Source organism: Mustelus asterias, chromosome 22, assembly GCF_964213995.1.
Source record: "Mustelus asterias chromosome 22, sMusAst1.hap1.1, whole genome shotgun sequence".
NCBI classification, from domain to species: domain Eukaryota; kingdom Metazoa; phylum Chordata; class Chondrichthyes; order Carcharhiniformes; family Triakidae; genus Mustelus; species Mustelus asterias.
In genome coordinates this window covers 17,555,172-17,817,976 of record NC_135822.1, presented here as the reverse complement: position 1 = coordinate 17,817,976, position 262,805 = coordinate 17,555,172, and the positions used below count along the sequence as shown (strand labels likewise).

Here is a 262,805-nt window from a genome sequence, read left to right as displayed (position 1 = left end):
GGGGGAGGGGCGGTGGGGGTGGGGCGGTGGGGAAGGGGGTGGGGGGGTGGGGAAGGGGGTGGGGGGGTGGGGAAGGGGGTGGGGGGGTGGGGAAGGGGGTGGGGAAGGGGGTGGGGAAGGGGGTGGGGAAGGGGGTGGGGAAGGGGGTGGGGAAGGGGGTGGGGAAGGGGGTGGGGGGGCCGGGGAGGGGTTGGGGGGGTTGGGGAGGTGGGTGGGGGGGAGGAAAGGAGACTGGGGGGGCAAGGGGGGAGGAAAGGAGACTGGGGGGGGGGGGTAAGGGGGAGGAATGGAGACTGGTGGGGCAAGGGGGGAGGAAGGGAGACTGGTGGGGCAAGGGGGGAGGAATGGAGACTGGGGGAGGTAAGGGGGGGAGGAAAGGAGACTGGGGGGGGTAAGGGGGGGAGGAAAGGAGACTGGGGGGGGTAAGGGGGGGAGGAAAGGAGACTGGGGGGGGTAAGGGGGGGAGGAAAGGAGACTGGGGGTGGCAAGGGGGGGAGGAAAGGAGCCTGGGGGAGCAAGGGGTGAGGAAAGAAGAGAGTGAGGAGAAGAGAATAAGATGAAGTTTGGAAGGGGTCTGGCACTGCAGGACATGCCGGGTGGGGTGGAGCAGACCCTGGGCTGTGGAACAGCTGAAACAAAAGAGCATCTTTTTTGGATACAAATAATCGCTACATGTCAGTGCGAGCTCAACCCAACTTGTCAGCCAGCCGTGACCGACCTATCACCGAGCCAGCCAGCAGCCGGCGAGCCAATGGCAGGGCAGGCGAGGGGGCGGGGCTCCGGCCGCCAGCAGGGTAGGTTGCGGCCGGCTTTGTGACGACATAATGGGCCTGCTTTCAATAACATTTGTTCATCAGAGAAAGAGAGAGGGGGGAGGAAACAAACCATTCAGTAAAACATCTCCCTCCCCCCAAAAAAAACTCGCACAACCACCTGGTTCAGTTACAGAACTTTTTCCCTTTCAAAAAAAACTCTTCCAGAAATGCAATGCAAGAATTAGAAATCGAACGTGTGACATGTAGCATCAGAACTCTCCCCCCCCCCCAATATCAAAACAAATTGACCATTTCTATGAATGGGATATATTGAGTTTCCCTTTTTTTAAAAAAAAAGACACATATATCCAATTCCCCCTTTAAAAACAAATGCATCCAGTAAATGTAACAGGTATTGTACATGGAAAAATAATGACAGGCATTGAGACCAAATGTTGGGATCAATGATTTGCATCCTGAAATATCAAAACAGAGTCCACCCAACGTCGTGTTCAGAGACTGCACGCATCCAGTTGTGATTTTTTTTTTAAATGTAGTAACCTGTTAACACAATGTTAATTCAAAATTTGGTTGGGGGGGGGGTTGTGGGGGGGGAGAAGAAAACAAGATCACGGGGTTAGTGTACTACAGGAGTAATTCCAAATGTCATTGGGTTTGGATACTATGTTTTCTGCAGATAGGGTCTGTCAACATAATGCACTACAACAGTTCAATCAAAATGGATTAAGGAAATATACGCGGAGAATTAAAATAAGATTTGAAATCTGCACACAATAATTGACGACGTTTTTCAGCCACATATGTGAAGTGCTACTGGACCTGGATTTAGAAGCAATGGGTGAATTTTCCCTTTTGTTTTGCCCCTGTTATTAAATGACCGCACCGTTTCCAAACAGCCGCCTTTCCCGTTATAGGAAGACACGGATCAAAACAGTTTTTTTCTCTTCTTCCCCCCCACCCCCCAAAGATTAATAAAACCAATGAATTAGTAATGAATATGCATCAGACCCTTTTCTTGTTCCAGACCCCTGCTATGGGTGGCATCGACCACAAAGTGCCGGCGGCGGCAACGGCTACAAGGAAGCGGGGGGGGGGGGGGGGGGGGGAAATCCCGGAAAAAAACTTGCCAAATGAGCCGAGTAGAAGACCCCGAATCACGGCTTCCCGCGGCCCCGGCTCCCGCTCCTCCTCCTCACACACTTTCTGCAGACACTCCAGGCTTGGTCAAAGCCTGAAGTTGCCGGCATTCGGCTGCTGGGCTTTAAGATTCTGTCCAACCTCTCTGTATAAATGCTGTTGTGTGTGTATATATATGAATACAATAGGCATAAAATAGGGAGTTGCTGCATGATTATTCTCATTTTTCTTTTGCATCGACAACTTAAAAAGCATGAAAATGATTATTAATGAGCTCCTCATCAACACCTACCTGGGGCTCCCTCATCGTTTTCCATCCCGTCCTCCTCATTACCAAAAGATGCCGGCATCATTGAGTGTTAAATTAAATGTATTTTCTTTTTAAAAAAAAGGATGGGGGGGGGGGGAAACACAGAAAAATTCACATTAAAAAATCCTTAAAGGGAAAGAATTATATACAGAGGGGAGGAAATGCAAAATAGGAGGATTTTTTTTTAAATGAATAAAGGAGGGGAGGGGGGAGAAAAAAGTCCTCGTTGGATTTTTTTTTAAAAGGCAGGAGCCGGATGGAGTGACTATATTGACAGATTTGTCAGGGTGAGGTGGAAAAATGGCCGCCACACCAACAAAAAAAAATCTCCTCAACCCCCCGCCTGAAAATAATCCAAAAAAAAGAGACAGAAAGAGGGGAGAGAAAAATTGGAACGCACATGCCCAGTTGTGACGTCTCGTCTGGTTGCCCCAGTAACCATGCATCCCATAATGATCCCTAACCTGCTAGTTATGGTAGTGGTTAACCAGGTTTTAGTTCTAGTAGAGGCTGCTTGCTGTATGGGATGGGGGGCAGGGAGCCATCTTTACTGACTCTCTCCATTCCTGTTGAAATATTCCCTTAATTACTTTGAACTTTTAAAAAACATTCTTAACACATTATACAGAAAGGTTTAAAAATATACACTGGGTGCTGCAAATATATATATACAAGAAAAAGCACCATGCAACCCCTCCCCCTTACAACTCCAATTCTCATCTTGCCGCACAACTAGTTTTTTGTTCAGTAGAATCACTGAAGGATTCTCAGGGAAACAAAATAATGAGGTGTTAGGAGTCACAAGGCAATACGCACTTCTCCAGGGGGTCATATAGTCAGCCAAAAACCCCCTCAGTGAGATTATTTTCACTGAATATATCTTGCTCATCATTTCCAAAACATTCGAGCAGCATCATTAATAGCCATAACATTGGCACCTGGCCTGTTGCAATTTGAATGGCATTTTTGATTCTACTTACTGGCTCTTTGACCACACAGTTGACATACAGTGCGCAAGATTATCAGAATTCAATTTGCATTGTACTACGAGGGAATAGCATTGCTGTATTCACAGAGCAACATTATGGTACTAAGCTATTAAACCCAACACCTTAACTTCTCAACGTATCTCCATTTACTCTCTGGAGAGAAACATCCAATTGCCTTTTGAGCCCTGATTTGGAGACTTTGCTACAACCCATTCCAGGACTCCTTTAGCCCATTACAAGCAAATGTCCTGATCAGTCTCCCTTCTTATTCCCATCTTTTCCAGCTTTAGCTCAAATCTTCTGATAGTTAAGCCTTGCTCCACCGTCAATTTTTTTTAAAAATACATCAACTGAGGTCAAAATCAGAGTAAAGGAAACAATGCGCTGAAGCAGCATTTCTCCACATTCAAATTCCCATAATGTACAATGTAAATAAAGAGGCAAAACTGTGAAATGGTTCTATGTTTCTTAAAGGTTTATAAAAGCTGTCATTTTATTCAATTCGCCGCAGGTTCTGAACACTGGGATATGTGAAACTGGGATGTAATCTGCAGCAAAATGTTTAAATCTCAAGCCAGATATGACATGTTAGACAAGTCTTAAATCAGTATGGGATACAGCAGTACGGTAAATTGCAACTTTACTAACTCATCATTTGGAATTGAGTACACAGGGTGCAATAGGAGAAAACACATTTTCCAAATCAGTTACCATTTGAATTTTTTTTTATGATTGAGTTATCTATTAGTTGTGCCTAAACAAACTTAAGTTTTATGTTTAATGCTATTGAAGCAACCCAGTGTGTCCTTATGGATTTTATATAAGACACCTGAAAGAGAAGGGTTAATATTTTTATTTTAAGCCGCTTCAAAACTTGACTTGTTTTATTTTGTTGCAATTATTCTTTGATTATAACAAATATGTTGCTTTCACAATGGAATGTTATGGTAGGAAATCAAGTAGATTGTGTAGCTGGGTTGCTGTCTAGCCCGTGGACTGGTACTGGGCAGTGTCAGTTGTGCATGTGTATACTGCTGCTCTCATCCTTTGTCAGTGCCCTGTGGGTTTTGACTGTCACCAGTATTTTTGACAGGTAGCACCTGTTTCAGGTACATGGCATGCAGCTTAAGTGCAGGCCAGCTCTTGGCAGCTGGCCAAAATCAGGGACTATACTCCGAAAGAATTTCTCACCCAGCCTTAGAGACAACATGCTTTTCTCCAACTGGACTAACACCCATTCTGTTTCAATCTGCGTTCACCTTTACAGTATCCCTCCTACTGTCATTTCAATGGAGTGCACCAATGGGTTGTAAATCAGAGGAAATGCACTATGAGTAGACCTTTTTTGGGAAAGCTCAGTATTTTGAACCCAATTTTTCATTGCAATTCACTATCACAATGCAGGACAGAAAATGGCCACATTAAATGCACGATGTTGCTTGCAGTTAATTGCTTTCCCCAGAAGATCATTTGGATGGCACGGTGGCACAGTGATTAGCACTACTACCTAAATGCCAGGGACCTGGTTCAATTCCAGCCCTGGGTGACTGTCTGCTTGGTGTTTGAACGTTCTCCCCATGTCTGCATGGGTTTCCTTCGGATACTTGGGTTTCCTCCCACTACTCCAAAGAAGTACAGGTTAAGTGGATTGGCCATGCGAAATTGCCCCTTTTTGTTCCAATGTGTGTCGGTAGGTTCAATGGAATTGTGGATTGACACACACATCAGCCTGGTCCCCAGGTTTGATTTCTAGTGAGTTAGCAACTGTGAACCAAAGGGGATTACCAGAAGCATTGTGGCTCACTCTGCACCTTCAGAGGATAAGATGGTCAACGACAAAAAATGGTCACCCATGGTGCCATTCCTGGTCAGTGTCAGCGAACCTTGTGCTGGCAAATTCTTAGACTCAACTGGGGAGAGAGAGCACAGCCACAATGTAGTTAACTATCTTGCTGGCATTGACCAACATGCCCTAACATAAATATTAGCCAATTTTAGCAAAGTATCAGAGCAGTCAATCTCGAAACAACTCTAATCCATCATACACTTGAATATTCATACCAGCCAATGCCATACCAGCCAATCTCAGTCAGGAAGGCCAACCAAACTTCAGTCTGGCCTCTTGCATGTAAAATGAGGGCCATTTGAGCAAGTTATTAGGATACTCCTGAAACCATTACCCAGTTTTTGGAGTCAGAGAAAATTGAACTGGGCAGATAATTAAAGACTGAGAGAGAATGCGCAAAGGTGTGCTTGGAAACTCATTTACTTCTGTAGCATTAGCTTGAACTCCTTGTTATTTGAACTTGGATTTGTTGGCTGACGGATTAATTTCGGCAGTTATGTGTGAATGTCCTTGCTGTGACTCACTGCAGAGAGAGCATATGGTCCCTTTTCATACAATGCATGATGCACAAACAGACAGCAAAGTCCCTGTAAGATTCAAATCCTGCCAGGCCAGAGGGTATCCATAGTTGCCAGGGGATGCACACAAGGCATTTCCTACAATCCCAGGAATTTCCCAAATTGGAATTTAAGGTTTAAATTTATTAGTGTCACAAGTAGGCTTACATTAACACTGCAGTGAAGATACTGTGAAAATCCCCTAATCGCCACACTCTGGCACCTGTTTGGGTATATTGAGGGAGAATTTAGCCTGGCCAATGCATCTAACCAGCACGTCTTCCGGACCGTGGGAGGAAACCACAGCACCCGGGGAGAACGTGCAAACTCCGCACAAACAATGACCGAAGCTGAGAATCGAACCCGGGTCCCTGACACTGTGAGGCAGCAGTGCTAACCACTGTGCCACCGTGCAATTTCTACAAGATTGGTAATGTGCAGCAAAGGTTAATGATCTGTGTTGAATTATAATACAAATTTAGGACATTTTTATCACTCTAGGGGTCCTCCAATCCAAACAGAGAAAGCATAATGCCCTGAAGCAAGAGGAAGCAAATATTGAGTAATAATGCAATTCCCAAGCTTTTATTTCACTCCTCCTTTCATTTTTACCTCCAATTTTATTTATGCTCCTTAAGATGTCAAGTCCTGCTGGAGTATATACAAAAAAAAGCAGCTCCCAAGCAGCCATTCTGTAATGTCTGTGCAGTCGGTGAGTGTGAGCTGACCATGTGACCTTTGGGATCATTACAGTGGAACTTGGTCTACAGCTGACATCCATTTTCCAGTAGGAGCCCATTGCACAGCCATCGGGAACAGAAAACCCTGGCTGATTTTACTTTTCCTCATTCAGGAGCTGAAGGTTTACCTCTGTCCTTCAGGGGTGGAAATTTGCTGTCCTAACCCAGCCTGCTCAAGTGTGACTCCAGATCCACAGAAATGTGGTTGAACTTTAAGCATCCTGAAATTCCCAGCAGGCCACTTAGTTGTACAAAACCCACCAGAAAAGCTAAATAAGAATAAAACCAGGTGTCTTTTGGCTAAGATGCAAATGAGATCAAGTCTTGGAGGAGGAATTGGTTTCCCTCCTCCAATCAGCTTGGCTCATGTAGATCAGGCCCAGGACAGGGTGAATGGTCGCTTGCCCTGTCGTCAGCCTGGATCGGAAATGTCTCAACTTGTTGAGACTCTGAATTGGATTTGATTTGATTGAATTGGAAAAGTATTTTTAAAAAACCAGATGGACCATCATACATTGACCTCGGCACTGGAAACAACAAAGGTACACCATAGATAAACGCAAAATACTGTGGAATCTGAAACAAAAACAGAAAGTGATGGAAAATCTCAGTAGGTCTGACAGCATCTGTGGAGAGAGAATGGAGCCAACGTTTCGACTTTAGATGACCCTTTGTCAGAGAGGAGAGGAAAGAGAGTCAGCAGAGATTTATATTATGAAGTTAGGGAGGGGTGGTGGAATTGAACAAGGGGAATGTAAATGAGCAAGCAGAAGGCTGTGAAATGTCCATTAAGTGATCAGAATGCGTGAATGGCAAAACAAAGGTACAGCTTGGTAAAGGACTGCCTGAGGAATGTGGCAGTTGGCCTGAAGAAGGGGGGAGGGGTGGAAAGGAGAGCGATAAGATGGAGAATGAGATTAAATGAAATGAAATAAAATAAATGGAAATGGGGGGATGGAGGGGAGAGTTCATGCTCTGAAGTGGTTGAACTCAATGTTCAGTCCGGAAGGTTGTAAAGTGCCTAACCGGAAGATGAGGTGCTGTTCTTCCAGTTTGCGTTGGACAAAGGCACACCATACCCAGTCAACCCTGCAAAGTCCTCCTTACTGACAATGGGGTTGTGCCAAAATTGAGAAAGCTGCCCCTCGACTAGTCAAGCAACAGCAAGACAAAAATGCCCCAGGCTCCTCCATCACTATCCATGGCTTTTAACCTGCCCCACCAGAAGGACAGACTCGCCAGAGGTGATAGTATAGTGATAAACAGTCAGGAGTCAGTGGCCCTGGGATTCCTCAAGATTGACTGTGAAGTCTCATATCAGCCCAAACCCATGCAAGGCAATCAACCACCTATTACCCTCCCACAGCTAAAGATTCAGTAGCCCTCCATATTAAACATCAGTGGAAGATAGACTCAGGGCAGCAAAATATACTTGGCAGGAGTGGCTCAGTAGTACTACGAAAAACTAAGCTGGCCAATTCTAGACAGGACCTGCAGCAAGTGGTGAGGGAACCAAGAGGGAAAAACCTACTTGACCTAAGGTAATTGGCAAAAGAAAGAATGGCAGCATTTGATTTGATTTATTATTGTCACATGTATTAGTATACAGTGAAAAGTATTGTTTCTTGCAACAAAGTATACTGTACATAGAGAAGGAAAGGAGAGAGTGCAGAATGTAGTGTTACAGTCATAGTTAGGGTGTAGAGAAAGATCAACTTAATGCAAGATAGGTCCATTCAAAGGTCTGATGGCAGCAAGGAAGAAGTTGTTCTGAAGTCAGTTGGCACGTGTCCTCAGATTTTTGTATCTTTTTCCTGACAGAAGAAGGTGGAAGAGAGTATGTTTGGGGTGCGTGGAGTCCTCATGCTGGCTGCTTTTCCGAGGCAGCGGGAAGAGTAGACGGAGTCAATGGGTGAGAGGCTGGTTTGAGTGATGGACTGGGCTTCATTCACGATCCTTTGTAGTTTCTTGTGGTCTTGGACAGAGCAGGAACCATACCAAGCTGTAATACAACCAGAAAGAAATCTTTCCAAATCTTTCCATGGTGCATCTGTAAAAGTTGGTGAGAGTTGCAGCGGATGTGCCAAATTTCTTTCGTCTTCTGAGAAAGTAGAGGCGTTGATGAGCTTTCTTAACTACTATAGTGTCGGCATGGAGGGACCAGGGCAGGTTAAATATTTGAAGCTCTCGACCATTTCTACTTCAGCTTCATTGATGTAGACAGGGGCATATCCTCCATGACACTTCCTTAAGTTAATGACTATCCCCTTCATTTTGTTTGCATTGAGGGAGAGATTATCATCGCACCAGATTCTCTATCTCTTTCCTGTACTGTGTCTCGTCATTGCATGAGATCCGACCCACTACAGTGGTGTCATCAGCAAACTTGAAAATTTGAGTTGGAGGGGAATTTGGCCACACAGATATAGGTGTATAAGGAGTATAGTAGTGGGCTGAGAACACAGCCTTGTGGGGCACCGGTGTTGAGGATGATGACGGAGGGGGTGTCGCCTATCCTTAGTGATTGTGGTCTGTGGATTAGGAAGTTCAGGATCCAGTTGCAAAAGGAGGAGACGAGCCTCTGGAAAAACATGTTTAAAGAACAAAGAACAGTACAGCACAGGAACAGGCCTTTTGGCCCTCCAAGTCTGTGCCAGCATAGATGCCTCTCTAAACTAATACTTTCTTGCCTCTACCTCATCCATATCCCTCTATGGTCCATATCCCTTTATTCCCTCCTATTCATGTATCTATCCAGATGCCTCTTGAACGTTGTTATAGAATCCATCACCTCCTCCGGCAGTGCATTCCAGGCATTCACCACCCTCTGGTGTGGAAAACCTGCCCCTTACATCTCTTTTAAACTTTCCTCCTCACTCTCAACCTATGCTCCCAAGAAATTGACCCTTCAACCCTGGGAAAAAGACTCTGACTATCCACTCTATCCACACCTGTCATAATCTTGTAAACCTCTATTAGGTCCCCTCTCATCCTCCGACGCTCCAATGAAAACAATCCAAGTTTGTTCAACCTTTCTTCATAGTCCATATCCTCCAAACCAGGCAACATCCTGGTAAATCTCTTCTGCACCCTTTCCAATGCATCAACGTCCTTCTGGTAGTGTGGCGACCAGGATTGTACACAATACTCCAAATATGGCCTAACCAAAGTCTTATACGGCTGCAACATGGTTTTCCAATTTCTATACTCAATGCCCCGAATGATGAAGGCCAGCATGCCATACGCCTTCTTGACCACCTTGTCCATCTGAGTAGCCACCTTCGGGGAACTGTGGATCTGTAAACCTAGATCCTTCTGTATGCTAATATTTCTAAGGACTCTACCATTTCCTGTATATTTTCTTTCTGCAGAAGACCTTCCAAATCACATTGCCGTACATTTGTCTGGGTTAAATTCCATCTACCATCTTTCGGCCAGGTCTCCAGCTGATTTATATTCTGCTGTATCCTCTGACAATCCTCATCACTATCTGCTACTTCCCCAATTTTTGTATCATCTGCAAATTTACTAATCAGACTACCCTGTATTTTTCTCCAAATAATTTAAATATATTACAAGCAACAGAGGCCCCAGCACTGATCCTTGTGGAACACCACTTGTCACAGATCTCTAGTTAGAAAATTACCCTTCCACTGCTACTCTCTGCTTTCTATGCCCAAGCCAGTTTTGTATCCATCTTACCAGCTCACCTTGGATCCCATATGACTTCACCTTCTGTATCAGCCTGCCATGAGGAACCTTATCGAAGGCTTTACCAAAGTCCATATATACAACATCCCCTGTCACTTCCTCAAAGAACTCAATAAAGTTTGAGAAACGACCTCCCCTTCACAAAACCATGTGCCTATCTCCAATAAGCCAATTCTCTTCCAGATGTGAGTACATCCTGTCTCTAAGAATCTTCTGTAATAATTTTCCCACCACTGATGTAAGGCTCACAGGCCTGTAATTTCCCTGATTGTCTCTGCTGTTTTTCTTAAACAGAGGAACAATATTAGCTACTCTCCAATCCTCTGGTACCCCACAGTGACTAAAGAGGATACAAAGATTTTGGCCAAAGCCTTAGCCTCCCTTGTCTCTGTATTCTGGGATATAGAACATTACAGCGCAGTACAGGCCCTTCGGCCCTCGATGTTCTCAGTGAGCATGTCTGCAGTAAGTGTTGGTTGTTTGAGGAACTCCGACTCAGGGTTGATGAGCTGGATTCTGAGCTTCGGACACTGCGACACATCAGGGAGGGGGAGAGTTACCTGGACGCTGTGTTTCAGGAGGCAGTCACACCCCTTAGACTAACTAACTTGAATTCAGCCAGTGGTCAGGGACAAGAGGGTGTGGCTGCGAGTGAGGCAGGTAGTGGGATCCAGGAGGTAGAGTTCCAGGAGCCTCAGTTCCTGAACCTGTCCAACAGGTTCGAGATTCTTGCTCCCTGTGTGGACGGGAACAGGGACTGCAGGGAGGTTGAGCAAACTGACCACAGCACCGTGGTACAGGGAGCCGTTCAAGTGAGGAGAAAAAAGAAATGTAGTGGTAATTGGGGATAGTATAGTTAGGGGCATTGACACTGTTCTCTGTGACCAGGATCGAGAATCCCGAAGGTTGTGTTGCCCACCTGGTGCTCGGGTTCAGGATATCTCATCTGGGCTGCAGAGGAACTTGGAGTGGGAGGGTAAAAATCCAGTTGTCGTGGTCCACATAGGTACCAACGACATAGGTAGAACAGGAACAGAGGTTCTGCTAAGGGAATATGAAAAGCTAGGAGCTAAATTAAAAAGCAGAACCAAAAAGGTAATAATCTCTGGATTACTACCTGAGCCACGAGCGAATTGGCACAGGGTCAATAAGATTAAGGAGGTAAATGCGTGGCTCAAAGATTGGTGTGGGAGGAATGGGTTTGAATTCATGGGACATTGGCACCAGTATTGGGGAAGAGGGGACCTGTTCTGATGGGATGGTATTCATCTGAATCATGCTGGGACCAGAGTCCTGGCGAATCGTATAACTAGGGTTGTAGATAGGGCTTTAAACAAAATAGTTGGGGGGGGGAGGGTTCAGTTGTATGGAGAATTAAAAAATCAAAGGTAAAGGAGAGGGTAGGAGTGCAGGTTAATGATGAGGACTTTCAACTAGTTAAAGGAGCCAAGGGCTCAGGAGAGGTTATGAAAGTTTCCAGACCACCTAATAGAACAGAGTATAGAAGGTGGCAGGAATCTAACCTCAGGCAGAGTAAAAAAGGTGACAAGCATGAGAAGGGAGGTGGTCAACACAGTGCGAGGAGATGGTCTGGGGAAGAATAACCAGTCTGTGACAGGAAGGGACAGAGCAGGCAAACAAAAGAATGCACTAACAAATCGGGTCCAGGTAAGAAAGACTAACATAAAGACACTTTACCTGAATGCACGTAGCATTCGAAACAAAGTGAATGAGTTGACGGCACAAATCAGTACAAATGGGTATGATCTAGTGGCCATTACAGAAGCGTGGTTGCAGGGTGACCAGGACTGGGAACTAAATATCCAGGGTATCAGACTATTCGGAAGGATAGACAGGAAGGAAAAGGAGGTGGGGTAGCTCTGTTAATTAAGGACAACATCAGGGCGGTAGTGAGAGACGATATAGACTCTGAGGAGCAAAATGTGGAATCAATGTGGGTGGAGATAAGGAATAGTAAGGGGAAAAAGTCACTGGTGGGCGTAGTCTATAGGCCCCCAAATAATAACTTCAAGGTGGGGCGGGCTATAAACAAACAAATAACAGATGCATGTAAAAATGGAACAGCAATAATCATGGGGGATTTTAACCTCCATATTGATTGGTCAACTCAAGTCAGACGCTTGAGGAAGAGTTCTTAGAATGCTGTCGCAATAGTTTCCTCGAACGGTATGTTACAGAACCTACGAGGGAGCAAGCTATCTTGGATCTGGTCCTGTGTAATGAGACAGGTAAAATTAATGACCTCCCTGTGAGGGATCCTCTTGGAATGAGTGATCACAATATGGTTGAATTTCTAATACAGGTGGAGGGTGAGAAAGTAGGGTCCCAAACCAGTGTCCTCTGCTTGAACAAGGGGGATTACAATAGGAGGAGGGCGGAGTTGGCTAATGTAGACTGGGAGCACAGACTAATTGGTGGGACAGTTGAGGAACAGTGGAGGATTTTTAAGGAGATTTTTCTCAGTACTCAGCAAAAATATATTCCAGTAAAAAAGGAATGTAAGAAAAGGGATAGCCAGCCATGGATAACTAAGGAAATAAAGGAGTATCAAATTAAAAACCAATGCATACAGAGTGGCCAAAATTAGTGGGGAACTAGAAGATTGGGAAGGCTTTAAAAAACAACAAAGAACTCTAAGAAAGCAATAAAGAAAGGAAAGATATGTTATGAAAGTAAACTAGCACAAAATATAAAAACTGATAGTAAAAGTTTTTACAAATATATAAAACGGAAAAGAGAGTGGCTAAAGTAAATGTTGGTCCCTTAGATGATGAGAAGGGGGATTTAATAATAGGAAACGAGGAAATGGCAGAGGCCTTAAACAAGTCTTTTGTGTCGGTCTTCACAGTGGAGGACACAAATAGCTTACCAATAATTGACGGTCATGGGACTGTAGAGGGTGAGGACCTTAAAACGATAACTATTACTAAAGAGGTAGTGTTGGGTAGGCTAATGGGACTAAAGGTAGACACGTTCCCTGGTCCGGATGGAATGCATCCCAGGGTACTAAAAGAAACGGCAGAAGTAATAGCAAATGCATTAGTTGTAATTTATCAAAATTCACTGGACTCTGGGGAAGTGCCAGCTGATTGGAAAACAGCTAATGTAACGCTACTGTTTAAAAAAGGAGGTAGACAAAAGACAGGTAACTACAGGCCGGTTAGCTTAACATCCGTAGTTGGGAAAATGCTGGAATCTATCATTAAGGAAGAAATAGCAGGACACCTGGAAAAGAATGGTTCAATCAAGCAGACGCAGCATGGATTCATGAAGGGAAAGTCATGTTTGACTAATTTACTGGAATTTTTTGAGGATATAACAAGTGCGGTTGACAGAGGGGAACCGGTGGATGTAGTGTATTTAGATTTCCAGAAGGCATTCGATAAGGTGCCTCACAAAAGGTTGCTGCATAAGATAAAGGTACACGGAGTTGGGGGTAAAGTGTTAGCGTGGATTGAGGATTGGCTATCTAACAGTAAGCAGAGCGTTGGAATAAATGGGTGCTTTTCCGGTTGGCGATCAGTGACTAGTGGCGTGCCGCAGGGATCGGTGCTGGGGCCTCAACTATTTACCATATACATAGACGATCTGGAGGAGGGGACCAAGTGTAGGGTAACAAAGTTTGTGGATGACACAAAGATGAGTGGGAAAGCAAATTGCGTGGAGGACACAGAGAGTATGCAGAGAGATTTGGATAGGCTAAGTGAGTGGGCAAGGACCTGGCAGATGGGAGTATAACGTTGGTAAGTGTGAGGTTAGCCACTTTGGAAGGAATAATAGTAAAATGGACTATTTTTTAAACGGTGAAAAATTACAACATGCTACTGTGCAGAGGGACCTGGGGGTCCTTGTGCATGAATCACAAAAACTCAGTTTGCAGGTGCAGCAGGTAATCAAGAAGGCAAATGGATGTTGGCCTTTATCACGAGAGGGATGGAGTATAAAAGCAGGGAGGTCATGCTGCAACTGTACAGGGTACTGGTGAGGCCACACCTAGAGTACTGTGTACAATTTTGGTCCCCTTATTTAAGAACGGATATATTAGCTTTGGAGGGGGTACAGAGAAGGTTCACCAGGTTGATTCCGGAGATGAGGGGGTTAGCTTATGAGAGACTGAGTAGACTGGGCCTGTACTCATTGGAGTTTAGAAGGTTGTGGGGAGATCTTATAGAGACATATAAGATAATGAAGGGGCTAGACAGGGTAGAAGCAGCGAGGTTATTTCCACTTACAATGGAAACAAGAACTAGGGGGCATAGCCTCAAAATACGGGGGAGTCAATTTAGAACAGAGTTGAGGAGGAACTTCTTCTCCCAGAGGGTAGTGAATCTTTGGAATTCTCTGCCCAATGAAGCAGTAGAGGCTATCTCGTTAAATGTGTTTAAGTCACAGACAGATAGATTTTTAACCATTAAGGGAATTAAGGGTTGTGGGGAGCGGGCGGGTAAGTGGAACTGAACCCACTATCAGATCAGCCATGATCTTACTGAATGGCGGAGCAGGCTTGAGGGGCTAGATGGCCTACTCTTGCTCCTATTTCTTATGTGAAACCAATCTAAAGCCCATCTAACCTACACTATTTCAATATCATCCATGTGTTTATCCAATGGCCATTTAAATGCCCTTAATGTTAGATTCTATCTGGTCCTGGGGACTTGTCCACCTTAATATTTTTCTAAACCTCCAATTCCTTCTCCCTTTTTATCTCAACATGTCCTAGAATGTCAACATCCTCCTTTCTACACTCACCATCCACCACATCCTTTCCTTTGTGAATACTGATGTAAAGTACTTGTTAAGGACCTTACCCACCTCATCTGGCTCCACACACAAATTCCTTCCACTGTCCTTGAGTGGAGCTACCCTCTTCTTCCTTATATACGCATAAAAAGCCTTGAGATTCTCCTTAATCCTGCCTTACAAAGACATTTCATTGCCCCTTTTTGCCCTCCTAAGTCCCTGTTTAAGCCTTTCCTGCTATCTTTATATTCTTCAAAAGCCTTATCCGTTTTCAATTTCCTGAAATTTATGTATACTTCCTTCTTCTTTTTCACTAAGTTCACAATCTCTCCCGTCATCCAGGGTTCCTGAATCTTGCTATTTTTATCCTTCATTTTTACAGGGACATACTTGTCCTGAATTGTTAACAGCTGACTTTTAAAAGACTCCCACATATCGGATGTGGATTTACCTCAAACATTCCTTAGCTCCTGCCTAATACTATTATAGTTAGCCTTCCCCCAGTTTAGTACTTTAATTCTGGGGCTACTTCTTTTCTACAAGTATCTTGAAACTTATAGAATTGTGATTACTGTTACCAAAATGGTCCTCCACTGAGACAACAATCACTTGTCTGGGATCGTTTCCCAGAACCAGGTCTGAAATAGCCCCTTCCCAAGTTGGACTATCTACATGTTGCCTCAAGAAGCACTCTTGGACACACTGAACAAACTCTACCCCGTCCAAGCCCTGGCACAAAAGGAATCCCAGTCTATATTGGGGAAGTTAAAATCGTCTATCACAACAACCCTGTTGTTTTTACATCTTCCCATAATCTGCTCACATATCAATTCCTCCACTTCACGCTGGCTGCTGGGAGATCTGTAGTATAACCCCAATAGTGCGATTGCACCGCTCCTGTTCCTGCGTTCTACCCATATGGCCTCACTGCATGATCCCACCAAGGTGTCCTCCCTCTGTATAGCTATGACATTCTCCCTAATCAGTAAAGCAACACCCCCACCTCTTTTGTCACCCTCTCTATCTCGCCTGAAGCATCTAAATCCTGGAATGCTAAGCTGCCAGTCCTGCCCTTCTTTCATCCAAGTCTCCATAATTGCCACAACATCATAGTTCCATGTAATAATCCAAAGATCATCCGCCTTACCTATCATGTTCCGTGCATTAAAGCAACCATACCTCAGACCATCTGGCCTGGACACCCTCCCTGTGTTTAATTTCTCTTAAACTTACTGGACCTATTCACTGAGTTCTCCACAGTCTCTGTACTGTGGCCCTTTTTGATTTTTGTCTTTGATTTCTCTGACTTCCACTTTTCCCCTCACTCACTAACCAGAGTGGGAGGAATGGAACACGAGGAGGAGCAGTGAATAAATCTATTTATTTCTGTCCCCACCTCACTTCCTTCTGCTTCCTGCATCGGTTCCAATCCCCCCGCTACATTAGTTTAAACCCGCCCCAACAGCATTAGCAAACACTCCCCTAGGACATTGGTTCCAGTCCTGCCCAGGTGCAGACCGTCCGATTTGTATTGGTCCCACCTCCCTCAGAACCGGTTCCAGTGTCCCAGAAATTTGAATTCTTCCCTCAAGCCACATATTCAGCTTAGCTATCCTGACTTTCCTACTCTGACAAGCACATGGCACTGGTAGCAATCCTGAGATTACTACCTTTGAGATCCTACTTTTTAGTTTAACTCCTAACTCCCTCAATTCAGCTTATAGGATCTCATCCCATTTGTTACCTATATCGTTGGTGCCTATATGCACCACGACAGCTGGCTGTTCACCCTCCTCCTCCAGATGCCCTGCAGCCACTCCGAAACATCCTTGACCCTTGCATCAGGAAAGCAACATGCTATCCTGGAGTTTCGTTTGCGTCTGCAAAAACGCCAGTCTATTCCCCTTACAATTGAATCCCCTATCACTATAGCTCTGCCACTCTTTTTCCTGCCTCCCGTGCAGCAGAGCCAGCCATGATGCTATAAACCTGGCTGCTGCCACCTTCCCCTGGTGAGCCATCTCCCCCAACAGTTTCCAAAACAAGAGGGACGTGACCACAGGGGATCTCTGCACTACCTTTCTACTCTTCCTCTGAAGAGTATTCCTTAACTCCCTCAGTAATTTTTAATCTGCAGTGTGACCAACTCACAATGTGCTATCCCCGACTTCCTCAACATTGTGGATGCTCCAAAGTGAATCTATCCGCAGCTCCAGGGCCATCAAGCGGTCTAACAGGAGCTGCAGTTGGACACACTTCTTTCATGTGAAGGAGCCAGGGACACTGGAAGGGTCCCTGAATTCCCTCCTCGCACAAGAGGAGCATGACACGAGTCTGGGGTCTCTTGTCATGATTTAACCCTGAAGTTAACTTACAACAACTACAATGCCAAGAGAAAAAAAATTAAAACTTACAAGCAACCAACCAATCGCTTAGCTGCTGGCTGTGACAACACGGTTCAATTTATTCCTACCTCTCACTTGCCCTTGATTTAAACACAGCAAATGGTTAGGATTAGAATGCACTGCCCGAGTGTGTGGTGTAGCAGGATCAATTAATTGAAGCTTTGAAAACAGAATTCTATCATTCTCTGAAAAGGGAAAATTTGCAGGACCACAGGGGAAAGGGGAGTGAGCACTAGGTGAACTGCTCCATCAGATGGTCAGCACAGACCCAACAGGCCAAACCTACCTATCACAGATGCTTCTACCTCTGACAGAATCACTGCAGTTCTTGTCGAGAACTCCTATCTTTAGAGGACATTCTCCATTGCATTGCAAGGCACTAACATCATGCTCAATGGGATGGATTCAGAACAAATCCAACAACTCAAAACTGGATGGATATCCAAGAGGCATTTTGGGCCATCAGCAACAGCAGAATTGTATTCAACCTCAACACGTAAATTACATGGCCTGGCAATATCCTTAACACTGTCATCAAGCCAGAGGAACACTCAATGAAGAGTGGAGAGCATGCCAGGCATACCTAAGAATGGGGTGCCAACCTGGCGAAGCTACAACAGTGTTACAGGCATGTGAAACAGCAGAAACAGCATGCAATAGGCAGAGGTATGTGATCCCATGATCAATAAATTAAATCAAAGCTCTGCAATCGTGCCACATCCAGCCATGAATGGTGCAGGGAAAATAAACAAACCAGAAAATACAATTCCAAAAACATCCCCATTCTCAATGATGGGTGTATGCAGCACATAAGTACAAAGGACAAGGCTGAAAGCATTTGCAACCATCTTCAACCACAAGTGCCAAAGGAATGATTCATCTCAGCCTCCTCCTAAGATGCTCCACATCACTGATGGCTAGTCTTAAACAATTTGAGTTACTCTAGGTATCGAGAAATGTCTGAATCAGCAAAGGTTACAGACCCTGACAACATCCCAGTTCTGTGTTCCAGAACTAGCCATGGTCTTAGCCAATCTGTTCCTGAACAGATACAGCACTGGCATTCACCCAACATTGTGGAAAATTGACTCATTACATCCTGTCCATTTAATCAGTCTACTCTGTCATCAGCAAATGACAGAAGGTGACTTCAACAATGCCACCAGGCAGCATTTACTCAGCAATAACCTGCTCATAAAATGCAATTTGGATTCCACCAAGACCACTCAAGCTCCAGACCTCATTACAGCCTTGGTCCAAACGTGGTTGAGTTGAATTCTAAAAATAAGGAATGATAGCTCTGATCTTCAAGGTAGAATTTGACTGCATTGCATCAAGGAGCCTGAGCAAAATTGAAATCTGGGAATCAGAAGGAAAACTCTCCATTGGTTTTAGTCATACCCAGCACAAAGGAAGAGGGTTCTGTTTATTCAAACCACTCATCCTCCGCACAGGTCATCACTACAGGAGACTTCAGGTTAGTAGCCCAGCCAACCCATTTTCAGCTGCTTCATTAATGACCTTCACTCCTACATAAGGTCAGAAGTGAAGAGACTCTCCAATGATTGCTGCGTTCAATAGCAATCGCAACTCCTCAGACACTGAAATACTCCAGGCCCATTTACCGCTAGATTTGAGCACTCAGGTTTTGGCTAATAAGTGGCAAGTAACATTCCTGCCACACAAATGCCTGGCAATGACCACCTCCAAGAGGGGATCTAAGCATCTCCACTTAACATTCAACACCATTAACATCCTGATGGTTACCAATCATCAGAAATCTAACTGAATCCTACGACTAGAGGGACATGATGGGATCAGTGAGGAACTCTTCTGATTGTTAACCAGCGATTCCTGCAAGTGCTCATCAGGTTCAGGCACAAACAGTTAAATAGCCTGGTGAAATTCATCATCTACAATGCAATACCAATCTGCATTTATGCAGGACGATTAACAATAATCTATTCCAAGCCATTCACAGGACTGTAATTTGACATAGAGACACAATGGGGCATTAGGACAGGCAACCAAATGCTTAGTAAATGAGATGGGTTTTATGGAGTGTTGTAACAAAAAGTTGGAAGGGAATTTTGGAACTAAGGACCCATATGTCTGAAGGTACAGCCACCAAAAGCAGGGGTGAAGGAAACCAGAGATGTACAAGAGACCACATTGAGGGAACACAGAGATGTAGGAGGGCTGTAGACCCGGAGGACCAATAGTTCCAGGCCAAGGAAGGAAATTTAAACATCAGGATTAAAATTTTAATCATTCAACGATGGAGTTGGCAGTCGATCAAGATACCTAAACAAAAGTGGCAATAGTGGAACTCCATGAGTCGGTGCCTATAGAAACAACAGGGAAAAGCAAATGGACAGAGGCATAACATTCACCAGAATGTATTCACATTAATACAACATATCATTGCACGATCCTCCTGTGTGAATAAAACAGAATCCAGAGCTGTATTTTTCCTTTTTGGCAACTTTATTGAAGCTAATTTGTACAAAAGTTCAGACCAGTCTAGTCTTCATCCTCCTCCTCCTCTTCATCCTGATTGATCTGGAAGTACCGGAGCTCATAGCTCTCTTTGCTATTTGCAACTACGCGAAGCCAGTCACGCAGGTTGTTTTTCTTAAGGTACTTCTTTGTGAGGTATTTCAGGTACCTGCAGAAAAAAAGGAACAATCAGTTCGACACAAAGCATTAAGGTTAGCCGCGAGGTTTAGCCCTCCCAACACTGTCTTAATCCTAATCATCATTCCCCTGACATTAAAAAAAGGAACACATTTCCTTCAGCCTAAAAGCTTTCAAAATCCAAACTTGGCAAAATCTGGACACCACTTCCTTTTCAATCTGTTTGGCCCACATTGACCCTTAATCCTTCAGGCCTTTCAATAATAAGAGACTACTTGAATTCCAACATGCGTGCACAATTAACAAGCTTATAATAACCATGAAATTTAAGGAGCCATTATATTTACTGTTGAGATTTCTCAAGCACTTGGGAATAGGGCCTGGGTGGGATTGTGGTCGATGCAGACTCGATGGGCCAAATGGCCTCCTTCTGCACTGTAGGGATTCAATGATTCACTTGTCCCACTTGTCCTCCCACAGTCCAAAGATGTGCGGGTTAGGTTGATTGGCTGTGCTAAAAATTGCCCTTAGTGTCCTGAAATGCGTAGGTTCGAGGGATTAGTGAGGAAATATGTAAGGATATGGGGGGGTAGGGCCTGGGTGGGATTGTGGTCGGTGCAGACTCGATGGGCCGAATGGCCTCTTTCTGTACTGTAGGGTTTCTATGTTTCTACTGGCCGGGCTCAGATTCTTCAGATATTTGGGCTGAGGGACACAGATCAGAGGCTAGGGTTTATCTTTTGCCAATTTAATTTAATGTAAACAGTCCCTAAAAATCACAGACGTACTGTGCAAAACTGCTCTCCACCAGGCAAAGGGATGGCACTGACTGAAATCAAATATTCATTCCAACTTCTAAATACTCACATTCCCCCTTCTCCTGTGTGCACAACAAATCCAGTGCACCTCTTCACAGGCACCAGGCAACATGAGCAGGATAACAGTACATACTGTACATATCCCAAACTCCAGAAAACTGGAATGACTCCAAGATGGATAACCAGTCCACTGCACTGTTGAAGTTATCCTCAACATCAGCAGGCACCCATAAAATCATTCAGCAACCAGCAGGTATTACAAAGTATTTACAGCACAGGAACAGGCTTTTAAACCCAATAAAAGTTCATGTTGGTGTTTTTTGCCTCCTCCTAACTCTCTTCAATTTACCCTATCAGCATATCTTTCTACTCCTTTCTCCCTCATGTACTTACCTAGCTTTTCCCTTAAATTCATCTAAACAATTCGCCTCAACTATTCCTTGTGATAGTCAGGTTCACATTCTAAACACTCAGGAGACCTTTCTCTAGAATTCCCCATTGAATTTATCATTTAATCTCAGCCACAAGTGAAAACATCTTCTCTATGCCTACCCCATCAAACCCTTTCATAATCTTGAAAGCATAACCCTTTTCCAGAGTAGAGTCCCAGCCTTATCAATTTTTCCTAATGAGTATAACTCAGTTCTGGTATAAGTCTAGTAAATTCTTTATTGCTCCCATTGGGCAATTACTTTTCAAGATATAGCTGCTTCTTTCAACCACCAAAATGACCTAGCTCACACTATCGATTCTGAAGTTAATTTACCCTTTGTAAGCCATTCTGCAAGCTTCTTAGTGCCTTCCTGTATTTATCACAGACCCCTTCTGCATTAATTACATCCCCTCATTTGGGCTGATTTGAAAATTTTGAAATTCCAGAGTCCAAATAGTTTATGTAAAGAGTGAACAGTAGTCCCAGCACCAATCTTTGTAGCACACCACTTTCCACATTTTGCAAATCTAAGTAGCCAACTTTAACCTTGACTCTGTTTGGCTAATTGGGTACTATCCGAGATCTGAAAGACGTGATATATTGGGAGAGGAGATATTTGCAAAGGTTTCTATTCCGGTAGCACATCACACTCAGCTCCTGCTTTCCTTGCCTCTGACTCACCTCTTTGAGAATGGAACCTCAGAGGTAACAGTGATCTTACTCTTGTTCCTCTCAATGGTTACCACATTGCCCAGGTTCCCAGCTTTACCATTCACTTTGATGCGTTCCTGCAGGAACTGCTCCTGTAAGAAGAACAATTAATGCGTGTTGGTAAGTTTTTAAAACCTATGTGCACGGACGGAGGGGCACTGCACCATTGTGTTAATAAGATAATCACAATCACCAAATGGGGAAGAGCGCTGCCTGCTGTTTCAATGAGCAACGGAGCAGAAGTATCAGCTGGGATTCTCAGTCTTGACATCTACCAAATGAGCTTGATAGGTGTGGTGTGGAGACTGAGTGAAGTCTGAATGGGGCTTGGCTGTGATACACACCATAGCCTGGTCAAACAGCTGGTTAGCTCAGCACTGCGCCCAGGCACGGGTCTTCCAAGAGATCTTCAGCTTCAAATCAGAAGAGGACAAAATTGCAATTAAACCAGCTGCCATTTGATCAGCGAACTCTTGCTATTTGTTGAATGAAATTAGGTAAGGCATCCAAGTAAAAAATACACTAAAACAACCACACACTGCAGCAATATCCAACTCAACAGATTTTAGGGAAGAGACGCTGACAAAGTCAGCACCTGACGATCAGTGACACCCAACACTGGCACAATGAAACTGCCTAGATGGTGGATGAAGGTACAAGTCTATCCCTCAACTCAAGCCAGTCTAAGCCACAAGGAGCAGTGTTGTCACTAGAAACTGAGTGACGCATGTGAAATATTTGTTTCTTTCTCTGTGAAATGGCCTTTTCTATGAAAGGCATTGTATAAACATAGACAGCTGTTACTGAGTCCATTTGGATTATGAAACAACAGCCAGTTCTAAAATTAGGTCCCAAATCTTGCAATACTGGGGTGAAATACAGTCAGCACCGGTGGGAATGGTGAAAGAAGAATATAAATAATAGGCCAAAAGCCCCAATGAGCCTATCTGCTCTAGAACATCATAGCCGACCTTCTACATCAACTCCACTTTCCAGCCCTATGTCCATTAAGAGTATCACAAGAAATGCTGGCACATAAAACTATGCTGAACTGCACGCAGTATTCTACAACTCTGCAGTATCTCCCAGTGAGCTGGGGGCAAAAGGTAAAGGTGGGGGCTAGCCATAAAAAACATAAGCAGCCCACATTGAGTAACATGCAGTCTCCCAGGTGGATCACTGGCAATATGTGGGCAGATTGTTCATCTCAACAGCAGAGACAATAATTTATCTTAGGGAGATTCAGAAACCAAGAGTGGTAATTGTTCAGAAAGGTCAACGTGCAGCATTTGGTAAGATCACCATGTTAGGGAGCCAATTGGATACAGCATAGGTTTAATGTGTTTAAAATTTGAGATGATTACTGCTGTACATCAACTCTCTCATCAGAGCACCTAATGACATCTTGAGTAATCCTGTTGACTTTGCTTTGGTTAGCTTGCATGGCAAGTATTCTGAACATTTGCCACTCTTGTTGCTGAATCTCTCAGCATCTAGCTATCCAGCTGATATCTTTGACAGTTTATCAGCAACAAATGGATCGTTCCACCCCCTCATTAGCATGGAGCCATTAGAAAAAAGAGCTGTACCCAGACCTACACCAGAAGCAATCAGGATCAGACAGTGAGTGAAAAACATCAGCTCCAAGCCCATATCCCAGCACTGGTGTCCCTCACAAAGACCCACAAAAACTGTCAAACCCTCTCTCACAATCTGACACAGGAAAGTGATTCCAAATGATCTGCTTTGGTATCAGTAAACCAATATGAGGGAAGGAAAGCAGAATTAGGACCCTCCACTCTACAGGACAGCTCTTAAAGACAAACCATCAAAAGCACTCAGTAGCAATGATTTCCAAAATGTTTCTCAGGTGATGCCACCGGTGGATAAATGCACCCAGTACAACACTGACCAGGAAAGTCTAAAGTTCCATCGAGAGTCTTCTTTCAAGTGGAACAGCCCATCTGGAGCAGAGAGAGGGGAATCAGGAATCACACTCCTAATATCGTGAACACTGCCATAAAAGGCACGTGACTTTAAAGTCACCAAGTTGCACAGCCCAGGCTTACAGGGCCAGATTGGATACCCCAATTCAGGGTCATATGAGGAGAGGAAAAAATGTCACCTGATTTGATCATCCATGTGATCTCAAATGTGATCCGAAAATTGGCCAAAATGCATCTCACCTGGGGCACGCACAGGGACATCCGGAGCTATTGTAAGGGACCAAGCTGCGTTGACACAAACACCTCAAAGCCACAGCAATACATCTTTAGGACAGAAAACAGGCAAGAAACACAACCAAGGGAAGTGCCTACATCTGGACCCACAAACTATATTCAGGTCTAACTATTTGGAGGTGCAGTCTCTTCCTCAGGTTTCTCCATATACACTGAATATTGAATGCAAGGAAAATAAACTACTACTCCATCTCAAACATCCTTTTCAAAAATCCTTAAATATTTTGCCATCTCCCAGATCTGAAAACTTTGCCACAACTCCTTCTTTGAAACCCTCCAAACAAGTTCCCAGCACCTGGAAAGTAGCAATACAGATCTAAGCAAAATCAAAATTGACATTCTACGACACTGATACATTACTCTCCTCTCTCTAGCCTTTGACACAGTCCATCAAACCAACCTCCTCCAGCATCAGTAGAAGGGTCATATGGACCTGAAACGTTAACTGTGTTTCTATCTCCACAGATGCTGTCAGAGTTGAGTTTATCCAGCATTTTGTGTTTTTATTTTCTCCAACATCTGGTCTACCCAAGTTCTGTTTCACTCACACTTACCTGATCTTAGCAATAAAATCACTAATGACTAACCGCTTCTCACCTGACATAGTTACCATGGGAAACCCCGAGGATTTATCCACCGCCCTGCCCTCTTCCTCATCTACATGCCTGGGTGACTTCAAATATCAGAGGATAAGTTTCCACATGTACACAGCTGGCACACAGCTCTACCGCATATCCTCCACTGTCACAGTGTTATTACAAACCATGTGTAACATCCAGCCTTGGATAAATCACTACTTTATCCAGATAAATACTGGGCAGGCTAAAGCTACTGTCTACGGCCCGCAACATAAACATCACAATGGTACCACCCACTTCAGTTCCACTCCAAGTCCTGTTGCAGGTCAAACAAGGTTGTTTGCAACCCTCAGCAACCCATTCTTCCCCGAGCTAAGCGCTCAACCAAGACCTTCTCCATCACAAAGAAACCAATTCCTCATCCATATCACCACACACCTCTATATTAAAACCTTCATTCTGTGACTGTGTCACCTTTAAACCTGGCCAATCAAATGCTCTTACTGCTTTTCATCCTCCAAAACTCTGCTGTCAGCATCCTATCCCGCACCCATCACCTCAAATTTTTCTGTTTCAATCACTTCACACCTCCCTCCACCTTTCACCCACCAAGGTTCCACACACTCACTGCCTCTCCTCCTCACAAAGCATTCTGGAGCAATTTTTGCTCAATAATGACGTTGGCCTGGCACCTGATTTCCTTTTGCACCTATGAAACACCTTTGGATGTTTCCATATATCAAAGGCATGGAACGCCCTTGTTCTGGGGAAGAAGCATATGGCACTCTCAACTCACCGTGCCTATGGGCGAAGTTATCAGGTACAGTCGCATAGTACTTATGTTACTGGACTAGTAGCCCAGAGGCCTGCACTAATGATCCAGAGAAGAGTTCAAATCCCACCACATCAGCTGGGAAATTTAAATTAAATTAATGAAATGAATCTAGAACAACAGCTCGTATCAGTAATGATGACCATGATACAAACAAATTGAACTTTATCTGATTCATATATTCAGGAAAGGAAATTCACTGTCTTTACCTGATCTGGCCTGGATGTGATCCTAGACCCACAGCAATGTACTTGATTCTTAGCTGCCCGCTGGAATGATCTAGCAAGCCATTAAGTTCAGAAGAACTCCACCACCAGCAAGGTCGCATTGGACAATCGAAACTATGAATGCAGTACAGCAAGGGTTGTTCAACAGGATCTTCCAAACCCCCGCATGTGCATCGGAGCCGCCAAGTCACACACCATCTTGACTTAAATATATTACTGTTCCTTCATCGCCAATGGGTCAAGATCCTGGAACTCCCTACCTAATAGCATTGAGAGTAAACTGTCACCACACATATTGCAGTTGTTCAAGAAGGTAGCTTAAAAAGCCATAACAATGACATATAAACACCACAGCGTAGAACAATTCTGATTCTACAACAGTGCCCAGGACCTGTGCTTCTGTGGATCCCAAAACGGAGGGTAGTGCAAAGAGAAACAAGTGTCCCTTCACTTACAGTGTGGGACCAGTCAAACTGGCAAAGGAAAATAAATATGAGGCAGAATTACCTGAAAGTTGCATGTATCCCATGGATCAATGTTCTCCCAGAGCTCCAAGGATAATTATCAATGTTCTTTTTAACCTAATTTAATGTCATTTCTTCAATTCAGCTTCTTTCATCTAATATACAGCTGGAAAAGCAAAGACTTTTTCAGGTGTTTCACTGGGACTGCCTCCACCCAAGCAAGTTTCCTAATAAAACAATTACAGATCAGATCCAAGAGGGTTTTCCTGCATCCAGCTACTTGGCGAGCATAACTATCGATATGGCCAGAAATCACAGAATGACTGTACATACAAAGGTGGTGGGGATTTGATTACCACAGAGTTGGATAATTTCTACAGTTACAGACAGAAGTTAAACTCAAGGTACAAGGTTTCAGATTGTGCTGTTCACTCACATAGGCTTTAGGTAAGTGTCTAACATACAAACAAGAGTTAGCCTTTAAATCCGGAGTGTGACGACTAGGGGATTTCCACAGTAACTTCACTGCAGTGTTGTGAGCTACTTGTGACATTGATTAAAAAAATAAACATTGACAGTATTGAGTCTATTAAAAAGATCAAAATGTCAGTGTATGTATCTGCAGCTATTGTGTGATCTGTAAAAGAGCATATACTCTTTGACCTGACTACATGCAAACTCTTGCATACAAGATAAAACAATTGCATGTTTTCTTAAGAGTATATTGGTACCAATGCATTAAATATATCTAGCGACAAACTACATGAATTAAACTGTTATTTCAACAAATATTCTGCAACCACTCATACAGGCCCACCATCTAAATGTACTTTAAACTGATGCTGAAATACAATCAGATGGATAGGCAACAATGCATACCATCAAAAGGAGTTACCTCTACTCGTAAAAGTCCCAGAATGACAAAGGTTAATAGAAAGCAGTACCATATAGGAATTTGTTGATTCCACAAAACACCTCACCACAGCATTAGGATATAACCACAGCTGCAGCCAGCCAGTATATATCATACTATATCCCCATGTCTACTGTGCCTTCTCTGTCCATTGTGGACTGGCCACAGAAATGTTCAGTAAGTCTCAGAACACCAGGTTAAAGTCCAACAGGTTTGGACTGTCGGACTTTAACCTGTTGTGAGACTTCTTACTGTGCTTACCCCAGTCCAACACCGGCATCTCCACATCACAGAGATGTTAGCAGGGGTACCGCCAACTCACCTGGTGATGCCAGAGTTTCAAAGTGTTCAAAATACATGAGGAGAGTTATTCTCTATTCAGGTTTAATTTTTTGGAAAACCACGAGGAAGCACAAACTTACAAAATTGGAGGCGTCCATGATGCCATCTTCCACCGGATGTGTGCAGTCCAAGGTAAACTTCAGCACTTGCTTCTTCTTCTTGCCTCTCGTCAGAAGCTTCTTCTGCAAAGCAAAAGTGAAGACAGATGTGGAGGGGAGAAACATTAGTGAGATGCACAAAACCAATAGGTCATATGCTGGTTTATATGGCACTGCAGTAGCGAATCTTAGAAAATAGCCTACAAAACATCACCAATTTCCGACATATCACAACTGCAACTACAATTAAATTGTCAAATGATTCAGCTTTCTGGCCCTCGGGGAATGTAGTGAACCGTGTTATTAAACATCCTGAGCTTGATTTAAAAGAGTGTGTGTGCATCGATGATGCTGGTAGTGGCAGCTACAATTTTCTACGCATATTACTTCTATGAATGTTGCACGAGAGATCATAGAATCCCTACAGTACAGAAGGAGGTCATTTAGCCCATCGAATCTCTACCAACCACAATCCCACCCAGGCCCTATTCCTGTAACCCTCATTTACCCTGCTAATCCCTCTGACACTAGGGTCAATTTAGCATGGCCAATTAACCTAATCCGCACATCTTTGAATTGTGGGAGGAAACCGGAGCACCCGGAGGAAACCCATACAGGCACAGGGAGAAAATGCAAACTCCACAGACAGTGACCTGAGGCTGGAATTGAACTCGGGCCCCTGGCACTGTGATGCAGCAGTGCTAACCACTGCCCTGCCATGCCACCCCACCACTGTGCCACATTTGAAAAGGGCCGAGACACAAGAAAGAAAGGTTAACAAACACATATTGCACTGCACCTGATGGCACCAGGCACAACCTGCTGGCAACTACCTACAGATGAAAGATGCACCACAATCCTGGAATCAGCACATGGCAATTCACCAAACACAAGAAGCAGCACCAAACTACGCTCACTCATACTGCCAAGTTGGAACATTATGGACATGAGCCACATGCCAGAGCATGATCTTGTTTCACACTTTAGTGCAGTACTGAGGTGGGACAATAAACTGAAGCTACATCTACCAGTTGAACATGATGCGTTCTAGGCCAACACTTATCCTTCAACTAACATTAAAACAGATGAACTGGTAACATCTCTCAACTGGTGTTTGTGGGACCTTGTACACAAATATCCTTATTGAGGGAAACATATCAGAATCTAGAGCACTCTAAGCACTGTGAAATTACAGTTTGAATCTTACTCAGGCATGGGATCCACCTCTGTACGACAGAGAGCACAACCGTAGACCCTGAGCCAAACCATTCAAGGAAGAAATTAGAAGGTACTTCCACACACAAAACATCTCAAATCTGCAATTGATAAGATTTAGAAAGATAAGCCAAATGGCCTCTTGTAGCGTAATGATTATGAAACCAGTTCACAGAATCTCTAGTGCAGAAGGAGGCCATTTGACCAATCAAGCCTGCACCGACAACAATCCCACCAAAGCCTTATCCCTGTAACCCCATGTATTTACCCTACTAATACCCCTAATGCTAAGGGGGAAACTTATCATGGCCAATCCACCTAACCAGCACATCTTTAGAGTGTTGGAGGAAACCAGAGCACCCAGAGGAAACCCTCGCAGGCACGAGGAGAATGTGCAAACTCCACACAATCACCCTAGGCTCGATCTGATCCTGCATGCCTGATGCTTTCCCGCCCTAGATTGAGCTCAGATACAAAATAGCCTTGATCTCACAGAATGGCAGGACTGGCTGGCGAATGTGTTCCTCCCCCTCCTCCTAATGATATAAGACTCTGGGCAAGGGGGTAGGCAGGATATGGGGGAACATCACAGATTGTAGCCAAATTGTCTGGACACCATCCAGCACAGGAATGGGTAAAACTGGGGCATTAATTGGGCTCAAAGCACGTCATAGATCAGCCCCAGATGGCTGAGATTTGCAGCAAGAATGTGGAGGGTGCTCAGGGATACAGGCGGTGCCAGGGGAAGCGGGTGGAAGCTGTCATTAAAGATATTTTTAAAGATAATCTGTTTAATATTTTTATTGATTTTTTAAAGGGATTTGAAAAGTTTTAACAAAGTTTGTCAAACACGTGCAGTACAGACAGGCCATGGTCAGACCAGGGTCTCCAGCCGGGAGGAGAGGGAACCACCCTCCCAGGAGTAACCCCAACGACACGAGGGGGGGGGGGGGTACTGAAGCCCCCTCCCCGCGGTTGTAGAACCTGAAGCCCGGTGTCTACGCCCGGACCGCCCACCCCCCCGCGAGGCCTACTGCTCAGGCCTGCGCCCCGCCAGGATCTCCCTTCCCTACAGAGCGCGGTGGGGGGGAGACAAGAGCCGACAAGTCCTCACACTCTCCGCCCCTTTGAAAGGGCCAAATGCCAATTGATTGAGGGGCGGCAGCAGGCAAGCGGCCCCCGAGCCGGGACGGGATATTGGTGGCATGGTCTCAGACTCACCGCTGGAGCCATGTCTGCACAAGATGGCGGAGAAAGAGAGAGAGAGCGAGCGGGGAGGCGGCACCGCGCCTGCGCCTGCGCAGCACATCCTCCCCGTCACTCCCAGAAACTACCAATCCGAATCCAGGACATGGCGCATGCTCGTTGCCATAGGGACAGCAACCAATCATCGGATTTACTGGCTCCACGACAGAACCACCAATCGCATTGCGTAGCCACTGCGCATGCGTAATGCTAATCGGGATCTACCAATCACAGACCAATATGGCGCCTGCGTCTTCTCCCTCTCATCCAATCAGCGGGCGGGGTGTGGCCCCGGTAAATCCGTCTCCCCGTCAATCCACTAGTCAGCCTACCTTTAAAGACACAGGCACCAGGTGCACAGCAAGATCCAACAGCAGCAGGCCATTCAGCCCATTGATGCCTGGCTGAAACATTTCCTTTACTGTATTGAAGCATCTCAGAATGTTACTTGTATGTAAAGAGGCTGAATATTACAGCTTCTTGTGTGATGGTCATTTTGGAATGTTTGTAATGTTCTCACAGATTTATGAATGAAGTCTATTTTTGGAAAGAAAATGCCCGTATAAAAGCAACATCCTTGCGGGTGCTGAGGTTAAAAATAAAAAAAATGTTGGAAATGCTCGGCAGGTCTGGGAGCATCTGCGGAGAGAGAAACAAGAGTTAATGTTCCAGGTCTACAATAACTATCTGGATACAAAATTGGCTTCTTGACAGAATAAGAAGTTTAACAACATCAGGTTAAAGTCCAACAAGTTTATTTGGTAGCAAATGCCACTAGCTTTCAGAGTGCTGCCCCTTCGTCAGGTGGAGTGGAGATCTGCTCAAACAGGGCCATCACAAACACTTAACATAGAACATAGAAAAGCTACAGCACAAACAGGCCCTTCGGCCCACAAGTTGCGCTGAACATGTCCCTACCTACTAGGCTTACCTATAACCCTCTATCTTACTAACTTCCATGAACTTATCCAAAAGTCTCTTAAGTGACCCTATCGAATCCGCCTCCACCACCACTACTGGCAGCTGATTCCACGCACACCCACCACCTTCTGAGTGAAAAACTTACCCCTAACATCTCCTCTGTACCTACTCCCCAGCACCCTAAACCTGTGACCCCTTGTGGCAACCATTTCAGCCCTGGGTAAAAGCCTCTGAGAATCCACTCTATCAATACCTCTCAACATCTTATACACCTCTATCAGGTCACCTCTCATCCTTCGCTTCTCCAAGGAGAAAAGACCTAGCTCTCTCAACCTATCCTCATAAGGTATGCCACCTAATCCAGGCAACATCCTTGTAAATCTCCTCTGCACCCTTTCTAATGGCTTCCACATCCTTTCTGTAATGAGGCGACCAGAACTGGGCACAGTATTCCAGGTGGGGTCTGACCAAGGTCCTATATAGCTGCAGCATTATCTCCCGATTTCTAAACTCAATTCCTCTATTGATGAAGGCCAGTATTCCATACGCCTTCTTAACCACAGCCTCTACCTGCGACGCTGCTTTGAGCATCCTATGAACCCGGACCCCAAGATCCTTCTGATCTTCCACACTGCCAAGCGTCTTACCCTTAATATTATATTCTTTCATCCTATTCGACCTGCCAAAATGAACCACCACACACTTATCTGGGTTGAAGTCCATCTGCCACTTCTCCGCCCAGACTTGCATCTTATCTATGTCTCGTTGCAACTGCTGACATCCCTCTACACTATCCACAACACCCCAACCTTTGTGTCATCAGCAAACTTGCCAACCCATCCTTCCACTTCCTCATCCAGGTCATTTATAAAAATCACAAAGAGCAAGGGTCTCAGAACAGATCCCTGGGCTTTCTCAATAAGGCTTGCATGGGGTACCTTGTCAAACGCCTTGCTGAAATCCATATAAACTACATCTACCACTCTTCCCTCGTCTATGTGTCTAGTTACATCTTCAAAAAATTCAATTAGGCTCGTAAGGCATGATCTGCCTTGGACAAAGCCGTGCTGGCTATTTCTGATCATACTATTCCTCTCCAGATGTTCATAAATCCTGCCTCTCAGGATCTTCTCCATCAACTTACCAACCACTGAGGTTAGACTCACTGGTCTATAATTTCCTGGGCTATCTCTTCTCCCTTTCTTGAATAATGGAACCATATCTGCAATCCTCCAATCCTCCAGAACCTCTCCTGTCTCCATTGATGATGCAAAGATTAACCTGGTGTTGTTAAACTTCTTGCAAAGATCATCGCCAGAGGCTCAGCAATCTTTTCCCTCGCCTCCCACAGTAACCTGGGGTACATCCCATCCGGTCCCGGCGATTTATCTAACTTGATGCTTTTCAAAAGCTCCAACACATCCTCTTCCCTAATGTCCACATGCTCAATCTTCTCAGTCCACTGCAAGTCTGCACTGCAACTACCAAGATCCTTTTCCACTGTGAATACTGAAGTAAAGTATTCATTAAGTACCTCTGCTATTTCTACCGGTTCTATACAGACTTTCCCACCGTCACATTTGATAGGTCCTACTCCTTCACATCTTATCTTCTTGCTCTTAACATACTTGTTTTCCTTTATCCTATCTGCCAAGGCCTTCTCATGACCCCTTCTTGCTCTTCTAATTTCCCTCTTAAGTTTCTTCCTCCTAGTCATACACTCTTCTAGATTTCTAACATTACCTAGCTCCCTGAACCTTTTGTAGGCTTTTCTTTTCTTCTTGACTAAATTCATTACAGCTTTCGTGCACCATGGTTCCTGTAACCTACCATAACTCCCCTGTCTCATTGGAACGTTGAAATATATCCTTCACTGTGGCTGGGGTCAGAATCCCGGAGGTCCCTCCCTAACAGCGCCGTGGGTTTACCTACACCGCACTGCGGCAGGTTCAAGATGGTGGCTCACCCACCACCGTCTGAAAGAGGGGGGGAATTAGGGATGGGTAATAAACACTGGGGCCCAGTCAACTACGCCCCACACCCTCCAGTTTAACCCACAGGTCGAGGGGACACCCCCCGCCCCCCTGGGAAACCCCATACCTTGCGCTTAATCTTGACAGAAGCCAGAGGGTGGTTGTAGAGAGTTGTTTTTCAAACTAGAGGCCTGTGACCAGCGGTGTGCCTCAGGGGCCAGTGCTGGGTCCATTGTTATTTGTCATTTATATTAATGATTTGGATGAGAATATAGAAGGCATAGTTAGTAAGTTTGCAGATGACACCAAGATTGGTGGCATAGTGGACAATGAAGAAAGTTATCTCCAACTGCAATGGGATCTTGATCAATTGGGCATATGGTGACCCACATCACAGCAATGTGCATTTACACATTAATGTAGAACAACATTCCAAGGTGCTTCACAGGAGCGTAATCAGAAACAAAAATGGCCACTAAACCCACGGGAGGAGATATTAAAGTAAAGTTAATTAATTAGTCACAAGTAAGGCTTACATTAACACTGCAATGAAGTTACTGTGAAATTCCCCTAGTCGCCACAGTCCGGTGCCTGTTCAGGTCAACGCACCTAACCAGCACACCTTTCAGACTGTGGGAGGAAACCAGAGCACCTGAAGGAAACCCACACAGACATGGTGAGAACATGCAAACTCCACATAGACAATGACCCAAGCTGGGAATCGAACCCAGGTCCCTGGCGCTGTGAAGTAGCAGTGTTAACCACTGTGTTACCATTAAGCAATTAAACCTTTGCCAAAGGTAGGTTTTAAGGATGGACTCAAAGAAGGAGTGAAGTGATGCAAAGAAGTCTCAGTACTTAGGTCTATCTAGATGGCAGGATAAAGGAAGCAGTAGATGCGCAGAAGGTCAGAAATGAAAGAATGCAGGGTTTTCAATGATCTGTAGGGCTGCATGGCGGCACAACAATCCTGAACATAACACACAATGCAGCCAAAGAGGTTGTGTACAAGCAACATTCCCTAAGATGCAGGTTTGCTTGGCTGCACAGCAATATTAAAGGGACCACACAGTGCAACAAACAAGCTGGCCACAACAAAGTGAAATTGGAGGGGAGATTGGCTGCAGTAATTACAGTGATAAGGAGGGATGATATCGTGAAGGGATTTGAACATAATGAGAATTTTCTTTTTTGAGGTGTGGGAGACTGGGAGCCAAAGTTGATCAGTGATCAAAGGGTAAGAGGTGAAAGGGACTTGGTGCAATTTAGTGGGCAGGAGAGATTTGGATAAGCTGAGGTTTATAGAGGGTGGGAGGTCATCCTGAAGAGCATTGGAATTGTCAAGTCTGAAGATAACAAAGACGTGAAAGAATGTGCAAGGGCTGAGGCAGGGGTGGAGACAAGTGAAACCACGGAGATAGAAGTAGGCAGTCTTTCTAATGGAGCAGATATTAAAAGTTTATTTATTAGTGTCACAAGTAGGCTTACATTAACACTGCAATAAAGTTACTGTGAAAATCCTCTTGTCGCCACACTCCGGCACCTGTTCGGGTACACTGAAGGAGAATTGAGCATGGCCAACGCATCTAACCAGCACATCAACATCTACATCAATGGGGACGAAGTAGAAAGGGTCGAGAGCTTCAAGTTTTTAGGTGTCCAGATCACCAACAACCTGTCCTGGTCCCTCCATGCCGACATTATGGTTAAGAAAGCCCACCAACGCCTCTACTTTCTCAGAAGACTAAGGAAATTTGGCATGTCAGCTACGACTCTCACCAACTTTTACAGATGCACCATAGAAAGCATTCGTTCTGGTTGTATCACAGCTTGGTATGGCTCCTGTTCTGCCCAAGACCGCAAGGAACTACAAAAGGTCGTAAATGTAGCCCAATCCATCACGCAAACCAGCCTCCCATCCATTGACTCTGTCTACACTTCCTGCTGCCTCGGCAAAGCAGCCAGCATAATTAAAGATCCCACGCACCATGGACATTCTCTCTTCCACTTCTTCCTTCAGAAAAAAGATACAAAAGTCTAAGGTCATGTACCAACCGACTCAAGAACAGTTTCTTCCCTGCTGCTGTCAGACTTTTGAATGGACTTACCTTACATTAAGTTGATCTTTCTCTACACCCTAGCTATGACTGTAACACTACATTCTGCACTCTCTCGTTTCCTTCTCTATGAAGGGTATGTTTTGTCTGTACAACGCACAAGAAACAATATTTTTCATTGTGTGTTAATACATGTGACAATAATAAATCAAATCAAATGTCTTTCAGACTGTGGGAGGAAACCGGAGCACCCAGAGGAAACCCATGCAGACATGGGGAGAATGTACAAACTCCACACAGACATTGATCTGAGCCAGGAATCAAACTCAGGTCCCTGGTGCTGTGAGGCAGTGGTGCTAACCACTGTGCCACTGTGCCGCACTTGGAAACTTGAGTTCAGGATCAATTATGACACTAAGACTGTGAACTGTCTGGTTCAGCCTGAGATAATGTTTAGGGATTCAAATGGAAGCAGTGGCAGCTGTTGAAAGAGGTGATGATGAGGAAAAGCTGGGCATTATCTGTATAATTGTGGAACCTGACTTAATGTCTTCAGAAGTTGAAAAGGGGCAGCACATAGAGAGGTAGGAGGGAGGGCAACTTTTAGACGGGATTCTGACTTAGAAGCGTTCAGTCATAATCACACAGATGGTAGCTTCACACTTTGTTCAAAAGGTAACGGTGAAAGAGCAGGAAGAGAAGTAATTGCAGGAGATTCTCCGGCTGCAACTGGATTGATAATAATGGAGCCAGCCAAGAGAAGTCCCACCCAGCTGGATGACGTTGGAGAGGCATCCGAGGAGGACAGCGAGGTCAGTATGTCAGAGGCTGTATACAGATCAAGAAGGACAATGACAAATAGTTTAGATCATTGTCACATAGGATATAACTTGTCACTTTGATTAGTGTCTTTTCAGTGCTGCGACAGGGATGGAAATTTGATTAAAGTTGCAGGAAGGAAGCTCGAGAGAAGGGGAATAAAGAGAAATAAAAACAAAAAATTTCTCCACAAAATAGGAATAATAACATTTACCATAATTTTGGCCACATCACTGTGCTGAAACAAAATGCACAAGGGAGAAAACAAAAGGCCATGTCCCAGCCCAGTCCCCAGTCTGCTGATAACAGGAGCCTCTGGTAAAGGACACAAGATCATGGGAGCCCTGACGTCAATGGGCAGCTGTTCTCTAAAAGAGCTCAGAGATTTCTCTCATACCAACCCAAGGCCAGAGAGACAGAAACCAAGGTAAGGAGAGCGCAGCCGAACCCCAGATAACATCTCCAGCTCCTCTTATTAAAATTGCTTTAATATCTGGGCGTTGTTACACAATGTGCAGTGACAGAATCTTCTGTGTGGTGTGAGGTAGAGAGGTGTCTGCTGAATACAGCTTCAGTTTATGATGTTTATACCTTGTTTGAAGACTTTCTTCATTGAGCCTGCTGCTTTCTTTCAACATAGTAAAAACGTTGCTGTGAAAAATAAGATTCACAAGTATGTCTTTAGAATGTGACAAAAATACAAGAGAAGTCAATACCTATTTAATTTCCATTTCATGCCAAAGAATTTTAAACAAGATTTTGGACATGTTAAATGCTGAATATAATTTTTTTCTGCATGGATTGGTGTGTTTTATAATATTATAATTGATAAAACACATCATAGATTCTGAGTGATATTTATGAAATGGATTGATAGATAAGCTTAAAGTTGAAAATAGGACTGTCACCAAAACACAGAGAGATCTGGGCGAGCAGGTCCACAGATCCGTAAAGTGGCAGCACAGATGGAAAAGGTTGTGAAGAAAGCATATGACATGCTTGTCTTCATCGAACGGGGCATCAAGTATAAAAGTTGGCAAATTATGTTACAGTTATATAAAACTTTGAATAGGCCGCATTTGGAATACTGTGTCCAATTCTGGTCGCCACACTACCAGAAGGATGTGGAGGCTTTGGAGAGAGTACAGAAAAGGTTTACCAGGATGTTGCCTGGTATGGAGGGTATTGGCTATGAGGAGAGATTGAATAAACTGGGATTGTTCTCCCTGGAAAGACGGAGGCTGAGGGGCAACCTGATAGAAGTTTATAAAATTATGAGGGGCATAGATAGGGTGAACAGTTAGAAGCTTTTTCCCAGGGCAGAAATAACAATTACAAGGGGGCACAAGTTCAAGAAAGGTTCAGTGGAGATGTGCGGGGGAAGGTTTTTACACAGAGGATGGTGGGGGCCTGGAATGTACTGCCAAGTGAGGGGGTTGAGGCAGTTATGTTAGCGACACTTAAGACTTACCTGGATAGACACACGAACAGATGGGGAATAGAGGGATACAAGCGGTTGGTCAAGATAGGAGAATGTGATTGGTGCAGGCTTGGAGGGCTGAAGGGCCTGTTCCTGTGCCGTACTGTTCTTCGTTCAAAACCCTCACCATCAGAACACTCTGAAATAATTAGATTTTAAATTGATACTTTAAAATGCAGATACATTTCAAACGATAATTCACACTTTTTAAAAGAGATGACATTTCCAAGAGATGTGAAAAATGACACCGCGTTTTTCCATTAGAAATTCTTATGTCCATATTTATAATGGAAAATACCTATGTAAAGAATCACACTGCAATGACACCCTCCCACCAATGAGGGTGCTGCAATCCCACCACTGTGAATAGAAAGTAATTACAGAAGGAGAAGTTTGTATAGGCAGTTTCCATTATAAAAAATTATAATGACTGAATTATAACCTCAGCTGGTGACTTAAGAAGATAAAATTTACAACTAAGAAACGGCCCACCCCTCTTTATCTCACCCTATCAGCAGACTCTTCTATTCCCCACTCCCACGTGTTTCTCCAGCTCTCCCGTAAATCCATCTATGCTATTTGCCTCAATCTCATTTGTGGCAGCAAATTTCACACTCTCACCATTCTTTGAGTACAGAGGGTTTTCCTGAATTCCTTATTAGATTTATTAGTGGCTGTCCTATATTTATGGTGTGGAGATGCCAGTGTTGGACTGGGGTGAACACAGTAAGAAGTCTCACAACACCAGGTTAAAGTCCAACAGGTTTATTTGGTAGCAAATACCATAAGCTTTCGGAGCGCTGCTCCTTCGTCAGATGGAGTGGAAATGTAACATTTCCACTCCATCTGACGAAGGAGCAGCGCTCCGAAAGCTTATGGTATTTGCTACCAAATAAACCTGTTGGACTTTAACCTGGTGTTGTGAGACTTCTTACTATATTTATGGCCCACAATTGAAAGCATTCTCTCCATAGCTATCCTACCGAACCCTTTAATAACTTTTTGGCCTTCTATCAGATCAGTATTTTCTTTTCTTGAGAAAAGAGTCTCAACCCATTCAATCATTCCTGATAAATATATCCTCTCAGTTCCAGTATTATCCCATTGAATTTTATTGCACCTTCTCCGGTGCTTCTATATCTTTGTTATAATATGAAGACCAGAACAGTTCACAGTACTCCAAGTGTGGCTGAATAGTATTCTAAATCTATAAAACTCAATTTCTGCCATCCTCTAACCATATTTCATGTGAAGTTAATGCTTGATCTTAACTCCCTGTGTCTACCTTCATGGGTGATAATATAGTTTTAAATATAAATGCACCCCGACACAGTGGCTCAGCAAATAAGTATGTTACCTGGTGTGGCACCAAGCCACCCAACCCAGGAAGGGCCCAGGGACAACACTGATTATCTGATCTTAGTTAGAATGGTGGGATGGGTGTTGGAATTGACATTCTCCCTGGGCTAGAGAAGTCTCCCCCTCCAGTAACTATCTACTGGAGTGGGTAGTTGGAAAACAAGTGTGTGGCTGTTTGATGGTAATAGGGTCAGGATTGTTTGTGATGCCCCTTCTCCCCCATGGTAACATTACTGACCCAACTGTCATTGTCTAACTTCAACATGAAGAAAGGCAACTGTGAGTCTTAGCAAGGAGCTGGTGCCTCCACTGCCCAAGGTAGAGCCCATTCGTATAATACAGAGGTATGTGGAGAGGAACAATGTAGAACAAAGCTGGGTCTAGGGGAGAGATCATTCTAGAGGAGAGTTGAATATAGGATGAGGTTCGAAGTAGGACAGAGTCTTGTGTAGGGGAGGATTGAGTGTAGTAGAGGTTTGGGTGTAGGGGAGGGTTGGGTATAGGGGAGGGTTGGGTATAGGGGAGGGTTCTGGCATGGACAAGATGGGTCAAATGGCCTCCTTCTGTGCTGTAACTTTTCTATGATTCTATGGTTGATTATAGGGCAGGTAAAGGATGGGACTGGTGGTCAGGTGTGTTCAGATGTAAGGTGCGGACCGGTCTAGAGCAGGGTTGGGTTTAGGGGAAGGATATGTGATTGACTATTTCAGTCTTTTATGTTTTGAGACAGAGTGGTCCTGGTAATTCTCTGTTGCTGATGTCTGGTGGAATATTCTCTCCCTTGGATAATCTGTACGATCTGGACAATGCAAACTGCCATCCTCTCGTCTGCCATCTCTGCTATGAGCAGTATGAACACCCCTGCCTCCTGGACTGCTACCACACCTTCTGCGCCACATGTCTGCGGGGCAGAGCTGCAGACGGACGTCTCTCCTGCCCCCTCTGTGGGTAAGAAACTTGAAAATATATATCATAATTCATAACCATTTACATTTCAAATGTAGGTTGCACTTCTCCTGAAGCACTCTGCAAATAGTCTGTGACACGGAAAGAAAGACTTGCATTTATATAGCACCTTTCACAACCTTAGGATGTCAAAACCCTTTACAGCTAATAAGTGCTCTTGAAGTGTCATCACTGTCAGTTTGAAGGTTTCACAAACATCAATGAGATAATGACCAGATTATTTATTTATAGTGAGGAATCCGTAATGGACAGGACACAAGGGCCAATTTCCCCATTCTTTTTCAGACCAGTGTGTGGGATCTTTTACAATCATCTGCAACATGGTCAGGGCTTTGATTTAACATCTCATCTGAAAGATGGTACCTTGGACAATGCAGCACTCCCTCAGTACTGCACTGGAGCAGCAGCCTGGATTACGCACTCAAGTCTCTAGATTAGGACTTCAATTATGTTTTGATTCAGAGGCCAGAGTGCTGCCCCAGAGGATCCTGGGTCGTGGTCCCAGTCAGTCGCAGAGGGTAGGAAGATCAGAGCTGCCCGAATTGCAGCACAGTCAATGAGATGGGGGTTGTGGGGATGGGAGGTCAGGGTGTGGGGTGGGGGGGGGGGGAGTGATGGGGCTACAATCGATCCAGGCACCTTAGGGCTAGAATCATAGAATCGTAGAATCCCTACAGTACAGATGGAGGCCATTCGGCCCATCGAACCTGCACCGACAACAATGCCACCGAAGCCCGAGCCCCATAACTCCACATATTTACTCTGCTAATCCCCCTGACATTAAAGGGCAATTTAGCATGGTCAATCCACCTAACCCGTTATATCTTTGGAGTGTGTAGGAGGGTTGGGTATAGGGTATAGAATGAAGAAGAATTGGCCAGAGTTTCTCATCCTGATCCCGTGATCCCAGTTGGTGGGAGGAGGGGGGTGGGGTCAGGCATGGGAAGATTAGGACCCGCTAGCAGCCAATAGCCAGGATCCCTGGGGGGGGGGGCAATTATAACTTTCAGGCAGGGAACCCCAGAGCGCCGGTGATACACTCCATTCAGTATTAAAATAGGGGGAGGAATTTAAAGATCAAGTTTCTCATGGGAAGGTCAGGGATGTGTATGTCCATACTGTGGGTGGGGGTGAGGTAGAGGGTATGCCTGATAAACAGGGGAGATAGAGGCACATTCCTCCTCCCTCCCTCCCCCTGGCATTCAGATGATCGGGACGATTTCCAAAGGACGGCTAACTGTGTGGGATCAGGCGGGTGGTCAGCCGCTCAATTCCCCCTGATCACAGAGGGAGAGGGCATCACTCACATTGTCAAACAGCTGCACAATAGGAGGCAGCCAGGCTACTTTTAGCCAGGTTGGAATGCGGAGAGAATCATCAGCTCGAGCGGGGACAGATAGCACAGGCATCCTATCCCCAGGAAAAGCAGCAAAGGGCTTTGCTCCTTCAACAGCACACTCACACCTAGCACTGACCCATCAGCAACTCCCCAGAGCCCACCCCCAACATCCCATAAAACACACACAGACAAGTTTGTTTGTTTCTTTTTCAGGATCCCCTCCTCTCCCCCAACCCACCGCCCCCCCCCCCCCCCCCATTAGTGTTTGTATCCTTTGGATCCCTGACCCCGGGTGACATTTACGAGGTGATCTGATCTCCCAGTCAATTTTTAATTTTAGATTTGACATTGCTAAATTCTAAACACATGGGATAAAAACAAATGTACACGTCTGTGATCCGACCATTCGGATTGGAGGGTTGAATTTTTTTTTCTCAATTCCTAAAGCAGTGTTGAATTAATGAATGCCTGGCGGTGGGTATTGCAGTTAAGACTGTGGGTGTTGTCATGAAAGTCAGAGAGCTGAGGCCAGGAGTTGGGGGTGTGTAAGGGGGTGGGCAGCTGATGTCCTTTTCTCCTGAAATGCACCCCCCCTCCCTCTCCCCTCTGTCTCTCCCACAGGTGACTGGCTGACTTGTGCCATTTTTAGTCGCTCCCCAGCCTGATGTACAATTTGTGCCCTGCACGATTCTGCAGCAGCCACTGACCAGCACTCAATAGTCCAGCAGTGTCCGCTAGCCGGGACATTTCAGTGCGGGGAGGTGGGAGAGCAAAGTGGGGAGGAGGTCACACCAGACGTAACCTGGATGACTCCCTGCATAGAGGGTCAGACATGAGACTGGATAAAGCTGAAGATCACAGGTGAGAGCTCCCGTTTATTTCCGTCTTTGTGGATTGTTGAGTTGGTGAAGGTGTTTTGACAGTGAGTGGGATTGGGGTGTCTTCATCCTGTTGCTGAGGAGCCCGGGTCATTCGGCTGGATTTTCGTTAAACTTTCTCATCTTGCTGAGCACAATCAGGACTGTGGTTCAGTGGGTTTAATTGCGTCAAAACATTTTACTCCAGAAAACTGAGCCCCATAATCCAGACTGATGCATCAGTGCAGTGTTGCAGGGGTGCTGCACTGTCAGAGGTGTCATTCTTTAACCTAGGCCTGGGCTAAGAAAGATCCCACAGCACTGTTCGAAGAAGAGCAGGGTGTAGTCCACTCTGGTATCCTGCCCAAACATCCTTCCCTCAACCAATATTAAAAAGAATGGTTTGAATTTGTATAGCGCCTCTCATGACCACCCAGCATCTCAAAGAAGCTTTAGAGGCAAGGAAGCACTTTTTTGAAGTAGTCACCTCGGGAATGTAGGAAACACAGCAGACAACATCAAACTCCCACAAACAGAAATGTGATAGTGACCAGATAATATGCTTTGTGATTGAAGGATAGGATGGGGGGTGCTGGTGGGGGCCGGGGGAGGGGGGGGCGGGGTGGTTGGGGGGGGGGTCGCGGTAATGCTGGTAATCTCTCTGCTCTTCATCAAAGTTGCGACACAGGATCTGGGTTTTGACATCTCTCATCTCTTCTGAAAGTCAACGCCTCCGACATTGCGACACTCCCTCAGTACTGCACTGGGGTGTCCGCCTGGACAAGCACTGCAGTGGGATTTGAACTCAGAGCCTCATGACTCAGAGATGACACTGCTACTCACTGAGTCACAGCTGACACTCTCACAATGATCACTGAAACAGATTTTCTGGTTATTATCACATTGCTGTCTGTGGGATCTTGCTGTTCACAAATTGCCTTCTGCTTTTCCTACATTTCAACAGTGACTAAAATTCAGCTGTGAAGAGCTTCGGGATCTATTGAGATTGTGAAAGGTGTGATATAAATACAAGTTCTTTCTTTCTATTATCAGAGTTTTCCCCTTGTGTCCGAGAAATTCCTGGGAACAGTTTCCCATGTTAACAGCACTGTATAAATGCAGATTGTTGCCTTACTGAGTATGTGAAGCTGTGGAATTCTTTACTGCAGAGGGCTATAGAGGCTGGGTCATTAAGTACTTTCAAGGATGAGATAGATTTTTAATCAGTAAAGGAATCAAGGGTTATGGGAATAAGGCAGGAAAGTGGAGTTGAGGATTATCACATCAGATCAGTCATGATCTCTTGAATGGTGGAGCAGACTTGATGGGCCGAATGGCCTACTTCTGCTCCCATGTCTAATAGTCTTATAATGTCAAGAGATAATTGACCGCCTTCATTTGAAGGAGGTCTTGTCCTATGTGAAATTTGAACCCAGTTCATTCACACCTTATAGTCTTCCCTGTTACTCCTTGCTGCCTTTATCCACCACTCACCTGCTGCCCTTAGGGGTAGTTCCCACATTTTGCACAGGTATATCGTTCGTTTGCTGCACTAGGCAATCTGTTTCTATTCCAGACGTCTGTCGATCGTGAAGGGTACCAGTGGGCTCCCAAAAGTAGACCGATTGCTGAAGTTTCTGGTCGACAGCTCGGCTGACAATGAAGAGGTTGTTCAGTGTTCAAACTGTGACCTTGAGTGCAAGAAACAGGTAAGGAGGAGGCACCCATTAAACCACTGAGAGGGCTTAAAGAGCGAGGACAGCATTGGATTCTACTCCCCTCCTCTTCTGAAGACACCATCTATTTCATAGAATCATAGAATCCCTGCAGTGCAGAAGGAGGCCATTCAGCCCATTGAGTCTGCACCAACTCTCAGACAGAGTATCTTATCCAGGCCCACCACCCCACTCTATCCCCATAACCACACACATTTACCATGGTTAATCAATCTAAATTACACATCTCGGAACATTAAGAGACAATTTAGCATGGCCAATCCACCTAACCAGCACATCTTTGGAGTGTGGGAGGAAACCGGGGCACCCAGAGGAAACCCACTCAGACAAGGGGAGAACGTGCAAATACCACAGTCACCCAAGGCCAGAATTGAACCCGTGAGGCAGCAGTGCTAACCACCATTCCGCCCTTATTTCTTATTTCTGGGATCCAGCTGCGTGGGCACCAGTCACATTGTCCAAGTAGCCACTTGTGAGCTTAGACATTGAGCCTTCACTATTCAGTTGTAGCTACATCATATCAAAATGTCTTTTCATCCAGATTCAGTAGATACCAGTGTAGCAGAGCTGAGGCCAATGGTCATTCCCCCAACTGCTGTGCAGTTCATTTCAGCTGATTCAACAGACTGGGTTCAGTTAAACAATGTCTCAACTACAGTGGTGATACAGTGGTGATGTTGGGAATGGCATTAAACACAAAATGAGAGATGCATGTGATAAGGGAATATTGGTGGTCATGGGTGATTTAATCTGCACATAGATTGGGCAAATCAAATTAGCCACAATGCCGTAGAGGAGGAATTCCTGGAGTGTATACAGGATGATTTTCTTGCCCAATATGTGGAGGAACCAACTAGAGAGAAGGCCATTTGGGTACAGTGTAATGAGAAGGGAATCATTGCCAATCTGGCTGTATGAGACCCCTTGGGGATGAGCGACCATAACATGATAGAATATTTCATCAAGATGGAGAGTGACGTAGTTGATTCAGGGACGAGGATGCTGAATCTTAATAAAGGAAACGATGAAGGAAAGAGGCATGAGTTGGCCTTGATAGATTGGGGAGAGTTACTTAAAGGGATGACAGTGGATAGGCAATGGCAAACATTCAAGGAACGCACGGGGGAACTGCAGCAACTGTTTATTCCTGTCTGGCATAAAAGCAAAATGAGTAAGAAGGCCAATCCATGGCTTACAAAGGAAATTAGAGATTATATCTGATGCAAGGAAGAAGTATATACGTTGGCCAATAAAAATAATAGGTCTGAGGATTGGGAGCAGTTTAGAATTCAGCAAAGAGGGACCAAGGGATTGATTAAGAAAGGGAAAATACAGTATGAAAGTAAGCTTGCAGGGAACATAAAGACTGACACTAAGAGTTTCTGTAGATACGTGAAGAGAAGGAAGTTGGTGAAGACAAATGTAGGTCCCCTACAGACAGAAACAGGGGAATATATAATGGGGGACAAAGAAATGGCTGAGCAACTGAATACATATTTGGTTCTGTCTTCACAAAAGTGGACACAAATCAGTTACCAGAAATGTTGGAGAATGCAAGATTTAGTGAGAAGGAAGAACTGAGGGAGATCAATATTAGTAGAGAAATGGTGCTGGAAAATTGATGGGATTGAAGGTGGATAAATCCCCAGGGCCTGATAATCTATAAGGAAGTGGCTCTAGAAATAGTGGATGCATTGGTGGTTATCTTCCAAGATTCTATAGACTCTGGAACAGTCCCTGCAGATTGGAGGGTAGCTAATATCACTCCAATATTCAAAAAGGGTGGTAGAGAGAAAACAGGGAATTATAGATCAGTAAACCTAACATCAGTAATGGGGAAGATTCTCAAATCCATTATTAAGGACTTTATAGCAGAGCATTTAGAAAGCAGTGACAGGATCAGACAGAGTCAGCATGGATTTATGAAGAGGAAATCATGCTTGACAAATCTGTTGGAATTCTTTGAAGATGTAACTAGTAGAGTTGACAAGGGGGATCCAGTCGATGTGGTATATTTGGACTTTCAGAAAGTGTTTGACAAAGTCCCACATAAGAGATTATCGTGCAAGATTAAAGTGCATGGGATTGGGAGAAGTGTATTGAGATGGATAGAAAACTGATTGGCAGAGAGGAAACAAAGAGTTGGAATTAATGGGTCCTTTTCAAATTGGCAGGCAGTATCTTGTGGGGTGCCATAGGGATCGGTGCTGGGACCCCAGCTATTCACAATATATATTGATGATTTGGATGAGGGAACAAAATGTAACATCTCAAAGTTTGCAGATGATACCAAGTTGGGTGGGAGGGTGAACTGTGACGAGGATGCAGAGATCCTTCAGCATGATCTGGACAGGTTGGGTGAGTGGGCAAATCAATGGCAGATGCAGTATAATTTGGATAAGTGTGAGTTAATCACTTTGGAAGCAAAAACAAGGAGGCAGATTACTACCTGAATGGCTGTAAATTGGGAGAGGGGAGTGTGCAGCAGGACCTGAGTGTCCTTGTGCACCAGTCGTTGAAGGTAAGCATGCAGGTGCAGCAGGCGGTAAAGAAGGCATATGGCATGTTGGCCTTCATAGCGAGAAGTTTTAAATATAGGAGCAGGGATATGATGTTGCAATTATACAGGGCCTTGGTGAAGCCATACCTTCTTTTCTGCGGAAGGATGTTCTTGCTCTCGAGGGAGTGCAGTGAAGGTTTACCAGGCTGATTCCGGGGATGGCGGGATTGATGTATGAGGAGAGATTGACTAGGTTAGGATTGTTTTCATTGGGGTTCAGACAAATGAGGGGGGATTTCATAGAGACTTATAAAATTCTAACAGGACTAGACAGGGTAGATACAGGTAGGATGTTCCCGATGGTGGGGGGAGTCCAGAACCAGGGGTCACAGTCTGAGGATTCAGGGTAGACCATTTAGGACAGAGGGGAGGAGACATTTCTTCACCCAAAGAGTGGTGAGCCTGTGGAATTCATTACCACAGGAAGTAGTGGATGCCAAAACATTGAATGTATTCAAGAGGTGGCTGGATATAGCACTTGGGGCGAAAGGGATCAAAGGTTATGGGAAGAAAGCAAGATTAGGCTATTGAGTTGAATGATCAGCCATGATAGTGATGAATGGCGGAGCAGGCTCGAAGGGCCAAATGGCCTCCTCCTGCTCCTATCATCTATGTTTCTATGTAACTACTATTGCAGGCTCTGTATGCGGTCTGTGATGAGTTAGCCTTTCTCAGCCTTGACTAGACAGAATTACAAGTGAGATATCCTTCAGGAGAAAAATCACTCCCATGCTCAATGACCTGCAGTAACAGTGACAGTTAGTTCCCAGTCCATCAAAACCTTGATTTTTAATTTCTCTGTCTTGGCGCTCCCTCTCTCTGTGAAATCATTCTGACCTCTGTTCCTCCAATTCTGCCCTCTTGACCATCTACCACTTGCTTTAGTCCACCCTGGAAGCCGAAGCTAAAACCTGAACACATGCATTTGCTGCACAACATGATCTTCAGCTGTCTAGGCTCTGAGCCCTGGGATTCCCTCCCTCAGCCTCTTCAATATCTCTCTTCTCTTTAAAGACGCTCCTTAAAACCCACACCTTTGTCCAAACTTTGTCCGAACATCAGCTATGTGGTGTTCCAGGCCAGGTTTTGTAACATTAAAGGCGCTATATAAATCTAAGATCATGTTGTGCAGCAAATGCATGTGTTCAGGTTTTAGCTTCGAACCATTACTCAGTGACCCTGCATACATGTTGCACTGATGGCAGGATTGGAGCCAACCACCACCCCCCCCCCCCCCCCCCCACCACCACCACCCACCGCAACACACACCACCATCTGCTGGTTGGACAGTATGCAGGCATCCAGTGCCTCAGGTTAGTTACAGAAAAGTGCCCCTTGCCCAACTAGAACTCAGCATCTGCGCTGGAGAAGGGGGTGTGCTGAAATTGGCCGAGATAATATATTTTTAAAAAAGGTAACATTGAATAATCAGGTCCTTGAAGAGTCTAATGTTGTCGCTTTGTCCCCTTGCAGGATGCAGATGCCATGTTTTACTGCAACACCTGTAACCAGCCACTCTGTAGCTCCTGCCGTGACGACACACACAGGGCCAAAATGTTTGCCCGGCACGAGATTGTAACTCTCGCCAAACGCACCAAGGAGCTGCATAAGAAATGCCGTAAGGATCTCTAGTTCCAGTCTCAGAAAGCTGCAAATTCATTGACAATAGTTCCCTAGACTATTAAATCAAAATGGGGTGGGTATGGTGCTATAATTAGTGTGTTACTGGACTAGTTATCCACATGCATTGGATTAATAATACAGAGCATGGGAAACCCAAGTAGCTTAAATTTAGTTTAAAAAAGTTGAAAGCAACATGCTGGTGTTGGATTACTGTAAAAATCAACCTGGTTATGTCATCGTCCAGCTGGGAGGGTCTGCACTCACCTAATTTCCATTCTTATCTATCTTCCTGTAGCTAGAGATTTGCCATCACTGGTTTCTGTTCCCAATCCTGCACAGTTACACCTGGTGTCCCCCAGGAATCTAGCCCTGGCCTCCTCCGATTTCTCATCTATGCTTCCCTTTGCTGATGTCATCCACAAACACATCATCACTTTCCAAAGATACATTGAGGACACCCAGCTCGAGCTCACCAATCCCTACACTGTCCCTAAATTGTCAGACTGCTTGTCCGACATCCAGTATTGGATCAGCAGAATCTTCCTCCAATTAAACATTGGGAAGACAGAATCCATTATCTTTGATCCCTGTTGAAATAACTCCTCCAAGGCCGGTGTCCCTCCACCAAATTTAGATTTATTTACATAGTACATAACACTCAGACACATACTTCCTCGTACAGAGTATAAACCCTGGATGCCGGTAACTCTGACACTATTATATACACATGACGGGCTCTCTGATTGGACAAGCCATTGCCTTAATCAGGGAGCTCATATTCTAAGAGGTCCACATTGTGGGTCTCGTTAAAGTCATTACACCTGCCACAAACTCTTTTCCCTAACCACAATTCCATCGTGCTCCAAGATGACTGTCAGAAGCTGGATGACATCAGTAGATTTTGGACACAAAGGGACTCAAAATGTGTGTGAGGATAGGAACGTGAAGTGGTTCTGATGTTGAAGATTATCCACGATCGTATTGAAGGCTCAGTGAGTCAAGTGACTTACCCTTCCTGCTATTTCTTATCTCTTTGTCTCTGCAGCTCTTCACGAGGAACCGTACATCATGTTCTCCACAGAGAAGATGTCCATGCTCTGTATTAACTGCTTTCGGGACATGCAAGTGTGAGTCAGGCACTGATGGGCCAGGATCTAATATGTTGCACAGGTTCATACAGACATAGCCCCAAACAACTAACCAACTTACCTCCTTTGCTAGTTGTCAAAGGAGGATCTGAATCTCACCGACCTGGAAGGTGCCAGGCTCAGTTCCCTCTCTGATCTGAGACAGGTTGGAAGTAGGAGCGGCTGCAGTTCTCCTGGGATAGGGAGGGCAATACCAGATTTCTTCAACAGGGATAACAATCTGAGGCAAGAAGCCAGGCTGATTTTCTCTGAACTGACCGACCATAGACCACACTGCCTGAGATCAGCAGACCCGTATCTTAAAGTTTATTAGTCACAAGTAGTCTTACATTGACATTGCAATGAAGTTACTGTGAAAATCCCCTAGACACCACACTCCAGCGCCTGTTGGAGTACACTGAGGGAGAATTTAGCATGGCCAATCCACTAACGCACACATTTTTGGATTGTGGGAGGAAACCAGAGCACCCGGAGGACACCCACGCAAACACGGGGAGAACATGCAGACTCCACACAGACAGTGACCCAAGTCGGGAATCGAACACTGATCCCGTTAGGCAGCAGTGCTAACCACTGTGCCACTGTGCCTCCCCATTGTGCGCATGGGAATCCCCCGGGGACCTTCAGGCATGGACTGACTGCTCAATCCTACACTTAGCTGAAGGTTTTCCCACCGAGGCAATGGGGACAGAAACAAAACACTGCAGATGCTGAAAATCTGCAATGAAAACAGGAAATGGTGACAATGGAGGAGGTGTGGATATTTTTGGAAGTAAATTTACACTAAGGCTGTCCTTGATGCCTCCCTTGAGCTGTTCCAGTCTGATTGTAACTGTTTATCTCATTATTCAGAGAGAGCCGAGCCCACTGCATCGACATTGAAACTGCGTACATGCAAGGCTGTGAGAAACTGGACCAGGCTGTGATGGTACGTGGACTGCAGACTTCACTCTGTGCGAGTGAGAGAGGTATAACTCAGCTGCCAATCTTCCAGGATTTCCCTGGAGTCTCCAAGATTTAAAGGCCAATCTCCTGAAATCTGCTGAAAAGAATTGTAAAGATTATAAATTATAAAAGTATTGCAGATGGGGGAAGAAATGCCTGCTTGACTGATAGTCAAGAATCAACCAATCGGGTAGTAAAAAATGTACTTGCTTTCTGACTGAGAGAGGTAGGCAGGGCATGTGGTGATGGTGACAGGGTGGCACGGGGTGCCATGGCGGCACAGTGGCTAGCATTGCTGCCTCACAGCGCCAGGGACCCAGGTTCAATTCCGGCTTTGGGTGATGTGTGGAGTTTGCACAATCTCTCCGTGTCTGGGTGGGTTTCTTCCCACAGTCCAAAGATGTGCAGGTTAGATGGATTAGCCATGGTGAATGTGCAGTGTTATGGGGATAGGGTGGGGGGAGAGGGCCTGGGTAAGACACTCTGTCAGAGAGTTGGTGCAGACTCAATGGGCCGAAAGGCCTCCTTCTGCACTGTAGGAATTCTATGATTCTATTATGTTGGGATGACCATTGGCATGAGTGTTGGGGCAAAGTGGTTGGCAGCAGGAGGGCATGTGATCAAGGAATACATCCAATCAGTGTTGGCAATCCTCAGGTAATCCTTGAAAAGACTGGAGTAGCAGTGAGTTAGTCAATAACACTGTTAACTAGAATGAAGATCCTGACTTCATGATCTTTTACCCAAAACCCTCAGGGCCAATTGCATTTCAGATTTCAAATAATTCCAGTTTTTGGACGCCACATGTAGACCTGGGTATACTTACAGTACACTGGCCGAAGCCTAGGCCAGCTGTGGTCTAAAGTAAATAGAATGGCTAGAAAAGTACAATATATGATAAATACAGGGTGACTGTAATAAGTTCCCACATGTGGTGCCATCTGCGATTCTGCTTGTAGGAGACAGTTCGCAAGGTGAACACTGCAAACAACTCGACTTCCCACGCTAAAGGTCGATGAGGTTCAATGGAGTGTGGTTTTTGGATGTGTTTGGATTTATGGAGAAAAGATTCTTGACCCTGTATTTCACTCTGGGTGCTCCGTCTGTGGCAGGCACCCATCCTGGAGTTGAGGCAGTGATGGGACTGAGACCAGTTCTTCCATCTCCTCCTTTCTGTTGTTTCCTTTCCTTGGTAACACATTGTGAGGCACCCACTTAGCCATTTATCAGTGGCCCTGTAGGAGGGCACAGTGAGCACAGTGGTTAGCACTGCTGCCTCACAGCGCTGGTTCGATTCCTGGCTTGGGTCACTGTCTGTGTGGAGTTTGCACATTCTCCCTGTGTCTGCGTGGGTTTCCTCCAGGTGCTCCAGTTTCCTCCCACAGTCCAAAGGTGTGTGGCTTAGGTGGATTTGCCATGCTAAATTTCCCCTTAGTGTCAGGGGTACAAACTAGGGTAAATGCATGGGGTTATGGGGATAAGCCTTGATGGGATTGTGGTCGGTGCAGACTCGTTGGGCCGAATGGCCTCCTTCTGCAGTGTAGGATTCTATGATTTACTGATTAGAGGCGATCCTGCAATGTATGTTTAAAGAGTTGGAACGGTAATGTTAGGGAGGAAGACGTTAACACTGTAAATTTAAAAACTATTTTACTGTTAATTACATTGAATCTTCATTTAGTTTAAGAATATGTTCAGTGAAAATGAATTGTTAGTGGTTATCACTTTATAAGGATATAGGCAAATAGTAATTGCCTCTCTTTCACACATCAACAGTTATACCCTCTGTACAGATTAGAATGTGCCTGTCATCCTAGGTTTTTAGGCTTAAGCCCCTAGAGTAGGGCTTGAACCCATAATCTCCTGACTCAGAGGCAACTGTGCGACCCATTGAGCCAAGGCTGACAGCAAGTCTAATGTCATGAGAAAGTTGACATCAGTGTAATGAAAGAGATGATTCAGCTTGGGGGTAAAGGGTGGGGGGGGGGGGGGGTTGCTCCTTTTTTAAAGATCCAACCAAGTAACGAATTCTCAGGAGCTCTTGGTGAATTTGTTCACTAGGCAGTGAAGGAGCTTCAGACGTTCACACGAGAAGCCATTATCCTCCTGAAAGCCATGATCAACGAGGTGAGAATCAATGTCAATGAAGAGGAGTCAGCCATCAGCTCACTATTCAACAGTATGCAGGTAATTCACACCATCGACATATTAATTAGGAGGGCTCAGTAAGTGTAAGGGACCATTGAAGGGAGGGTAATCCATGACTAGAAACTTCATTCATGCCTTTGTTACCTCTGGACTTGACAATTCTAATGCTCTCCTGACTGGATGACCACTTTTCACCCTCTGTAAACTTGTGCTTATTCAAAACTCTGTTGCCCAGATCCGAACTCGCTGCAAATCCCATTCCCCCTGTGCTCCCTACACATTGACTCCCAGTCTGGCAATGCCACCATTTTAAAACTCGCTTCCTCGTGTTCATGTCCTTCCATGGCCTTCTCCCTCTCTATCTCTGTAACCTCTTCCATCCACACAACCTTCCTAGATCTTTGCACTCCTCCATCTCTGGCCTCCTGCACATGCTCAGTTTTCATTGATGCCTATGCCTTTATTCATTGAATTTAAATTCTCTCAGCTATGATGGGATTTGATCTGGATCAGCCTGGTCCTGTGGATTACTAGTCCAGTGACCTTATCACTACACCATCATCTCTCGATGCTGATGTATCCCCTTCAAGGTCAATATATCCATCATAAGGTGCGGTGCCCAGATCTGACTGAAGGAAGGACTCTCACATCAACAGCCAGACACAGAGTCACCTGGCAGGATGTTGGAAGCAAGTCACTCACTCCCTCATGCATGTAATGAAAGCAAGAGGAGGATAAATGATGTTTAGCACAAAAAATATTCTGCAAAGTGTTGTTTCTGTTTCACCAATTGTGATGCTGGGTCCAGAAGAAGATGGCAAAGGACTAATTGGTTGTCCAGTGTCGCCAAACCAGCTCAGTTTATGATTCAGGCAGTCAGTTTTTTGGACTGTAAACCACACTCCAGACAAAGAGGGCAAATATTTATTGGGTCCTTGGCCTATTGAGTGGACCGACACTGGCAGAGGCACATCTGAAATCAGCAACTTGATGAGTTTATATTTGGATGTGTGTAAGAGTGATTGACTGTAAGTAAGTAAGTGTGTGAGGGAGGGAGGGAAGAAGGGAGGGATCATAATCTGGTGGGTAGGACATGGTACTTATATCTTGACATGGAAACCTGACAGTTTATTTTCGTGTCCTAGGAAAAATTAGCCGAGAGGAAGAAGATACTGCTGAAAACTGCTCAGAAGTAAGTGTGGTTGTCTTTGCTGACTGTACTGTTAGGGGGCAGCAGTGTGGGAGGACAGGACAACAGAATATTGCTGGGGTGCTCTCTGTAGGCTCACTGGGTGAGAAGCTGATCCACACAGATCAGGTCCCAGAGTGAATCTGAATTTTCCCCACCACTAGTTTAGCCAGTAATTTTGCATCCATGCCCTTTGGTTACTGAGCCCTTTGCATGTGGGCAGCATGGTGGCACAGTGGTTAGCACAGTTGCCTCACAGCACCAGGGACCCGGGTTCAATTCCGGCCTCGGGTGACTGTGTGGAGTTTGCACATTCTCCCCGTGTCTGCATGGGTTTCCTCTGGGTGCTCTGGTTTCCTCCCATGATCAAAAGATGTGTGGGTTGGGTTGATTGGCTATGCTACATTCTCCCTTAGTGTCAGGGGGACTAGCAGGGTAAATACATGAAGTTACGGGGACAAGGCCCGGATGGGATTGTTGTTGGTGCAGGCTCAATGGGCCAAATGGCCTTCACCTGTACTGTTGGGATTCTATTCTATGAAGTGGAAAATTTCTCCTTATTTACTCCATCAAAACCCTTCCTAATTTGAATTTCAGCTTAATTCTCCCGGCTTTGAGGAGAACAAACCCAGCTTTTCTGGTCTCTTTCTCTCCACGACAAAAGTCCCTCATCGCTGCTATCATTCCAGTAAATCTATGCAACTTCTCTAACTCCTGGGTTATAGGAGGGGAAAAATAAATCAGTCCGGTTTCTTGCTCATGCTCATTTCTAACTGGAAGTGTCTGAGTGAAGGCTTCCCGGTTGACCGCGAGTAAAAAGCATTTTCTAACTGGTATCATACACCTGTAAACCTTGGGGCTGCTTGAAGTTACAACAGTTGAGCTACTTATCTCGATGGGTCCCATGTCTAGCTCACTCACTGTTAGCCCAGGCACCATTTCCTACCTGACAGTGCATACGCCCAGTTAACCTGCTGATCAGTAACAAGAGTGGAAAGGCTGAGCAGTGATCCACTCTCCCAAAGCAGCATCTCTATCAAAGTAATGGAAAGGGTGATTGATCTTGATATCGAGATGCATTTACTGAGCAATCCTGGAATTCCCTCCCGAACAGCATTGTGGGTCAACCCACACAGCACGTGGACTGCAGAGTTTCAAGAAGGCAGTTCACCACCACCTTCTCAAGGGCAACTAGGGATGGGCAATAAATGCTGGCCAGCCAGTGACACCCATATCCCATGATTGAAGATTTAAAAAAACCTGCTCACTGACATTCAGTTTGGGTTCCACCAGGGCCACTCAGCTTCTGACTTCATTGCAGCCTTGGTTTGTGCATGGACTAAAGAGCTGAACTCCAGAGGCGAGGTATGAGTGACTGCCCTTAACATCAAGGCAAATTGGGCCAAGTGTGGCATCGAGGAGCCCCAGCAAAACTGGAATCGATGGGAATCGGGGAAAACCTGGCACAAAGGAGGATAGTTGTGGTTGTTGGAGGCCAATCATCTCAGTCCATGGACATCATTGCAGGAATTCCTCAGGGTGGTGTCCTAGGCCCAACCATCTTCAGCTGCTTCATCAATAACCTTTCCTCCATCATAAGGTCAGAAGTGGGAAATGTTTGCTGATGATTGCACAATGTTCAGCAACATTCCTCAGATAATGAAGCAGTCCCTGTCCTTATGCAGCAAGATCTGGACAATATCCACAATTGGGCTGATAAGTGATCAGCTACATTTGCACCACACAAGTGCCAGGCAATGACCATCTCCAACAAGAGAGAATCTAACCATTGCCCCTTGACATTCAATGGCATCAATGGAAAAATCTTGCTAAAACTATACAAGGCACTAGTTAGACACGCCTGGAATACTGTGAACAGTTTTGGTCCCCTTATCTGAGGAGAGATATATTGGCATTGGAGGCAATCCAGAGAAGGTTTAGGAAGTTGATCTCGTGTATGGAGGGATTTTCTTATGAGGAGAGGATAAGTAGGTTGGGCCTGCACTCATTGGAGTTTAGAAGAATAAGAAGCAACCTTATTGAGACACATAGGATTGACAGGGTAGATGTTGAGAGGCTGTTTCCCCTGTGGGAGAGTCTAGGTGTGGAGATGCCTGCGTTGGACTGGGGTAAGCACAGTAAGAAGTCTCACAACACCAGGTTAAAGTCCAACAGGTTTATTTGGTAGCAAATACCATAAGCTTTCGGAGCGCTGCCCCTTCGTCAGATGGAGTGGAAATCTGTTCTCCAACAGTGCACAGAGACACAGAAATCAAGTTACAATCAAGTAACTTGATTTCTGTGTCTCTGTGCACTGTTGGAGAACAGATTTCCACTCCATCTGACGAAGGGGCAGCACTCCGAAAGCTTATGGTATTTGCTAACAAATAAACCTGTTGGACTTTAACCTGGTGTTGTGAGACTTCTTACTGAGAGTCTAGGACCAGGGGACATAATCTCAGAGTAAGGGGAGTAAGGGGTCGCCCATTTAAGACAGAGATGAGGAGGAATTTCTTTTCTGAAGGCAATGAGTATGTGGGATTCTTTACTGCAGAAGGCTGTAGAGGCTGGGTGGTTAAGTATGTTCAAGACTGCGATAGATAGATTTTTAATCAGTAAGGGAATCAAGAGTTACAGAGATAAGGTGGGAAAGTGGAACGAGGATTTTTTCAGATCAGTCATGATCTCATTGAATGGTGTCGCAGACTCGATGGGCTGAATGGCCTACTTCTGCTCCTAGGTCTTATGGTCTTACTACCATAACTAAACCCCCCCCAGTATCAACATCTTGGGGTTAGCACTGACCAGTGGACCAGCCATATAAATACTGTGGCTGCAAGAGCAGGTCAGAGGCTAGGAATCCTGTGGTGAGTAACTCGCCTCCTGACTCCCCAAAGCCCGTCCACAAGAATACTCTCCAGTTGCCTGGATGAGTGCAGTTTCAGCCACACTCAAGAAGCTTGACATCATTCAGGACAAAGCAGTCCGCTGATTGGCACCCCATCCCCCATCTTCAACATTCACTCCCTTCACCACTGACGCACAGTGGCAACGGTGTGTACCATCTAAAAGATGCATCGCAGTAACTCATCAAGGTTTCTTCGACAGCATGTTCCAAACCTACCACCTCTACCACCTAAAGGTTCAAGGGCAGCAGATATGTGGGAACACCACCATGTGGAAGCTCCCCTCCAAGCCACTCACCATCTTGACTTGGAAATATATCACCGTTCCTTCACTGTCGCTGGATCAAAATCCTGGAACATCCTTCCTAACAGCACTGTGGGTGTACCTACACCACATGGACTGCAGTGGTTCAAGAAGGCAGCTCATCACCTCCTTTTCAAGGGCAATTAGGGATGGTCAATAAGTGCGGACCTAGCCAGCGTCATCCACATCCTGTGAACGAATAATACCTCCCCCAAGAGAAAACACTGGATAATCTGCTCAGTGCCAAGCTAAGATGCTGCTGTCAATGTTAATGTTTATTGTTGTTTAATATTGGTATTGGAATGCTGGAGCGTCCCTAGTGGCAATCAGTATAGTGCAAGAGTGATCCTCTTGTGTTGTGTCTACAGCACAGAAATAGAACATTCAACCCAACAGGTTTTTGCCTTTTTATGCCCCACACGAGTTTCCTCCAAGCCCCTCTTCCTCGAACCCTATCAGCATAACCTGTGCTGGTCCTTTATGTACCTAGTTTCCCTTTATATACAACTATGCTCTTCAGCTGAAGCAATCCATCTAGTTGCAAGTTCTACATTTTTAACCACTCTTTGGGTAAGGAAGATTCTCCTGAATTGCCGACTGTAGATTTATTGGTGACTATCTTTTAGATAGCCTATCGATTCAGACTTTCTTGAATATTATATCTCAAGGTAATGTTCCAGAGTGAGTGTTTATTGAATATAACAACAGTGAGCTGAATTGGAAGGTGGGAGTTGTTTCCCAGTACAAGATAGTTCCTAAGTATAGAGACACATTACAGATCCAGACTATCATTGCTTCACATACATACAGTCTGCCTCTCATACTTCTGGATTAGGACGTACAGCAGGTTTGAGATACACTTGGAAGCCCAGTAGTAAGTGACAATATTAGGCCTCAGTGCCCCTGTGCTAGGGAAGAGGTTCCCATTCCTGTGGTCCCTGCTGACCAGGGCTGGATGTTGGGTTTCGTTGTGACCAGATACCCTCTAACAACTCATGATGTGACTTCATGTAAAGAATAGTTGGGTTAGATAACTGAAAGCAAACATTATACTCAATGAACTGAACCCCAATGAGAGTCAGCAGTAGTGGTTAGCACTAGTGTCTGGTCAGACCCCATTTGGAGTATTGTGAACAGTTTTGGGCCCCGTATCTAAGGAAGGATGTGCTGGCCTTGGAAAGGGGTTCACAAGAATGATCTCTGGAATGAAGAGTTGTCGTATGAGGAACGGTTGAGGAGTCTGGATCTGTACTCATTGGAGTTTAGAAGGACGAGGGGGGTCTTACTGAAACTTACAGGATACTGCGAGGCATGGATAGAGTGGATGTGGAGAGGATGTTTCCGCTAGTAGGAAAAACTAGAACCAGCGGGCACAACTTCAGGCTAAAGGGACGATCCTTTAAAACAGAGATGATGAGGAATTTCTTTAGCCAGAGACTGGTGAATCTGTGGAATTCCTTGCTGCAGAAGGCTGTGGAGGCCAGATCATTGAGTGTCTTTAAGACAGAGATAGATAGTTCTTGTTTAATAAGGGGATCAGGGGTTATGGGGAAAAGGAAGGAGAATGGGGATGAGAAAAATATCAGCCATGATTGAATGGCAGAGCAGACTCGCTGGGCAGAATGGTCTAATTCTGCTCCTATGTCTTATGGCCTCACAGTGCCAGGGACCCGGGTTCAATTTCGGCCTTGGGTCACTGTCTGTGTGGAGTTTGCATGTTCTCCCCATGTTTGCGTGGGTTTCCTCCGGGTGCTCCGGTTTCCTCCCACAGTCCAAAAGATGAGCAGGTTGGATGGATTGGCCATGCTAAATTGACCATTAGTATCAGGAGGATTAACAAGGTAAATACAGGGGGATAGGGCCTGGGTGGGACTTTTGTCAGTGCAGGCTTGATGGGCTGAATGGCCTCCTTCTGCACTGTAGGGGTTCTATGATTCTCCTGGAGAGATGGGGCGAGAGGGAAACTGACTTGAAAGAAAGACACAAAATAGAGCTTCTCAGCTCCAACTTTAAATCTTCTGATTCTTTTTCCAGTCAACATGAAGAGAAAGAGAAAGCTTTCAAAGAGCAGCTGTCCAACATGGCCGCACTTTTACCTACCCTTCAGGTGAGTGAGCTAGGGTTGGGGGGAGGGGGGGGGGTGGGTTCAAACAGGCGCTACAAAGCAACAAACCTGCAGTTCACTGCAAAGAGAGTCAGAGAGCAAATCATTGGTTGTCATGAGAACAGATAATCAAAAGTTCCAAGTTAACTCTGAGGCACGAAACACCTTTTCATGCTTTATTTATGATAATTATCTCCTTTCTGCTCCTGGTCATTCTTAATGCACGTGCGCCCAGACAGTGGGTGCTAGTAAGATATTTGACCATGTATAGCATCACCAGTCTGACCTACCCTCGCTCAATATTCTTGCACACATACTGTTCACCAAAGGGCAGTGGATGGCAATCAGGAGCTTTGACCGACTTCACTTTTCCCTGGTTCACAGCAGGTGTCAAACCTAGAACTGTTCTCGGTCTGTACGGCCCAGTTACTGAGTCACTGCGACAACAACTAGCTCTTAAAATAAATATAAAGGTCTCTTGCTGGACAGTTTGTAAGGAAGTTAGTGCTTTGTAATGTTTTAAAGATGTGAGAAAGTTTGACATGAACACAAGCATTTCTTTCTTTGTTTCCTTTCAAGTGGTGAAGTTGACAGACTGATTGTTCTCCTTGTCTCTCTTTGTTCAGGTCCACCTTGTCACCTGCTCTGCTTTCCTTAGCTCTGCCAATAAGTTTGAGTTCTTGGACTTGGGCTATGTAAGTACGAGCTATGGTTTCTGAAAGTCAAGTGACATGAACGGAAAGTGGACTCATTGCAGCCACTGGAAGGTTTGGAAAATACAATTGGCAGTGAAGTGAAATCTGTTAGTGGAATAATGGTCTTATTGCAGGTCGGTAAACTCACTGAGCTGTACATAACATGAGGGGCTCAGGTTCGATCCACATGCTGTGCATGTGTGGTATGTGTGCGAATGTGTATATATGTGTATATATGTGTGCATATGGATGTGTGTGTGTGTATGTACGTATGTGTATGTTTTCATTTACATTGGGCAAGATCAGGATCAGCTGTGATGGTCTTCTTTGAAAGAAGGAAGGTGATAAGCACATTGTCAAAATAACTCACTGTGAATGTCTCTCAGGTTTCTTAACATTTCTATCCCCGAGTACCTTCCACCCCTATTGACCTCCCCACTGAAGCAACATTCCATTTCCCATTGACTCCTCCGCTCATCTCCCATCCCCGGAAAAGTTCCATCTCCTACTGCCTGCTCTCCTATGCAATGCTCTTTTTAAATAACTCTTTATTTTCTCTCCAATTGTTCTACTTCCTGTCCTGAAGATACCTGTCTGACCACTGGACTTGCTGTGTGAAGCATTATGGTTGGACCCCCTAATGCACTTTGTCAAAAAGAACTTGCACACTCTTTCCAGCAGGGGTCCCTAAGCAACCGTCAAGTGTGGCAATTCATGGAACCCTACAGTGCGAAGGAGGCCATTCGGCCCATCGAGTCTGCACCAACCACAATTCCACCCAGGCCCTATCCCCATAACCCCATACATTTACCCTAGCTAGTCCCCCTGACATTAAGGGACAATTTAGCATGGCCAATCCACCTAACCCGCCCATCTTTGGAGTGTGGGAGGAAACTGGAGCACCCAGAGGAATCCCACGCAGGGAGAGCGTGCAAACTCCACACAGACAGTGACCCAAGCAGGGAATCGAACCCAGGTCGCTGGCGCTGTGAGGCAACAGTGCTAACCGCTGTGCCACCCAATTGTAGCCTCACTTCCTAAACTAGACGAAATGCGGCCGACAGACACATATCTGATACCCCAAAAATCTGCTCAGAGATCGTGTTTAAGGAATGTCTTAAAGGAAGAGAGAGACGGAGAGGTTTGGGGTGGGGAATTCCAAAGTTCACTGCATGGACAGCTGAACATATGTCCACCAATGCAAGGGTGAAGGAGGTTGGGGACGTGCAAGAGGCCAGAATTGGGGTCAGAGATCTTATTGGGCTGGAGGTGGTTGCAGAGATAGGTGGAAGGAGATGGCTGTTTAGAGTTTGAAAACAAGGATGAGAATGTTAACATGGTGGCACTGTCAGGAATACTGGATGAAAAATACAAAAAGTATTGATTTGGCACAAGTTTAATGCCCATTTAGACAACTGAAAATGCACCTGAAGTAATTTTTTTCTTTCATGGGATGGGGACATTGCTGGCAAGGCCAGTGTGTGTTGTCCATACCTAATTGCCCTTGAATCGAGGAGGCCATTTCAGAGGGCAGTTAAAAGAGTCAACCACATTGCTGGGGGAGGAGTCACCTGGAGGCCAGACTGGGTGAGGGCGGCAGTCTTCCTTCTCTAGAGGGCATTAGTGAACAAAGGGCCTGTTTCTGTGTACTTTTCAGATGGGATTTTACAACAATCAACCAGATTTATTAATTGAATTTAAATTCCACCACATTGAGATTTGAACCTGTGTTCCACAGAGCATCAGCCCGGGCGTCTGGATTACTAATCCAGTGACATTATCGCCACACCATTGATATAAGCTTCAATGAGGCAGACAAAAAGCTCATTACAATGAGGAGTACAGGGTATGTACTGAGGCATTGCGAGGGCATTCCAGTCATTGTTTTGCCATCTACAGACTTGTGTGTTTGTGTGTGATCCCCCCTCCCCCCTGCCAGCCACTCTCCTTGCTTTGTCCTAAAGAGTCAAAGTTTGGCAGCACTGTTTTCTTGGAAAAGCTTCACTCAGTTTGAGCTGCTGCATTTTAAGCCACGGTATCAGACACAAACTATCTGCATTTGTGCGTTGTGTTTAATAGAAATGGTCTTGAGGCATTTCACAGGAGCGATTATCAGACAATGTCTGACATGTAAGGAGATGTCAGGACAGATGGCCACAAGCTTGGTCAGTGATGTAAGTTTTAGGCAAGATCGGCAGGGAAGCAGAGAGGTTTAGGGAGGAAATACTGGGACTCAATGGCCATGATGTGGAGATGCCGGCGTTGGACTGGGGTAAACACAGTAAGAAGTTTAACAACACCAGGTTAAAGTCCAACAGGTTTATTTGGTAGCAAAAGCCACACAAGCTTTCGGAGCACCAAGCCCCTTCTTCAGGTGAGTGGGAATTCTGTTCACAAACAGGGCATATAAAGACACAGACTCAATTTACATGAATAATGGTTGGAATGCAAATACTTACAACTAATCAAATCTTTAAGAAACAAAACAATGTGAGTGGAGAGAGCATCAAGACAGGCTAAAAAGATGTGTATTGTCTCCAGACAAGACAGCCAGTGAAACTCGGCAGGTCCAGGCAACTGTGGGGGTTACAGATAGTGTGACATGAACCCAATATCCCGGTTGAGGCCGTCCTCGTGTGTGCGGAACTTGGCTATCAGTTTCTGCTCAGCGACTCTGCGCCGTCGTGTGTCGCGAAGGCCGCCTTGGAGAACGTTTACCCGAATATCAGAGGCCGAATGCCCGTGACCGCTGAAGTGCTCCCCAACAGGAAGAGAACAGTCTTGCCTGGTGATTGTCGAGCGGTGTTCATTCATCCGTTGTCGCAGCGTCTGCATAGTTTCCCCAATGTACCATGCCTCGGGACATCCTTTCCTGCAGCGTATCAGGTAGACAACGTTGGCCGAGTTGCAAGAGTATCCTTTCCTGCAGCGTATCAGGTAGACAACGTTGGCCGAGTTGCAAGAGTATGTACGGTACATACTCTTGCAACTCGGCCAACGTTGTCTACCTGATACGCTGCAGGAAAGGATGTCCCGAGGCATGGTACATTGGGGAAACTATGCAGACGCTGCGACAACGGATGAATGAACACCGCTCGACAATCACCAGGCAAGACTGTTCTCTTCCTGTTGGGGAGCACTTCAGCGGTCACGGACATTCGGCCTCTGATATTCAAAGAACAATACAGCACAGGAACAGTCCCTTCGGCCCTCCAAGCCCGTGCCGCTCCCTGGTCCAAACTAGACCATTCTTTTGTATCCCTCCATTCCCACTCCGTTCATATGGCTGTCTAGATAAGTCTTAAACGTTCCCAGTGTGTCCGCCTCCACCACCTTGCCTGGCAGCGCATTCCAGGCCCCCACCACCCTCTGTGTAAAATATGTCCTTCTGATATCCGTGTTAAACCTCCCTCCCCTCACCTTGAACCTATGACCCCTCGTGAACGTCACCACCGACCTGGGGAAAAGCTTCCCACCGTTCACCCTATCTATGCCTTTCATAATTTTATACACCTCTATTAAGTCTCCCCTCATTCTCCGTCTTTCCAGGGAGAACAACCCCAGTTTACCCAATCTCTCCTCATAACTAAGCCCCTCCATACCAGGCAACATCCTGGTAAACCTCCTCTGTACTCTCTCCAAAGCCTCCACGTCCTTCTGGTAGTATTCCAAATGCGGCCGAACCAACGTTCTATACATCTGCAACATCAGACCCCAACTTTTATACTCTATGCCCTGTCCTATAAAGGCAAGCATGCCATATGCCTTCTTCACCACCTTCTCCACCTGTGACATCACCTTCAAAGATCTGTGGACTTGCACACCCAGATCCCTCTGCGTATCTACACCCTTTATGGTTCTGCCATTTATCGTATAGCTCCTCCCTACATTATTTCTACCAAAATACATCACTTCGCATTTATCAGGATTGAACTCTATCTGCCATTTCTTTGCCCAAATTTCCAGCCTATCTATATCCTTCTGTAGCTTCTGACAATACTCCTCACTATCTGCAAGTCCTGCCAATTTTGTGTCGTCCGCAAACTTACTGATCACCCCAGTTACACCTTCTTCCAGGTAAGCGTTCTCCAAGGCGGCCTTCGCGACACACGACGGCGCAGAGTCGCTGAGCAGAAACTGATAGCCAAGTTCCGCACACATGAGGACGGCCTCAACCGGGATATTGGGTTCATGTCACACTATCTGTAACCCCCACAGTTGCCTGGACCTGCCGAGTTTCACTGGCTGTCTTGTCTGGAGACAATACACATCTTTTTAGCCTGTCTTGATGCTCTCTCCACTCACATTGTTTTGTTTCTTAAAGATTTGATGAGTTGTAAGTATTCGCATTCCAACCATTATTCATGTAAATTGAGTCTCTGTCTTTATATGCCCTGTTTGTGAACAGAATTCCCACTCACCTGAAGAAGGGGCTTGGAGCTCCAAAAGCTTGTGTGGCTTTTGCTACCAAATAAATCTGTTGGACTTTAACCTGGTGTTGTTAAACTTCTTACTCAATGGCCAGGCAGCTGAAACCACAGCCAGCAGTGATGGAGCAAAGCAATTGGTCAATATACAAGAGGCCAGAATTGGAAGAGGGCAGAGATCTCAGAAATTTGTAGGGCTGGAAGAGAAGGGGAGGGTAGGAGGGGGGAGACGGATGGACAAGGCTGAGCAGGGATTTGTAAATGAGGACAAGAATTTTAAACTCGAGGTGTTGCCAGGCTGGAAGCCAGTGTAGATCAGTGGAAACGACATTTGAACAGGACCTCACTGTCTCCTCAGTGAGGTCACATGTCCCGACCTTGGCGTGGACCTCTGAAAGCTTTGGGCCATCACCAACTTTTTATTTATTTTGTGACGAACTCAGTACATTTTTAAAGAAGAACAGCATTCTGAGGTCAGCTGAGTCAGGGGGGAACCTGCATTAGAGGGTCTTCAGGAATTGAAGAATAAATCCTAGGGACCGCTACAAGCGGAAGAAATACTGCTGAGGCTGTTTGACTGGGTGGAACGGTTGGAAGTGGAGGTGATGAAACCTCCAGGAATACTGTTGGCAACCTTGATCCCAGTGCAGAATTTCAGCTTTTTTCTCTTTTTGCTTCTTGGCAGCAACTGATGGAGAGGCTGCAGAAGATCGTTAAGCTCCCCCATCGCCTGAGGCCAACACAGAGCAGCAAGGTACGATTAGAACAGCCAGCATGAAGCGTTGGGAATTGAACACCATGGGAAAGGGCCAACAGTTCAATTTTAAACGGTGGTCACTTTTATTTTAGATTAACACGGAGTACCGCCCAGAGTTTGCTCGGTGTCTGGAGCCGCTGCTCTTCCTGAACCAAAGGCGTTCCGGATCGGTGACTGGAGGGGGCCCAGGAACTGGCATCAACAATGGAAATGGAATGTAAGCTGCTCTACAAACAGTGAGGTTAATGGCATGGGAATCAACAACAACTTGCATTTATTTAGCAGCTTTGGTGTGGTGCAGTAAAATGTTCCATGATTGCTTAAACTGCAGCATTACCATACACAATTTGACATCAGACCACACAAGGAAATATTCGGGAAGAAAAATAGCATTTCCATAGCACCTTTCGGGAACTCTGGATGCGAACTGCTTTGGGACATTCAATGTAGTTGTTGTTATAATGAAGGAAGTGTGGCAGCTCATTTGCAACTCAGCAAGATCCCATAAACATTGACACGATAACAATGAGATAACTGTTTTTTTGTGATTTTGATTGTGATATTGCCCTTCTTGTACGGTGGGATCTTTCACATCACACCCAAGAAAGCAGACGAGGACTCGGTTTAATGACGAAAGGGCAGGTGAGAGGCAGGTCTTCAAGGAGCAGTAAAAGAGAGAGGGTCAAGAATTCCAGAGCCTAAGGCGGAGGAGGTAAAGGTCAGCAGCCAATGGTGAGGTGAAGGAAATTGGGGATACACAAGAGGCCAAAACTAGAGGAGCAGAGAGATCGCAGGGCCCGAGGACGCATAGAAAGGGAGAGATTTAATCATAGAATAGAAACATATAATCCCTACAGTGCAGAAGGAGGCCATTTGGCCCATCGAGTTTGCACCAACAACAATCCCACCTAGTTCTTTCCTTCTTTCACAAAGGCGATGAATACCTGTTGATCCAGTATAGTTCTGAGATCAATGGCGACACGCTGGTGCCTCACCTGCTGTGTTTAATCCGCTTCCAGCCCACTACTACCCTAGACCTGAGATGTTCGATGAACCCTCTGCACAAACCCTTCACCTAAATTTGCCTAATTCAGTGCCTCAGCTTCAGGTTCTAGTCCCTCACACAAGATACTTAAAGGGAAAGGTTTTCAGCTTCACTCACGCCGAGTGTGCAGCCCAATAATTCATTTTCAGCCACCTACTCGAGAGGGCCTGATAACGTGTTAAAACATAAGAACGAGAAACTGGAGCAGGCCATTCAGCCCATCAAGCCAGTTAGAATCATAGAATCCCTACAGTGCAGAAGGAGGCCATTCAACCCATCGTGTCTGCACAGACAACGATCCCACCCAGGCCCTATCCCTGTAACCCCATATATTCACCCTGCTAATCCCCCTGACACTAAGGAACAATTTATCATGGCCAATCCACCTAACTCACATATCTTTGGACTGTGGGAGGAAACCGGAGCATCCAGAGGAAATCCACGCAGACACAAGGAGAATGTGCAAACTCCACACGAGTGACCTAAGTCGGGAATCGAACCCATAAGACCATTAGACATAGGCCACTCAGCCCATCGAGTCTGCTCCGCCATTCAATCACGGCTGAACCCAGGTCCCTGGTGCTGTGAGGCAGCAGTGCTATCCGCTGTGCCATTCTACTATTCTATAAAGTCGTGGCTGATCTTCCTTCACAAACCTCATATCCCTTCATTCCTTCTGAGTGCAAAAGTCTATCGATTTCAAACTTGATCACACTCATTGATTGAACGTCCATAGTTCTCTGGCAGAGAGAATTTCAAAGATTCTCAACCCTCTGAATGGAGAAATGTCTTCTCATCCCAGTCCTAAATAGCTGAGTCATAACCTGTTGGTTAGTTAATCTCTCAGATGTAGACTCTGTAGCCGGAGGAAACAGCGTCTCAGCATCAACCCTGTCAATCCCTCTAAAAATGTTACACTTTTCAATAAGATCTCTCATTCTTTGAAATTCCGGGGAATATCGGCCTATTCTACTCAATCTTAGTAAAGAGTGACTGGTCTCAAAGGTCTGTTGCTGAAACCTTGCCTACGTAGAGATCCCCCATCCCAAATAATGAGGCTGTAGGAAACATCTGTATTTCAGATGGTGTGTGCAGTGTTACTGAGCCCACAGCTCGAGTCTGTGCTAAACTAAAGCAGAGCTGCATTTTATCAGCTAACAGGTGGCAGCCGGGTGGATAATCTAAATACATGGAATAGTTATATTTCCAAGCTATGTCTGCCAAATCTGACAGTTCTTGGAAATGTTGATATGAAACAGTGCAGAGCTGTGGTGCTGCGTGGTCCATGGGTGTTGGGCATGCCCACACATTCCGGACTGTAGCAAACTCATTTCAATCCTTTTATTATTTTTTTCCCCATCCTTTCCTCTGTTTCTCACCAGGCTCGGACTGGAGTGTGGTTCCATAGAGCAAACAGCCGGTGCATCTAGGAAGACAGTGGGATGGATGGTTGTGGGACATTAGCCCCCTGCTCGGGCCTGTACTTATTTGAGAGATTTGTCAGGGGGTAGAGTCAGAGGTGCCGTTTTTTTTGTTTAACCTAGGTCCGGTCTACAAAATCTCAAAGTTATTCTGAGGAAGAGCAGGGGATTTCTCCCTGATGTGCTCGGGAGAATATTTATCTGACAAACAATATCAGTGAAACAAACGATCTAGTGTTCTCTCAATACTGCTTGTGGAGTCTTTCTGCATTAAAATTGGCTGCCCCATTTCCAACATTAACCACAGCACAGTGGTTAGCACTGCTGCCTCACAGCGCCAGAGACCCGGGTTTGATTCCCGATTTGGGTCGCTGCCTGCATAGAGTCCGCACGTTCTCCACGTGTCTGCGTGGGTTTCCTCCGGGTGCTCTGGTTTCCTCCCACAGTCTGAAAGACGTGCTGGTTAGGTGCAGTGGCTGTGCTAAATTCTCCCTCAGTGTACCCGAACAGGCACCAGAGTGTGGCGACTAGGGGGATTTTCACAGTAACTTCATTGACAATAAGGAATAAGCTTATTTCAAAAATACCTCATTGGCTATAAGACACTGTGGCATCCTGGGACTGTGAAAGGCACTGTACAACGCCAGCATTTTCCTTTCAAAGCTGCACATGATCCATTTGTAACTTGCTTTTAGGTGCAAAAATGCTGCAAATTGTTCAGTGGATGAACTACCTCAGGCAGCACCGTCTCACTCTGTCTTTGCAGTAACCTCACAATATGGCAGTTAGGCCCTCACCTGCCTTTTATAGTCAGCGCGGCGGTACAGCCTGTGCTCGATGGATTAACACGTTATCTGCTCTTTGTTGAGTGATGACGTCAATCCCAGTAATACTTTCCACATAAATCCTCTGCGGTTTTCAGCCCCAGTTTCTCCTGCGAATGACTGACAGGCGTCTCCAGTGGAGTGAGGCCCCCACAGGAGCAAGGTCTTGCCTGCTGCCACTATTTTTATCAGAATTTCAGGGAACTGTCTGGGACACAATTCGCTGGGATTGTTTATATTTAGTCGTGTTGATGTCAGTATGTGGCCCTCACCAAGTGAAATAGTTACACAGGGGACTCAGACAGAGGGGAACATCAAGGAGACCAGGGTCTGGAGTAGGCAAGGTAGCGAGAGATTTCAAAGCAGGACATTATTGCCGGGTGAACAGAGAACTAGAGACATTTCCATCACAGGTAAGATGCTGCTTGTGGTTTAATTTACTTGTTAATTCATTCTGGACTGTAACTTCTTCTGTACATCCTTTACTGCCGGTTGTAACCCCAGGGCTTTTGGCTCACCTTCACATTGAGTGTGAATGCTTGTTCAATCACTCCCGTTTCTCTATGAATATTCACTTTTCTCACTACTCAGATTTTGTGCCGTGCTTTTTTCTATCGGAGTAAATGACAGCCCATAACTGCAGGGATCGGAATTAAGCACCCCTGAATCTCCAATTGCCCAGTTCGGTTACACCTCACGCTTTCACCACTCGCCTTGATATTTAACCTCATGGAATCTTCCTCAGGATTGAAGGCCTGGTGTAATCTGATTCCCCCAAATATGGTGCGTCTTACCATTTGTATTCAATGGCCATGTGCCGTCTCCCTGTAGAACCCACCACCCCTAGGGCAAGTTCCGGCATCATGACAATTCCGTGATTTGCTAGCTACCGTGATGGCTCGAGGTTTATCCAGTGACAAATGGAACCATGCACTCTGGTATCTGGGTTTAATTAAGCCACACTCTGTGCTAAGGTACCAGCTCAGAGCTGGAAAAGCAGTTGAGGGTGGGGTAAGGAGAAAGGGGGAATAAAATGTCACCCAGGAGTACTGATTCTAATTACTATCCCATGATCCTCGTTGAGCTGATTTTAACTGTGTTGTGACCACAGAGTAGGCTGCCAACACTCAACGTCCAGGAGAAGGTGAGAGAGAAAAGAAAGATTTGTATTTATACGGCATCTTTCTGTTCCGAAGCATTAACAGTTATAATCTAGGAAATGCAACACCCAGCAAGGCCCCATAAATAGCAATGTAATAATGACCAAATAATTGATTTAGTCATATTAGCTGAGGATAAATATTGGCCCATGACATCGAGGCGAGCTTCCCCAGCTCTTCTTCGAATAGTGGGGAATGATATTTTACACTCGAGTGGGCAGATGGAGCCTTAGTTTAATGTTACAACTGACAGACCCTTGGGGGAGGTGCAGGTGTCCAAGAAACAGAATCTCAGTAAGTCAACACCTTCAGGAAAAGCAGGGGCACAAGAGAAAGGGATAGATTTTTCTCCTTGAGTAACCTTTTTCACTGTTGATTGTGAATGTAAACTAACTGGACCCCTGGATTTCATGTTGTTTGCATTTTGCAAACATGTATTCAGAGAACACTTCTGTTTTTTTCTGCAAGTTTTTGCAATCTGTATTTAACTGTGCGCCACGTTCTGTGTGTTTTTTTTAAAATACAGGAACTTGGTGGGCACAAAGACATTTCCACTTTCCGGTTCTCGTGCATCCATGGGGGACATGTCCCTAGCAAACACAGTGACATGCAAGCCCACCTCCCACCGCTACATTAGCACCAAGGTCCTGCTGGCAGAGGGAGGCCACGGCACTTTTATGGAGCATTGCCGGAATTACGAGAACTCGTTCAGGGTAAGGGAGATATGGAATGAGCAGTGACCACGGATCCAGGTTTCTCCAAGGCTGCAGCATCCAGTGGGTTTGGTTCAGAGGGAGACTGGAATGCCTGTGGGATATGTCAGTGAGAACGACTGATCTAGGGACATCCCAAAGTGTTTTACAGATAGTGAAATACTTTTGCAATATTGTCACATGAGAAACTTGGCAACCATTTTGTGTTTGGTAGGTCCTGAGGTTGTCAAACGTGCAATATGCATGCAAGCTTTTATTTCCTTCTTATGTTACAAGATGCTACCAGATTTGGTCCCTAGCCTGCCCTGAGGTAGCCAATCTCAGCCAGGGCAGCAGTTTAATTGCTTCATTTGGTTTTGGAGCTTCTAGCCAGAGTTTGTGGGGGGGGTGGGGGGAAGGAGGTGTTGGGGATCAGCCAGGGTTTCCACTTCTGACCACAATCCAGTGTGTAGAGAGTTTGGCTCTGAGGTTCTTCGTTGGTAACTATCCGGGCGACACCCAATGTCTTGGCTCACTCTTGAGGAATGGTCTCTTGAATGGGGTCGCTAAAAGTCATGAGTGCGAGGAAAGATGCACCTTAGAAAGAGTCGACACCTCCCAAGAGCGCTGGGGAGTGGAGAGGCTGGTGAGAGGAAGTTTAAGAGCTTAAAAAATATTCGCAACTACCTAGGCCTCTCCTGTGTCTGACCAGTGATTGTTGTTTGGCCAGGCCTTACAGACAGAGCTGCAGACGCTGAAGGACCAGGTGCAAGAGATGCATCGGGATCTGACCAAGCACCACTCGCTCATCAAGACTGATGCAATTGATGAGATCCTACAGAAATCGCTCCAGATGGAAACTCAGATCTCTTCCCAATACTCGTCTGTGGAGACCATGAGGACCATGTTTGAGGAGGTACAACACAATGCTAATGGTTTTACCGTAGAGATTTTGTGCTAATCAGAAATGGGATTATTAATGAATGCTGGGCCATTGAACACTTCATTCAAGGGCTTTATCAAGCCAGACACAGCTGGGTTAGAGAGGATGCACTGTGCCAATGTACTTCATCCTCACAATGGACTCCATACTGCAACAGATGATATCTTACATTTTCTCTACCAATAAGTCTGACAGACAGTTTTTAACCAAGTTAGTGGCAAAGGAACAGGAGTAAGCTATACAGCCCCTCAAGCCTATTATTTTATTTCTGCTCTGTACCGCAACTCCATTTATCAGCCTTTGCTCCATGTCCCTTACATAACAAAATCATTCATTGATCTCCAGAATCCTCCGCCTTCTGTGTTGAAAAGTGCTTGCTGATTTCACTCCCAAATGGCCAGCTCAACAGTTAAGCCCCACTGTTTGGAACTCTCCTATTGAGGCACATTTATGCAAAAACTAATTTCTCACCACACCCTTATAGCCAGTAACAGGAAAGGTATTAGGATCAAAGGTGCCCAGCCCTGTTCACAGATCAACTCCACTCATCCAGCTTCTCACTCTATCCTTCAATCTTCTCTCTCTTTAGAAAGGCATTGAATTACATTTATACATCCACCTCCTGACTCCCCAATGCCTGTCCACCACCTACAAGGCACAAGTCAGGAGTATGATGGAATACTCTCCACTAGCCTGGATGAGCGCAGCTCCAACAACACTCAAGAAGTTCATTCAGGACAAAGCAGTTTGCTTAATTGGTATCCCTTTCACAAACATTTAATCCCTCCACCACTGATGCACAGCGGCAGCTGTGTGTACCATCTTACAAGATGCACCGCAGTAACTCACCAAGGCTCCTTAGGCAATACCTTCCAAACCATGACCACTACCATCTAAAAGCAGCAGATACCTGGAACACCACCAGGTATCTTGAATCTATCATCAAGGAAGAAATAGCAAGACATCTGGATATAAATTGTCTGATTGGAAAGACGCAGCATAGGTTCATGAAGGGCAGGTCATGTTTGTGACTAATTTGGTGGAATTCTTTGAGAACATTACATGCGCAGTGGACAATGGGGAACTTGTGGACGTGGTGTATCTGGATTTCCAGAAGGCATCCAAAGGCTGCTGCATAAGATAAAGGTGCACGGTGTTACGGGTAATGTATTAGCATGTATAGAGGATTGGTTAACTAACAGAAAGCAAAGAGATGGCGGTAAATGGGTGTTTTCCTGGTTGGTGATCAGTGACTAGTGGTGTGCCTCAGGGATCAGTGTTGGGACCACAATTGGGGACCAAATGTAGTGTGTCAAAATTCGCAGATGACACTAAGATGAGTGGCAGAGCAAAGTGTGCAGAGGACGCTAAAAGTCTGCAAAGGGGTATAGATAGTCTAAGTGAGTGGGCAAGGATCTGGCAGATGGAGTACAATGTTGGTAAATGTGAGGTCATCCATTTTGGTCAGAATAACAGCAAAATGGACTATTATTTAAATGGTAAAAAATTGCAGTATGCTTCTGTGCAGAGTCCTTGTGCATGAATCACAAAAAGTTGGTTTGCAGATTGATTGATCTGCTTCTGTGCTGTAAGTTCTATTTAAAAGCTCCTGTGAAAGGGCAAGGTCTATATGATTAGGTTTTGCCAAGGATATGAAAGTCTGAAGCTTAAATGGTAAGAAAATTGCAGCTGTGCAAAGGGACCTGGTTTGCAGGTGCAGCAGGTAATTAATAAGGCAAATGGAATTTTGTCCTTCATTGCTAGTTTAAAAAGAGGGAGCTTATGTTGCAGCTGTATAAGGTGCTGGTGAGGCCACACCTGGAGTACTGTGTACAGTTTTGGTCTCCTTACTTGAGAAAGGATATACTGGCACTGGAGGGGATGCAGAGGAGATTCACTAGATTGATTCTGGAGTTGAGAGGGTTAGCTTATGAGGAGAGACTGAGTAGACTGGGGCTATACTGATTGGAATTCAGAAGAATGAGGGGAGATCTGATAGAAACATATAAGATTATGAAGGGAATAGATAAGATAGAAGGGAATAGATAAGATAGAAGCAGGGAAGTTGTTTCCACTGGCAGGTGAAACTAGAACTAGGGGGCATGGCCTCAAAATAAGGGGGAGCAGATTTAGGATTGAGTTGAGGAAGAACTTCTTCACACAAAGGGTTGTGAATCTGTGGAATTCCCTGCCCAGTGAAGCAGTTGAGGCTACCTCATTGAATGTTTTTAAGGAAAGGATAGATAAATTTTTGCACAGTAAAGGAATTAAGGGTTATGGTGAGCGGGCGGGTAAGTGGAGCTGAGTCCATGAAAAAAATCAGCCATGATCTTATTGAATGGCAGAGCAGGCTCGAGGGGCCAGATGGCCTACTCCAATTCCTAGTTCTTATGTTCATCACCTGGAAGTTCCCCTCCAAGCAACTCACTATCCTGACTTGGAAAGATATCGTTGTTCCTTAACTGTCGCTGGGTCATAATGCTGGAACCCTCCCTAATAGCACAGTGGGTGTACCTATACTATAGGGATTGCAGCAATTCAAAGCAGCAGCTCACCTTCCTCAGCCCGAGGGATGGACAATAAATGCTGGCCTAGCTAGCGATGCTCACATCCAATAAAATGCCTTTTTAAAAGTGCCCATCTCTGGAACCTGACTCTACAAAACTTATTCAATGGGTGAAAAAGTTCAGTTGCTGTTGTTGCCACCCCAAGCTGAGATCAGCTAACTCAGCAGAGACCACAGACCGACTGATCCTGATCCGTACCATTTAGCTACTTACAAACATTGATCCTTTGAGGGAGTATCATTAATTGTAACACTCCATTCCAGACTAGATGAAGACATGTTTAGAATGCGAGTGTTGGTCTTTGAGAGAGTCTGTTTGACAACATTATCTCAATCATCAAAATGGCAAAACGGATAAAGGAGAATTTGGAATATCAGAACTCATCCAGAATTCCAGCTGTGTCTATTCCTTCCTGGTCAACAAACGACAAAGTTGATCTTTCTCTACACTCTAGCTATGACTGTAACACTACATTCTGCACTCTCTCCTTTCCTTCCCTATGTATGGTATGCTTTGTCTGTATGGCGCGCAAAGAAACAATACTTTTCACTGTATACCAATACATGTGTCAATAATCTAAACAAATCAATAAACAACACAACAGGGCAATCTCCATCCCCACTCAAAGAACTTCCCTCTCCTCTTGCTGTGGTCTTATGTGCAATGTGTAGGCCCTACTTCAATTGCTTGGACTCACCCGAGTCAGAAGGTTGTGGGTTTAAGTCCCACACTTGAGACATGAGCACAGAATAGTCCTGATGCAGCACTAAGGGAATGCTGCATTGTTGGAAGTGCCGCCTTTCAGCAGGGGCATTAAACTGAGATCCCGTCTGCTCTCTCAGATACATGTAAAGATCCCACGGCACTATTTTGAAGAACAGAAGTAGTGTTCTCCTGGTATACTGCTCAACATTTATCCCTCAAATCGACATCACTAGAAACAGATTAGCCACCCATTATCATATTGCTGCTTGTGGGACCATGCTGTCTATTTCCAATCTTATTGCACAGTGAATCTGAGGTCAGGAAAGGTGCAATATAAATGCAGCTCTTTGGTCCTAACCCAACGTGCCCTCAGCTGCCTAAGCTCCAGGCTAAATCCCTCTCCCTCCTTATCTTCATTTACAATCCTCCTTAAAACCCATATCTGACCAGTGTCACTTCTCCTAATGCCTCCTTCTTTGACCCAATGTAAATAATAGAACCCTTACAGTGCAGAAGGAGGCCATTCGGCCCATCAGGTTTGAACCAACTCTTACCCAGGCTTACCTCGTAACCCCACATATTTACCCCGCTAATCCCTCTAACCTATATATCTTGGGACACTAAGGGACAATTTAGCATGGCCAATCCACCTACACTGTTGTTTGGGTCATGCCTCTGTGAAACGTTTTGGAGCATTTAATCCAATTTAAAAGTGCTAAAAAACTGCAAGTAGTTATTGATAAGTGTTGCAATCTTCATCATACAGGAAGGGTGATCTAATGCTGACTTTTCTTCCTTAGGTTTGGGAGGAAACATATCAGAGAGTTGCAAATGAGCAGGAGATTTATGAAGGTATTGATATATCTGTGCCTGCTTGTCACCCAGATGTTACTCGTGTCTGTCTGGCTTGATTGATATATTTTTAATGTTGCTTTTCCCCAGTGTGGGAAGAGGCAGTGAAATTTCTGCATCATTGTACCTCATCCTGCCGGCTGGTTTGTAAGATTGCTTTTGCTAATTGATAAATAGCCTAAACATTCACTTCCAACACTGCCAGCACACTGTAAATTTAACATGCAAGATTTATGAGATGCACTGCAGAAACTCACCAAGACTTCTTCAGCAGCAGCTCTGACCTCCTACAACCTGCCACTATCTGGAAGGACTAGGGTTACAGGTGCATGAGAACACCACCACCTCCAGGTTTCCTTCCCAAATCACTTTTCTTCTTAGACAGTTCCTCGAGATCAAGGATGATTTGTTTCCTCTCCAGTTGAATGTGTTCGAAGATGGCTGAGGGATCCACTGTGCAATCTGCAGGCTCTGCCGCACGTGGGACAGGTGCTTGAAGTGTTGGGTTGATGGGAGGTTTGTGACCCTTTTTCCAAAGCCTTGACTTCACCTTTGCTTATTCCCAAAGTCTCTTGATATGTTTGGTGCCTTCCCAAATGGGCCTCCTCCATTTTGACCAGTCACAAGCCAGGGTCTCCCATGGGTTGGTGGGTATCTTCAGGGGATGTTTTGAGGACATCCCTAAAGGATTTCACTGTCCTGGTAGTCTCCTGCCCTGCCGAGTCTCACGCCACATAGAGCTGGATATATGTCGCTGTTTCTTCGTTGTCGCACCAGTCTGGAATGCACATTCACGTGATTGCAGTAAATACAGAATCCTCATATTTATTTCACTTTATATTTTCAAGCACAACTGCATGACCTGATGCTGCTCAAGCAAGAGAACACATACCTGATGACAATCGCACGCCAGATAAGTCCGTACATCCGCTCGATTGCCAAAGTGAAGGAGCGTCTCGAGCCCAGGTTAGTCTTTCCCATTATACCTACTCTTCTCCCCTCCAATTCTCGGTCTTCATTTCCTCTCTTCCAGGTTTTGTGCGTTACTAGGGTGGGTGCTATGGACACCTGCCTCCCTCAGCTGGCCTGTTTCATCGACTGTAGAGCCATCACAGCAGGTCTTCAACCAATATCCAGAAACACCGATCACTAATTCCCAACTGGGACCACTGGGTAATCAGAAATGGGAACCTGGACTCAATCTTCTCTCCCCTCCCCAAACCCAGGAGTGAAAATAAAAAGGAAACACTTCCACGTGTTTATATTCTCATGAGGATAAGCTGCTTTCTTAAAATGAAAAAGGCTGAACTTGGAGGGCTTTTCCGCACTGTTCAGGGGGGACAGAAACTCCCCCCACTGCTCCTCCCTGACCCCACCCTAACTAACTTTCTAGACTGAAAAGCAGCTGCCTTGTACACCAACTCCCCCTTACATTACACTGACTGCATCTTTCCCCAGGGTGAATTAGGAATGGTGCAAGGAGTCTGGGATTTCTTACTTTCCTCACCTTTTTCTTTGCTCTGACAAGCATAAGAACTAAGAGCAGGAGTAGGCCATCTGGCCCCTCAATTCTGCTCTGCCATTCAATGGCTGATCTTTTCGTGGACTCAGCTCCACTTCCCCACCTGCTCACCATAACCCTTAATTCCTTTAGTATTCAAAAATGTATCTATCTTTGCCTTAAAAACATTCAATGAGGTAGCCTCAACTGCTTCACTGGGCAGGGAATTCCACAGATTCACAACCCTTTGTGTGAAGAAATTCCTCCTCAACTCAGTCCTAAATCTGCTCCTCCTTATTTCTGAGGTCATGCCCTCTAGTTCTATTTTCACCCGCCAGTGGAAACAACTTTCCTGCTTCTACCCTATCTATTCCCTTCATAATCTTATACGTTTCTATAAGATCTTCCCTCATTCTTCTGAATTCCAATCAGTATAGCTCCAGTCTACTCAGTCTCTCCTCATAAGCCAACCCTCTCAACTCCAGAATCAATCTAGTGAATCTCCTCTGCACCCCCTCCAGTGCCAGTATATCCTTTCTCAAGTAAGGAGACCAAAACTGTACACAGTACTCCAGGTGTGGCCTCACCAGCATCTTATACAGCTGCAACATAACCTCGCTGTTTTTAAACGCCATCCCTCTAGCAATGAAGGACAACATTCCATTTGCCTTCTTAATTACCTGCTGCACCTGCAAACCAGGTCCCTCTGCACAGCTGCAATTGTTTTTTACCATTTAAGCTTCGGACTTTCATACCCTTGGCAACATCTAATCAGAGGCCTTACCCTTTCACAGGAGTTTTTAAATAGAACTTACAGCACAGAAGCAGATCAGTCAGCCCAATTGGTCTGTGCAAGTGTTTCTGCTCCACACAAACCTACACCCAACCTTCTTCATCCAACCCTATCAGCACAGCCTTCTCTCTCTATCTCCCTCCCAACGGAACATTCTTTGGCTTCAAGACTCTGTCCCTTTTACCAACACTTGGATTTTGCTCGTTTCTCCCAGACTGAAAGAGCCAAAGGATGTGAAGGATGACAGAACTGATAACATGCTGAAGATTTATGACGAAAGCTCCATCGTGACAGCGGATGGTCAGCACAGGTAGGTCCTCTCTTGCGAAGTTGCCATGAGCACCATCCCTAATGGGTTTATCCTGTGCATTGCTGAACCACACAACTCAACAAGATTCCAAAGATTGTGATGCATTTATATAGTGCCTTTCACAATCTCAAGATGACGCAAAGTGCTTTATGGCCAATTAAGTATGTTTGAAATTTAGTCACTATTGGTAATGTAGGAAATGGGACCGTCACAATTTATACACAGCAAGCTCCCACAAACAACAAACATTGGTTGGGAGATAAATATTGATCCATGACACTGTTCTATTTCAATGTAGTGTCACGGGATCTTTTACATTGAGCAGACAGGGCCTCGATTTATCTTCCAAAAGTTGACATTCGCAATACTGCTGTACTCCCTAAGTATTACACTGGGAGCGTCAGCTAAATTATGTACTCGAGCTTCCAGAGTAGGGTTGAGCCCACAAACTTTTGCCTCAAAGACGATTGCTACTCATTGAGCCGTAGCTGACAGATCTGAAGAATCTGATCTAAGCCATTGCAGTATCCTTGGCCTCAGGACCTGTGGCTCAACCATCCCTTTACTGATCACTATCTAGTGACTAATCCTGCCAGGAAAAATATATACCAAAGTCAGAAAGCCTACAGAATGCACAATCTAATCTGGCTAAGCTGCCAGTATGTCCAAAACATATACTGCACAATTATATCAATGATCAGGGGGTGGAGGCAGGGGGTGGATGCGTGTGTCTATCCTTGGATAACTCCTGTCCCGAAAGAGTGGACTCATGGTTGCGCTGATCCCAATTCAGAGCTCACCACAACAGTCAGTGTGAGAGTGGAATTGTGGGAGTGCTACTGTGCAATTACTATGTATACAGAAGATATGGAATTATAGAATCCCAACAGTGCGGAAGGAGGCCATTTGGCCCATCAAGCCTGCACCGACAACAATTCCACCCAGGTTCTATCCCCGAAACCCCACGTATTTACCCTGCTAATTCTCCTAACACTAAGGGGCAATTTAGTATGGCCAATCCACCTAACCTGCACATCTTTGGAGATGGAATAAATGACTGATGGAAGCCATTTAGCTTGTGCTGCCAGTTCTGGCGCTTTGAAAGAACTATCCAATTAATTCTATTCTCCTGTTCTTTTGTCAGAAACTGGCAACATTTTCCTTTTGAAGAATTTCTCCAATTTCCTTTTGAAAGTAATTACCAAATCTATTTCCACCACCCTTTCAGGCAGTGAGTGCATTCCAGATCATAATAACTTGCATAAAAAGTGTTCTCAATGGTTTGTAAATCTGGGTAGCTGGTTATTGACCTTCCTGCCAGAAGAAACACATTCTCACACTATTTTCTATTAAAACCTTTCTTAACAAACAAAAAAGTTTGTGTGTGTACAATTTATAATTCTTTTTCGTTGATGTCTAACATTTAAGTTGGCAGTCCCTTGTGGTCAGAAAATAAATATATCACCAGCCACAGCACTGAGTGAAACATCATTAAAAGCCCTGTCTGCACTGAATTGACTATGACTAGGGGGACTTGAGGTGACCGGAATGGCCCACTGAGCTGGAGAGGGTGGGGTGGGGTGAGGAAGGGTGCAAATAAATCAACCAGAATTTCTACTCCTGATCACAGTAACGCCTGCTGAGAAGTTCTTGTGTTTGGTCACCGGGGGCAGATTGGGAGTTTAAGAGATGATGCTCACCATTGTCGAATAGCCTGCTGACCATGTCTGTCTGCTCGCCACCTGGGCAGGATAGCTGGATCTCAGCCGAGTAAAAGCAGCTTAAAAAGACAAGTATAATTATCAGAATAATAATTATTAAATCAATAATATTTGGATTCCCTCGTAGGAACGACCTCACCTGTGGCAATGAAGACAAAGAAAGACTTTCTGACAACAAGGACAAGGTCATTGACAACCGAACTCTAAACATTCTGCCTGAGGATGCGGAGGCGAAATCCAGGGAATTGTACCGGACAACAAAACAAAAGAGTGGATTAGACAGCTCTGACAGGATGGAGCTCACCTCATAGCAAAGGAGCATGAGCGGCACACCAACTCCACTGAACTGTGACAGCCCCCAGAATGTAAATACAACACACTGACTTTTCCATGGCTTTGATGATGTTTCCACTTGATTTATGCAACCTTGGATCGAGTGCACAAGCAAGAGATTCAAATTTAAAATGAGAATATTAGATACCTGCGGATAAAAATATTGGTTCCATTATCTTTTAGCAGAGAATTAATCCCAAGTGACAAACAATAATCACTTGAATTTATATAGTGCCTTTCGTGTATACAACGTCCCTAGATGTTTCACAGGAGCATTAATAACACTTTAACACAAGGAAGCATAATGAGTAAACTGTAAGATATCCTTATGTTGACGTTTATTCTCATTCTGGTTTCCCTCATATTTTACATAGTCTCTTATAGGTCTGATCACAGCACATACTATTTTAACAGAAGTCTGAATTGCAATGAGGTGTTTATCTTACACAGAATGACAGACATAATTAAAGACTGGTATATCCATGTAGAACTCAAAGGCAAGGAAAATGTTTTGATTTATCACCTTTAAAGGCATGGATTTTCAGTGCCTCCCCAGGAGATTATGTGGCTGCACAGGGTTGGGGATGGGGCCCAGAGGAAAATGTGTTTAGCCAGATGGTTGAGCTATTACCTTGTGGGGCAGGCTCGGTGGGCTAACTGGTCTTTTCCCATCTGACATTTCTGTACGGTCTCATTCTTTTCTGGGTACATTTCCACAGACGCACCTTGTACATGTGACAATATTTCACTTGTGAGCCAATTGTGGAGACCTGATGGCGACAACATAAACTTAAATGGTGTGTCAATTGGGCCTGGTGTGAATCAATTGTCCGACTCAAATCCACCCCATTTGCACAGGGTGGGTTAGATTAAAAGCAGGGTTTAATTGCAGAGAATTCAGTTGTAAAGGGCAGCAGTGATCCTGTTCTCATCTGGGATCCATACTGTGCAGCAGGGGTTAGTGCATAGTGATTAGGACTGATGACTGAATATTACCGCACATCTCAAATGTTACTGTACAGCTCGAAAGGCAGACGGTGAATCCACCAATCAACAAGGAGTAAGCAGGTATTAAACTAAGCAATGAAGTATAAGCAAATCAGCAAAAAAATATATAAATAAAAGAAAAATGCACAAATGCTAGAAAGCTGAAATATAAAACAAACATGCTGGGAAAACACAACAGATTTGTCAGTGTCTGAATGAAGAAATGATAAGTTAATGACAAGTTCTGATGAAATATTAACACCTTTTCCTTACTGATCAACCTGCTATGTGCTTCCAGAATCACTCATTTTTACTATCTGTTAAAACAAAGAAAGATCCCAGAAAACAGCGAGTAAGAAAGGGAACAAATGATTAGAAATACTACCTCGCTTTCGCAACAGCTGAAGAATAAAGGGTGGCACAGTGGTTAACACTGCTGCCTCACAGCGCCAGGGACCCGGGTTCACTTCCACCCTTGGATCACTGTCTGTGTGGAGTTTGCACGTTGTCCCCATGCCTGCATGGTTTCCTCCAGGTGCTCCGATTTCCTCCCACAGGCCAAAGATGTGAGAGTTAGGTTAATTTGCTATGCTAAATTGCCCCTTAGTGTCTCAAGATGTGTAGGTTAAGGGAGTAATTGCATGGGATTACGGGGATAGGACGGGGGGAGGTGGGGCAAGATGCCCTGTTGCAGAGTCAATGCAGACGCAATGGGCTGAATGGCCTCTTTCTGCGCTGTGGAAATTCTATGAAAGTTTCCATCATTAGGAATATACAAAAAAAAAGGCAAAATTATCATTCCCAGAAAATAGTTTCATTCAGAGCACATAACTCTGATGGATGGCTCCCCCTGAGTGAAGCTTTAGGATGACACTTCTTGGAACACGAGAGGTAGCTGGGCTTAGAAGCCGAAGGTTGTGACGGATATGTTGTGAATTAACACTGTCAATCATGTTAAAAAATCGTGCTTTAAAGACAATGTCTAATTTTACGATTGGATCATTTTATTTTCTCCCAAGAATAATCAGATTCAGCATCAAAACGCGTTTGCACAAGTTGACACACCATGACAGTATCGAGCAGACTCTGTAACAAAGCAGAACTAGCTGACCACTGATTAGCCTGCTAATATAAATCTTGTGGAGCAATACATACGAAACAGGAGCACCAGGATCATATGGTCCCTTGAGCCTGCTCCACCATTCAATAAGGTTATGGTTGATCGTCTGCATCAACTCTACTTTCATGCCCACTCCGGTGTGGATGGTGACGCAGATTGCGCGTCATGGATCCAAGGCTGTGACTCGACACCGCAAACCCACATACATCCTGCGACAGAAGCTATTGGCTGTCACACAATACATCCCTCCAAAGCCTGCCTTTCCAGAAAGGTGTATCAAACCCAGGAAGCGGGAGGCCCAAGAGTCATCTGTCTCAGAAAAGCTCCCACAGTGCGACATGGAAATTACATTGAGAGAGAATAAGATGATTGCCCTTTTCCCTGATAACCAAAAATCTACTGATCTAATTCTTGGATACGTTATAAGAAACAGAGAACAATACAAAACAGGAACAGGCCCTTTGGCCCACCGAGCCTACACCAATACGCAGTTTCTATCCCTCTGTTCTCCTTCTGTTCACATGTCTATCAAGATACGCCTTGAACATTGCTAATATACCTGCTTCCACCACCTCCACAGGCAGTGTGTTCCAGGCACCCACCACCCTCTGCGTGAAAACCTTTCCCCGCATGTCTCACCTAAACTTACCTCCCCTGATCTTAAACATGTGCCCTCTAGTAGTTGACCTTTCTACCCTGGGAAAAAGTCTGACTATCCACCCTATTTATGCCTCTCAATTTTGTAGACCTCTATCAGATTGCCTCACAGCCTGCGTCTTTCCAGTGAAACCAGTAAATATTCACACACCTCTGGAGTGGAGAATTCCAAAAATACACAACCCTTTGAACGAAGTCATTTCTCAACTCTGTCTTAAATGGCTGACCCTTATCCTGAGTTTATGGCCCCTAGTTCTGGACTTGAGTCAGGGAGGGGGCAGCCTTTGCTGCATCCACTAGGTCAAGCCCTCACAGAATTTTATACATTTGAATGAATTACAATTCATCCTTCTAAATTCCAGAGAATATAAGCTCTTTCTATCAGTCCCTCCTCAGAAGAAACCCCTCCAATTCTGGAATCAACCCAGTAATTGTGATGGAGGTCATGCAAAACCAGACAGACTAGACCAGATATTGTTTGTGGCTCTCTTTGGGTATCTGAGATGGTTGTAAAGTTATCAGAAGGAAAACTAACTAATTATTGCTTCCCTTGGGTCTAGATTCAACATTCTATTTCCTTTCCACCAGTTTGAAACTGGACATTACGAGTCTATTGCAGATTCCACTCCACCCTGATAATACAATATGGCATCAACTGGTAAAATACAGTTCTGAGCATAAGATTAATAGAGTAGGAAGGAAGCTTGCAATGAGCATAAACATCAGCATGGAACAATTGGACCAAAAGGCTTGGGGCCCTCTTTCTGTCTGTCTTCCTACCACCCAGTCATTCCACCTTTTATGTTCCTCAATACTTTGCCCCCAAAACCCCACCACAACCCATCATTCTCCTCTGCCTCCCTCTTCTCTTGACACCATCCCAGACTCTTTTGCTAATTCCACTGCTGTAATTCTCTCATTAAGGCCTCTTCCAAGCAGTAAACCACCCCATCTTCTTTAGCCCACCTGCCTACCTAGTGCATCTGCTGGGAGTAATCTTACCAAACCTCACCCTGTTTTGCTCAACCCCGTCACACTTCCCCCTCAGAAACTCTTGTCAGTGGATCAGTCACCAACCCCCTTCATGTATTTATACAGAATGACATCAACACTCTAGAAAGAGATCATTCAGTCAAACAATTCTCTACAAGAGTATTTGCCCAATCTAATTACCTCTCCTCGTCCTATCCCTGGATCCCTCTACTTCTTCTCCCTTATACATTCATTAAGACTCCCCTTAAATATATCATCTGTTCTAATCAGTCTACGTGGCAGTAAGTTTCACATTCTTATCACTCTGTAAATAACTCCCAAATTCTTTATTTGATCTGTTACTATCTTGTATTTATGCCTCCTTGTTCTGGACTCACCTATTAGTGGAAACTGTTTCTCCACATCTATCCTTATTGAATCTGATCATGACATCCGTGACTTTGACCAGTCATGTCTCTGTGAAAGCACCTTAGGATTCTTTTCTATGTTAAAAGGCTGTACAAAGAAAAGCTGTTATTGCCCTTGTATGGTTGCTGAGCTGGATTTGATCGGACTCAGTTGTAACGCTTGAATGGAATCATACCTCAATATTGCAGTGCTCTGGTGGGAAAGAGGAACCGGAGAAAAAGAAGGGCCTGTAATCTTCGATATGCTATGCTCCTGATGTCAGCTGCACATTTGCAGCAAAATTGATTAGCAGTGCTGGAGTCTCACTAAAAAATTCCTGAGTTGTTACACTGACGAGAATCCTACACTGGAACACAATCCGACATCACCTCTCCACCATCATCTCTAAAGGGACTTCTGACAAGCACCCACCTAAAACTTTTGATTTGATATAAAATTAACAATATTTCTGTTTGAACTTGTACAGTGCAGGAATTGGTCACAGTTAACCACAATATACCAGATGGCACAAAACCACACTGGGTATGGACACGATGGGCCGAATGGCTTTTCTCTGTGCCATATGAAACTATGATCACAGTAGTGAGCAAAGAGTTGCCAGTGAAAAGCATCAGGATGGAACAAATGATCAATGTTTGACATGTTAATACAACTTAGCTCTGTTAAGAACAATCCCCACCTAACACTTCTTTTAAAAAAAAACCATCGACTCCTTTTCTGGAGGTGCAGCATCAAGCTGGGACTCCATTTTGTTGGGATGGCTCTGCTTTGCTACCTCACTCACGCAAGTGGTCATTCCACATCTGAGCCTACGTTATTGAGCACTGGCGAACAACTTTACCATGGGTAGCATCACAGCTGACATCTATCTGCATATACTTTTATTTAGAGAATCAAAGGATAGCAACTAGGAACAGAAACTCTAAAATCTCCCCACCTCCCGCCGCCCCCAACACCCACCAATCCAGCAGCACTGAAGACAGCACCTCTACCAAGGTCAAATTACTCATCGGAGTTTTAATCTCATACTTGTAGAAGTTAATACTGTCACATTAATGGTAGCCCGGGAAGGCGCAGCTATCAAAATAACTCAAAAAACTGGCCTGTCTAAATATTTGCATATATTCAACAACGTCAATTTTGTCACAAGATCTTAAGCAAAGTCTTAAGATCTGCTTTTCATTTATCTCCGCTATCTGTTATGTCCCATTACAGATAGCAGCCACTGTCTGAACGAGCATTCATGTTGCACAGTACAATAACACAATTGCTAATCTCAAAATCCCTAGCATTAGTAAGGAACTTGATCCATTCCTACAAGCTCCTGAAGAACACTCCGACACTCTGATCGTTCTTGTACACTTTCTTCCTGACCCCACCTCCAGCGGCTGTGCCCTCACTTCCTGATCCCCTCTAAGCACTCTCTCAAATCATTTAATCCTCCAGCAAGGAATATGACGATTCCACCCATCGTAGCTGCTCCAGCCTGTTAAAAATTCATCTTTCGCCCCTGCTCCTTCCACATAGCCCTGCTAATTTTTCTCATCTCTTTGACCAGGCTATTGGTTGCACCCTCCTTCCCAAATATCATCTTTGGCTTGGCATCCATTTTTGTCGGATTACATTTCTATGAAGCAGAGGCATTTTTCTACATTAAAGGCACATTATAAAAGCAAGTTGCTATCTATCAATGGTCCAAAACGTGGGGGACAAATCTACTCGGCATTGGGATTGTGATCACTAATCACTGTCTAGCAGTTTGCACATTGTTTGGCCCAAGAAATGTGGATTCATGGAAGAGTACAGGAAAAATTGAGATAAAAACCAGATAACATCAAAATGGTGGATGGTGCTTCTTTAATTTGAAAGATCTTTTCTGGTAGATTCCAAAAGGAAATCTTGATATAAACATCTCCATGAATTCTCCACATGCTTGAATATACCCTGATCCTGCTCATTGTAACTGAGCTGGGGTCAGCTACAAAAACTAGAAAATGCTGGAAAGCACAGTGAGTCAGTCAGCATGCAAAAGAGGAAGGACAGCTTCATATTTCAGGTAAGCACCCATTTTTATTTCAGATTTCCAGCATTCACAGTTTTTTACTTTTTATTTTTAAGTTATGCTTTACCCTTCCTTCTCCCTCAACCGTGCAGAGGTAATAAATTGTACTCAATAAAATGTAGCCATTTTCTGCATACATTTTCCTCATTAAAGGTGAGGGATATCATTGCTGAGGAAGGGGACACTTTCATTTCAGACACCCAGTGCCGGCTTGTAGCTGCCCCAAGTCAGGTTAAGATGCAGAGCAGAGCTCCTTCTACACCGCCCATCAAAACACTCCCTGGGCTGGTATAGCACTTGATAGATAAAGCTCCCTCTACGCCATCCCAACGATGTGCCTCAGCTCTAACTTCAGAAGGGCACTCTTGATTGTGCTAATACAGCTAATCCCCAGCTCATTTCTCTTCAGTGAAAATGCCAAAGTAATCGTCAATTCATCCAAAATGTTGTAGGTTTTGAGAAATGGGCCCATGCCCAGGAGAAACACATTTCATGATGGGTCCTCATGTAGAGGAAACAGGATAGGTCCTCGGTAGAGGAAACTTTCATTCCATCAGCCTGGCTGGATGTAGTAACTGGAACCCAGAGGTGAAAGACAGGTTTTGATTTTTTTTTATATATAAAAGCTCAATGTAAAATATTACTAATTTTAGCATCTTTCTGAATAAGACGCAGCAAGTTTTGGTCCAGATAAAATAAAAAGCAGTTATACTTATTTTCTACAAACCATGATTATCCTCCATTTACAGTAAGAGAATGATAATTACGGAAATTACTTTCCTGATACAATATGTTGGTATATTGCAATACTGTGGCATCCCTACACAGTATAAAGCAGCCCTCCATGGACTTTGTTTTTGGTCAAAAATGAACAGTCATTAGGTGAAGTACCAAGTTTATAACGAATGGCTTTGTCAAAGCAATGGCTGCAGCAAGTGGCCTTTACAATTTGCACTGTGTTTCCAGTTCCCCACCATCCACAACACAGCACCCCTGCACAGATAAGCCCTCTGCAGCACTGCATCCTTGGTCTAACAGACTGAAGCTAGCTAACATATTCTCAACAGCAACAGCCGTGGAATTCTTTTCAAAGCTGAAATCAAACAATATTCGGGTGCTAAGGATTAAACAGTAGCCCATGTAGTCATGGTCCGTTTGATTATGCATTTCTCACTTCCCGCCTCTTCTCACTTCATGGCTCTAATTTGGCGCCTTTGATGAAAGGGAGCCGTGTTGGAATCTGCTTCTTGTATTGCTCATAGTCTTCGCCGAAAAACTGAATTAGAGTAACCTCCTCTTCCTCGATGCGCTCACGGAAGAAACGCCATGAAGCCAGCGTGTATCCTACAATGCAGATGGGATTACACAAAATTACCTGAAAGAGAAAGAGGCAACAATTAGTTCATTCCTTGGACAATAGTTGTTACAGCTTCATCTTCAAGCACACTTCACAACTTTGTAGCAGGGAGGAAAGAAAAACTATAATTGTGTTCTAATTGTAATCGGTTGTGTTGATCTAGTGCCAGTCACAGTCTCTGGTGGAATTAATGTTGATGTGGAGATGCCGGCGTTGGACTGGGGTAAGCACAGTAAATAGTCTCACAACACCAGGTTAAAATCCAACAGGTTTATTTGGTAGCACAAGTTTTTGGATGTCACTCTTTCTTCACTCACCTGAAGAAGGAGTGACACTCCGAAAGCTTGTGCTACCAAATAAACCTGTTGGACTTTAACCTGGTGTTGTGGAATTAATGTTTACAGAGCACCAACCCTTAAAGTCTGCCCGATCACACCTTTATTTAATGTGGCGATCAACCTCTAGAAATAAACTAATCATTTGAATTCAGATCATTGCAGACCCTTTTCATTGAGTACAAGAACCCTTCCAGATCATAGAACCTAATCATCTTAGGCATTAAGGCTTCAGGAGTGTAACAAATACATGTATGTGACCTTTCAGCCATGCTCTTTCTCACTGCACTGATTGGAAGCCAATGGAAAGAGGTTTGCTTTCCCATGCCTTAACTTTCAGTCTCTGTCCCCACAAAAGGTTGGTCTACATTTCAGAAGTGTGGGACCCACCATGACTGCATTATGTAATAACAGTAAGAGTTTTAACGACACCAGGTTAAAGTCCAACAGGTTTATTTGGTAGCAATTACCATTAGCTTTCGTTATGTATGCATTATGTAATGTCAGTGGCACAAGGAGTAGCACACCTGCTCCCGATGGCACACTGAGGTTATTGATGCTCAGAAGCCAACAATGAACCAACCTGAGTGCCGATACTCCAGTAAAACCATCCCACATAGGAGGGATGCCTGGACCAAGAGTAGACTCCAGTGGTGACAAGCCTGTGGGACTCGGCCTTCTCGTTCTGTACAATATGATTGAAGTTTGACCCAGCAGTCAGCATGGCTGCCTTGCGCAGCGACTCTCCAACCAGGACCATCAGCAAACCGAAGAAACTGAGCCATGTGATCTGCTTCAGGCCTTCAAGTGAAAAGCAAAACCATTTTTAAAATTTGATCATTAAAACTGAACAGAGAGTCACATAACAGGCTCGTCAGCAAAGTTAAAGCCCATGGAATAAAAAGGGCAGTGGCCGCATGGATAGAAATTGGCTAAAGGACAGGAAAGAGTATTGCCGAATGCTTGTTTTTCAGGTTGGATGGAGGTATACTGTGATTCACTAGGGATCAGTACTGGGACCACTGCTTGATATGCATTAATGACTTCGACCTGGGTCTACAGGGCACAATTTCAAAATGTGCGGCCAATAATTCCTTAAAGATCAGTCAACAATGAAAAGGATGGTGACATTCTTCAAGAGGCCAGGCAGGCTGCTGGAATGGGCAAACATGTGGCAGATGAAATGTAAGGTAAAGAGGTGCAAAGTAATATATTTTGGTAGGAAGAAAGGGCAGAGGCAACATGTGCCAAAGGGTACAATTTTAAAGTAGGTACAGGAGCGGGGGGTCTGACAGTGTACATGCACAAATTATTGAAGGTGGCAGGACCAGTTGAGAAAGCAGTTAAAAATACACAGGAATGCCGGGCTTTATAAATAGTGCTATAAAGAGTACAAAAGCAAGAAAGCTATGATGAACATTTATAAAACATCACTGGTTCATGATTAACATTCATAAAACACCTTCAACTGAGTATTGTGTCCATTAGGGAACCACATTTTCAGAAGGATGTGAAGACTTTAGAGAGGGTCCAGAGTAAATTTATGAGAATGGTTCTAGGGATGAGAGCTTCAGTCAGGTGGATAGATTGGAGAAGCTGGAGCTGTTTTCCTTAGACTAGAGAAGATTGTGATTTGATAAAGATGTTCGAAATGCTGAGGGATCTCGAGAGTGTAGACAGAAACCGTTCCCTTCAGCAGAAGGGTCAAAAACAAGAGGACGCTAATATTAGGTGAATGGCAGAGAAGGGCCAAAGGCTACATCAAGAAAAACCTTTACACACAATGAATTGGAATACACTGTCTGAGTGCATGGTGGAGACAGATTCAATCTTGGCGTTCAAAAGTGAATTAAATTCTTGAAGGAAATAATAATGCGGAAACATGAGGACAGGATGGGATGGTAAGGTCAGTTGGATTGCTCATAGAGCATGGAATTAATGGGCCAAATAGCCTCCTCCTTTGCTGTAACCATTCTATGATTCGAATGGTCACCTACTCATGTGTGCCTTTTGCTGGAGTGGATGAAGAGTTCTGTGCTGACAGGAGTTACAGGACTAGTCTCTATCAAACATGACATCACACCTTATAAATCCGAGAACTAAATAATGCTACATGTTCACACACCTGGAAAGAGAAACTTCTCGATTGTGAATTCCACCCAGGATGACATTGCTGCAAGCTTGTATTCCACGCTATGATTTAACAGGAAGGAGTCCAGAGTGAGGGACTTGGGATTGATAACAGCCGTCACTAGGTATTCTGAATAATGGAAAAAACTCAGAGAGCACAAATACCTGTGAAAGAACAAACAGAAACTTGCAATATTACTCTGAAATTCAAGACCTCTTTGTGCCAACTAATAAACAGAGAAGAGTCATTGCAGGGAATACGGTCACTATCTGAGGCAACTAGTCAGAGGGGAAGTACCAAGATGGAAATTACTCTTCCAATGCTACATTTCTGTAATCTGTCTGGGTGCCAGGAGATCACTCAATGTCTGAGTGTATGGCTCCTTTTTAATTTTTGCAGCAAATGATTGTGGGGGAGATATTTTTGTTGAAGAAAGAAAGTCACAAAACAGGAGTACTTTGGGAGAATAGGTGTCAAGTGATTAGTCACACCGGTATGTCTCTTTAAAGTATATACATATTAGCAAGTCTTCCATAACATTTCTCTCAGCTGGTGATCAGCCATATTTGTTTTAGCAGGATAAAATGACTGGAAGGATTAGCAGGCATTAGTATTAGAGAATTAAGTTTTAAACCAGTGAGTAAAATCGAATACGTGGTGACAATGAACAAGTTTATTCTGACAGCCAGCTTACCAGCCAAAGTGTTGCCATGACGATCCTCCAAAACTTAGTAATAAACCGCAGCCACAAACAAAGCCGAGGAAACAGGCCCTCACGGCAACCTAGGGGCAAACAGTAAGAGTAAGAAATATATTTGAGAAACAGCCTCGACAAATGATTCAATAAGAGCTCAAACAGAGGAGTTACAAGTAGCCAGAATTGTTAAAAATAAAAATGAGAAAAGGAATGTAACTCAGAGTTGAACCCACTGGTCCCCCAGCTCAGCCTACACGTTCATCAGCATTTTGAATACCCACATATCTGACTCGATTGCCTCATTTGGTGGATTATTCCAGCCAGTTTGTAGAAGGAACTGGACAGGGAGGAAGTTAGGAATAAGCTTTTGTTGCCTCCCAAGTTTCAAGGTAAGAGAAAACTCAGAAAGACATGGATGTTGGTTCTGGGGAAGATGGGATATGATTGGTTGTATTGCTGTTCAGGATAGCCTATGGAATGAGAAATGGATAAATAGGAAATGAAGAGTCATTTAAACTAGGAAGGGAGTGAGGGAAACACATCAGGTTACATTTAGAACAAATACAAATGGAGGAGTGTGAATATTGGTGAAGGTGGGAATACAGGATGTAGAGCAGACTAATATATGCAAACACTGGCTTCAGACAGGATCAAAGATAAAAAAGGGACTGTTACATTAATAGGTTTGCACTACAGACCCTCTATGGGAGGGAAATAGATGACAACACTGGTTAACAGATAGACAACTTGGAAGAATAAAATTATTGTAGACTTCAATCATCCATTCATCGATTGGGTTCGGGTGAAAATAAATGGCGAAAGGAATTTCTACAATGTGTGCAGAACTCCCTCAAGAAATGTTTGCACGTCGAGAGGGAGAGGTGTTGCTAGGTCTTGTTAAAAATAACAAACTAGATCAGGTCGATGTGTTAAGTGTGGGCGAATAACTCAGCAACATAATATGAATGAACAAACAGCAGCACAGAATCAAGAGCACCAAGAGAATAAGGTAGGTTTTAGGAAGGTGAATGAGGTGAGGTGGGCAGCAAATGAGCACGCAGGATTTGAAAATCAACCATGACTTTTTAAAAAAAGGTGAATAGACAGATACCATAAAAACATCAAAACCACAAGACCTAAAACATATAAATAGGTTAGAAACAAACTAATCTTAAAACAAGTGAATATGAAAAATAAATAAAATGTTAAATGATAAGGGATACAAGGAGGGAAATGAGGAGATGGTGCTTTTCAAAAGAATAGTAATCTTCAAATATATTAGTGATTGAGAATTGTCCACTTGCAGTTGAGGCCCTGATGGAAGAGGATACTGTGTTACTGGAGGATAAAGTGAGATTGGGCACAACATTCAACATGTACCAACTTAGGTAAATTGGTTCAAATGGCCTGTTTCTGCACTGTAGCTTCTATGTAATTTTATGTAAAAATAGGAAGACAGACATTAAAAAATTGGCGCTTTTTTTGTTAGAACAAAGGATATTACAGGGTAATGTTAGAGGCGTTTAAAATGGAGGAATGGGACAAAGTTGACAGGGGCAGACCGTTCCAGTGATTGATGTGTCTAGAAGAGGATTATGCATAAGAAATTTATGATAAGCAGAAGTTTTCAAAAAACACAATTACAAGAGAGTTGTCAGATCTTAGAACGCACGACCAGAGTTAATGGCTGAGGAAGATGCAGGATAACATTCAAAACAAGTGGTTGATGGAAAAAGATAGATACAACAAGATCTGGACAATATCCAGGCTTGGGCTGACAAGTGGCGAGTAACATTCGTGCCACACAAATGCCAGGCAATGACCATCACCAATAAGAGAATCAAACCACTGCCCCATGACATTCAATGGTGTTACCATACTGAATCCTCCCACTGGCAACATCCTTGTTGACCAGAAACTCAATTGGATTCGCCACATAAAGACAGTGGCTACAAGAGCAGGTCAGAGGCTAGAAATACTGCGGCGAGTGTGATGGAATACCCCCCATTTGCCTGGATGGGTGCAGCTCCAAAACTCAAGAAGCTCGACATCATCCAGGACAAAGCAGCCCGCTTGATTGGCACCACATCCAATCCCTCCACTACCAACACTCAGTGGCAGCAGTGTATACTATCTACAAGGTGCACTGCAGAAATTCACCAAAGATCCATAGACAGCACCTTTCATACTCACAACCACTTCAATCTAGAAGGACAAGGGCAGCAGCGAAATGGGAACACCACCACCTGCAAGTTCCCCTCGAAGCCACTAACCATCCTGACTTGGAAATATATCGCCATTCCTTTGCAGTCGCTGGGTCAAAATCTTGGAATTCCCTCCCCAAGGGCATTGTGGGTCAACTCACAGCACATGGACTGCAGCGATTCAAGAAGGCAGCTCACCATCACCTTCTCAAGGGCAACTAGGGACAGCAATAAGTGCTGGCCAGCCAGCGACACCTATGTCCCATAAATGAATTTTAAAAAGGCAGACACAAGTACGTAAAGATTGAGCTGACTGACATTTCGGTGTTTTTATTATCTGCTTTCAAATAAGTAGTTTTGGCCCAGGATCTATCTTAAATTTACTGTTCACAATTTGAAATTTATGACTCCTTATCCTAATGATCTGATTTACCTTCAAACTAGATTAACTCTGTAGATAACAACAGCAGAATTCAAATGTATCATCGTCCTTAATTGCCAACCTTTGCACCAGTCTAAATTCAGAGTGCGTTGCCTAAGCCTTTCCATCTCGCTCTCTTGTAGGGCCCTTCTTAGGGTACCTCTTTGACCAAGCTTTTGTCCATCTGTACGAATATCTCATGTGACTCTGTCAAATTTTAGTTGATAACGTTCCTGTGAAACGCCTGGGGATATTTTTAACATATTCCACCACAGCAGATGGTGAAATATGAATTCCGCAAAAAAAAAAATCAGGAATTAAAAGTCCAAAGAAGGCCACAAAACCATTGTCAATTGTTGTAAAATCCCACCTACTTCACTATGTCCTTTAGGGAAGGAAACCTGGTCTGGCCTACATGTGATTCCAGATCCACTACAATGTGGTTGGTTGACTCTTAACTGCTCTTTGAAATGGCCATACAAAACAAACCACTCAGTTCAAGGACAATTTGGGATGGGTAATAAATGATGGCTTCTCGGCCTTTTGGCTAAGATCAAGTGTATGGTCGGCACCCCATTGTCGGCCGCACTTGGTCGAGGTCATTGGGTTGCGCTGAGGCTTCATATGTTTCATATGAAGCAATTTTTAAAAGCGGCATCTCGGCCTTTTGGCTAAGATGCAAATGAGCTCAAGTCTTGGAGGAGGAACCTCTCCCTTCTCCAATCAGCTTGGCTCATGTAGATCAGGCCCAGGACAGGGTGGTTTGGTCGCTCGCCCTGTCTTGTCAGCCTGGATCTGAAATGTCTCAACTTGTTGAGACTCTGAATTGGATTTGATTTGATTGAATTGGAAAAGTATTTAAAAAAAATAAATGATGGCTTCTCGGCCTTTTGGCTCAGAAGATCAAGTGTAGTATCAACATGCTGTACTTGGTTGAAGTCATTAGGTTACATTTTAGCTTAATTTGAAGCAATTTTTAAAAGCGGCATCTCGGCCTTTTGGCTAAGGTGTAAATGAGACCAAGCCTTGGAGGAGGTGCAATGCCTACTCCAATCAGCTTGATTCATGTAGATCAAGCCCAAGACAGGAGGTGAGAGCCCTGTCTTGTCAGCTTGGATCGGGAATGTCTCACTTGTTGAGACTCTGAATTGGACTTGATTTGATTGAATTGGATTTTTTTAAAAATAAAATAAATGCTGACAAAACCAGCAACACCCACAGCCCATGAATGGATTTTAAAACATCTATCAAGAGTTTATCATAGATCATAGTTTCTCTATCAACGCAAAATAATTGAACTGACATACCACCTATTGGGCTGAGACATTAAATTGACAGCACTGTTTACCGTGGATCTTAAAAGCTCTTGGCACTACAGAGAAAAGCATCAAGTGTCATGGTCAACATTCTTCCCTGGGCAATCTGTTGCCTACTTGTACGAGGTGCCAGAAGGCAAATGCTGCTTCTGGAGATTTACTGACCTCAAATTTGGATTAGCTCAACACTTTGCAAATAGATTATCTAAGTTAAAGCTAAGATTGTCTAGGAGGGGAAAAGACAAACAACCGGCACCAGATGATAGATCAGCACGAATATACTATTCAACTACAATTGGTTCCCCCGCCCCCCCCCGGTCAGGACCCAGGAGAGGGCGCTGCACTGCAACTGAGCCGAGAACAGCGGCCCAATGTCCCTTTGATCGCCCAGGAAAGCCCCTCTCAGCCGGGTACTAATTGAGCAAAGAGTGGAGATCCCCTTGCCGCCGCCACCCCCGCCCGCTGTGAAGTGTGTCTCCTCCCTCCCCCCCAGCTGCTTACCTGGTAATGGAGACCCCGGTACAGCAGCAGCAACAAGACGTTCATGACAGCCAGGTAGGTGCCGAGCAGTGCGCGGATGAGGAAGCCTGACTGAACTCCACTGAGCCCCGGCACCAAGGTGACGGAGACGCCCAGCGCGAAGCAGCCGGCACTGAGGCGGCCTTCGGCCACCAGCCGGCCTCCCGCCATCACCCAGCCCCGCTATCGCGAGAGCTGGCACCAAGCGCCGCGAGACCTCACCCAGGTATCGCGAGACCGCCACCCAACCGGCTGAAGTTCCGCGCAGCCGCAGAGCGCTCACTCCCATAGGGGAGGGGGTGGAGTGAACCTTAAATGCTGGAAAATCTCAGCAGGTCTGGCAGCACCTGTAAGGAGAGAAAAGAGCTGGCGTTTCCAGTCCAGGTGACCCTTTGTCAAAGCTAAAAGGCATGGAAATTGGAAGATATTTATACTGTTATGTGAGGGAATGAAATATGAGTCCGAGCCACAAAAAACAAGGGGAAAGGCTGCTAATGATAGTCTATAGAGAGAATAAAAGGTGTGAATGGCCAAATGGTGGAGAAGCTGAGACAGATGGAGATGTGAGGGGAGAAGGGGGAATAGGTGGGGGAGACGCAAAATTGAGAAGGGGGAGAAAAGATAAGGAAAGGGGGACAAAATAGGGAAATAAAAATAAAGACAATGAAGCAATAAAAGGTAGAGAACAGTTAAAAATTAACTAAAATGAAAACAAAGGGGTCGAGGTGGGGTGGAGCTAATCATCTGAAGTTGTTGAATTCGATGTTGAGACCGGAAGGCTGTAATGTGCCTAGCCGGAATAGCTGGTATAGTGAACACTGGGCATTGACAATACTATAGTGAACACTGACACCCCTATTGTGAACACTGGGCACTGACACCCCTATAGTGTACACTGGGCATTGACAATACTGTATAGCGAACACTGACACTCCTATAATGAACACTAGGCATTGACAATACTGTATAGCGAACACTGACTCCCTATAATGAACACTGGGCACCGACAATACTGTATAGTGAACACTGGGCACTGACAATAATATAAGGAACACTAGACACTGACAATCCTATATTAACACTAGGCATTGACACCCCTACAGTGAACATTGGGCATTGACAATCCTATATTAACACTAGGCATTGACACCCCTACAGTGAACATTGGGCATTGACAATCCTATATTAACACTAGGCATTGACACCCTTATAGTGAACACTGGGCACTGACACCCTTATAGTATACACTGGGCATTGACAATACTGTATAGCGAACACTGACTCCCTATAATGAACACTGGGCATTGACAATACTGTATAGTGAATACTGACACTCCTATAATGAACACTGGGCATTGACAATACTGTATAGTGAACACTGACACCCCTAGAGTGTACACTGGGCATTGACAATACTGTATAGTGAACACTGACACTCCTATAATGAACACTGGGCATTGACAATACTGTGTAGCGAACACTGACTCCCTATAATGAACACTGGGCATTGACAATACTGTATAGCGAACACTGACACTCCTATAATGAACACTGGGCATTGACAATACTGTATAGCGAACACTGACACTCCTATAATGAACACTGGGCATTGACAATACTGTATAGCAAACACTGACTCCCTATAATGAACACTGGGCACCGACAATACTGTATAGTGAACACTGGGCACTGACAATAATATAAGGTAAGAAGTTTAACAACACCAGGTTAAAGTCCAACAGGTTTATTTGGTAGCAAAAGCCACACAAGCTTTCGGAGCTGGTTTGATGACAAGATCTTATATTAACACTAGGCATTGACAATACTGTATAGTGAACACTGACACTCCTATAATGAACACTGGGCATTGACAATACTGTATAGCAAACACTGACTCCCTATAATGAACACTCCCTATAATATACACTGGTCACTGACAATCCACAGGGTACATTGGGCATTGACAACACTATAGGGGACACTAAACACTGACAATCCTATATTAACACTGGGCATTTACACCCCTATAGTGAACACTGGGCATAGAAACACCTATAATGAACACTGGGCATGACACACAATCTGATAGTGAACACTGGGCACTGACAATCCTAAAATCAGACTGGGCAATGTACATTGGGCTTAGAAAATCGTTTGGGAGACACTGCTCTTAGGGCTGAGCCAGTTGTCACTCTTAACGAAAGAAAGACATATGATCATAAGACGTAGGAGAAGAAGGTCATTCAGCCCATCAAATCTGCTCCACCATTTAATGAGATCATGACTGACCTGATATGATAATCTGACATGATGTCCTAGCTAATATTTATCCATCTCCAAACATTAGCAAAATAGATTATCTGATCATTGTGAATATCTATCTGGAGGGAGTGGGAGCTTGGAGTGCGTAAATTGGTTGCCATATTTCAGATATTACAAGTGACTATGCTTCAGAAGTATTGGTAACTGAAGCGTTCTGAGGTCATAGGTGTTATCTAAATGCAAGTCTTTCATTCTTTCAATGCAGAAGAACGTTGTTAGTTCACGTAAAGTGGTAGGTTTTAAAAGTCGGCAGAAAAGTATTGAGCAGCGATTTTAAATTTGTAGATGGGGTTTTTACCTTGAATATGTTACCTTGAATGTGGTAAGAGGGATTTGAGGGATGCTGGGGAAGGCAATATTTTTCTCTGGTGGTTGATTGAAGAATCATAGGCTTGTTCTTGTTTCCTTCCAGGAGGCAGCCACTTTCACGAGGAGAGATAAGAACTGCCAATTTACTACATAGAAACCCAGTGATAATGCTGAGGTGTACAACCCCCAGTGGGCTCTGAGTTGAGCCATAGGGGACTGAGATTACGGGCAGCATGGTGGTGGCACAGTGGTCAGCATATCAGCGCCAGGGACCCGGGTTCAATTCCGGCCTTGAGTGACTGTCTATGCGGAGTTTGAACATTCTCCCGCATCTGCTTTGGTTTCCTCCCACAGTCCAAAGATGTGCGGGTTAGGTGGATTAGCCATGCTAAATTGGCCCTTAGTGTTCATAGATGTGTAGGTTAGGAGCATTAGCAGGGTAAATACGTGAGGCTATGGGAATAGGGTCTGGATGGGATTGTTCATGCAGACCCAATGGGCTAAATGATTTGATTTATTGTCACATGTATTAGTACACAGTGAAAAGTATTGTTTCTTGCACGCTATACAGATAAAGCATACCATTCATAGAGAAGACAAGGAGAGGGTGCAGAATGTAGTGTTACAGTCATGGCTAGGGTGTAGAGAAAGAACATAACTAGGAGCAGGAGTAGGCCAACTGGCCCCTCGAGCCTGCTCCGCCATTCAATAAGATCATGGCTGATCTTTTCGTGGACTCAGCTCCTCTTACCCGCCCGCTCATCACAACCCTTAATTCCTTTACTGTTCAAAAATTTACCTATTCTTGCCTTAAAAACATTCAATGAGGTAGCCTCAACTGCTTCACTGGGCAGGGAATTCCACAGATTCACAACCCATTGTGTGAAGAAGTTCCTCCTCAACTCAGTCCTAAATCTACTCCCCCTTATTTTGAGGCCATGCCCCCTAGTTCTAGTTTCACCCGCCAGTGGAAACAAACTTCCCTGCTTCTATCTTATCTATTCCCTTCATAATCTTATATGTTTTTATAAGATCTCCCCTCATTCTTCTGAATTCCAAAGATCAACTTAATGCGAGGTTGGTCCATTCAAAAGTCTGATGGCAGCAGGGAAGAAGCTGTTCTTCAATCGGTTAGTACGTGACCTCAGACAAAAAAACAAAAGAAAATAAATATCTGCAGCAGCCTCTCTTTCTGCTCCTAGGTGAAGGGATGATGGCCGTTAGGAAGGTGGAAGACGGTATGTCTGGGGTGCGGGGGGCCTTGACTATGATAGCTGCTTTTCCGAGGCAGCGGGAAGTGTCAAAAGAAGTGAATGGATGGGATGCTGGTTTGCGCGATGGACTAGGCTGCATTCACAACGCTGCGTAGTTTATTGAGCTCTTGGTCAGTGCTGGAGCCATACTAAGCAGTGATACAACCAGAAAGAATGTTTTCCATGGTGCATCTGTAAACATTGGTGAGTTGTGGTGGATATACCAAATTACCTTAGCCTCCTCCTGGTCTCCTTCTGCCTTGTAGGGATTCTATGGTTAAATCCAATTAGTTGAAACCCATTGCTAACGCGTCCAAGTACACGGCACTGTGTTTCTGATTGCGAAGGCAGGGATGGGATGGAGACCTTCTTCAGTCATGGTGGCCCAGCTCCGGCGTTTCCATGGTTACGGATTGAACCGCTTGAAGATGGCGCACGGGATCTGGGGGTGCGGCACGTGACCCGCGCGAGAATCTCGGCCGCCATTTTCAGAGGCTGCCGCCAGCAACTTGAAACTTAACAAGACTGAGGGTGGGATTGGTGGATAGGACAAACGGTAGTGGGGGCAGATGGCCATCCAGAAAAGGGGGTAACGCTGGAAAAAAGTAAGGGGTAGGTGCACAGGAAGCGGAGAATTAAGAGAGGGGAGCAGAACGTTTTTTTTGAACAGCGGCCTGAGGACTACAACTCCCGGCATGCGGAGGGCCCCCGGGCGCAGGCGTAAAGCAACGGCTGGGGCTGAGGTCGCGCATGCTCGGTCCCGGGTCTCCTTTGACAGCTGCTTGAAGATGGCTTAGAGCAATTTTTTTTTCATTGAAGGCGTCAGATTGAGAGTCTCATCCAAACCACATTCAATTCCAGTGGCGGTCAGAAAGTAGCAGCTTCCAGGTAGGGAAAGCCTGGAGTGAATCACAATCAGATGAGCACATCCTTTTCACTGGCCACCACAACAGCCCTCCTGTTTGCAACTCTGCTGCTCTGGGGGTACGTTTATTTATTGGAGGGAAATGGGGCTTCAGCCCTGCTCCCAAAAAGGGCCTGTGACTAACTGCACTCATGTTGTGTTTTTCTGAGTTTCTTCATTTGCCCACTGACATGTTTTATTGTACAGATTTCTGATTAAGACTACCTGGCCTAAATGGGCCTTTTTAAAAAAAATAGGTGAGTTATTGAAAAATAGTACCAAGTTGAGTTGGATACAAAGTCTATGTACCTGAATAGCAACTGCATTATACAGAACTAACTAGTAATTCATTTTATACAGGTCTTTACCCTCAAATGACCTAATTTTAAAAATAATATAGCTAAATTAATTCAGTGTAATGGTTCAACCTATAGATTTCTTAGAGGGATTTGTTGCTAAATCCTCTGTGATATGAAAGTGACTACTGCACTTTTGTGCAGTAGTATTGCTGATTAGTTGGTTATTCCCAATCCTTGTATTCTATAAACCCCATCCCGACCTTGATTACATCGGCTGGTTCTGTGCCCCCCCACTCTCCAATACATTGAAATTAAAATCTTTGTCCCCCATCTTCAAATTCCTCCAGGGCTCTCCATGGCCTATACCTGTTGTCTTATTCACCCTTGTACCTCCTCAAAAATCCTTAAACCCTCCTCTTGTACATTGGCCTCTACCTGTACCCCAGCGACGACAGGCATGAGAGATACTTAAGCTCAGTTCTAGTTGTGGAGTGCAATTCTGATAGCAATATCGTGACTGCTTCTGTAAGTCCACAGCGAATCCTGGGAACTGTAACTAATAAGCTATTGAGGTGCAAGGACAGAGTCATTGCTTGTAGGTTTTAGGCTCCAGGTTATAACCTGCTTTCTTTATAGAAAGATTATGAAAATCTAGAATTTTACAACCGCACAACAAGATCTATTTGCCTGTGCTCCCTCTCTGAAAGTGACCTAGACCCATTCCAGTTTTATATTTTGATATACTTAGCCTCTGCCCCTTTAAAAATCTTTTATGAATTCTGCTTCCAGCACTGGGCCTCCCGCATCCTAAATACTCCTATGCATTCCCTGTTCCATTGGTGATGATTTTTGAAATTTTTCCTCTCAAGATTTCGAGTACCTGTAACAAAGTATGACAAACTTTCCCTCCACCACCGATGCTCAGTAGCAGCAGTGTGTACTATCTATAAAATGCACTGCAGCAATTCACCAAAGATCCTTAGACAGCACCTTTCAAACCCACAACCACTTCCATCTAGAAGGATAAGGGCAGCAGATACATGGGAAAACCACCACCTGCAAGTTTCCCTCCAAGCCACTCACCATCCTGACTTGGAAATATATCACCATTCCTTCGTAGTCGCTGGGTCAAAATCCTGGAATTCCCTCCCTAAATGCATTGTGGGTCAACTCATAGCACATGGACTGCAGCGATTCAAGAAGGCAGCTCACCACCACCTTTTCAAGGGCAACTAGGGATGGGCAATAGATGCTGGCCAGTCAGCGATGCCCATGTCCCACGAATGAAGAAAATATGACACTGCATTTCTTTTGCAAACAGAGAAATGCAAGCAGCAAGAATAACTCTCCCTAGTAGCTGAATTTAAATAACTTAAACAACCCATCTTGTTTTAAAAGTTAGCCCTGTAGGTGAAAATATGCATGTAAATCCACTGAAACTTTGACAAGACAGAGTTGGATCCTGTAATAATGCAAGGTATTTTTTACTTGAACAAATTGCTGTTTATTCTGTGCCAATTTCCCTACTGTGCTTAAAGTTTATTAGTCACAAGTAAGGCTTACATTAACACTGCAATGAAGTTGCTGTGAAATTCCCCTAGTCGCCACACTCCGGCACCTGTTCAAGTCAATGCACCTGACCAGCACATCTTTCAGACCGTGGGAGGAAACCCACGCAGACACGGGAAGAACGTGCAAACTCCACACAGACAGTGACCCAAGCTGGGAATTGAACACAGGTCCCTGGCGCTGTGAGGCAGCAGTGCTAACCACTGTGCCACTATGCCGCCCATATTACTTCCTATATTACAACATATTGCCCATATTGCTTCCTATATTACAACATTAGCTAGGGTGTTTTATTGGTTGTAAAAGACTTTGGTATGCCCTGAGATCATGGAAGGTGCGATATCAATGCAAGTCTGTCTGTTTTTCTTGGCAACCTCCTCATGTAATTTTTAGTTGCACACTCAAACCAGCAGCACTGCTCACTGCAGTTATGGACAAGGCATAGTTTAATTCAATGTGTCATACGAACTGATACTATACTTGATCATAGCCAAAAGGCTTAGAAGTGTAATTATGATCCATGGCTTTCTGATGACACATTGCAATGTGTAGGGGAGTGAGGAAGATAGAATCTTGGGATTTTAGCAGGTAAGTACTTCTGTTACATTGGGATCTGTAGGAATGAAACTAAAATCAAATGTTATAAACTATGCCTTGTCCATAACTGCAGTAAGCAGTGTTGCTGGTTTGAGTGTGCAACTAGCAATTACGTGAGGAGGTTCTCAAGAAAGACAGACAGACTTTCATTTATATAGCACCTTCCATGATCTCAGGGCATACCAAAATGTTTTACAGCCAATGAAACACCCTAGCCACTGTTGTCATATAGAAAGCACAGCAGGGAAATTGGTACAGAACAAACAGCAATGTGATAATAATCAGATAATTTATTTTCTTGAGTTTGTGGGATAAATACTGACCAGGACACGGGAGAACTCTGCTGCTCCTTTCCTTCTTGAGCAAGATTAACATGGAGGTCCATGGTCACCAACACCCTCTTTAGGGCATGGTTCCTGTGGAGAGAGAGCCATGGGATCTTCTACATCCACCTGATAGAGCAGATGGGGCATTTAATGTCTCATTTGAAAGGCAGCACTTCTCAATAATGTACTGGGAAAGTCAGCCTGGTCTTTGTGCTTAAGGCTCTGGAATGGGACTTGAACCTTTTGACTTGAGGCTACAGCACTACTCACTGAGCCATGGCTGACACCAAAAGAATAAAATCAAAGGCAGCGTCAAGGTTTATTATAGTCAGCTATATTTAAGTTCATAGCTGACAGAGAATCCCATGGGATCACACTTCTCACTTCACTCCCATAAAGCAGAATCCCAATGAACATAACCCTTTTTCATTCACTCCAGTTGCAGATAGTCCCAATCTATCAAACACATTGAATATAATTCCTTCTTGTTCTCTCCAACCCTTTTCCAGTTACAGAGTTCTGAACTAACCAGAAACTGTTCCCCAGTTATATGAGGAATAAAGCTCAGCTTCTGAATATTGACAGCTGGTACTGTATTGACTTTGGTTTTATAGTGTGGACACTACCTTGTGCCTGGTTTGGACACTGGTGTAACACTGTGCCCAGTGTTGTCTTTTCTTGTTTTGGAGTGAATAATTCAATGATTGTCAGACAAATTAAATTTATCTGCAATAATTGAAATCATTAGTATTATGTTTATCATTATCCTTTTGTTTTTTTTATATATCATCTTTAAAATACATTTTTCAGGTTTGAAACTGAAGACACGCTTTATGACATTGCTGAAATGAGCAGCCACTGTTAATTCATTGTTAAAAAAACGCAGTAAAATCTCTCACTTAAGAGTGGGCACAGGACGGATGGGCAGGTAAATGGCTAATGTGAAATGCTGGGACGTTATGAGTATATTTCTGAGTTTGGAGCCTTGACACACTGCAGGGAGTGTATAGAGGCAGTTTTACTTCAATGTAACTGGTGCTATATCTGCTCTGGAGATGTTCAAAAGGAGGTGGTAAGCAGATTGTTTATTGTGAACAATGAAGAATAACGTCTCCACTCCTATTTTTTAGATATGGAAGACCATTTTTCCGAACACAGCAAGAAAATACTTCACGCATTGAACAAGCAACGGGCAGATGGTAAATTTTGCGATGTGACACTGGACCTGGGTGGCCATTACTTAAATGCGCACCGTAGTATCCTGGCATGTTGTAGTAATTTCTTCCATAATATCTACGGAGCTGGCACATCCACTGAAATCAACCTTCCTGATAGTTGCACTAGTGTTTTGGGCCTTCTGTTTGACTTCATATACACAGGTGAGCTTCAGTTGACCCAAACAAATGTCTCCAAAGTGCTCAGTGCAGCAGAACTCCTTTCAATTCCTGATGTTATTCAAGCTTGTCATAATTATCAGCAGAAGTTTGTTGACAGTGAGAGGAGGAGTGAGGAAACCTCATGCAGCCAATCAGCCACAGAAGATAGGCCTGTGAAGGTACAGTTAGACAGTACAAAACAGACTGGAGAAGATGGAGCTCCTGTGAGGCAAATCGCAAATTACGAGTTCAGACATCTTGGCAGAAGGAGCAATAGTTACAACCAAAATCAAAAACTCAACCTATTGACCGAGAAGCAAAAAGATAAAATAAGATCCTTTACTATTCAGAAAAGCTCTAGGGAATCCTTGCTGTCCGACGGAAGCCAAAGCTGTAAGGAGGCAGAGAAGGCAAAGGAAGGTGGCCTACGAAACAGCGGTGAGGAGAACAGTCATGAGAGCACCAATGGGAACAACAACCCTACATTGGACATGGATGTCATCAAAGTGGAAGAGGATGGGGATGAGGAAGATGAAGCCATGAACGACAAAGGTGAACTGGACCACGACTACATTCCAACCAGGCACCTGTGTAGGAAACGGAGAAAAGCTGGCACGCTGGGTGACACCACACAGGGACTGAATAGACAGAACCTCAAAGCCTCAGACTCAGAAACCCGAAAGAGCAAAGCTGCAGAGTGTCCGACTTGTCATAAGAAATTTCTCAGCAAGTATTACCTCAAAGTTCACAACAGGTAAAGCCAATGTTCCCACTCAATGTTTAAATTGTTGAAGTTAATGGGGATATTTTTGTCTCGGGTTTGTGTGATATGATGAATAATGGAAACCCAGCAGCAAATGTGGGCAGTTACTTCATCACACTGACTTCATTTATTCAGGAGAGCAAACCAGGAGTGATTTATAATCATTATCTGAGATCAAGAATGAGATTTCCGGCCTAAAATCACTCCCCAAAAATCTACTTCAAAAAATAAAATATGAGATGGGACACTTTTTTTGTATTTTTGTGTCAAGGGAACATTGCCCAAGGTACTTTATAGATCAGATATAATACCAGGTTAGACGGGAGATAATCAGTCCTGTTCGGTTTGAGCATCAACTTGCACTTTATCACCTGGAAGTAACAGGGCTTACTGACTCTGACCACCCCCTCACCCTACCACCATCTCCCAGAATGTTAGTGGCAAAACTGCACTTTCTTTCCATACTCTGGCCAACTCTTCTTGAGTAGAATATTCATACCATCGCTCAGGATTTACTCCAGGATAGCTTGTGGGTCGTGGATTTTTACACACCAACTGTTAAGGGGAATTTCAAGACATCCAAAGAAGAGAATATTAAATAAACACCTCTGCAGTTCTTATACCCACTGGTCCCACAATACCCTTTGTTCATATTCATGGCAAATAAAATGAAATAACAGTTCAAAAGAAAATAGAATTATTGTGGGTAAATGAGGGATCAGTTTTGATCAAAATGCTTTGCAGGGTGTGTAAAAGTATTGGACCCACTCACTCGAATGATGTACCTGTAGAACTTGCTCATCGTCCTCCCGGTGCCTGGATGTTTGATCCCAGAGCACACTGCTTTTCATATACAGAGCTCATTAAGGTGGCCTCTCAGCTGTCCCAACATGGCTAGCTACTGCCGAGTTTGCATTTCAGGAGCTAAACAACCTTTAATTTCATAGAATTGTGGAACACTGGCCATTTGGCCCCTTGTATCTGTGCCAGTTCTTTGAAATATCTGTCCAATTAGTCCCATTTCCTCTTTCCCCACGGTGCTGCAAACTTCACCTTTACGTGTATTTATCCAGTTCCCCTTTGAAGGCGACTATTGCATTTGCTTCTCTCTCCGTTTCAGGCAGTGTACTCCAAACCATCGTAACTTGTTACATTTTCTTCTTCATGTCACCTCTGATTCTTTGACCAAACATCTTAAATCTGTGTCCACTGCTTGCAACTAGAAACAGTTTCTCCTTGTTTATTCTATTAAAACACTTCAAAGTTTGTAGCACCTCCATCAAATCTCCCCTTAACCATTTTTGCTCAAAAGATCATTTTCTGCGAAAACTAAATTTAGAAGGTGCTCCTGTTGATGCTAATATCCCCCTTAATCACTTAACAAAGGTTCAAAATTCTATCAGCCTGCTGTGTACAGTGGAGTTCAGCAGTGCAACACATGCTATGCACACTCATGAATAGTGTCACTGACTTGGGTTGGTACATATTCATACATATTTGGGGGAGGTGGTGGCATAGTGGTATTGTCACTGGACTAGTAATCTAGAATGTCAGGGTAATGCTCTGGGGACTCAGGTTCAAATACCACCATGGCAGAAAAAAAGTTCAATTCAATAAGTTCTAACGATGACCATGAAACCATTACTGATGTTGTAAAAATCCACTTACTTCAGGGAAGTAAATCTGCCGTCTTTACCTATTCTGAGCTACATGGGGCACGAATGTGATTGACTCCTAAATGCCCCTAGCCAGCCACTCTGTTCATTGGCAATTAGGGATAAACAATAACAACACCCCATGAATGAATAGAGGAAAAAAATCTTCTCACTTAAGAACAAATTGTCACCTATAAGTTTTCCTTCAAGTCATAACCATCCTGACTTGGAAATATATCACCATTTCCTAAATGTCATTAGATTAAAATCCTGGAACTCACTCCCAACAAAGGGAGCACCTTCATCACACAGACTGCAGCAGTTCAAGAAGAAGGCAATCTCCTCAAAGGGAACAAGGGATGGTCAATAACTGCTAACTTTGCAAGCGATGTTCGTACGCTGTGAATGAATTTTAAAAAGATGAATATAGAAATTATAGATTGTCTGGGTTATCTTAATTAATCTACCCAGAAAGACACTGAAGTTTCCTTCCTCCCCCTGCTCACAACTGTTTCTTAAATTATTCTAAGGTTTTGCCTCCGGGTACTGATCACTCTGTGTGTGGAAATTCCCTGTTGTCAGTTCCAAGTTTGCCTTTCACCAATTTAAACCAGTGCCCATTTGTCCTACTCCTGCAGTTTAATTTGAAATATATTCTGGATCAACCTTCTCTATGTTATTGGCCATTTTAACTACCATCGAACCATAGAAAGGTTATGGTGCAGAAGGAGGATGTTCAGCCCATCATGTCTGCATCACCCAAAAAAGGGAACAAAGAAACTCGCCACTCATTTTAATCTCACTTTCCAGCACCTGGTCCATAGACTTGCGGGTCACAATACTTTAGATGCAGATCCAGCTGCCTTTTAAATGAGTTGAGAGTTTCAGCCCCAACCACTAACTTAGGCTGTGAATTCCAGACACCCATCACCCTCTGGGCGAAAAAGTATTTCCTCATGTCTCCTCTAATCCATCTACCAATCACCTTAAATCTGCGCCCCTGGTAATCGATCCCTCAGCTAGGGGAAATTAGTCTTTCTTGTCTACCCTATCTTGACCCCTCATAGTTGTGTACACCTCAATTAGGTCACCCATTAGCCTCCACTGTTCTAAGGAAAGCAACCTTAGCCTATCCAATCTCTCATTGCTGCAATTTTCAAGCCCTGGCAACATTCTTCTAAACTCCTCTGCACTCTCCAGAGCAATTATGTCCTTCCTGTATTGTGGTGACTGGATCTGTACACAAAATTCCATCTGTGGCATGGTCACTGTTTTGTACAGTTCCACCATTATATCCCCATTTGTGTATTCAATACCTCGCCCAGTAAAGGAAGGCATTCCATATGCTTTCTTGAACAACTTGTCCACCTGTCCTGCCACATTCAAGAACCCGTGGACATGCACTCCAAGGCCTCTCACTTCCTCAACCCCTTTTAATATTTTTCCATTTATGGAATATTCCTTTGCTTTGTTTGCCCTCCCCAAATACATCACCTTACACTTTTCCAGATTGAATTCCATTTGCCTCTTCTCTGCCCACTCAACTAAACCAGTCAGTCTCGGCTGAAGAGTTGAATTATCTTTCCTCATAATTCTGACGTCTGCTGCTGGGTCTCAGACTCATGGTTCTCTGTTCCACTCCCTGGATTTAAATGTGGCCAGAACTGCACACAGTTTCTACACTGTTAAAGTGAATTCAGGAGATTAATTCCACCCCCCCCCCGCCCCCTTTCCTGCCTCCCCACTCCACCTCCATTAATGCCAGATACCTGAAATTAAATCAGAGCAGGTCAGTCAGAAGTTAATGGTTTGGAGGGAGAACTTTTATTGGAACACTTAAAACATTCATCTGTCTTTTAAGTTCCTAACTAACCTGTTTGTGCGTTTTCTGTTTGTGTCCCCAGTGTTGACACCGTCTTTATTTAATGTCGAGATGACTCTCGTACAAACAAACACATTTCTAACACAATTGTTTTGCCTTCAGGAGACACACAGGAGAGAAACCATTTAAATGCAGCAAGTGTGGAAAGTGTTACTTCAGGAAAGAAAACTTACTTAAACACGAGGCCAGGAATTGCATGACCAGGGCAGGCATGGTATGGAAACTTGATTTTTAAACAACTTTTTAAAATTCTTTTCCACTTTTAGGTAAATTTGTGTTATTCAAATTAAGGGTGCCAGTCCCAACAAGTTTTAACAATAATCAATATCTGACACCAATGTGGCCTTGAAGTTACATTTCCTATTTTGCTAGTTTGTTTGAACTATGTTTGAATTTAATTGAATTGATTTATTACTTACGTGTGTGTGTTTTGATTGATTTTTATTGATTATTATTGTCACATGTATTGGGATACAGTGTTGTTTCTTGTGAGCTATACAGACAAAACATACTGTTAATAGAGTATGTAGGGGAGAAGGGAAGAATAGGGTGCAGAAGATAATGTTGCCCTTACCGGTAAGGTGAAGAGAAAGATCATCTTAATATATGATGGGACCATTCAAAAGTCTGACGGCAGCAGGGAAGAAGCTGTTCTTGAGCCGGTTGGTACGTGACCTCAGACTTTTGTATCTTTTGCCTGACAGAAGAAGGTGGAAGAGAGAATGTCCGGGGTGTGTGGGGTCCTTGATTATGCTGGCTGCTTTCCTGAGGCAGCGGGAAGTGTAGACAGTGTCAATGGATGGGAGGCTGGTTTGCGTGATGGACTGGGCTAGGTGCCTGGAAAGTGTTGGAATATGTGCTGTTGCCTCATAGGTTGATGAGCCCTAAATCAGGGCAGTTACTATCAACAACTTGAGATTCATGGAAATTAGTGGGAATAGAGATTTAAGAAAAAGAAAGGAAAGCTTGCTTTGATATAGCACCTCTCACAACCTTAGGTCCTTCCAAAGTGCTTTACAACCAATCAAGTGCTTTTTGAAGTGTAGTCACTGTTATAGTGTATGGTATGCAGCAGCTAATTAACAATGCACGGTCCCAGAAACAGGAACACAATGATGGCTAATCTGTTTCTGTGAAATTGGTTGAGGGTTAAATATTGCCAGGACCTAGGGGAGATCTCCCTCGCTCTTCAAATAGCGCCATGGGTGGCACAGTGGTTAGCACTGCTGCCTCACAGCACCATTGGCCCGAGTTCAATTCCCGACTTGAGTCACTGTCTGTGCGGAGTCTGCACGTTCTCCCCGTGCTTGGGTTTCCTCCGGAGGCTCCGTTTTCCTCCCACAGTCTGAAAGATGTGCTGGTTAGGTGCATTGGCCATGCTAAATTTTCTCTCTGTGTACCCGAACAGGCGCCGGAGTGTAGCAACTAGGGGATTTTCACAGTAACTTCATTGCAATGTTAATGTAAGCCTACTTGTGACAACAATAAATAAACTTGAAACTTTACTTCCTCCTGAGGGGCATATAGGACGTCAACTGTTTTGAAAGGCCAATGCAGCACTGGAATGTAAATTTAGATTATGTGCTTAAGTCTCTGGAGTGGGGCTCAATGCTACAACATTCTGACTCAGTCAGGATTGCTACCCACTGAGCCAAAGGCTAGCATCTGCTCAAACTATTATCAATGGCTTCTGAGACTCCATTGCATGTATCTGGGTAGCTGGGCAGTTAAAGCTGTGACATCTTAATGCACTTAGAAAATACAGCTTTCTTGTGAGTTCAGTCCTCCCTAACCAACATTGGCCCTCTTTTCTCCACTGCACTGATTCAAAATCCTTATCCATTATTCCTGCTCCAGCCCTACATCTTAACCCATACTTTAAAGTCTTCAGACTGTCTCCCGTACAGTCTCATCTTGCTCATCTATCAGTAGCAGAGTCGTCACCTTTAGAACCTCTGTCTCAGAACTTTCTCCCTGAACCCCTCTTGTCACCTTTTAAAATCTCCTTAAAGCCTGTGCTTCCAATGTATTTCCCATCAGTTTGCCCTATCTTCACTATTGCTTGATGTCCATGCTGATTTGTGTGAAGTACCTCAGCAGAAGCATGTTATTGGTTTAATGTGTGCTGTATAAATACATATTGTCAGCATGATGAGAACATGACTAAATCTCTTCCCTCAGAAGACCAATGTAATTCTGACCATGGTTTCAATTGCTTTTATCCACAGGTTTACACTTGTCACGAGTGTAACAAGACATTTAAGGGACGGATGGAGCTGAGGAACCATGTGGTATCTCACACGGGTGAGATGCCGTTCAAGGTAGGTCCAATGGCACTGACTAATCACAGGCTGCATCAGCTGATCTCTGCTGGGCTTAGTATTTTGGAGGTACACTTGGCTGGGTGAGTGGGGGAAGGTGGGGATTGGAAATACTGAGCAGGAGTAGGCTATTTGAGCTCTAACCAGCTCCACTATTCAATAAGATCATGGCTGATCTGTTTGTGGCTTCATTGCTACTATCCTGTCTACCTCCTCTCCCCTTTTTAGTCAAAAATCTATCTGCCTCTGCCGTAAAAATATTCAATTACTTTGCTTCTGCTTCTACCGCTCTCTGAGAGAAGAGAGTTCCACAGACTCACGACCTTCTGAGAGAAAAAAAATTATTCTCATCTCCATCTTAAATGGGAGCCTATTATTTTTACACTGTGGTGATCATCTAGCATCTTTTTGTGGAAGTTTTGACTGTGATCTGGATCTCGAGATACATTGAGAAAGTATGTCCAGTTGGGTGGTTGTTCCTTGTTGAGCAGAGGGCAGCAAAAGTCATCATTTGGAGAATGGAGGAAATGCGAAAAGGGAAATAGAACCATTCAGCACAATAAGAAGCCATTCGGCCCATCATCCCTCTGCCTGCTCTTTGAAAGAGATGAGTCCCATTCTCTGCCTGCAGTCCTGAACATTCTTTTATTTACTTTATCCAACTCTCTTTTATAAGTTATTGTTGAATCTGATTCCACCATCCTTTCAGGTAGCGCATTTCAGATAACAACAACTTGCTGCATAAGAAACAATGCTTCTTCATATCTTTTCTGATCCTTTTGCCAATCACCTTCAATCTGTGCCTTCTGGTTAACAAGTCTTCTGCAACTGGAAACAGTTTCTCCTCACTTACTCTTATGAAAGCCCTCAAGATTTTTAAAACCTTTCCCCTTAACCTCTGTACTCTAAAGAGGATAACCCAACTTCTCCAGTTTCTCCACACAACAGAAGTCCTTCATCCCCACTACCATTCTGATAAATCTCCGCATCCACTCCCAAGTCCTTGACCTCCTTTGTGAAATGTGGTGCCAGAATTGAACACAATACTTTAGCTGGGGTGTAAGGAGTATTTTATAAAGGCTGAAAAGTGATGAGAAGTCAAAGATAATGCGGCAAAATGCTAAATAAATGCAAATAATCAGTGTAAGTGTGGGTAACAAAAGATAGATAGGAAAGTAAGTTGTGGAGAGGACATAAGGGGTCTGCAAAGGGATATAGATAGGTTAAGTAAGTGTCTAAAAAAATTTAGCAGATGAAGTAAAATTTGGGAAAATGCAAACTTGTCCATTTTGGAGGAAGAGTAGAAAAGCAATATATTATCTAAATAGAGAGGGAATGTAGAATTCTGAGGTACAGAGGGATCTAGGTGTCCTGGTACATGAATCACAAAACTTTAGCATGTAGGTACAGCAAATGGTTAGGAAGGCAAATGGAATGTTGGCGTTTATTGTAAGAGGAATGGAATATGAAAGTAGTGATGTTTTTCCACAGTTGTACAGGGTGTTGGTGAGACCACATCTGAAGTATTGTGTACCGTTTTTGTCTCCTGATTCAAGAAATGACATAATTGTCTTAGAAGCAGTTCAGAGAAGGTTCACTCGATTTATTCCTGGGATAAGGGGGTTATCTTAGTCGGAAAGGTTGAATAGATTGGACCTGTATCCATTTGGAGTTTTATTGAAATGTATAAAATCCTGAGGAAACTTGACAGGGTGGTTGCTGAAAGGATATATCCTCTTGTGGGAGAGACTAGAACTCGGGGAGACAGTTTCTAACTGAGTGGTTTCCCATTTAAGACAGAGATGGAAACATTTTTCTGAGGGTTGTGACACTGTGGAACTTCCTTTCCCAGAGAGTGGTAGAAACAGGGTCATTGAATATTTTTAAGACCGAGGTAGATAGATTCTTGGCTAACAAGGGAAAGGGTCTTATTGAATGGTAGAGCATTCAATACTTCTGCTCCTGGTCCATATGTTTGTATGTATATTTGTGTAATTAAATGTATATATTTAGATGCCTCACACACCTGGTGCCAGATATAGTAACCGCTTCTCATTTGATGCTAGCAGAACTCACCATGCTGCAAATATCAATTCCTCTGTCATAGAACAGCATTAGCGCAGAGAGCTCTAATCTTACATTGTGCTTTTGTTTTTGTTCCCACTCTTCTCTTTCCAATTCTGTTAATTCTCTCTGTGCTTTAACCCTTTCAGTGCCCCTCATGTCCTCAGCAGTTCATGCAAAAGAAAGACCTGCAAATTCACATGATCAAATCTCATGGGGCCCCAAAACCCTACCCGGTGAGTAACTAAACCAAGTCATTTCATAGTATTCCCGTCTTTGTGCAGCATCTAAAAGCACTGCATACACTGGTCCAGTGACAGTTATGTAGCCAAATGTGTAACAGCTATGTCCCAAAGATACCAATGAGATGAATGACTAGTTGGGGAGACAGAGGAAGCAAAGAACAAGAGAATAGGAAAGGTGAGGAGTAAGATGACACAGTGGATCAGGATGGAAAGCCTGTTGGATAGGAGAGGGAGGGAAGCATTTTTTTAAAAAATGGGTTCCACTCTGTATGGAGCTCAGAGCTGCACTAAACATTGGCTCTATGACAGTTCTTTAGATGTTACGTTTTGGTGTTAGCTGTCATGTCTGAGGAAGGGCAGTTTGTGGAGGCAAGGTCCTTGGGGATGTGGACGTCACTCGCAATGCCAGCAATTATTGACCACTCCTAATAGCTTTTGGGAAGGAGGCTGTTAGTGTTAATGTGGGCGATGAAATAAGAAGGAAAAGACACGAGTGGAGGAGCATCCCAAAGAGGAACAGCATAAAATATATTAGCAGAGAGCCTGAATGACTCAGCTGGTATATGTACTGCCAGGTCTTCTAAATGCACCACTGCAGTTGTGTGGTGTAGGTACTCCGAGTGTTGTTTAGTAGGGAGTTCCAGGATTTTGATCCATTGAGGATGAAGAAACAGCCGACATATGTCCAGTTCATGACATTGTTGACTTTAAGGGAAAATTGCCATTGGTGGAGTTCCATGGACCCGTTGTCCTTGTCCTTCTAGATGATGGAGGTCACAGATTTGGAAGGTGCTGTTGAAGGAACCTTGGTGAGTTGCTGTAGGACATCCTCTGGGCTAGGTAGCACACTGCAGCCACAATGTGGTGGATGTTTAAGGTAGTAAATGGGCTGTTAATGTTAATGTGGGGGATGAAATAAGAGGGAAAAGACACAAGTGAAGAAGCATCCCAAGGAGGAAGAGCATAAAATATATTAGCAGAGTGCCTGAATGACTCAGTTGTTATATGTACTGCCAGACACAGTATGAGGTGTTACCTTTGGCTAATGTCAAGATTGTAAATCTCTGCCAAGGACCGTGATAGAAATGGTAGAGTCAGACATGATGCCCTAATCTAAGGAGCCTGGTCACTACTCTGAATCCTGCTAGAAAGTGCTGCATATGAACCTCGGCTGTGAGAGTCAAACATGTTTACCGGTGTCCTCTGTATAAATGGCCACAGAGAATGTCCACTTGCCCTGAGGTTCTGGACAGCTGATTATTGTTTGTGAAACTATAATCCCAAGTGAGTCACTGCCTGCCGGGAAGGATGCCCGGCAAAAATACTATTAGAAAACAATTAACGCGTAGCATGTCTCTTGTTCACAGTGTCCCACTTGCTCCAAATGTTTCCTCACCCGCAACGACCTGCATCTGCACGAATTGTCCAAACACCAGAGGGAGAAGCTTTTTGTGTGCGAGGAATGTGGTCACAGGGCTTCCACTCGTCATGGTCTGCAGATGCACATAAAATCCAAGCACAGGTACACTATATGTGTAAGCATTATCCTTTATATATCGAGGCAATAACAAAAAGGGACAGTGAACACAGGTGGGGTTAGCACAGACCCTTTGTTTTGGCAGCAATTAAAAGGGGGGAAAGGGGGGAAATCGAGTATTGAAATCTACCCTTGTTCAAAATCAATAATTTATCTTTACCATAGATCCAATCCTAACTGTAGGTCCAAGAGTCACCCAGAATAAACTGCCAGAACAAATTACTTAATTAAGGGTCATTTGAGTAAAAGGGTTATAGTGACTCAAGTGGCAGCTACAAAGAGTGTGCAGACATTCTAGATGGTTCTGGGGAAATACCAGGACCGAATTAGTTGTGAATAAATTGTGACAGTGAAGAGTTCGATGGACTAAATGGCCTTTTCCCATTGCAAGCTTTTTATACCGAGTTGAAGTTAGTGTTCATCAAACAGGCTTAGACGAGTTGTGAGTGCATTGAAATGTATTTTTAAGTTAAAAGATGCACCAGTGGACATCTAATATTTGATCATTTGCTGGTTTGCTCACTCATTCATCCCTGGAACCATTCTCATGAATTTTTTCTGCATCCTCTCCAATGTCTTCACATCCTTCTTAATTAAAGTGCGGCCTCCTGAACTGGATGCAAGACTCTAGCTGAGGCCTCAGCTAATGTCTTATACGGATTCAACATAACTTCCTTGCTCTTGTACCCTATGTCCCTATTAATAAAGTCCAGGATATTATATGCTTTATTAATTGCTCTCTCAATTGTCCTGCTACTTGTAATGATTTATGCACATACACATGCTTCTGCTCCTGCACCCCCTTTAGAGTTGCATCCTTTATTTTATATTGTCTCTCTGTCATTCCTACCAAAAAGAATCACTTCAAATTTCTCCACTTTGAATTTATCTACGTCCTTTTTGAAGTTCTACACAATCCTTCTCATAGTTTACAATGCTTCCAAGTTTTGTATCATTATGCCCTGTAGATGAAGTAGCCAGCCTGTCACTGTTACACGTACAGCCTGGGAAAAGGTGCAGTCCACGCTGCTGCACCCGCATTGCCCATCTGCATGTGATGTGACAGACTAACAGACAAAAAGCAACGAGCACAAAAACTCAATGGTTAGAAGGTGCAGACAATATCTGAGCTCCTTGGTTTGATATTTTTGATGGGAAACTGCTTCCTTTTTGGGGAATGTTATTTGGGAATTACCAGCAGTCATTATTTTCAGTTCCCGTCTGGTGGGTAATGGTGGAGGTGGGTGTTTAGGACACTATATCACTGAAACGTGACATTGCAATGACTAAATTCTGACGCAGTTAACGACATAATTGCCAGAAGATAGTTAAAATTTTTAAGTTAAAAAAACTTACCACATAAAAATTTGTAACATGTCTTTACAACAACTGCCTGAAGAACCAGATAGGAGAAGATGAGAAATCTCTTTACGTGGAAATTTGTTCTAATCTGGAATGCACAGCCTGAAAGGGAGGTGGAAGCAGAGTCAGTAACAACTTTCAACAGGAGACTGATATATAAAGTTAAAACTTGCACAGCACTAGGAAAAGAGCCAGGGTTTGGGATTGATTGTTCACAGAGAGCTAGCACAGACATGATGGGTCCAATGGCTGTTTTGACTCTCAGAATTGTTAGGGGTAGAACTGAAGTGTACAGCTCCTTCATTTCATCTTCCCAAATATAGGATCATTCCCCTCTTTCCTTTTCCTGATTCTGTGTCCTTCCCAGGGCTTTTGTACAGCTTGCATATATCTGAATATTTGCTGCCTAAATGGATATTAGGGGCAGATATTTGGGAGATGGACAAATGGCATGTGTGTCCAGGGCTTTATTTAAATAAGGCATCTCTCCAGTAATATCCTTGTGATACCTATGTACATGTTCTCTGGTATTTGGCACAGTATTGACCAATTCTGTTTGGAAAAAAAGACTTGTATTTCTGGAGTGCCTTTTATGAGCTCAGGATGTCCCAGAGTGTCTTATGGCCAATTAAGTACTTTTTTGAAGTGTGGTCACTGTTGTAAGGAAACGCAGCAGGCAGTCTGTGTACAGCAAGCTGCCATAAACAGTAATGTGACAGTGACCAGATCATCTGCCTTAGTGATTTTGGTTCAAATTGGAGAGAGAATGTGGGGAGGGGAAAGGAGTGATGTTCACTTTGTTTTTGCACCTCGCCATTATAGGAATGAGCGGCCGTATATTTGTGAATTCTGCAACCGTGGGTTCACTCAGAAGGGAAACTTGAATGTCCATCGACGGACCCACACTGGCGAGAAACCGTTCCAATGCCATTTATGTGGGAAAACTTTCAGGATCCAAGGTGAGCAGTTGCCTCCAGGGGCCTTGGGCTTGGCTCAGATTTGCACTCGCCTCTTGTTCTTCGAGTGTTTACAGCTCCGTTTGTAACAGAGGAACCTCCACAAGATGCTTTCTGCTGTGGTGGAGTCGGCAAATTCATCACCTGGTTCTGCACTAATGTCATACAGTCCAGTCATTGCCAGTCCTATGCTGAGTTGCCTTGGTGGGGGCGGAGGGGAAGGTTCTGCAGTTGACTAATATTCCTGGCATGGGGAGGAGGAACATCAGCCAGCCATTGTTAGCGAGTGACCCACTGTTGATGTAGACAATGCTGGACTATGATGTCTTCCACAGTTGATTAGCCTATATTATCCTATATTAGTAAAAGTGACCATGAAACTGACATATTGTCATTTAAAAACCCAACTACTTCACAAATCTCCTTTAGGCAAGGTAGCCTGCTGTTCTCCTCCAGTTTGGGTCTGTATGTGACTCCAGTCTCACACCAATGTTTGTGACTCCTAACCATTCTCTGAAGTGGCTCAAACTGCATTTCAAAAAGCAGCCCCATCACTATCTTCTCCAGGCAACCTGCGATGGAAAATAAATTGCCCACATCCCGACAATGAATACGAAAATAAATCAACAGCTGAATCATGATACAGCAGGACTCGAGGGGGAATTTATTGATCTTGTCAAGTGGTTGCCAGAAAATAAGAGTTTTGCCAAAAGAGGGAAAGGTTATTTGAAAGGTTTGATCTGACTAGCCCATGTGAAATAGAAAACACTCAGCTGGTGGGAGTGGAGAGAGCAGCAAGTGGGTGAAGCATGAAATAAAATGACATCTTCAGTCAAACCCAGTGACTTTACTAAAATCTTCAACATAATGTCTTAATTTTTGTACCAGCGAGCCTGGACAAACACAACAGGACTCACACAGGTGAGCGGCCATTCAGCTGTCAGATCTGTAGCCAGACGTTTACAGAGAGGGGACCCCTTCATCGTCACATGGCCAGCAAGCACCAGGAAGGGCGGCCACACTACTGCAACATCTGTGGCAAGACCTTTAAAGGTAATGGTGGGTGTGTCGCATGTTACGGCACTGTTTCTTTCTCCAGCCTTTCCTAATGAGCTCAAAAACAGAAAATGCTGGAAAATCTCTGCAGCATCTGTGGAGAGAGATAGAGAAACATCGGCTCTATTCTCTCCCCACAGATGCTGTCAGACCTGCTGAGATTTACCAGCATTTTCTGTTTTTGTTTCAGATTCCAGCATCCGCTGTATTTTGCCTTTCCTAATGAGCTCTTAGTCTTGCTCTAATCACTTTCTGCTCAACAGGGACCAGTCTTGGACACGGACTGTTTGGTACTGATACCATCACACTCAGTTTGGATGATCAGTTATTTTTCTGCTTTTCTTTTCTTACCCCCACCCCCTTGACAGAATTCCTCTGTTTACTAAGTCTGCTGAAACTGTTCTCTTCGGAGTGTCAACCTTTGGTACGCTGCACAGTTTATCAAGTGTCAGTGGCCATGGATTAGAAATGGGAGAGGAAGGAGAGAGAGCAGTTGCAGGGTCAGAGTTCCTGGTTGCAGTCCAGTAATTCTTGCTGGAAGCTGCTGCTTTGGTCATTTATGTAGATCAGCCGTGAAGCCTCTCTGCAGCCACCCTGAACACCCTCTCACTCGGGCTCACAAGTCCAAGAATGGCCAAAGTGCAGGAGGGTACCTGGCACGTGTGGAACCCTGCCCAAGCCAAAGTCACCTCCTTCAGCGAAGGAGGGGAGGACGTTTGGGGAATGGGGAAGAAAGAAACACGCTGGGTCAGTGTTGTTTCTCAGTTTAACTAATAAACATCTTGCTCCTTCGTTTCAGCCATTGATCAATTACGTGTTCACGTGGGGAGACACAAAGGGATGAGGAAGTTTGAGTGCAGTGAATGTGGTTATAAATTCACTCGACAGGTGAGACTTGCTGCTGGATTTCTATGTTGGTTTTGTAAAATATGCTTCATAAACCTGCTGGATTCTCCCAATTTCGAAATGAGCTGAGGGCCTGTTCAGATAATGAGGGAAGGAGCTAGGTATTCTGAGAGAACAACCAATAACAGTAGCGAATTCACTTAAGACAAATCTAGTTAAGTAACTGAGGGAGAAAGCAATAGGATATACTGATAGGGTGTGCTTCCAGTGCAACATGAACAACAGCAAGGACCAATCGGGACAAATGGCTTTTTGCTGTTCTGTAGCTTCTATGAAATTAGCCCACGTTAGATCACAAGACCTAATTAGACCACTTCCCAAGTAACTGAGCACCTGACTTTAAAGGTGCCAGCTCTAAGGAATGTCAAAGGATAATTTCTTATCTGAAATCATAAATAAAGAATGCTAGAATTACGAGGGAGGAGATGTGTACGTACGAAATAGGAGCAGAAGTTGGCCATTTGATAAGATCATAGCTGATCTGTTTCTGTTTGAAGTTCTACATTCCCATCTCCTCCCGATAACCTTTGATTCCCTTGCCTAACAAGAATATATCTACGTCTGCCTTAAAAATATTCAACGACCCCATCACCACCTTCTGAGGCAGAGTTCCAAATTCGCACAATCCTCAGAGAAAAGAATTCTCCTCAACTCTGTCCTAAAAGGGTGACCCCTACTTTTAAAATAGTGCCCCCTAGTTCTGGACCCACCCACAAGAGGAAACATCCTTTCAATGTCCACCTTGTCATAACCATTGAAGATCTTGTATATTTCAATTAAATCACCCCTCAGTCTTCTAAATTCCAGTGGGAACAAGCCCAACCTGTCCAATTTATCCTTGTAAGACAACCCGCTCATTCCAGGTTTCAATTTAGTAAACTGGAGGCGTGTCGGAGAAACCAGAGCTGTTTTAGGAAATTTCCTTCATTTGAACTCTTCCGGTTTAATTGCTGGTCCTGGTTTTCTCATAGGGAAATGGGGAAAACCAAAGCCATTGCCTTCAGTCCCTGCCACACCTTTTCCATAGCTTTAGATTCCATCTCTGTTCCAGGCCCTTGCCTCTGGCTCAGTCAGACAGTTCACAATCGTGCATTGTAAAACGCCTTGGTTTCCCTATTGCTCCCTAACTCTAATACCAGCACTACAATCCTCAGAACTCTGCATTCTCTCATTCTGATTTCCTTTGTCTCATTCTTGGCAGCTGTGAGATGCTCCTTAAAACCGACCACTTTGAACAAGCTTTAGGTCAGTAACCTAATCTCTCCTTTTTAATTCATTCATGGGACATGGACGTCGCTGGCTGGCCAGCATTTATTGTGGAGATGCCGGCGTTGGACTGGGGTAAACACAGTAAGAAGTTTAACGACACCAGGTTAAAGTCCAACAGGTTTATTTGGTAGCAAAAGCCACACAAGCTTTCGGAGCTCCAAGCCCCTTCTTCAGGTGAGTGGGAATTTTGTTCACAAACAGGGCATATAAAGACACAGACTCAATTTACATGAATAATGGTTGGAATGCGAATACTTACAGCTAATCAAGTCTTTAAGAAACAAAACAACGTGAGTGGAGAGAGCATCAAGACAGGCTAAAAAGATGTGTATTGTCTCCAGACTGACTGTTAAGTATTCGCATTCCAACCATTATTCATGTAAATTGAGTCTGTGTCTTTATATGCCCTGTTTGAGATCAGAATTCCCACTCACCTGAAGAAGGGGCTTGGAGCTCCAAAAGCTTGAGTGGCTTTTGCTACCAAATAAACCTGTTGGACTTTAACCTGGTGTTGTTAAACTTCTTACAGCATTTATTGCCCATCCCTATTCGCCCTTGAACTGAGTGGCTAATTGCCATTTCAGCGGGCAGTTGAGAATCAATCACATTGCTGTGCGTCTGCGGTCACATGTAGGCCAGACCAGGTAAGGACGGCAGATTTCCTTAAAGTACATTCGTGAACCAGATGGGTTTTTCCGACAATGGTTTCATGGTCATCAGTAGATTCTTAATTCCAGATTTAAAAAAAATTACATTCAAATTCCACCATCTGGTATGCGGGATTCGAACTCGGGTCCCCAGAACAATAACTGAGTTTCAGGATTAATAGTCTAGCAATAATGCCATTAAGCCATCGCCTCCCCTCTTTTGTCTCCATGTTCATCTTTGTTTAATAATGCTTCTGTGTTAAAGGCACTAAAAAAAAGCAAGTTTCTGTTGGTGCCCTGCTGAGCTCTCTGATTTTCTCCAATACAGGCTCACCTGAGGCGACACATGGAGATTCATGGGCGAGTCGAAAACTACAGTCCCCGTCAGCGAAGGCTCCGCAACCTGGTTATCACAGAGGAAAAGGAGAGAGGTGCAGAGACAGACACAGTGCCACACATGGCTGGCCTGCCTGACCAGGCCCAATCCACTGTGGCCACAAATGAACTGACCAATCAAAACACTGAAACTCCAGAACCTTCAGCTCATAGCTTTACAGATATCGGGAACTATCAATCTGAACTGTCAGTGGGTGTGACAGATATGTATGTCGAAGAGGTAACCATAGTTAAGATATGAAAGAGCCAATTACCATGTGGAGTGGAAGTGGGCATCTCTTAAACAAATAACTGACTCTTGCTTTGTAAAATATGTGAAATAAAATGGAGTTTCTAAATGTTCACTGATCAACACAATCGTCTCTGTATTTCCTGCCAGCTTGCCTTGTTGGCAATGTCACCCTGTCAGACGTTTCCTTTCAATCCCCCCACCCCAAGGCTTGGTTATCTACCCCAGCTCAGTCAGTGTATTGCAGAGGGCATGCTGCCCTGTTAGAAGTGCCACTCTTCATATGGGACATTAACCCTGACACGCAGAGATTTTGAAGATCCCCTGTCATTATTTGAAGAAGAGTAGGGGCATTCTCCCAGGTCCTAACCAACATCCCTTGCCCAACCAACACTCAAATAGAGCAATGGTCTTCCACCATATTGTGGAATGTTGTGTGAAAAGAACAAATCGCATTTTTAGGAAGTGCTTTTCACATCCTCAGCATGTTGCAAAGTGCTTCTCCAGCCAATTAAATACTGTAAAAATATATCACTGGTGTAGTGAAACAATCAGCAGTGTGATACCCCCACGAGGTCCATGGGGATTCACTCATTGATTATGGGACTCACTGAGGACCCTGCTAAGCTGGAACTCATTACCTGAACCTTTTATAAGGCATGACTGGGACTAGGACTGCTGAACTCAGAATCCATACAGTGCTGAGGAAGGCCATTCAGCCCATCAAACCTGCACTGGCAACAATCCCACACACGCCCCATCCCTGTAACCCTACATATTTACCTTGCTAATCCCCCTGACACTCAGAGGCAATTTAGCATTGCCAATCAACCTAACCTGCACACCATTGGACTGTGGGAGGAAACAGGAGCACTTGGAGGAAACCCATGCATACATGGGAAGAATGTGCAAACTCCACACTCACCTGAGGTCAGAATTGAAACCAGATCCCTGGTGCTGTGAGCAGCAGTGCTAACCACTGTGCCACACAGGCAGGGACTAGTGTATATACACCACGGTAGTGGTTTTATTTTGCATTCTGTAATAAACTATATTCTTTCCTGAGTCATTACAATGTGATACTGTCCATATCTTTTTTATTTCATGTGATGTGGGTGTTGCAGGTCCAGCTAGTATTTGTTGTCCATCAATTGTTGCCCTTGAAAAAGTGGAGATGAACCGCTTTCTTGAACTGCTACAGTCCATCGAGTGCAGGCCCACCCACAGTGCTGTTAGGGAGTTCCTAAATTTTGTTTCAGTGGCAGTGAAGGGATGGTGATATATTTCCAAGTCTGGGTGATGAGCGTATGTGGCTTGGATAGAAACTTGCAGCTGGTGGTGTTCATACATCTGCTGTCCGTGTCCTAGGTGACAGAGATCATGGATTTGGAAGGAGTTGTCAGAGGCTGGGTGAGTTGCTGCAGTGCATCTTGTATATGGTGTACACTGGTCGTGTGAGTGCATGCTTAAAGGTTTATTTATTAGTGTCACAAGCAGGCTTACATGAACACTGCAATGAAGTTACTGTGAAAGTCCCCTAGCCGCCACCTGTTTGGGTATACAGGAGGAAGAATTTAGCGCGGCCAATGCACCTAAACAGCACATTTTTCAGAGGAAACCGGAGCACCCGGAGGAAACCCAAGCAGACACGGGAACATCGTGCAGACTCCACAGAGACAGTGACCCAAGCCGGGAATCAAACCCTTTGCTCCTGGCGCAATGAGGCAACAGTGCTAACCACTGTGCCACCATGCTGCTTAAGGTGGTGAATGGAGAAGATGAGGCCTACATGTATCATACACTTGTCACTCCTGGCTGAAGGTGGTTGCAAATGCTTCAGCCTTGTCTTTTACATTGCTGTGCTGGGGCTGCCCCATCATTGGAAATTTTTGTAGAGCCTCCACCACCTCTAGTTAATTGTCCTGTGCTGTTCAAGACTGCAGAGCTTTTATCCATCAGTTGAGGCATCCATTAACCTTGGCTATTGCATGGTGTGCAAGTCGTCCTGTTATGTAGCTTCACCAGGTTGACATCTCATTTTTAAATATGCCTGCCTGCCACTGCTCTTGGCATGCTCTCTTGCACACTTCACCAGGATTGAGCCTTGTTCCAGTCTTCAAGTTTGTGTTTGGTGAGGGATATTCCAGTTTCATTTTGTAATTGGCAGTCAAGCCTTCAGCATTCTGGGTACCACACTGTAGACGTCCCTCTCTAAACTTCTCCACCAACCTTTTGGTTAATCTCTCTCCTCCTCCTCCAATGGCTCTGTATCACTGTCTCTTTATAGCCTCACGTGGTGTCAGTATTAAAAACATGGGGGGGGGGGGGGAGAGAAAGAGAGAGAGAGAGAGAGAGAGGAGTGGTTTCAGGTTGATTACAAACAGAAGATGGGTATTACTGGCAGTGAATTAAACATCAAAAACAAAATACTACAGATCATAGAAAATAAAAACCAGATCAAAATCCTGGATGTGTGCAAAACAGAAGCATTAGGTTTATAATTTGGGATTTATGTGCAAGGCTTTAGGAGTTCGTCTTTTCTTGTTGACGTTATTTGATAAAAATTCTAGATTGTCTTCGTGAAGGGTTGTGTTTAAAGGGAAACCGTGTTCCCTATGTGGCCAAATGAACCACCTAAAATGGCAATTTGTAAAGCACTCTGGCACAATTGTGCAAGAACTAAAACAGCAGGCTGCCGCCTAAAAGAGATATAATTAGGCTGCAACTCAGTCGACTGAATACACAGGATATGGGCCATCTCTAGGACAAAAGGGACTTTCTGGTCAAACGGGGTTGTTTACCAGACATAGGGGCACCGTAACCCCTTATTTGGGAGGGAGGTGTGTGTGTCCTACGTGCCCCCAGCACCTACAGACATGGCCGTTGGGGACACACCCAGAGATTGATGTGGCAGCACCCAATCGGACTTCATCGATCAGGGTGATCAAGTCCTGATCAATTGATTGGCAATGGCCAAAAGGGGCGCAAAACCCAACGGGGTATAAAGGGTGCTGCGCAACGAAGAATCTCTCTGACCCCACGAACGAGCTACAACAACGGTGGACGTCGCCAGCAATGACCAGCACAAGGAGAGCCACCACACCCGAGAAGGAAGGAAGACCAGAGCCAGAGTGCCAGACCAGACTACGCAGAGGACTACCGAGAACAGCGCACAGATAAAGCCAATATCCGCTTGTGTACTTGCCAGTCATGCAAAGTTAAGTCAAGGTCTAGTATTGGACTTGAACTTTAGTATTTTCTGTAAGATAACATTGTTGGTTGGGTGGGTGATTATTGATTGTGTGTTTTAAATAAATATTGATTGTACTAACAAGAAGTCTATTTGCAATTCTTTGTCCATCGTATAAGGGTTAAAACAGACTGTGCGGCAGTCACCCATATGGAGTGACCTGAATAACTAATGTCTAAACAGGAAGAAATTGCAGAAAGAAAAACACTTTCTACATTTTCCCTCAGTTCTGGAGAGAACACTCAACCTCTAATGCCTCAATCAAGATTTCACTTTTCCTGTTTGAGTCCAGAAGATGACAGTCAGTCATCCAGCCCAAGCTGTTCTAGTCCTGAATGCCTTCTCAGTGAGAGGAACAGGTATCCCATCTGATTTTATTCTTTCCTGTGATGCTATTCAATGAAAACTGCCAAAGTCCCAGAGGACCATAGGCTGCTCTCTCCCTTTTTTGAGAGATCTGACTGGTGGTGATTTAACCCGAGGGTCACCACACCTCAGGCAAGGAGCAAGGTTGAGAAGGTGGGCCTTCATGGGTAACCTCAGCCGGTACAGGAATTGAACCTGCACTGTTGGTATCGCTCTGCATCATGGACCAGCTGTCTAACCAACTGGGCTAACAGACCCCCTCTAGTCAATGAAGACCAAGGCAAGCAACATTCTTCCCAACCAACAAAACAAAAATGGAATAACTGGTCATTTGTGTGTCTACTTGCAGTGAGAGTGTGATGGAATACTCTCCATATGCTTGGATGAGTGCAGCTCCAACACTCAAGAAACTTGACACCATCCAGGACAAAGCAGTCCACTTGATTGTTACCCGTTCCATAAACATCCAATCCCTCCACGGCTGATGCAGTGGTCCATGTGTACCATCTACAAGATGCACTGCAGGAACTCACCAAGGTTCCTTCGGCAGCACCTTACAAACCCGTGACCACTACTGAATTTAGAAAGACAAGGGCAGCAGATACCTGGGAATACCCCCACCTCTCCACCAAGTCACTCACCACCTTAGTTTGGAAATATATCTCCATTCCTGCACTGTTGCTGGGTCAAAATCCTGGAATTCTCTCCCTAACAGCACTATGGGTAAACCTACCCCATCAGGGATTGCAGTGGTCAAGAAAGTAGTTCACCACCTTCAAGGACAACGGGATATGAGCAATAAATGATCCCCCACATCCCATAAATGAATTAAAAAGTGGGATCTTGCTCGGTGCTAAATGGCTGCTGCATTTGACAACCTTAAAGTCACCACACTGGAGGAGAAAGAGCCAATAGAAGGCAGTCTATCAATGCAAATATTTATCTTGATGGGAATAGTTTTGGGGCTCTTCATGTTTGCTTCACATTCATAGTCAGACAAAAAGGAAAATTTCACCCCACACCTGAATTAAAGAGAGAGAGAGACACTATCTCAAGTCTGCATTAAATTATTTTGACTTTGAAACAAAATCAAGTCAAATCCTTAAGGGTAAACACATTTATTTTAGTGGAATTAGTGTTGTACAAATTCTCAATGTAAACTACAAGTGTGTGTACAATAAGCCACAACACTTAAAATAAAAAGACACACATTAAAACTCGAGATAAAACCAGGAAGTATTTGAAATTCACAGAATCTGAAAGAGAAAACCACTTGCCCCAGCTTGGAAGGTAAATATGTCAATTTTCTACTTCAAGGTGTCCTTTTCTAGATTCAAGAGTTCAAAGTCTGATCCAGGTCAGTAAAAGAAAATGAACCACCCCTCCTCCAACAACTAAAGGTTTGTCAAAATTGAGTTGACCTTCACAGATCAACAAAGTTACTGGTTCCATCTTTGGTCTGGACTAACCTCAACTTGGGCACCGAGCAGTGGGTGTGTTGGAATTGGCATCAGTGCCCAGACCAAGGAGGAGGGAGAAATAAAAAAGAAGCAAGGTGTCCTGCTCCCACCTTGTACTTACTGGGCAAGGACAGCATCAGCCCTGGCTCCGATCAAATAACCTGCCAACACTCCACATGAGGAATGGTCGAGTTGCATGAGGGAGGCAATCACTGCTGCAATCTGTACCCCTGAGAGGGACAATATCTTCAGGACAGAAAAAGGGTGACGAGAAAGAACCAAAACTCCTACTGCATATTTTAACACGTGTTTCTGAACAAAATGTTTCAAACAATTGGACTTCAAATACTGTCAGCAGCAAATAATTACATCGTTTCACGTTCTATTCAAGTTACCTCAAAACAGAAACTGGGAACATTTACTTCCAGATTCCAAAAGAACTACAAATGGAGAGCCATGTCTTTCTATTTTGTAGCATATTCTGAATTAGTGATTCTGGAATATTTAATTGCACTATTTCTACTGCTCTATAAATAGAAATATATATACAAAACTAAATATATACCCCATCCCCTTTGTCTACTCAAGTATTGGAGAAGGTAGATGAGCTATTCTGGAACAAGCTTTTAGCTGGTGGTGTTACACAGAGGAACTTCCCCAGCAGATTCTGTCCTTCCAAACCAGAGTTCTTTTTTAATACCAGGGCGAAATACTGTGGATAACAAGCCGGCTATTGCCGGTGGGGTTGGCGACAGGGCAGCAATTTGAAGCGAATTAAAAGATACCCCACGGGATTAAAGTGCACCAGTACTAAATCGCCACCTCCCAAGGCCACGAGACTCCAATTTAACATTTTACAAGTTGTTCTCCACTGCACAGATTTGCTCACTTGGGTGTTGGGAGATTTTAATCGGATTAGATCCAGCCTTTAACAAAATGCAACAGTCAGTACCTTCACAGGGCTGTTGGCAAGCTCTGTTTGGAGCTAGTCTTTGCCAATCCTTGTTACGGACTGAGCAGACCTCCCAACTAGAACTCGTTTCACATCACCTTCGCGTAAACATTAAACACTGTTTTATATTATGTGTCTTCATTAAAAGCCAGGAAACAGCACAACGTGTTCACCTGGTTCTTCATTCTAGAAAATGCAAAAAACATGAAAAATATAGCTGACTTCATGGGGCTGGAACAAAATACAAAGCTCACAATAGTTGTGTGCTAAACCAAGATTATATCTGCCTGTGCAGATATAGCATCAAGATCCTGTGGACTACTTAAAGAGCAGGGTGTTCCGCTGTCCTGTCCTCCCCAATGTTCTTCCCTCAATCTATCAGTAACACCACATTAACTGTGTTGATGTTCATATGTTCTTGCTGAGCACAGAATGGTTGCCTCATTATCTTACATCATTGCACTTCAAAAGTAAATTAATAGCAAGTGAAGCATTTTCGCGATGCTCAGGCGCTATACAAAGGCAAGTCTTTCTTTCTTAACCAATGCTTTGTAACAAGCGTGCGTCCAAGGGAGAAGACAAAGCTGTCACATCTTCTCACCTAGCTGAGTTGATCAACACTTAGTGAAACGTGCCGGATTAAATACAGTCAGCAGCCAATGGCAATGGGCGGAGCCCTGTCAATATCAGCAATTTTAGTCAAAACCCAATCCAATTGGGAGCAATGACTGCTTATGGTCAAACAAGGACAACATTTTAAAATGATAAACTGGGAAAGGCCATTGCCGACACATGCCAGCTCATAATTAGATGGCGTGAAACGTGTTAGAAACCAGCTGGTTTTTGGTGAGAATCGGAGCAGGTTTCACTGTACAGGTTTCAGTCTTTACTCCAATCTGCTCAGTGCTATAGGCGGAGGTTCTCGTTATGAAGGTGTCTTCGATATCGAGCTAGATTCAGGACATTTATTTCATTGTTATGATTGTCGTTCATGGTTCCTTCGAAGGTAACCTGGGCGGTGGGCATGAATTGCCGGAAGATGCTGACAGTCCCATGCCAAAAGGTGGGTTGTGGGAGTCGCCCCACAATGCTCCAGGTGCCAGTCTGCAAGTCATAGCTTTCGATTACGTCGGATAATTCAAATGTGTTATCGTAGCCACCAGAGACAATCAGCTTTCCACCCAGGGCAGCCACACTGCCTCCAACATGGACCTGCGGTTCAGAAAAAAAAAACCACAATCAGTGCAAGGAAGTATCCTACACTCCAAAGATTGGGAGGAGAGGGATATGGCATCAAAACTTCTCACCCATTCAGCAGCGAGTTTTTAAAAATTCTCATCCTCATTTTCAAATCCCTCCCGACCTCTGCAACCTCCTCCAGGTCTACATCCCAGCACTTCCCTCCACCTCATCCCCATTATCCCCTTCCAATTCTTCCCACTCCACTCAGCTCCCACTACGTTCTGGGACCTCAGGGCTGGAGAGTTCACTCCAGAACTAACGCAAAAGCTCCTCTGATTTTTACACACAAAACACATCACCAAACACCTATCAGCTGGTCAAACACTCTTCACTGTACCACCCAGGCACCGCCCCGCACCCCCACCCCATCCCACCCCATTTCCACCCACTGCCCTTGGTACCTGATTCATGGATGGGATTTTGTCCCATTCGTTCTTGGTTGGGTTATACACATCGACCTCCGAAGAATCATCCCTGTGGAGAGAAGAGAAAGAGACTGGGTTTTAACGATCAGCCCAGATGCCATCAGTATGTAACCAGGGGCACCATACCTTGACAGAACATGCCTCTACAAACATACAAAATAGGAGCAGGAGGCCATTCAGCCCCTTGAGCCTGCTCCCCCATACAATAAGGCCATGGTTGATTTGTGTTGAGTTCCATATTCCCATTCACTCCTGATAACCTTTGATTCCCTTGCCAAGCAAGAATCCATCCCTGCCATAAAAATATTCAGTGACCCCCGCCTCCACCATCTTCTGAAACAGAGTTCCAAATTCAGCCCCTCCTCAAAAAAAAACTCTTCAATACAATCCATTTTTTAAGCCTTACTGGTATTTTGTCCCAAGCCTGGGGGAAAGTGGCTTGCAATTATATAGAATCTTTCACAGCCGGTGGAGTCATTTTGAAATTACCACACTTTAAAATGACTGCTGTAATGTTGGGAAATGAAGCAGCCAACTTGTACAAAGCCACTTCCCACAAGCAGCAATGAGATAATTGATCAGACAAACTGTTTCAGTGATGTTGTTGAAGCATCACCAAAAAAATGCATCTGATTCTGTGGCAGTCAGACTAAAATCCTGGCTGCAATTTGATAAAAATATTCACACCCAAGATAAGCATAATGTATATTCTATAATAAAATACTGGGATCCGAGGGCACAGCCTCAGAGTAAAGGGACGATCCCTTTGGAACCGAGATGAGGAGGAATTTCTTCAGCCAGAGGGTGGTGAATTTATGGAATTCATTGCCACAGAAACGCTGTGGAGGCCAGGTCATTGAGTGTATTTAAGACAGAGATAGATTCTTTATCAATAAGGGGATCAAGGGTTATGGGGAAAAGGCGGGAGAATGGGGTTGAGAAACTTATCAGCCATGATTGAATGGTGGAGCAGACTCAATGGGCAAAATGGCCTAATTCTGCTCCTGTATCTTATGGTCTCAGTTTCAGAGATGGTTAAAGATAAGTAGGGGGTTTAAAAAAACAAAATCAAATAGTAGGTGAAAGTTTCTGGGAGTTGATGAGATCAGTGAAATGGTGATTTTGGAATAGTTTTAATAACCTCCACCACTTCACTTAAAAGCACATTTCCCCTTCAGCTTGGTCCGTGTGGTTCTAGCTTAGTCAGTCCTGCCTAAGGTGGTGTTAATGATGCTGCAATTCTCCCTGGCAACCCTATTTTGGAAGAGGTGGGCGGTGGAAAACACAGGATTCCAATCCCTGAGACACCTCCTATCTCAGACTTGGCTGTATAGCGGTCGCCCCGTGATCCAATAGCCCATTAGTGCTTAGGCTCACATCCAGTCAATGGATACTGGACAGCGAGGTACCAGCACTTGTGGAACCGAAACCAAACAAGGAATCATCACCTTCGGAAAGCTGGCAAGCAAAATACAGTTGATATGAATTGAAATGCATGCAGTAAACAACATGATTAGATAACAGTTGTTGCTGACATCTGAAAACAAACTCCCCTGTTCCTATGTAATTCGTGTCCACTTGTTTACTCAGTCAGTGTCTGACAGCAGCAGCTGGTGGGGCAGCTCCTTCCACTGCACCAGACAGGAGGGGAGACGAGAAGTTTGTTTTTAAAAACACTAGTTGTTGTAATCAGGAACACACTGCCTGAAAGAGCAGTGGAAGCAGATTCAATAGTAAACGTTCCAAAAGGGGAATTGGCCAAATATTTAAAAAAGGAATAATGTGCAGGGCTATGGGACTAATTGGATAAACTCTTTCAAAGTTTCGGCTTAGGAATGATGAGCTGAATGGACTCCTTCTGTGCTGCCTAATTCCAGCTGTTAGACATTAAAAAGAAATGGATAACTGGAGGTGGGTTGGAGTTGGTCAAGGGTCATTTGACAAAAAAATCCACCAAACATCAAGATGTGCTAACTGCACACCAAACCCAGTCTGATGAATGGTTATGGGGATAGGGCCGGGGAGGGAGTGGTGGTCGGTGCAGACTCGATGGGCTGAATGGCCTCCTTCGGCACTGTAGGAATTCTATGAATGGAAACCAGGCAACCCGAGTCACTCCATTTGGGAACTGTTCCACTATGAAACTGCTTTAACATTACAGGCTACACAGCCCCTCGCCCAGGTGCCACTTTGATTCATGCCACATTAGCTGATCTCATCTAGGACATTAATGGAGTGGGGGAGCAGGCGACAGGAAGCACTAACAGAGTTTCACCAATGATCAGACTCTTGTATCTCAAGATTCACTGGGTCACTAAGCGAACAGAATAGGCACAGATAACGTCTGAATCCCTGTTCACATTTAATTCCTGGGTATGTCACATTGCTGATACCAACAGATCTTGGCATCCTGAGTCAGAATTCCTAGTAATGAGTATGAGAGAGAAACTATTTCGAAATGGCTGAAAAACATAATCAGAGGGCACAGATATAAGGTGAATGAGAGAAGGGGTAAAACTTTTTAATGCAGAGAGTGGTTAGGATTTAGAAAGCACCGGTATAATGGTGGTGACTACTGATTCAATAGTAAACGGCAAAAAGGAATTGGACAAATACTTGAAGGGGAAGAATTTACAGGGATATGGGGCACGAGCAAGGGAACGGGACTAACTGGATTGCTCATCAAAAGAACCAGTGGAGGCACAATGGGCTGAATGGCCTACCATGCTGTACTATTCAATGGTTACAACATTGGCTATACTGCATTCATTGGTTGCAAAGACCGTGAAAGGTGCTATATTCCTAGTTTCCTACATTGTTTCTTATTAAATGGAAGCCTTTTCTTTTCATGAATAAAGAAAGAATCCCAAAATCGACCCGCTGTACCCAAACCTCCAGGCCAATTAAATTTAAACAGACTAGTCTATAAAGAGAGAGGTGCAACTACAACAGAATCTCTTAGCCAAGGTCTTTAGGATCATGTGCTGTAGTTTGGACTCCCATTTGTTATTGAGATGAAAGGTCACTTCAGGAAAGATATGCTGCTGGGAAAAGGAGGAAATGTGGAATAGACAGCTGCAATGACGTAAGTGAGTGAGTCACTGATGTAAACCTCAAGGGTGGGGGTGGGGGTGGGGGGGGAGGTGGAGGTGGAGGAGAAGAGCTCTTGATTTATGATACATGGCCTAGACATTTGAAAGTGATCTGTTGAATATTGGAAGCAACCGGAGGCATATTCCACACACCCCTCGTCCGTAAAATCAAATGAGCTTCCACATCGCAGAGTTTTACAGTAAGGAGGCGGCCATTTGATCCATCATACACCTGTGTCTCTTGCTGAAACAGGGAATCTAGAATGACTGAAAAAAAATAATGAGACAAATATCTGGAAATAAGTTCAAGGGTAGAAAGAACATTTTCCTTAATCAAGTGTGAATCTAGTCACATCCATGTATATCTGAAACTATCAAGGGAAGCTGAACAGTACATACCTGTGTATGCGTGCAGGTGGACAGAACGGAAAGGAAATTGCATGCCCGCACAGGGTTGGCAGACAAATAGCATCAGGTTGTGATGCCAGCAGAGTTACATAGTCTGAAATTCACCTACAATGCATGGACATCAAGGTGAGGTCCAGAGGTGTGGATGGCACCTGTGGAACTCAACTGCAACATCAGGAGTGGAGGGTAAGCCTCATTCCCAAATGGTCTTGGTGTTTCTGTTTATGGACGCATCTTTATTTACAGCCAACCCATTTAAACTCACCGAACAAAGTATATCAGTCCATTGAGAGTTACTGTCTTTGGCACAAACGACCATGGAGGCAATGAGCCGCAAACCACAACACTCCAGGAGTCAATCTCAGGATCGTAGCACTGAATGGCCATCGCTTCTTTACCAATAAGTGTGCCAATGGCATAGAGTTTGCCCCGGCAGGCTGTACTCGAGCAGTTCTCCATGGGGAAGGGCATAGGTTGTAGGGCCTCCCAGCTGTCGATACAGTGATCGTAGCGCTCCAGGCCGTCATGGGCGATGATGTAGATGTGGCCTTTGAGAACCAGGGAGCTGTGATACTCTCGTGCTTGAAGCATGGGTGAAACCTCAGTCCACTCATTCACACTGGAATTGTAACGCCACACATAGTCGTACAGCGACGTCCCATCAGAACCACCTGTTAAGACAAAGATAGACACAATGAAGACAACTTTCAGTGACTGTTCCTCTCCCTCCAATGACCAGGTGGACTTTCTTCATGACAGTGGGTAGCACTCCCCACTTGGAGTAAGAAGGTCTTGGGTTCAAGTGTCACTCCACAGACTTATAGATGACATTCCCACAGTAATGGAGTGCCACACTGTCAGAGGTGCTGCCTTTTGGATAAGATTTTAAACCAAGGACCTGCAAGCCCTCTCAAGTGGATGTTAAAGACCCAATGGCACTGTTCCGAAGACGAGCAGGGGAGTTATCCCTGGGAATTATGGCCAATATTTATCCCTCAATTCACAGGCACTCGAGCAATTTATCTGATCATTATCACACTGTTCTTTGTGGGATCTTGCTGTGTGCAAATTTCCTACATTAGAAAATGACATTTCTAAAAGTACATCATTGGCTGTGGCATCGGACATCCCAAGGTCATGAAAGGCGGTGTAATAATGCAGGTCTTTCTTTGATGTGAACCTAGACTGGCTATCCGACTGTGGCAGCATCACAGCTAAGCTCAATGGCCAAACTAACACTTTCCATAATTTACAGCCCAGAAAGAGGCCATTCTACCCATCGGTTCCGTGCTGGCTAATGAAATCCAAACTTCAACCCACTCTCCTCATATCTTACCCTGCTTCAATTATTAATCCAATTTTCTCCTTAAAATAATTCAATGGTCTCTGCCGTACACATTCCCTGGGGCAAAGCCATTCGTGGTCCAACTGTCCTTCTGTGCAAAATGAAAGTTTTTTCTGAATTCCCCCCTCCTGTCTCGGTAACAATTATAAATCGATAACCCTCATCATGGATTCCCAGTTTAGAAGAAGTACTCCTTCCTGGCTTACTCTATAAAACTAGTCAGAATTCTTAAAACTCTTAAATCTTTTGGCTTTTTCTGGTTTCTTCTTGCAACCATGGTTTGTCATCACTGGCATTGCTCCAGGTGAATCATAGCTCCCTGAATCTTTAAATGACTCCCTGTAATCAGTCAGTGTTTCCTGTGACACAGTCATTGCCTTTTATAAAATGCAACAAGAACCGCAGGCATTGGGTCTAAAAGATAACTGGCAGCAGAAACTCTGGCCGAGACCAGGCCAGCCAACTCAGCAGAGAGCTCGAACCTACTCAGGGCCAGGTATGCTCCTCTGGCAGGCTCCAGCAATACAACATGTTCGGCCTCCAACATTGCACTTGCTCCTCAGGGGGCAGCAATCCTCCACACGGGGTCTGTTTACTGGAGTGGAGCTGCATCCCAAGCCCAGGGTGGCCAAGACCAGACACAACAGGGGCTCGGTCCCTCAAGGATCGTAGCATCCTCAGGAGTCAGGACCAAAAACAGACCCAGACTGGGGTTCTTGCCCACTAAACCCCAAAACAGACCCAGACTGGGGTTCATGGCCCACTAAACCCCAAAACAGACCCAGACTGGGGTTCAGCCCACTAAACCCCCAAAACAGACCCAAACTGGGGTGCATAGCCCACTAAAGCCCCAACACAATCACGATCATGGAGAGATTTTTTAACCCTCGAAAATATCATTGACATGCAGCCTCATTTGTAGCTGCTGTTTAAAAATAAATTCTCAACAGCAAGGATTTCACGCAGTAAAAATAACTGCGTGTCCAGAGCATGTTGACATGATCTATATGGAGAGTGAGCATGGAGACGACAAGGACAGAAATAGGACAGCATTTCCCATCAATGTCACCATGTGTCTGGGCTTTAGCAACCTCAAAGTTCTATGATTTGAGAGCAAAATCTGGGACAGTCCAAACTTCCTCAGAGCCATTCTGCAGCTATACTGTTGGCTGTACACTGCATGGTGAACTTAAAACCCATGTGCAAGAGTTCTGCCTAACTATCTCATATACCCAGAAAAAATATATATATTTTTAATGTTGCAGTCCAGTTAGTTCATCACCCATGTTGGGCGAGTTGTCCTAAGAGAAAATTTTAAAACAAAACAAGATCACCATGTTGATCTCCACATAACAATTCAATTGAAACCAACACGGGGTTTGGTTTTGGCTGCACATGGTTGTGAATCTAAAGCTCTCTCTCATGACGAGCAGGTTAACTGCCGAGGGCAGGGAATGGGCAATAAATGCTAGCAACACCCACATTCTTACCCTTAAAAATTACTGTAGATGTTTTTTAAATTTTGTTTTTATTTCAAATAATGTTTTGTGTTCACAGTTATGTTCACTTCATCTGATCTGTGAAGTTTAGATGCAAGTCTCTGTTTAAATCAAGGAGATACCAGTGACAGTTAACATTCCAACAATGGAAGTAATAGGAGGCATCTTTCAGGCCAATGGAGCAAAGTGTTGTGAGAACACCTTTTATACAATGCCTAGCTTTGTGTTGTATGAAAAACTTAATTAGCAGCAATAATTGCTTTGCAAACAAGTTGCACGTGTAAACTGTTAATCTTCAATATCTTTGCCTATGGATGAATGGACTAGAATGCTTTGAACATGCAAGTTTCCTAGAATACTTGCATGTATTTGTCTTTTTTAACAAACAGACTGACTCAAGTATCAGCTGTGCCTCAATGGGTAACACTTTTGTCTCAGAGTCAGAAGGCCCAATCCAAGGGCTTGAACACACACTCCAGGCAGACACTTCAATGCTAGTACTGAGGGACTGATGTTGGAGGATCAGTTTTCAGATGAAACATCAAATTGGACCCTGACTGCCTTTGCAGAGATTTCCCATCACTTTGTAAGAAGAGTGGAGAGTCCTCTCTTGTTTTGTATTCTCTTGAATGAGGAGCGATCCAATCGAAATATTTAGAATGATCAAGGGATTCTATCGGGTAGATAGAAACAGACAATTGTGGCGGAATCCAGGAGAACCTTAAACATCTTACAGCAGAGAACGACGACATGAGCCCATTTCAGACTTTTTGGAAGACCTACTGAATATCCCACTTCCCTGCTCCCCCTTTAAAAGAGATGGCACCACCTGATAGGGGATTTTCACAGTAACTTCATTGCAGTGTTAATATAAGCCTACTTGTGACACTAATAAATAAACTTTAAACTAGTGCGGAGGGAGGAGAACCTTCCCATAAGCCTACTCCTGGCCAAGTTGACCATTAACAGATTCAGGCAGCGAGCTATCTGGCCCGACTGTCCGTTCTTCTAACTGCAGCTATTTATGCATCCAGGTGGCCTTGGAGAGGGAGCAGGTGGTGTTCACTGCCATGCTTCAGGTCTTCAGTGAGCAGTGAGCTCGGTAATCACAAATAAATATAATATCTATATATTTTAAAAGGAGGTAAAAAATAGAGATACCATGGCCGCAATGGGCTGAAGAGCCTTCTCTGTGCATGATCTTTGTTGGGGCAGCATGGTAGCACAGTGCCTCAGAGTTAGCACTGCTGCCTTAGAGCATCTGGGTTCGAGTCCTGGGTGTGCGCGGAGTTTCCTCCAGGTGCTCCGGTTTCCCCTCAGTCCGAAAGAGGTGTTGGTTGTGCTAAATTCTCCCTCAGTGTACCCGAACAGACGCCGGAGTGTGGCGAACAGGGAGATTTTCATAGTAAGTTCATTGCAGTGTTAATGTAAGCCTACTTGTGACACGGATAAGTAAACTTAAAGTGACAATAATAAATCTGTTGGACTTTAACCAGAGAGAGAGACACACACACACACACACAGAGAGAGACTGCTGTGATAATGGAGTCGGACACTTTAGGAACTTTCAAGCGGTTATTGGATAGGCACATGGAGCACACCAGGATGATAGGGAGTGGGATAGCTTGATTTCGGACAAAGCTGGGCACAACATCGAGGGCCGAAGGGCCTGTACTAGAAATCATAGAAACCCTACAGTGCAGAAGGAGGCCATTCGGCCCATCGAGTCTGAACCGACCCCGAATCCCACCCAGCCCCTACCCCCACATACTGTGCTGCGGTGAGACTTCTTACCGTGCCTACCCCAGTCCAACGCCGGAATCTCCACATCAACAATAAACAAAACAATTAATAACTAATGAATAATAACCTTCTTACCGGTGACATAGATGTCGTTGCCGAAGGCGGTGATGCTGTAGCCTCCGGCCAGCTGCTCGGGGAACTCGGCCAGGTAGCGCCACTGGCCGCTCTGCGGGTTGAAGCAGTCCACGGTGACCAGCTCGTCGCAGTCCTTGTCGCAGCCGCCCACCACCACCAGGATCTCGGCCAGGCCGGTGGAGGGCCGGGCCCGCATCCGCTCGCACGGGTAGTCGTGGCGGTCGTACGCGGAGGACTGGAAGGCGCGGGCCTGGTGGATGAGCTGGCGGCAGCGGGGGAAGTGCGAGACCAGCGGCTCGCTCTCCACGTACGCCAGCAGGTAGAAGCGGCGGATGAAGGGCAGGCGGACGTGCTCCAAGAGCTCGGGCCAGAGGCGGAGGCGCCGCTTGGGGTCGGCCTTGACCCAGCGCAGCGCCAGCTGGTAGGCCGCCTCCTCCTTGTCGACGTGCAGGCGGTCGTCGGACAGGTACTCGAGCAGCCGGCGCTGCGGCAGCGCCTCGAAGTCCTGGTGGGCGGACAGCTCGACGATGTGGCGCAGGATGAAGCGCTTGGCCCGCTCGGCCAGGCCGCGGCAGGCGTAGGCCTCGGCGAACTCCTGGATGTCCAGGCAGTTGGCCACGTCCAGCTGCCGCTCCAGGTAGGCGCAGCACGCCTCCTTGACCGAGGGGAACTGGAAGAGGTCGGCGGCGCGGGCCAGCGGCTCCACGTTGCCCGGGGTGACGGTCACCCGGCCGCTGTAGCAGAAGTCCAGCAGCAGGCCCAGGATGGCGGGCCGCACCCCGTGCAGCTCCACCCGCTCGGCCTGGCTCTCCCGCAGCCGGCCCGCGAACATGGCCCTGAAGTAGTGGCTGGCGGCCGCCAGCACCGTCCGGTGGCACGGGAAATCCTGCCCGCCCGCCGACAGCGTCATGTCGAAGAACTTGCCCTCCGCCCGCAGCTCGCTGATGCCCTGCAGGATGTGCAGAGCGTGGCCGGGGTCGCAGAAAGGCAGCACCGAGGCTTGGGTCAGCGTGCTAGGCCTGTCCATTCCTTCAGAGCGCGGGAGGTCAAACCATCTGCAAAGGCAGAGAGAGAGAGTCAGAGATTATCACAGGCACGAGGCTCCAGCAGCTTTTATAACCCAGTCACCCACCCAGCAGGTTATATTTACCAGCAGCTGCAGCCCGCAAATCATCCTCTTGACATTTGCCTTCAATGGATTAAAACTTGGCCGGCTGCAACCTCTCAACAACCCAACACTCTCGGCTCAGTCATGCGGACACAGTCACACCACCAACCCATGCCCTTCTCCCCACCAGAAACACCAACCAGTATGGACCCTATGGACCGAATGGCCGCTTGCTGTCCTGTCAAAATCCATGTAACTCTCCCCCACCCCCTACTTTTGTTAAAAGTGTCACCCTGGCATCACACTCTTGCCATCAGAGCGGTGGAGTCCCACTCCAGAAGTACATAATTAAGGTCAGTGGTTCCCAAACTTTTTTCACTGGGCCGCACTTTTTGGAATAAAAATTTGCTCGCGCCACACCGAATATTTTATTGATAAGAAATACATTCAAAAACAAAAAAAAAAGCAACTCATAACATAGAACACAACTACTTTCTGGATGTCCCATGATCATATTATAAAGTATAAAACAATCACTTTAGAAAAATATCTACCCATGTTTAAATGTTTCTTTGATTGTCCTTGAATCTTCCCGCCACACTTGCCATCCTCTCGCGGCCACACCAGTGTGGCGCGCTGCACCCTTTGGGAACCACTGATTTAGGCTGACAGTGCCAAGGTTAACTGTTTTAAAGTTTATTTATTAGTGTCACAAGTCGGCTTACATTAACACTGCAATGAAGTTGTGAAATTCCCCCTAGTCGCCACACATTTATGCAGTGGATTCCAACATGCCTACAGGTCAGTAAATGTTAAAAGTGGCATTTTGTTTCTTGGGAAAGCAAGGGAGCAGTGGGATAACACACATCACTAAGCGAGTGGGATGGAGCCTGTGCATTGAGATAGCATTTTCCACCTCCAATTAATCTTCAAAATCATCCTCCTAGACCAGTGGTCTTACCTTGACTTCAGTTAAAAAAATAACAATTTTCTGTTGGAGGCTGAAACTATTTGTGTTGGAAACTTTTTTTAAAAAAAAGCAAGTCAGAATCTTTCTCCCAGAGTTGATAGCCGTAACTTTACCATCCCATTCACCACAGGAATCGAAGCAGGCAAGGGGTGAACTATGGACAGGTTCGTTGACCTTGGGTGGGATTTGATGGTTTTGAGATGAGCAAGGTTGTTATATCCCTCCCGAAATACTAGGGGCCATGCACTTGGGGTGAGAAGGGAAAAGTTCAAAAGAGATGTGAGGAGCAAGATTTTTTTTACACAAACTGGTAGGTGTCTGGAATGAGATGCTAGGAGTGGTGGTGCAGGCAGGTACGATAGGGGGTTTTAGATAAGCACATGAATATGCAAGGAATAGAGGGATACGTACCAAGGGCAGGCAGAAGGGATTAGTTTAATTTGGCATCATGTTTGGCACAACATTGTGGGCTGAAGGGCCTGTTCCTGTGCTGTCCTGTTCTATGCTCTATATTCCAGCACCTGTTCGGGTACACTGAGGGAGAATTTAGCATGGCCAATGCACCAATAGCACATCTTTTGGACAGTGGGAGGGATAGGCGGTCGTTCAAACAATTGACTAAACCAAGGCCTCATCTGCTCTCTCAAGTGGATTTAAAACATCCCACATCAATGTTTTGAAAGTAGAGCAGGGAAATAAACCCCTTTGGCTGCAAGAGTAGGTCAGAGGCTGAGATTTCTGTGATGAGTAACTCGCCTCTAGAGTCCCCAAAGCTTGTCCACTATCTACAAGACACAAGCCAGAAGTGTGATGGAATACTGTCCACTTTTCTGGATGAGTGCAGCTCCAACAACACAAGCTCAACACCATCCAGGACAAAGCAGCCCGCTTGATCAACAACCCCATCCACCACCAACATACAGTGGCAGCAGTGTGTACTATATCAAAAGGTGCACTGCAGCAACTCACCAAGCTTCCTTCAACAACAGCTTGCAAACTTGGAGCCTCTGCCACCTAAAAGGGCAAGGGCAAGGGCAGCAGACACATGGGAACATAAGCACCTGCAAATTCCCTTCCAAGCCACACTCCATCCTAAGGAATTATATTGCTGTTCCTTCACTGTCAATGGGTTAAAATCCTGGCACTCCCTAACAGAACCGTGCACCTGTACCACATGGATTGCAGTGGTTCAGGAAGGTGTCTCACTGCAATCACCTTAAGGGCTATAAGGGATGGAGCAACAAATGTTGGCCAGTGACCGTCATCTTGTGTAAAAATAAAATGTCTTGGTCAATATTTAACCATCAACGAACATTACCAAAACAAATTTTCTGGTCATTATCATGACATAACTTGGTTGCTGGCATTCACACATTACAACAACAGCTTCATTGCCTGTAAAGCATTTTGGGATGTCCCAAGGTCATGAAAGGTGGTATACAAATGCAAATCTTTCTTTTCTATGTTAATAATATTCTTATTGGAGATGGAACAAAGGGCAACAAACACTCGCATTGCAAGCACCAGCATAGGCAGCTCAGTCTGACAGTCACTATAAGTACATGTCACCTCCTTACTCTCCACCTTCCATGCCCGAGACCAGGATGCTAGGAGAATTTGGATGGAGACACACAATCTTTTGAAGCCTATCTACTGCAAAAAGGCAAAGCCTTGGTTTCAAAGCTTATCCCAAAAGATGGCACTTCCAACAATGCACCACTCGGATTGCTCCAGAGAGTTCACCAGATTGTGTGTCCAAATCTTGGGAGTGGAGCACAAATAGCAAACATTCCAAGCCAGAAATAAGTGTTACCACAGAGCAAAGTTATCTCCACAGAAGTGTATAAATTTACATCTCAGGTCAAGGCTATTCAACCCAACATGTCACTCTCCCCAAAAGGCTCTATAAAACAGACTGCTCCAAGAAATTGTCCTGCATACAATATGAACTAATTTTCCAGCCTACTTTTGTCAATTTGATTTGTCCAATCTACATGTAGATAACAGTCGCCTATGATTATTGTGGTACCTTTTAAAAACATCCCATTTATTTGTATACTCTGTCCTATAATGTAATGACTGTTGGGGCCTATAAAGTGCTCCCACAAGTTACCTCTTAGCTTTCCTGTTTCTTACCTTTATCCAAACTGATTCAACATCTTGCTCTTTCGAGCCAAGGGCATCTCATTACAGTATTAATGACGTCCTTAAATAACAGAGCTGTCCCCCAACCTTTCCAAAATGTCAAATAACCTTCAAAGTTCAGGCCCCAGGTCTGATCACTCTGCAACTGTGTTTCTATGATGGCTATCAGGTCATACAAATGTATTTCTCTCTGTACTAACAATTCATCCATTTTGCTACGAATGCTGCGCACATTTAAAGGTTCTGTCTCTCACTCTCTTTACAATTTTTGCAATCTCTGGCCTTATCTGCCACTGTTAAGCTTGTACACCCTGTCCCTTTCTTCACAGTCTGGTTATTGCTGAAAAAAAAAGAGACATGCTGTCAAAGCTTTTTGTATTTCATTCATCAGAACAATTTGCAAGGATACCAAATTGTAAAGGAAACAATTTACACAACACAAGAGTTATTGATTGGCACACGGACCCTAATTGATAAGAGGCACAGCCATGAAGAATGCACCAGCTATGACAATTGACAGCTAACCGCCAAACTTTGTTTAAATTCAAATCAAAAAGGTTGACTTTAATTGGTCAAGGCATTTATCATGCCCTAATTAATTAATTTATAATTAATAAACCCTGAAGACACGAGTTTTATTATTTTTAGTAAATCTTACTACTGCTAATGAAACTTTACAATAACTGATACGTTTCAGGAGTTTTGAAAGATAGAAGAGCCAAATATCCACCAACCACTTACCCTTTTCCCTGCCTCCCTCACTCATCAAATTCCGAATTTCACACTCTGTGACTAGTTGCACTTGGTGATGAGCTACTGTCTTCATGCTTGCTTATTATACATTCTATATGCTCTCTCTGGTCTCAGTGTCCATTTACTTTGGGGTGCTCAGGATTACACTCCACAATCTAGCATTGTATAAATTTAGGTGTAATATTGGACCATTGGCACTCGATGTAAAATATCCAATTACACATTTTTTTTAGTAAGTAGTCTCACAACAGCAGGTTGGTAGCATATTTGGTAGCACGAGCTTTCAGAGCGCTGCTCCTTCATCAGGTGATGAAGGAGCCGCGCTCCATAAGCTCGTGCTACCAAATAAACCTGTTGGACTTTAACCTGGTGTTGTGACTCTACTTACTGTGCCTGCCTCAGTCCAACATCGGCAACTCCACATCATTTTTTTTAAAAAAAACCGCTACCTTGGTTGCATTTTGCCGGTTTCTCCAATGAACAAAAGATTACAGCACTCCGGCCCTCCAAGCCTGCACTGACCATGCTGCCCGTCTGAACTAAAACCCCCTACTCTTATGGGGACCATATCCTTCTATTCTCATCCTATTCATGTATTTGTCCATATGTCCCTTAAAAGTCACTATCATATCTGCCTCCGCTTCCTCCCTCAGCAGTGAGTTCCAGGCACCCACCACCTCTGTGTAAAAAAACTTGCACCAGAGTGATTGATTGGCAAATGGACTCCAATTGGTAAAGGCACAGCCATGAAGAATGCACCTCTATGAAGAACGTACCTCTGATCCCTGCACGATCGACTATTTAAGGTTTTGATCCCTGTTCTGCACTAAATTAGCTGATCTGAGTATCCAAGCTCACCGAGGTTGCAGAATTTGATTAATGTAGACCTTGTGCTTCCCTACCATGAGGCAGAAAGTAATCAACTGCAAGATGGCAGCCGATCTCCATGTGGAGATGCCGGCGTTGGACTGGGGTAAACACAGAAGCCTCACAACACCAGGTTAAAGTCCAACAGGTTTATTTGGTAGCAAAAGCCACTAGCTTTCGGAGCGCTGCCCCTTTGTCAGGTAAGTGGGAGTTCTGTTCACAAACAGGGCATATAAAGACACAAACTCAATTTACAAAATAATGATTGGAATGCGAGTCTTTACAGGTAATCAAGTCTTAAAGGTACAGACAATGTGAGTGGAGAGAGCGTTAAGCACAGGTTAAAGAGATGTGTATTGTCTCCAGACAGGACAGTTAGTGAGATTTTGCAAGTCCAGGCAAGTTGTGGGGGTTACAGATAGTGTGACATGAACCCAAGATCCCGGTTGAGGCTGTCCTCATGTGTGCGGAACTTGGCTATCAGTCTCTGCTCAGCGACTCTGTGCTGTCGTGTGTCGTGAAGGCCGCCTTGGAGAACGCTTGCCCGAAGATCAGAGGCCAAATGCCCGTGACCGCTGAAGTGTTCCCCAACAGGAAGAGAACACTCTTGCCTGGTGATTGTCGAGCGGTGTAACCCCCACGACTTGCCTGGACTTGCAAAACCTCACTAACTGTCCTGTCGGGAGACAATATACATCTAGAACATAAGAACATAAGAAATAGGAGCAGGAGTAGGCCATCTAGCCCCTCGAGCCTGCCCTGCCATTCAATAAAATCATGGCTGATCTGAAGTGGATCAGTTCCCTTTAACCTGTGCTTAATGCTGTCTCCACTCACACTGTCTGTATCTTTAAGACTTGATTACCTGTAAAGACTCGCATTCCAATCATTATTCCGTAAATTGAGTTTGTGTCTTTATATGCCCTGTTTGTGAACAGAACTCCCACTTACCTGACGAAGGGGCAGCAAGCGCTCCGAAAGCTAGTGGCTTTTGCTACCAAATAAACCTGTTGGACCTGGTGTTGTGAGACTTCTTACTGAGCCAATCTCCAGCCAAGGGAGAGATGCTCAAAGAGAGAACAGATCGGAAATTAAACTTTGCAATAAACACTGCACTCATGCCTTGTGTTATTTCATCACAAAGCAGAATTTCAGGGCCAACAAATGATTGCAGAAGCATTATGTGGACTCAAAACGCCACCAGGTTAGGTGAATTGGCCATGCTAAATTCTCCCTTGGTGTACCCGAACAGGCACCGGAGTGTGACAACGAGAGGATTTTCACAGTAACTTCATTTCAGTGTTAATGTAAGCCATTTGTGACTAATAAATAAACTTTTACTTTACAGATGCTACCAGAGTAGCTGAGTTTTTCTAGTATTTTCTGTTTTTATTTCATATTATAAATGATTAATTTATTTTGTTCAGTATTATCAATGGCCCTTCAGTGTTGCACCTCTGATCCCTACACAGTCGATTATTCAAGGTTTTGATCCCTATTCTGCACTAAATTAGCTGATCTGAGTCAGGATAACAGTGGGTAGGAGGGGAGATACAACTAGCCTCAGCACCTATCCGCCAGAGAGAGTAAATTTTAAAACTTCAGCCAAAGTTGCTACACGGGCGGCACGGTAGCATAGTGGTTAGCACTGCTGCTTCACAGCTCCAGGGACCTGGGTTCGATTCCTGGCTTGGGTCACTGTCTGTGTGGAGTTTGCACGTTCTCCTCGTGTCTGCGTGGGTTTCCTCCGGGTGCTCCGGTTTCCTCCCACAGTCCAAAGATGTGCGGGTTAGGTTGATTGGCCATGCTAAAATTGCCCTTAGTGTCCTGAGATGCGTAGGTTAGAGGGATTAGTGGGTAAATAGGTGGGGATTTGGGGGTAGGGCCTGGGTGGGATTGTGGTCGGTGCAGACTCGATGGGCCGAATGGCCTCTTTCTGTGCTGTAGGGTTTCTATGATTCTAACCTGATCACTATCCAGTGCCCCTGGGGACAATGGATGAGGATAGGGTCAGATTCGCAGGCAATGGGCTGTTCCCAAAGACAAATCATTTAGATTTACACATCATGAATGGTTGCTTGTGTGAGGGGCTAAAAAGGTGATTGGTACCAAGGAACCATACTTGAGCAAAGCGTCAAGACTTCAGGGAGTGGAGAAGAAAACGGCAGAAAGAGTGCAACAAACTTGTCATTTTGTCAAATCTGAAAGTCGGATCCTTCGTTAAACAAGCTGGCAACTGGTATTTAAAAACTTTCACCAGTGTGACAGTGAAAAACCTAAAAGTAAAATGGCAACCCTCCCATTCCCCCTTTAAAATGGGTTATGTGCTTACTCAGATCTTACACAGACCTCAGCTATGAGTCATTCTGATGTCACCAGGGATATGGTTTCAGAGAGAAAAACTATTAAACATTTGTAATCACTAACACTCCAAACCTATAACAAATCTGACGACTCACCATAGGACCCACTCACAGGAACAACTTACTTAGCTTCTGCGAAGCGAGTGCTACGAGTGTAAATTTGACACCAGGCCACACAGGGAGATATTAAGACATGTGACCAAAAGCTTTAAACAAAGAGGTAAGTTTAAAAGGGGAGCCTTAAAGGAGGAGAGAGAGGCAGAGAGCTTCAAGGAGGACATTATGAAGCTCCGAGTTCAGACAACTGAAGGCTCTGTTGTCCAATGGTGGAGAAATAAAAATAAGGGATTTGCAAGAAGCCAGAACTGGAGGAGCACAGGGATTGCAGAGCATTGTTCAAGGTTACAATGATAGGGAGGGGTAAGGGATGGATTGGATCATGACAGAAATGGGTAAATTCATCACCTTGTGTGGGGCAGAACTGTGCAGACCAAGAGATCTTTTATTTGACTGTTGGTTGGTGCTGAGTTAACCCACATTACCCTGGCAGCTGTTGGGATATTGTCATTGGTCTGAATGCCCCTGTGCTTGGTGGTGGTGGTGGTGGGGGGGGGGGGGGAAGGGGTGGTGGTTAAAAGTCATCCAAAGTTCCCTCTCAATCATTGTCTGGTGACCCAACTTTAGCAGAGGATATGGTGGGGCACCCCTGTGAAGATCTCCAATATCCACCAGCACTTGCTGGCAAGAGTTAACAAACTGTTTATATTGCATCTTTCAGATCCTCAGGACATCCTAAAACATTTACAGTCAAAGATGTACTCGTGAACTGTAGTCACTGTTGCAAACAAGTTGCTGAGGACTGAGATAACCCCAGCATATGTCAGTGCCTTCATGTCTAAAGGGAATAAAAAAGTCAAAAATATTCCACACATGCAACGCAAGTTAGCTGCTGAACTAGATGGGTGGGAATGTAATGGAATTCTAAGTGATGGTTCCAGCCTGGACTCCTAGTGATGTAAATGCCACAAAAATGTCGCAAGTTGGCCAGCATATCAGGGAGGTTCTTCAAAGAGGGAACCCAACAGCAGCAGAGGGAATGAAACAGGTGAAAAGTTATTAAAAGGCAACAGGTCATTTTTCAGATTTTAATTGCTGCACCATTGACAAGCATGGTCTCATTTGCCTAGATCCCAAGCTCTGGAATTCCCTTCTTAAAACACTCCCTTTCCTCTCCAATTCCTTTGCTCAATCTTTTGGCACCTGTCGGATGTTTTTGTGAAGTGCCTTGCCCTCTTACCTCTATGGTAGAGGTGCTACATACATTGAAGTATGTTCATTGTGTTTTCAAGCGAGTTTATATAAATGGCACAAGCACAAAAAAAGGTGAAAAAATCCTCACTTATCCCACTTAATGATGCTTTTGCTCCAGATGGGTAGAGAATGTTCCTCAGAAATCTGTGTAGTTACCATGTAAATTCCTGTCGCTAGGCGGCGTCAGACATTGCAGTATCACATTCTATCCACTCGATGGCGCCAGACACTGCTACACAGCGCCATCTACTGGCAGACGTCTCATGCTCAATATGAATATTACTGTGCCTCTCAGTGGCTTATTCCGACTGGGATCTTGGGTTTATGTCACATTATCAGTAACCCCCACAGTTTGCCTGCTGGACTTGCAGAATCTCACTAGCTGTTCTGTCTGGAGACAATACACATCTCTTTAACCTGTGTTTAATGCTCCCTCCACCCACATTATCTGTACCTTTAAGACCTGGCTGGTTGTAGGGATTCGCATTCTAATCAGTATTCTGTAACTTGATTTTGTGTCTCTGTGCACTGTTTGAGAGCAGATATCCACTCCATCTGACGAAGGAGCAGCGCTCCGAAAGCTTATGGTATTTGCTACCAAATAAACCTGTTGGACTTTAACCTGGTGTTGTGAGACTTCTTACTTAATCCGACTGTACAGAATGGCTCACACTACAACAGAATTTCTTGTGTTTATAAAAAGCCAGCCACACAGAATTGCAGCATTCGGTCATTTGGCCCATCGTGTCTGCACCAGCCCTCAAAACAATCATAATGACTTGGTGCCATTCCCCTGCCTTTTCCTCATATCCCTGCACATTGCTTCTCTTCAAATAATCATCTAATGCCCTCGCAGCAACCTAGCTGTGTGTCATCTGCAAACTTGGAAATGTTACATTTTGGTCCCCACATCCAAATCATTGATATACAGCTGGGACCCAAGTACTGATCCTTGTGGTACCCCACTAGTCACAGCCAGCCAGTGAAAATGATCCTGTTACTCTGTTTTCTGCTGGTTAACCAATCCTTAATCCATGTCAGTACATTACCTCCTATCCCGTGTGCTTCACTTTTGCTAACCGACCCCAGGAGACTTTATCAAAAGCCTTCTGAAAATCCAAGTATACTACATCCACCAACTCCCCTTTATCAATTCAGTTTTTGATATCAGCAAAAAACTCCAACAGGTTCACCAAATATGATGTCCCTTCATAAATTCATGTTGACTATGTCCAAACAGGTCATCATTATCCAAGTGCCCATTTAACATACATTTTATTTTTCCTAAAAATGATTAGTTCCCCATTTTCTCTTTATCTCTGTTTCAAATAGTGGAATGACATTTGCTACCTTCCAATCTGTAGGAACCATTCCAGAATCGACAGAAATTTGGAAGATGATCACCGATGTATCCACTATCTCCAAAGCTACCTCTTTCAACACTCTGGGGTGTAGTATATCAGATCTTGGGGGCTTATCAGCCTCCAATCCTATTAATTTCTCCAATACAACCTTCTTACCAATACTAAATTTCCTTCAATTCCTCATTTTCCCTATTCCCTTGGATCTCTAATTCTGGAAGATTTCTTGCATCTTCTAGAATTAGAAATCATGTCCTTTGTGAAAACATTCACAAAGTTATCGTTTAGCCTCTCTGCCATTTGTGATGATACTGTGCCTTTAAGAAATGTACTTATAACATGTTTCTTGTGAGGGGTAGGTTTAAAATTCAGCGCTGTTTTATATGGTGCCAATTTGACTGAAAAACAGGCAGGTCACATGCTGAGAATGCAGGCTAACGTTTGATTTTTAGCTAGGGACTTTAAAAAAAAAAGTTTATTAGTGTCACAAGTAGGCTTACATTAACACTGCAATGACGTTACTGTGAAAATCCCCTAGCCGCCACAATCCAGCACCTGTTCGGGTACACGGAGGGAGAATTTAGCATGGCCAATGCACCTAACCAGCACGTCTTTTCAGACTGTGGAAGGAAACTGGAGCACCTGGAGGAAACCCACACAGACATGGGAGAACATGCAGACTCTGCACAGACAGTGACCCGAGGCCAGAATTGAACCTGGATCCCTGATGCTGTGAGGCAGCAGTGCTAACCCACTGTGCCACCATACCGCTTTTAATCTGAGGTAATGCATTTGTTCATTTGGTTTTTCCCCAGGGTTTTCGGAGTATGGTTTTGATTAGGTTGATTGACAGGGTCATGTGCTTAAGGGGAGGAGCTGGGCTTACAGGGAAGAGGCAGCTGTTCCTGCTGGGTTCTGAAATACGCAAGAGGTATCTCTCTCTCTGGAGGCTGCTGTTTGGGATCTGCTAGGAGAAGTGGGCTCCTTTCGCTGTCTCTCTCCAGAGGTGTTCTGAAGGCTCGAGGACTGGCAGCCCAAGCATATAGCCTGTGTGTTGCTAACTGATTTGGAAGAGGAGTTTAAAGAGGAATATTGCTGGAATTGGAACCAAGAGATAGATTTGCAGTTAAGAATTGTATCCTGTCATGCTTATGTATTTCAATTGGTAAAATTTAATTTGTTACAGTTAAACTGTATTGTTAAATAAAGTTTGTTTTGATAAAAGCTTCCTAGTGTGTCAATTGAATCACACCTGGAGTGAAACACCTTATCCTCACACTAATGCCAAAATAGAAAAACTGTTGGGGTTTAGTTGAGCTTCATTATATACTTTGGGGTTTCTGATCTAATACCTTACATTCCCCATTATAAAATCTCCCGACTGCCTGTAATGGACCCACGTTTATCTTAGCCAAAATGTTTCCTTTTTCACATGCCTATAGAAGCTTTTACAATTCATTTTTATGATTTTTGCTATTTTACATTCCTATTCTATTCTTTCTTGGTCCTTTGTTGTATTCTAAAATGCTCTCAATCCTCAGGTTTACTACTACTTCTGGCAATCTTATACAATCTTTAATTTCCTTTTTACTCACAGCTGACTACTTCTTTTTAGGTTTTTGAGCCTTGAAGGAATGGATAGTTGCTGTAAACAATGTAATAATTATTTTAAAACTATCCAATGTCTTTGTGTAGTCATATCTTTTAATGCATTTTCCTAACTCAGCCAATTTGCCCCTTAATAATTTATTTTGTTTAAATTTGGCTTCAAACTACCTCACTTTCAAACATTTACTTCTATATTGTATAAAATAATTATATAAAAATCATTTACTTTCTTGTAGATTCCAGCCACTGCAGCTGGGACACCTTTTGCAGTTGTGTTTGCCTAGGACACACAGTGCGCCCATGACTTCCCACATACTGCAGGATGTACATTCCACTTAGAACCATAGAAAATTACAGCTCAGAAACAGGCCTTTTGGCCCTTCTTGTCTGTGCCGAACCATTTTATGCCTAGTCCCACTGACCTGCACTTGGACCATATCCCTCCACACCCCTCTCATCCATGAACCCGTCCAAGTTTTTCTTAAATGTTAAAAGTGACCCCGCATTTACCACTTTATCCGGCAGCTCATTCCACACTCCCACCACTCTCTGCGTGAAGAAGCCCCCCCTAATATTCCCTTTAAACTTTTCTCCTTTCACCCTTAACCCATGCCCTCTGGTTTTTTTCTCCCCTAGCCTCAGCGGAAAAAGACTGCTTGACCATAACTTAAAACTTATTACAATTAGAATAAGTGTAATAACTTACCAGTTGTTTAACAATCAGCTTCTTCCTTGTACAGAATAAGGGCCAATTGCTGGAGGCTGAAAAAGGTAAAAGAAAGGAGCACCTCACTCACCGAACGCCCAGCTTGACACTCTATGCATTCAAAGTTGCACTCAGTGCAGACCAAGCAGCATTAAGGGAACCCTTGTTTTTAAACTTCCAGATGCATCAGCTCTCAGCACAGAACATTTGCCCCTGACTAGCTTGTCCCCTTGTGTTGTCCTATATCTTCATTTTCTGCAGTATTAGTTCATGTACATCTATGGGGATTCTCCTTATTAATCCACTTTCAAGACTATATAGCTCTTACCGCAGAGGAGTGATATCTAAAGCTTTTGCTGTTGGTACCCTACACAATCTGTAGAAATTGCCTGCACAGAGCGAGATGTAGTTGGAAACACATTATTGGAGGAGAGAAGAGATTTACAAAGTAACTTGGCTGATCCACGTTGAATTAATATTGTTTAGTTGGCTTCTAACTTGCTTGGTCCTAACCATTAGTTGATGTAGGGTCAAAAGGGACAACAGTACAATGTAAACCCCTGCACTGTATTATCCATTATGTGCAAGAACCATAGTAAGATCATAGCTAACTTCTGCCCAGCAAAAATGATCTCCACACAGACCTTCTCTGTAAAATAATGGCTGGGATTCTCCGATCTCATTCGCTCCGGTCCTGCTGCCAGCAAGAAAGGAGAGTTTGGCGTGCAGGCAAAATTCCATTCACTGCAGCAGGACTGGAGAATCCTAGCCCTGGGCGTGGTCGAAGAATTCTACCCAACATCTCTGGTTTGGATGCGAGAGATTTGTCTGTTTCACTGTGTTCTACATAAATTGGGTCCACCATACGAACTGCACCCCCAGTGGCAAACATCCATGATATTCCAGAATTTTATTTTTTTTACATCTACTCTCAGAGTGTGAGCATTGATGGCAAGGTTTGTATTTATTGCACATCTTTAGTCTTCCTGGAAGGTTTGACATAATTGTGCACTAGGCCACTTTAGAGATAGGAGTCTTACAGGCAGACTGGGTAAAGATGGCAGCTTTCCTGAAGGATATTAGTGAACCCATTGAGGATTTGTGTCAATCCGGCAGTTTCATGTCAGTGCTACAGAGACCAATTGTTTTATTTGTAGACGTTAAAAATTGAATTCAATTTCTCATCTGCCATGGTGGGATCTGAACTCATGTTCCCTTAATTACTAGTTCAAGACTCTGGTTTGCTCGGCGACTGACATAACCACAACACTACCATATCGCTACAGTTCCTGATTTCAGATGTGACATGAAGGAAAACACAATGATAAACATCCCCATTCCCAACTCTTAATGCATCTCCCAGCAGCTGGTTATAATTCAATTGATAGTGAGAATGCATGCGGGCATGAAGACAGGTATATCAAATAAAGAGGACAAGATGCAAATGCCAGAAATACACACCATCAGTATCTGCGAAGGATGCATACTTGTCACAAATGTCACAACATGTATTTTTTTAAAATCACTGATCCTGCGCGTGCTCCCAGTAATTTCTGTCTTTGTAACAGGGCTGGTGTCAGCTTGACTCAATGGACAACGTTTTCACCTCTGGATCAGCAGGTTGCAGGGTTAGATAACCCCATCCCCACACCCCCAGGCTCATAGCCCTTTGACAACCGGTACGGGCGGCACGGTAGCACAGTGGTTAGCACTGCTGCTTCACAGCTCCAGGGACCTGGGTTCGATTCCCGGCTTGGGTCACTGTCTGTGTGGAGTTTGCACATTCTCCTCGTGTCTGCGTGGGTTTCCTCCGGTTTCCTCCCACAGTTCAAAGATGTGCGGGTTAGGTTGATTGGCCATGCTAAAATTGCCCCTTAGTGTCCTGGGATGAGTAGATTAGAGGGATTAGTGGGTAAAATATGTAGGGATATGGTGGTATGGCCTGGGTGGGATTGTGGTCGGCGCAGACTCGATGGGCCGAATGGCCTCTTTCTGTACTGTAGGGTTTCTATGATTTCTATGAACCTGTCACTCCTGTGCTTTTAAGAAATGTATTTTAATTATGTTCCTGTGCGGGATGTTTCTAGCAGGCCCTAGAAGTTGTCGGCACTGTGATGTCCGTGACCGGCGTCCTTTGTTGCTGCTGAGGCAGTACAATTGATATCATGTTGATTTTAATCTGGCCTAATGCAGTGTTCTGGGGTTTTATGGTCCTTTGGGGATTGGAGCCTGATTGACAAGTCAGGTGATGCTCCCAGAGTCAGTTTTTCCTCCACAGAAAAGTACAAGTTTTAGTTTCATTTTCTCAGTTGCTGTTAGAAGTTGGTGGAACAAGAGTGTCTCTGCCTCTCTCTTCTCCAGAGGCTTTCTGAAAGTTCCGGAACCAGGAAACCTCAGAGAATTGATCCAACATTCAAAAGACCAATTCGCAACAAGTGTTAAAAATCTGAAAACCCGGCATCATGTCAGCATACTTGTTTCTGTGCCAAGTCTGAAGAGGAGTGTGTGTCTGTAGTATGGTGTTTGATTTGGAACAACTTGGATAGCTAGCTGTTATGGTTTATACTGTGTTATGTTTAAATCTTGTAATTGGTAAAAGTTATGCTCATTCCTTTTTGTCATATTTTAATGGTGTTCTTAAATAAACTTTGTTTGATAAAAGCTTCCAAGTGGGACACTTGAATCATACCTTGTGTTCACCCATGCCAAAATCAACTGTGAAATTTAGGGTCTAGTCTAACTTCAAAACACACCTTGGAGTTTCTGGCCTGGGTCTTAACACTCCTCAGTATTGCAGAGATGCTGAGACATTAAACAGAGACCTTCATCTTTTTTGACACAGATGTTCAAGATCGGCAGGCTGTTCAGAGAACATTCTTCTTTCTTCCCAGTGTCTTGGCCACATTTTGCCCTCAATCACCATAACAACGAATTAGACATTCATTGCTGTTGGTGGGGGTGTATTGGCACAGAATTGACATTTACCTATACAAGCCACCATGTTCCAAAAAGTGATTAATTCTGATACAAATGCGGGCAGAGTTTATGCCAGTGGTGGAATGAACAGAATGCACAGAACATTCTTCTGCTGCTCCATGAGGTGTTGCTGAAATATCTAGCAAACTCATCAGCCTAAACCCAAATGTAAAATCTACCATGAGTCTCCGCAACCAAGCAGCATGATCGATCACAATCAATTCATGAGAGAATCATAGCAATACTCCAACATCACCAGGGACTGGGATTGCTAGGAAAAGAGCCATCCTTCAACTGACTGGTTTAATGCTCTTCTTAAATGGGCTTGAACTGACTACTTTGATCTGCCCTTGGTATACAATACCTGTGACCAACGGTAAACGGAATGACACAGGCGCATCCTGCTGTGTTGTCATTGATGACATTTAGCCCAATTTAAACTGAGTTTAAAGGAATAACAGCAGCAGGAGGAGAAACATAATAGAGCGGGTTGGTCGTCTGTGATTAAACACTGGACTCAAGTTATCACGGGTGCCACACAGCCGGGAATCTGGGCTCAATTTGTGGAAACATGCCATTTCAATTGGGATGTGGACAGTTTCGGGGAGGTGGATGAACTTTTGAATCAATGTGAAACATCTTGGATACTCCAGTGCAAAACGTGCAACTCATTTAAGCTCAATGCAGCACAGTCCTTATTTAATTCTGCTCAGAATGTTATCTGGGAAGAGGTCATATAGAAACTTGACCCCTTGAAGTATTTATTTCCTACTTAACCCATGCTGTGTGACTGCAGCTGCACCAGGCTCTGATCTAATGGTTGGGAATCAGCAGCATCTGATGGGGACTGCATTTGTAGGAGTATCATTTCCATCCTGAGTCAATAGATGACACTAGTTAAATGGTCATTAACCCAAAACATTCAACTGCGAGCTAACTGTCCTTCCCCACCCCTCCATGTCACTCAGCCCAAGCCCCTCTGTTAATAGCAAACTTACAAAAGGGCTCCGAACACCAGCACACAAAAAAACCCCTCAAGATCACAGCCTATTGCTAGGTGACAGGTCTATAACACCAGACAGAGAATTCACTGCGCCACATGGTGTCAGTCACAGAGTGACTGGCTTCAATCTAAAACCTAAACCCTTCAACCCCACAATTCTTTTATTGACAATGCTTCCCCCGATCCCTCTTCTTTCTAATTTCATCCCCCCCCCACCCCCCCATTTCTACACCTTCTTCTTTGCATTCTTGCTATATTAAAATCAGGACACGTCACACTTTTCTTCTCTAACTCATTGTTTCCTGGGACTGCAGAGCTCCTCACTTCCCTTAGTCTCTATAAGTTTTAATGCTCAGCATCACAGTCACTGCTCAGTTTACTTCCCCAACTTGCTGTAGTCCTGGGCTTCAGCCTTGACCCAAGGTTCTCAATATTAAAATAGGTTCTCAAGCAACACAAGATACACGCCTGCCTTGTGGTTGGTTCCAGTGCAAAGATCCATAGGACTGATTTCAGGAAGGAGCAAACAGGGAATTGACTGCAAATGCACAACCACTTTCAAACAAGAATTGTAGCTGACAGAGTTTCTGACTGAGGACAGCCTGTCAGGTTTACGTAGATAGCCACTGTAAAGCAAAAAGGCAGCATTGGTCTGCACAGTTAATCCAAGCACACGAGGAAGTGACAGCTTCTGACATCCAGTGTCCCTGGCGGGTGTGGTTTATATTCCCCCAAAGCTGATACTGCAACACACATCATATCAGCACTTTACTCTGAATCAATAATTCCTATGAAGACCTTTGGGGCATTTAGTTGCACTAAAGGCATTACAGAAATTCAAGTTGTTGTTGCATTTCCACAAGTAGAAAGGAAGCAAAATAAACTAACCGAGGAATACTTTAACACCAGTGCACAAGTTCCTTATTCATTCCCTTTGGGTGTATTTGAAAGAGGCTTTTCTGAGACTCATCTGGTTCAGCATTGCCAAGCAGAGAAGGAAGGTCTCGCTCTACGTTCAGTTAGCACTATAGCGATAGTTCAGCACTCCTGGGTTAAGGGGAGGAAATCAGACACGGCTCCGACTCACTATGTAGTGACCCCAGCTGCAAAGTGTTTTGCATATATCAGGTGAAGACAAGATAAAGATCATCTAATACTTACACACCATGATGGAACAGCTCTACTCACACTCAGAGTAAGGTGCAAGATGATGAACAGTAACTGAAATCATACCCCAGTGTAAAATACACATGTAGTAACATGCCCACCTGTTAGAACACACAGCAAGGCACTCAGATATATGCAGTAACACATGCACACAGATAGATATACACAGATAAACAGGCAGATGAACATGTGTGTTATTTGATATACAGAGTACTATACCAAATGTGTTTTACACAGGACAGACCTGGATTGTGGTCGTTAACTTGCTGTCTCTTTAAGGCCAATTCCAAATAGGCATCAGCAGGAAATCATAAGTATTGTGGTGTGCCAAGGTCAGAGGACACCTGCAGTTCCTTATAGATTTCAGGCAGCAGAATATTTATTATAGAAAATGGTTTTACATCTGTACTAGTCAGGCATGTTGAATACCAGTTAGACTGAAATATCACACACGGTGGCACAGTGGTTAGCAGTGCTGCCTTACAGCACCAGGGACCCAGGTTTGATTCCTGGCTTGGGTCATCGTCTGTGTAGAGTCTGCGTGGGTTTCCTCCGGGTGCTCCAGTTTCCTCCCACACTCCAAAGATGTGTGGGTGAGGTTCATTGGCCTCTTAGTGTCAGGAGGACTAGCTACTGTAGCTCTGTGGGGTTATGGGATTGTGGCCGGGGTGGGATTGTGGTCGGTGCAGACACGATGGGCCGAATGGTCTCTTCTGCACTGTAGGATTCTACGATTTGAATAACTCAGTCACTCAAAGCAACTAGAAATTAAAACCCTGTCGACCATCTGACCCTTGGTCCAGCATCATAACTTCATTAAATATTGTGCTGCTTGGCACCATCACAGGAGTGGCGAGCTGTCAGCTGGGATTTCTTCTATCCCTATTTTCTCTTGTTTGCACTTGAAGTTGCCAAGAGATAGATGCACTTGGAGCTTTGCAAAGTGGTCGCTCAGTAATTTTCAGCCTAGACAGAGATTTTCATCATCTCAGGGTTGTCAGCCATGCTTGTAACTGCCTTGGACTGAAGCTCTCAAATTCCTTCCTAAACACTTCTGCCTCATTTTCTTTTAAGACACTATTTCTTTGACTACTGGTACCTGCCTTCATATCAAATTGTATCTGATAATTGCCCCTTTCAATTGGCTTGAGACACTTTGCTAAGTTAAAGGCACTATATAAATGCAAGTTGTGGTTATGTTGGCTGGCTACTTGGTCACAGCCAACAATCCTGACCTCACCCAGCAGTGCCCCTCCCAGATACTCGCCTGAAGGTGCAGAAATGCAAACTGATTTTCCTGCCCCTTAAAACAAGAGTATGGAGGCCAATTATTGCCCACCCCACCAACTACTGCCCCAAATTAAAGCACTTAAATACAGCAGACTGGGTGCCAAACCTAGAATCTTTTGGGTGGAATTTAATGTAGGTGACGTGGCCACCGGTGAGAACTCATGTCACATCTCCAAGGGCTTCCCGTCGATATTCATGTGCAATCGGGCCTCCCACAGAATTAAATCCCCAAGAGCTGCTGGCCAATCAGACACCTTCAGCAGGCACCATCGCTGGATCCCTGGAGGCAGGTGAGTGTTGACCGGTCGGAGGTTGCAGGGAGGGGGGTTTGAATACAAAGATGGGGATGGTTCTCCTCTTCCCAATATGGGGTTCCTTGATTGGATACTAAATGCCTTTGAAGCCCCCCATGCTAAGAGGCCACTGGCAGAACTAACAGGGTTTTCTGAAGGCACTACATGCGTTTGTCAGAATCTCGGAGCCATCACTAATTCCTGCCGGGCTACGGGATAATGGCCTTAGATAAGTGGCTCAATAATGAACTTCATTAGCCAGCAGGCAGGTTTGCCACATTTTCTGCTGACTAACTGGGGATTGGTTTCCCCTGGCAGGAAAGGGCTGCAGGGTTCACCCCTGATTATGTGGATCCACCCAGCCTGTTCTGGTGGACTCCATTAAATCCAGGCCCTGGTCTTTTGAAAAACAAATCAAATCAGGGGATCTGGGTGTTATTGACAAGGCTGGAACGTGTTGCCTGTCCCTTGACAAGCGGGTGATCGGGTTTCTTCTTGAACTGCTGTAATATCGCTCAGTACCAAATCCCCATGATGCAATTACCCACCGTGTCATCAGTGAAACTGACAGCTTGCACTTTTCATTGAGCAACCACTGGTGAAGGTCACTAACCCAAGAGACAATATACAATTAAATAACCAAATACATTCTCACTGACTGAAGAGCTGTGTGTGGGTCCATCATTATAAAATTAATAACAGCACATCTCATCTGATTTGCATAACACACACCATCTGTGAGAAACCCTCTTTGGAGTGAAGGAGGGGCAAGGACCAGGCTCAGAACTGCAAACACATTTGCTGAGGTTTCACTCCCCAGCTGCAACAGAAACAGGCTTTTCTGCTTTTAGGGTGCCTAGTTATTACCATTTAATGCATTTCTTTTTGCGCCTGTTCTAATAGACTGACTGGAAGCAATGACTGCACTGCATCACCACTCAGACAATGCTGTCATTAGCTTCCGGTTGCAGGAAGTGTATGTGCATGTAGATTCAGCTCAAGGTAGATCATTAAACATTTATAGTATACATTAGCTGATCTCCCGTGGCATTGTTCATAGGGATGTCAGATGCCTGGTGTAGGGCCAAGCCTTTTCTCTCGACTTCCAAGGAGCTACAAGCTACACAAGACCAAAGCTAACAGTTTCTTAGCTGCTCCTCCAAACATCAACCAACCTTGCCTGCTGGTTATGCTCCAACTGAATTCACAGAGGGAACTCAAGCCAAAGAAACCCACTGAGCACCACCCATCTCCATGGCAACGTGACAGACATGGCCTGTTCCCAGATGGAAATGCAAATGAACTATCTTTTAATTCCAAAGCCTATTCCTAATTCCTGATGTATCCTATAATTAGAAAGTTAAATCTAGGGAACTGTATACACACTGCGTAGACGGCACTTGTCACTACCTATCTCCTTTCCGCAGCTATGTCCACACCAGGATACTTAAGGACAGTGTCTGCTGCTATATTCGAGGCCATCCTTGATTGGCAAGGCCAAAGTGTGGCAAACACCAAATAATCTAATGATTTAACTTGATAGTTTCCTTCATTTTAAAAAATTTAATATTTTGATTTTATAGTTTATATGTTCTTTGAAAAAGGGAACACTTTTTGTTAATTTGATTAAATGATGTGTCATCCTCACCAACGATCAAAAAAGTGTAGAGGACACTTGCAACCTTGGAAATTTCAGGTTAATTACTGTTGTAATATTACTGTAAAGAGGGTTGTTCTTGAAAAACAATATTCTGCTAAAATATAGCTGTGCTTCTTTAAAACAGCACATGATTAAATGTTCACATTGGGTGAGTTTATGCAGAAGTTAATTTTGGAGACGGCAGATATTGTGGCTCCAGTTTATTTTCCTGTTGCGAAGAGCGTTTTTCTGTATATTCTAAATGAGTGATTTTATTGCATTAAATTACATATCCCAAAGTAACAAAAATCTTTTAGGCACTGAATGATAACCATCCAAGTTGCGGACCCGTGGAACATTTTTTAAAAATTAATATCTGCACTGAAAGGTTAACCTAATGTTGCAAATATCTAGTTTATAATTTATGTTTTAGAATATGGCTTTCAATTTTAGCAATTAAAATTCTTAACTGCAGAAAACAAGCTCATCTGGTTGCGAAATGAATAAAAGCAGCCCTGAAGTAGATACAATTAAAATAAGCTTGGAGTTTATTACACTTAAAGGTTGGGACATGTTGACTTAAGAGGTCAACAGCAAGATAGACAAGATCATGAACAGCAGGTGGGCTTACTTAACTAAAGAACAGGAGTTTACAGTTTGTCCATTAAAGGATAAGTCATTCGTGTGGTTTCTTGGCCTATTCGCTTCTCGGCCTTTTGGCTAAGATCAAGTGTAGTATGATCGGCAGCCCATGGTCAGCCGCACTTGGTTGAGGTCATTAGGTTACACTGAAGCTTCATATGTTTCATATGAAGCAATTTTTTAAAGCGGCATCTCGGCCTTTTGGCTAAGATGCAAATGAGCTCAAGTCTTGGAGGAGGAACCTCCCCCTTCTCCAATCAGCTTGGCTCATGTAGATCAGGCCCAGGACAGGGTAGTTTGGTCGCTCACCCTGTCTTGTCAGCCTGGATCTGAAATGTCTCAACTTGTTGAGACTCTGAATTGGATTTGATTTGATTGAATTAGAAAAGTATTTTAAAAAAAGTCATTCGTGTGGTTTCCCAGAATTAAGGAAAGCTTTGGAATTAAAAGCCAGTTCATTTGCATTTCTGCCTGGGAACAGGCCAGGTCTGTCACATTGCCATGGAGATGGGTGGAGTTTGACTTTAGTTCCCTCTGTGAATTCAGTTAGAACATAACCAGCAGGCAAGGTTGGTTGATGTTTGGAAATCATGATGTGGAGATGCTGGCGTTGGACTGGGGTAATCACAGTAGGAAGATGTTTGGAAAAGCAACTACGGAACTGTATTAGCTTTGGGTTGTATATAATTTGTAGCTCATTAGAAGTCAAGTGAAAAAGCCAGACCTACACCTGAAGTAGAGGAAATACTAAATCTATCATACATGAGTGGGAGCTGGTATTCAGTATAAGACAAAGTAGGTAAGGGTAAAAGAGTACAGGCAGATATGTTTAGTTGGAAGCTAAAGGAAGAAATCTAGTTATACTCTAAAAGGCAGTTGTAATCTTGTTGTAGTTCTCGAAGTAATCAGCTTGGTTGTAGCTTAAAACCACAGCAGAAGTCTATTGGAGTAAAAGGTGTTAAAATATCTGTTAAGTCACTCCACAGAAGTCAGAGGGAGGCTTATGCTTGAGCTTTGGAATCCAGAGGTCAGTAAATAAATTAAGAGTCTCTCAGTCAAAAAGTTAATGGAAGGACCCCCATGAAATCTTGTAACTTGGCGAATAGCTGGAACATGGAAGAAAGATCACAGTGAATTCCAGTGGGCTGTGATACATCTTTTAAATTGGTCCCAGGAGAAGGAAATGAATGTTAAAGATTTTGTGAAGGGAAGGGAATTATTGGGAGAGCTGGAACACAAGTTTTTGAGCTTTAGTGTTAATAGTGCTCAACTTGCCAACTTATTTTCGATATACAATAAAGTTTATTTTTGTTTTAAAAAAGTGATCTTGTGCTGTAGTTATGTCAGTTAATTGCTGGTTGTTTGGATTTCTTCAATAAATGTTAACCTCCCCCAACCAGATCATAACACCAGGTGAAATCCCTCAATGATAAATGGCAGAATCATTTTCGTAATGAATGACCCAAGAATAAGCTCATGAAAATGTGTAACGAAGGACAGCCACAAAAGAAACTATAAAAGGTTACTGGCCAAAAGGCCATTCGGCCTGTTAATCTTTTTGGTAAAACAATTAAACTAAATTGAATCAACTGAGGGGCAAAAACATTCTGTTAATCGTCCTGGCAAAACGATTAAGCGAGGGATAAATCAGTAAATGTTCTGTTATTTGGCCTGTCAAATCTGTACTGATTTTCCTCTCCAACAATCAAAATTGATTCTATAATTCCACTTTAAGCCCCCTCGGATACTCAACACCATATATTTCTCGAGTTATCCATCAAAAGCGACATCTTTGCATTCATTTAGTACCTTTAAGTGTAGAGAATAGCTCAAGGTGCTTGAATGATGCCTGCCTCATAAAATGAAAACTCAAAAGCATTCCATGTTCCAACAACCGTAAAGAAAATTTCCAACGCCCTCCTCATTCACTTCAAAGCGATAGATGGATACAAACCTACCTAAACCCGTCGCTTAAATCTCAAGCCTTGAAAACTCACCGCCGGGATTCACTTATTCTATACATAGACACTAACTGGACACCTCGATTAGATTGCAGCCTGTAACTGCCTGCTGGCTATCCAGTATTCTATATATAAACCCCACCAAAATTCCATGCAACCGTCGAATCGCGAGAAGAACGATTTTGAAAAATAATACTCATTTGGTACGCCTAATTTCAATTGGGGAAAATGTTTTATACCTTACACGGTTATAAACAAACCGCACGGAGCGCTGTGGCTCCTAACCACAAAGCATCTACTTTCACAAAGATCTGGTTAATTAAAAGCCAAAAATAGTCCCCCGTTTGTTTGCGGGAGAGAGTGAAAACTGGTGACGTGGGCCCCATACAGGCTGAAACTCCCTCTGCCAGTCTCCCCCCACACGTGTAGTCTGGAGAACAGGCCCATTGAAAACCCTTTGTCATTGCAAAGGGAGCGACTCCCGACCCTTTAGAGAAAGATATAGAAGACCGAGAACAAGCTCTTGTTATTAAGTAACAAGGGGGAGAAACATGTAGCAGAATCATACATAGAAATTCCCCAGTTAAGCCTCCGCTACGAGGCTGGAAGTGCTGGCTGGAGAGACGGTGCAACTGATACGGGTCTGTTTCCTGAAGCTGTCTTGTATCTGTCTCCCCTCCCCTCCCCACTGGCCCTTGGAATAAGAGAGGGAGGGTCTGGAGGGCGAGGGAAACAAACTTGCAACAGAATCAGCTACACTCACCGGGAAAATCAACTCACAACAGCCGCCCCTCCGACCTCGCCATCTCCCTCCGTGCACTTTCGAAGTGAATTTGGAAATCTGTAACTGACTTTGTAAGCAAAGATAAGGGTGGAAAAAAAAACTTCTTGCAAATTCCTGCTAGCAACTATTTCAGGGGGTTGGGTTGGGCACAAACACACCCAGCGGGAGAGGTAGGGAGGACACTTTGGATTGATCTAAAACCATTAGTTAGACAACAATAAAGAAGAGGGCATTTACAGGATGGCAAAAAATGTAGATTAATCATTGTGTGTGTGTGTGCAAGTGAAGTTGTTCTTTTATAAAAGACTGTGCTAAGAAGATTAATCCATGTCCCACCCCCAAGGCGCGAGGCTGATGGAAGGGACCTCATTTACATGAAGATTAAGGGTTGACATCAGGATTTTGTTACATTGTATCATTCGGCGGGGGAAAAGGGATCAATTTATTTTTTTAAATTATTTTCTTTCTGGAAACCGATTGAAATCTGGAGGAATACCGTTACAGCCAAGCCTCGGATGTGGGAGAACCTTTTATTCCGAATGACAAATCGTGTCACCCGAGAATCTTTCCAAGGTGGGCTCCGGATCCCTGCATTTTCTCCCTCTCCCTGCCTTTTAAATGCTACGTTTAAACGATTGGTAACTTTCTTTCTCTTCCTTCGAAAGAGCATCAATTCGGATCAATTGCAGCCAAAGATCAGACTGAGCGGGCGTGTAATTTTTTTATTAATTGGGGAATTTTCCCCCTTTTCACAATTAACTCGGCGCCTTTCGTGTTAATTTTTCGGATGGAGAGAAAGAGAGGTGGCAACATCGGTGTGGAGTATTATTTCCATGGTGGGGAAACACTTCCCCTCTCCCCTCTGTGTTGAAGCCGGGAGGTTTCTGCTTTACCATTCTTCTGTCTGTCTCTCCCCCGCCCCCCACTCTCTCCGCCAGTCTGGTCTCAGACTGATCAGCCTTGCGAAATAAACATTAAAAAGCTCCCAAGCCGACTCCACTCCTCTCCCCCATCGAGGCCACCCTCGTACATTTACGGGGGGGGGGGGGGGGGGAGGTATTTGGGGTAACTTTTAAGTTTGACCTGCCCTCTTTATTCTCCACGGCGATTTCTCCCGACACCCTGAACTCCTCCAGCGAGCCCTCGGCATTTTCCCTCTCCCTCTCCCTCCTAATCTCTTTTGGGAGTGTAAAAACTCTAATGAATTTTCTCTTTTCCTTTATAGACATGGATTCTGCATCGCCTTCAACTTTAGACTCGGAGGTAATTCTATAATAATTTTGAACGGTGGGCTGGCCCCGGGGTTTGGGAATGATGTTTGATTTAATTTGGAGGGGGGGGGGGTAAATCTCTCTTTAGAACGCTGGTCAATTTCAGTCGACAGTCGTGTGGATTTCATGCCTACAGGTTTCTGATTCTACCACAGCTCCGTTGCGCCATCTTGTCAATTTACCATATTAATATATATTTAAAAACCCTTTATTGTTATTATCTGAACAGATTAAGGTTTTTGTATAAAGCTGTATCCCGCCTCCTTGCTGTGCTTCCATCTGAAGTTGGGGATTTATTGTCGGGGAAGGGGAAGGCGGGGGGGGGGGGGAACATTTCCCTTTTAAATCAGAGCTGTCCTGTTTTATAAATTCCCTCCCCTCCAAGTGTCTGCTGCCTGTCTGTTCCTCCGAGATCGCCAATCCCGGTGTGTGTGTGTTTTTTAATGATGAATATTCGCCATCTTGCCTCTGACCCGTCCCTTTTTCCTCCTGTCCTTCCCTCCTTTTCTCAAAGTAATTCCATTCTCCTACTTTAATGGTCCCGCACCGTCCTGTCTCTGCCCCCACCCCCGGGCTCTGATCCCCCGCCCTGGATTTTACTAATCCAAAAATGTCCCTCCTATTTAAAAAAAATACACCCAAGACAAATCGTCCTCCATTCGCATGTGTGTCTGTCCCCTCTTCCCCCGAGGCGCCCTCTTAGTTTATGCCCAAATGAAAAGGTTCACCTGATAGTGAATTGTATTAAACATAATACAAGGAATGAATCGGTCCCTTTGTTAAGTGGTGTCATTTGTACAAATGTTGTGATTGTGGGTGGAGGGACTCCCCTGCTGTTGGCGTGTGGATTCTCTGCCAGAGAGGTAGAAAGCTCAGCATTATAACAGCAATGCCGCCCAGTCTTGGGGAGAAGTGTTGGATTGAGATTGATACAATCGGGAAGCCACAGCAGTCCTGGTATATATATGTTTTTTCCCTGATCTGCGGGACTGTGTTTATTGTTGGGGTTGAGCTGTTTTAAAATAGGTGACATTTTTCACATGGAGATCTGCTTTGGAGCGCAACTTGTCTGACCTGTTTCATTGCTCAGCTATAGGGGGGAGGGGTTAGATGGCAAGAGGTCAACTCTTCCATATCGTCCACCTTCAGAATTTTCCTGAATTTGTACCCCCCCCCCACCCACTTGCTTCAATCCCATCATGTGGGGCGGCACGGTGGTTAGCACTGCTGCCTCACAGCTCCAGGGACCCGGGTTCAATTCTCGGCTTGGGTCACTGTCTGTGTGCGGGGTCTGCACGTTCTCCCTGTGTCTGCGTGGGTTTCCTCCGGGTGCTCCGGTTTCCTCCCACAGTCCAAAGATGTGCGGGTTAGGTTGGTTGGCCATGCTAAATTGCCCCCTTAGTGTTCTGGGATGTGTAGGTTAGAGGGATTGTGGGGTAAATATGTGGGGTTACAGGGATAGGGCCTGGGTGGGATTGTCGGTGCAGACTTGATGGGCTGAATGGCCCCCTTCTGCACTGTAGGGATTCTATGATTTCTAGCATGATTGCAGAGCAGTTTATTAGACACCCCAGGGTGATACAGTGATAGGATGGAGTGTAATAATTCTGGACACTGTGTGCCTGGAGTTTAATTGGGCATTTGACCTTCCCCGGGACAGGTCCTGTAGTATTGTGGGGGGGGGGAGAGAGGTTCAGGCTGTTTGCCTCCAATGTACAATGTCTTTTTTGTTCCAAATTATTTCACACGCATCAATGACAAAAAAATAATTGATTGTCAAATTAGTTTTTTATAAGGTGTTGATGAAAGATGTTGTCCAGATCTTTGCAAACTTAAACTATATAACGTAACATGGATGCATATTATTCCAGTTCTCACTGTGATACCTGTGCTCTGCAGTGTCAGTGGTTAAAGGGCAGGAATTATCATTAGTCTTAAGCTATAATTTGAGAGTCACTGCTTAAATTGCTGTCTCAGCATAAGTGACAGACCTCTGTATCCACAAGAACAGGATCCCAGTGTTAGACAGCAACAACTTGCATTTATATAGCACCATTAACATAGTAAAGCAGCTTCGCAGGAGCATTTTCAGTTCACATACAGTGACTGATCTGCCTCACCAATACTGTATCCCTGTGTTACCTAGCTGAAAATAGCATGAAAATTCCACTTACTGTGGGGCAGCACGGTGGTACAGTGGTTAGCACTGCTGCCTCACCGCGCCAGGGGCCTGGGTTCGATACTCGGCCTAGGTCACTGTCTGTGGGGAATCTGCACGTTCTCCCCGTGTCTGCGTGGGTTTCCTCTGGGTGCTCCGGTTTCATCCAAAAGATGTGCTGGCTGTGTTAAATTCTCCCTCAGTGTACCCGAACAGGCACTGGAGTGTGGTGACTGGGGGATTTTCACAGTAACTTCATTGCAGTGTTAATGTAAGCTTACTTGTGACACTAATAATAAACTTTAATAAATAAATATGGAAACCTTGGGGATGACACAAAACAATAGTCCCACCTCTCTTTCAGTCATACTACCCCATTAAACCACTGATTTTCTAGATAATGGCAGAAACCATGGCTGATTTTGGACAAGACTTTGTTCAGATGTTGAAGGTTTGACGTATTAGTGATTGTTGTGAAGTATAAGCAAAGCTAAGCAAAATATGTAGCCTCATTCATACGTATAATCTCATGCACTGTCCCCCTTCAGCGAGAAAGGAAGAAAACAAATGGAAAAATGTGATATAGTTGTGTTAACACACATGACTGCCAGTACAGAGCCAGTGTGTGTCAGTACTGATTGCACAGATTAATTTCTAACCTTGTATCTCTCTCTCTCTCTCCCTTCTTCCCAGGACTACACTCCAACAGATAAGAGGTGCAGGACAGTGGAAGATTTTAACAAATTCTGTACTTTTGTCTTGGTTTATGCTGGATACATCCCCTACCCTCAAGAAGTGAGTTGAGCTGTTCCTGTTTCAAACCCCAATCTTTTATTCTCTGACCCTTTACGATTTGACGAAGTAAGGGTCTTTCCTGCTCAGATTGTTGGAAAAGACATGCTGATAATGTGGATAGTGTTCTCAATTTAAATTCCAGTAACGATGGTTTCAAGAAGGAGATAGATGTACTTCTGATTAAAAATGGGTTAAAGGGATATGGGGCACAGGTAGGGAGATGGATTTGAGATCAGCCATGATTTGATTGAATGGCAGAGCAGGCTCGAAGGGCTGAATTACCTACTTCTGCTCCTAATTCCCATGTAAGCCTCCACCCAATGGCTCAGTGAATTTAATCCAGTAATTAACCAAGCTGGAAAATTCCCAGTTTGATTGGTCACCTGGATTGCAATGCCTTGAAAAGGTGGTGGAATCAGATTCAATAGTAATTTGGGAAAGGGGGAAAAAGAGAAATACTAGGGGTGGAAACTGTAAGGCCAAGAAGAAAGAATAAAGAGAGTCAGACCAATGGGGTAACGTTTCTAAAGAGACAGTCTCGATACTAGGGGGTCAAATTGTCTCTTTCTGTGCGGAATGGTTTTATTATCCGTGCTGAATTAGTTGACCTCAGCTGGGATGGGAATAGGGGCAGAGCAGTTGGCCTTGAGGAGGGGAGAATCTAGCTAGGGTTCCTGCTCCTGATTACCGGAAGGTAACTAGATGCTGAATGGGTGCTTCCCCGTGTGGGAAAGACTAGTCCTAGGGGACACAGTTTAAAAATAAGAGTCTCCCATCTAAGACAAAGATGTGGAGAATTTTTTCTCCGAGGGTCATAAGTCTGTGGAATTCTCTTCCCCAAAGAGCAGTGAAGGCAGGGTTGTTGAATATTTTTAAGACTGAGTCAGGTAAATTCTTGATTGACGAGGGAGTCAAAGGGAATAGACAGGAAAGTAGAGGCCACAATCTGATAAAGCTTGATCTTGTCAAATGCCAGAGCAGGCTTGATGGGCCAAATAGTCTATTCCTGCACCTACTATCACAGAATACAACAGTGCAGAAGGCGCCCTTCAGCCTATCGAGTCTGCACCGACGTATAAAAGGCCTTGACCTGCCCACCTAATCCCACTTGCCAGCACTTGACCAACAGCCTTGAATGTTATGATGTGCCAAGTTACTCATCCAGGTACTTTTTAAAGGATGTGAAGCATCACGCCTCCACCACCCTCCCAGGCAGCGCATTCCAGACCGTCACCACCCTCTGGGTAAAAAGGTTTTTCCTCAAATCCCCCTAAATCTTCCACCCCTCACTTTTAATTTCTGTCACCTCGTAACTGACCCTTCAACTAAGGAGAACAGCTGCTCCCTATCCACCCTGTCCATGCCCCTCATAATCTTGAACACCTCATTCAGGTCGCCCCCTCAGTCTTCTCTGCTCCAGAGAAAACATTCCAAGCCTATCCAACCTCTCTTTATAACTTAAATGTTCCATCCCAGGCAGCATCCTGGTGAATTTCCTCTGCACCCCCTCCAGTGTGTTCACGTCCATCCTATAAAGTGGCGACCAGAACTGCACACAGTACTCCAGCTGTGACCTCACCAAAGTTCTAAACAACTCCGTCATGACCTCTCTGCTTTTGTAATCTGTAGCCTGATTGATAAAAGCCAGTGTGCCATATGTCTTTTTCACCATCCTATTAACCTGCCTTTCCGCCTTTAGAGATCTATGGACAAACACGCCAAGGTCCCTTTGGTCTTCAGAACTTCCCACTGTCAGACCTTTCATAGTATACTTCCTTGTCAAATTACTCCTTCCAGAGTGTATCACCTCACACTTTTCAGGGATAAATTCCATCTGCCACTTATCCGCCCATTTGACCATCTCGTCCATATCTTCCTGTAACCCAAGACACTCAACCTCACTGTTAACCACCCGGCCAATCTTTGTGTCATTGGCAAATTTACTGATCCTACTCCCCACATAGTCATCTATGTCATTTATATAAATGAGGAACAATAGGGGGCCCAGCACAGATCCCTGTGGTACGCCACTGGTCACTGGCCTCCAGTCACTATAGCAGCAGTCTGTCACCACCCTCTGTCTCCTACCGCTAAGCCAATTATGAATCCACCTCATCAAATCACCCTGTATCCCATGTGCATTAGCCTTCTTAATAAGTCTCCCATGTGGGACTTTGTCAAAGGCTTTGCTGAAATCCATGTAAACTACATCAACCGCACTACCCTCGTCCACACACTTGGTTACATGCTCAAAATATTCAATCAAATTTGTTAGGCATGACTTCCCTCTGACAAAACCATGCTGGCTATCCCTGATCAAATCTTGCCTCTCCAAATGGAGATAGCTTCTCTCCTTCAGAATCTTCTCCAGTAGTTTCCCAAGCACAGACATGAGACTCACTGCTCTGTAGTTCCCTGGCTTGTCTCTACAACCTTTCTTAAATAGTAGGACCATATTAGCTGTTCTCCAGTCTCTGGCACCTCCCCGGTGAACACAGCAAGAAGTCTCACAACACCAGGTTAAAGTCCAACAAGTTTATTTGGTAGCACAAGCCACTAGCTTTCGGAGCGCTGCTCCATCATCAGGTAAGTGGGAGTTCTGTTCACAAACCGGGTTCAATTCCGGCCTCGGGTCACTCTTTGTGTGGAGTTTGCACATTCTCCCCGTCTCTGGGTGGGTTTCCTCCGGGTGCTCCAGTTTCCTCTCACAGTTCAAAGATGTGTGGGTTAGGTTGACTGGTCATAAATTGACCCTAATGTCAGGGTAAATATATAGGGTTTGGGTTGGATTGTGGTTGGTGCAGACTTGATGGGCCGAATGGCCTCCTTCTGCATTGTAGGAATTCTGTGATTCTATGATACTTGTTAAAAGCCTCTCTTTTCCTTCTCATTGTACCCTGAATGTCTCTGGTCATCCATGGTTCTCTGAGTTTGTTACACCTTCCTCTTTATCTAGAGGGAACGTGGTGAGCCTGTACCCTCTCCATTTCATCTTTGAACATCCCCCACTGCTCTTCTGTAGATTTCCCCACAAGTAACTTGTTCCAGTCTACCTTGGCCAGATCCTGCCTAATTTTGTTGAAATCTACTCTTTCCCAATCCAAAATCTTTTTCCTCAACTTGTCACACCATGTATGTATGTAACCATGCACTTCAGATGAAGATGAGATGAGCTGACTGAGACTATATTCAGCTGTTCGTCAGTCACTGTCTGGAGACAGGGGCTGCTTGATTGAGATCATAGAATCTGTATAATGCAGAAGGAGGCCATTCGGCCCATTCAGCCTGCACCAACAACAATCCTACCCAGGCCTTATCCCTGTAACCCCACATATTTACCTTCCAAATCCCCCTGACTCTAAGGGACAATTTATCATGGCCAATCCACCTAACCTGCACATCTTTGGAGTGTGGAAGGAAACCGGAGCACCCGGAGGAAACCCACGTAGGCACAGGGAGAACATGCAAACTCCACACAGACAATCACCCATGGCTGGAATTGAACCCGGTCCCTGGTGCTGTGAGGCAGCAGTACTAATCACTGTGCCATCGTGCCTCCCGATATCAGAGAGGAGTTAGTGTTTACAAAATGTATGAGAGGAAAGAGGGCTGACAAAGGGATGAGAAGTCAGTATCCTTAAACACGAGCATAATAAATTGTTACAAAACTTGTCTGATTTTGTTGCAGCCTAGAGGAAGATGGTGCATAAGAGAATGATGATGTGGAGTGGGAGGGGAGAGGATTCTGTGATTGTTGCCAGGTGAAAATGAACCTGGCCAGGAAGAAGTTACAACTCTCAGCATCGGACTAGTAGTATGCACCCAGAGGTGACATCTCTGTAACAATATCCAACTGGGGGAGAATGGAGGGCTTTTAAAAGGAAGATCATTGCTTCCGAATTTGATGGGCAGACTTATCACCTCCTCCCTTCACCCCTTCAATTACTAGACATGTATTGCAATAATGTCACAGCGTTGAGATTTCTGTTCAGCAGCTGTTTCTCTTCAGTCAGCTCACAGGCTCAAACTGGAGACCTGCCCTCTCTCTATCCAGCCCCTCCCCTTCCCACTCGCACACATTGAGTCAATAGTTGAGTGTAATCTGTTTCTTATTTCAATCCCGTTTATGGGTAAAACTCTTTGTTTTGTTGTTGATGTTGTGGCATTCTGAGCATGTTGCTTGGAATGTGCCAATTTCCAAAGAAAACCAGGGACATTTGGCCAAAGAAGTGTTGTGTTTGACTCTGTGAAGCTAAGCTGCTTCTCCATCCTGAAGTGTTGATTTTCACGGGTTTTGCCAGTTGTGAGCAGCCACCCACCTGCTGGTTAAGACTCTGCAGAGCACCAGGCAGATTTGTTCAAATTCAGGGAAAGACTTGCATTTCTATAGCACCTTTCACGACCTCTGGATGCTCCTAAATGCCTCACAGACAATTTGTGCCCAGCTAGGTTCCAGAAGCAATTAATTAATAATTAATTATAGTGCGGTTAATTGAGGGATAAGCATTAGTTCAGGATGCCAGGGAGAACTTCCCTGTTCCTCTTTGAAATAGTGTAATGTGATCTTTTATTTTCAGGTGAATGGGCAGATGGGACCTTGTCCCATCCAAAAATGGCACTTCTGAGAGTGCCGCACTCCCTCAGTACTGCCCAAGAGTATCAACTTAGATTATGTGCGTACGTCTCTTGTGTGGGACTTGACCCCAAGAATGCTGCCCTTTGAACCTCAGCTGACTCTTTATTATTCTCTGACATGAGGTGAGGTGAAACTGTGCAGCTGTTTATTGACCCGTTGTCTTTCTCCCTTTTTCAGGAGGTGCCTCTGCGGACGAGCTCCAGTCCTCCCAACAGCACAGGTAGCACTGCAGAGAGTGAACCCTGGGACCTTCCGCTCTCTGTCCCAGACACAAATAAAGGCAGGAAAACATTCACCAGCTTCAAACGGGCCAAACCATACTCGTTCCTGAAACATCACAAATCAGGCAGCTTCATGCTGCCCCCCTTCAACCGCAGGAAGCCTGACAAAGTGAAGAGGAGGCGCGAGGTGAGGGCAAAGGAAGGCAGCCCAAGGATAGAGGAACCTCAGATTGAGGAGACGGTCAAGCAGGAACCCCCTAACCCGGCCGCAGAAACCAATCCAGACTCTGCTGACCACGAAGGAGAGGATGCAGCACCGGCACCTATTTCCCTGGAACCTCACTCCCAGCAGTTTCTCGCCCAGCAACCTCACTCCCAGCAATCCTGCGCCCAGCAGCCACTCACCTCGGAGCCCCTCACTCCAGAACCCCTTCCCCAGCAGCCACTCATCCAGGAGCCCCTCACAGACTCCCCAAGCACCGGCCAGGACAGTTCTTTTCTGCTGGCCCCTGCGACAGAGGTGATGAATGAGACGATAAAATGTGAGAAAGTTCTGCGACAGAGGACCGTTTTCCGACAGGGAAAGCAGGTTGTGTTCAGGGACGTGGACACGACTGGGAATGATGAAGACATCATGGTGGATTCTGGTAAGTGAGCATTTTAAACACCAAATAATTGTCTGCCACAAACTGCTGTACTTAGACAGTATGGCTGTAGTGCAGAGTCAATCCCCTGTGTCTCAGTTGATAAATTCCCTTTCCAATGTGGGACTGAATTGTGTGGGTAAGGAAAGTTGCAGGGCTAACTGTCCAGCTCTCAGCTGAGACAATGAAAGGACTGTCACTAATGACAGACCAACACTAATGAGCATGACAACAGGCTGACTAATGGACAGGATCAGAGACAGCTCCATACAGGTAGCAATACCGACAGACCTGCAAAACTAGCATCAAACTACTAGGTAGGACTAGTGTTGGGCTGTATGCATCAGGTTTCTAACTGCCAGAACTAGTGATGGATGATAATCACCGATACTAATGACACATGTACCCACCAGGAATAGTGCCAGAGAACCATGCAAGGGGCCGGTGATCTCCAGGTCTTGGTTTGAGTGTCTTGAGTTTATGATTCCATTTTTCATATTTCAAGGACACATTGTATGGAAATATCCCACACCTACACTTCATTGAAATCCTGGAGGCAGTACTCACTACCCTGCATATGTGCCTGATCACCATGGATGTGGGCCCAGGTCAATCTCCCCGTGTCCGACCCTGTACGATCTCCCCGTGTCCGACCCTGTACGATCTCCCCGTGTCCGACCCTGTACGATCTCCCCGTGTCCGACCCTGTACGATCTCCCCGTGTCCGACCCTGTACGATCTCCCCGTGTCCGACCCTGTACGATCTCCCCGTGTCCGACCCTGTACGATCTCCCCGTGTCCGACCCTGTACGATCTCCCCGTGTCCGACCCTGTACGATCTCCCCGTGTCCGACCCTGTACGATCTCCCCGTGTCCGACCCTGTACGATCTCCCCGTGTCCGACCCTGTACGATCTCCCCGTGTCCGACCCTGTACGATCTCCCCGTGTCCGACCCTGTACGATCTCCCCGTGTCCGACCCTGTACGATCTCCCCGTGTCCGACCCTGTACGATCTCCCCGTGTCCGACCCTGTACGATCTCCCCGTGTCCGACCCTGTACGATCTCCCCGTGTCCGACCCTGTACGATCTCCCCGTGTCCGACCCTGTACGATCTCCCCGTGTCCGACCCTGTACGATCTCCCCGTGTCCGACCCTGTACGATCTCCCCGTGTCCGACCCTGTACGATCTCCCCGTGTCCGACCCTGTACGATCTCCCCGTGTCCGACCCTGTACGATCTCCCCGTGTCCGACCCTGTACGATCTCCCCGTGTCCGACCCTGTACGATCTCCCCGTGTCCGACCCTGTACGATCTCCCCGTGTCCGACCCTGTACGATCTCCCCGTGTCCGACCCTGTACGATCTCCCCGTGTCAGACCCTGTACGATCTCCCCGTGTCAGACCCTGTACGATCTCCCCGTGTCAGACACTCTACAATCATGCATGGGATAAACTGCTGTCTAACCACGTATTAACCCTGTTTCCTAGTGTACACCTCAGTGAATTAAATAATTACTTTTGTAATATTTAAGATGATACACCTTTGTATTCCAACATTTCCAAGGCTACTCCTCCCTTTACTTTTGACATGCTGAACGTTGTTGGGGTTTGATTCTATTGCTCTCAGGTGGTTTTCAATAGATCCTGTCCATTGTCATTTCTTCATGGTGAGGACCACCCTACTTGTGGGGAATCACATCAAGCCTTTTATACAGCTGTTAAATTTATATTCACCTTCCAGAAGGGAACATTCTGCTTGATTCCCCCTCCCTAGTTCAGGGGTACTGAGGCCAATTTTAGCTGCCCCTAAAGCTACTATTGCTCAGGTCTGTGACAGCAACAAGGGACGTTCGCGATTTGCATGACTGCATTTGTAAACCAAACTAATTCTTCAATGACTATAGACAGCTACACGGGAGTCCTTTCCAGCTTTCCAATGTTGAAGGGATTATTACAGATTGAGAAACCCAAAAGGTTTCATGGACTGGACTTGTTTCAAAGAGTATGGGGTGATTACATTGATGTGTTTAAGATGATGATTAATTATTTGATAGTTTCTCGTTATCTTGCCTACTTGCTCTGTGGTGGGGAGTCCAGAACAAGGGTATAACCTCAAAACTAGAACATGGCCATTCTAATGCCCCCCCCCCGAGACACATCACATTGAGGCTGGGGTCAGTTGAAAATTTCAAATCTGACATCAACAGTTCTTGTTGTGCAAAGGTATTAAGGGTAATAAACAGCTAATTAAATAGTAGAACATATTCGAGGGGCTGAATGGTGCCTCACTGTTCCTCTGTCTTCTCTCTCTCTTTCTCAGTGATATGACTTGAGTCCTGCTCAGTCCAGTTCCGACTCTTTTGAGTTTAAATGATTGAACAAATGAGGGATAAAGTGAAAGGGGCAGCCCCTTAAAGGGGAACTGCCCTATACAAAAACAAGAGCAGAACTCCACAGCAGTTAAGTGCCAATCTTGCTTAGAAAAATAGTAGATAGGCTGAATGATCAAACACAGGGTGGCTTTTTTGAACTGGAGACCGAGAGATGCCGATGTGTTTGCACACTAGTTAATTAACAATTTTAAAATGAAGTTTGCGGCCCCTATTGACCCTGTAGAGATATCCATCAAGCTTTGCCTTGTTCACATGTTCTTGGCTGTCGGTTATTTAATTGTAAATGTTTCTTGTACTTCTCAAACCACCAATTTCCTTAGAAAACTTGGAATCTCCTGAAGCCTGAGATCTGCATGGTACAACTTCTGGCCATCCTGCAGAACCTTGTCCAAATGGTCACTTTTCCCATGTGAGCCCACAGCTGCTGCTCAGTGTATGGCACTGTTGTCACTGAGCCAGAAAGTCTATGGGTTAATTTCCCACTCTCAACGACCTGAGCACAAAATCCATGCTGACACTCCCGTTGCAATACTGAGGGACTGCTGCACCATCAGAGAGATACCCTCATTTGGCTGAGACATTTAAACCAAGGTTCCATTGGCCCTCTCGGGTGGATATTAAAAAGTACATGTCCTTTATGTCCTGGTCAATAATTATCCATCAATCAACATCACTAAAATAGGTAGTCTAGTGATGATCACATTGCTCTTTGTGGGATCTCACTGTGCACAAATGAGCTACTTCTATTCCTATGTTACAACAATGATCGCTCTCTGAAAGCACTCTATTGGATGTAAAGTGCTTTGGGACATCCTGAGCTTACAAAAGATGCTATATAAATGCAAATTATTGTTGATCTGATTTGTGATTTAATCTTTGGACCTTCTCCAACAGATGATGATTCCTGGGACCTGGTGACGTGTTACTGCATGAAGCCCTTTGCTGGCAGGCCAATGATTGAATGCAACGAGTGTGGTACCTGGATCCATTTGTCCTGTGCCAAAATCCGCAAGTCCAATGTCCCGGAGGTGTATGTCTGTCAAAGGTGTCGAGACTCCAAATTCGACATTCGACGATCGAACCGATCTCGAACCGGCTGCAGAAAGCACTTCCTCGACTGAGGGGTTCAAGTCTTTCTTTCTTTCTTGGTTTTGTTTTGTTCCGGGGAAAGAAAGGAGAACTTTGAAATGGCAACGGGGGCAACAAAAAAAAAATTGCATTTAAAACAAAATAGTTTGATGATGCACTTGTTTGGAGAGTTCCATCCATGTGCACAGGAGTTGCCTGCTTTTTGACTCTCTGTCTCTCCTTTCGTCCTCACAGTCCAAGAGATCAAGACAGGTTAAGTTTTTGTTTTCACACCCTGGCTAAACCAGCACAAGAGAGATTACCTTCTGTCCTTTGGCTCTTCCTCCTAGTCCATTGCATCTGAAAAGGCCTTAACCCACCAAGGTCTCCAAGGATGACGGTAGTAGCCAGTCTGGTCTCTCACGCTTTCCTTTCTGTGCAATCCCTACAATGCTTGCTGCTAATGGAGCTGCAAGCAGACAAACAGGGCCCTGTGCAATAGACAAAGGCTTCAAGCATTAACATTAGCAAAAGAAATGGGAAGGGGAAAAATCGATAATCAATACCTAGTGGCCTAATGTACAATAAAACCAAATAATGCTGGAAATACACCACCAATCTGTCAATATCCGAATTAGTAAACTTTATTGTTCATGAGTTCTGACCAAAGGGGTACATACCCCTGTCTTCTCTCTCTTTACATGTGCTGACTAGCTTGCTGTGTACTGCCAGCATTTTCTGATTTTATTTCGGATTGCCAACATTTTCAGTTTTAACATGACAAAACTTACTTTGGTCAAAATGAGAGTAACTAATGCCTTTTGCTTCCACTGGACTTTTCTTAAATTTTGCACCAGTCAAAACCCAAGCGAGTCCAAATATTCTTTCCTGAAGCTGCAGGAGGCGAGTTGACAAAGGGTTAAAATTCTATGGGGCAAGTGTGGTAACATTCTCGGTTAATTTTTTGGGTTTGACGGTTGCTATTAAAAGGTTTGGGCTACACAAACAATTTATTTACCATTTTTCTTTGACTATTCCTCAAGGAGATCTTTACAATTGCTATGCCTGAAATTCAGTATTTAAAACCAAACTTAGTACTGCAGTGAGAAGGAGGAAACAAAATCCTTAAGTGCCAGGACTGTGGCTTTTAAATGATCAATTAATTAACTCTGAACCTCTTCTATGCATCTGAACAGTTGTTTTATGAGCCGCGAGGGGAGGAGATGACAAACTCAACATTGTATCAATTTTTAAAAGGTCTGGACAGAGAATTCTGCTAAAAAGGCAGCAGTCCAGATTCTTTTGTTTGGGGAGAGGGGAGGGGGGACGTAGAATCCTATCCCTTAGTTTAAGTTTATTTGGTCCAAACTTGGCACCATGTGCAATAAATTCAGGACAGTAATCTGAACTCAAAAGTTGGGTGAGGGGAGAAGGAAATCACCATCGTCCCCTCTGCCATCTTCTATCCCTTACTCTGCACGTCATGATACATGAAGATATTGAGGACATGTTGACAGCAAGGAACATGATTATGGTTCCCAAGATGTTGCCGCACCCATTCAACGGACCTGTTGTGTGGCAGGTTAAGTGTTCAGTGGTGATGTGGTTTCATTTAGACAACCTCTTGTGGGTGATCCGTATGGTTCAGTCACAACCTGTGACTGAGCATTTGAATGGATACAGACACTATAGCTTTGTGCATCATTAATCGAGAGACTTCATCCTTTTGAATCCTTCCATAAAAATAAGTTGTGGGGGGAGAGATGAGGAGGTATCCTTGTTCAACCTTCCATCATTGTATATTGTAAAATATATATTGCCATAAAAATATTGCTAATGTATTTTTACTCAAATGTCTTATCCCACAAATATTTGCCAAGTTGGGTCTGCTCAATCTGATGTTTCCAGTGACAGGAAAGAACTCAGTACATGGAATAAGAAGCCTTTCACTTGTCTCCCTTTCCGCATTTTTTCCCCTTTAACCAAGGTTCCAGGTTACCTCAAACCAGCAATATACTATTTTCTTCTCTTCTGTAACGATTGGTTTTAGGTGACAATTTAAAGACATAGCGAGCACTTAAAAAGATGTCTGACAATCAACCAGCATCCCTGTCACCACCATCAAACACAAGGGCCAGAATCTTACCACCATTCATTCTGGCGGGATTATCCCATCCCGCTGCAGGGAACGGAGATTTGGCTGGCTGCCAAATTCTCCAACTTCGCTGCAGTGGAAATCTGGCCTGAACGCCTGGTAAGATCGCGCCCAAAGAGTTAATTGGCCTCGGACCCAAATTCAAATAATAGAAATGTAATCTTGCTGTCAGGGAATGATTTTTCTCTATTTTTCCCGGTGGCTTCCCTTTTGTTGATTAAAAGTAACCCTTCAAACATCCTACATGGATGGAGGGGAGAAGGGAGAAAGACAGAAGCGTGGGGTGGGCAAGACGGTTCCTGTACAGCAGCCTAGCTTGCGTGTCAAGTTACCACTAGAAATCAGCCAGGATTCCCGCCCTTGGTCAATATCTGCTGGGAATATGTGCACACATGGACACTGGGTGGGGACAGAATCAGGCTCAACTTGCTAACCACAGTGAATTAGTTGGCTGAGGCACACTTTCAAGACATGTGTGAAGAACAACTGCTGGGATCAGCAAGTGAAGGGTGACTTTCTTGTGGAACTGGAGAGTTAACCCCTTCAGAAGAGGAGAGAATCTTTAGCCAGCATCAGTCAACCTAAACGCCAAAAGGCCCTGGATACCCACACTATGTAAAACACTAATTAAAACATTGGTGTACTCTGGTCTTCATTACATGCTGAAAACTCTGTCTCTGTCTCTACCATATTCTCTTGACTTTTAACTTATTTTGTTGAAAATGAGGGCGAATGCTATTTTGCAAAGCAGCATTGTGATATTTCAAGCACGAGTGTTGCTCTTGCTCCTGATGGGAATACCTGCATGAGATTATCATGGATATATAACAAGTCTCTGACTCTGAAACTGTGTCCAGTGATGTTGCCAGGAATGTCGGACTGTCTCCTTGGAAGAAACGTTAAAGTGGAACAAAGAAAACCTTGTTTCTGTGAAACTTTGTACATGTATATCGGAAGTTATTTTGTAAATAAAGATTTAACTATTGGTATTTTAAATAACAAACCTGTTGTAATTTACTTCCCCCCCCCCTTGGCTTCTGCACCTTGCAAAGGAAATAGAAGACGTGGAAAAAGTGCAGAATGGGTTGATACAGAGAGCTATCTTTCTCATCAAGGATCCAGGTCAGGTATGGAACAGTTTGATGTAGAAAAAAAGATAAGACTTAGGCAGCCCCAACCACAGAACAATTCCCCCTTGCTGTAGCACTGTGATATTTTCATAACCTGCCTAGCTGTGACTGAATAATTTGAATAGATTATATTGCTATTCTTTATTGCTACCCAGTGATCCCAGTTAATGGCCCCATTGCTCAACATCCAAAGCCTAATTCATAGAATGCTGCATACAGCAGAGAATAAATAGCATCATTAGAATGGAACAGGTAGAATGCAATTGATGGTAGGGCTGATAAACTGATTGAAGGAAAAAGTTCTTTTTTTATCTCAGTCAATAGGACTCCCACCTGAGGCAGATCATTATGGGTTCAAGAGCCATTCCACCCTTGGGTTGATACTCCAGTAAGAAGTTTAACAATACCAGGTTAAAGTCCAACAGGTTTATTGGGTAGCAAAAGCCACACAAGCTTTCGGAGCTCCAAGCCCCTTCTTCAGGTGAGTGGGAATTCTGTTCACAAACAGGGCATATAAAGACACAGACTCAATTTACATGAATAATGGTTGGAATGCGAATACTTACAGCTAATCAAGTCTTTAAGATACAAACAACGTGAGTGGAGAGAGCATCAAGACAGGCTAAAAAGATGTGTATTGTCTCCAGACAAGACAGCCAGTGAAACTCTGCAGGTCCAGGCAGGCTGTGGGGGTTACAAATAGTGTGACATGAACCCAATATCCCGGTTGAGGCCGTCCTCGTGTGTGCGGAACTTGGCTATCAGTTTCTGCTCTGCGCCGTCGTGAAGGCCGCAGAAACTGATAGCCAAGTTCCGCACACACGAGGACAGCCTCAACCGGGATATTGGGTTCATGTCACACTATCTGTAACCCCCACAGCCTGCCTGGACCTGCAGAGTTTCACTGGCTGTCTTGTCTGGAGACAATATACATCTTTTTAGCCTGTCTTGATGCTCTCTCCACTCACGTTGTTTGTATCTTAAAGACTTGATTAGCTGTAAGTATTCGCATTCCAACCATTATTCATGTAAATTGAGTCTGTGTCTTTATATGCCCTGTTTGTGAACAGAATTCCCACTCACCTGAAGAAGGGGCTTGGAGCTCCGTAAGCTTGTGTGGCTTTTGCTACCAAATAAACCTGTTGGACTTTAACCTGGTATTGCTAAACTTCTTACTGTGTTTACCCCAGTGCAACGCCGGCATCTCCACATCATTGATACTCCAGTGCAGGTGGAATGCTGCATTGTTTGAGATGCTGTTGTTGGCAACTCAGTTAAAGTCTCACCCAATCTGTTGATTCAGGTGGACATTAAAGCCTTTTAACATAGAAGAGCAAGGGAGTTCACCCCAATGACCTGACCATTTTATTCCTCAATTTACACCATCAAACTATCCATTTATCTCATTACAGCATGAGGAGCCTTGCTCTACAATAATTGGTCACCAAAACGACTAAAGCACTAGTACAAGGTGTAGAACGAGTGTTGTGGGTGGTGTCAAGTAGGGATATAAAGTTGAAGATGAGTGGATCAAATCCATGGACATATTTAAAGATGGATATGGATCTTGAAATTGAAATTGTTGTGACAGGGGAAGCCAGTGACAGCCTGAGATGACCGTCCAGGCAAACAGATTCTCAATGAGTACACTTAGTGAAAGGTAGGAATGGAACTAAGGGAGCAATAGGGAAACCCAATATAAGAACATAGGAATTGGGAGCAGAAGTAGGCAAATTCAGCCCTTTGAGCCTGCTCTGCCATTCAATCAGATCATGGCTGATCTCTCGCTGGTCTCAAATCCACCTCCCTCCATATCCCTCTTTCCCTTTTTTTATTATAAATATGCCTATCTCCCTCTTGAAATCATTCAACAATTCAGACTCCACCGCGCTATGGGACAGCAAGTTCCACAAATTCACCACCCTCGGTGAAAAGTAATTCTTCTTAATCTAAATTTTAAATCTACTGCCTCTCAACCTATACCTGTGACCTCTTGTTCTAGATTGCCCCATAAGAGGAAACATTTGGTCTACATTTACTTTATCAATCCCTTTTAAAATTTTATATACTTTGATCAGATTCCCTCTCATCCTTCTAAACTCCAGCAAGTACAAGCCCAAACTGTTTAATCTCTCCTCATATGTCAACCCTTTCATCCCTGGAATCAATCTAGTGATCCTCCTCTGAACTGCCTCCAATGCCATCACATCCTTCCTTAAATAAGGAGATCAAAATTGGACATAATACTCCAGATGTGGCCTCATCAATAGACTATACAATTGCAGCAACACTTCTCTACTTTTATACTCCAATCCTTTTGCAATAAATGCCAACATTCCATTTGCATATATGCTGAACCTGCAAACTGACTTTCTGCGATTCATGAACGTAGACACCCCTCTGCCCAGATGGATTTTGAATCTGCTTTCCATTTAGATAATTTGCCTGCCTTTCTATTTTCTCTGCCAAAATGGATAACCTCACATTTACCCACATTGAACTCCATCTGCCAAATTTTGGCCCATTCTCCTTGCCTATCTATATCTTTTTGTAGAATCTTTACATTCTCTTCACTGCCTGCTTTCTCACCTATTTTAGTATCATTCACAAATGTTGCTATGTTACACTCTGTCCCTGCTTGAAGATCATTTATTTAAATTGTAAACAGTTGTGGTCTGAGGACTTACCCCTGCAGCACCCCACTACTTACATTCCGCCAGCCAGGGAAGGATCCATTTATCCCGACCCTCTGTTTTCGTCAGTCCGCCAATCCTCAATTCAATCTTGTCTACTCCCAATCCCCTGTGATCTCACCTTCTAGATCAGTCTTTCATGTGGACAGGCTGGTGGAGAGGGAAACAGTTGACATTTTAGGTGGACAACCTAGTGTCAGAACTGCAAAGAAATTAGCAATGGTTACAAACTAAAATTGTGGAATTCAGTGTTGAGTCTGGAAGGTTGCAAAGTGCTTTATTGAAAGATGAGGTGCTGTTCTTTGAACTTCCAGTGAGCTTCACTGGAATGGTGTAGGATGCCAAGAATAAAGAGGTCAGAACGGAAGTGGGACAAATAATTAAAATGGGAAGTTTGCTCAAGCTTGAGGAATGAATAACTTGAGGCCTTTGTCATGATCACCCAACTGTGTTTGGACTTTTCAATGTAGTCTTCTCGACAGCAAGGTGAGTAGGAAATAATTTCATCATTGGCTATGCCTTAATTCAGGATGACGTTGACGCTGGGCCATGGGGTTTCTAACATGTGACTGAACAGGCCAATTCTAAACCCACAGAACTTTGGGTACATTGGGCAGGAGGTTCCATGAGTCAGTGGGATCCAGCGAGCAGTAATTGCTTCCCTTTCTTTCCTTCTCTGTTGCTGCTCTGCCTCATCATGAAAATGTTGTGATGCAAAGCATGATATAGTTTGATGGACACGTTGTTGCCATTTTGAGCAATTGGTAGCAAGTTTGTCGCAATCATTATTGTCAATGCTGTCATACTTCAAGTAGAACTTCAAAGTGCCTTTCCAAGGTTTTGTTTGTCCTCCCCTGGAATGTTGGCCATTTGAGGGTTAAAATAAATAACAAGACCAGGTTGGTAAGAAACTTCTCAACCATCCAGACAAAGTCCAGACCATCCAAATTTATCTTGTAGAAGTTTTGTCTGATTGGCTTGTGTGGAGCTGGCTTCAAGAAGGAAAATAATGTATACTCGATTGGGCAGTGAGATAGATGGAGATGAGGGCTGGTGATGGAAATCAATCAACTGAAAAAGAAAATCTTCCAAGAAAATGCACTTTGGTCATTTGACTCTCACCTACTTTTACAGATGTACAGATGTGATACATCCTTTCCAGATGTATCACAGCTTGGTATGGCTCCTGCTCTGACCAAGACTCCAAGAAGCTACAAAGGGTTGTGAAAATAACACAATCCATCATGCAAGCCAGCCTCACATCCATTGACTCCATCTACACTTCTCGCTGCCTCGGGAAAGCAGCCAGCATAATCAAGGACCCCACACACCTTGGACATACTCTCTTCCACCTTCTTTCTTCGGGAAAAAGATACTAAAGTCTGAGGTCATGTACCAATCCACTCAAGAACAGCTTCTTCCCTGTTGCCGTCAGACTTTTGAATGGACCTACCACTTATTAAGCTGATCTTTCTCTTCACCCTATCTGTAACTGCAACACCATATTCTGCACCCTCTCCTTTCCTTCTCCCCTTGCAGCATGGTGGCACAGTGGTTAGCACAGCTGCCTCACAACGCCAGGGATCTGGGTCCGATCCCTGGCTTGGGTCACTGTGCAGAGTTTGCGCGTTTTCCCCCGTGTCTGCGTGGGTGTCCTCCGGGTGCTCTGGTTTCCTCCCACAGTCTGAAAGGCGTGCTGGTTAGGTGCATTGACAATGGTAAATTCTCCCTTGGTGTACCTGAACAGGCACTGGAATGTGGTGACATGGGGATTTTCACAGTAACTTCATTGGCAGTGTTAATGTAAGCATACTTGTGACACTAATAAATAAACTTAAGCTTAAAAGTTAATGTGAAAATAGTAAACCAAATCAAATCACCCAGGTCCCTGGCATTGTGCGGCAGCGGTGATAACTACGGTGCCACCCCACAGTGAGGGCTGGTGATGGAAAAAGAAAATCTCTCAAGAAAAGGTACATTGGCCATCCAACTCTTGCCCAACAGCCACCAAGCCAATGCACCTCCATGTGACGTCATCACGCATGGCGTGATCACGTTTCCTTTACGCACGAATGCGTCATGAGCGAACTCCTCGCCCCCCCCCCCCCCCGCGCGGGAAAAAAATCCCAGCAGCGTTTGCGGTAAAAGGGCTCGCGCCTGCGAGATTTTTATATATAAATATGTAGTCTGTACTTGTGTGTAGAATTAAATCTTCCTCCGTAAGTTAAACGCGCGAGGGGCCGGTTCGGGAGCAGTGTGTGGGATTTTTTAAAACCCGCCTGTATTTCTCGGCTGGTCGGATGTGTTGGCTGTGCCGCCAAGCAACGGCGCCATTTTGTGGTGAGGGGTCGCGGCGGGCCGGCTGTTGCCGCCAGGCCGCCATTATTGTGGGGGGCAGAAGCGGGGCTGGGTCATGCCCAAGTCGTGCGCTGCCTATAACTGTACCAACAGGTACAGCAGCAAAAATAAGGAGCTCACCTTCCACAGGTAAATCAGCCAGAGTCGCCGAATATCAATATATGCTGAGGTGGGACAGTCATTTTACAAAAACGAGAAGTTTAAAAAATATATACACACATTAATTTTGTGTGAAGAATTAGTGTGCACAAATAGTGTTATAACTGCCAGCTGCACATCAGGGCCAAGTAACTCAGCTGTCACAAGTGACTCAGACTGGGACCCAGAACATCAGTACTGTAATATAAAATCAGACAGGGAGCCAGAACATCAGTACTGTAATATAAAATCAGACAGGGATCCAGAACATCAGTACTGTAATATAAAATCAGACTGGGACCCAGAACATCAGTACTGTAATATAAAATCAGACTGGGACCCAGAACATCAGTACTGTAATATAAAATCAGACAGGGAGCCAGAAGATCAGTACTGTAATATAAAATCAGACTGGGACCCAGAACATCAGTACTGTAATATAAAATCAGACAGGGAGCCAGAACATCAGTACTGTAATATAAAATCAGACAGGGATCCAGAACATCAGTACTGTAATATAAAATCAGACAGGGATCCAGAACATTAGTACTGTAATATAAAATCAGACGGGGATCCAGAACATCAGTACTGTAATATAAAATCAGACAGGGATCCAGAACATTAGTACTGTAATATAAAATCAGACAGGGAGCCAGAACATCAGTACTGTAATATAAAATCAGACAGGGATCCAGAACATCAGTACTGTAATATAAAATCAGACAGGGAGCCAGAACATCAGTACTGCAATATAAAATCAGACGGGGAGCCAGAACATCAGTACTGTAATATAAAATCAGACAGGCAGCCAGAAGATCAGTACTGTAATATAAAATCAGACAGGCAGCCAGAAGATCAGTACTGTAATATAAAATCAGACAGGGAGCCAGAACATCAGTACTGTAATATAAAATCAGACAGGGATCCAGAACATCAGTACTGTAATATAAAATCAGACGGGGAGCCAGAACATCAGTACTGTAATATAAAATCAGACAGGCAGCCAGAAGATCAGTACTGTAATATAAAATCAGACAGGGAGCCAGAACATCAGTACTGTAATATAAAATCAGACAGGGATCCAGAACATCAGTACTGTAATATAAAATCAGACAGGGAGCCAGAACATCAGTACTGTAATATAAAATCAGACGGGGAGCCAGAACATCAGTACTGTAATATAAAATCAGACGGGGAGCCAGAACATCAGTACTGTAATATAAAATCAGACGGGGAGCCAGAAGATCAGTACTGTAATATAAAATCAGACAGGGAGCCAGAACATCAGTACTGTAATATAAAATCAGACAGGGAGACAGAACATCAGTACTGTAATATAAAATCTGACAGGGAGCCAGAAGATCAGTACTGTAATATAAAATCAGACAGGGAGCCAGAACATCAGTACTGTAATATAAAATCAGACAGGGAGCCAGAACATCAGTACTGTAATATAAAATCAGACAGGGAGCCAGAAGATCAGTACTGTAATATAAAATCAGACAGGGAGCCAGAGGATCAGTACTCTAATATAAAATCAGACGGGGAGCCAGAACATCAGTACTGTAATATAAAATCAGACAGGGATCCAGAACATCAGTACTGTAATATAAAATCAGACAGGGAGCCAGAACATCAGTACTGTAATATAAAATCAGACGGGGAGCCAGAACATCAGTACTGTAATATAAAATCAGACAGGCAGCCAGAAGATCAGTACTGTAATATAAAATCAGACAGGGATCCAGAACATCAGTACTGTAATATAAAATCAGACAGGGAGCCAGAACATCAGTACTGTAATATAAAATCAGACAGGGAGCCAGAACATCAGTACTGTAATATAAAATCAGACAGGGAGCCAGAAGATCAGTACTGTAATATAAAATCAGACAGGGAGCCAGAAGATCAGTACTGTAATATAAAATCAGACAGGGAGCCAGAAGATCAGTACTGTAATATAAAATCAGACAGGGAGCCAGAACATCAGTACTGTAATATAAAATCAGACAGGGAGCCAGAACATCAGTACTGTAATATAAAATCAGACAGGGAGCCAGAACATCAGTACTGTAATATAAAATCAGACAGGGAGCCAGAACATCAGTACTGTAATATAAAATCAGACAGGGAGCCAGAACATCAGTACTGTAATATAAAATCAGACAGGGAGCCAGAACATCAGTAGTGTAACAGAAAATCAGACAGGGACCCAGAACATCAGTATTGTAACGTAAAATCAGACAGAGACCCAGAACATCAGTACTGTAACATGAAACCAGTCAGGGATCCAGAACATCAGTACTGTAACACAAAATCAGATGGGGAGCCACAACATCAGTGTTGTAACAGAAAATGAGACAGGGACCCAGAACAACATTTCTGTAACATAAACTCAGTCAGGGACCCAGAACATCAGTACTGTAATATAAAATCAGATAGGGCCCAGAAAATCAGTACTGTATTATAAAATGAAACCAGAGTGCTGGAAAAACACAACAGGTCTGGCTGCATCTGTGGAGAGAGAAACATTGTGAATGTTTGAACTCCAGTACCAATCTTCTTCAAAAGAAGAATCATTTTGGACTCGAGACTTTAACACTGTTTCTCTCTCCACAGAGGCTGCTAGATCTGCTGAGTTTTTCCATCGCTTTGTCCTAATTTTGGATCTCCAGCATCTCCACTACTTTGCTGATATACTGTAATAGATACGTACTGAGAGAGAAAGATCATTTCATACCAATAATTAATCAATGTGTTTAGAAAAATATCCTAACTACCAACAGGATATCAGGGACAAAACTCACCTGTCACAGGTAAATCATGATGTGGAGATGCCGGCGTTGGACTGGGGTAAACACAGTAAGAGTTTTGAAACTCTTACAGGTAAATCAGACAGGGAGCCTGAAAATTAAAGTATGTGCTGAATAGTAATTTTTATAAAGACAAAATATCGTAGCTGCACGATGGTACAGTGGTTAGCACTGCTACCTCACAGTGCCAGGGACCAGGGTTCAGTTCCCAGCTTGGGTCACTGTCTGTGCGGAGTCTGCAAGTGCTCCCTGTGTCTGTGTGGGTTTCCTCTGGGTGCTCCAGTTTCCTCTCTCAGTCCGAAAGACTTGCTGGTTAGGTGCATTGGCCATGCTAAATTCTCCCTCAGTGTACCCGAACAGGCGCCGGTGTGTGGCGACTAGGGGATTTTCACAGTAACTTCATTGCAGTGTTAATGTAAGCATACTTGTGACAGTAATAAAAAATAAGTTTAAACTTAGTTATATATAAATAATTAATGAATAAATGTGTTAAAGTAATGATATAAATCACCAATAGCATATCCGGAACAATGAACTCATATCACTGGTAAATCAGCCAGTGGTCCTGAATATTAATAATCAGAATTTGTATATATTGTGTGTTTCATATAATTATTTTTATGCACAGTGTTATGATCTGGCATGCATGCCTTAAAAAGGGGTTGGAAGCAGATTTAATTGTAATTTTCAAAAGAATATTGAATACATACTCAACAAGGGAAAATCTGTGGGGCAATAGGAAAGAGCAAGAGACCGTGACGAATTGGATAACTAATTCGAAGAGCCGGCATAGCCAGGATGGACCCAATGGCCTTTTTTGGAGGGGGGGGGGTTGTATGATTCAATGAATTAATGAGTAAAGTTAAAATATAGCTCCCAACAGAATGAGTGACTCACTTGCCACAGGTAACAGGTCGGGATCAGAATTATTAGCTTTGAAACTGAGAAGGAGCAACCATTTATGTAAATACATAATGAATCAATTAATTATTAAAATACAAATTATAACATATCAGAGACAAGGAGCCTACCTTCTACAGGTCGGTCAGCCTGAATTGTAAAATATTAATAATGTCTGTAGTGAGGGTGAGCAGCCACTGATGTAATTAATTAATTTGTAAACCATCAACATCAGGAAGTAGGAGTTAATCTTCCATAGGTCACTCAGCCAGGAGCCCAAAATAATGATTACTGTAGATCCTGAGAGTTAATAGCGAGTTACATAATTAATATAGGAGAGACTCCCTCGGAAATGATAAAAATAATATCTGATGTGGTGGCTGTATAATATAACTGTGCCTGTGTGACTAGACAACAACAATTTGTGACTTTGACATATCAAAATCACCAAGGTTTCTCCACAGGATCCTGATAGTGGCAGGGACCGCAGATAAGTGTGGAGCAATGATCAGGAGGGAAGAAGATATCTGGGGGATAACTCGGTGCAAATGTTGATTTGATTTGATTTATTATTCTCGCGTGTATTAGTATACAGTGAAAAGTATTGTTTCTTGTGCACTATACAGACAAAGCAAACAATACATAGGGAAGGAAAGGAGAGAGTGCAAAATGGTAGGGAGAAGGGGGTAACCTGGGCTCCAGTTCATGGTAAGAGGAGGGTGAGACTTGCTGTTTAACATTGGAGAGTTTCTTTTATTGATGACCTTTCACTGTTGCTCAGGTTTCCCTTCAGCAAGCCGGACCTATTGAAACAGTGGATGAACAATGTTGGAAGAGCAGAATTTAAACCCAACCAACACACGGTCATTTGCTCGGAGCATTTCAAACCAGAGTGCTTCAACACTTGGGGCAACCGAAAAAATCTGAAGCATAATGCAGTACCCACAGTTTTCCGCTACTCCGAGATTGTGAAGGTAAAGTATGGATGTGGTTCTGGCCTGTAGTGCAATTTTCATTGATCCACCATTGGTGGCTATGCCCTCAGCTGCTCAGGATAAATTCACTCTTTAAATCTGTCTGCTTCTCCACCTCTATTTCCTCCTTTAAGTGATCCTTAAAACCTATCTCAACATCTGTCCAAATATTATCAAATGTGTCAGTCTATAATCCAGTTTGATAATTTTCCCCCGAAGTGCCCTGGGATGTTTTAGGGCACAGTAAGAAGTCTTAACAACACCAGGTTAAAGTCCAACAGGTTTATTTGGTAACAAAAGCCACTAGTTTTCGGAACAGGCTGTTCCTTCGTCAGGTGGGTGGGAGTTCTGATCACAAACAGGGCACAAAGACACAAACTCAATTTACATGAATAATGATTGGAATGTGAGTCTTTACAGCTAATCAAGTCTTAAAGGTACAGACAATGTGAGTGGAGAGAGCATTAAGCACAGGTTAAAGAGATGTGTATTGTCTCCAGACAGGACAGCTAGGGAGATTTTGCACATCCAGGCAGGTTGTGGGGGTTACAGATAGTGTGACATGAACCCAATATCCCGGTTGAGGCTGTCCTCATGTGTGCGGACGCTGGCTATCAGTCTCTGCTCAGCGACTCTGTGCTGTCGTGTGTCGTGAAGGCCGCCTTGGAGAACGCTTACCCGGAGATCAGAGGCTGAATGCCCGTGACCGCTGAAGTGCTCCCCAACAGGAAGAGAACAGTCTGGCCTGGTGATTGTCGAGTGGTGTTCATTCATCTGTTGTCGTAGCGTCTGCATGGTTTCCCCAATGTACCATACCTCGGGACATCCTTTCCTGCAGCGTATCAGGTAGACAACGTTGGCCGAGTTGCAAGAGTATGTACCGTGTATCTGGTGGATGGTGTTCTCGCGTGAGATGATGGCATCTGTGTCGATGATCCGGCACGTCTTGCAGAGGTTGCTGTGGTAGGGTTGTGTGGTGCCGTGGTCACTTCTTCTGAAGGCTGGGTAGTTTGCTGCGGACAATGGTCTGTTTGAGGTTGTGCGGTTGTTTGAAGGCAAGAAGTGGGGGTGTGAGGATGGCCTTGGCGAGATGCTCGTTTTCATCAATGACATGTTGAAGGCTCCAGAGGAGATGCCGTAGCTTCTCCGCTCCGGGGAAGTACTGGACGACGAAGGGCACTCTGTCCACCGTGTCCCGTGTTTGTCTTCTGAGGAGGTCGGTGCGGCTTTTCGCTGTGGCACGTCGGAACTGTCGATCGATGAGTCGAGCGCCATATCCTGTTCTTACGAGGGCATCTTTCAGCGTCTGGAGGTGTCTATTGCGATACTCCTCATCCGAGCAGATCCTGTGTGTACGGAGGGCTTGTCCGTAGGAGATGGCTTCTTTAACGTGTTTAGGGTGGAAGCTGGAGAAGTGGAGCATCGTGAGGTTATCCGTGGGCTTGTGGTACAGTGAGGTGCTGAGGTGACCGTCCTTAATGGAGATGCGTGTGTCCAAGAATGCAACCGATTCCGGAGAGTAGTCCATGGTGAGTCTGATGGTGGGATGGAACTTGTTGATGTCATCATATAATTGTTTCAGTGATTGTTCACCATGAGTCCAAAGGAAGAAAATGTCATCGATGTATCTAGTGTATAGCATCGGTTGAAGGTCCTGTGCGGTGAAGAAGTCTTGTTCAAACCCGTGCATGAAGATGTTGGCATATCGAGGTGCGAATTTTGTCCCCATGGCTGTTCCGTGTGTCTGGATGAAGAACTGGTCGTTGAAGGTGAAGATATTGTGGTCCAGGATAAAGCGGATGAGTTGTAAAATTGCATCTGGAAACTGGCAGTTGTCGGCCGGGTGTGTTTGCTTTGTGTATCTTCGGGAGGCCGTCCCATCGTATTGGGCAATGGGACCCTGTGCGAGAACCTCTCCGGCTATGTCGAGGCCATCCTGAAACCCATTGTACCAAGAACCCCCAGCTTTTGTCGCGACACTACGGACTTCCTACAGAAACTCAGCACACCTGGAGCAGTTGAACCAGGAGCACTCCTCGTCACAATAGATGTCTTGGCACTCTACACCAGCATCCCCCACGATGATGGCATTGCTGCAACTGCCTCAGTACTCAACGCCGACAACTGCCAGTTTCCAGATGCAATTTTACAACTCATCCGCTTCATCCTGGATCACAATGTCTTCACCTTCAACAACCAGTTCTTCATCCAGACACACGGAACAGCCATGGGGACCAAATTCGCACCTCAATCTGCCAACATCTTCATGCACAGGTTCGAACAAGACTTCTTCACCGCACAGGACCTTCAACCGATGCTATACACTGGATACATCGATGACATTTTCTTCCTTTTGGACTCATGGTGAACAATCACTGAAACAATTATATGATGACATCAACAAGTTCCATCCCACCATCAGACTCACCATGGACTACTCTCCGGAATCGGTTGCATTCTTGGACACACGCATCTCCATTAAGGACGGTCACCTCAGCACCTCACTGTACCGCAAGCCCACGCATACCCTCATGATGCTCCACTTCTCCAGCTTCCACCCTAAACACGTTAAAGATGCCATCCCCTACGGACCAGCCCTCCGTATACACAGGATCTGCTCGGATGAGGAGGATCGCAACAGACACCTCCAGACACTGAAAGATGCCCTCATAAGAACAGGATATGGCGCTGGACTCACGATCGACAGTTCCGACACGCTACAGCGAAAAACTGCACTGACCTCCTCAGAAGACAAGCACGGGACACGGTGGACAGAGTACTCTTCGTTGTCCAGTACTTCTCCGGAGCGGAGAAGCTACGACAACTCCTCCGGAGCCTTCAACATGCCATTGATGAAGACGAACATCTTGCCAAGGCCATCCCCACACCCCCACTTCTTGCCTTCAAACAACCGCACAACCTCAAACAAACCATTATCTGCAGCAAATTACCCAGCCTTCAGGAGAACAGTGACCACAGCACCACACAATCCTGCCACAGCAACCTCTGCAAGACGTGCCGGATCATTGACACAGATGCCATCATCTCACGCGAGAACACCATCCACCAGGTACACGGTACATACTCTTGCAACTCGGCCAACGTTGTCTACCTGTTACGCTGCAGGAAAGGATGTCCCGAGGTATGGTACATTGGGGAAACCATGCAGACGCTACGACAACGGATCAATGAACACCACTCGACAATCACCAGGCCAGACTGTTCTCTTCCTGTTGGGGAGCACTTCAGCGGTCACAGGCATTCAGCCTCTGATCTCCGGGTAAACGTTCTCCAAGACGGCCTTCATGACACACGACAGCGCAGAGTCGCTGAGCAGAAACTGATAGCCAGGTTCCGCACGCATGAGGACGGCCTCAACCGGGATCTTGGGTTCATGTCACACTATCTGTAACCCCCACGACTTGCCTGGATGTGCAAAATTTCACTCGCTGTCCTGTCTGGAGACAATACACATCTCTTTAACCTGTGCTTAATGCTCCCTCCACTCACATTGTCTATACCTTTAAGACTTGATTAGCTGTAAAGACACATTCCAATCATTATTTATGTAAATTGAGTTTGTGTCTTTGTGCCCTGTTTGTGATCAGAACTCCAACCCACCTGACGAAGGAACAGCCTGTTCTGAAAGCCAGTGGCTTTTGTTACCAAATAAACCTATTGGACTTTAACCTGGTGTTGTTAGACTTCTTACTGTGTTTACCCCAGTGCAACGCTGGCATCTCCACATCAAGTTTTAGGGCACCAAAGACATTGTACACATTCAAATTGTTGTTGAAGCAGAGAAGAGTGTGGAGGGTCTGGGTGATGAGGGGTGTAAAAACTGGCCTTTCACCTCTGGGATCTTGATAACTTAAATTCATGAGGCAAAAGTTTCTGCTGGCTGCCAGGGTCATGCGGGAAATGAAGTTGAATATCTCACCCAGTCCCCAATGCGAGGCTGTAGGATGGCAGACGTGCAAAAGTGAGTGCTCCATTGAGGCTGGGGGCTGAGGCAGCAGAAAAGGGGGGAAGCTGTATTCTATGTTGGCGCGGTAACCTAACCTTGCCACTGAGAACTTAAATGAGAGGTTTTGCCATTTGTATATCTCAATGTTCCGTGGAATGGTTGCCTCTTTTAGGGCTCACACTCCTGATCACCTTTCAGTGACCTTTGTCAGTGCATTGCATGGGGATAGACTCAAGCTTGGTTGCTGCCACAGTCAGCAGCCTGCCAAAACCCACTACTCAGAGTCTCCAGTGAAGAAGGTGCGATTTTACAAGGTGCCTGATGGAAGCCATATCTGAGACAGTCATTACTTATGTAAGATTTTGCATAAAGATCTTTGTCTCTTTCTCCCTTGTTCTGAAGCAATGGTTCAAGGTGTGATCTTGTTTGTTATTGCAGCAGAGACATCGGGCAAGGAAAAAGTTGAAAATGGCCACAGATATAATAACTCCTGAAGTAACTGAGGAAAAGGTCGAGACGGTAAGTAATTGGTTTAGTTCAGTGTGTTTGACACTCCGAGGAGTCAAATATTTCTCCCGATTGGGGAAACAGTACTCAAATTTGACGCTGGTCAGACTAGCAGTGAATAGCACAGAGTAGCACTCGTACCTTGGAGCCAGAAAGTTATAGATTTAAATCTCATTCCAAAGATTATATAATCCAAGCTGACTCCCCACTGCTTCAGGGAGAATGCTGCACTGTCAGAGGTGTAGACTCTTGGATGAGGTCCTTCTTGGGTAGTGTAAAGGATCTCACTGTCCTGGCCAATAGTTGTCCTTCAACCATTATCATTAAAAGGAAATATTCTGGTTATTGTCACATGACTCTTTATGGGAGGTTGCTGTGTGCAAATTGGCTGCCACACTTCTAATATTACAATAGTGATTACACTGAAGGACTGAGGTCTGGTGGGCATGAAAGGCAGTACATAAATGAAAGCCTTCCTTTACTTGTTTTATCTCACGGGTGCCACACCATGGGTGCCTGCTGAAGATTCTCCACACACTGAACCAGTTATACCAGCTGTGCCTTTGAGGGAGATACAAGCCACTTGTGGGAGGGAGAGGGATCTGAACGTGTGGATCGCTATTGTTCGTCCTTGTGCTGGGCACAGCCACATCTCGGGCAGCTGCTATTTGTGATATATATAAATGATTTGGAAGAAGGTGTAACTGGTGTAATCAGCAAGTTTGCGGATGACACGAAGATGGCTGGACTTGCGGATAGCGAAGAGCATTGTCGGGCAATACAGCAGGATATAGATAGGCTGGAAAATTGGGCGGAGAGGTGGCAGATGGAGTTTAATCCGGATAAATGCGAAGTGATGCATTTTGGAAGAAATAATGTAGGGAGGAGTTATACAATAAATGGCAGAGTCATCAGGAGTATAGAAACACAGAGGGACCTAGGTGTGCAAGTCCACAAATCCTTGAAGGTGGCAACACAGGTGGAGAAGGTGGTGAAGAAGGCATATGGTATGCTTGCCTTTATAGGACGGGGTATAGAGTATAAAAGCTGGAGTCTGATGATGCAGCTGTATAGAACGCTGGTTAGGCCACATTTGGAGTACTGCGTCCAGTTCTGGTCGCCGCACTACCAGAAGGACGTGGAGGCGTTAGAGAGAGTGCAGAGAAGGTTTACCAGGATGTTGCCTGGTATGGAGGGTCTTAGCTATGAGGAGAGATTGGGTAAACTGGGGTTGTTCTCCCTGGAAAGACGGAGAATGAGGGGAGATCTAATAGAGGTGTACAAGATTATGAAGGGGATAGATAGGGTGAACGGTGGGAAGCTTTTTACCAGATCAGAAGTGACGTTCACGAGGGGTCACGGGCTCAAGGTGAGAGGGGCGAAGTATAACTCAGATATTAGAGGGATGTTTTTTACACAGAGGGTGGTGGGGGCCTGGAATGCGCTGCCAAGTAGGGTGGTGGAGGCAGGCACGCTGACATCGTTTAAGACTTACCTGGATAGTCACATGAGCAGCCTGGGAATGGAGGGATACAAACGATTGGTCTAGTTGGACCAAGGAGCGGCACAGGTTTGGAGGGCCGAAGGGCCTGTTTCCTGTGCTGTACTGTTCTTTGTTCTTTGTAGCTCGGTTCCATTTACACTTCAAATTCTTTGTGACTGAATATTGTGAGCTGTTTTTAGCTGTCACCTCATTGTTGGATAAATTCTGTTACACCTGATAGTGGGTGTGATCATGCGAACATGATTTGCCTGTGATATCCAGTGGTCACATTATTCCAATTCGTTCCCACACTTCGCGCTGCACAAAGTCAGACTTTTGTCTGTTTCAATAGCTAGTAATTCCTGGAATGGATCGCTGGTCTGGCACCAGGGTCTCATAGCTTGAAGGGTGCCACTCCACATCCAGCATGGCTGACTAGGAGTCTCTCCCGTCCTTACCACCAGCCATTGGCGTGTTTGAAAGGATTTGCAAGTTGACACTCCACCTGTTTGGCTGCGTTATGAACACTCCTTCCTTGGCCATCAATTCTGAGGTGGGACTTGAACCTGGAGCTTCTGGCTCAGAGGGATGCTACCCACTGCACCATAAGACCCCCTGGTCACATTATTACAGTACTCCATAACACGCAAGTTATTCCTTGTGTTGTCCTTTATCCACAGTTACGTAGAATTACACAGTCGAGTACAGAAACAAGGCAGTTCAGCCTAGCAGTGTTTACACTTCATACATCTCTCCTCCAACCACCGCCTCCTCCCCCCCCCGTCCCCCTTCATCTCACCCAGTCAGCATGTCCTTCCGGTAGCTCCTCCTTATTTAACTTTGCCTTAAATGTATCACTGTTATTCATCTTATTTTAGCTGGCCATATATTATATATCCTCAGCAATCCACTGAGTGAAGCTGCTGCGTTAAAGTGGGAATTGTGTCAAATGTGCTTTTTGAATTCCTATCCACAGAGGTAGTTTAAGACGATCAAAGTAATTTCACTTTCAACAGCCAGAGCGGGGAACCTTTCATTCCACATGGCTGGGCTGGATTTAAACACAGCTTCCAAGGATGCAAAAGGCACTGTTCGCTTTAGCTCTACTCTGTCCTGCAGCTTTGTTTAAACTGCAGTCATTGCTTAGTATAGAGTCTAACACCTCCCTTGCTGAGTGGGAATTTGAAGCCTTAAGTACCCAAAAGATAATTGAACATCATTGGAGACCTAAAACGTAATACTGTGGATGCTGAAGATCAGAAACTGGAAATACTCGGCAGGTCTGGCAACATCTAGAGAGGGAAAAACGGTATTTAACCTTTCAGGTCAGTGATATTTCGTCACAAGTTGTTATTTACATATTACTGACATATTGATTTAAATATTTAACAAGGTGCAAAATAGTGAGTGAACATACTGTTTTCCCCAGAAACAAACAGTGCATTTAATTCACTACAGTTGATAATGATATGATCAGCTAACTGTTGGCGCTTTTAATCCAATGGAAGTGATGGGGATTGTCTGTGCCAATTAATGTGATGTGTTAAGGGCCAGATCAGAAACTCCCAGGCTTTATTATGAAGTTAAACTAGACCACAGCTATGTTTGATTTTGGCATTAATCCAAGCATAAGCGCCGGAACTCTACCACCACTCCCGCCGCGGAATCGGAGCGGGCGAGGACTCAAAATCCCATCCACTGTGTTTCACTCCAGGTGTGATTCTATTGACGCATTTGGAAGCTTTAATTAAAACAAACTTTATTCATCAACACAGTGTAACTATAACAAAAATAATTAGCATAACTTTTACCAATTGAAATTCTTAAACATGACAGGGTATAATTCTTAACTGCTCGCTTGTTAGTTCCAATTTAAGCAATATTCCCCATCGGTGTAAACTCCTCTTCAGAATCAGTCAGCTAAACACACAGGTTTACATGTGCTGCTTTTCTTCCATCCTTTTAACACCTCTGCACAGAGATAATGAGAGACACCTGACTTCTGACTCTCAGACAGCAGCCTCCAGAGAAAGACCCGTCTTCATACAGTGGAATCCCAGAGCGAGACCTGTCTTCACGCAGTGGAATTGCAGAGAAAGAGACTTGTTTTCACACAGCAGAACTCCAGAGAGGGAGAAAACACCCCTTGCCTTTTGCAGAACTCTAGAGAGAGATACCTCCCAGACTCCAATTTCCAGAGAAAGAGCTGCACATTTCAAATTCAAACAGCAACTGCCTGCTTGTCTCTCTGTAAGCCTAGCTCCACCCATTCCCATGACTCTCTCTTCTTGTCAATCAACATAATTAAACCCTACTCTGGGATCCCAGGGGACAATCTAAAATAAAATTGTATTAACTCAGATTGAAACAAACATCCCATTAACTAGGAGCAATTATTCTTCTGCATGTGCAGCATGTGGGCTGCCTCTTACAGACAATCGGCACCGTAATCAGAGCTGAAGTTTAAAACAGTCCCTTCACGAGAAACATGACACAGATACATTTCTTAAAGGCACAGTATCATCACAAATGTGATGCATGCTCCATTGGTGAACTTACAAGTTTTGTGACGTAATACACAGGAGTACACAGCGTTAGGTGCTCCTGGATTAAGGACACATTATTGATATCATCCGAAACATAAGGAGGGAGGGTCATGCATCTCTGCAGGGGGTTAGTGGCCATGCATGTCTTCAGGGGACCATGTGGTCATGCACCTCTGCAAGGGTGTGAGCTGGTCACCCGTGACTGCGGGAGGTCACGTGGTCACGCGTGTCAGCCCAGATGATGAGAGTATTTATTCCGATTACTCAGTCTCGGATTTCTGTTCCCTCAGGTACCCCTGCCCCCTCCAAGCGCAGGAGAGGAAAACCCACTTCAGGCAAGTCTGGAGAAAGGTGCTCCCTCCGAGGGCAGTGCTGACCACACTTACGCTGCCACCAACCTGGGCATGATGAAGAAGAGGCTGTTCTCTGCCCTGGAGAAGAACGAGAAGTTGAGGAAACGGCTGAAGGTAAAGCAGGAGGAGATGAGGAGAATGATGAAGAAGTGGCAAGCGGTTAAGGACGAGCTGGAAGACTTGAGAGCCAAGAGTCTGTTGACGGCCAGCGGACTGAACCTCGCAGGCATAACGCAGCTACAGCGCTGTATGAACTAAGTCACTGATTGGAGGACAATGAGATGGTGAGTGAGGGGGACAACTTAGAGTTACTGTGCAGTCCACAAGGTAAAACTGGCAATGCAAACAAACTGCAGCAAGTGAAGTTTGAACAGTTTAAAAGGGGAAGTACAGACGGTCACTCTTAATCCAGAAATGATGGCCGGGATGTAAATCAAGCTGATCACACTTCAAGTTGTCTCCCCTCTCCATGGTTGCACCCTGCAATGTCGTCCTGATCCCAGGAAGCTTCTCGGCAGCCAGTCAAAAGGAATTCTCACTGTGGACTGTCACAGGCCGTTGTAAGTCGGGAGTGACCTGTGATGACAGCCAGCTTGCAATCACAAGTCTCCGATCTTTTTTGGACTGCGCTCTAGTCAATAAGAAGCTTTGACATTCAAATAGTGCCGTGCTTGCGTGCCAGATATCAGGTTTATTTTGTGTGAAATGCCTGATGCTCAAACTGTCAATTCCTTTGCTGCTCTGATGTATTATCTCCCAGTTTAATTCCTTCTACAAGCTCCTGTGCTGTTAATGTATAGCAGCAAATCCCTCGGGCACGAACTGCTAACAGTAAGGAAATCTGTGCATTGTACATCTGTTCAAGGTACAGATACCAAGCAGCTTAGTTGGCCTATGGTTTTTAAATGCTATCTACTGTACTGTCGCTGGTATCAGTCGTGTTGGAACACGACTTGGATGCTGTCTAGTGCCATTCAAACTTAATGAAGAATAAACTCTCTCTATATTGTCCTTACACATGCTGCTGACAGGCGAGTGGGCGAGGCACTGGTCTTCTATCTCCAGGACTTGAATTCAAATCCAGCCCAGATTAATAGGCTGAAAGACTTCTCTGACTGTAGGCTCTAAGATTCCAGTAGCCTCCAGTTAGTTCACCTTGTACAGTGGTCTATAGTACAAAGGTGCCCCCGACACAGCACAAGTTCACACTAGGTTGATGTATTTACTGAGAAAGGTTACAAGACAAAATGGCTATTGTATGAAATATCTCAGACTGGCGTAATTGAGGTAGTCTACCGGGGTACGCGCCCTGTATTTACCAATGTACCCAGTGTACCAGGAATTACACCCTGCATGCAGCCGGCGTATCGGGAGCTGCAACCAGTGTACCAGAAGTGGCACCCTGTACTTCCCTAGCGTACCGTGAGCCGCACCCAATGTACCGTGAGCCGCACTCAGCATAACATGAGCTGCACCCAGCGCACTGAGAACTTTACTCTGTATTTAACCTATGCTCTATCCAACCTGGGAGTATTTCATGCTGACCCTCACACTGGGTGCACAAAGCATGAAACTGTTTCATTTCCTGATACTGAATATCCCTCACCCTAAACACAAAGCAATACATCTCAAAACCGTAATTGACAAAGGAAACAGCTAAATAAATGGAGCAGATTAAGCATCAGTGAATAAATGCAGCGTGTGCTGTCATCTCGTACTGGGCTGCAGGTTCAATTCCTTTATCTAGGCTGATTCAGCTTTGGGCGGCAGTAGCCCCTCACTGCCATGGGGGCTGCCACTAGCCTCAGCACCGTGGTAGGGGAGGGAGTGCAATTCCATATCCCTATCCAGCTTGGAAATGGGTGTGACCATCCGCATGATTGAGCAGCGGGCTGGTATTCACTGTCCAGGCTGATGGGGAAAGTTACCAGCGGGATTGCTCCCGACTTGAGCTGACACCTTCAGGAGATGAGGGGAGAAAAATGGAAAATAAAATAAAACCGCAATTATCATGAGCACTTTGAGGTAGTGGTTGTTGATCTCTGAGTAGCTCAATCACTCTCTTGTGGTTTCAGCCTGAAGGTGTAGATCCCTTCCCAATAGAATGTGGCTCAGAGGAAGGAGATGGGGATGTGGTTGCTTACTCTAGACAGATTCCTCGAGGTTTATCACAACCTCCCACTGCCATCACCCCTTCTCCCAAACTCCTGCCATTGCTTTTTGCCATTGAACTCCATCTCCAAAGCAGCTGACACCAGGTGCAGCTGCAATGGCTGTTGACCAAGTGGCTGGGTGACTGGATGAAATCAGGTGCGGCACGGTAGCACAGTGGTTAGCACTGCTGCTTCACAGCTCCATGGTCCTGGGTTCGATTCCCGGCTCGGGTCACTGTCTGTGTGGAGTTTGCACATTCTCCTCTTGTCTGCGTGGGTTTCCTCTGGGTGCTCTGGTTTCCTCCCACAGTCCAAAGATGTGCGGGTTGGGTTGATTGGCCAGGTTAAAAATTGCCCCTTAGAGTCCTGGGATGCGTAGGTTAGAGGGATTAGCGGGTAAATATGTGGGGGTAGGGCCTGGGTGGGATTGTGGTCAGTGCAGACTCGATGGGCCGAATGGCCTCCTTCTGCACTGTAGGGTTTCTATGATTTCTAGGTGGGCTGCCTTTTCCAATATCCATCCAATTCCCTTTTGAAAGTTACTATTCGAATCTGCTTCCGTCACCCTTTCCAGATCGCAACATTAACAATGTCCTCATCTTGCCTCTTATGTTGCCCAATGGAATCAGATGCTCCTAATTTACTTGAACCTCTATTAAATATCTCCTCATCTTTTATGCTCTGAGGAGAACTATCCCAGTTTCTCTAGTCACCCCACATAGCTGAAGTTCCCACATCCCTTGAAAATCTGCGTTCTCCAAATATACCTCAGACCAGTATTGGATATACACCTCGGATCGCGGCCTACACACCCGTTGGGTGGCTGGCAACCTCAGCACCACAGCCCGGGGAAAGCCCGAGGCCTCCGAGCCCTGGCCTGGGGATCCAGTGTGACCCACCCCCTCCTCCCGGGATCCAATCTGAACCCCCCTCTCCTCTGGGGATCCAGTCTGAACCCCACTCCCCCCGGGATATATATGACCTGTGCCCAGATCACTAATCTTGGTTTGGCAGCAGTTATGTTTACTTAAAAAAAGAACTGTTCCCTGATTAGAGAGTGACCACCTTCTGGTAAACCTGTGTGGTTGGTGGTCAAGTGAGGGCAATGTCAAGATGAGCTGTGATTCAAAGTTTACTTATTAGTGCCACAAGTATGCTTGCATTAACACTGCAATGAATTTACTGTGAAAATCCCCTAGTCGCCACACTCCGGCAACTGTTCGGGTACACTGAGGGAGAATTTAGCATGGCCAATGCACCTAATTTAGCATCCAATGCACCTAACCAGCACGTCTTTCGGACAGTGGGAGGAAACCGGAGCATCCGGAAGAAACCCACGCAGACACGGGGAGAATGTGCAGACTCCGCACAGACAGTGAACCCAGCCGGGAATCAAACCCGGATCCCTGGCGCTGTGAAGCAGCAGTGCTAACCACTGTGCCACCCGTACACGCCATGGAAGGGGCAGGTAGAATCGGTGACTGCAAAGGGAATGAAAGCCCATCTAATTTCCCAGAGTTGTGCGGAAGGAGCACGCAGAGTGGGACTAATTCAATGTGCCAGATGCACGTTGGGCTGAATGGTCTCGCTGTATGATTCTATGATTCATTTACTGACAGACGTGTTATTAAATCTTCAATCATCGCAGCCAGTGTGTACCCAGTATTAGTGAAATATTCAAATCCAAATGAAGATGTATGACTCTAATTGTGTTTTTCTGTTGATGAACTGGCTCGGTGTAAGTACAAATCAGTGAAATAACATTTGAGGAATCAACTCAGTTTTGGCTGTTCTCCACTGGAGGGTGCTGTTCCCTTGCTGCAGATATTAAATCGAACACCAGATGGCGCTTGATCACTGCTTTCTATCACTGGATGTCATTAGCACCAAATCTCATTTTGGCTTAAATAGAAGTAACCTCATTGGATGTTTATCATTCAAATAGACACAGCTTTGTAGGTAAATGCTGAGGAGCAGATATGAAATGACAGCAAAAAATGCTGAGCGGATGTGTTAAGATCTGAAAGTGGGAATGGATCAGCGAATGTAAATGGAAAATACCGTGGATGCTGGGGATCTGAAATAAAAACAGAAAATGCTGGATAAACTCAGCAGGTTCGGCAGCATCTGTGCAGAGAGAAACAGAGTTAATGTTTCAAGTCCAATATAACTTCAGAACTAGAGAGAGGTAGAAATGTGATGGGTTTTATGCTGCAACATAAATGGGAGCGGGAAAGGCGGAGCAGAACATAAAATCAGGGATAGGTTGGAGGTCAGAATAGTTTAAATGACAATGATGTCATTGAACATAAAACAAAGGGTGCAGTAATTATAGTATTAAAGACCAAAGCTCTGGTTTAGGGTAGGTGTTAATAGCAGAGTAAAGGTCAGCACTGTCTGAAAACCAAATAGCAGAATGTGTTAATAACAGGGAAAGGGTCCGCACTGTCCAAAAGCAAAAAAATGAGAACATAATACAGAATGGCACTGGAAATATTCCAATGAAGGACAAAGTGCATGGTCTGGTTGTTAGAATAGAATCTGCTGTGCAGGAGGAGACCATTTGACCAATCGAGCCTGCACTGACAACAATCCCACCCCGACCCTATCCCCGTAACCCCATATATTTACCCTCCTAATCCTCCTGACACTACAGGGCAATATAGCAAGGCTAATCACCTAACCTCCACATCTTCGGACTGCGGGAGGAAACTGGAGCACCTGGAGGAAACCCACGCAGACACGGGGAGAATGTGCAAACTCCACGCAGATAGTCACCTGAGGCGGGAATTGAACCCGGGTCCCTGGCGCTGTGAGGCAGCAGTGCTAACCACTGTGCCACTTTTGAACTTCACGTGGAGTCCAGAACCCTGTGAAGTGCCTGATCGGAAGACGAGGTGCCGTTCCTCCAACTTGCCTCGGAACACTGTAGGCCAAGGACAGAAATGAGAGGAAGATGGTGAATTGAAATGCAAGCGACAGGATCATGCTTGTGGACTGAGAGACGGTGTTCTGCAAAGCGGTCACCCAAAATGCGTTTAATGTAGAGGAGACCTCATTGGGAGCAGCGAATACAGTCAAATAAATCGAAAGAAATGCAAGCGAATTGCTGCTTCATCTGGAAGGAATGTTTGGGGCTTTGGATGGTAAGGAGGGAGGAGGTAAAGGGGCAGATGTTACACATCGTGCGATTGCACGGGATGGTGCTGTGGGAAGGGGATGAGGAGCTGGGGACGATAGAGGAGTGGACCAGCCTGTCACAGAGGGAATGGTCCTTTCGGAATGCTAGGAGAGAAAGGGGAAGATGTGTTTGGTGGTAGCATCATGGTGCAGTTGGTGGAAATAGCAGGGGGTGATCCTTTGAATATGGAGGCTGGTGGGGTGGAAAGTGAGGACAAGGGGTTCCTGTCATACTTCTGGGAGGGAGGGGAAGGAAGAAGTGCAGGAAATGGGTCAGACACAGTTGAGAACCTTGCCAACCACAGTGGGGTGGGTGGTAGGGGAGGGGAGGGGAGGGGATCCCTGGCTGAGGAAAAATAAAGACATTAGAAATGTAGCATCATCAGAACAGATTGGAAAAACTAGGAGAATGGGATAGGATCCTTGGAGGAAGCAGGCTGTGAGGAGGTGCGGTTAAGGTAGCTATGGCAATCGTTGGGCTTGGATTTGATATTCATAGAATCAGAATTCCTACAGTGCAGAAGAAGCCATTTGGCCCATCAAGTCTGCACCGACTCTGACAGAGTACCTTACCCAGGCCTTCTCCCCTGTCCTATCCCCGTAACCCCACACATTTCCCATGGCTAATCCATCTAACCTACACATCTTGGGATACTAAGGGGCAACTTAACATGGCCAATCCACCTAACCTGAACATCTTTGGACTATGGGAGGAAACCGGAGCACATGGAGGAAAACCACGCAGACATGGGGAGAACGTGTAAACTCCACACAGACAGTGGAGACAGTCGCCCAAGCCATAATTGAACCTGGAGCTGTGAGGCAGCAATACCTAACCATTGTGCCACCGTGCCACCACTTTCAAGTGGTAGACAGTCTATCACCAGAAATGGAGATAAAGAGGTCAAGGAAGGGAAGCGGCAGGGATGAACCATGTGAAGGTGAAAGAGGGGCGGCACAGTGGTTAGCACTGCTGCTTCTCAGCGCCAGGGACCCAGGTTTGATCCCAGCTTGGGTCACCGTCTGTGTGGAGTTTGTACGTTCTCCCCGTGTCTGCGTGGTTTTCCTCCATGTGCTCCGGTTTCCTCCCATAGTCCAAAGATGTGCAGGTTAGGTGGATTGGCCATGTTAAGTTGCCCCTTAGTATCCCAAGATGTGTAGGTTAGATGGATTAGCCATGGGAAATGTGTGGGGTTACAGGGATAGGACAGGGGAGAAGGCCTGGGTAAGGTACTCTGTCAGAGTCGGTGCAGACTTGATGGGCCAAATGGCTTCTTCTGCACTGTAGGAATTCTGATTCTATGAATATCAAATCCAAGCCCAACGATTGCCATAGCTACCTTAACCGCACCTCCTCACAGCCTGCTTCCTCCAAGGATCCTATCCCATTCTCCTAGTTTTTCCAATCTGTTCTGATGATGCTACATTTCTAATGTCTTTATTTTTCCTCAGCCAGGGATCCCCTCCCCTCCCCTACCACCCGCCCCACTGTGGTTGGCAAGGTTCTCAACTGTGTTTGACCCATTTCCTGCACTTCTTCCTTCCCCTCCCTCCCAGAAGCATGACAGGAACCCCTTTGAACATTAGCTGAGTTTCTGGATTAATAGTCTAGCGATAATATCACTTGTCCATCGCTTCCCCAGTGTCTTGTCACTAATATGTGGGATACATGTAAGCTATTTATTCTGATGTAAGGTCATCAACACTTCTAATGATTACAATCCACCTTGAAGTGGGCATGGACCAAGATTCTGTGCGAATCACGGCAACATTTTACAATGGCAGCAATCAGCTCTCAAAGGAGATGCAGAGAAACACTGATAGCAATAAGCGGCATAATGCACGTTGGTTATCCTTTACATCCCTCAAGTTTTTTAAAAGTTTATTTATTAGTGTCACAAGTAGACTTACCTTAACACTGCAATGAAGTTACTGTGAAAATCCCCTAGTTGCCACACTCTGGCGCCTGTTCGGGTACACTGAGGGAGAATTTAGCATGGCCAATCCACCTAACCAGCATGTCTTTCAGACTATAGGAGGAAACCAGAGCACCCGGAGGACACTCACACAGACACGAGGAGATCGTGCAGACTCCACACAGACAGTGACCCAAGCCGGTATTCGAACCTGGGTCCCTGGCGATGTGAGGCTGTGGTTAGCACTGCTGCCTCACAGCACCAGGGACCCGGATTCGAATCCCAGCTTGGGTCACTGTCTGTGCGGAGTCTGCACGTTGAATGCTGTGAGAAAGAAGCACCTAAACAGCTCCAGAAGAACACTTTCTGCATCCGAATCACTAACTCTGCCCTGTCACCTTGTTCACTCAAACAGCAGCTGAGATGTACCCACTTAGGAAAGCAGTATCGTGGACACAGTGCTGATATTACTGGGTAGATTCCAGAGCAGCAGTGAGGAGAAGAAGCTGGGGGCAGTTTGAGGAGGTATCTGTCCCCAGCGGTGGGATAGTAAGAGAATTCCAAGACTTGGGAACAATGAGTCAGGAAGCTTGGTCTTGCAGGCAAACAGTGGCGATGCTTTCTTTCACGATGCTGATAATGGGACAGTTGGAGGAGTTCAGAACCTATGCAACAAGGAAAGCAGGACATGATGGAAGACTCTGATGCATGTGGAACTCAATCCAAACAAAGTTTATTTATTAGTCACAAGTAGGCTTACATTAACACTGCAATGAAGTTACTGTGAAAATCCCCTAGTCGCCACACTCTGGTGCTTGTTCGGGTACAACTGAGGGAGAATGTAGCATAGCCAATGCACCTAACCAGCACATCTTTCGGATTGTGGGAGGAAACCAGAGCACCTGGCGGAAACCCACGCAGACACGGGGAGAACGTGCAAACTCCACACAGACAGTGACCCAAACCGGGAATCGAACTTGGGTCCCTGGCGCTATGAGGCAGCGGTGCTAGCCACTGTGCCGTTAGATGTTACTGGACTGGCAACTGGTGTTGTTTCCATCAATGGAATGCTTACAAAGTAGTCTTGACTGCCCAGAAACAGCAGTTTCAACCTAAAGATTCATCCTGGTTGAAACTGTGTTTGGGAATTGCATTCCTTTGTGCCAGCCCTTTCCTCCCACCCCCTTTCACTGCAGACTGACCAGGTCCCTCTAGACGGCATGGGATGGAGGTCATGGCAGGCATGAGCAGTGGCCCATTCTGGTGCAGGGCTTTGACTGAGGGGGTCTTGCTCAACGTCATTTGCCAGACCATCACCCATAATTGGGTCAGTTTCATTAGTTCAAGCCTTAATGTCAAATGTCAGCAATGAGTCAGTTGTTCAGACCACACAGATCCCCTTGTGATGTACAGGGCACTGAGGCGACACAGAGTTACTGGTGTGCTGGGGCCAGTGCAGAGAAAATGTACAAAGAATTTTCCTATTATAATAGAAAAGAAGAGAAGTTTGAATGTAGGACTGATATCAAAAAATCATTCTTTACACAGAGATCAAACCTGATTTAGTACAAGCCACATGGCCTTGGACATCAGGAATATAATTCAACAGCATTCAACAACAACTTATGTTTATTTAGCACCTTTAATAGAATAACATGTTCCAAGGCACTTCACAACAACATTATATAACAAAATACAACATTGAGCCATGTATGGAGATATCAGGTCAGATGACCAAAATCGTAGTCAAGGTGGTAAGTTTTAAGGAGTATCTTAAATGTGAAAAGTGAGGTGGAGATGGAGGGAAAGCTTTGGGCCCTAGCCAGATGAAGGCACAGACGCCAATAGTGGAGTGATAAAAACTGGGATGCTCAAGTGGCCAGAATTACATGAGCACAGATGTCACAGAGAGTTGTGGGGCTGGAGGAGATGGAGATAGGGAGGGGAAATGCCATGGATGGATTTGAAAACAGGATGAGAATTTTAAGATCAAGATGTTATTGGATCAGAAGCCAATATGTCAGTGAGCACAGGGGTGTTATGGCGTTGGTGTGAATAAAGACACAGCTGAATTTTGGATGATTTAGGGTGGGAATTTACGGCCTCATTCGAGCGAGACCGAAATTCCCACCCAATGGACGTCTCCATTGTCAGCCCCTCACCCGCTCCGATTCCTTGGCAGACGGGGCAGTAGAGTTCCAGATCTCAAGTTTCTGGAAGGTAGAATGTGGGAGACTAGCCAGGAATGCATTGCAATAATCAAGTCTAAAGATAATAAGGACATGAATGAGGGTTTCAGCAGCAGATGAGCTGAGACAAGTACAAAGATAGGCGCGGTGAAAATAGACGATCTTGGTGATGGCATTATGGGGTCGGAAGCTCATCTCATGGTCATATAAGACTCCTAGGTTGTAGACAGACAGGTTTAGTCTCAGACTGCTGCCAGGGAGAGAGATGGAATCATTATCTAGGGAATAAAGTTTGGAGCAGCGACCAATAGCTTCATTACTCCCAATATAGAATTGGAGGCAAATATGGAGACAGCATGTGGGTGAGAAATAGGAGGGATTCAAGGATAGATCCTTGAGATAATTGTTTGGGAGTGGGAAGAGCAGCTACCCTGGCTATGATTAGACTGATAAGAATTGAACCGGGTGAGGTCAGTCCCACACAACTCTTGACTGTAGAGAGGTGTTGGAGGTGAATGGTGTGGTCAACTATGTCAAAGCTGCAGACAGGTCAAGAAGCATGGTGAAGGAAAGTTTACCTTCGCAGGCAGATGGAATGCCATTTATGACTTTGGTCGGAGCTATTTCGGAATGTGGCAGGGATTGGAGGGATTCAAACTTGGAGCACCAGGAAAGATGGAAATGGATTTGGTGACTGTCAAGTTTAAGGACTTCAGAACAGTGGGAATAAGGCTTGATTTTCTGAGGAGAGAGGTAATGATTTAAGGATTTACAGGAGAGAGGGACAACACCGGGAGAGAATCATTTACAATACTGCCTAACATGGGGACTAAGGAGGAAAGATGGATGGTTGGCAGTTTAGTGGGAATAGGATTGGGGGAGTAGGGGGTGGGTTATAGATACATATAACCCAACTGGCGGAGCAGTCTTTGGAGTAAAAAAGCAAATTACTGCGGATGCTGGAATCTGAAACCAAAAGAGAAAATGCTGGAAAATCTCAGCAGGTCTGGCAGCATCTGTAAGGAGAGAAAAGAGCTGTGATAGCCTCCTATCACAGTTAGTCCAATTGGTAAATGTCACTTATGTTTCATACATAATATTTTCTGTGATACTTGTTGGAAATCCCCTTCTAATATTTATTGGATATATTAGATATTAGGAACCTGCAATCAAATAGTGATTTCTGCTTGAAGAAGAACTTTTCAAAACCATTGCTGAAAAACGAGTCATGTTGCTGAAGGTTTTTGCCTTGCACCCATGAGGATAAATGCAAGAATACCAAATTTCAAACAATCACAGCAATTTGTGCTACAGGAGAAATGGCTGTTGATTGGTTGGCAGGTCGACTCTGATTGGCCAAGCATTTCCAAAGAGAAAGTAAAGGGGAACTATAGACTCCCAAGCCTCCAGGTAATTAAAAAAAGCGATTGTTGCGAGGTGAGTGAAGGGACTGTGGCAAATCGAGCAGAGTGTGAAGCTAGTGAATCAGCTTCAAGGATTTGGCGAATGAAGATACATTCACTGACCTTGACCAATCAATTGAGGTCATTCAAATTATTACAGCAACCAGCCCACACTTGCAAAACCCAAACAGAATGTCAACTGCAAGGTGTGATTCAGCAATTGGCCAGCACTTGCTGAACAATCCTAAGTGTGAAGAGGTGATTCTCAGAAGCAGCAGTCATGGATTGACCACTTAGATTCATACAGTGATTATACACAGCAGCACCATGTGAACCCTTCTGTCTGTGCCAGCTCTGCAAGAGCATCTCAGCTAGACCCATTCCCTCACCCTTTCTCAGTAGCCCTGCACAAAATAATAATCCAATTCCCTTTTGAAAACCAGGTTTGAATTTGTGAGGAACTTCACCATATATGTTTTTTCTTGTAAAAATATATAAAAGTTTTAAAAGTTTATTTATTAGTCACAAGTAGGCTTACATTAACACTGCAATGAAGTTACTGTGAAAATCCCCTAGTCACCACACTCCTGTGCCTGTTCAGGTACACCAAGGGAGAATTTAGCATGGCCATTGCACCTAACCAGCACATCTTTGGACTGTGGGAGGAAATCGGAACACACCCACACAGATACGGGGAGAATGTGCAAATTCCACACAGACAGTGACCCAAGCCAGGAATCGAACCCATGTCCCTGGCGCTGTGAAGCAGCAGTGCTAACCACTGTGCCATCATACTTTCCCTAGAAATTTTGGCAGCAGTGGGATTTAAACCCATACCTCCATAGAGACTGGAACCTAAATCCAGCACCTTAGACCGCTTGGCCACACTACCATATAGAGATATACTCATTGCTATATCTGGACACATACTTTAAAATCTATATATGTGACTGCTGAACAAAAGAAGCTACCCATTAGCATTGAGGAAACTTGTAAATCATTATCTCTGCAGAGGCACTAACGACTCCCTGTGGGAGCACAGACCAAATTCAAAAAGAGCTATGCAAAGGCCACCTGTATTTCATAAGCCAGGCTGATCAACAGCAATATGCCCATTACTCTCCTCAGGATTCCTAGCCTTTGACCTGTTCTTGTAACCACAATATTTAGATGGCTAGTCCAGTTCAGTTCCTGGTCAAAGGTAATTGCCAAGATATTGATAATGGGGATTCAGCAAAGATAAAAATCATAGAATCTTTACAATGCAGAAAGAGGACATTCGGCCCATCTAGTCTGCACCAACTCTCCGAAAGAACATCCCACCCATGTGGGTCATAGAGATATATAAAAATAACGCAACTAGCGGAGAATTCATTGGAGAAGATAGATTTTCCTGCAATTTATTATTTGATTAAAGTTTTAAAACCCTCAATGCATCATTTTTGATACAGTGGATGAAAGGTTGGGTAGTGGGGCCAAAGGGAAAATTGTGTAATCTAAATGTATTACTTACTGTCAGACCACTCTCTCTCTCGCTGTCTCTTTCTCATTGCCTGGGGAATGTAGCCTTCCATCACAGTTAACCCAACTGGTAAGTGTCACTTATGTTTCATACATAATATTTTCTGTGATAAGAACATAAGAACTAGGAGCAGGAGTAGGCTATCTGGCCCCTCGAGCCTGCTCCGCCATTCAATAAGACCATGGCTGATCTTTTTGTGGACTCAGCTCACCATAACCCTTAATTCCTTTACTGTTCAAAAATGTATCTATCCTTGCCTTAAAAACATTCAATGAGGTAGCCTCAACTGCTTCACTGGGCAGGGAATTCCACAGATTCACAACCCTTTGGGTGAAGAAGTTCCTCCAAAAACTCAGTCCTAAATCTGCTCCCCTTTATTTTGAGGCTATGCCCCCTAGTTCTAGTTTCACCCACCAGTGGAAACAACTTCCCTACTTCTAATCTATTCCCTTCATAATCTTATATGTTTCTATAAGATCCCCCCTCATTCTTCTAAATTCTAATGTGTATAGTCCCAGTCTACTCAGTCTGTCCTCATAAGCCAACCCTCTCAACTTCGGAATCAACCTAGTGAATCTCCTCTGCACTCTTCCAGTGCCAATACATCCTTTCTCAAGTAAGGAGATCAAACTGTATACAGTACTCCAGGTGCGGCCTCACCAGCACCTTATACAGCTGCAACATAACCTCCCTGTTTTTAAACTCCATCCCTCTAGCAATGAAGGACAAAATTCCATTTTCCTTCTTAATTACCTGCTGTACCCGCAAACTAACTTTTTGCAATTCATGCACAAGGACACCCAGGTCCTTCTGCACAGCAGCATGCTGCAATTTTTTACCATTTAAATAATAGTCCATTTTGCTGTTATTCCTACCAAAATGGATGACCTCAAATTTACCAACATTGTGCTCCATCTGCCAGACCCTTGCCCATTCACTTAAACTATCTATATACCCCTGCAGACTTTCAGTGTCCTCTGCACACTTTGCTCTACCATTCATTTAGTGTTATCTGCAAACTTTGACACATACACTTGGTCCCCAATTCCAAATCATCTATGTAAATTGTAAACAATTGTGGTCCCAACACTGATCCCTGAGACACACCACTAGTCACTGATTGCCAACCAGAAAAACACTCACTTATCCTCACGCTTTGCTTTCTGTCAGTTAACTAATCCTCTATCCATGCTAATACATTATCCAAAACGCCATGCACCTTTATCTTATGCAGCAGCCTTTTGTGCGGCACCTTGTTGAATGCCTTCTGGAAATCCAGATGCACCACATCCACCGGTTCCCCGTTGTCCATTGTGCTCATAATGTCCTCAAAGAATTCCAGTAAATTAGTTAAACATGACCTGCCTTTCATGAACCCATGCTGCATCTGCAAATGGGACAATTTAGATCATAGAACATAGAAAAGCTACAGCACAAACAGGCCCTTCGGCCCACAAGTTGCGCCGAACATGTCCCTACATACTAGGCCTATAACCTATAACCCTCTATCTTATTAACCTCCATGAACTTATCCAAAAGTCTCTTAAAAGACCCTATCGAATCCGCCTCCACCATCACTACCGGCAGCCGATTCCACGCACTCACCACTCTCTGAGTGAAAAACTTACCCCTAACATCTCCTCTGTACCTACTCCCCAGTACCCTAAACCTGAGACCTCTTCTGGCAACCATTTCAGCCCTGGGTAAAAGCCTCTGAGAATCCACTCTCTCAATACCCCTCAACATCTTATACACCTCTATCAGGTCACCTCTCATCCTTCACCTCTCCAAGGAGAAAAGACCTAGCTCTCTCAACCTATCCTCATAAGGTATGTCACCTAATCCAGGCAACATCCTTGTAAATCTCCTCTGCACCCTTTCTATGGCTTCCACATCCTTTCTGTAATGAGGCGACCGGAACTGGGCACAGTACTCCAGGTGGGGTCTGACCAGGGTCCTATACAGCTGCAGCATTATCTCCCGATTTCTAAACTCAATTCCTCTATTGATGAAGGCCAGTATTCCATATGCCTTCTTAACCACAGCCTGCACCTGCGACGCTGCTTTGAGCGTCCTATGAACCCGGACCCCAAGATCCTTCTGATCTTCCACACTGCCAAGCGTCTTACCCTTAATATTATATTCTTTCATCCTATTCGACCTGCCAAAATGAACCACCACACACTTATCTGGGTTGAAGTCCATCTGCCACTTCTCCGCCCAGTCTTGCATCTTATCTATGTCTCGTTGCAACTGGTGACATCCCTCTACACTATCCACAACCCCACCAACCTTTGTGTCATCAGCAAACTTGCCAACCCATCCTTCCACTTCCTCATCCAGGTCATTTATAAAAATCACAAAGAGCAAGGGTCCCAGAACAGATCCCTGGGGCACTCCACTGGTGACCGACCTCCATGCTGAAAAAGACCCATCTACAACCACTCTTTGCCTTCTGTGGGCAAGCCAGTTCTGAATCCACAAAGCAATGTCCCCTTGTACCCCATGCCCCATCACTTTCTCAATGAGCCTTGCATGGGGCACCTTATCAAACGCCTTGCTGAAATCCATATAAACTACAGCTACCGCTCTTCCCTCGTCTATGTGTCTAGTTACATCTTCAAAAAATTCAATTAGGCTTGTAAGGCATTTATATCCAGATGTCTCGCTATTCCTGCATTTTCCACACTACAGAAGTTAAGCTAACCTGCCTAAAGTTACCCACCTTTTGTCTACCTCCGTTTTTAAACAGTGGCGTCTCATTTGCTGTTTTACAATCTGCTGGAACTGCCCCAGAGTCCAGCAAATTTGGTAAATTATCACGAGCGCATTTGCTATTTCCCCCACCATCCCTTTTAGTACCCTGGGATGCATTCCATCAGAGCCAGGAGACTTGTCTACCTTTAGCCCCATTAGCTTGCCCAACACTACCTCTTTACTGATAATGATCGTTTCTAGGTCCTCACCTGCCATAATCTCCTTGTCATCAATTTTTGGCATGTTATTTGTGTCTTTCACTGTGAAGACCGACACAAAATACCTGTTCAATGCCTTGGCCATTTCCTCATTTCCTATTATTAAACCCCCTTTCTCGTCCTCTAAAGGACCAATGTTTACTTTAGCCACTCTTTTTCATTTTATATATTTATTGAAAGTTTTGCTATCTGTTTTTATATTCTAAGCTAGTTTACTCATAATCTACTTTACTTTCCTTTATAACTCTTTTCGTAGCTTTCTGTTGATCTTTAAAGATTTCCTAATCCTCTAGTTTCCCACTAATCTTTGCCACATTGTATCCTTATCTTTCAATTTGATACCCTCTTTTATTTCCTTAGATATCCATGGCTGATTATCTCTTTTTCTACAGTCCTTCCTTATCACTGGTATATACTTTTGCTGAGCACTGTGAAAGATCGCTTTGAAAGCCCTCCACTGTTCTTCAATTGTCCCACCATAAAGCTTTTGCTCCCAGTCTACCTTAGCCAACTCCTCTCTCATCCCATTGTAGTCTCCTTTGTTTAAGCACAAGACACTGGTATTGGATTTTACCTTCTCACCCTCCATCTGTATTTTAAATTCAACCATATTGCGATTGTTCCTTCCGGAAGGATCCCTAACTTTAAGATCATTAATTATTTCTGTCTCATTACACAGGACCAGATCTACGATAGCTTGCTCCTTTGTAGGTTCCATTATATGCTGTTCGAGGAAACTATCGCGGATACATGCTATGAACTCCTCCTCAAGGTTGCCTTGACCGACTTGGTTTGACCAATTGACATGTAGGTTAAAATCCCCCATGATAATTACCGTACCATTTTTACACGCATCAGTTATTTCTTTGTTTATTGTCCGCCCCACTGTGATGTTATTATTTGGTGGCCTATAGACTACACCTATCAGTGATCTTTTCTCCTTACTATTTCTGATTTCCACCCAAATGGATTCAACCTTTTTCTCCATAGAACCTATATCATCTCTCACTACTACCCTGATGTCATCCTTAAATATCAGAGTTACATCACCTCCCTTACCTTCCTGTCTGTCCTTCTGAATAGCCTGATATCACTGAATATTTAACTCCCAGTTGTGACAACCCTGCAACCACGTCTCTGTAATAGCCACTAAATCATACTCATTCGTGATGATTTGTGCCGTTAACTCATTGACCTTGATATTTGTTGGAAATCCTCTTATAATATTCCTTAAACCTCTTCGACTTTATGGACCTGCAGTCAAATAGTGATCTCTGTTTGAAGTAGAATTTTTCAAAGGCGTTGTTGAAAAATGAGTCATGTTGCTGAAGGTTTTTGCCTTGCACCCATCAGGACAATTGCAAGAATACCAAATTTCAAACAATCATAGCAATTAATACTACAAGAGAAGTGGCTGCTGATTGGTTGGCAAACCTGCCTTCGATCTTATCACGTAACCCCATCCATTTACACATCTTTGGACACTGAGAGGCAATTTAGCATGGCCAATCCATCTAACCTGCACATCTTTGGACTGTGGGAGGAAACTGGAGCACCCGGAGGAAACTCACGCAGACATGGGGAAGAATGTGTAAACTCCACACAGACATTCACCCAAGGCCAGAATTGAACCCAGGTCCCTGGCGATCTGAGGCAGCTGTGCTGACTACTGTGCTGCCCTTGGTAATACCTTTGAATATCATAAGGTGATGGTTAAATTGTCTTTTGTGGGAGATGGTTGATGGTGCAAATGTTACATATCAGCAAGAAAAAAGAAGCCAGAGTAGCCCATTTGGCCCATCAAGCCTGCTCCAACATTCAATGTGATCATTGCTGATCTTCGATCTCAACGCCATGCTCCTGCTCTCTCCCCTAGACACCTTTAGTGTCTAGCCATCTATTTCATTCTTAAATACATTCAGTCACTTGGCCGCCACAGTCTTCTGTGGCAGAGAATTCCACAGGTTCACTATCCTCTGACTGAAGAAATTTCTTCTCACCTCATGAAATTGCTTGCCCCATATCCTGAGATTGTGCCTCTTGTTCTAAACTTCCTAGCCAGGGGATATATCATCCCTACATCCAGTCTCTCCAGCTCTGACAGAATTTTATATGTTTCAATGAAATCCCTTTTCATTCTCCTAAACTCCAGTGAATACAGGACCAGTCGGTCCAATCTCTCCTCATTTGATAATCCTGCCATCCCAGGAATCAGTTTGGTGAATTCTCACTGCACTCTCTCTATGGTAAGTAAATCTTTTCTTAGGCAAAGAGATCAATACTGCACACAATACTCCAAATGTGGCCTCACTAAGGCTCTGTACAGCTGCAGTAAGACATCCTTGCTCCTGTACTCAAATCCTCATGCAATGAAGGTCAACATAACACTCATACTTGCTTTCAATGATTGGTACAAGGCCACCAGGCCCTTTTGTACGTCAACATTTCCCAGTATATCACCATTTAAATAATACTCTGCCATTCCCTTCTTCCTACCGAAGTGGATAATTATCCACATTACACAGCATCTGCCATCCACTCACTCAAAGTGTGTAAATCGCCTTGAAGCCTCTTACTTACCACTTGTCAGCCCAAGCCTGGATATTGTTGAGGTCATTCTGCATTTGGACATAGATTGCTTCAGTATCTGAGACGTTGTGAATGGTGCTGAACATTGTGCAATCAACAACGAACATCCCCACTTCTGACCATTGTTTACAGACCGGTGGCGAAAGGAGAAATTTTAAATTAAACTTCCTGTGTGGAACAAATAGCCTCCACCTCACTTTCAGGCAGTGCGTTCCAGATCCTAACCACTGGCTGCCTAAAAACGTTTTTCCTCATGTCGCATTTACCTCTGGTTCTGATTCTTCCACCAATGGGAACATTTCCTCCCCATGAACTCTGTTTGGACTATGTGATTTATGTTTGCGTTTCATAAATCAGAGAGAGGGACGAGGGAATGCAACACTGTCCAGTGCAGCAACTGGCTTCATTGTGCAGAGAATGCGGGAAAGTATACTTACATAAATGTGAAATAGCAATGATCGTGATATTATTACCAGTAAAAAAATTAATTTGATTGTTTTTACAACTCCCATGGCATTGGATGTGAAAATATGAAGTTAAATGAAGATTCGGAGGAGAAAGTGTCAACAAAGGGTTAATTTCACTCTGATCAATCGTTTATTATAAGCAGCCTTAAGTTTGTCAGAATTATTCTCAATGCAGGGAGTTCACTCCGTTAAATTTCTCTTGCAGTGTTTTGGATTTGAGGAACAGATCAAATGAAGCTGTGATGACAATACAAACACCGCAGGGTCTGAGAGTTCATCGCACTTTATCTGGTGGGATTGTTATTAACAAGTCACTGAACACTAAGGACTGATCCGCGCCTCACTATCCCATCCACCGTTCAGACATATTCTGTAATTATATAATTAACTATCAATACAACAGTCTGCACTAACCCTAATCGTAATCTGATAAATCACTTCCTATGTGGTTACACACCATCGAATCCTCTACCTCGAGCAGTGAGACTGCTGTATTCAGTCTGTCAATGAGCTGAGTGCAGGCAGCAGATACCAGCCCAGCAGTAGATCCTGACTCTCAGAGAAACTCCCAGGAATCATGTCCCTGACTCTCTCAAAGACCTGACTCATATCTTCAGCTCAGACATTGAGGAAACAGCAGCTGAGTGCTCTGATATGAGCCTCCTTGTTGCCAGTTGGTCTTTATATAAAGTTACTTGGAGTTTACAGCACAGGAACAGTCCATTTGACCCAATAGCTTCATGCTGGGGTTTATGCTGCACATCACCTTAATTCAAATATGAAAAAAATACAGCACAGAAGCACTCCATTCATCTCACCCTACCAGCACATCCTCCTCCTTTCTCCCTCACATGTGTTTCTAGCTCCACCTTAAATCTGTCTTTGCTACAACTTGGGTGCTGAGTTCCACATTGTCACCATTCACCAGATAAAGAAGTTTCTCCTGAATTTCCTGTTGGATTTATTAGTGATTATTGTCTATTGATGATCTCCAGTTTTGGCCTCCCCCCCCCCCCCCCCATGTGGAAGTATCTCTACCTCCACAAATCTGCAAAAACTCTATGAGGTCACCCTCAGCTGCCTGTCAGAGAAAGGCCCCCAGGCCTATTCAGTCTTTCCTGATTGATAATGTTGCACCCTGGCAGATTTGGTATAATTTTTGTAAATCTTTTTTGAGCTTTCTCCACTGCAACCCATTCCTTTCTGTAATACGCAAAGCTAAGTCAGGTTTAAAGTAACACTACTTTTGACTTCTTTAATTTAACAAATTAGCCACAGTGCCTGCCCAACATTTTTCACAGCTTTGTTAAACTGCATTGCTAATATGAATGACATGTGTAACTGGATCCTGAAACCCCTTTGCATTTCTACCTCATTTCCTAAGGAATAGCTGGCCTCCTTATTCCTTCTACCAAAATACATCACCTCACACAGCCTACTTTAGGAGTAACTATACTCGCAAAAAGGCATCGTTCACATAGTTTGATAGTGTGTTTCCCAATCCTGTCTCCAAATTGTAACAGCAGGGCCAACCAATTCTGATGGAATTTCACATCCCACCAATTGCTGAGTTGAGTGAATACCTTTCACCCCCTTCTGAAGTGTTTTGTCACTTCTAACTAATTAAGAATAAACTCACTCACTCACTCACTCACTCACTCACTCACTCACTCACTCACTCACTCACTCACTCACTCACTCACTCACTCACTCACTCACCCACCCACCCACTCACTCACTCACTCACTCACTCACTCACTCACTCACTCACTCACTCACTCACTCACTCACTCACTCACTCACTCACTCACTCACTCACTCACTCACTCACTCACTCTCACATACATACATACATACATACAGACATCTGCTTCTGTACTGAGCTTCCCATGAAAATCTGGAAGTCAAGTTTGTTCTTTTCCCTCCAGATAAGGATACACCTGGGACTTTGTTTCAGCACACCCTATTGGCAGTTTTTTCAAATATAGTGCTTCTTTTTAACTAAAAGGTGCTTTTACAAAAATATAAACTTTAGACACAAACATCACATCTCCTCTCCCATTAGCCAGGAACAACTCAGTCAGGTGATTTGCGAATCTGCTTTGATCTAGGGAGGAGTGTTGGCTGAGGTATCTCAGTTGGTTTGCTTGGAAATGGAAGGTTCTGCTGTTCCACTTGTTTCTGTTCAGGTTCAACAGTTCCAGCTACAGAATCCCTACAGTGCAGAAGGAGGCCATTCAACCCATCGAGTGTGCGCCAACTCTCCGATAGAGCATCTTACTCAGACCCTATCACCATAACCCCACATATTTGCCCTGCTAATCCCCTACACATCTTTGGGACACTAAGGGACAACTTAACATGGCCATTCAAGCTAACCTGCACATCTTAGAACTGTGGGAGGAAACTGGAGCACCCAGAGGAAAGCCACGTAGACAGAATGTGCAAACTCCACACAGTCACCCAGGTTTGGAATTGAACCTGGGTCCCTAGTGCTGTGAGGCAGCAGTGCTAACCATTGTGACACTGTGCCATCAGTTGTATCAAGTCGGGTTTCACCAATTGCAGCAGATGTTTCCCAGAGATCTTCCACTATGACTGAAGATCCGTGTAAATTTGGTTCTTTGGATTTGGCTCACTAAACTGACCAGAGTGTCTCTTCCAGATTCCACAGGAAGATTCAACATCAGAGGGCAGTGGTCATTGATGATTCTTCCCAGGAGCCACTTTGGTATTCCAAAGTAATTTCTGACCCAAACAGACTGATCCAGATTAAACTCACAGGCTGGTTTACTTCTGCCACATGACCTTTTCTGATCAAGTTGCTTTGAAATGTAATTCCCTGCTGGTAAGAAAATAAGATCCGTGTCCACCTTTGTAAATGTGCAGCGGCGAGTGTCAGGGTTTGTGACTTTGGGCTAAGCAGCCAGGTCAAAGGCTTGTGGTCTGTAATTAATGCAAATTTGTCCCCATACAAATACTGGTGGGACTTCTTAATTCTATAGATTAGTCCTTCTCAACTTGGACATAATTTTGTTCTGACTTGGACAATGTACACGAGGCATATGCAATGGGCCTTACACTGCCATCAGGAAAAAAGTGGGAGATGACAGCTCTAACATCATATCCAGAAGCATCACAAGCCAAACCGACAGGCAACTTTTCATTGAAATGTGCCAGGACGTTCACAGAAGTGAGCTTTATCACGAGTTCCTTGAAACTTTCCTGAGAGGCATGTGACCAATCCCATTGTGCTTTCTTCTTCAGCAGATTACTCAGTGGTGCTGCGTTGGTGGCCAAACTGGAAATGAATTTGCCTTGATAATTTACAAGTCCCAAAAATGAACATTTTTGGTCCATTCACCACAGCCTCCACAGGGTGACACGGTGGCACAGTGATTAGCACTGCTGCCTCACAGCGCCAGCGATTCGGATTCGATTCCCGGCTTGGGCTACTGTGTGTGCAGAGTCTGCACGTTCTCCCCATGTCTGCGTGAGTTTCCTCTGGTTGTCTGGTTTCCTCCCACAGACTGAAAGACGTGCTGGTTAGGAGCATTGGCCATGCTAAATTCTCCCTCAGTGTACCCGAACAGGCACCAGAGGGTGGCAACTAGGGGATTTTCACAGTAACTTCATTGCAGTGTTAATGTAAGCCTACTTGTGACACTGATAAATAAACTAATAAGTAAACTAATAAACTTTCTGGATGAGGTTGAGAGGCCAGTTTCATCGATCACATGTCCCAGATACTCCACTGAGGGCTTCAGAAATCAACATTTGGGTTTCTTACAACAGATGCTGTATTTTGTCAGTCTATGCAGGACCCTGCCTAGGTCCTTTAAATGAGTTGGGTGTTGTTTTCTGGTGATGAGAATGTCATCTTGGAAGCAGTTTACACCGGGAAGGCCCATGGCTTGCTGGGATATGGCTGGTGATGATGCGATTCTGAATGGTAGTCATTTGTTTTGATACAAAGCTGTGTGTTAATGGTTGTACACTTCCTGGAATTTTCACTCAGCTGCATTTGCAAAAATGTCTGTGATAGGTCAAACTTTGTGAATAAGTAGAGCAATAGTTATAGGAGACTCTATAGTGAGGGATGCAGATAGGCGCTTCTGTGGACATGAAAGAGACTATAGGATGGTATGTTGCCTCCCTGGTGCCAGGGTCCCGGGTGTCTCTGAATGGGCACAAAGCATTCTGAAGGGAGAGGGTGAACAGCCAGAGGTCGTGGTACATATTGGTACTAATGACATAGGCAGGAAAAGTGATGAGGTCCTGCAGCAGCAGTTTAGGGACTTAGGTAGAAAGTTAAAAAGCAGGACCTCGAGGGTTGTAATCTCAGAATTACACCCTGTGCCATATGCCAGTGAGGCTAGGAATAGGAAGATAGTACAGCTCAACAAGTGGCTAAACAGCTGGTGTCGGAGGGAGGGTTTCAGATATCTGGACCGTTGGGGTCTCTTCAGGGGCAGGTGGGACCTGTACAAGAAGGACGGGTTGCAACTAAACTGGAAAGACATAAATATTCTGGCTGGGAAGTTTGCTAGTGTCACACGGGAGGATTTAAACTAGTTTGGCAGGGGGGTGGGAACCAAAGCAAAGGTGAATTAACTGAAGGGGAACCAGAGAGTAGGGCCAGCAAGACTCAGAGAAAGAGCAGGCAGGGTGGGATTGCTAATCAAAGAGGGTGTGGTGGACTGAGATGCATTAGTTTCAATGCGAGAAGTGTAACAGGTAAGGCTTAGAGCTTGGATTAGCACTTGGAACTATGATGTTGTTGCTAATACAGAGACTTGGTTAAGGGAAGGACAGGATTGGCAGCGTAACATTCCAGGATACAGATGTTTCAGGCGAGATAGAGGGGGGTGTAAAAGGAGTGGGAGAGTTGCACTACTGGTCAAGGAGAATATCACCGTTGTACTGCGGGAGGACACCTTGGAGTACTCATACAGCAAGGCAATATGCTTAGAAAGGGTGTAGTCACAATATTGGGGCTTTACTATAGGCTGCCCAACAGCCAGCAGGAGATAGAGGAACAGATATGTAGGCAGATTTTGGAAAGGTGTAAAAATAACAGGGTTGTTGTGGTGGGAGATTTTAACTTCCCCTATATTGACTGGGACTCACTTAGTGCTAGGGACGTGGATGGGGTGGAGCATCCAGGAAGGCTTCTTGAAACAGTATGTAGATAGTCCAACTAGAGAAGGGGCCATACTGGACCTGGTATTGGGGAATGAGCCCGGCCAGGTGGTCAACATTTCAGTCGGGGTGCAGTTCGGGAACAGTGACCACAATTCAGTAAGCTTTAAGGTACTGATGGATAAAGATAAGTGTAGTCCTCAAGTTAAGGCGCTAAACTGAGGGAAGGCTAATTACAACAATATTGACAAGTCCCGCATGGCAGACTGGTGCAGAAGGTGAAGTCGCATGGGATCAGAGGTGAGCTGGCAAGGTGGATACAGAACTGGCTCGGTCATAGAAGACAGAGGGTAGCTGTGGAAGGGTGTGTTTCTGAATGGAGGGCTGTGACAAGTGGCGTTCCTCAGGTATCAGTGCTGGAACCTTTGCTGTTCGTAATATATATAAATGATTTGGAGGAAAATGTAACTGGTTTGATTAGTAAGTTTGCTGATGACACAAAGATTGGTGGATTTGCGGATAGCTATGAGGACCATCAGAGGATACAGCAGGATATAGATAGGTTGGAGACTTGGGCGGAGAGATGGCAGATGGAGTTTAATCCAGACAAATGTGAGGTAATACACTTTGGAAGGTCTAATAAAGATAGGAAATATACAGTAAATGGTAGAACCCTTAAGAGTATTGATAGGCAGAGGGATCTGGGTGTACAGGTACACAGGTCACTGAAAGTGGCAATGCAGGTGGAGAAGGTAGTCAAGAAGGCATATGGGATGCTTGCTTTCATTGGCTGGGGCATTGAGTTTAAAAATTGGCAAGTCATGTTGCAGCTTTATAGAACCTTAGTTAGGCCGCACTTGGAATATAGTGTTCAATTCTGGTCGCCACACTACCAGAAGGATGTGGAGGTTTTGGAGAAGGTACAGAAAAGATTTACCAGGATGTTGCCATTAGCTATGAGAAGAGGTTGGAGAAACTTGGTTTGTTCTCACTGGAACAACAGAGGTTGAGGGGCGACCTGATAGAAGTCTACAAGATTATGAGGGACATGGACAGAGTGGATAGTCAGAAGCTTTTCCCCAGGATGGAAGAGTCAATTACTAGGGGGCATAGATTTAAGGTGTGAGGGGCAAGGTTTAAAGGAGATGTACGAGTGTTTTACACAGAGGGTGGTGGGTGCCTGGAACTCGCTGCTGGGGGAGGTAGTGGACGCAGATACAATAGTGACTTTTAAGGAGCATCTTGACAAATACATGAATAGGATGGGAATAGAGGGATATGGTCCCCGGAAGGGTAGGGAGTTTTAGTTCAGTTGGGCAGCATGGTCGGTGCAGGCTTGGAGGGCTGAAGGGCCTGTTCCTAAGCTGTAATTTTCTTTCTTTGTTCTAATTCACCTCCATTCAGAGCAGCAAACAGATCCTCAATTTTCAGCAGCGAGTACTGATGCACTTCCAATGAAGGATTAATGGTGGTTTTATAGTCACCACACATTCTGATAGACCCCTCATCCTTCACTGCTGGGATGATGAGAGCTGCCCACTCTGCATAAGCAACTTTCTCAATTATCTGAAAACTTTCAAGTCATTCTAGTTCCTGCTCAATTTTCTGTCACATTGAGTAGGGAACTGAACGTGGTTCAAAGAACCTTGGAGAAGCTTCGGGCTTCACAGTAAGTTGGAATGTCTTTAATAACTCCAAGATCTTTCTTGAAGACACCAGCATGCTTGTCTAACAAGGACAGCAACATGGGGTTACCATGCACTTTATTTATCTTATTCCAGTCCAGCTGAGTTTCCTCTCACTAGTTTCTGCCCATAAGCGATGGGCAATTCCTTTCCACAATGATAAGTGGCAACTTTGCTGTTTGATCTCCATATTTTGTTTGAACTGACATTTTTTCAGAGATATTCACAGGCAGACTCGTGTAGGTGCTAAACTGGAGGAGGGTTTTCTCCAATGAGCATTTTTTGAAGATTATCTCCCTGGTCTTCTCTGAAACAATAGAAATAGATGCTCCAGTGTCAACCTCCATTTCACCCATTTTACCATTGAAGGCAATGTCAACTTTTAGTTCTTTATCTAGTTTCAGATCAGACTGAATGCAGTACAATTCTTCCTCTGCATTGTCACTGTTAGTTTCACTTTTTGTCTTGCATGGACCTGCATTACTTTTGTGTTTTGTTTCCAAGTAATTCATGTTTTTAAACTGCCTGTTTATTTTCATGGGCACCTTGTCTGTGTGCGCTAGATGAAGGACTAAAAGGTGACATTGCCTTAAATGGTAAGATGGTAATATGGGACCACACAAGGCAGAAAGTGAAACTAACAGTGACAATGCAGAAGAGGAATTGTACCACATTCAGTCTGATCTGAAACTAGATGAAGAACTAAAAGTTGACATTGCCTTCAATGGTAAAGTGGAGATTGACACTTGAGCATCAATTTCTATTGTTTCAGAAGAGACCTGGGAGAAAATTCTCATGAAATGTGATGCCCTTTCCCTGGCGGCACTTCTTTACTGTGATCAGCCTTTGATATAAATGCATGCTGTATGTGTCCCCTTTTTCTATAGAGGTGGCAATCAGTGGTTTTCCACTTACAGGCTTCTGCATTTTGTCCTTTTCCATTACAGCGGTAACATGTTCTGAAGTGACTTTACTGATTTTACTGCTTTACCTTCTGCATTGTTAGAATGCCCTTTCAAATCTCCAACTTGATTCCCTGCCATTTCTTTGCTTTGCATAATCTCAAATGCTTTCTTCATCATCAGCTCTTGCTCTGCAAATAATCTATGCTGAATAATGTCACTTCTCAGTTCACAAACCAAGCAATCCCACAAAGCTCCTTCCAGGTAATCTGTAAAGTCACAATGTTCCGCTACTTTTCTCAACTCAGCCAGAAACCCAAACTTTAACTCACCCTCGTGGTGTTCTTTTCAGCGAAACTTGAATCTTTCGGCAATAACTGTTGGTCTGGGATCAAAGTGCTTTTCCAAAACATCCACAAGCTCTTTGAAGCTGTTACCTTCTGGCTTGTCTGGGGCAAAGAGATTTTTCAGTGAGATGAAGTTTTTCATTCCAATTTCTGTAAGAAATGCCAAGACCAGCTTTTCCTCTTCAATCAATGGGTGGCATGGTGGCACAGTGGTTAGCACTGCTGCCTCACAGCGCCAGGGACCCGGGTTCAATTCCGAACTCGGGTGATGTCTGTGTGGAGATTGCAAGTTCTCCCCGTGTCTGCATGGGTTTCCTCTGGGTGATCCAGTTTCCTCCCACAGTCCAAAAATGTGTGGGTTAGGTTGATTGGCCATGCTAAATTAACCCTAGTGTCAGGGGATTAGCTGGGTAAATATGAGGGGTTATGGGAATAGGGCCTGGGTGGGATTGTGGTCGGTGCAAACTTGATGGGCCGAATGGCCTCCTTCTGCACTGTAGGGATTCTATGATTCTACACTAGGAATCTCATTTGCAATGAAGAACTGATCCATTTGATCAACAAAGTCCATAGTAGCTGGATTAAAAGCCTCTAAAGCCCCTAAAAATGAAGACCCCATCCTTATCATCATTTGAAGTGTTTTGTCACTAGTTACAACCATTAAGAATACAACATACAAATCTGCTTCTGAACTGAGCTGCCCATGAAAAACTAGAAGTCTCTTTTATTCTTTCCCTCCAAAAATGGATGCATTTGGGACTTTGTTTTTAGCACACTGTTAAGGACTAAGCCAGAAACTTCAGGGTATGTTATGAACTTAGCCTAGACCCTAACTTTTAGGTTTGATTTTGGCATTAGGGTAAGCATAAGGTGTTTCACTCCAGGTATGATTCAAGTGACCCACTAGGAAGCTTTTGTCAAAACAAACTTCATTTAAGAACACGGTTAGAATATAACAAAGATAATTAGCATAACTTTTACCAATTACAAGACTTAAACATGACAAAATATAATTTTTAACAGCTAACTATCTCTATTGTTCCAATTCAACAATATCCCCCATAAATTCCTCTGTAGTTAACTCAGAAACTAAAGATGCTAGATTTTTTCACACTTCTGGACCGAGATTCAGACAGCTTCCAGAGAAGGATATATCCACAAAACAGCAAAACTTCAGAGAAGTAAACCTCGTCTCTTGCAGCTCTCAGTCTCCAGACTTCAGAGACAGAAAAGAGAGACTCTGCTCAACTCAACTCAAAAGCAGCATCTAAGCTTGAATTCTCTGTGAAAGCCTAGCTGTACCCAGTCATGTGACCTTACCTGTCAATCAACCCAATCAAGCCCTTCTCTGCAATCCCAGGAGAACACTAAAAACAACAGAACACTGTATTGGTTCAGAATAAAACAAACTTGCATCAATAGGGGATGCTGGTTATAGACAGAATGGCTCAGAATGCATAGGACATGTGCTACACAAAAAACATGACAAATGCAGTTCCTAAAGGCACAGTATTGTCACAATACTGTACTGGCAGTTTTTTTTAAATATAGCACTTATTTTTAACTAAAATATTTATTTGCAAAACATAAACTTTAGTAGACACAAACATCACACCTCCTCACTTTTTTTGTTTTGTAGCAATCTTGTTATTCATTCTGCTACTTGTTCCCAGACTCCGTTTACTTTGACCTTTGTTATGTGTCTGCTATGAGTTTGATTATCGAAGGTCTGGACTAGGAATACAGTGCATTATCCTTGTTTATTCTTTCTGTTACTCCTTCAAAGAATTCAATAAGTTTAATCAAGCATGAGTTTCCCTATTGAATAGAATCCCTACAGTGCAGAAGGAGGCCATTCAGCCCAACGGGTCTGCACCGACTCTCCAAAAGAGCAGCAATGCTAACCACTGTGCTACCGTGTCGCCTATTGAAAAAGCGCTGATCATATTTAATTATATTTTTGGTTTCTTGATATTTTTTCTATTACATCTTTGAGAAAAGATGCCAATAATTTTCCTACCACTGGTCTATAGTTCCTGGATTTGTTTTATCTTTCTTTTTGAATATAGAAGGAAAAATGTGACGTCGTCTATTGTGGTGGAAGGAATAGAAAATACAATATTAGTTAAATGGAGGCAGATTGCAGAATACTGCAATACAGAGGGAACTGGGCGCCCTGGTACACATAAAGTTAGTGTGTAGGTTCAGCAAGTAATTAGGAAGGCAAATGGAATGTTGGCCTTTTATTGCAAAGGGGATGGAGTAAAACAGTCGGGAACTTTCGTGACAATTGTACAGGACATTGGTGATATCATACCTAAAAATCTTGGGGTGGGATTTTCCAGCCGCAAGCACCCCAAAACCGGAAATTCCAGCGCAAGGGCAATGGATCGTTGAATGGTCCACCAAAGATTTCTGTCCCACCTGCTTCAATTCCTCCGGCGGGCGAGAATGGAAAATTTACCCCTTTGTCTCCTTACTCAAAGGAGGATATAATTGCATTGGAAGCAATTCAGAGAAGGTTTGCCAGTTGATTCCTGAGATGAAGAGATTGTCTTCTGAGGAAAAGTTGAACAGGTTGGTCCCACACTCATTGTAGTATGGAAATATGAGAGTGACCAACTCTGGTTGTATTAAATACGGATGTCTTTGCCATGCAAGTGCTGGTGCAACCTTGAGAGTAGAGAGGGTGTTGTTTGCTGGTGAGCCAGTGAGAATTGGGGCGATGGGGGCTGGTTAAACCATCACAGCAGGGCGGTGAGGTCAGTGGGGGTCATTGCACAAGCCACACAGTTCCTGTGTTGCCAACTGCCTGGTCCACCAGCCCCAGATAGGAGCCACATACCTGCCACGCCTGACACATGTACGCAAAAAAGGCCTGCCGAGACACCAAACATCCGAGATGACCTGAACCAGGATGCAGGGTGATAGGCCAAATTACGGGATGTTCCCGTAAAATCCAGGATTCGGAATCACTGATATTTTTTCAGGCAGAGTGGACATGGGGGCACCTGCGAAAGGGTCTAAAAGTCGGATCTGAAACACTCCCAGTTTCGAATCCGTCCAGCACTTAGAATCAAAATGGTAAAATAGGGCCCTTAATCAACAACAAACATGATATTTAACTACAGACAACAAGGCACCATAACGGACAGCTGGTATGCAATGCAAGTTGTCCACAACCCAACTTCAAAGCTGCAGACAACTCGCAACAACAATAGACCAGCAAGTTTTTATATGAACATTACTGATGGCTAATGGAATCCGTTAACCAAAAACAAGCAAATACTACCTTACATTAAGAAAGGGTTCGTGGTATAAAACAGACGCTGCCGCTGCACTGTCATGGAACTTGGCAACTCCCCGTCAGGGACCATCAATTAGCTCTCAATTAGGGAGTTCATATTCAAGCAATTGCCTGATTAAAGTTATCACAGACAGGAAAAGTAGCAGCTAATAAGCACATAGCAAACTCACAGCAATGTGATAATGGAAAGATAGTGTGGAATTCTCCCATTGGGTCGCTGGCAGTTTCAATGTTGGGCTGGGAGGGAGAATTTGGTGGGAGCGCAAAAATCAGTTTCCCGCTGGCGTGAATTTACCGCAGTATTTTCCATTGGTGCCCACCATGGCGGATCAGGAAAACCGCTGGAGGCCGGCGTGAAACTGACTTGCATCCTGCCAGTGGGATGCAGATGGAGGTTCGACCGGAATCTTCCACCCAGTGGGAAAACACACCCGTCCAAAATAATCCAGAACAACATGGCGTGCAGACGTCAGAACTCACCTGAACATAGGAACGTATGAACATGGAAAATAGAAGCAGGAGGAGGCCATTCGGCCCTTCGAGCCTGCTCCACCATTCATTTTGATCATGGCTGATCATCAAAATCAAGAACCTGATCCCGCTGCCCCCCAATAGAACAAAGCCTGGGGCTGCCTCCAGAGTTTGGGGTGGATGCCACCAGCAAACCTGGGTTCCAGAACACCAGAGCAGTGGGAGGGGGAGAGCATTCACCGGGGGATCTCCCAGATTCAGTACCATCGAGGCAGTCCATCTTCCAGCCTCAACATGTTCCTGGAGATGAGTCTTCTTTCTCCGGAGGTCTATCGTTTTTCTTCAATAGTGGGTCAATGATATTGGGCGCCATTAAAACATGGCGCCCGGATATGATGGCAGACTATATGCCATCGGGTCTGCCCCGTCACAGAATATGATGCGAAACACCCAGTTGCATCATTAATGAGGTTGGGATGGAAGAGATGGCGTGTTTTCCCGCCGGCCCCTGCAGCAGGAAGTACTCCACATTCCACCCCACCACAGGACTTCATCCCAGGTGGGAGAATTCCACCCATAATGTTTTTACGATGTTGATTTAGTAATAAACATTGGCCAAAACATCAGGAAGAATGCCCATGCTCTTCTCTGAAATAATCCCATGGGGTCCTTTGCATCCATCTTAGAGGGCACACTGAGCCTTAACACGGCAATGAAGTTACTGTAAAAATCCCCTAGTTGCCACACTCTGATGCCTGTTTGGGTACACTGAGGAAGAATTTAGCATGTCTCATCTGAAAAACAGCACCTCTGACCGTATAACACTCCCTCAGTACTGCAGTGGAGTATGAGGCTAGATTTTGAATCTGGAGTGTGGCTTGAACCCATCACTTTTTGACTCAAAGACAAGAGTGCTATCAACCGAGACACGGTATGATTGTGGGAATCTATCAAACTCTTTCGACTGCAGCGATTCACTTACCGCCACCCACACAGCTTGTCCCACCCTTGCCTCCCCCCACACACGCACACACATTCAGAACCAAAGTAGAAACACCGAAACAGATTTGTGATGAATTATGGATGGTCTCGGGCTTGGTATTGGGCAAGTCCTCTCAAACCTGCACAAATCCTTTGCGAGCTGTGATTGTAGTATTTTGAGCAGCAGCCGTGGGAACCAGTTGGAAATCTGATGATTTAAAGCTGTGGTGCATTTTGCAAATGCGGTGCTTCTTGCCACTTGCATTTCTTATTTTGTTCCTCTACATTGTTTCCTGGCAGTCTGAGCCACTCTGCACCTTTCATAAGAGATGTGGGTTTCAAAAACAGCGCTCAGCAAAGCGCCAGTTAGTTAATCATGTCTGCACCATAAAACCACATGGGCACCCGTGCCTACAAGCTAACCTAAATACCATCAGAAGATTCCTAGCTGCCATGCACCTTGGGTTCTAAGTATTTCTCATTGCTTGTTTTTCTGTTTTTGATGATCTTTGAATTCCTTCCAGCTATTATTTTTTTACATCTTTTGTACCATCAATCATGGTAAATATAGAAAAAATCCAAGCTATTTCTGAAGATATTGGAAGAAGTGAGGATGGAAATTGCAGAGGCCCTGGCCATAATCTTTGAGTCTTCTCTCGACTCAGGGGAGGTGCCAGAGGACTGGTGAATTGCAAATGTTACTCCCTTGTTCAAAAAACTCGTAAGGATAAGCCCAGCAATTACAGACCAGTTGGTTTAACATCAGTAATGGCCAAGCTTCTAGAAACAATTATTTGGGATAGAATTAGTCGTCAAATGGAAAAATGTGGGCTGATTATGAAGAGCCAGCATGGATTTTTAACAGGAAATCATGTTTATCTAATTTACTAGCATTTTCTGAGGAGGTAACAGATTGGGTCAATGAGGCTAATGCTGTTGATGTAGTGTACATAGACTTTCAGAAGACATTCGATGCAGTGCCACATAACAGACTCGTGAGAAAAGTTATAACTCAGGGAATAAAAGGGGAAATAGCAATGTGGTTGGCACGATGGCACAGTGGTTAGCACTGCTGTCTCACAGCTCAAGGGACCTGGGTTTGATTCCCGGCTTGGGTCACTGTGTAGAGTTTGCACGTTCTCCCGATGTCTGTGTGGGTTTCCTCTGGGCGCTCCAGTTTCCTCCCACAGTCCAAAGGTTAGGTGCATTGGCCATGCTAAATTCTTCCTCAGTGTACCCAAACAGGCATCAGAGTGTGGCAACTAGGGGATTTTTACAGTAACTTCATTGCCGTGTTAAAGTAAGCCTACTTGTGGCTAATAAATAAATAAACTTTGGATGAAAAATTGGCTAAATAATAGAAAACAGAGAATAATGGTCAATGGATATTTTTCAGACTGGAGGAAGGTTTGTGGTGGTGTTCCCCAGGGGTTGGTATTGGGACTTTTGCCTTTACTGATGTATATTAATGATCTAGATCTTGGTGTGCAGGGTACAGCTCCAAAATGTGTGGATCATACAAAGCTTGGAAGTGTTGTAAACTGTGAAGAAGACAGTGTGGAACTTGAAAAGGACATAGACAAGTTGGTGGAATGGTGCAGAGTTTTGGATGGTCTCAAGTTTACAGAAGGTTGAATGTGGGAGAACAGCCAGGAGTGTGATGGAAAAGTCAAGTCTAGAGGTAATGAAGGCAGCAATGTGAGATTCAGCAGCAAAGGAGTTGAGACAAATGAAAAGTCAGGAGATGTTACAGAGGTGAAAATAAGTACTCTCACTGATGGTGTGAAATTGTGCTTGGAAGTTCATCTCAATCACAAATATGTCACCAAAGTAACAAATAGACTGGTCTAGTTCAGATTGTTATCAGGGTGGGAGGTGGAGTCAGATGTGAGGGAACTGACTTTGGAGCGGGGATTAAAAACAATGGTTTCATTTTTCCTGATATGTAATTGGAAGAAATTTCTGCTCATCCAATACTGTATGTCAGATAAGCAATCCGGTAACTTAGCAACAGGGGAGTCGTCAAGATAGGTGGCGATGTAGAGCTCCATGTCATTGGTGTTCAAGTGAAAACTAACACCATGATGATGTCGCCAAGGACGGGGAGTAGAAGGGGGCCAAAGAGAGAACTTTGGGAAAACCAGAGGTAATGGTGTGGGAGTGGGAAGGGAAACCGTTTAGTGATTCTCTGACTATGATTAAATGGATAAGAATGGGAACAGGTGAGAGGAGTTCTACACAGCTAGACTACTGTGTTGGATGTATGGTCAACTGTGTCAAAGGCTGCAAACTTGTTGAGGAGAACACGACGGGAAAGTTTATCTTTGTCACAGTCATACAGGATGTCATTTGTTACTTTGATAAGAGTTGTTTTGGTACTGTGACAGGGGTGGGATTTGATTGGAGGGATCATGCCCTGCTGGCCAATGGGCAGGGCGAGCAGGTAAGATCACGCAAGGGCTGAGAAATCAGGTTCGTGTCCGAATTCTCACCTCTCGCACTCTTACCAGCATCGGATTTCCGGCACAATCAGCCTCACGCCCATTTCTGATGCAAGGCTAAGTAAATTATTTAAATTAAATTTAGATATAATTTAAATGAAATTAGTGAGCCTGGGACTCAATTGTCCGGACTCACTTGCCTATGTGGCCTCGCCGGAGGAGGTTCTCTCCAGCAAAAATAACAGCTGGTCCCCAGCAAAGGGGAGCAGTCATCATGGCCTTGCCCATACAACCAGAGGCCATTGAAACCCCCCTGGGAGTTCGGGGATGAGGGGGGTGCCCCTTGGGCAGTGCCAGTCTAGCATTGCCAGCTTGGAACTCTGGCCCTGCCAGCCAGGCACCCCAGCAGTGCCAGCCTGGCACCCTGGCACATCCCACTGGACACCCTGGCACTTCCCACCAGGCACTGGGCAGTGGCAAAGGGGTGGGGGGGGTGGTTGCGGGGGTTGATTGATCCAGCCAGGGGCAAAGGGGGTGAGGCTTTAGGCCATGGAGGCCAGCTGAAAGCAGCAGAGGCTGTGTGACAGGTTTCTCTGCTGCTCAGGGCAGAGAGACCTGCACATGCGCAATTGCACCCTCTGCTGCTCTCAGCCAGCTTTCTGGTGATTTAAGCCCCGCCCACTGCCTCTATAGACAAGAAACGGTTTTCAGCATTTTCTGTTTATGCACTGAGTACATAAGACACCAGATTTGGACTCGCCGAAAGAATGGATCCGAAGCTGTCCTGTTTTCATGCTCGTTCTGTTAGAATTTTTTTCATAAAATCGCCCTCTTGAAGTTAGTTCCACAAAGTTGGTAATGGATTTTGGAGACACCAACACGTTCAAGGCCTTTGGGGAGAGGAAAGAGTTTGGAGCTGGGATGATAGTTTACAAGGACGGTGGAGTCAAGAGTTGCTTTCTGAAGAGAGAGGCGAAGATGGCTGATTTACAGAGAAAGCAACTGCACCTGGAGAGAACCATTAAGAATATAGGTTCATGTGGGGTCCAGGGGGAAGCTTGGTGATTGTGTTTTGTGGACATAAGATCAAGGGATAAAGTGGAGGGTAATCAATAAATATTACCTAACTGGTGGAGCAGCTGTACAAGTGAAGATGAGACAATTGTGAATTGTATTCCTACAATTTAGTTTTGATTCAAATAAAGTTTTAAAAACTCAAATATATAATTTTTGACATAATGGATGAAGAGTTGGGAAGTGGGACTGAGGCAGCTTGTGGAGGAATGTGTAATATTATAAAGGTTTTGTTTGCTGCCAGACCACACTCTCTTTTTCTCACCTCTCTATCTCACTGCCCAGAATTTAGCATCATACCACAGTTAAACCAGTGGGTAAGTTCCCACCGAATAATACTTCCTGTGACTTTTGACTGACATCCCCTATGTAATATATAGGGACCTGCAGTCAAACAAGTGATTTCTGTTTGAAGTGGAACAGTTCACAAACAGCTGGTGTTACCTCGGGACAAGGTTAGCAAATATCTCAATTTAAATATTTTAATAAAACATTATAGTGATCTTTAATAAATCTGTTCTCAGGGAGCGAGATACCCACACGGAGCGTTAATCGACAATCAGAGCACAGGTGGGAAAATAGAAACTGGGAGAATCTCCAGGATCTGTCAGAGCAGCCTCTTTTCCCATATTGGTGAGTGATAATCCTGCCATGAAGTACCCTTGGGGCTGTTTTACTAAGATAAAGATTTTATATAAATTCCATAGATGTGCAGGTTAGGTTGATTGGCCAGGATGCTGCCTAGTTTGGAGGGTAGGTCTTATGAGGAAAGGTTGCGGGAGCTAGGGCTGTTCTCTCTGGAGCGGAGGAGGCTGAGGGGAGACTTAATAGAGGTTTATAAAATGATGAAGGGGATAGATAGAATGAACGTTCAAAGACTATTTCCTCGGGTGGATGGAGCTATTACAAGGGGGCATAACTATAGGGTTCGTGGTGGGAGATACAGGAAGGATATCAGAGGTAGGTTCTTTACGCAGAGAGTGGTTGGGGTGTGGAATGGACTGCCTGCAGTGATAGTGGAGTCAGACACTTTAGGAACATTTAAGCGGTTATTGGATAGGCACATGGAGCACACCAGGATGATAGGGAGTGGGATAGCTTGATCTTGGTTTCAGATAAAGCTCGGCACAACATCGTGGGCCGAAGGGCCTGTTCTGTGCTGTACTGTTCTATGTTCTATGCTAAATCTCAGTGCTGACAGACCGGCACATGCGCAGTGGCCCGCTTAGCGCAATGCGGCCGACCTCTCCAGCGGAATAGGCCTCGACCCCTGATTTTCAGAGTGAATCTCCCTGAGTGTCTCTGTAGTGCTCAGAGTGTGGGGGATTCATTTTGAAAACACCACTAAAAGAACCAGCAGCATCACTCCAGTTTATATGCAAGTTCGACACTTAGAATTTTTTTGGGAGAATCCCAGCCAATATATCTTAGAACCAACAAGGGGGCAGAACATATTTGATGTTGAATTGGGCAATGAGACAGTTTTCTGTGGATAGCCTAATGGTGCTTGAACATTTATGGAATAGTAATCATAAATGATAGTGGTCAAACTAGTTTTGGAAAGGGAAAAAGGCAGAACAAGTCCACCAGCCGCCTCGCTGGCTTTCCTGCCAAATTTGCAAGCACTTTGAAAGCAAATGGAAGGGGTGGGAGGAATCATCCAGCTACCTCATCCCAGACAGATCGGGAGACCATTTCTAAAGGGTGTCCCAATCTGACAAATAATTTCAGATTGGTGCATCCTATAGAAACATTCCAGATTTAAGTAAGGTTGACTTCAATGGGATGCAGACTGTCCACAGCAAACTGGACAAATCTGTGAATAGCTGAAATGGCAGAGGTTTGGGCTGGATGCTGAAAAAACAATTTAATGCCAGCCTTTTGGCTAAGATCAAAGCGTAGGATCAAGCATGAGATCAGGTGTAATGTCTTGTAAACTTGAATCTGGTACGTGTTCTTGTAGGGACCATGAATTGGATTCAATGTGAATTTGAATTAGTTTTTTGGAGCAAGCATGAAGATGGATTAGGGGTTCCCCTGTCCACTCTGCACATTGGCTTTATAGCTCTGAGAAAGGAATAAAATATTTAAAAAAGAAAAAAATAATTTAATGCAATGTAACATGAGTTTATACCCCAAGGAGCAAGAGCTTTATTTGCAATAATAAACAGGCATGGATGACTACAAAAATAAACATGAAAGAAAAAGCATACAAAAGGCAAAAGTCACAGAGTGGCTAGCACTGCTGCCTCACGGCACCAGGGACCCGGGTTCGGTTCCCGGCTTGGGTCACTGTCTGTGCGGAGCCTGCACGTTCTCCCCGTGTCTGCGTGGATTTCCTCCGGATGCTCCGGTTTCCTCCCACATCCCGAAAAACGTGCTTGTTAGGTACGTTGGCCATGTTAAATTCTCCCTCAGTGTACCCGAACCGGGTTGTACGTTGTTCCTCACATTATTCCAAACACATATACACCTCTAAGAACCAGTGTTTATCCTTCGGGGTTTTGAGAGACCCTCAAGGTAACATCAGCTTAATAATCTCACTGAATGGTGGAGCAGACTCATTGGACCTGATGGCCCACCTCCACTCCTATATCTTACGGTCTTATACTGGGATTTATTCCTTAGTTTCATACAATGAACTATCTTTGCATTGCAATCACTTACTTAGGGAAATCTGAGAGCCATGTTAAAAGAATAAGATGAATGAACAGAATTTTTTGGCAGTACTGACAGGAACATAGGAACAGGAGTTGGTCATTTGGCCCTTTGAGCCTGCTTCACCGCCTTTCGATAAGGTCATGGCTGATCTACTTTTGGCCTCAGCTCCACTTTCCTGTCTGTCCCCCATGACGCTTGACTCCATTTCCTGACAGAAATCTGTCTAATACACTGGATAAATGCTGCCCAGTGCACTGGGAAGGCTTCGTCCTGTTCTTTGAATAGTGCATTGGGACCCGAAATGTTCCCTCAGCAGGAAAATTTTACTTTGATTTAACAGTCTTGACTCAATGATAACAATTCCATCTTTGAATCAAATCCCCTGCAGACACTCACTCAAAATCCAGCCTTTTTTAAATTCATTCAAGGGATGTGGACATCACTGGCTGGGCCAGCATTTATTGCCCATCCCTAATTGCCCTTGAACTGGGATGTTTGCAAGGATTTCAGAGAGCAGCTAAGAGTCAACCACATTGCTGGGTCTGGAGTCACATGTAGGCCAGACCGGGTAAGGACGGCAGATTTCCTTCCCTAAAGGACATTATTTAGCCAGATGGGAATTAGATGATCTGATGCAGCAATGAGTGTCTTGATTTGTTGAACCAGTTGCTCCCTCAATTGAATGCTAGTGATCCTATGCTTTTATTCTATGTAGAACAAGTTTCCTCCAATGTCGTGGTCAATATCTATCCCTCATTGAGCATCATTAAAGTGATGACTTGCTCATTATCTCTTTGCTGTTAAGGATGTTTAAGGGTGAGAGAAACAGATTTGTAATCAGTGAGGGAATCAGGGCTTACGGGGATGAGACAGGAAAATGGAGTTGAGGATTATCACATCAGATCAGTCATGATATCATTGAATGATGGAACAGACTCAATGGGCCGAATGACCTACTTCTGCTCTGACACTTTCTGGTCGTATGGTTTTATGGAGGATTGGTCTCACCGTCAGGCAGTGGAGATGTTCTCTCTCATGGTGCCGATGACAGGAGAGTTGGAGAATCCCAGAACTTCATCTGCAATGGAATGAGGGGGCATGAAATGAGGAAGACTCTGGTGCCTGTTGATTAATCCGACTGCCAGCCAGACATTAGGAGCAAGGTGTAACCCCTGTTGTCACTACCATACTCACAACTGGTGTTGTTTCCATCAATGGAATGCTTACAAAGTAGTCTTGACTGCCCAGAAACAGCAGTTTTAACCTAAAGATTCATCCTGGTTGAAACTGTGTTTGGGAATTGCATTCCTTTGTGCCAGCCCTTTCCTCCCACCCCCTTTCACTGCAGACTGACCAGGTCCCTTGAGAGGGCATGGGAGGGAGATCATGGCAGAGATGAGAAGTGGCCCATTCAGGTGCAGGGCTTTGACTGAGGGGATCTTGCTCAACGTCACTTGCCAGACCATCACCCCAAAATGGGTGGGTTTCATTAGTTCAGGCCTTAATGTCAAATGTCAGCAATGAGTTCAGACCACACAGAGTCTCTTGTAATGTACAGGGCACTGAGGCGACGCAGAGTTACTGATGTGCTGGGACCAGTGCAGAGAAAACATACAAATAATTTTCCTATTATAATGAAAAAGAAGAGAGGTTTGAATGTAGGACTGATATCAAAAAAATCATTCTTCACACAGAGACAGGTCAAACCTGATTCAGTGCAAGCCACATGGCCTTGGACATCAGGAATATAATTCAACAGCATTCAACAATAACTTTATTTATTTAGCGCCTTTGACAGAATAACATGTTCCAAGGCACTTCACAACAGCATTATATAACAAAATACAACATAGAGCCATATATTTGGTCAGATGATCAAATGTTTAGTCAAAGAGCTAAGTTTTAGGCAGTGTCCCAAAGGAGGGCAGAGAGGCCAGAGCTAGAGGGAGAGTTTAGGGTCTCAGCAATCTCAGTTCAAGGGCTATTAGGGATGGGCAACAAATACTGGGCCTTGCCAGGCATACCCGCGTTCCATCAAAGATTATTTAAAAAGGCAGCTGAAGACACAGCTGCCAATAACAGCTAAAATCGGGGCTGTTCAAGGGGCCAGAATTAGAGGAATGCAGACTCCTTAGAGAGCTGATGTGGAGCTGGAGGAGATTACGGAGATAGGGAGGTTCAAGGCCATGACGACATTTGAAACCACGGGGTATCGTCAATCGATATCTGTGTCTCGTAGAGTACGAGTTCCGCTATTAGGCTCACCCAGTAGGGAAGGAGCAGCTTGAAACCACTCAGGCTGGCAGTCGAAGGGCTCTGGGGACTCACCAGTGCACTTAGCCACCGAGCGGCACACTGTAAATGAAGGGTGATGGTGATGGAAGACCAGCCTCAGGGAGATCATTACACAAGGATGAGAATGTTAAAATCCAGACATTGCTTAACTGGGAGTCAATGTGTGTCAGCAAGCACGTGGGTGATAAGAACTTTGTGTCGGTTAAGACAAGGAGTGCAGAGTTTTAGATGGTCTTAAGTTTACAAGAGGATTGAATGTGGGAGAACTCAGATTAATCAAATGGAGGCTTCTCAAGGCCTAGATCCCAGCACCTGGCCTTCAGGTCTGAGCTAACAACAACTAACACCAAGCCTTTGGATAATCCAAGGGGCAGCATGTGGACGAGGAGTAGAAGGGGGCCAAAGAGAGATCTATGAGGGAACCAGAGGTAATGGTGTGGGAGTGGGAAGGGAAACCAATTAAAGTGATTTTCTGACTATGATTAAATGGATAAGAATGGGAACAGGTGAGAGGACTTCTACACAGCTCGACTACTGTGCTGGATGGTGTGGTCAACTGTGTCAAAGGCTGCAAACTAGTTGAGGAGAACACGACGGGAAAGTTTGTCTTTGTCAGTCATACAGGATGTCATTTATTACTTTGATAAGAGCTGTTTTGGTACTGTGACAGGGGTGGAATTTGATTGGAGGGATTGAAACATGGAGTTCCATGACAGATGGTGATGGATTTGGGAGGTGACAACACATTCAAGCTTCTGAGGAGGAAAAGGGGTTTGGTTTTAGGGTGATGGTTTGCAAGGTGATGTCAATAATTATTTTTTGAGTAGAGGAATGAGGACAGCAGATTTACACGGAGGCCACGTGGTGCTGCAGTAGCGTCCCCTTCCACTGGTCCAACGCCAGGACTTGTCGCCACAGAAGGAGCTTTCAACATGGTTCAACGGGGGGGGAGTGCTGAAAATCAGCTGGGAAATCCTTCCACCACTTCCCCCACTACTCTCCAAAGGGTGAAATAAAACAGTATGTGTGTGCCGATATGCAAACAGCAACAGCAGCATAGAATCATAGAAACCCTACAGTGCAGAAAGAGGCCATTTGGCCCATCGAGTCTGCACCGACCACAATCTCACCCAGGCGTTACCCCCATATCCCTGCAGATTTACAGAGAAAGGAACCACACCTGGAGCAAAGCATCAACAATATTGGCTAATGTGAGGTCCAGGAGGGAAACTGGGTGGTCAGCAATTTGTTGTGAATAACATCGAGGGAACAAAAGGTGGATCATCAGTAAATATTACCTAACTGGTAGAGTGGCTCTGGAGGTGAAAATGAAGCAATTGTGAATTATTTTCCTATGATTTATTTTTGACAAAAATAAGGTCTTAAAAACCCACATGTATCATTTTTGACAGAGTGGATGAAAGGTTTGATAGCGAGGCAGCCTGTGAAGGAATGTGTAATATTATAAATAGAACAAAGAACAGTACAGCCCACCAAGCCTGCGCCAACACGCGGTTTCTATTCCGCTGTTTTGTTTATGGCCAGATCACTCCTTCCTTATCTCTCTGCCTCATTGCCTGGAATTTGGCAACATGCCACAGTTAAACCTATGGGTAAGGTTCCACCCAATAATACTGCCTGTGACATTTGAAATGAAAACAGAAAATGCCAGAAAGGCGCAGCAGGTCTGACAGTATCCGTGCAGTAGAGAAACCGAGTTAATGTTTCGAGTCCATTATGGCTCTTCCTCAGAACTGAAGAGGGGCAGAATTGTATATAGTTGGCGGAGGTGGGGGTGGAGGCGGTGGGGTAGAATAGAAAGTCAGGGATTTGTCAGAGCTAAAGAGAAATTGACAGAGATGTCATGGACACAAGACAGAGGGAGTGTTAATGGGGGCATTAAGGTCTGCAGAAGGTATTGATAGCGGCAAGAAGGTACGAAACCAGAAAGTGTTCATGGGAGAACAACAGCCAGGGCTCAGTGAAAGCAAAATGGAAGAACGTGACAGATGGTCCTATTGGGGGGATTGTCTCACCCATCTCCCACACCACTCCCCTCACCCCTTTCCTTCCCTCCCAGAACCTTGACGCGGTCCCTCTTGTCCTGGCTTTCACCCCACCAACTTCCACATTCAAAATATCATTTTCCACCATTTCCAGCATGATGCCACCACGAAACGCATCCCCCCCTTCCCCCCCTCATCCTGTCAGCACTGCACAGGGACTACTTCCTGCATGGTGCCCTGGTCCACTCCTCCATCACCCTCAACACTTCACCCCCTTCCCACGGCACCTTTCCATGCAATCGCAGCAGGTGCAACATCTGCCCCTTTACTTCCTCCTTCCTCACTTTCAGGTGAAGCAGCATTTCTTGCATATCCTTCAATTTAATCGCCTGTATTGGCTGCTCCCAATGTGGTCTCCTCTACATTGAGGTGGCTAACATCGACTGGGTGACCACTTTGCAGAACACTTTCACTCAGTCCACCTCCTGTTGCTTGCCATTCCAACTCAGCATCCTGCGGTGCTGTGCACATGTCCATCCCCTGCCTGCTGCAATGTTCCAGTGAAGCTCAGTGCAAATGGGAGAAACAACACCTCATCTCCTGATTAGGCACTTCACAGTCTTCCGGAATTGGCTATGATTTCAACAACTTTAGAATGTAAACTTTCCCCTCCATCTTGACCCCTTTTTGATTCCTTGGTGAGTCCCAATGCAAATAACACCCCCAACAACCCTATTTACATTTCACATTTTCAGCATTGCAGTATTTTGCTTTTAATTGCTGTGACATTGGAAATCCCCTTTGTTATATTTCATCGTCATAAAATCCCTACAGTACAGATGGAGGCTGTTTGGACCATCGAGTCTGCACCAACCACAATCCCACGCAGGCCCCATCCCCGTAGCCCCACATATTCACCCTGCTAATCTCCGAGACACTAAAGGTCAATTTAGCACGGCCAGTCCACCTGACCCTCACATCTTTGGACTGTGGGAAGAAACCAGAGCACCCAGAGGAAACCCACGCAGACATGGGGAGAACGTGCAGACTCCGCACAGACAGTGGCTCAAGCCGGGATCGAACCCGGGTCCCTGGCGCTGTGAGACAGCAGTGCTAACCACTGTGCCACCGTGCCACCCTGTTCGACTTTAGGGACCTGCAGTCAAACAAGTGATTTCTGTTTGAAGTGGAACAGTTCACAAACAGCTGGTGTTACCTGCTGGACAAGTTTGGCAAATATCTCAATTTAAATATTGAAACAAAAAACATTGTAGTGATCTTTAATAAATCTGTTGTCAGGGAGCGAGATACCCACACAGAGCATTAATTGACAATCAGAGCACAGGTGGGAAAATAGAAACTGGGAGAATCTCCAGGATCTGTCAGAGCAGCCTCTTTTCCCATATGGGAGAGTGTCTTCTTCCATTACATCCCATCACAGTGGTGAGTCATCCTGTAAACCCTTCCATGAGTTGAATTTATTCTGTTTCTCTCCCTCCCTCCCTTTCTCCATCTCTTCTTCACTCTCAGTTTATGTTGTGTTCTCTAAATTATCCCACTTTCTCCTCCATGCTCTCTGTGTCTCACAGTCTTTCCTGTTTTTCACCCAGACTATCTCCTTTCATTTCTCTCTCCTCCTCCACCTGTACATCATCCCGCTTTCTGTCTCTCATTCCATCTCTTTCTCATGCACATTCTCTCTGTGTCCAACTCTCTCTCCCTCTCCCACACATTTATTATCTTTCTTTCTCAAGACGAAGGGTCATTGGAATAATTTTAAAGATTTCTATCAACTCTCTCCTTTCTGGGGAAAAGTGCCCAGCTTGGCCAGTTTTTCCTGATTGTTGTCATTGCACTCTCTGAGATCTGTTTTGTGAATTTTTTTGTAAATTTCTCCGTACGTCCCTATCCTTTTGGTAATACGCAAACCAAGAACTGTGCACAATACTCAAAGTGTGCTCCAAGTAATGTTCTAAATATGTTTAACAAAACCTCTGTTGTGAGTTCCATCACTCTAGCAATAAACTCATTGTATCAAAACGTTGGCGCTATTCTCTCTCCACAGATGCTATCAGACCTAAGATTTTCCAGCATTTTCAGTTTTTGTTTCCAACTCCAGCATCCGCAGTATTTTGCTTTCATTTTGTTTTTATCTTTCTATCTCTTTCTTTGGGGTACAATGTTTTGAGTTCAAATCCCACTCCAAAGCCTTGAGCACAGAACCTAGGCTGATGCTGAGGGGATGCTGCACTGCTGGATATACCGCCTTTAAGATAAATTGTTAAACAAATGTTTGTCCTGTTACTTGGACATAATAAGATTCCATGCACTCAGCTACAACCATCCCCCCACCCTGAGCCTTCACCCATCACCTGCTCCAACCTCTACACTTGCTCCAAACCTCACCTAACCTCGGGCGGCACTGTGGCACAGTGGTTAGCACTGCTGCCTCGCAGCAGCAGGGACCTGAGTTCATTTCTCGGCTTGGGGCACTGCCTGTGTGTAGTCTGCAAGTTCTCCCCGTGTCTGCGTAGGTTTCCTCCCACAGACTGAAAGATGTGCTGGTTAGGTGCATTGACCGTGCTAAATTCTCCCTCAGTGTATCTGAACAGGTGTCGGAGTATGGGGACTAGGGGATTTTCACAGTAACTTCATTGCAGTGTTAATGTAAGCCTACTTATGACACTAATAAGTAAATAAACTAAAACTTTAACCAACCTCTTCCAACATACCTTAAACTTCCCCCCCCCCACCCGCTCCAACCTCCCCACTCCTTCCAACCTCCCCCAATTCTCCCTCCACCTCTGTCTATCCGATGCAATTTTTAAACGAGATCGCGGTATTGACAATTGCTGAGCTGCTGCATTCCAACTTTGGGCCGCTTTGTGATTTCTGTCCTTTTTTCAAATAAAAATTGGAACCAATCTGCTGCCTGAAGTTCAGACAGGGCACCCAGCAACTGACACTGACAGACCAACTTCACAAAGACCAGAACTCTCAGCCTGGCCGTTTCGATTCTTTAAGCAATCCATCAGCTCCACAGCTCTGTCTGCCATAGAAATAAAAATCATAGAATCCCCAACAGTGCAGAAGAAGGCCATTCAGCCCATCTGCATCTACTCTCCGACGGAGCATTTTACCCAGGCCCTATTCCCACAGCCCCACATATCTACCCTACTAATCCCCCTAACCTAGGGACACAAAGGGGCAATTTATCATGGCCAGTCAACCTAACCCGCACATCTTTGACCTGTGGGAGGAAACCAGAGCACCCTGAGGAAACCCATGCAGACACGGGGAGAACGTGCAGACTCCACACAGAGAGTGACCCGAGACCGGGAATTGAACCCGGGTCCTTGGCACTGTGAGGCAGCAGTGCTAACCACTGTGCCACCGTACGCCCAGTCTGGACAATGACAAACTCATTTTCAAACTCAAAGTCCAGGCAAGCCCAGCTCCCGAGCACCAGCATTTGGCACTGGCAGAACCCTCCCCCACCCCGGGCCCCACCTTAAATTTGTCTTTGCTACAACTCCCTGTGGTGATGAGTTCCACATTCTCACCATTCTCTGGCTAAGGAGAAAAAAATTGAATAATTTTAAAGATCTCTATCAACCCTCTCCTTTCAGGAGAAAAGTGTCCAGCTTGTTCAGTGTTTTCCTGATTGGTGTCATTGCACTCTCTGAGATCTGTTTTGTGAACCTTTATTTAAACTTTCTCCAGTGCTCCCCTATTCTTTTAGTAATACGCAAACCTAAAACCGTGCACAATACTCTAAGTGTGCTCCAAGTAATGTTCTAAATATGTTTGACAAAACTCTGCTTGTGAGTTCCATCACTCAAGAAATTAACTCAAGTGCACATTGTATGGGTTTATTAACCTGCATCCCTTCCTTTAATGAATGATGTATCTGTTCCCCGAATTAATGCTGTGTCTCTCCCTCATCATAGAACCCTACAGTGCAAAAGGAGGCCATTCGGCCCATTGAGTTTGCACCGACCACAATCCCACCCACCCCCTATCCCACAACCCCATGCATTTACCCTAGCTGGTCCCCCTGATACTAAGGGGCAATTTAGCATGGCCAATCCACCTAACCCGTACATCTTTGGGCTGTGGGAGGAAACTGGAGCACCCGGAGGAAACCCACGCAGACACGGGGAGAACGTGCAAACTCCACACAGACAGTGACCCAAGCCGGGAATCGAACCCAGATCCCTGGCGCTGTGAGGCAGTAGTGCCACTGTGCCACCCCCAATGTGACCTCTTTTTCCTCCTTCTGAAATGTACTATCTAACATAATCCTTCCTCCTCAGTATAAACTACACCCTCCAAATTAATGTCATCCACAAATTTTGAAACTGCATTCTTGATACCCCCCGAGTCTGAATTGTAATTAGTTAATAACACTGGTCCCAGCACCGATTCCTGCGTAACGTCACTTCCATCATTTACCAATCCAAACAACTGCATTTAATATCTGGCTCTAAGGCGGCACGGTGGCACAGTGGTTAGCACTGCTGCCTCACAGTGCCAGGGACCCGGGTTTGATTCTGGCCTTGGGTGTCTGTGCGGAGTCTGCGCGTTCTCACGCGTGTCTGTGTGGGTTTCCTCCAAGTGCTCCGGTTTCCTCCCACAGTCCAAACATGTGCAGGTTAGGTGGATTGATTATGCTAAATTCCCCTTCAGTGTCCAAAGACGAATAGGTTAGGTGGATTGGCTATGCTAAATGCGCGGAGTCATGGGAAGAGCTGGGCCTGGGTGAGGTGCTCTTTCGGCGAGTCAGTGCAGCCTCATTGGGCTGTACATATATATATCCTTCAACCAGCACTCTAGGGATTCTATATTTCTCTGCTCCCTAGTTTATGGCCAGAATGCTGGCTATTCTAAATCTATGTGCTTTGAGCTTAATTGTGAGTCTAAGATGCGGCACCTTATTGAAAGAGTTTGCAGGTCCAGATATATGAAATAGACTGTATTACCCTGGTCTCATCTTTCAATACATTTAGTCAAGAATGTCCTTCCCTATCAAAAGAGAGCTAATAACTCTCCATTATATTGATGGTTCCTTGACATTTTCTATAACATCAAAAGTAAAGATTTCAATCTCCTTCCTGTCACTGATCTTAAACTAGTTGGTCTGTAGTTCCCTCAATTTGTTCTCGCTCCCTTTTGAAGATAGGAAGATATAATCAATAATTAAATCTTGTCTTTTTTTCCATGAGTGCCTCCTAGATCATAATGCCGGGTGTGGTGAGTGCTGATCTATTTGAACGGGCCGTTCCCCTGTTACCATTGTTTTCAACATTTGAGAGGAAGAAGCGTTTTAAATGCAACATCTACCCAGAGAGGGTGGCACAGAACCTTCTGATAATTACCATGGTCTTTGTGATGGTCCTCTTCGCCAATGATGTTTACGATGGTAAGAATTACATTTTGTTTTGAATTCTATCTTCCTCCATTTATCACTCGTTGTTCTATTTCCACCCCCCCCCCCCCACGCCACTCTACACATAACCCTTTGAGGCTTTCCCCGGCACTCACTCCTATTCGTGCAGAGTGAGTTGCTGCATCAGAAGGTGATGCCATACTGAGGGTGGCGTGGGACTAGAAGTCGACGAGATTGTTCAAGTAGTCATGATGAGCTGGAGGAGATCGGTTTGAATAACTTGCAGTTAGCAGCAGGTTGATGTTTCTTCTCTATTTCTTCCTCTGGTTTCTCCTGGCTGTTTTACCTCCTCGGAGCCACCATAATGTTTTGAAGCAGGAACCACACCAGTATAAAACAGCAAAGAAAGAATTTGACTTTATATTCAACACATGAGGGCATTCCATAAACAAACTTTACAGCCAATAAAATAAATTTGAAGTGTAATCACTGCTGTAAGGTAGGAAACATCACAGCCAATTTGCCAAACAGCAATGTAATCGTAACAGTTAATCTTTTTTGTGATGTTGGTTGAAGGATTGGCCAGGGGACAGGGAGGGGGACCTCCCCTGCTCTCCTTCAAAATATTATAGATTCTTAGAATCTGTACAGTGCAGAATGAGGCCATTCAGCCCATCGAGCCTGCACCAACAACAATCCAACCCAAGCCCTATCCCCGTAACCTATGTATTTACTCTGCTGGTCCCCCTGACACTAAGGGGCAATTTAGTATGGCCAATGACTCTAACCTTTGGACTGTGGGAGGAAACTGGAGCACCTGGAGGAAACCCGTGCAGACACGGGGAGAACGTGCAAACTCCACAAAGACAGTGACCCGAGGCCAGAATTGAACCTGAGTCCCTGGTGCTGTGAGAGCTGTGATGTTTGAACACATAGAGTCAGCGCTCGAGCAATGGTCCAACCAGTCTGACAAGTCTGCTCCGGAGAAGTACAGCACCTGCAGCATTTTGGATAAACCCCCAATCCCACCAGCTTACCTATCCATCAGTGCACTGACCCCCACTCCTTCTCACACCCCACTCCCCACTCACACACCCACCATCTGAGCTATCCTGCATCAGGTGCTTCTTGCTGATTGTTTTGCTGTTTTTGGTGACCTTTACATTGCTTCTCCATTCTTGTGGAAGAGCTGTGTTATTTTACTTGCGAAACAAAACTAGGCTAAACTGGGGGAAAAAGAAAATCTGAGTCATTCCTTTCTCTCTCCCTTAGTCAATCAAAACAAACCCAACAGATCACATAGATCATACTTACAGCATCTTATACTTTACTTAAGTAAGGAATGATCTTTTCCACATTAGGAAGTGCTCAGTACTTTATTGAAGACACACAACGTGAATCCACAATCTCCATTCAATTTCAGTTTCATCTAATTGATTCTGGAATTTGTGCAATGTGGTTATTCATCCCTCTGAGCCTGTTCTGTCACTCAATTAGATCAGAGCTGATCTGAATCTTAACTCCATCTAACCACCCATAATCAACCATAACAAATGCACGGCTCCAAGGTTGAAGTCAGCTAACAATGAGACTGGGGATCGAACCTGGGATCTGCTTCTGTGTATGGCCCACTACAACATTGGGTAATAACTTGATCCAAAGAGCTATTGGAAGCCTATGTTAATACTGAGAGAAAATTACTTCAAATTTGAATTATTTCCCCCTTTGTTTTACAGTTGGATATTATGTTCTGTGCTATGAAAACAATACAGTTGTTACAAAAAAGGACATCAACATTTGTGTGGAGAGCATGAAGCCATCCAATGAAACACAAGCCCCCGAGGTCAGAATCTGATGTAATTTTAAAAATCTTCCTTTCATTCTTCTTCCTTTTATATTTTCTGTTAAACATCCAATACAATATATTTCTTCATTTACCCACTTTCTTCACTCCACCATTGGCAGCTATGTCTTCAGTTGTCTTGGCTCTGAGCTCCAGAATTCTTTCCCTGAATCTTTCCACTTCTTTCTCCTTTACCAACCTCCTCAATCAAGCTCCTGGTCACCTATCCTGATATTTCTTTATGCACTGGGTGCCTTGGTGTCCAATTATTTTCTGGTCTTGCTCCTGTGAAGCATCTTGGGATGTTTTTCGATTATGGTGCTCTTTAAATGCAAGTTGTTGATCCCTGTTCTGTTCTTCTTGGCCCCCTGGAATCACATGACACCGATTCTTCGTGATTTCAGATACCTGTCACTTTGTGAAGCCCAAGCATCTCAGGAATTTTTCAGTTTTGATTCAATGTGGTGACATCAATGTTCATCATTAACTGTGCTTCCACTTTATCTTTTCTATTGATCCACTCAATGATAATGACAATGAGTAACATTGATCCGCTCAATGGTAATGAGCGTGAGTAACATTGATCCACTCAATGGTAATGACCATGAGTAACAGTGACCCGCTCAATGGTAATGACCATGAGTAACATTGATCCGCTCAATGGTAATGACCATGAGTAACATTGACCCGCTCGATGGTAATGACCATGAGTAACATTGATCCGCTCGATGGTAATGACCATGAGTAACATTGATCCGCTCGATGGTAATGACCATGAGCAACATTGATCCGCTCAATGGTAATGACCATGAGTAACATTGATCCGCTCAATGGTAATGACCATGAGTAACATTGATCCGCTCAATGGTAATGACCATAAGAAACATGTTGAGCAGCTCAATGGTAATGACCATGAGTAACATTGATCCACTCAATGGTAATGACCATGAGTAACATTGATCCGCTCAATGGTAATGAGCATGAGTAACATTGATCAACTCAATGGTAATGACCATGAGTAACATTGATCCACTCAATGGTAATGACCATGAGTAACATTGATCAACTCAATGGTAATGACCATGAGTAACATTGATCCGCTTAGTGGTAATGACCATGAGTAACTTTGATCCGCTCAATGGTAATGACCATAAGAAACATGTTGAGCAGCTCAATGGTAATGACCATGAGTAACATTGATCCACTCAATGGTAATGACCATGAGTAACATTGATCCACTCAATGGTAATGAGCATCAGTAACATGGATCCGCTCAATGGTAATGACAATGAGTAACATTGATCCACTCAATGGTAATGACCATGAGTAACATTGATCAACTCAATGGTAATGACCATGAGTAACATTGATCCGCTCAATGGTAATGAGCATGAGTAACATTGATCAACTCAATTGTAATGACCATGAGTAACATTGATCCACTCAATGGTAATGAGCAACAGTAACATGGATCCGCTCAATGGTAATGACCATGAGTAACATTGATCCGCTCAATGGTAATGAGCATCAGTAACATGGATCCGCTCAATGGTAATGACAATGAGTAACATGGATCCGCTCAATGGTAATGACAATGAGTAACATTGATCAGCTCAATGGTAATGACCATGAGTAACATGGATCCACTCAATGGTAATGAGCATGAGTAACATTGATCCACTCAATGGTAATGACCATGAGTAACATGGATCCGCTCAATGGTAATGACCATGAGTAACATGGATCCGCTCAATGGTAATGACCATGAGTAACATCGATCAACTCAATGGTAATGAGTATCAGTAACATGGATCCGCTCAATGGAAATGACAATGAGTAACATTGATCCGCTCAATGGTAATGACCATGAGTAACATTGATCCGCTCAATGGTAATGATCAGAAGAAACATTGATCCGCTCAATGGTAATGACCATGAGTAACATTGATCCACTCAATGGTAATGACCATGAGTAACATTGATCTACTCAATGGAAATGACCATGAGTAACATTGATCAACTCAATGGTAATGACCATGAGTAACATTGATCCGCTCAATGGTAATGACCATGAGTAACATTGATCCGCTCAATGGTAATGACCATGAGTAACATTGATCCACTCAATGGTAATGAGCATGAGTAACATTGATCAACTCAATGGTAATGACCATGAGTAACATTGATCCACTCAATGGTAATGAGCATCAGTAACATTGATCAACTCAATGGTAATGACCATGAGTAACATTGATCCACTCAATGGTAATGAGCATGAGTAACATTGATCCGCTCAATGGTAATGACAATGAGTAACATTGATCAACTCAATGGTAATGAGCATGAGTAACATTGATCCACTCAATGGTAATGAGCATGAGTAACATTGATCAACTCAATGGTAATGACCATGAGTAACATTGATCCACTCAATGGTAATGAGCATGAGTAACATTGATCAACTCAATGGTAATGACCATGAGTAACATTGATCCGCTCAATGGTAATGATCATGAGTAACATTGATCCGCTCAAAGGTAATGAGCATGAGTAACATTGATCCGCTCAATGGTAATGACCATGAGTAACATTGATCTGCTCAATGGTAATGACAATGAGTAACATTGATCAACTCAATGGTAATGACCATGAGTAACATTGATCCACTCAATGGTAATGAGCATCAGTAACATCGATCAACTCAATGGTAATGACCATGAGTAACATTGATCCGCTCAATGGTAATGACCATGAGTAACATTGATCCGCTCAATGGTAATGACAATGAGTAACATTGACCCGCTCAATGGTAATGATCATGAGTAACATTGATCCGCTCAATGGTAATGACCATGAGTAACATTGATCCGCTCAATGGTAATGACCATGAGTAACATTGATCCGCTCAATGGTAATGACCATGAGTAACATTGATCCGCTCAATGGTAATGACCATGAGTAACATTGATCCGCTCGATGGTAATGACAATGAGTAACATTGATCAACTCAATGGTAATGACCATGAGTAACATTGATCCACTCAATGGTAATGACCATGAGTAACATTGATCAACTCAATGGTAATGACCATGAGTAAGATTGATCCACTCAATGGTAATGACAATGAGTAACATTGATCAACTCAATGGTAATGACCATGAGTAACATTGATCCACTCAATGGTAATGGCCATGAGTAACATTGATCCACTCAATGGTAATGACCATGAGTAACATTGATCTGCTCAATGGTAATGACCATGAGTAACATTGATCCGCTCAATGGTAATGACAATGAGTAACATTGATCCACTCAATGGTAATGACCATGAGTAACATTGATCTGCTCAATGGTAATGAGCATAAGAAACATGTTGAGCAGCTCAGGAAAACCCAGAACATTTTGGAAATTCCCATCAAAGATTTACCCAAAACACCTGAGATATTGACCTGTCTGGCTTCCACTGCATCTAAATCATGTTTAGATAATATCCTCTGGGCATTGTTAAGATTTGGGGAAAATTAATATTAATAACCAAAATGGATAAAACAGGGAGTTGATTAGAGGCAGGCATCTGGAGAAATGATGAGATGCAAATTAGCCTATCAGTGGAAAGACAATTGTTTACACGTGTGACTAGAGAAAACAATGGGGCTCGGGAAGATCATAGAATCCTACAGTGCAGAAGGAGGCCATTTGTCCCATTGTGTCTGCACTGACCACAATCCCACCCAGGCCCTATCCCCATAACCCCATGCATTCACCCTGCTAATCCCCCTGACACTAAGGGGAAATTTAGTATTACCAATCCACCTAAACTGCATGTCTTTGGGCTGTGGGAGGAAACTGGAGCACTCGGAGGAAATCCATGCAGACACGGAGAGAATGTGCAGATTCTGCACAGACTGTGACCCAAGCCGGGAATCGAACCCAGGTCCCTGGCGTTGTGAGGCAGCAGCGCTAACCATTGTGCCACCGTGCCACCTCCAGGAAAGGGGTAAATTCAAAGTGGAGTGATAAGGAAATTGCCATGTACCTCCCAAACGCCGACTCCACAAGGTGGATAACATGAAAGGGAAAGAAATGGTGTAACTGTATAACACTAACTAACTAGGGGGAAAGAGAGACACATGTAAAATCAGAACTATAGCAGTGGCAGATATAGTCACCTCAAAGACATAGCCATTTCTCATCTTTGCTGAACCTGAAGACTGTTACCCTGACCTGGCCACCTTAACTTGGGTGTGGTAATCATTTGCTGGATTCAGCTCATACAGTTTTTTAATATTGGATGCTGTTTTGGAAAAAGGGTGTCTCAGAGTTCGGATAACATAGGTTGTTTGGGACCAAGGGATAGTTTCATGTAACATTATGTATGTCTAGCAATCAGTGTACTTAAGAGGCGTAGTGTATTATCGTCCTTCTTGTCGGGTGTGCTTTGTGTTTTTCTTTTCAGTTAATAAATATTCTTTATTAATTGTTCACACAACAACTGGACAGTTCCTCACTGGGTTGTACATTGTTCCTCACATTATATCCAAAAAAACACAGACACCTCTAAGAACCAAACATGGCGCCAAATTAAACTAATCCTTTCTGCCTGCCCTTGGTCCATATCCCTCCATTCCTCGGATATTCATGTGCTTATCTATCCTATCCTATCTGCCTGCACCACTGCCTCTGGCAGTGCGTTCTAAGATACCCTTCTGGGTTTTGGCTCACTCTCACATTGAACATTAGTGGGGTTCGTAACAAAATCCACAGTTAAACTGCTGAGCACAACACTATCAGAAAGAAGTTTAACTTTGGACTACTCACTCCTCCCATAGTTCCTCATGTTCCCTTGCCAACCTTATTAATTACCTCTGATAAATTCCCTTTCCACCCATTAATGATCCAAGTTTAGTTTTCTTCACTCATTTTCCTTCTCCAGTTCTAATCTTGATGATGTTCGTAATGAATCCCATGGACCATAATGACTAGATTCAAAGATTTATTTCTACAGATTTGTCTCCTCATTACAAGAAGGATGTGGAGGCTTTGGAAAGTGTGCGGAAGAGATTTAGCAGGATGCTGCCTGGTATGAGCTATAGGGAGAGGCTGGACAAACTAGGGTTGTTTTCTCTGGAGTGGCAGAGGCTGAGGGGAGACCTGATCTATCTATAAAATTATGAGAGGCGTAGATAGGGTTAGCAGTCAGATTCTTTTTCCCAGAGTTGAAATGTCTAATACGAGGGGGCACGCACTTAAGGTGCAAGGGGGAAAGTTCAAAGGAGATGTGAGGGGCAAGTTTTTCTCACACAGAGAGTGGTAGGTGTCTGGAACGCACTGCCAGAGGCAGTGAACATGAGGAACTATGGGAGGAGTGAGTACAAACAAAGAACAAAGAACAAAGAACAATACAGCACAGGAACAGGCCCTTCGGCCCTCCAAGCCCGCGCCGCTCCCCGGTCCAGGATTGAATCCTGAATCCAGGATCCCCGCCCAATTTTCCAGCCTATCTACATACTAATATCCTATCCACCGAGCTGTCCCTCACAGCTATGATGCTTTGTTCATCACAACCTATTAACTCACCCCTACCCCCCCATTCCAGACCATGTGATCTCCAGGGAGGGGCGAAAACCCAGAGTGAAAACCCCAGGGCCAATATGGGGGAAAAAAAATCTGGGAAATTCCTCTCCGACTCCCTGAGGCGATCGAAACGAGTCCAGGAGATCACACTGGCCCTGATCGGAAAATGCTTCCCAACCCTATTCATTTCCACTTCCACGAACACCATATGAATTCCCTGCCCCCGAGACAGGTTCCCAACTATCCGCAGTCTCGCTCTGTACAGGCACCGGCAAGATGATCATAGAATGAAGCCTTGAAACGAGAAACAAAGAACAATTAGCCCGCGCCGCTCCCTGGTCCAAACTAGACCACTCTTTTATATCCCTCCATTCCCACTCCGTTCATATAGCTGTCTAGATAAGTCTTAAACGTTCCCAGTGTGTCCGCCTCCACCACCTTGCCCGGCAACCCATTCCAGGCCCCCACGACCCTCTGTGTAAAATATGTCCTTCTGATATCTGTGTTAAACCTCCCCCCCTTCACCTTGAACCTATGACCCCTCGTGAACGTCACCACCGACCCGGGGAAAAGCTTCCTACCGTTCACCCTATCTATGCCTTTCATAATTTTATACACCTCTATTAAGTCTCCCCTCATCCTCCGTCTTTCCAAGGAGAACAACCCCAGTTTCCCCAATCTCTCCTCATAACCAAGCCCCTCCATACCAGGCAACATCCTGGTAAACCTCCTCTGTACTCTCTCCAAAGCCTCCACGTCCTTCTGGTAGTGTGGCGACCAGAACTGGACGCAGTATTCCAAATGCGGCCGAACCAACGTTCTATACATCTGCAACATCAGACCCCAACTTTTATACTCTATGCCCCGTCCTATAAAGGCAAGCATGCCATATGCCTTCTTCACCACCTTCTCCACCTGTGACGTCACCTTCAAAGATCTGTGGACTTGCACACCCAGGTCCCTCTGCGTCTCTACACCCTTTATGGTTCTTCCATTTATCGTGTATCTCCTCCCTACATTATTCCCACCAAAATGCATCACTTCGCATTTATCAGGATTGAACTCCATCTGCCATTTCTTTGCCCAAATTTCCAGCCTATCTATATCCATCTGTAGCCTCTGACAATGTTCCTCACTATCTGCAAGTCCTGCCAGTTTTGTGTCGTCCGCAAACTTACTGATCACCCCAGTTACTCCTTCTTCCAGATCATTTATATAAATCACAAACAGCAGAGGTCCCAATACAGAGCCCTGCGGTACACCACTAGTCACAGGCCTCCAGCCGGAAAAAGACCCTTCCACTACCACCCTCTGTCTTCTATGACCAAGCCAGTTCTCCACCCATCTAGCCACCTCTCCCTTTATCCCATGAGATCCAACCTTTTTCACTAGCCTACCATGAGGGACTTTGTCAAACGCTTTCCTAAAGTCCATATAGACAACATCCACGGCCCTTCCTTCGTCAACCATTTTGGTCACTTCTTCAAAAAACACCACCAGGTTAGTGAGGCATGACCTCCCTCTCACAAAACCATGCTGACTATCGTTAATGAGTTTATTCCTTTCTAAATGCGCATACATCCTATCTCTAAGAATCTTCTCCAACAACTTCCCCACCACGGACGTCAAGCTCACCGGCCTATAATTACCCGGGTTATCCTTCCTACCCTTCTTAAATAACGGGACCACATTGGCTATCCTCCAATCCTCTGGGACCTCACCTGCGTCCAGTGACGAGACAAAGATTTGCGTCAGTAGTCCAAAGTTAAACTTCTTTCTGATAGTGTTGTGCTCAGCAAGGAAAACAGTCCTCTTAAGATTTGTGCCTTTGAATTTACTCACTTTAATCTCTCTGTTTACCTTTCTTTAATGGAAATTTACTTCTTTGTTCACCATAACAAGCTTGAAGAAAAATCATTGTTTCTCCTCTTCACAGTGCATTATATTTATTAATTGTGTCTCTTTCTTCTGATTCGATAATATCAATGTTTACCACATAGAACATAGAACAGTACAGCACAGGAACAGGCCCTTCGGCCCACGATGTTGTGCCAAACATGGCGCCAAATTAAACTAATCCTTTCTGCCTGCCCTTGGTCCATATCCCTCTATTCCTTGGATATTCATGTGCTTATCTAAAAGCCCCTTGCATGTCCCTATCTTATCTGCCTGCACCACTGTCTCTGGCAGTGCGTTTCAGACACCTACCACTCTCTGTGTGAGAAAAACTTGCCCCTCACATCTCCTTTGAACTTTCCCCCTTGCACCTTAAGTGCGTGCCCCCTCGTATTAGACATTTCAACTCTGGGAAAAAGAATCTGACTGCTAACCCTATCTACGCCTCTCATAACTTTATACACTTCTATCAGGTCTCCCCTCAGCCTCTGCCACTCCAGAGAAAACAATCCTAGTTTGTCCAGCCTTTCCTTATAGCTCATACCCTCTAATCCAGGCAGCATCCTGCTAAATCTCTTCCGCAAACTTTCCAAAGCCTCCACATCCTTCTTGTAATGAGGTGACCAGAACTGAATGCAATATTCTAAGTGCAGCCTAACCAAAGTTTTATAAAACTGCAACATGACATCCTGATTCTTGTACTCAATGCCCCGACCAATAAAAGCAAGCATGCCATATGCCTTCTTTACCACTCTATCTACTTGTGTGGCCACTTTCAGGGAGTCCCAAGATCCCTCTGTACATCAATACTGAACAGGGTCCTGCCATTAACTGTATACTTACCCTTAACATTTGATCTCCCAAAGTGCAGCACCTCACATTTGCCCACATTAAACTCATCTGCCATTTCTCCGCCCATATCTGCAGTTGATCTATATCCCGCTGTATCCTTTGACAGCCTTCTACACCATCCACAACTCCACTTATCTTTGTGTCGTCTGTAATCTTACTAACCCATCCATCCAAGCTTTCATCCAAGTCATCCATATATATCACAAACAGCAGAGGTCCCAGTATGGATCTCTGTGGAACACCACTAGTCACTGACCTCCAACTAGAAAAACACTCTTCTACCACTACTCTCTGACTTCTATGGGCAAACCAATTCTGAATCCAAGCGGCCAAGTCACCGTGGATCCCATACATCTTAATCTTCTGGATGAATCTACCATGAGGGACCTTGTCGAGAGCCTTACTAAAATCCATGTACACAACATCCACTGCTCTATTCTCATCAATCACCTTCATCACCTGGTCGAAAATATCAATCAAGTTAGTAAGACATGACCTGCCCCGCACAAAGCCATGCTGACTTTCCCAAATTAGGCCATGCTTTTCCAAATGCGCATAAATCCTATCCCTAAAAATCCTCTCCAATAGCTGATGTGAGACTCACCAATCTATAATTTCCTGGATTATCCCTTTTTCCTTTCTTGAACAGAGGAACAACATTAGTTACTCGCTTTTCTTCTGGGAACTCTCCAGTAGCTAGCGAGGATACAAAGATCTTTGTCCAGTTAACAATTGTCAAATGTTTCTGGAACCATATATCAGTCATTATAAAAATTTGAACGATTCTTTCTCCAGTACCTGACGTTGATGATAGGAATGTTGCTTGTGTGCATGTTCGCCATCAACAGACTCTGGGAATTTTGCTTCCAAAATTGTATCCGTCAACATCTGGAGGAGGTGATCTTTGAGATAAACGACAGTGTTTACCGGGCTATGGTGGTGAACATCAGTGAAAACACTCCTCAGCATGAAAACAGAAATAGGTAATTATTGATCATGGCTCTGAACAGTTTCTGGATATGATCTGTTGGTTATCTGGGGGATTTGGTTTTATATTCCTCCAGAATAAATTTTCATGTAACTGGGTTTTTAGTTCCATTTGTTCATGCTCTCTGAAGTCAACATTCCTCATGTGTGGATCTGGGAACTGGGCGTCAGTGGTGATATTGGAGGACATCATAAACAAACGGGATCAGTGATTTGTTAAAGACCGTTCTGTATCTGCAGGCCACCTTTTCATTTTAATGCTTCAATCCTGTCATAGAGTCATAGAGGTTTACAGCATGGAAACAGGCCCTTCGGCCCAACTTGCCCATGCCGCCCTTTTTTTTTAAACCCCTAAGCTAATCCCAATTGCCCGCATTTGGCCCATATCCCTTTATACCCATCTTACCCATGTAACTGTCCTGTTCTAAACTGGCTTCAAATCTGACTGTCCTTTCATTAGTGCATTCCCTCAGGACCACTCAGGCAGGACCATGATAGATAGCACCGGCTGGAATGGTTCAATCGTGATGCAGTTACCGGAACAATTACTGTCACTAATGTGGATCTCTTTTTCTTCAACTTTAGGATTTACAAGAAGCCCTTGGCACTGCATATCGAATCTATCTCCCCCGTGAGCACCTGCAAATGTATTTGGGTTTCACTTTGCTTTATCATAAAGAATTTGGCTCATTGTGGTGTAGCGGGGGGACTCATGGCCATACTCATATCATTAGTTAAAGGTTATAAGGTAGAATTTAACGAGTGCAAGATTGAGAACAGAAACCTTTCGTGCACCATCCCAGAATATCACACTTTGAAATATATTCAAATATTAGCTATTGCTTGCAGTGCCATTAGCATTTTAATCATTTTAGTTTGTATGTTTTGGCCTTGCTGTTGTATCAATTCCTGTTGGAACTCATTTCTAGCTGTTTATAACAACAATATTATACCTAATTACAGTTATGAATCATTGGAATTTCAACACAGATGTTCCATGGCCTGGGGTATAATCCTTCTCTATTTGAAAGGGAATGATTCCATGCTGATACATTATCGCTATTTGAACAGTTTGCGCAGCATACACGAGGAAATTGATCATGTTGGAAACAGGTGTCTTCTCTCAAATCAAAATGAGTTCCAGTTTCTGAAGGATATGAAACAACAAACTCTAATTGATGTGTTTGACAAAGATTTGCCTGTCAGGATATTATCTTAGTCTGTTTCAGACTCCCACTCTCAGGGTTCTATTGCCTCTTTAACTGAACTCTTGACCCCATTTCCTCTCCAACAAAGACTGTCTACTTCCACCTCCATAATGTCATCCCCAGTCTGCCTCAGCTCATCTGTTGCTGAATCCCTCATCAATTTTGCTTATCTACCGTGTTCTCTATTCCCACGTGCTCCTGATTGGCCAAACATCTTACACCCTCCATAAATTTGATATTTAAAATAGCTGCCCGTGTTTACAAAGAACAAAGAACAATACAGCACAGGAACAGGCCCTTCGGCCCTCCAAGCCTGTGCCGCTCATGTGCCCCACTAGACCATTCGTTTGTATCCCTCTATTCCCAGTCTGTTCATGTGGCTATCTAGGTAAGTCTTAAACGATCCCAGCGTGTCCGCCTCAATCACCTTGCCTGGCAGTGCATTCCAGGCCCCCACCACCCTCTGTGTAAAATACATCCCCCTGACATCTGTGTTGAACCTTGCCCTCCTCACCTTGAACCCGTGACCCCTTGTGTTCATCACCTCCGACCTGGGAAAAAGCTTCCTACTGTTCACCATATCTATGCCCTTCATAATTTTATACACCTCTATTAGGTCGCCCCTCATCCTCTGTCGTTCCAGGGAGAACAACCCCAGTTTACCCAATCTCTCCTCATAGCTAAGACCCTCCATACCAGGCAACATCCTGGTAAACCTTCTCTGTACTCTCTCCAAAGCCTCCACGTCCTTCTGGTAGGGTGGCGACCCAGAACTGGACGCAGTATTCCAAATGTGGCCTAACCATCGTTCTATACAGCTGCAACATCATATGCCAACTTTTATATTCTATGCCCCGTCCAATAAAGGCAAGCATGCCATATGCCTTCTTCACCACCCTCTCCACCTGTGCTGCCACCTTTAAGGATCTGTGGACTTGTACACCCAGTGTCTATACTCCTGATGGTTCTGCCATTTATTGTATAGCTCCCCCTTACATTAGATCTACCGAAATGCATCACTTCGCATTTATCTGGATTAAATTCCATCTGCCATTTCTCCGCCCAATGTTCCAGCCTATCTATATCCTGCTGTATTCTCTGACAATGTTCATCACTATTCGCAACTCCAGCAATCTTTGTGTCGTCCGCAAACTTACTGATCACACCAGCTACATCTTCCTCCAAATCATTTATATATATCACAAACAGCAGAGGTCCCAGTACAGAGCCCTGCGGAACACCACTAGTCACAGACCTCCAACCGGAAAAAGACCTCTCCACTGTTACCCTCTGTCTTCTATGGTTAAGCCAGTTCTCCACCCATCTAGCTAGCTCACCTTTTATCCCGTGAGATTTAACCTTTTGCACCAGCCTGCCATGAGGGACCTTGTCAAACATTTTACTAAAATCCATATAGACGACATCCACGGCCCTTCCCTCGTCAATCGTTTTTGTCACCTCCTCAAAAAACTCAACCAAATTTGTGAGGCATGACCTCCCTCGTACAAAACCATGCTGTCTATCGCTAATGGGATTATTCAGTTCTAAATGCACATATATCCTATCTCTAAGAATCTTCTCCAACAATTTCCCTACCAGGGACGTCAAGTTCACCGGCCTATAATTACCTGGGTTATCCTTGCTACCCTTCTTAAATAATGGGACCACATTTGCTATCCTCCAATCCTCTGGCACCTCACCTGTGTCCAGTGAAGAGACAAAGATTTCTGTTAGAGGCCCAGCAATTTCATCTCTTGCCTCCCTGAGGAGTCTAGGATAGATGCCATCTGGCCCTGGGGATTTGTCTGTCTTAATGTTTCCTAAAAAACCTAACACTTCCTCCCTTGTAATTGAGATTTTTTCTAACGCGTCAACACATCTCTCTGAGACACTACCAGTCAACGTGTCCCTCTCCTTTGTGAATACTGATGCAAAGTATTCGTTTAGGATCTCTCCTACTTCCTCAAGTAACTAACCTCAAGTACCATTCACCCATCAGCCTTGTGGCCACTATCTACATTGGCTCATTGTACTGTGCACCATAACCTCAATTTTATATTCTTCCTTATCCTTGTGTTCAAATCCCTTCATGACCTCCCTCTCTCTAACTCTCTAACCTCTCCAAGACCCACCATCCTCTCAAGGGCAATTAGGGATGGGCAACAAATGCTGGTCTACCCAGTGACATTCATATCCCATGAAGGAAAAATCTCCAAGATCTCTGAGGAGCTCCAAATCTAGCCAATGCAGTCCCCACCCTCTTCCCTCCACAATTGGGAGTCAAGCCTTCAGTTGTCTATGTCTTAAGATCCTGAATTCTCTCCCCAAGCTTCTGATTCTCAGTTTTCCCCGAGATGTTGCTTCAAATCTAACTCCTTCACCAAATAATTGGGCACCCATCTCAATGTCTCCCTCTTGGTGTCAAATTCTTCTGTAATTAAGTTCATGCAAAAGAGCCTTAGGACGTTTACTGCTTTAAATACATGATGCATATGCTTATTGCTGTTGCTTGAAACATTGTTAACCATTGCTGGATCCTTGCTTTGTGCTGAGTCAGTTGAGCTCAGTTGGGGTGGTGTAACTCTTATCCACTGTGCCCAGGTCATACCAGAAGAAAATCCCAGTCTGACCCTGACCCGGAGCTGTTAACTGAGGATAGGCCTGTGATACTCCTTCTAAACAAAGAACTTTTATAGGCTTTAATTTTAGAATAACATTTTCCATATAAGTATTAGACATTTAACAATGTATTCAAATCTTCCCATGGTTATGGAAGATGTAAACTTCAGTCCTGGAACATCATTACAAGAGTTTCTCAAACTAATGTCCTAGGCCCAACTATCATCAATGCTTCAGAATGACCCTCCCTCCATCATAAGGTCAAAAGTGGGGATGTTTGTAAATGATTGCGTGATGTTCAGTTCCATTACAATTCCTCAAATATCAGAGCCGTCTGTACCCTCATGCAGCAAGATCTGGACAACATTCACGCTTGAACTGAGAAATGGCAGGTTCATCCAAGCTACACAAGTGCAGGCAATCTCCAACAAGAGAGAATCTGGTCATCTCTCCATGACATTGCTGGATCCCAACCTACACACCCCTCCCACTTCATTAACATTCATTGACCAGAAACTTAACTGCATCAGTCACATAAATACTGTGGCTAAAAGAGCAGATCAGCGACTGACTACAGTCTTATCTCCTTACTCCTCAAATGCTTTGCATTTTCTGCAAGGTATAAGTCAGGAGTGTGATGGATATTCTCCACCTGCCTGGGTGAGTGCAGCTCCAGCACTCTAGTCATCACCAACGACAATTTGCAGCCCACTTGATTGGCACTCTATCCATAACCTGAAACATTCACTCCCTACCCCATGGGTGTAACTGGGCTGAAGTGTGTGTCATTTACAAGATGCACAGCAGAAACTAACTCGTCATGGTTTCTCTGATAGCACCTTCCAAGCTCAACCTCTATTACCGACAAGAACAGAGGAAACAGGCACATGTGAACAACCTGCACTTCCAAATTACACACTGTCCTAACTTGCAACATATTGGTGTCTCTCCACTGTTTCTGGATCTCAATCCTGAAACCGTCTACCTAACAGCACAATGCAAGTACCTGATCTGGTCAAGACTTTTTACAGAGAATCTTGGGGAGTCAGAGGTTGGGTAATGTGCGTAGACTTCGGATGAGGCAGCAGGACAGCCGTTGGACTAAAGACAATGCAAGTGTTTGATGGGAGTCCTCTCAATGGAAGAAGGACAGTTAGGAATAACACTTTCTTAAAGCATTGGAGGAAGCATTGATCATTAGAAAATTCTCAGAACTGGAATGAACAAGATAATATGAGTTTTGTGATATTATGTTTGATACCAATGTTCTATTCAATGTGTAACTCTTTAGTAAGTATAATCATTGTATTTTAGCTGTTTTTCTTCAACTGCATTTTCTTTTATAAGTATAATAAACATTTATACTTTAGAACAAAGCTCCCTCAAGTCTCTTGAGTTTCAAAGATCCAATTTTACATTCTTCCAGCACTTGGTTTAGATTCACACATGGAGAACAGAGGTCTGGGAACAGTTGGTTATTCTGGAACTGAGTCTAATGAAGAGAGAAAAGGATCAGGCCTGGATCTGGACAATGTACCTGTTATTCAATGAGCATTTCACCCACACTGAAAGGGACTTTAGCTGCTAGGATCCACCTTCATTTGATGAATTTGTCACTCAGCCAACCTTTTGCAGGCTTGCTCTTCCACCCCATTGTGTGTTGATGGGAGAGGCATCCACACCTGGTCTGTCCACCCACTGATGCAGACTTCAGGTACTGACTGAAGATAGGAAATCCCCAATACAAAGAGAGACTCAGATTTTGGCTGTAAGGACAAAGCAGCTAAGTGCTTTGCATAGAGATAAGGATGAATTTGTACCAAACTCACTGGGTCCAGTAATTCTCACACAAACAACACATTGTAGCTAATCATCATCAACACATCGCCCAGAGAGAAACCAACACCACCATTCCTGCAATTTCTGGCATAACGGAAAAACAATCTAACTGAGCTAGTGTCCTGCTTTGACTAACTTCAAAGACACTTGTCCCTGCAATGTGCAAGGTGCTCAGTGAGGCCAATGGGGGAACTTGAAATACTCCCTCAGCACCAAAGTGTCCTGCCTTCTATATCAATGACTATTCCTCACTGAATATCTTGTCTCTAGTGACAGTAAACCTCTTAGTTCCTATCATCACCTCATTTGAAAACGTTTCTCTATTGTCTCTAATCACAATCTGAGCCAATATGGAGGATTTCCAGCAATATTTAGGGGATAGTTTCAGAAGCATTGTACACAAATTTATCACCATGCCATATAGTACCTGAAGATACTCAGGTTCCTTCTGGCTGTGATGGCTGAGGGGGTTTGGAAAATAAGAGTATTAATCAAACTATTGTATATTCCATCATATCATAGATCTACAGGTACTGGACACCTCGATTCCGAACGAGAAATTATCTCTGTCAGTGAGCTGCAGTTAACCTGACAGCCATAGTGGTTTTAGATGGTGTACCTACAGTTTAACACTGGTCATCCACTGTAGCAGAAAACCACATTCAATTTGACATTACCCCATGTGTTTTCACCTGGTGGACCTCAATGGTGGCAGCATCTCTCTGAGACAACAGGGATTTCTAGGATTTATCAACTAGGAGAAACATTAGAAGACCACCCTTCCAAGAGGCTAATTCCAAAGGTGTGCTATTTTAGTCTGGTCTGATGCAGGCTTATTGCTCAGCATCAAGAATAAGCTCTAAGCTTCAACTACCTTAGTATCTGTATATTCTAATACGAGTCGAGGTCTATGAGGGCAAACAGGAAAGTGGAGCTGAGACCACAAGCAGATCAACTATGATCTTATTGAATGGTGGCAGACCAAGCTCAAAAGGCCAAATGACCTACTCCTGTTCATATGTTACTAGGACAGTACTACCAAAATGTAATGGCTCATTCATCTTATTCTTTTAAAATGGTTCCCAGATTTCTCTAAGCAATTACAATGCAAAAGTTGTTCATTGTACTGTGACAATACTGGCCCTTAAAGAAAGGTGTTTTAATCATATTTCTCTGCAGGATGTTTTAGCAGTCCCTGGGATTTTGGTCGGCACTGTGTTGTCTGCAGCTGGTGTCTTTTATTGTTACTGAAGCAGTATAATTGACATCATGGTTGTTTCAATCTGAACTAATGCAGTGTTCTACATTATTCCCTTGGGATTGCAGAGTAGAACTGGATTTGGGATAATTGACAGGTCAGGTGATATGACTGGGGATAGCTATTCTTCACAGATCATCCCAGTCTTAGTTTCAGTTTTCAGAAACTGCTTGAAGCTGAGAGAAATGACAGTGCTTTCCCTCACTGGAGGTGCAGTTTTTGCTGTTGAAGTGTTGCTGTGTTGGAAGCTGCTAAAGATTAGGTTTACATCTGAGGTTTTACTGTTTGGAGGATATATCCTTCTCTGAAAACTGCTGTCAGATTCACTGTCCAGAAGTCTTAAAAAGCTGGAAATCCAGCATCATGCGAACATACTTGCTTTTGTGCTAAGTAATGCTGGAGAAGGGTGTATGTCTGTGGGATATTGCTTTACATTGAAACAACAGAGATAACTAGCTGTTAAGTGTTATGCTGTGTCATGTTTAAGTCTTGTAATTGGTAAAAGTTATGCCAACTCTTTTTGTTATATTCTGTGTTTGATAAAAGCTTCCTAGTGGGTCATTTGAATCAAACCTGGAATGAAACGCCTTATGCTCACCTATGCCAAAATCAAATGTAAAACTTAAGGTCTAGGCGAAGTTCACAAAAGAACATGGAGTTTCTGGCCTGGGTCTTAACAGTATGAAACAGTTGTTTCAAGAAACAACAGTTTCTTGAATGTAAGTAGTTCTTTATTTTTCTTCCTCCTGCTGCACTGCTCACAAATTTCCTTGGAAGTAACTTCAGAAAGCAGTGCACCCCATGGAGTATTTTGACTTCCAATTCCATTCACAGCTAGAGATTTAAACACTCCTTACTCAGTGAATTTAGCCTGTGAAGCACAAGTGCTTTTGCTCAGATGTCCCTCAAGTAAGTTTCACTCCAGGTTGATGAGTTCTCTACTCGTGTCC

The 262,805-nt window shown here is 44.5% G+C and overlaps 7 protein-coding genes and 1 pseudogene across 16 annotated transcripts; 5 read left to right on the top strand and 3 right to left on the bottom strand.

Annotated features, from left to right (window-relative positions):
- Nucleotides 1–19,696: 19,696 nt before the first annotated feature.
- On the bottom strand, nt 19,697–30,067 carry rpl22 (ribosomal protein L22). The gene is made up of 4 exons (XM_078238812.1): nt 29,962–30,067; nt 27,508–27,609; nt 21,802–21,923; nt 19,697–19,900 (listed from the first exon to the last, which is right to left on the bottom strand). Exons 1-4 carry the CDS (start codon nt 29,971–29,973, stop codon nt 19,756–19,758), a joined length of 381 nt encoding a protein of 126 aa, XP_078094938.1. The 5' UTR covers nt 29,974–30,067; the 3' UTR covers nt 19,697–19,755.
- A 4,250-nt stretch (nt 30,068–34,317) lies between these two features.
- icmt (isoprenylcysteine carboxyl methyltransferase) lies at nt 34,318–94,626 on the bottom strand. Of its 2 annotated transcripts, XR_013500534.1 has the most exons (10): nt 94,355–94,562; nt 89,910–89,998; nt 89,210–89,379; nt 87,668–87,885; nt 86,574–86,767; nt 78,812–78,891; nt 74,765–75,285; nt 37,227–37,374; nt 36,347–36,406; nt 34,318–34,893 (listed from the first exon to the last, which is right to left on the bottom strand). XR_013500534.1 is itself a non-coding variant. In XM_078238811.1 (5 exons), the coding sequence occupies exons 1-5, from the start codon at nt 94,541–94,543 to the stop codon at nt 86,585–86,587; spliced, it is 849 nt and encodes a 282-aa protein (XP_078094937.1). In that variant the 5' UTR covers nt 94,544–94,626; the 3' UTR covers nt 84,889–86,584. The 2 variants fall into 2 exon arrangements, 1 of the variants encoding a protein (XP_078094937.1); XM_078238811.1 differs by lacking the exons at nt 34,318–34,893; nt 36,347–36,406; nt 37,227–37,374; nt 74,765–75,285; nt 78,812–78,891 and having other exon boundaries at nt 84,889–86,767; nt 94,355–94,626.
- Nucleotides 36,151–79,494, top strand: rnf207b (ring finger protein 207b). Of its 2 annotated transcripts, XM_078238809.1 has the most exons (18): nt 36,151–36,182; nt 39,325–39,542; nt 43,333–43,465; nt 47,526–47,670; nt 48,721–48,802; nt 49,676–49,751; nt 51,830–51,955; nt 53,062–53,108; nt 58,350–58,422; nt 59,046–59,114; nt 64,227–64,295; nt 64,391–64,515; nt 69,275–69,461; nt 70,171–70,356; nt 74,456–74,507; nt 75,356–75,473; nt 77,016–77,111; nt 78,960–79,494. In XM_078238809.1, exons 2-18 carry the CDS (start codon nt 39,352–39,354, stop codon nt 79,141–79,143), a joined length of 1,959 nt encoding a protein of 652 aa, XP_078094935.1. In that variant the 5' UTR covers nt 36,151–36,182; nt 39,325–39,351; the 3' UTR covers nt 79,144–79,494. The 2 variants fall into 2 exon arrangements, with proteins under 2 accessions (XP_078094935.1, XP_078094936.1); XM_078238810.1 differs by lacking the exons at nt 36,151–36,182; nt 39,325–39,542 and adding an exon at nt 41,289–41,760.
- Nucleotides 93,639–121,683, top strand: LOC144509875 (zinc finger protein 131-like). 6 transcript variants are annotated; one of them, XM_078238803.1, is made up of 10 exons: nt 93,639–94,408; nt 103,082–104,081; nt 107,730–107,841; nt 109,856–109,948; nt 112,162–112,248; nt 113,625–113,779; nt 115,979–116,115; nt 117,001–117,165; nt 117,968–118,056; nt 120,319–121,683. In XM_078238803.1, exons 2-10 carry the CDS (start codon nt 103,084–103,086, stop codon nt 120,625–120,627), a joined length of 2,145 nt encoding a protein of 714 aa, XP_078094929.1. In that variant the 5' UTR covers nt 93,639–94,408; nt 103,082–103,083; the 3' UTR covers nt 120,628–121,683. The 6 variants fall into 6 exon arrangements, with proteins under 6 accessions (XP_078094929.1, XP_078094928.1, XP_078094931.1 ...); XM_078238802.1 differs by lacking the exon at nt 93,639–94,408 and adding an exon at nt 98,760–99,240; XM_078238805.1 differs by lacking the exon at nt 93,639–94,408 and adding an exon at nt 98,760–99,417.
- Nucleotides 121,684–125,333: 3,650 nt separating this feature from the next.
- klhl21 (kelch-like family member 21) lies at nt 125,334–161,601 on the bottom strand. Of its 3 annotated transcripts, XM_078238799.1 has the most exons (6): nt 161,459–161,534; nt 149,725–149,780; nt 136,533–137,587; nt 132,076–132,481; nt 128,287–128,359; nt 125,334–127,855 (listed from the first exon to the last, which is right to left on the bottom strand). In XM_078238799.1, the coding sequence occupies exons 3-6, from the start codon at nt 137,557–137,559 to the stop codon at nt 127,550–127,552; spliced, it is 1,812 nt and encodes a 603-aa protein (XP_078094925.1). In that variant the 5' UTR covers nt 137,560–137,587; nt 149,725–149,780; nt 161,459–161,534; the 3' UTR covers nt 125,334–127,549. The 3 variants fall into 3 exon arrangements, with proteins under 3 accessions (XP_078094925.1, XP_078094926.1, XP_078094927.1); XM_078238800.1 differs by lacking the exon at nt 149,725–149,780 and having other exon boundaries at nt 161,459–161,601; XM_078238801.1 differs by lacking the exons at nt 149,725–149,780; nt 161,459–161,534 and adding an exon at nt 137,683–137,894.
- On the top strand, nt 158,793–159,012 carry LOC144510303 (U2 spliceosomal RNA; annotated as a pseudogene).
- Nucleotides 161,602–161,847: 246 nt separating the features above from the next.
- phf13 (PHD finger protein 13) lies at nt 161,848–177,814 on the top strand. Its single transcript, XM_078238797.1, has 5 exons — nt 161,848–162,052; nt 162,705–162,742; nt 165,602–165,703; nt 170,517–171,207; nt 174,493–177,814. The coding sequence occupies exons 1-5, from the start codon at nt 161,995–161,997 to the stop codon at nt 174,717–174,719; spliced, it is 1,116 nt and encodes a 371-aa protein (XP_078094923.1). The 5' UTR covers nt 161,848–161,994; the 3' UTR covers nt 174,720–177,814.
- A 4,944-nt stretch (nt 177,815–182,758) lies between these two features.
- thap3 (THAP domain containing, apoptosis associated protein 3) lies at nt 182,759–197,694 on the top strand. Its single transcript, XM_078238796.1, has 4 exons — nt 182,759–183,131; nt 187,635–187,827; nt 192,233–192,313; nt 196,621–197,694. The coding sequence occupies exons 1-4, from the start codon at nt 183,058–183,060 to the stop codon at nt 196,939–196,941; spliced, it is 669 nt and encodes a 222-aa protein (XP_078094922.1). The 5' UTR covers nt 182,759–183,057; the 3' UTR covers nt 196,942–197,694.
- Nucleotides 197,695–262,805: the final 65,111 nt, after the last annotated feature.

Coding starts and splice junctions, on each gene's coding strand:
- rpl22 (XM_078238812.1), bottom strand. Junction 21,924..27,507: donor TCATGGACGCCTCCAATTTT/GTAAGTTTGTGC, acceptor TTCTTCTTACAG/GAGCAGTTCCTGCAGGAACG. Junction 19,901..21,801: donor GAGGTTCCATTCTCAAAGAG/GTGAGTCAGAGG, acceptor TTTTTTCTGCAG/GTACCTGAAATACCTCACAA.
- rnf207b (XM_078238809.1), top strand. CDS start 39,352: ATGTCTGGTGGAATATTCTCTCCCTTGGATAATCTGTACGATCTGGAC. Junction 47,671..48,720: donor GGAGCTGCATAAGAAATGCC/GTAAGGATCTCT, acceptor TTGTCTCTGCAG/CTCTTCACGAGGAACCGTAC. Junction 70,357..74,455: donor TGAGGACCATGTTTGAGGAG/GTACAACACAAT, acceptor TTTCTTCCTTAG/GTTTGGGAGGAAACATATCA.
- icmt (XM_078238811.1), bottom strand. CDS start 94,543: ATGGCGGGAGGCCGGCTGGTGGCCGAAGGCCGCCTCAGTGCCGGCTGC. Junction 89,999..94,354: donor ACCGGGGTCTCCATTACCAG/GTAAGCAGCTGG, acceptor GTTTGCCCCTAG/GTTGCCGTGAGGGCCTGTTT. Junction 86,768..87,667: donor ACTGGAGTATCGGCACTCAG/GTTGGTTCATTG, acceptor TTTCTCTTTCAG/GTAATTTTGTGTAATCCCAT.
- LOC144509875 (XM_078238803.1), top strand. CDS start 103,084: ATGGAAGACCATTTTTCCGAACACAGCAAGAAAATACTTCACGCATTG. Junction 107,842..109,855: donor GCATGACCAGGGCAGGCATG/GTATGGAAACTT, acceptor TTTTATCCACAG/GTTTACACTTGTCACGAGTG. Junction 116,116..117,000: donor GAAAACTTTCAGGATCCAAG/GTGAGCAGTTGC, acceptor TTTTTGTACCAG/CGAGCCTGGACAAACACAAC.
- klhl21 (XM_078238800.1), bottom strand. CDS start 137,559: ATGGACAGGCCTAGCACGCTGACCCAAGCCTCGGTGCTGCCTTTCTGC. Junction 132,482..136,532: donor CAACGACATCTATGTCACCG/GTAAGAAGGTTA, acceptor TTGTCTTAACAG/GTGGTTCTGATGGGACGTCG. Junction 127,856..128,286: donor AAATCCCATCCATGAATCAG/GTACCAAGGGCA, acceptor TCTGAACCGCAG/GTCCATGTTGGAGGCAGTGT.
- phf13 (XM_078238797.1), top strand. CDS start 161,995: ATGTGGGAGAACCTTTTATTCCGAATGACAAATCGTGTCACCCGAGAA. Junction 162,743..165,601: donor CTTCAACTTTAGACTCGGAG/GTAATTCTATAA, acceptor CCTTCTTCCCAG/GACTACACTCCAACAGATAA. Junction 171,208..174,492: donor AGACATCATGGTGGATTCTG/GTAAGTGAGCAT, acceptor CTTCTCCAACAG/ATGATGATTCCTGGGACCTG.
- thap3 (XM_078238796.1), top strand. CDS start 183,058: ATGCCCAAGTCGTGCGCTGCCTATAACTGTACCAACAGGTACAGCAGC. Junction 183,132..187,634: donor AAGGAGCTCACCTTCCACAG/GTAAATCAGCCA, acceptor ACTGTTGCTCAG/GTTTCCCTTCAGCAAGCCGG. Junction 187,828..192,232: donor GCTACTCCGAGATTGTGAAG/GTAAAGTATGGA, acceptor TTGTTATTGCAG/CAGAGACATCGGGCAAGGAA.